General features: G+C 36.1%; 1 protein-coding gene across 2 annotated transcripts; it reads left to right on the top strand.

Annotated features, from left to right (window-relative positions):
• The first annotated feature begins 58,259 nt into the window (after positions 1 to 58,259).
• On the top strand, positions 58,260 to 182,855 carry LOC145668649 (uncharacterized). Of its 2 annotated transcripts, none has more exons than XM_081736705.1 (4): positions 58,260 to 58,619; positions 84,517 to 84,611; positions 152,009 to 152,127; positions 181,036 to 182,855. In XM_081736705.1, the coding sequence occupies exons 2-4, from the start codon at positions 84,553 to 84,555 to the stop codon at positions 181,611 to 181,613; spliced, it is 756 nt and encodes a 251-aa protein (XP_081592831.1). In that variant the 5' UTR covers positions 58,260 to 58,619; positions 84,517 to 84,552; the 3' UTR covers positions 181,614 to 182,855. The 2 variants fall into 2 exon arrangements, with proteins under 2 accessions (XP_081592831.1, XP_081592832.1); XM_081736706.1 differs by having other exon boundaries at positions 58,260 to 58,623.
• The last annotated feature ends 71,292 nt before the right edge of the window (positions 182,856 to 254,147 follow it).

The raw sequence follows: 254,147 nt of genomic DNA, 5'->3' as shown, positions 1-254,147 counted from the left end.
GGCGCTGTAACGCCTGTGTTGAAGTAGAGGAACGCCATGTCCTTCACCTATTGTAGGATAATTGGGAGATTTGTCTCGTTTACAGGTAATTGATGACGTTCTTGGCTGCATTCAATCCTGCTGTAAAATGTTGATTGAAGACATTATTCCCATTCTTGTGACTTTTGTTTTTAGGACACACCCTCTTTTGCATTATGGTTGTTTCACTCAGTTTTGTTTATTTGTTTTCAATGACAACAATACATGGAAGAAAGACTTTAATAGTGTGATCCTTTTACAATATTTTAGTATGTTTCATGACTATTACCTTTTATTAAAAGCGTCTGTTCAATGATAGGACAGCGTAATATCATGTATTTACTATTTGTACCAAATTATTCACATTTTCCTTTCATGTTTCCCACTCTTATTTAGTGCGCGTTATGCAACCACACATGGCACGTATAAAACTGTTCGCCATTTTGTGCTTGTGCGAGATATCGACTTAGTACAGACGCATTATTGCTAGCAGTTGGGACAGCTATTCATCCGTATCCTTTTCGACCCATCTTTCTTAACAGATTATCCGGGAATCCCTACGCTCCTTTGGGGAATCCCTTGTGCACGAATTGCACGATCTCGACCTAAGCATTTTTGAATACAGCAGCTTCGGTGTCTTTGACGTGACCATGCCGCATTAGCTCTATCATTCACCATAGTCGAGCTATAGAGCTTTGAATGTCATTTTCCCACGCTTTCGGCACCTTGTAACTCCGAAATTATGTACGTTGGACAAAAGTTTATTTGAACTTTTTTTCTTGTTTCCGTGTCAGGAATCATCCCTTACATTTTGTAACATAGTCACGCGGTCACCCTGTATATATATATATATATATATATATATATATATATATATATATATATATATATATATATATATATATATATATATATATATATATATATATATATATATCAAGATCTTGATCCGTAGCCAGAACACTAATAGAGTAAAAGGAGATTCTTTTGGGGGGAAGCTAACTTGAGTTCAGCTCACATTCTTGATTACTTCTTTGTAACATGTACTTATTTCAACAAATAATTAGAAGTTTCAAGGGTCTGAATTCTCTGTGGCAAACTCCAGATACAAACCAATAAGACTAAAGGCTCTCCAAGACATTCAACGTCCAAAAACAATGGGGAAATATTCGTGAAGAACGATTTCTACTTGGAAAATGCTCAAAATTTTAAACATTTTAATGATTCTAAAAAAAAGAAACTGAAGATGAGCATACGTGGAGGCCATCACACTAGATAAAACAGCACAAGAAGAAGCATAGCCACAACAAAGCATCGCTGGCAAAACAAATGATGTAGAACTTGCCTTGTTCCGTAGGCGTTTTCCAGTGTTTTATTTCTTTTTCCACGTTGTTATCGCTGTTATTTTCCGAATCTTCGACTGCCTTAGCAGTCTTAACTGAGTGATACAGTCATTTTTTTTTTAATACTTTAATGACGAAAACCCTGTCACTGTAAAACCACATGTTATTTTGGCATAAACCGAAATATCAACTGGTACGCTGGAACCGCGGTGGTTCAGTGGTAAAGTGTTCAGCTTTGGTAAAGAGTTATGCACTCAAAAACTAGAGTGTTTAACTCAGCACCTGCATCATCTGTCTCAGTATCTGAAACGAGTATTGTTGGACCTTAAACCTACTCTTCTAAACATTGCTCCTATTGCACAACCTAAACAAAAACAATTCTGAACTTGTATCAACTTTTGCAGAACCTGATTCTCCTATTTCTGAACTCGGACCATCTCATGCCGACCCTGGACCCTCAAATGCAAGATCATACATTGGTCTACTTCTCCTTAGGGTAATTAAGAAAGGAAAGAAAGAACGAAAGAAGTTACCTTCGTTGCTTATCACTAGAATTCCTGTAAAGAAAAGAAATTTTGGAAAAATGGAAAACCGAGGAAGAAGCCAAACAGAAGAAGAAAGAAGATAGGCCCACACAGAAAAAAAATGTCCTCAGAATAAAACAAAAAAGAAATGTGTTAAGAATTTCTTTTCTGTTGACTCATCTGACCGTTCAATATCAGTAAATCACATAGAGGAAGACGGCGAAGATGATGATGACGGCGGTGAGGGAAGAATTTTGTGTGCTGTGTAATGAACATGGTAAAAGTGGTACGTGGTACGCCTGCAATGTGTGGCAGAATTGGGCTCATGTTGCTTGTACTGGATTAGTCTACAATAGAAGTAAGAATCAAAGCATACATTTGTGACTTTTGTGCTGGAACCCATATTATGATTGGGTTCCTATTCTTATATGCATTTAATTATTTGTGTATCCTGCAAAATACTATGTTTGAAATAAAATAACCAGTTGGTTTATGTTCCTCCCTATGAATGAAAGTCATTTTACCCGCATGGGAGTGTAAAATGACGAAAGCGATATCAAGATCGATAAAAGTAAAATAGGGCTACCTATGATCGTAACTTTTGAATTTATCACCATCAAATGATTAGCAGGATGAAAGTACTTATTGTATTTTGATATTGTATATTTGTACGATATTGCATATTTATAACACTTCCATTTTTGTAATTTTAATTATTGTGGGCAAAAGGTGTTGCTTAAAAGTGCACAGACTGTGATGACGAAGAAGAGAAAGATATTAAAAAATATCTTGATAATGTATGATGTTTAACCGTTGTTATTAGTGATGAGTGCAAGAGTCTTGGTCTTGCAGTTTTCGCAAGAGTCTTGCATGCAAGACCAAGACCAAGACCAGGAATCCCGATGCAAGACCAAGACCAAGGGGTGCAAGACCAAGACCAAGACCAAGACCATACCTGCAAGACCAAGACTCTTGCGCAAGAGTCTTGCACAAGTACCGGCATTACTTGATTTTTTTTATATAATGTAAAAAAAAGAAGTTGATGGATTTCTTGGCTTCAGTAAAAATGCTGCTGAAATGAATGTATTCCAGTAGTTTATGCAATCCGTGTGAGTCGATCTGCCAATGTAGCTTATAGCAACAGTATGTCGTTTTCTGAATTGGTTGTTCACGTGTTCGGTTTTCAAGCCACACAGGTGTCATTTCGCACCATGTGAGCTTTTATGGTGGACAAACAACATGTGCGTGGGTTTTCTCGGTATTTTTTCGTGTCCTCCTACTTTCTTCATTCCACCTCTTCAGTCATTTCTCATCATTACCGTCTCCCTTAGCCTTGGTGCACAATCGTGGGACGTTAAACTAGATACTTCATTTCATTTCAAACCATATTAGTGGTGTTCTTCTTTCAAAACTAAAGAGAAATGTAGATCGAACATCAGTAATACCGTACACCATAGGTGTCGACTACATGGGTATGGCCTTGGCTCCGAGACTCAAGCATCCATTGAAAATTTTCAATGTGTACTCTAAAAACTAAAATCGAAATAACATTTTCATGACATTGACAAACACTTAGTGCATGTGATCGCAAGTTTGATTTCATGGGCGGATGCTTATACATTGAATAATTGTTTATTAACATTTAGTCACGTTAGGTATACGACACATCGAGGATTAAACAATATAACGTTATACAACAACAATAAATTTATATTATAAAATTGAAAATGACTATTTTTGGGACTCCTAATCTCTTGAACCAGCAGACCGATCTCGATCAAATTTCCAACATAGACGAGGTTTGGGCCTGGGAGTGTTTTCATCATTTCACTTTAATAGTAAAGCTCAGGGGAGGGGAGCGGGGAGTTATAAAATAATAAATAAAACTTTATAACTCTTTAACCAAACAACCAATCTCGATCAAATTTTTAACATAGATGAGGTTCTGACTTGGGTTCTTTTTAAAGGGGTGTTGGGGTGTTCTGACTTGGGGAATGATATTTGTCAGTTCACTTTGACGCAGCAATGTAGGGGAGCAAGAGGAGGGGAGATATACAAAAATCAATATAAATAAAAATAAAAGTGACTAAGTTTGTGACTCAATAACTCTTGAACCGATCTCAATCAAATTTTTAACATGTATGAGGTTTGGTCCTGGAAAGCCTTTTAGAGTTTGTTTCACTTTGATGGTAGAACTTAGGGGAGGAGGAAGGAGGGGTATATATATATAATAAAACTTAATAACTTTTGAAACACCCGACCGATCTTGATCAAATTTTCAACATAGATGAGGTTCTGACTTGGGATGGTTTTTTTTTGTTTTTTTTTTTTTTTTTTTTTTGTTATTTTTATCAAATCACTTTGACGGTAGGAGGTAGAGATGAAAAATGTACAAAAATAAATAAAATTTAATAACTCTTGAACCACCCGACCGAACTTGATCTCATTTTCAACATAGATGAGGATCGGACCTGAGGTGGTTTCTGTCATATCACTTTGACGGTGCAGTTTAGGGGAGGGGGAATGAAAGATATTTAAAAATGATTGAAAATGACTCATATTAGAATGGAGTCTATAATTTTTGTGGTCGCTGAGATAAACAGTGACACTTCCGATGCTATTTAAATCCAAGTTCAGCCCCGTAGCTTGGCGGAGGGGAAGAGAAGATATATATATATATATATATATATATATATATATATATATATATATATATATATATACACAAATGATCGAAAATGACAAATATTATTGTCGAATCCAAAATTTTCCAGTTCGTTAAGTTGATTACTGGCACTTCCGATACCGTTTACGACCAAATTCAGCCTCGTAACTTGGGGAGAGGGAGATACATAATAATGATAAAAAATGACCAAATATTAGTGTCGAATCCATAGTTTTCGGCGTCGCTAAAATCAACAGTGATAACTTCCGATCCCGTTTAAATGCAAATTCAGCACCGCAACTTGAGGGAGGGACAAGATATATATAAAATTATCAAAAATTACCATTATCAATGTCGAACTCATGGTTTTCGAGGTCATTGAGATGAATAATGACACTTCCGATGCCGTACCTCGCAACATGGGGGTGAAGGAGATATATAAGTTTATTGAAAATGACCGATGTTAGTACTGAATCCTTAGTTTTTGGGGTCTCTGAGACGAACAGCGACACTTTGATGCCGTTTAAATTCAAATTCAGCCCCGCAACTTGGGGAGGAGGAGGAGAGAGAAATATAAATAATCAAAAACGACCGATATCAGAGAGCGCTTTACTAATAGTAAAAAGTGACTAACGAAATATATTATTATTATTATTATTATTATTATTATTATTATTATTATTATTATTATTATTATTATTATTATTATTATTATTTAACCCAACGAAGTGGGTAATTGATGCTAGTAATCCATATTCACAAGTGAGACCAAATAACTTGCCGTTGTTTTGTATTTCCAATACAGGTCAAAAGTATTTATATAGATTGAATTTACACAAAAGACATAGACAGTTGAATCGTTTTCAGTTTTCACTCAAATTATTCTAAAATATTAAGAGTTTTGATTATCATAATTATTATTTTAATTTTTTCTCTCTTTTCTTTTTAGTCAATATTGCTAAATGTATCATGATCTTCATAATAGCTATTCTGCCAGTATTGGCAGGTTACTTGTTGCAACTGAGAAGCTTCGATGTTCGGTGGTCCTCAGCTAGTCTCTTCGTCTTGACGCAGCGATTTTCTGTTTTAATACCTTCTTCAACTAGTCTCCATCGCTCCCCCCCCCCTCTCTTTCCTTCCACACTACCTTCCAGCACGTCCCTCATAATACAGTTCCTCCTCAGCCAATATCCTAACCAGTTCCTCTTCCTTCTCTTAACAATATCTAAAATTCTTCTTTTTTCTCCTACTGCTAATTTTTTAACACCTTCTCATTCGTTTTCCGTTCAATACAGCTAATTCTCTGCTTTTTTCGCCATGCCCATGTATCGAAATCCTACAATTTTTTCATCACTTTTGCGTACTGTCAATGTTTCTGCCCCATAGAGTACATATTGGAATCAGTAAAAGAAAATCTCAATATTTAATTGGAAGTTTGATTAATACAAGGATTAGCTAATCGTGGTTGAAAAGAAAAATCTGACGCCTTTAGAGTATAAAAGTAATTTTGCAGTTCATGGTATTTCAATAATCTGTGCCGTCTTGATTTATCTTTCATGCGTCTCAGGGGTAGCCTCCCCAGTTTGGGAACCAGTGGAGTGTTGGATCTGTTTAAAATATAAACAGATTACGAAACGTTGTGATTTAGGCAGATCTTACAAGTAGTGAAGCGTGGGCACCCATTAAAAAAGGAAAGGTCATCACCTATGTTGTACACTATCATGATACTTACACAAAGTTAAAACTATATTACATTTAGAAACATGCATTGTATTTCCGTTACTATTGGCGCATTGTAGAGTTTATTATCCCTTATATCCATAGTAAAATTTACCTATGAAAAGCTTGAGAATTCCTAAATGCAAGACTTGCAAGACTCTTGTATGCAAGACCAAGACCAAGACCAAGACTGGGTGTGCAAGACCAAGACCAAGACCACCCCGGTCTTGGTCTTGGTCTTGCATTTGCTCATCACTAGTTGTTATTGTAATAACAGATTCGTCATTTTTCAGAGTTGCTAGGACAACCAGTAGTTATTGATCGATTGTGATACTAAGAGAAAATATAGATAATGAAAGCCGACGCTGTCTAAAATCACTGTGTATTATTTCAAAGTAGTATATGATTGATTATGTTATGTGATTTCATTGTACGTGATATCTTATAGGCATTGTTTTAGCGAACTGGGAAAATTAACGGTTATATTTAAAAGGTTATCGTTACAAAAGCAAACTCTAATAATGTTCCTAAAACATGAAATAAATTAACACAGGTATGGAAAAATATTATAGAATCTTACTATTGTCAAATTATCTTTTCTCCCATACTACCAACAAACACTTGAAAATGTCAGGGATGCTGAATGTGATTGCAAGGGAGAGACAGCTCAGCACAAATTGGCCACTCTCGAGCCACGGGTCTACAGTATATCTTACAGACATTCCACAATGTGATACATCTTGAACAACTAGTTCCAAGCTTTCTCTTTATTACTATGTTAGTGCTACACTTGCTTCTAGGCATTATTCTGGCCCACTTTAACCCTGATAGAGAAATACTGGATTCACAAGTGAACATTCCGTTTTGGTAAATTCAATTGCTGAAAATGATTGCTAACATTGGATTCAGCACCAAAAGAAACAGAGAGGAAGGGGGTGTTTACTGGCAGACCGTATACAGGGTGTGAGATAAGTGAGGACAAAGTACTAAGATAGTACGTAGAAAATGTCTAGAAATGCTATGTTAATTTTGAAACGAGTAGAGGGATTGAGATCAAATGTTGAATATGAGGACTGCATGTAGAGCTCCACTGAATAGGCGTAATGTGAATCATGGAGGACATCTGAAAAGCCGCCATGTTGGAATTAGCGCAAGAAGAATATACGGGAAATGGATCATGTGAATATGGCTCTTGACGCACACCGTCTATTGAAATCAATAGTGGCTAATACAGTTTAAGAGATCTGCAACAGGATGCGTTTCACGCTATGGCAATGTAGCAATACTGTTGTAAAGGTGATGTGAATAAAGAACCACCACAAACATGAATGAGGCCACTTTCCAGCCAACAAGCGTTCCGATCAACCCAATATTCGTTCATATGATGGTAAAAGTGCAAATATGACTAAGGACAACCTGAAAGTGTTAATGACTAACGTTTTCTGGCCTTCTATAGAGCAGATAAGACTGCTGCTCCTCACTGATTCATGGAGAACCAATAAAGATGAAGAGTCGATGCAGAAACCAGACAATGTTGAACTTACCCGACTCCTTATCCCTGATGGTTGCACGTCATTCATACAACCGTTGGATATGTTCTTCTTCTGTACATATACGAATTTCGTAAAATACATAACAGACACCGTTTTTCTGTCATCTGACTTCAAAATATGGCAACAGGACAACTTCACTAACTTGCAATCATTCATCCACTTCCAGTTTACAGCACCAAAGTTCCAAGCTATGATTAGATATGCTTTCTACAAAGCTGAATGTTTGCAAACAGCACCTGGCACATTCATGATACCTGTCGACTACTGCTTCAATTTCAATACCGGAGACACCTGTAACAAGCCCGATTGTCCATCTTTATCGTTTTTCAAATGTGCATACTGTTGTCTCCATTTTTGTATCAACTACATAATCATTCTTAAATTCCATAACAGTTGCAATTAAACAGAGGTTTCAAACTGTATTGGCTACTATTGATTTCAATAGACGGTGTGCGTCAAGAGCCATATTCACATGATCCCTTTCTCGTATATTCTTCTTGCGCTAATTCCAACATGGCGGCTTTTCAGATGTCCTCCATGATTCACATTACACTTATTCAGTGGAACTCTATATGCAGTCCTCATATCCAACATTTGACCTCAATCCCTCTACTCGTTTCAAAATTAACATGGCATTTCTAGACATTTTCTGTTTTATCTTAGCACTTTGCCATCACTTATCTCACACCCTGTATACGGTCTGCCAGTAAACACTTTCTTTTTCTCTGTTTCTTTTGCTTCTGAATCCAGTGCTAACAATCATTTTCAGCAATTGAATTCACCAAATTGGAATGTTTCCTTGTCAGTATTTCGAAAGTTTCCACACCCAAAGTATTATCCCTTCTTCCTTGGTCCTTTAGTGTAACCATCTACTTATTTGTAAACAAAAAACATTTCTACAAAAAGAAAGTACATGATAATAATAATTACAGTATAAAATTAATTAAATATGAAAATATTTTATAGATGCCTCAAGTATACTGCACATTTCACTTGTTACATCTAGTTAAATAAACATCGGAAACAAAACAAAATGACAAAATTAAAAACTACAGTAATCACAGGAAACGGAAAAAGGATTTTTTTATAATTTTTGGAGGATGAACAAGTGATTCTTGCAAAAATGACTTCACAGCTGGAAAATAAAATACTCTCCACCTCTAAAATGCAATACTGTATAAGTTGTTATCTGTAAAAAGGGTTGAGTATAATATCGTTTGAATGACTTCATAATTTTGTTATGTTTACAATAGGATCATCAATGGAAGATCTTCGTACTTCAGAAATTTCCTGTGCTCCTTAAGTTCCCGAAATTTGGCCTAGTGTCTCGGGAAGTTCAGATCGATAACATTTTAAGGACGGATATCTGACTTTCCTCCATAGTTTATGTATGTTGGAGATAATTGGACCAGATGTGTGAGCATTACGTGTATGAGCATGTCGTCATTGCTTCCGGTTAATCCCTCAAAGTCGTATTTCATTTCCTTCTCTTCTGGAGCTTTTGAAATATGCAGTATCACCAACGTAGGCAGGCAGTGGTGGGCTTTACATAGAGCGAACTGGTCAATCGATTAGAGCGCTGCACTTAGATCAGCATGTTTGATTTTCTAAAGCATTTATGGACAGCAGATTATGCTTCATCAATAAAATTCTGATGTTTACAAAATTCCAGAGTAGTCAAGCTGATTACCATATAGGGAATAAGGTACCAAAACTTGCACCATTTATAAAAATATTTTCATTATTCCCTCCATCTAAATGTTCAGTGTATAAGTCAGTTGCATTGCCCTTCAATCTATTTTGTAATATTTTTGTAGCGTTAGATGGATAGGATGGTAAGATTCAAATCGTATTTTCTTATCAGAATTGCGTAAGCAACATTTTTCTCCAATGGTATAGCTCCATGAAATTAAAACAATACGTTTATTTTTAATTTTTTTTCAATACTAGTTCGGATTCCTTAGCTGCAAAAGAGAAAGAAACAAAAATCTCGTTCGCAAGGACCAAGATTTGCTGGATGTTATTTTATCATAGGCTATTAAAATCAATTCAGTGATCTGTTTAAATGAGTTGCTAACGAACTTTGGAAGCAGTCCTCTCCGCTGGTATAGTGGATAGCGCGTGCGCCATGATACATATGGTCTCGGGTTCGATTTACGTTGTGATTATTAAAAGCTTAGCTCATTACAATGATTAGGATTCTGAGTTAAACTTTAGGTCCATGTCTCATATAGCTTCGGTGATAAAGAGGAACAAACTTCAACAAAGGAAGAAACTTTCGAAATATTTTACAATATTTTTTCCATAAAATAGTTCTGGTATTTTTCTAAATATTCCAATTGAAGTTATTAAATTTAAGCGCAACGAAAATAAACAATTTGAATTATATATATTTTTATTACCAGAATATATTTTAGTTTGAAAATTTTCGGATCGGCTATCAAATTTTATTTGTAATATTCATGAGTGTGTGTGTATTGAATACGTATGCCTCGTATATTGTATGTGAATATGTGTTGTTTGTGTGCTAATGAAAGGAAAAAATTATATTACTGCATATTCTGAGTTGGGAATTTAGTTATGAAGGCCAGTGCAAATTCAACCTTGGACATTTTATATGTTTAGGTACAACTTATGTCTAACCAGAAGTGTTAATTTTTGAAAACGTAACAACTAAATTTCGTGTAAATCAGGTAAGAAGAAATATAAATATTATCATACCTTTTTATGCTTCTACGTATGCAAAGATTTTTCATCAGTAATATTTCTGCCTGTAATCACTTCAGAGCAAATCAAAAAATATTTTGTAAAACTATGTGTAAGATGCATTTATACTTCATCCATTTATTTACATTGATGAACATTCAATTAGGTGTAATTTGAGAAACTTTTGCCAAATTTTCTGCCATCTAATGTTTAGCTTGTTAGACACTTTAAATTAATTTATACCAAAGACAATTGCTTCAGGGTTGCGTACCATCTTTTTATTTTTTTAAAAAAAACAACTCTTTAAATACCGAGGTTATATAAGACATAGTCCTACAGTGCTCTAAGGTGGAATGCGAACCACTCTAATTCGTTCAAAGTTCAAGGTTTTCCTACCCTTAATTTAACCCGGGACCATCTGGACCGAAGTCACACGCTAGCCACTTGATCAGAAGGGCAGGCATATAAAATTGCTGTTTGGTAACTTTGATTTATTTTTAAAAACTAGAACAATACCCGTTCTTCGTACGGGGATAATACGTTTCGTTTTGGACATCAAAGGCAATGGAGGCTGAGTTTGGATTTAAACACCATTTGAAGTGTTACTATTAGTCTCAGCTGCCCCGAAACCTACGTAATCGACATTAATATAGTTATTTTTGATCATTTTATATATATTCCCTTTGAACAAGTTGCGGGGCTTAATTTGGATTTAAACAGCATCGGAAGTGTCACTGTTCATCTCAGTGATCCCGAAAACTATGTATTCCACACTAATATCGGTCATTTTCGATCTTCTTTTAAATATCTCTCCTCTCCCGCTCCCCTAAGTTGCACTGTTAAAGTGAAATTATAAAAATCATCGCAGGCCCGAACTTCATCTATGTTGAAAATTTTATAGAGATCGTTTGGGTAGTTCAAGAGGTACGAACTAACAAACAATCATTTTACATATTAATTAATTTTAAATAAAATAACTGCTCTCGCTAAAAATTAGTTTTAAAAATCTCTGAAATTATTATAAAATGCAGGAAAAGAAGCTTTAAAGTTAACAAAAAAAAAAGATAAAATAAAGGAACCTATTCTGCAGTTTTCGCATTCATATGATCAACAGGATGTCAATAGAAAAACTATGTTGTGATAGTTATGTGAATCTGGCCTTGGGAACATCCCCCACATGACCTTTTCTTGTCTCATCACTGACAATCATTCTGCGTTTGTGATGTATGTGCATTCGTATACTATAAGTATGATTTATTTTGTTGTCATTTCTAGTTCGTGTATGTATTACAGTTGAAGCAAGTGTATACGCCGCTATAAAATTTCGTTTTAGTAACAACCCTGAAATACTGTATTTCATGAAGTATTGTACCAAATTTTAGAGTTTATTTTATTTTATGTTAATGGAATAACCTTGAGGTAAGAGTAATAACTTTTTTAAAAAAAATATTTTTCATTCTGCTCGATGAATGGCTATAATCTTAAATTTTTTACAGAGTATACGCTGTTGCACCGAGAAAAAAACTTGTATGTGGTGTACGTAAAATCGCATGTTACACTTGTAAATCCTGTAGTTTTTGGACTTAACGTACAGCAAACGTATAACTGAAAATGCATGTTTTATAATACTTTCTGTATACGTGTTTCATCTGTACGTACTTTTCGAAAGAAACAATATAGGAGGTCAGGATCTCACACACAAATGGACGTATATAACATATAGCTGACGAAGGTAACATACTTATACGTATGTAATATAAGGAAGACGGTTAGATATCAGACATCCTGCAATGGCATCATTTAACATCTAAGGGCAGTGCGTATCTAGCATACAGATAACGCATGCTTCGTACTGATTTCTGCAGTAAGCAAGAGAATTCCGTATATTTGTACAATATACCGTTGTCGGGAGAACGGATTTTTCTCAGTGTGATTTATGATTTGTATAAAAGACATATGATCCCTTACTGTTTCGCCTACTAGCCTCACAGCAATATTTATCAACATTTCAACGTTATCAAGATTGTAGGCGAAACAGGAATTCCTGTTTTGCCTATTCCTGTTTCACCTATTATTAAGACAAAGGGAATTTTTTTAGCTGGGGATTTCAGCTTTAAATGAATCCAGGATATTGATTTAATGCAAGTCATCAAAAGGAATTAAAAACGTATTGGCATGAAATATAAATAGTGTTCAGGATTAAAGGAAATGAAAAATAGAGAAGAACTATGTTATTTACAAATACAATTTTGTACAAATGTACATTTTTTTCTGTCGTACACTCATACCCACTTTTCTAAATGTATGCAGTAGGATATAGTATTCTGCACTTTTGGCCGCTCCCTATCTCCAGTAAAACATTAGACTTTCATTCTTCTGCTGTCCTTGCTTCAATAACTCCAACAATGTAAATATATTAGGGTGATCATGAGACTTTTTTTAATTCAGTTTTGAATATTATCCCTCAAAACTGTCAGTCGTTCTTGCCCATTTGTCACATTTGTTAATATACCGTATAATAAACTTAGAATACAATAAAAATTAATGGGTGAGTAGGGTGACTATGAAATTTTCTTCACTCTTCCACTTGGCTATTCCACGCTTCATTGGTGAAATCTGACAAACCAACTCCGTGCTTATTATACTACGAAAGTCAGTGGCTTGCACTACGATAGGTATAACCCCCTCCCCCCGAAATAAAAAAAATAAAATAAAATAGATGCCACTGTGTTTTACCTTACACCAAAGAAATGAATGTACCTGTAAATCTTTGGAAGTGGTTGAATTCGATCCTCGATTATCCTGTTTGTCATTTTATCCACTGAACGTCTCTCTTCAATTGACGTTCCTTGCGGCTCGTGCGAATGTATACCTGACGATTTTATGGGTTCATCTCCACAAAGAACTACAGTGGCTTTGCGTTGAGTTGAGTTGAGTTGATTTTGAGTTTAACGTCCCTTTCAGCAGCGAGGCCATATGAGACGTGGACCTACTGATTAACATGGAATCCAAACCACATGAGCTCCCGCCGGGAATCGAACCCGGGTCTCCCACGCCAAAGGCACGTATGCTAACCGCTTAGCCCTCACCATTACGCCTGTTAATCAGATATAAATAATCTTTATATTCAAACAGTTAACGTGCACGCTTAATGTTAACAAAGTTCGACATACCTATGAAGGTAAAGAAACTTGTTACAAAAATATTCTCACAAAACACTCAGAATACAATTGTATCTATAATTTTAAAAGATGTGCGGCACGAGCCTAAGAAATTTCTGAGCTTCCACATTTCTGAGCTTTTATGCGTACCTTGGTTACATATCTAAATTAACTCTGACCGGAAAAGGTTAAGAGAACTACCATATGTGGGAGAAAACGTGTTGAAATAATTTTTATTTGGTATACGCCACCTCTTAAATCACAACAGTATAGACTAATCATGTTGCATAATATTACCAGCACTACAAAATCACCGACTGATAAAGAGAACTATAAAACTGCTAACAAGATATACAGAAAAGAGATAAGCAGCAAAAATTACTACAAATGAAAACTTGATAAATAATTCAAAGAATAAATGTGCAGCGGCTTGGTCTACAATTAATAAGGAAACTGGAAAAAGCGTTGTTCGTGATTCCATACCAATATCCGTAAACGAGTTCAATGAGTATTTTGTGAATAGTGTAACAGAATTAAATGATGAATCAAAAGATGAAAACTGTTTCTCCGAAAATCAAGATTTTGACTTTAGAAGTTTATTAGCACAGCAAAATGTGCTTAACATTGAGTCAATATTTGCATGGACTGCAATTAATACCAGAACGGTTTTATCAATCGTTAGTAATCAGAAAACTTCAAACAGTGAGAATTTCTCTGGATTTTCTAACAATTGTTTTAAAAAGTATTTAACTGGGTGCTTTTTAGTGAGAATCTTCCCTGACTGCCTTAAATTGACAATCACTATAGCCATACATAAGAAACACAATAAAAGTAAACCTAATAACAATCGTCCTATATTCTTAGTGCCAATTATATCCAAAGTTTTTGAGCAATGTATTAAATATCAATTATTAAACTATCTAGAAACTAATTATTTGCTGAGCAAAACTATATATTTTCATTAAAATTCAACACGTGTTACAGTTTCGCCAACTAACTCTTTGGCTTCATCAGACACTATGTAATACAGGATAACTGTACAATTGCTTAAGTTAATTACTTGTTAGTTTAAACTAGTTAAGATCGTCATTTTGTGTAATTAGCAACAATAGAATGCATCTATATAGAAATTTTCAATTTTTTTTAACCATCTCACTTGGCATATTTCCTTCTAAAAAATTGCATGGGTATACCAAAGTTACAATATTTTCTTCGAACTACTCCAACATGGTATATGCCATCTCTACTTCTCCAAATGGATGCCTGCCTGAAAAGAGCATTAGAATCTATCGTAAATATATCTATGAATCAGATACAATGGACACAAGCTAGTCTTCCAATTCGTTTCGGAGGTTTGAATATCCGCAGAGTCTCCGACCTCAGCCTTCCAGCTTTTATTTCCTCGTGTTATGGAGTGAGACCACTCATCTCCAACATTCTTAACATTCCCATTGATGATGTGGTCATTCATCACTTGATAGAGGCAATTGACGTATGGAAGTTCTTATATGGAAATGATATACCATCCACATTGGAAGTACAGAAAAACTGGAACAAAATAATCTTAAAATCAATTATTGAACAAGAGCTATTCTTGGATAATGTATTTGATATAGCTCGCTTTAAGGCCTTACAAGAAAAAGAATCTGGAGCATGGTTGCAATCAATTCCATCGAGGAATATTGGAACTTTCATGGATAACAATTCTTTTCGTCTTTGTATTGCTCTACGCCTTGGCATGAACATGTGTAAAAAATTTACATGCATTTGTCGGGAGCAAGTCAATGAAAAGTGTTTGCATCCATTGAGCTGTCCCAAAAGCGCAGACAGAGTGTCCCGTCACGCTGAATTAAATGATATCCTAAAGCGTGCTTTGGCCAGAAGAGACGTGCCTTCAATTTTAGAACCATCAGGTTTATCAAGGGATGATGGGAAAAGACCAGATGGCATCACGTTAATCCCCTGGGAAAATGGGCAATGTCTAGTATGGGATTTCACTTGTGTTGATACTTTTGCAGCTTCTCATATCGTATCAACATCTAAGGAAGCTGGAAGTGCGGCATAAATAGCGTGCAGACGAAAACATTTAAAATATAAATGCTTAAAAGAAGACCATTTTTTCATTCCCTTTGCTGTTGAAACAATGGGTGTTTTCAGCAAAGAGCCAAAGAATCTAGTGAAACAAATAGGTTCACAGCTGGTTGTGAAAACAGGGGATCCGCGGAGCAAACATTTTTTAATACAGAGACTCAGTTTAGCAATTCAGCGGGGAAACGCAGGTTGCATTTTTAAATCATTCCCCTCTGCTCCTATTAGGTCTATGGAAGAAGTTTTTTATCTTAAATAGTTAATCCGTTCCACGCTAGCCACACCTACCATCAGGTACTGTTATATGAAGGTTCAATTATATCACATTGCACAGCACAGTGTTGCCTGGAATTTCGTATATTATATAATGCATTGATTCTTTGTACATCATTTTGTATATTTCGGTTAACTTTTTATCTATGACAGGTTGAGGATATTTCTTTTAATGTTTTGCATGTCTAATTTATTTTATGTTCTTTGGTTTGTCATTTAATTTACATTTTTATATTATGTATGTCCGTTTATAACTTTGCAACTTAATGCAACTTTGTGTACTGGAAATTGTAAGTGGACAGGTAGTCTGTTTCCTGATAATAAAAAAAAATAATGAAAAAAAAGAAATTTTCAAATAAATATAATTGAAAGGGATTTGCTGCTGCCAGTAGCCAATCAGAAGAAAGATATAAGGAAATGCAGATCAATCGTACCGGTAGCAGTGACTGTCCCAAGAGGCCTCAATTCACAGAAAGAAGACAGATCATCCCAAACATTTTAAATACAATCGAATTTCCACCACTTCCAGAATCCGGCCCTTGCAAGGACCACAACCCGAATCCTACCATCCAAGAAGAGGAAGAAGAAGAAGAAGAAGTAGCAGAAGCAAATCCACAACTGGCCCACTCATGTTTAGATATTCAAGACAGAATTAATGCAGCCATAGAACAAGCCACAAATTCCATCATGAAATGGGTAGCATCAATACTTGCAATAGTTACCGAACCACCGAAACAAAAAACACTCCATCAGGCCATCTCTCAAGCCACTCGTCAAATATTCCGTAAACAATTAAACATTCTTACAACCACACATGGAAACATCTACATCACACATAAAAATCTCCCATCAGTGGCCCAGAAAAACAACACAGTTAATTCCTCACACATTACATAACTCATCTCTCATACGCAACAACTTAACAAAAACACCCTCATAGAATTACATTAACACACACCCAATGTTTTTGAACTCAGTACCAAAAACTTCTTTCTTTGGCACTCTTCACGGATTACAACGGGAAGAAGATATCAAGATCAGAAGCACAAACCAAGGACATAAGAAGATTTTCCAACGGCCAAGTACAGGACCACGCACAGGCAGTGGCAGTGGCAGTGTCATGGCGTGTTGGTCTGAAGTACCGGGCCGAAGCCCTTGCCTTCCATCTGTGATAGTTGTGTGTGATTGGTGGTCCAGCGTTTCTGGTGTTGGAGTCTGCTACTGTCGCAGACTCTGGCTTGGGAAGATCTGGTCGACTACTGGGGTTGAGGCATCCTGTGGTGTCTTCTGGCTGGTGGCGGTGGTCTCGCTAGGTCGGTGACTGCAGGGTTTTCGTGTTGTCGTGTTCGGGCCCAGAAGGTCGCTGAAAGGCTGCGTCTTGTTTCGCTGAGGAGCGGTAGATTGAGGTCTTCGTGGATCTGGTCGACTCTTGTATCCATCGAGTGTCCTGTTATTGCCCTTGCTGCCCTATTCTGGACAACTTGCAGCGGTCTGAGGTGGCTTTGCGCTGCGTGTTCCCATGCTTGATGGGCGTAGAGCAGAAGTGGCCGAATGTATACTATGTACACATTCCTTCTCGCCTCGTGGGATAGTTGTCTGGTGAGGAAGATAGGCAGCAGGGCACGGAATCTCCGGTTCGCTCTGTCTGTGGTATCTGTCAGGTGCTGCCGGAAGGTGAGTTTTTGGTCCAAGAGTATACCCAGGTATCTGGCACTCTGCTGCAGTCGTAGCGGAGTCCCTTGATACGTAATGTTGTATTCCTTCGGGGCTCGTTTCCTGTTGAAGTCCACCAGGGCAGTTTTGTCCGTGTTGATCTTTATTTTCCAGTTCCGCGTCCATGTCTCAAGGAGGGCGATGTGTCTCCTAAGAGCCATTTCCGCGTACCTGTGGTTTCTGTTGCTGGCGAACAATGCAGTGTCGTCCGCGAACGTCGCTGTTATCGTTGCGGTTGTGGTGGGCAGGTCTGCTGTGTAGATGTTGTACAGCAAGGGTGAAATGCATGACCCTTGTGGTACTCCTGCTCGTATTGGCCTCGGATCTGTGTTTGCTCCGGAGTGAAAGACTCGGAAGCTCCTGTTGGAGAGGTAGCTCTTCACTATTCGGGTGAGGTATCTGGGGATGCCAGCTGAGGTCATCTTATGCAGAAGTCCATCATGCCACACTCGATCGAAGGCTTTTTCCACGTCTAAGAACAAGCCTAGTGTGTGACCGCCTTCGTTAAATTGTTGGGTGATTGTTTCTACTGTTCGTACCAGTTGCAGCGTAGTACTGTGTCCAGCTCGAAAGCCGAACTGGTGGTGAGGAATGATGTTCCGGTCCGCGACGCACTGAGTCAGTTTCTTCTGGAGGATGCGCTCTACAACCTTGCTGAGATGACTGAGCAAGCTTATGGGACGGTGGTTTCTGAGGTCCGTTCTTGTGCCTTTTGACTTGGGGATCATGATCAGGCGCGCTTCTTTCCAGCTGGTAGGATAGTGGCCAGTTTGTAGAATTGCGTTTGTGATGCGACACAGGAGTACCATGACTTTACGCGGAGCGTGTTTGATTGCCGCTGGTGGAATTCTATCAGGACCTGCTGCTCGCTGTGTGTTGAGCTTCCTGACAATCTTCTGGACTTCCCTGGGAGTCACTAGTTGGTCTGCTGGGCAGGGCTCTGGTTGCTCTAGGATCTGTATGCTTCGTGCCACTGTTTCTGTTGTGCGTCGGTCGGGTTGTATGTTATGCTCCTGGAAGACATTCTCCCAGTGTGCTGCAAATAGGTCTGCCTGTTCTTGAGGTGAGTACACCAGTCCTTGAGGTCCGCGTAGAGGCTGTGTCCGGGGTGGGCCTGAGGGTTTGCTCAATGAGCGAAGGAGTTTCCAAAACTCTGGTGATGGCGTCTCCATTCCACGGATCTTCTGGTCCCACTTTTCCATATTTCTTCTCTGGAGTCTCTTCTTGACTCTGGTTGTAAGGTCGTTCCAGAGAGCCTTGTATTGGAGGTTGCGAGTTGTTTGCCATCTTCTTCTGACCCAGCGTTTCATATGGATGAGGGCTGTGGTCCGCAAGTCACCAGGATCCGGCTGGGGTTGGGGTCTGTCGCTTGTGGTGGTAGCCAGTGTAAGGGCGGATTTCATCGCAGCGGTTAGGTCCTGGACTGCAGTGTCGATGTCCTCCGGAGTTTGTAGAGGATGTCTGGGGTCAACCATCTCTGCTAGCAGTCTGGTGTACTCCTGCCAGTTTATTTCCTTGATCGTTGGAATCCTGCGGGTTGAGACGTGATGCCTTGTCGCTAGTGTGAGTACCACCGGGATATGGTCCGATTGGAGATCATGAATCACATCCGGTCCCTCTGTGATAGCTGCGTTAGCAGTGAGCGTAATGTCGAGGACATCAGGGAGTCCCCCATTCCTTGGGAAGTGCGTTGGCTCCCTCGGTGCTGCCGGTAGGAGATCAATTTGCCTGAGGAGCTGGTGGAGGCGCCGGCCATTCTGATTGGAGACTCTCGAGTTCCAGGCCGGGTGTTTGCAGTTCAAGTCCCCTCCCAGGAATACTCGGTGGCCTAGTCTTCTTAACAGCTGCAGATCTTGAGCACTGATGAGCCTGTCTGGTGGCCTATATACTGATAGGAGATGTAAGGGACCATCAGGGGAATGGATAGTGATTCCTGAGGCCTCGATGGATTGCAGCGCAGGGAGTTGAAGTATGTCGTGTGGTATATGCTGCTTGATGATCACTGCTGTTCCTCCTTTGGCTCGACCTACTCGGTCGTTGCGGTACACCACATAGTTCCGGATCCGTAGTAGGTCGGGTGGTTTGAGAAATGTCTCCGAGAGCAGAGCCACATCAATGTTTTCCCTGGTGAGGAAGTCAGTGAACTCTGCTCGCTGTTTTTGTAGACCTTCTGCGTTGAAGCAGGTTATTCGGATGTCGCGGTTGAGTCTCATATTATTCGATGCCATCATCCAGGAGTGAAGCAGCGACTTGGAGTAGGGTGATCATCTTTGTGGTGGGATCGGTTGCTTGTGCTATCTGGCGAAGGCCGGTTTTCAGCCGGTCGAGGAAGCGATTGAGGTTGATCCCCGCTAGCAGGTCCTGGATTTCACGGAGTGTACTTATTAGTGACAGGGGACCATCTATCGCAGAACTTATACATCGGCTTCACTCCACTTCGGAATCACACACATAGAAGATCCAAGAACAGAAGCCTACGTGTTAAGACTTGTGGAGAGCAGTTGTGCGCTTATCATCGCTGCTACCAATTCATCACATACATTTATTAATAATTTCTCTGGATGAAATAGCAAAATGCTAATATATCCTTCCATCTTTATGAGATGGTAAAAAGATTATGTCTATGCTATGCTATGCTATGACAGTTCCTTCTTTGTACGTTTATAGATGCCTTATGCACGTTAGAGAAAATCACGATGGTATTGGTATTGGTTATCATTGTCATGTTCACTCATACAATGCAAGACGTAAAGATGATTTAAATACCCCACATGCTAGGCTAAATACAACCCAAGAAGATATAAATATACTGGCTTTAAACTGTATAATGTATTACCAATATACTGTATAATGGAAGGATGTGTAATGCCGATTTCGAAAACAAATCTGAAGTATTTCTTGTAAATAATGTTATTTATAGTATTAATGAATTCAAAGAAAAATGTAAATTATAACAAATGATCTGATTTTTGTATATTATTGACACTACTTGTATATTACAACATTTGTTGTTTAACGGTAATAAAAAAAATATTCTGTTCTATTCTATGGCACACACGAAGTTCAACACAAGACTAACACACACGTTATATTCCCAGTGGTTCCTTAAAAGTTTCGATTCAAAGGTAGACATATTCTGAGATTCTGATTTGTTCTCTTCCCAATGAAACGCCAATCAAAGTATTTGTTCTGACTAGTTAGTGTGATTTTAGGCAAAAGTGAAAGTACGCAACATCTGCTTTCCCCTTTCTTGTTCGTTAGTTGTTTAAATCACAACTATTAATGCATTTTCGTTAATATTAAATTATTTTACAAAATAATTAAATTCACCTTAAAAATAAAAATTCCCAAGCTTAAAAATATCACTTCATCTTAACAGTAGGCAAAACAGCAATAGGCAAAAACAGAAATTCCTGTTTCGCCTACAATCTTGATAACGTAGCATCTTGATACATATTTGCTGGGAGGCTAGTAGGCGGAACAGGAATAGGTGAAACAGGAAGACACCAAGACACATATGACAATAGAGGAGAGTATTTCTCAATCAACATACTATGTATTCAATATTTTAAATAAGGGGGGCACGGTGGCTCAGTGGTAGAGCGTTCACCTCTGGTGCTTGGGGTCCCGGGTTCGATCCCAGCCCCCGCCAAGTGAACTTTGTGGTGGACAAACACCGTGCTCGTGGGTTTTCTCGGGGTACTCCCGTTTCCTCCCACTTTCTTCATTCCACCATTTTCACTGATCTCTCATTATCACCGTCTCCTTTAGCCTAACCGGCATATCCGTGGGACGTAAAACTCAAAGATTTCATTTCATTTTTCAATATTTTAAATATTATATCATATTTATTCGTCTTCCCATGCTGAAAAATAATTAAATGGTTTTTGAACGCAGACTGTGCGAAAATATTTAACAAAACACTGTTTAGGACCAGATGTTTCTCTCATAATCTACAGGACAAATTTTACAGGCTCTTTCGATTAGAGTGACATCTCTTATAAGAAAAACACGGTTTTTCTTTTCTATAATTCTCGCACGCTTAACTATGATAGTAATTGCGATATCTGATAGGCCATGTTAGAATTACATGTGAATATTTGGTAATACAGTGTGCTTTGTTACATCGTAAATTTATATGTCTCGGGGAATAGTACGGTATTCATGAATCGCGAATCATATATTTTGAGCAAACATTTTAGCATCTAGATTTCCGACATTGAAGATTCCATAAGCGTTTGTTTTGTGTGTGTGTCATGCGAATTGAAAAGTTCCGCGAAGTCTCGAGTTCGAGTCTCTATGGTCCTGATTTCAGATGAAGGTGTGTATACCCTTAATACTCAAAAGGAACGATAAACTCCAAATCAATTAATTAATCAGTTATGTTAACCCTTTCAGCAGATATCCTCACAATTGTGAATGCTACTTTCAGTTGTAAAAAATGCTAATCAAAGGATTTTAGTACACAAATTAGGTACAAGCACATTTGTGTCTGAATAACAAGTTGTCAAGTATTGAATTGCCATCTGTTGAGTATATTGGAAATCACAACGTTTATAAGTAGTGTGTTCTGCACTCACAATTGTGAGAGTATCTGCTGAAAGGGTTAATTGGTATTATTCAAAATTCACAATCATATAAAAGTCACAATACTATATTAATAGCGAAATAAAAAGTATGTAAAATACGAGTGATTAAAGGTAGAATCATGATTGTTTCGTTAGCGTTTCTGAAAAATCCTACAGTATCTACAAACCTTAGTTAATGTGTTCAACTAGTAGTTTCGCGTCAACCCTTTGTGTAGGACATGGAGTAAACTGCCCTAAACATTAAAATGTGTAAGGTTGAGAGAAAGATTATGGTAATTTTAATAATTAAAGTTAGTTAATATGCAATAATTTAAATAAATTTTGAAATGTCGGTAAAGCATAAATAAATTATTATTTAATTAAAACAAAATGAAAACATTTAAATTTTGAAAGAAGGATACTCCGAATTTACGAGTGATAAATCTCATTATTCTAAACAAAATGAAGTGCTTTTCTCAGGGTCTTTCCTTGGTTTTAACTTCATTGAAGCAAATACCAATAACGTCACATATAACTATCATATACTGACAGACAGAAGCCATAATTCACTGATTATCTGCTCCTCTGGCAATGTTGTAAAGAAAAGAACATAGAACAAATAATCCAACACATACCTGTGATGTCTCCCAAGGTGTAGGTAGAAGAGAAATTCCATACGTTTTCAGATGACAAACCTTTAATAAAAAAAAAAAACATTCACAATCACCAATGAACACTGAATGAGTAGATAATACGTATCCGAGTAATATTGATTAGATTTTTGATAATTATCAGTTTGTGCACACGCGTTATTGTTCCTTCCAATTCGGCGCTGATCCCGTTCTTCCGTTTACGGGACTGTCTTGTTACTCCTTCACCGATGGTATCGCCTCTTCCGTTCCGGCAATACTTGCTGGAGCTCTTCTTATGTCCATGTGGATGATCCCAAAACACCTTAGTATGTCATCCCTACTATGTACAAGTCCTTCTCGTAGAAAATGACTAGGTGTACTTCGAGAAATTTGAATCGTGTCTCGATTTCACTGTATTTACAACTAACTGAACGATGTATAAGTATTTCAGTCGCACTGTCTGTAGATCATGTCTACCCACGATCTGATTAGATTTTAGCATAAAATTAACTTCATGCACACAAATCTAACACTGTTTATATACATCTAGATGACAGGACGCATTATTTACAACGGAAGTCTTTCACGTAGCACAGTTCTGAAAGCTTAGGTCAATATGATGGACCTTCATTAGCTTCAAGGAAGTATGTTGATATGTATAATTTGTATAAAACTATGTAGCCAGTTTCGACATTTTTCAACTATCAGTTGTAACAAATAAAAAAAAATAAAAAAAACACTCGAGTAACTATTACGAGTTCAAAACACAGTTCGAAACACACTTGAGTAACTATTACGAGTACAATTCAAAACAAGTTCATCTCCAAACCGGAGAATTACTTTTACTATATATTGTGATATGCTATCTACTCTCTTGTAAAGAGAGTCAACTTTCACGAACGGAACTTTAAACGAAATTTCATCCGCACGGTCAATGAACTAACCACCAACTAACTCTCTTCCGCCCTTTTTCGTATATATAAAAACTATCCATTTCTTTACTTCCCTGAGACTCGCTTCTAAACACACTTCTTTCTTATGAAGGGGATGGTGCGGAAGGGTGGAAACATCTTGGTGCCATCAAGTCTAGTGACTACACCTTGTCCTATTCTTTTGCAAATAAATAATTTACTTTTGATTAATGTTCTGTTTTAACATTGTAATCTAATATGGTAAACTTGTACCCTCAAATTGATGCCTATCATACTGAGTTTCCTTACTTTGATCTATGTTAAATTTTAATTTGAACATGCTAACTATTTACAGAGGTAACTTTTAGCAGACATGACTGTTTACAGGGCGCATAGTGGTCTGAGAGTCACTGACCTCTGGTGGCGGAACATCCAAACCACTCTCAAAACACTACTCAGCCTGTGTCCGTGTTAGCTGTGAAATTTTTACAAATAACAACACAAATAATTAGATTTAGAACTGATATCACTTAAAATACATCTTTCTTATTGATTTGAAGCATATATATGTGATTGTCATTGCATGTCATATCAATATTTATACACAAACACTCTTTTCCTGTTTTCTACTGCTTGAGAGGAATCACCTGGCTGCTGCTGTTACATACCATGTTCCCCCCTTCACAACATCACGTGAGGATACAAATAAAACCAAAATAAGCTTTGTATTTATGTTTTGTAAATAAACTGAGACACGGAAAAGCAAGGCTAAGGAATACTAGAATATTCTACTCATTCAAGAATGCATAATAACTTAAGAAGAAGATGACTGTTTTCTTTAGTTTATTTACAAGGGGTGAAGGTCGGTGGAGGGAATGTCCTTAGCTCCAGCATTTTGAAAATACAAGGAAGTTGAATGAAAAATTATAGGCTCGTTTTTACTTGAGATGTCTTAGACGCGCTCTCAGCAGATATCATAAAATCTGACCAGAAACTTCGTGGTTCACACCTATTGTTACTGATATTTTTGCACGGAGGTATGAAAAATTATATTGCTTTTACTACAAAGAAACTCTAGTCTGGTTGTCGTCAGTACAGAGTCAGATGACATCGTTGTCAACTTGAAAATTTATTCTTATTTTCATTTTCTTCGTTGTTTCTCAAGAAGAAATAAGAAAAAGCTTTCCTTTTCCACCAGATACCAATGTCTTTCGGGTGGCAAAACTGCTGCACAAACATCTGCGCTCACTCGACTTGAGTGTAGAAACTTTTTTTTTTTTTTTTTAACTGGATTCTGCTTCTTCTGTGCTGTAGATATTTCCTCTGTATTTCATTTTTCGATGCAAGAATATTATTGAATCCAAACAAACACAATATATTCACATACCTAATTACAATACTATATAATTTTGAACAGTCATCTCCTTATGTTAATAAAAAAATAGGATATAAATTGAAAAATAAAATGAAAAACTTAATGTACTACTAATCCCTTGATATGCAAAACAATTAATAAAATATACTAATTTAAATATAGATATGCAAATAACCTAGCTATGTGTGTCTTACACACCTTCCTGCTTATATAGTGGATACAGTACGCAACGTTGATATTTCAGATAAATCTTCTAGTGTTCGTACACCCAAACTGCTGGAGATAAAAGAATGAGAATAATTTTTTTAAAAAAGAAAAAAAAACAATATCAGAAGGCGCATCAAATGGAGCAATCTTCTTATCCTACACAGAAACAGGTATCACTATTTTTTTTAAATATTCAAACTATTTTTTAAAGAATAGTTGTATTTAGTATGTAATAAACAAATAAGTAGTTCACAGGATTCCAAAATAACATGATATGTAATCAAATGCAGTTGAGTTCGTTCCTCTAGTTGCTGCCTAACTTAGATTCTGGGGAAAATGTTATTCTGCAACACTGTAAGTTTTATGGATGGCAACATTGAAAAGTCTTCAAGTACATATTTTCTGTTGTAGAATAACATTATCTATGACTGTGATAAGTTGGATTTCATTATCTCCTTTGACTTATGAAAAACAAGCAAAGGAAATACGGTAAATTTTATATTATTTTTAGTATATCAGGCTCTTAACCACGTAAGTTCTCACTGAGAATCAAATCAACCTGGGTCTTCTGTGCCGAAAATGAATAGACTACCCCTAGCTACCAGGAATTTCTAGAACTTTTTTCTTATGTGTGGCGGACTATTTATCACGATCAGGGAGACGTTTTCTGATTTGGCATTGTTTTACAGTTAAATAGACATACGTAAACTTGGCCTCCCACTTGACGCACTAACGATAAAATTAGTGTCAATCGTTAGTGCTTCTCAGTGCACCAACCTCTAGCATGTGTGCTTTATTAGTGCAGGAGCTACAAGTAAAAAAAAAAAAGCCTTGGGAACAAAGTTTACGCTGCCCCCCACTTCAAGATGCCAATGGATGCTAACGAAATAACAAGTACCATTCGTTGGTGCATCGTTAGTGCTTCCTAATACACCAACCCCTAGCTTTAATGCTTCATTAATGTAGGTTCTAGAACAAAACAATGGTACACGCTTGTCCCCACTTCAAGCAATAACAAAAAATGCCATTCATTAGTGCATCACTAGTGCTTCTAGAAAATACTAGTAGTTTTGTTAGTGCTTAGCTATTAGTATAGATATAGTCAATTAGATGTCACGAAACTCCCATAAGAAACGTATGGGGAATTTATCATTGCGTCAAATTAGCTCCAAATTCAAAAGCATAAATGACCTCCTATTGTGCAATCGTTAGTGCATCTTTAGTGCTTCTTAGTGCACCAACCCCTAACCTTAGTGCTTCATTAGTGTAGGTGCTACAAGTAAAAAAAAACATTTGGGGGGCCAAACGCACACTGCACCCAACTTCAAGCACTAACGATAAAATTAGTGTCATTCGTTAGTGCATCGTTAGTGCTGCTAGAAAATACTAATAGTTTCGTTAGTGCTTCGCTATTCGTGTAGATGTAGCCAATTAGATGTCACGAAACTCCCTTAAGAAATGAATGGGGAATTTTTCATTGCGTTAAATTCCCGCCAAATTCAAAAGAACTAATGATCTCTTCTAGTACAATCGTTAGTGCATCAATAGTGCTTCTTAGTGCACCAACCCTAACCTTAGTGCTTCATTAGTATATGTACTACAAGTAAAAAACCTTTGGGAGTAGGGATGGGCACGAGTCGAGCTAAAACTCGACTCGACTCGAAACTCGCAGCGAATTTTGAGTCGAGTCAAAGGTAATATTCTCGAGTCGAGTTCCGAGGTGAGTCACTGTTTTAAGGTCGAGTTTCGAGTTTTATAAATGGCTCGCTCGTTTTAACTCGTTTTGAAATCACTGCCTGATTGGACTGGAAAGCGAAAGCTATGAGAAATGTAAGCAGTAATGTGGAATATTTTTAGTGTTGCTCACGAGATGGGACACTGCTCGCACCTCGTCTCGTCTCGATTAAAAAGATGCCAATGGATTTCTATAACAGGACAGCCTCAAATGTCGTGAGTATCAATATAAGTATATACTGTAGTTCTTACCACCAAGGCTGCGACCTGTACGGTCGAAGTTTTGAGACCAAGCAGAAACCCGGTTCAACTGAGCGAACAGCTCGAGCCACCTCGGTTGAGGTGAGGCACCGACTTGGTTCAGGTGAGCCATCGGCTCAAGCCGGCTTGATTGGGATTAGCCATCAACTAGGTTGTTGCGGCCCGAGCCGGCTCAGTTGGGTGAGCTGTTGGTTCACCGCAATAGTGAATGAGCTGTGCGCCGAACCGCTCTTGCCATTGACAGTCCTAAACCCGGGCCGAGCAGTTCTGAACATGTTTGGCCGGCGCCTTTTAACAATTTTTGGCTCGAACCGGATACTTGCTTCTCCTGAACTCAAACCCAGTACCTCGTGAACGACTCCTAGACTTCACGACTACCGAGGTCAGCAGTCAACTAGTTTTTAGTATTCTGATACAAACCGCTTAACTTTCATGTTTATTGGGGGCTTAACGTGAACTTGCCCCCACTTTAAGCACAACGAAAAGATTAGTGTCATTTGTTAGTGCATCGTTAGTGTTTCTAGAAAATACTAGTACTTTCGTTAGTGCTTCACTATTAGTGTAGATAATAGCCAATTACAGAAAGGTTTTTTTACTTGTAGTACCTATACTAATGAAGCACTAACGTTAGGAGTTGGTGTACTAAGAAGCATTAATAATGCACTAACGATTGCACCAGAAGATATAATTAGTGCTTTTGAAATTTGCGGGAATTAGACGCAAAGAACAAGTTCCCATGTATGTCTTATAGGAGTTTTGTGACATGTAATTGGCCATGACTACACTATAGTGAAGCACTAACGAAACTATTAGTATTTTCTAAAAGTACTAATGATGCACTAATGATGGCACTAATGTTTTCGTTAGTACCGGTACTTAAAGTGGAAACCAAGTTCACGGAAGGCCCAAACGATTTTTACTTGTAGTTCCTACACTAATTAAGTACTAAGGTTAGGATTGGTGCACTAAGAAGCACTAACGATTCACTTTCGATTCCACTAGAGGAGATCTTTAGTGTTTTTGAATTTGGCGGTGATTTTTCGTTATTATTTGAAGTGGGAGGCAGCGTGTATCATTGTTTTAGTTCTCGAGCCTACACTAATAAAGCACTAATGTTAGGGATTGGTGCACTAGGAAGCACTAACTATGCACTAACGAATGGCACGAGTTATTTCGTTAGTGCTTGAAGTCAGGACAGTGTGAACTTGGCCCTCCAAAGGTTTTTTAATTGTAACTCCTACACTAATGAAGCACTAACGTTAGAGATTGGGGAACTAAGAAGCGCTAATGATGCACTAACGATTGCACTAGAGGAGATCATTAGTGCTTTTGAATTTGGCGGAAATTAGACGTAAGGAATAAGTTCCCATGTATTTCTTACGGGAGTTTCGTGACATGTAATTGGCCATAACTACACTAATAATGAAGTACTAACGAAACTATTAGTATTTTCTAGAAGCACTAAGAATGCAATAACTAATGGCACTAATCTTTTCGTTAGTGCTTAGAGTGGGGGCAAACTTCAAGTTAAGCTCCTAAAGGTTTTTTACTTGTAGTACCTACATTAATGAAGCACTAAGGTTAGGGTTGGTGCACTAAGAAGACCTATTGATGCACTAACGATTGCACTAAAAGAAATCATTAGTGCTTTTGAATTTGGCGGTTTTTTAACGTAATGAAAAAATCCCCATTCATTTCTTATGGAAGTTTCGTGACATGTAATTAGCCATAACCACACTAATAGTAAAGCACTAACGAAACTATCAGTGTTTTCTAGAAGCAGTAACTAATGTCACTAATTTTATCGTTAGTGCTTGAAGTGGGGGGGCAGCGTGAACTTGCTCCCCAAAATAGTTTTACTTGTAGCACCTACACTATTGAAGCATTAAGGTTAGAGATTGGTGCACTAAGGAGCACTAACGATGCAGTAACAATTGCACTAGGAGAGGTCATTAGTGCTCTTGAATTTGGCGGGAATTTGACAGCAATGAAAAATTTCCCATGCATTTTTTTTGGGAGTTACGTGTCTTCTAATTGGCTATATCTACACTAATGGTAAAGCACTAACAAAACTATTAGTATTTTAGAAGCACTAACGATGCACTAACGAATGGCACAAATTTTATCGTTAGTGCTTGAAGTGGGGGGCCAGTGTCTACCATTGGTTTGGCTCGAGCCTTCACTAATGAAGCACTAACGTTAGGGGTTGATACACTAGGAAGCACTAACGATGCACTAACGATTGACACTAATTTTATAGAGGCCAAGTTCACAAACGTGTTAAATAGTGGTCACTCAATATAGAGAGCCACACACAAACTTTACTACGAATGTTATTTGTTTTCCAAGCAGAATGCTCCATTTAATAAGCCCATTCTTCGGCAGTAAGATTCCGAAAGGCACTGTTTTATTGTTTTTTCAATTTGTTATTCTCTTGATTTACACGCATAAATTTCCTACAATGACAATTTTACAATAACCATGAAGCAAACGCAGTGGCGGATCTAGAAATTAAAAACTGGTGGGCAACCAGGTCTCAGACTATGATAGGTATACCATGAGTTTACTATAAACTTTCAAAAATATATAAGTAATAGCTTATATTATTTTTGTCACTCAGAAAACTGGGGACCTAGGCCCCCGGCCCCGGGCTAGATCCGCCACTGAGCAAACGTTCAAAACTCATTTGTAAATTACTTCATGATCATTGCGAATTGTTCTTTGTGAATTAAAGCAATTTCTTTTTGTTTTTCTGTAAAATTGCTATAATAATTACTTCCCAAGCATGTTTCTGAATATTTTGACATCTGTTGACAATTTGTACAGAGTACGACTCACTCAGCAACTCAATGATCTCTATTTTTGAAAATTTTCAGGTAAATATTAATTAACAAAGGAAGAGAAATATTTCAGAAATGGCTCGCTGCGGTGGCTCAGTGGTAGAGAGTTCACCTCTGGTGCCTGAAGTTCTTGGTTTGATTCTAGATCGCGCCAAGTGAACTTTGTGATGAACAAACACCGAGGGATTCTCTCGGTGTTTTTTCTCGGGGTTCTTTCGTTTCCTCCCACTTCCTTCATTCCACCGTTTCATTCATTTCTCATCACCGTCTCCTTTAACCTAGCCGTCATAAAACGTGGAACGTAAAACTTAATGATGTCATTTCATTTACTCTTAAGAACAATATTTTTGTAGGAACTAAAGATGTAAGTGAAATACAGGGTGTTCGGAATAGAGCTGACGATTTTTAAGTGTGTAGTATTCAAGTGGTGAGAGATAAAGAAAGAAAATAACACACATTTTCAAGAAACACTCAAAAAAAAAAGGATTTTTCAGTAAATTTTAGTACTTGTACGACTAACGGTGATAGCGCTATTATCGCCGAAATGAAAAACGGCGTCCACACTTGAAAATATGCAATGCACGTGGTGGTTTGCAAGGACAAAAAGTGTTGTTCAAGTGCAACGAAACTTTCGCCATGTTTACCACTTCGATCCTACATCACGCAAGAGTATTTAGGCGTGGAAGGTACGTATATATTCTATCGACAGGATATGTAGCGATAGCTCACAGTAAAGTGGTAAATCTTGTATGTTACACGAACATATGGAGGCAATAAGAGTGTGCTTCACACGTAGCTCGAAGTCACTTCGCGCTGCAATCAGGCAGTTGGGAATTCCAAGATCAAGTGTGCACAATATGATACATAATAATAATTACATTTGCCCGCGCGCATGAGCTGCAAATGTTGCGAGAAATTAAACGTAGCAAGCCAAAAAGACTTGCATTTGCCAATGAAATTCTACATAAGATTGATAATGATCATAATTTTCTATCAAACATTTCCCCTCTTTTTTCATGGACCAAAGCATATCAGAAAATGTGTTCCTAGTTATGCTTCATTTTCTTTTTTAAATTTTCCAATTACATTATTTGCAACCTCTATTGATATTCCAGTTGGATACTTCATTGGAGCCTACGAGGGAGAGAGTACCTTCATACAGAATTTCCTTGACGTTACGAGTAGTTACGCCTTGGTGGTATAACGCACAAGGATTTTTTTTTTTTTCAAGAGGGCCATAAGACTGATATATACATGAATTCGCGAATATACACATTATGGCATACATAATACTTAATGTGAAACAATTATCATTGTCAGACATTAAATATTTTTATTAATTATAGTAAACACATTAAATACTGTAGTAAGTGAGTAAGGAAATCTAATTTGTTTTAGTATATATTTCGAAGAGCCGACCGTCTCTCTAACATCCAGGGGAAGCAATTGCACTCTGCTGCGGCCGCCCATGAATACAGTGTAATGTAGACACACACAGAGAAAAAAAAAACGCCGTAATCATTTCAATTCTATTTATCACCCTCGTAAAACATGGTATACACAATAGTGGTAGGTAGAGTTGCCATTTCTGAAAAAAAAAAAATCTGTAGTTTAAATTACCAAATTTCTATGTAAAATCATTTACCCTTCATTTAGTAAGTTGATATACATTTCGTTAGATTAAATTACAAAATTTGCTGTTTTTCTTACAAATTTACAGTAAATTTATAAGAAAAATATATTTTTATTGATAAAAATATAATTTTACATCATTTCATATTAGTAATTTTACTTCATAGGTGTAAATTGATTTACAGAGAGGCTTGGTAAACAGATTGCCAAAGTTTTTTTTTTTTTAATTTACCTATGATTTTTTTTTAAACTGTCTCTCACCTTGGCAGTAGTCTTTTTATTTTTTTACGATCTTAGGTACAAAATGACAAAATGTATTTTTTAAAAATCGTTCTTCAAAGCCACGTTATAGCAACATAACATTTTAAAGAGGGAGCACGAAAGATGATTTAAAATAGACAACAACAAGAAAGTAGGGTGTTTTTGACACTTACAAATCTACCTTAAAATAAACTAAACTGGCAACCTTGTAATAGACAGAGAGCCGAATGTTTTTTGAGAAATTCTACACAGCGAGTATTTAGCCCTTCATTTCGCGCTAGGATTCTTACATTTCTATAGGTTGATGTAAGCAATGTAGATCCAACACAGGGGTAATGATCAAGGTTCCGCTAGACGTTGGGCAATCTGTCTGCTTATATGGAAGCAGATACTACAAAAGGGTCTAGTTTCAACGTGAAAAAAAGAAAATAAAACGGAAGAGAAATTATAGGAAATTTTAAGTTTGAAAAGACCTAAACTCAATGCATATAAAATTCTAAAATTCTAAAAGGTTTTGCAACAAGATTCGCCACTGAAACATTCAGATTGTTTAATACATGTGAATTTTTACAGGTTTTCATTTTTTGCTAGTCTATGTTCATGCAAAACTGCACGCAATACTAAGCTACAAATAAAGATTTGTCCTGATATTCAAATGTGTCATATATGTATTTTTTATTCTAGTTTGCATTGTACATAAAAACAACAATTTTCTTAAAAGATATAAATTTCAAAAATATGGTGTTTCCTTCCAAATCTCATTTCAACTTTTCTGAAAACGCAGACCGAATACAGCATATCTGACCTCAGATTCGTAATTCAATTTCTACTTTTGTTCAGGAAAAAGGCAGAGAAAAAAATCGTAGAACATTGTGATTTTTCCTACTAAATCTAAAACATTTTCAGAACAATTATTGCTAACACTAGTAAACTTTCTAGAAAACATTTTTGTTCCACAATTAACGTAATCCTTCTATAAACAAATTCGTTGGAACATGTAGAGTGCGCCCATCAATTTTCACTTTTTATCATGTGCAAATAGGAAAAATAAGGCGGGATATATTGCAATCTCTACTCTAAACTTTAAATATTTTTAAAAAGTCCAAAATTTCTCAGGCAAAAAGACACGAAAAAACGCTTTTTTTTTTTAAAAAAAAGTGTGTTTTTTCCAAGCCTTGTACCTCTACTTGGAAACTATCTTTCTCCAAGTTATTTGGGTATATCTCACTTGTATGTACGCCCTTGGGCTCGTTCCATACATGACAAATTAATTAAGGGATTAATATTAAAAAATCTCAAAGCCATACTAATAAATATTATTTCCAGGGCCCCTAATAGTAGACTTTTTTTTGTACTGAAATGGGCCCATGACTCATTTTTGTTTTATTTACCTTTTGTGTGCTGTAAGAGATCTTGTTAAACGCTTGCAGGGACATGGGTTTAGAAGTAAATACAGAGAAAACTAAATACATGGAAGTGCGTCAGGACCGTGATACAGCAAATTATGGATGCATTAAAATATTAAATAATAATTTTGATAAAGTGGGTAGTTTCAAATATCTAATATCAATATTAACAGAGGAAAATCAAATTCACGAAGAAATTAAATGTCGACTAAAAGCAGGGAATACGTGTTACGGCCGAATATTCGTGAAAGCAGGGAACGAATATTCGGTTCAAAATCTCTTGTCGTCGCAAATTCTGTCGAGAAATCTGAAGCTTTAAAATATACAAAAACGATAATCATGCCTGTTGTTCTGTATGGTTGCGAAACATGGTCGCTTAGACTGAGGGAAGAACATAGACTGAAAGTATTTGAGAACAAGATCCTGAGAAGAATATTCGGATCCAAGAGGAACGGGAATGGGGAATGGCGGAAACTTCATAACGAGAAACTACATAATTTATACGGTTTACCCAACATTGATAGGGTCGTCAAGTCTAGGAGGCTTGGGTAGCGGGTCATGTAGCTAGAATGGAAGAAAGTAGAAACGCTTTCAAAGTCTTGACTGGAAGACCAACTGAAGACCTAGGTGCAGATGGGAGGACAATATTAACATGGATCTCGCAGAGGTTGGAATACAAAATAGAAACTGGATGCAGTTAGCTAAGGATAGAAGTCAGTGGAGAACTTTTGTGAACGCGGCATTGAACCTCCGGGTTCCATAGGCCATAGAGTTAGTTAGTTAGTTTGTTTGTGTGCTGTTTTGTTTATGTAATGTAGTGAACCTGTTTGATGTTTCATTTATAATTCACGTTCGTATCGTACATGGACTAAGAAAATTTTCTCTTAAAGTGAGCCCCTCCTCGAACGGCGGGGAGTTTCCCTGAGGGCAGTTGCCCCTTGCACCCCACAAGTTACGGCCCTGTCGGTGACCCGAGACACAATACCAAGAAGCAGTCGATATTATGTCAGCTCTACAGAACTACTGCAGAATGTTATAGTGTATTGATATCTACTACGTGTCCTCAATTTCCAGTGTGACATTATTCCTTAAATGGAGACCAGTGTTTCGAATATTTCAAATATAATTGCAGGTTTATTTGTCTTTTGTCTTTCCAGTCTGAACTATGTACACAGACTTAAAAAATAATAAGAAACACTTTTTGGGCTCAGCGGCATCTCTTACACTTTACGAGTTCTTTTTAAACAAAAAGCTTTAAAAGCTTGTTCGTTTAAACTTTGACATTCCTGATAGGAAAATTATATTGCTTTTATTTTCTATTAGTCTCATGCGCTTATACTTTTATAATGCTTATAGTTATTTTTCAGTGTAGTCCTTTGACCCACAAACACTCACACCATATTACACAACGAGATAGAAAATGATAAATTCTGTGAGGAGACAGAAAAAAATTAAGAGGAATCATGTTGGTTACAATTCGATGTTGCTAAATATGGACTGAGGCAGTCAAAATCCCCCTTAGAGATCCTTCGTGGCTAAGCGGTTAGCGTACGCGCCTTTGGCGTGGGAGACCCGGGTTCGATTCCCGGCGGGAGCTCATGTGGTTCGGATTCCACGTTAATCAGTAGGTCCACGTCTCATATAGCCTCGCTGCTGAACGGGACGTTAAAATCAAGTCAACTCAACTCAACCTTCCACCTTTCTAAGGCATGCATGCGAACGAAGTGTGTGTGGTGAGGTGAGCAATCTGTGATCCTAACGTTCTACACACCACGTACTTCAGTAACAATGCATCGTTGGACTTGTGAACAGTGTAGGTTCCATATTAAAGCATTTGGCGTAAATGGTGAAAGCTACGTATATGCATAACGTGTATTTCGCCGTCAGCAAGAGCGCCGATTTCTCTGTAACTTAGGGGTGGCCCATTCATAAAAAATACATATAACAAGAAAAATCCATATAAAATACATATTCATAAAAATACATGGAGCCCACATGAGCTTTGCAGGGCCCGGGCCCCCTCCTCCCCCTCCCCCCAGGATCTGCGCTCTTGGCCGTCAGTTTGGATGACGCCTTCTGTTCTAGAAAGGAAAGCCATTGCTGGTTGGGTTCACAACTTTAAAATAATAGATGACAGTGCAAGAAATGTTAGGCCATTGAGGACGTTGAGGCTGTAAGACTTGAGATGGCTAGAAGGCCTCAAAGGTCTGTTTGGCTAAAAAATGGACTACTTTGTAGCTAGAATCATATTCAAAAAGTGAACTGAAAAGTTAATTGCTTTTTGCCTTTTATATTAATTCCCATTTGTGCTCTAACACTCTGTTCCGATAAATGACGAAAACAAAAGTGGTAGTTTATAGCTCCGATTTTTGTCTTCCAATTGGCTGATGATACTGCATTTCTTGCCCTCTGTCGCACCATAGCACAAGTCTTACTCTTCACGAGGCAATTAATCGTTTCAGGCACCTGTGTCACACTTGGCAACTGACCATCAATGCCGCCAAGACACAAGCCATAGTTTTCATTCCACCACGAAAATGTACGAAGGTCCATCGGACCACCACCTCGCCTGGACACCACTTCTCAATTCAGTCAAGGTAAAAGCATATAACAGACTTAATCTTCTGAAACGTTTAACAGGTACCACATGGGGTCTCTCTTCGGATCTTGTTCTTAATACTTACAAAGTGTTTCTTAAGCCAGTACTGACATATGGTTTTCCCGCCTGGATCTCTGCACCAACCTCATATTACGAAAAACTTGCCATTCTCGAACGTCATGCATTTAGAATTGCCTTTCGCATCTCATTGTCTAGTCCTACACAAGACCTCTATTCTCGTATTTCTTTTCCTATTCTCAAGTATCACCCAGAAGCCTTACTCTGCAAGTTCATTACCGACTGCTTCACTCATCACCAGCCACTTCTCTTTGATACCATTCATTATCTTATACTCCATCCCTACCGAGCACGCTATACTTATACACCTCTACATCTACTCTTCACGCTATATTATTACACATTACCTCCTAATCATCCAGCTCGTGCGCTTATAGAGGACTTTTGCATTCATGCTCATCTACCTTATACATTTCCATCTTATATCGCACAGTGATTCCCTCTGTTACTAACAGGGCTTCCCCATGTCTCCATCAGCCTAGAGTCGGCCCTAGGCAGAAGTTAACTGCATTCGTTTACTTAAAATCTTCCTAGTGTTGTGACGTGTCTGCAACTCATCCCATCTATCATGCTCATAACATATTTTCCTTGCCGAATAAATAGAATCTTAACGCCTTTTATTTTCTCTTCACTTTGCTTCATTCACTGTTTTGTCCTTTCCATCACCACGCATCTTTTCAAATTTGTCCGTAAATATCTTCTTATACACTGCTTATATTATGCATTATAATCTTTGTACCGTACTATAATATTTGTATTGTATTTGTAATATGTCTATGTTCCCAAATTCCTTCCACTACCGATGTCATAATGATTATGATCGCAAAGATCATAATGTCCATGTTATTTTGATTTAATAAATAATTAAATGTATATAATGAAAACTATAACCCAGTACTCTAGCCTCCCTTAGACCATCCACAAATAATCCATGCAACCACTTTTTCCTATAACTTCCCATCCCTGAAAGAGGGCGTGCCCCTCTTAGAGGTAGCTAGCTTTCAAGCTAGCATTTAAAAAAGTTGTAGTTTGTTATTACAAAGTTTCAGACAGGGTGTTTAAATGCTCTATCCTATACATAGGGGAAAAGATGGGTAAGAACTTCTATTGAATAAACAATCAAATGATAGTGTCATGTGTACACCGTGTATAGGAACTTTAGTTTGTATGGCGTGACTCAAGTTTGCGATTAATACTGAAACGGGAAGTGAAAGCAGATTTCTATGTTAAAACCAGAAGTGGTTGATTTCCCCATTTCTAGTTTCAATAGGGATTAAGAGAGAAGATAGTATATCTTCTTAGATCTCTATATTGGTTCCAAAAAACTCTCCTCCCTATGTCTTATTGATTTTCCTCTATGAAGGTAAATATTGAAACCAGAAGTTGTAATGGATGTTTCTCACTTCCCGTTTTAGTGGTGAGTTAAGGATACAGATGAAATGTATTCTTGAGACACTTAATCGACTCAAAGAAACCGCTTGTAGCTATACATGACCGTATTTGCTTTATAGCAATCCGTATTAAAACCGGAAATGTTTGACCTCTAACACTTTCATTTTAAAGACCACCTCTATCAAAGAACATGACTACGCGCCTTTGTCGTGGAAGACCCAGGTTCAATTCCCAGTGGGAGCTTATGTGGTTCGCATTCTACGATAATCAGTAGGTAGATATATATTCATTTGTTTATATAATGAAATGTAATGCCATAGTTACAGTTTGAACAATAAACTTTGTTTTGTTACGGACTAAAAGATGAGAAATTTATATATAAACGAAAAAAATTAGTTATATTTAGTTCCAGAAATAGGGATGATGGCAGACAATGTGCTGATCACACACAAAACAACTGAAATCCATTTCCTTCACCATAGCTAATTATGGACTACAATTGAAGAGAATTCAATTTATTTTTGATCTGTAAACTTATTCATAGTTTTTATTAACAGTCAAATCAAGAACAGTTTTACGCTTGTAAAATTCATTGTTTCGCTTGATAATAAATAAATAAATAAATAAATACTTGCAGAATATCGAATCACATCTTAAACAGTAACCATATGTTTCTTTCTACTGGAGTCCAACCTGATCAATGAAAAAATAAAAATAAAAAAGTAGGGACACGACAATTCGAACACGGGTCGCGGGAATGGGACTTCTGCACGGATCCAATGAGCTACGGAATAAGATACACAAGACATCTACGCTATAAATATATGGCAATAACCGTTAGCTTCACGCTGTGAAAAAAACATTTTTTTTCCTTTTATTAAGTTTTACGATATTTCTATAGTATCTTGTGTGAACTACAAAGAGATAGATCATGCAGTTGTTGATTTGGTTAGGGATTGAGCTTTAAAAACTTTTAAAACATTTAAATAAATCGCGATGTGGTAGCAAGGAATGTCTACCAATTTCATTCTAATAGTAAGGGGCAGAAGATAGTATCCCGCGGAAAACATGCATTTTCTTATGTGACAGAGAATACATCTCTTGGTAGCACGGGCGTAGCAGGATTTGATTTCAGGGGGACGCTGGCTTAACGTTTATTTGGGGGTGTCCAGGGGTCCACCCCGGGAAAATGTTTGAATAAATCCGCAACCTTATATTAACAACTTTTTCAAATGTCGGGGGTTCTAGACCTCCTAGCTACGCCACTGCTTGGTAGCATCCATTGTTCCTGATCATAATCAGTCTGTTCACTTCCACCTTCAGCCATAATTTTATTCTTCCAAGCCAAAAAGAATGCATTCGTTCTACACATTTGGAGCTCTTAAAAGTGAAATTATGGTATAATTAAACGTGTGATTTTGCCATTTGAATGTAAATTTATGTCCCCTATTCCGCGAAACAAATCTTATGGGCACAATTTGTTAAGCCCCGCGTGTGCGCTTCCTCCTGTTCCAAATAGAAAATTTAGTTTAGGTATTTTCTGCAAAACTATTCGCGAGGTATAGAATTTCATACTCAGTACTTCTGTTTACTTGGTACGGGAATTCATAGAATTACTAGTAATTGTTTTGTGTAAATATAATTATGCAAAACAGTCATGAATAAATGTTTTGTGTTGCTAAAAATGTATGAAAATTGTTAGGAATTTTTTTTTTAGAGAGGTGGAAAATATTCTTCCCAGGCTGGGACAACAGTAATTAAGTTAGTGCCAGGGAAAGAAAAACTAGAGACGGGGAATTTTCCTAGCTTCCCCCCTACAAATAAATCATTGGTCGTAACGAACGCTTTGTGTCTGACGTATGACTGTCTACCGTTCTGTGTGGCTCCGTGGATGAGTGAGCAAAGGCGTGGTTTGGTAATCATGAGCTTTAGGGATCGAATCCGGTCGAGGGAAATTGAATTTTTTTTCGTTGTGTGTTCCCCATATCTTAAGATGTTTCTCTCCCTCCGTAATCATCTGATGCTCTCAACTGAGTTCTCCACTTGAATTCAACAATTGGTAGTAGGATGTTCTCAGGTTCGGGTGAGCTTTTACATGTCTACTTACAAAATCAAAATTTGCGACAAAATATGGATGCTATCTGATCATTTTGTCTCCAATTCTAAATTTGCACATGCGAGTGTATTTCTCCTTTATCATATTTGCATCTCCCGTTCTTTAATGACGTCAGCTATGACATAAGATGGCTTGGGAGTAAAACTTCAAATCATAAAAGCGCTATACCAATAGGCTCACTCTTGCTAAGCATTTGATTAAAAGTATATGTTTTCATACTGAAGGAGGGGAGCATTTGCTCTTCCTACCCCCCACCCTGAAGTGACAGAATATTTTTTCAAATTCTGCAAAGTCATTTCGGATCAAATGACTGGAAGAGAGTTTATTCCAACAGCAACAGGATTGGACTTTTATTTTTTGTTGCAATTTATCTTCACGAATAGGACATATATCAAGTAGTATGTTTAGCATAAGAATTACAAGTCTAAGATTCATCTCATTTTGAAGAAATGATGCTGTAGACGGTAGTGGGAATTTCACCCAAGTGTATGGGAATTTTCAGTGCCTGGCGATTATGCCACCCACTTACGTTTAAAGCTAATTTGGTTGCAATACTTCCCGCCAAATTCTTTGGACTCAACTGGGGAAGCAGTCTTGCCGTAAATCTCCATATAGCTGTACCATCCAGAAGTGTCCCTTACTGTACCATACGGGTGTTTTATGGTACTTTACGTTATAACTCTCCTATTTGAGCTTTTTCGTCTTTTTTTAAAAAAAAAGTCTAGAGGCGATGTAGAACACTTTACGTATGGTTTCACGCCTTCCTGCTTCGAGACATTGAAGGTGATAACCTCATAACTAAAAAATATTTTTTCATTTGTTAGGTCTATTTTCATTATTTTTTGGCGGGCTTACTTTTGCACCTAGAAGATTGAAATTTTGTGCAGACATTCAGTCCACCGAGTAGTATTTATCAATTTTTTTTTCAGATCTCTGCGTTAGCACAGGAGGGGTCCAAAGGGGAGAAAAGGGTTTTTAAAAAGGGATATATTGTTACCAAAAATCCCTTTTTCGCTACTTTTACGCCTCAGATACATGATAGAGGCATGTGAATGGTACCGTCTGAAAGGCAGTTCTATTCTGAAGAAAGTGGTGGACAAGCCATGATCCTAGGATAATTAGAGATGTCTCAGGAAGTGTTTACCCAAGATCCTTCTTTATACGGGAATTTGGGGTATTGTGGGTATATTTTTTTTTTGGGGGGGGCTTACTTTTGTACCTAGAATATTGAAATTTTGCACAAACATTCAGTCCACCGAGTAGGATTTAGCAATTTTTTTCAGATATCTGCGTTAAAACAGGGGGCTCCAGAGGGGAGAAAGTTTTAAAAAGAGATATTTGAACCAAAAATCCCTTTCTTCGCGATTTTCCCGCCTCAGATACACGATGGAGACATGTGAATGGCACCATTTGAAAGGCAGAAAGGCTGAAGAGAATGATGGACGAATCATGATTCTAGGATGAATATGGATGTCTCAGGAAACTTTTTCGGTATTATTTTATATTATTCATACACTCATTTTCTCCTCTTTCTTCCATTTCAATACTCAAGCAATACTCAAGCACAAACCACAGACTAGGCACGAACTATGTTCCTTAGCACTTGGACTTTTAGATCATGATTAAGTCTCTTCCAAACACCTTCCGCATTAGCATGCACTTTCCCAGCAGCAAGAACAACAAAAATACTTCATACAAAGATTTAGAATTATAGTACCTACCCCTGTGGATCCGCCAGTAGACTATATATATATATATATATATATATATATATATATATATATATCTGAATATTTTTCATAGGAATTCGAAAAATAAGAATTTATGATATATTCTACAGATTCTTTATTAACAAATACATCGTTCCGTACATATGTTAAATTTCCAATGGAGTCTTAGCAGAAATGATTATAATTTAGTAATTCATATATTTAATAGAGATTTTTGCAACAAAATGTGTAACTTACAAGCCCATATATATATATACATATATATATATATATATATATATATATATATATATATATATATATATATATATATATATATATATATATATATATATATATATATATATATATAGTCTACTGGCGGATCCACTGGGAGGTCGTTGGGGCAACTGCCCCCTCAAAGCCTACCTTTTTAAGGATCTATTGGAGTCGAATTTTTAGTACACATAATAAACATATTATCCATGCACGTTTTATAAATGCAAGTGTAACTAGCGGATCCAGAAGTTTCGTTTGGAAGGGACGAATCGCCACCTGGACGATTAATACAGGATTGAAATACCAAGTACATCAAATGGGAATAAAGGAGTGCAATAATTTACATGTACGATTCGTCTTCTTTAGCAGCAACATATAACTATCAGACTTAAGATTTAACTATCAGAAGTAACTAAAGATTTACTTTCAAAAACTTGACAAATGATTTTCGTGCCAAGTCCTACTATCAGACGTCTATATCGATGGTTGCAATGTCTTCTACTAGCTGAACTCGCATTTCTTCATCTACTGTTTATTTCGGGAGAGGGTGTAAAAATTACTTAAAGTGGTTCCAAATACAGAAGTTCATGGATTTTAAATCGGATGACCGTGACACCAAAGAGATTATTCAACTACGCCAATCCATCAATACGTTATATGTCCCTGTGGGTGAGTGGTTAATCCGCTTGTAGTCTCGAGTTCGATTTCTGGCGGATGTAGTTGTCCCGTGTATAAAACAAAAGGAGGTGACTGACAATGTGATTTGAGATACCAATATAAATAGTAGTGACGTCTCATATCTTCTCAGTGATAAGAAGTGGTGTTCACGCTAATCAATGTACGCATTCGTTTTGTGTGTTCAGCTTGTGCCACGTGAATCCGTGGGTGTCTCGTGAATTAATGGACTAGGCCAATATTTTCCAATTGGTGGCCTGTAGACCTGTAAGGGGCCTTGGAAAAAAATTAAAAGTACAGATCTGTACTTTGCCTTAAAATGAAAATTGGATTAGCAACTCTGAAGTAATTGAGAAAAACTGGACTAGGCGATGATGAAACATGTGAAATATTAAAAATATTGTTTGTTTCTGTCACTACATTCACAACTAAGCACTTGTTTTATACGTATCTATTACTAGTTTATCACCTCCCTGTATTGTGAAGATATGTGTATTTGAACACATAACGAAACATTTTATTTCGAACTATGGGACATTTTATTTTGAAACTCATTACAGTGAAAAGCATTATCGTTCATTTAATGTTGAATCACTTTTCGATTTTTTTTAAGTTCGTTTGCTTTTCCTACTAGGAAGTTTTCTTGCTGTCCGTCATTTCTTTCTTACACTTGTAATTTCTCAATCAATAAAAACAGCAGATTGTTTTCCTGTCAGCATTCCTATCATCGCCCCACCTTGGTTAATCTATGAGCACGCACTTTTTCATCAAGACAGAAGACATAGTGAACGACCGAGGATATCAACCCGGAAGGAACATCGAACAAAAACCTTTGGGACACTTTTGGAGGGGTAGTCCGGATGACAAGAGAGATGAGTCTACATGTAGGAGCACGAACCACGATTTCGTTTTTACAAGAAGTGTACCTTGCTCTAACTTAGAGAGGACTTCGCCTTAGTTAGCGTTGTAACTATCAGTTGCGATGGATAATCCGTTAAAGAGTAATTTCGACTTTGATTAGATTTACGGTATTCGCAACGTTGGTTTTCCTGCCCGGGTTTCGCTAACCCTTAACTCTCAACTACTTGAACGACCAGTCGACCAGATAGAAGGATGGGCGGATATGAAGCCACTGGAAGGATCATCAAGAAGAGAACACCAAGATTTACAAGTAAGTGCAAGTAAATTAACCAGTCCTAAAAGCTGCTCCCTTCATCACCCCTTTTCAAATACTTTGACATCACGATCTGTCTCTTTTGGCATATGTTTAATTTTATTTACATGCAACCCAGGTCAGATCCCGTACCTTACGTTCTGCCAAATTCAATGTATACAAAATCCTGGGAGCAACTTGTCAGTTCTGACATCCCCAATAACGCTATCAATAAGAGCATTATCTGAGCTCTCAGACTGACAAGGGATGGCTGCACAGTATTAGGCATTTACTGAAAGACTGAAAGACTATTTAATGAATTTTCTAATATATATATATATATATATATATATATATATATATATATATATATATATATAGATAGATAGATAGATAGATAGATAGATAGATAGATAGATAGATAGATAGATAGATAGATAGATACATAAAGGATTAGGAACTAACAAACAATGTTGCTACATATATTCTAATTTCAATGGCATGTTAACATGAGTAAATTTTAAACAAAAATTCGATAAGTAGGGACGTGAATTTTTCGTTTTAACGATAACATCGTAAACTTGAAACAGACAAATGAAAGTATATAGATATAACTAAATATATGATAGAAGGCCGTTTCTGGTTATTTGAAATCACTAAATAACGCAAATTTGGTACCTTTTCCAAAATAACACCGAAATGCACTTCATAAAGAGATAGATTCGCGAAATCGTCATGTTGGCCAGTAATACTAACAAAATAACGCAAGTTTCCCTTGCAACAAAATGTAATTCACGGAAGACCATAAGTTTAGTTATTTTTAGACCGGTTGGTTAGTGAAACTTAGCCCCTGAGGTAAATTCCACGCTTTGTTCGGTCCACTGTTCCCCGAGGATCAAATGAGCAGTGCTGGGTTCATAAACTAAATTTAGTTGCTAATCTGTAGGAAATAGATATGGACAAACTGAATGAAGTTGTTGTGAAAACGAGGTTTCCATTTTTTGAATGCACAGAAAATGAAGGATTTGTATTTTCAGTTCCTCCAGGAAAAACATCCGAATGAAGAAAAAGCTCCTTTGTTATTTTCTAGCGCCGTCCAGACAAGATGGAATTCGTGGTTTCGTGCTGTTTTTATTTAGAAATTTACATAGAATATACTGTGGAATTCTTACAAAGAGAGAGCATGAGATCTATTTCAAATGCTGGAATTGATTTTCTTTCCAATCTGAGCCCGGAAAATATGAGCGTAGTGAAAGCTTCAGCAATTTTTGTGCAGGATCATGCCTCGGATCTAGTTCAGACCATTGAATTTCTGCAAGGATCGACGTACGCCACTGCCCACCTTGTGGTCAGTAAGCTTGAAAACCTTAAATATGACTTCCGCTCCGTTAAAGATGAAATTTTCTCCGATTTACCGACTTCAGCATTGTTGAATTTGCCAAAATATGAGACAATCTTACAAGAATGTTCACGAGTGTGGGTCTGGTGTTATTGACGAAACTGGAAGATTTCATGGAAGTGACCCTTTTAAAGATGCGTCCCAGTTCCTACACCAAGTGTTCAACCCTCAGTGTACAGGGTGGTCCATAAGTCTTAGTACAGTGGATTATTTTGGAAACAAACATGATTAAAGCAAATCTGACTAGAGGAGGGCGGACTTGGGTAAAGGAGCTACCGATTGATGCATGCGTGGTGAATGGCAGCTATCTTGGATCCAGTTTTTTTTAAAAAATAAGAATGTAGGCATGTGACTCATCAATTAACACTGCTTTTTGCAGGGGAATGCAGTCACGCAAGCAGAAATGCGTTATCATGTCCCGTTCCAAAATTATGACGCCCCAAAGATGACGGTTTTCTGTTTCTTTGCAAGGAGAGCGACATGGCAGTAACGCTGCAAGAAAGACGTGACGCCCCAAATTTGACAGGTTTTCTTTTCGTTGCAGGTAGAGCGAGATGGCATTAACGAAGCAGGAAAGAATTGAGATCATTCTAATGTCTGGGGAAAGAAGAAGTCGTGTGATTGCCAAGGACTTCAACGCGCGCCACAACGAAAGACCTGCAATAAGCCACAACACCGTTAGCTACCTCATTAAGAAATTCAGTGTAACTGGTAATGTTGCCGACAGACCACGATCAGGTCCCCCACGAACCGCGACAGATGAGGAGACATCCACAATGGAAACATCCACAAGTCAGAAGCGCAGCACAAAACAACTATCAGCGACAACAGGCGTACCACGTGCTTCCCTGAAGAGAATTCTCCATACGAACAAGTGGCATCCCTTCAAGCTGGAGCTTGTCCACAACTTTTCAGAGGATGATCCAGACCAGCACATGCAATTCGCCAATTGGGTTTTGTCACAATATGACCGAGATCCGCATTTCCCAGCCAGCGTTCTCTTCACAGACGAGGCAAACTTTTATTTGGATAGGGAAGTGAATCGCCAAAACATGTGATATTGGTCAGATACAAATCCACATGCGATCAATCTCTGCAATAGGGTTACCCCTGCTCACATAACGGTGTGGTGTGGCATATGGAACAAGTCGATCAAAAGACCCTTATTCATTCCTGATACCCTAAATGGTGTACGATATCTGGACATGTTACAGGAGTTGATGTTTCCGTTGCTTTTCCAACCTGATGCCACCTTGCCGCGATATTTTCAACAAGATGGTGCCCCACCGCACTATGCGCTGCCTGTGCGGGAATGTTTGGATCTGCATTTTCCTGGAAGTTGGATCGGTCGCTGAGGCCCTGTGGAGTGGTCAGCCCGGTCGCCGGACCTCACTCCCGTGTTTTTTATGGGGACACTTAAAACACCTGGTGTATCAGTAGAAGATTCGGGATGTTGCACACGTACAGGGACGTATTCAGGAAATTTAAGGTGCCCAAATTTAAAACTATTCGTTTAATTTTAAAATTGTATTTTTTTTAAAAAAAATTAGCTTCCACATACCACTTTCTCTATGTTTACAATATACTTGCTTTTCAAAACCATTACAAAATAAAGCAAATAACCACTACTTGCTTGTATTAAATCGCGAAAAATAACACCGATTTTGACCAAGAAATAACACCGATTTCAGGGGTATATTAAAACGAAAACTTCACGTCTCTGTCGATAAGTCATTTCCACCTAATGACATTAGGTTGGAAAGATTGTTTTAGCTCGTAAGCTACATAAGAAGTGAAAATGAACAGACGTGGCGTAAATTCTGCCCCTAATTTCAGTGCAGCCGTAAGACCCGTTAAACTACTGACAGCAATCGGCTTTGTTTACATCACACTGAGTGGACGCCGTAGTTCAAAAAACCCCTCCGTTTTGGTTGTTCAGTCCTGCAGCTGAAATGAAGTTAAGAAAAATCGCGCTGCACAACTGCACTAAATCATCGGTGGTTGTTTTCAATATGCTAAATCAATTGAATATTTCTCAAAAGTTCGATCATCAATGCATTAAGTGATTGAATCAGATATCCTCTGTCGGCGATAGAGCTAGAAACGGCCGCCCGTGCACTTCAAAGACTACAGCAAATGTGAAAGCCGTGGAGGAGCTAATACGTCGAAATCATCTACACAAACAATCATGGCACGGGAGATGAAAGTGCCTGCAAGAACGACTCCACATCCTTTAAAAAAGAGAAAGTAAAACTTATAGCTTATAGAAGAACCACAGGCAAGAAGTTACACCAGCTTTGAGGAAGATACGAGCCACAAGCTCGAAGGCGATATTCCAGCGGCACGTGAACGAAGAACACAAGCGAATCATCTTCCCTGATGAAAAATGTTCGAGGTAGAAGAACATTTCTACAAGCAAAATTACAGGTTTTGCGCTCACAGCTCCCGGAAAATTGCTGAAAAAATTCCCAAGTAGCAAAGAGTTTAGTCACTGTTTCGTGGGGCGTTCGTACGACGGTGTCACCCTGCTACATTTTTGCGAACGGAGGGGGTAGAAACAACGCAGCAAACAACCAGAACGACATTTTGGAGAAGATAGTCAACAGTCTGAATGATATACTGTTTTCAAGATCACTGGGTATTCAAGCAAGGCTCGGCCCCGTCACACCAGACTCAGGGCTGGTTGGCAAATAGCTTTGCTGACTTAATCGCAGCAGATGATTGGCGCTCTGGAGCCCCAGACCTCAACCTGCTGGACTATCTCCTGTGGAACATCTTAGAGGAGAAGGCCTGCAGTAAAGCTCAATGCAATATCGAGTCGCTCAAGGCCGATTTTCTGAAAGCAGCAGTTTCCATTAACCAAGATGTGATTCGAGCTGCCTGAACGTTTGAAGAAATGTGAGAACGCTAAAGGGAAAGTGATGCAGCATTATGAGTAAGGTATACATATTTGTTTTCGTTTGGTACTGGAAAGCAAGTGGCAATAAAAGATTTTTTTTTACTTTAACATTGTGTTTCAATTTAATTTATTGGAACAAAGGATAGAACTTATGGTGAGGGAAAAATCTAACTTCAGTTCATTTTACATTCTTGGTGCTTATTCATCGAACATGTCTGTATATAAAAAAGAAGTCCTGAGTGACTGATTGATCAACACCCAGAACAAACGGCAAAAGCTAGAAACTTCAACTTTAAACAATATATAGGATTTGTGACGTAAGCCACCACACAAGAAGGAATTTTTGAAAATTCGACGTGAAAGGGGAGAGAAATGCAACTCTTACATTAAAATGTCCATACTTCGCAATCTATTAAGGTTAGAGACATAAAATTTAATATTTGGACTTCTCATGTGAAATAATTGAGAACATGTTTCAGTGTTTTTTGATATTGTGCATAGAATGGAAAGGGAACAAAAGCGGGAACACAAAAAAGTAGGAGTTGCAATTGTTATAATGATATGTTCATATCTTGAAATACCCTAAGATTAGAGACAATACATTTGGTATTTAGACCTCTCATTTAAAACAATTAAAGACGTGTTTCGGAGGCTTTTTTTATGTACCCAGGGTAGCTCAGTGGTAGAGGACTTACCTCAGGTGCGTGAGATCTTTGGTTCGATCCCAGCTTGCGCCAAATGGGACTTGTGTTGGACGAACACTGTGTGGTTTCTTTGAGGGTTTCCCGTTTCGTCTCACTTTCTTCATTTCATTTATTTTCATCTTCAGTGTCCTTTAGACTACACAGTATAAACTAGGGCGTAAAACTGACAAAAATTCGTTTATTCACCATTTTTTAAATATTTCGCTTAGGAGGGAAGAAAAAATGATGGAGTTGTTAATGTTATAATAAGATAGTCATGCTTCGAAATCTCTTAAGGTTAGAGCCATATTAGGGAGATGAAATTTGGTATTTAAATTCCTTATTCAAATGTACACGTCTTTGGCATGGGAAACCCGGGTTCGGTTCCCGGCGGGAGCTGATGTAGTTCGGATTGCACGTTAATCTGTAGGTCCACATCTCATATAGATTCGCTGCTGAAAGGGACGTTAAACTCAAAATCAACTCAACTCTTTATTTAATACAAGTAGACATGTGTTACAGCATTTCTGGAAACTCCGCTTTTAACAAGAGAACAGGGTAATTTCTATTTCATATCTCTAAATATATAAGAATGACTTTGAGGTTGACTGTCTCATCATCACGGGAGCGAGAGTGAGCTACTTGAGATGAATTTTTGAACGTAGTTGGTACTTGATCCGTCTGACATAGGTTTTTATCATTTCACTTAGATAGAAATATGTATTCTAAGTGGGGGGAAAGTTTTAAATTTTTTGGGCAAAGAACAACGTCATAGACGTGTTCTTCCCGTGCAAGAACGAGTATTTCAACTAGTATTTATCTACACAAGCAAATAACAGTTTTAAAGGAATTAACCACTCGCCTCCACTAGCTGCGAGCCTGCATGGAACTCAAACGAGATGCACTTTTAGATGCTATGAATCGAACCCAGTTGAACTCTCTTGTGGTCAGTGGCGTTCTCCGGGGCTAATATCCGTGTTCGATTTTCAATAGCGTCTCATGTGGTTCGGAGCTGTAGCAGAGGCGGACCTAGAAGATAAAAAACTGGGGGGCGAGCCAGACGCACACTGTGATAGGTATATCATGAGCTTACTATAAAGTTTCAAAAATATAGAAATAATAGTTTAAATTATTTTTGCCATACAAAAACTTCGGGGGGTTGGACCCCCCGGCCCCGGGCTAGATCTGCCACTGAGTTGTAGGTCCACACTCGTAGCCTTGGTACTGAAAGAGACGCAAAACATGAATTTAGTCTCATAATGACGTTTCATATTGTATTCCTTGGAGACTGATGTTTCATTCCAAATTACATGCATTGCCTTTTTTCTTATTACTTGACTCCGTCACGAAATATTGACATCGCCATTGTTATTTGAATGTTCTGAAATGTTCTGCACTCACTATCTATCTTTCGTTTCTTTCCCATTTCTATGAAAATCCACATAAAAGGAACGTAACTTCAAATCAAAATAATGCTAATTTATATCATCACAAGCTGGGGTTCTGAAAACATAGAATGTACTGTTCTTATCTACTCACAATTAAACACAAATTATTTTCACTAAGAAACTATAGTCAGAAGACAAGTTAGTCGCACAATATTTTGATTTTCAGATCCCATTTGTTGCTCCGAGCTCTAAATTTGGAACTGGCTAATTCTCAGTTATCTTCCATATTTACAAAACGCGTCCTTAGTGTGTATTATTCAAAAATACTCAAATCTTTCAGGCAAGGAATCACGCAGCAGACTTCCAGAACATGCTCTATTTCTGTTACTCGATACAAGATGGCGCTGTATAATTCGACTAACCAATCATAATTGATATTTTGCGTAATTACGCTGCTCTCAATAAGATGACGTTGGTGCTACAGTGTGTTGGTATTATGAGCTAACTAGGTCTTGACTCTTAGAACTTAGTGGAGAAGTCGGTAATTCCTTAGGCTAAAAGTTTCCAGTTCTCTGCCTGGAACAAGATTTTGGCTATACACCGCTGGACTTTCATCTTCTGTGTTTTAAATTCAATCTACTATGTTTAATGTTTATTTTGGTCCAAGAAATGAAGCTACATATTTAACTTATTTTGATAAAAGAAGCAAGAAAACGTACTTAAACTTCTGCATACTTTTTAAAAATCCATATGCAAATGATGCATTCCAAAGTCAGTTGGTGACTCTCAGTCGAGAAGGTGTAACAGCTTTTTCAGGCCAGTTATCAAGATTTTTCTGCGTTTGTCTAATTCACACCAGGCAAATGCCGGGATGACACCTAACATACAGACCTCGGCCTCTTCCTTCCTTCCCCTTTCCCTGGATAGTGTACTCGCCGAATGACGTCAACCTTCATACGTATATGTATAAATAAATACTCATATGTATAAATAAAATAAATCATAAAGTCAATTGGTTTCCATATAGCCCTATATATCAATGAACATTAGCATTTAAGGGTGTTCACTACAGCGAAATTAAACTACCACTAATTTTAGAGTTTTTCTGTAATATCTTCAAAACAAATAAAAATATTCGAAAAGCAGAAACGTAGTGAACCAGACAATAGGCTACGATTTTACATGCGATACCTTTACCACAATTTACCTATCTGGTTTTGTTATGCTGCCTTTTACAGAACCCACAAAAAATACTAAATTTATATACGGTTGCAAATCGAAAGTAGATAGATGAATTATAATAATGGTATCACATGTAAAATCGTATTGTCTAGTTCAACGGCGCCGACTTTCCAAACTTTATGTGGGTGCATATCAATGGCGGACTGTGTTAGCCTATATGTTTTCATGGAAGTCTCGATATTTGACTTATTTTTAGTTAAAATCTTTTATGAACACTGTCATAAAGGGCTGCTGTGATAAATTAAAATATACCGGTACTATAAGGATGAGTTGGGACTGCCCCAAGTCAGTCGGTAAAACGGTTGGCTTAAACGCAAGAGAAACAGGTTCAAATCCGGGCTGAAACTACAATCTTGTGGGTGCACCGCACCCACAAGATTATTTCTGTAGGTGCCAGAGCCCCAGAACACCCACGTAACTACTTATTACGTTCTTAAAACAGAACTTTCAATTGTAGCAAAACACATCTTCGAAAGAAGAATCTAGGAATGTTCAAATTGCATGTGGAAAGGAAGAATCTAGATTAATAATAATAAATCATGTTCTTTCTTTCTTTAAGTAAACGAAAGATTACCCGCCACATGATTTAGAATACTGATATCAGGTCACCTATGGGTTCCTATGTGCAGTGTACAATATGCAATGAGATTGAACCCGTTAACACATAGAAACACGAGCGTTAGCCACATAACTACGATGTGGGAAGCGCCCCATGATAAATCAACAGCCAAAAATGAAGTGACAAAATAAGAAGGGGGGAACAACAGGCTTTTTAAGATGATACTCTATTGATTTAATTTTAATTCCACGCAATTTATTTCGAGACTATCGAGATGAGACCGAGACAAGCATCCGTGATTAAGAACAAGCCTGAAACGGAGACGAGTATTTTCATCTCAAGACGAGACCAAGACTGAGACCGCTATTTGTCTAACGAGATTGTACACAGTTTCAAAAGATTTAAGTGCAATAATGAATGATATTTTGTGCTAGGAAGTCATATATACTTCATTCAGCCATGATTGTTTTTGTGCCTCTTATCAAGACCAGGTATTTTTTAAAGCGGAAAAGCCACACGACATTTTACTTGCGAGGGAAAGCTACAACATTCACCAACAAGAAATCTCCCCGATAGAGAGTAGCCATGGAGCCTACCTCCCTTAAAAGCAGAATTTGTGAAAACGCTGGAACATGTGCCTAATTATTTTTAATGAGTAATTGTACCGAGTTTTATCTCCCTAACTTCAGGGGCTCTTGAGAAACTCTATTTTTGCCCCAAATTTTCAACCCGCCTTAGATCATGCACTTTAAATATTCTAATTAGCCTGAGATGTCTTCCCCACAATTACCTAAAAAATATGCCAAGCTATACAAAGGGACTCCAAAAGTAAGATTTAGGGTGTAGGTTACGCCCATAAGAATAAATTTTGGGGGGCAATTTTTCACTGAAAGTGTTACTTTACAATGGAGAATGGGAAATTTTGAGGAAGAGGAAGTTACATTTAGGGAGACAGAATCAGTGGTCGAAGTGAGGCGATATGCGGTGGTACGCCATACCGCCTCTGGTTTTTCAGTGATCAAGACATACCGTAACTGGAAAGTAGATGCTAAATACCTTTAATAAATCCATTTTTATACACAGTAATTGACAAATTGCTTGGCACGTAGAAAGATTTTATTTCTTATGTCGAAATAATTTCTAAGTTAACAACACCGACATTGTTGTTATCTTTCACCTAACTTTTGTTTTTGAAAATGAGGTGTCTTCAAAGAAGTTCATCTAATTTATATGTATCTTGATGTGCCATATTGAATTGTTTCTTTCTTATGTATGTGCATGTCTTCTTGCCTTAATGCATATAAATGTGTTTTGAGCATGGGCGGATTTAGGGATTATCTGCTGTGTTGACATATCTTCCGGGGATTTGGAATACTCCTTAGTCGAGTGGGGAGGGGGGGTCCGAGAGTTTTCCCGCAGGAAATTGTTAATATAAAAACTCGGTTTTGGAGGATTTTTGTGTATAATTCTCTAAAATACAACATAAAAGGGATATTTTAAAATTTCTTTCAGGAAGTTGTTGGCAGGCTATCAAAGTCTCTCCATGTCCCTCCCCTCCCCGTAACTATAGAGAATCTCTCCAATGGTTTTCAGTCATTCTGTAAATAGAAATGCAATCTTTTTCGTGTTGCCACGTTTGGCCTAATCCTCGTTTCGCCTAACCAATTATCTGACACTTTTATGACAGATAAATGATAAGGTTTGTGTCCGCCATTTTAGGCGAAAAAAGGATCCTCGTTTGGCCTAATCCTCGTTACGCCTAAAATGGCGGACAATGAAAAAGTCGTGGAAATTCAACTAGAGGGATATTATATAAGAGAAAATTCCCTAGTATATAAAGAATTAAGAAATGCAAAATATATAGATTCATATTATATTAACTATTTTCGAGGAGTTAGGATTACCAAAACTCCTTTATGTATTTACTAGGACCATGGATATATACGAATATATATGAGTAGGAGAATAGCAAAACCCGTTAAATTCAAATTTTATAACTTGTGACAAATCGAGAACAACTGTTTAAACACGTCATAATTGTAAAATAACATTAGAAACTAGAGAACATTAAAAAAATTAAGAACAATGTGAGTGTTGGTCTGTCGAAAGCTGTATAATCACACTAGTCTGTGAATTACGTTATTGAAGGAAATAGTTTGGATTAAACAGGTTTTGCGTATGTAAATGGACATAACAGCTTTTGTATCTGGATGAGCGGCCATTTTTGTTGAGGCTCAAGATACAAAACCTATGAAAAAGAAAGGGAGTCAGAGTCAGAAATCAGTATTATGCCTACTAAAATATTGGGGGGTGGGGTGGAATTTATTATCAACTATACATTGCACAAGATTAGCACAAATGAATATGGATATATAAATGCTACATTAATTTTGTTCTAAATTGAAAACAATGGATCCAAATGTGCAAAAAATTGAATTATGTAACCTCCTCTCCATCATCATCTACTAAATGGAAATCCATATCGCCGTCGTCCTCTGGTGCATCACCATTTTCTCGATTTTCTATTCCTCAAAAACCTGTTTGTAAAACGTGAGCTTTGAGCTGCTTTCAATCGTCAAACCCTTCGTAACTACAAGCGGAGTTAATTATACCTATCTGTATACATTTCTAAACTGAATGGCTATATTTTGGAAGAGTTTGTAACCTTTTATGGACTGACATAGGATGAATATTAATTTGCCAATTATCTCAATATATGAATTTGAAATATAGCAAAACAAAATGTGCAAATGTTGAGTTTGAGCAAAACAGTGGCAGAAAGAGAATTAGAAATGGTAAATAAGTGGCAAAATTTTTTAACATGTTGTACCAGAAGCATGTTATAATTTTGAATGATAATTGACACGAGACATTTTAAGAATGAGGTTCTGCTGAAGCTGAAGAGACCGTTTAGAGAAGAACCTAATCCAACAATGTTCTGTTCAAAGTAAAGAGTTACCCTGAAATACAAAACAAACGACTTTTAACCATAGATAGTCCACTCACCTTGTCTTTCTGGCTACATTTCGTTTCCAGTTTTTCATGTGTCTTGTACGTTTTCGAGACAATTTTGGTGTTGTCTGATAACAAAATTATGATCATTGTTGCTTAGAGTATCGTTTTCTTTCGATTTTGCGTGCATTTGTCTAGTAATTATTAAAGAAAACCAAATAAGCACAAAAAAGTTTCACGAACAGTTAGGTTAAGACGTATAGTGTCTCCATTTTCAGTCCAGTGTGCTCGGTGGCTCAGTGGCAGAGCGTTCACCTCCGGTGCTTAGGGCCCCTGGTTCGATCCCAGCTTGCGCCATGTGGACTTTGTGGTGGACAAACACCATGACCGTGGGTTTTATTGGGGTTCTCCCGTTTCCTCCCACTTTCTTCATTTCATTCATTTCTCATCATCACCGTCTCCTTTAGCCTAACTGGCATAACTGTGGGACGTAAAACTAAAGATTTCATTTTCTTTTTTTCAATTTTCAGTCCAAAAGTAAAAAAAATAATGAAAGCACACACTTCAAATTTTGCCAAATAAAATTTCGAATGATTTACGAAGAGTTGCAATAAATATTCAGATTACTAAACTAATCCTATACACTACGAAACCACAAATTGTTTGAAATATGGAATTAACCGGGTTTGATTCTGCTTTTCTCATTAGGTTATTTGCAGGTTTGGGATTTAACAGTTTATGAAACTGAATATGGAAGAGTGATTTAACTGGTTTTGCATCTGTTGCCATGATGGATTTAACAAGTTTTGGTAATTGGCACACATTTCAATCTCAATTTTCAACTAGTTAAAATGGCTTTTTCTACTGAATACTATTTGGAAATAATAGCTTTCCAAGTAAGGTTTCCAGAGCAACCACTATCTCATTTTTTTAAAAAAAAAGTGAATTTAACGGGTTTTGTCATTGGCCTACTCATATATCGTATACATATCGACACGTTCTCTAACGATCCAAACGATTTATGGTATGGATTCCAAATCTTAAGAATAGATTTCATCTCAGCTTGAGTCTTCTATTAAAGTAAGAACTAGTACAACTTTCGGTTTCAATATTGATTCCTAAATATTAAAAATCGTAAGAGATAATGAGAAATCGTTTTTGATGAGAATTCAATTTCCGATAAACAGGTTGCATGTCTCACATTATCACTCTACTACTGCCGTAAGTTATAGATATATTTCCAGTTTCAATATTGAATCTGCATAATTTGGAAATCTACAGTAATTTAACAATGTAAAAAGAAACTCACATGTAAGAGAACAAGGTATAAAAATGTTTTCATAACTTTGCTTACTGCACCGAACACCAGTAAACCTTAGCCAAGACGGACACCCAACTGAATAAGGGGTTCAGCCGGATAGTTAGTAGACAACGTTCGCTTCATCTTATGGACTTCAGAAGCCGATAACCCACGAGGTTACTACTTGTCATTATATGTCACTACGGTTAATGTTTTACACTGGCAACAGAATGCCGTGACTGGACCATAAAAACGAGTAGCATGGTGCGATGCAGGGTTGGCAAAAACAGTTTAAAAAAAAATAAACCCGTTTTTTGTTTAAACCCGTTATTTTTTGAGTTTAAACCAGGTCTTTTTTTTTTTTTTTTTGTTTAAATGATTTGCTGTATGTATTTATATCACATATGGAGAGAAATAAGTTTGTTTCATCTTGGTGTTATTATACAACAACCGGGTTATGCTGGAAGCGGTCACATAAGCTTAAAGCGAAATCAAATCGCTTTTCGCCTTACATCCGAGAGAAATTGTCCTCCATTTGAACTCGAAACCGGGACTAATTGACAACAAATGCGATATGTCTGCCGACTCACTCACCCAGCAGGACAACCACCTTCGCTTCGTAACAGATCCCGGTTGGCCACCATCTGTTTGGAGTACCATTCAACTTCTTCCTGCTGAAACAACCACCGAGAAACCCGGATTTCAATCTCATTGTGCATCTCAGAGACTTATGCTATGGACATTCCCGGTAGTATGTGAAACGAGTGGAAATTCAACTCAAAAGTTGTAATTTCAAAAGTAATAATAAGAAATGAAATATATTTTTCTTCTTTCTTTGTCAGTAACGCATTAAGATGTTTGAATTGTGGAATTATCCAAAGAGCAATTTGTCAGCGGAGCGATTTGTCACAAATCACTCATTGCGATCACAATTGTCCATTGTTAAGTTATGAGCAAATTTAGGGATCTTTTGTCAGATCTAGCTCGAAATAGTTACAAATTTCATACGAATTTTAATTACAATAGAATCACAATCGGATCTCCTATAATGCATTAACAGTTTCAAAAAAGCATTGAAACTGGAATGAAATCGTCTGAAAGATCATCAAAACCTACAATAAAACAACTTTTACACATACATAAGAAGAAACACACAAACTATATTTCCTTTAACGTACCGATTAGCAGTACCATTTGACAATATCAGATATTTGGAAACAAACTGCAAACTAAAAGTTACTTTTGAACAGCACTCACCTTTAAACAAAATTAATAACAGGTGTAGCTTTTTGTGTTTCTCTCATCTCAAATATAGTCACTATACAACCTGTGGGGGCATTAATATTCTCAAAATGGAACGGAAAAGTAACTGTACAATTGTCGAAACATTTTTTCCGAAAGCAAATAGTCCTATTACAAATTAGTTATGGGAAAACTAATTGTATTGCTCAGCCCTTCACATAGTAGGGGATTTTTTTTTTCGAAAAATTTCCCTCCAGTTTTATCTCCAAGCTTTTTTAATAGTCCACCGTTTTAGGCAAAACGAGGATTAGGCCAAACGAGTATCCTTATTTCGCCTAAAATGGCGGACATAAAGCTTATCTTTTATCTGTCATAAAAGTGTCAGATAATTGGTTAGGCGAAACGAGGATTAGGCCAAACGATGCAAGATCAATCTTTTTAGGCAACATACCCTCACTGTATTTCAACATTTAAATAGCCTGTATGTCGAGTCAAAATCGTAATAAAACATACCGCCTCTGTTTTTTTTTTTTTTTTTTCTTTTACTTCGAACACTGGAAAGAATAGTACATGCGTGGCGAGAAAGGTAAATTTCGGAGGATAATCTTAAATTTGAAGGAATTACGTCCAAGTCCTTGCGGACATTGGCATTTCTAAAGCCAATGTTGTGGATTTGTATATGAGACAAAAGTATACAGTATGCAAAGATTTCGCTTTAGTTCATTAAGTAGTTCGTAAGGGATTTGTAGATCCTTCTGTGAAATTTCTATGCCACATTTTGCGCCTTGACTTTCCTTACCTAGCGGACACCCCTGAGTATTGTATCCAGTTAATCTTTAATCTCGCACTATTTCCTGTGAAATTGATGACGTAAGACAGTATGTGAGTGAAGATGGAGGGAAAACAAATATTATCATATTTATTTTCCTAAGTGACGGGCGAGAGGGGGGGGGGAAATAATCTATTCTCTCAGTTTCACACTCCCATACGTATGTAATATTAGTAAACCCTTATCCTCCCGACAAATGCAGAGCGAAGCACTCCGAGTAACAGATATCTGAGATCACGTGTGGTGTGGCAGTGTTTGTATGAAAATTGTGCAAGGCTACGTATCTGAACCGTCTGTCCAGAGCGGAATAAGAAGAGCGCAAGGACGATCGCATGTATTGCCTTTGCTTACGTTTATGCATATTCCGTCAACGTTGAAAGGCTTCCTTTGTGCGTAGGTGCAAAATTCTGTGGCTAGACGGGGAAATCCCGAATGATCTAAAATATTGTGCGTGTTTCCGTTTGATCTTGAGTGTGGAAAGGCTTATTCTATTTTTATAACGTGGATTGAAAGACTCATTTTTATCGCTGTTTGTGTAAGTATGTGTGTTTTTCCTCTTCATTTTTAAAGTAGACTCTATGTATTTTAAAAATAATGAATGTTTTATGCTCTCTTTGCTATGATGCGAACTGAGCGAAACAACTTGTTATTCGCCATTTTATTTTATTTATTTCCTTCTCGATATGAGAGGTCGCAGTGACTCAGTAGTAAAGCGATCACCTCTGGTGCCTGGAGTTCGTGGTTCGATCCCATCTCGCGCCAAGTGAGCTTTGTGGTGGATAAACATCGTGTGTGGGGGTTTCTCGGAGTTCTCCCGTCTCCTCCCACTTTCTTCATTCCGCCATTTTCTTCAGTTCTTATTATGACCGTCTCCTTTAGCCTAGCCGCCATATGCGAGGGCCGTAAAACTTAAAAGATTTCGTTTCATTTCTTCTCGAGATAAATACCGGTAAATGTCTACAAGTAGCCTAAGCAGCGCTGTAACAATTAAGAGTTCAAGCAGTGTAATGCAGCGGGGCTCTCGGATAAATGCATTCTCATGAAAACGATTAACGCAGATCACAGGGTACAATAGGTAGGCCTATAGTGCAGGGGCACATGTTGTAGTAATATCCAAGTCCGTGTAATTTTAAATGAAAGAAGTGTATGATTAATGAGAATGTATTGGCCATCAAGTATTTAATTATGTACTTCTGGGTATTTAACATAAATTTGTGTCAGATGGCTGTAATGACGACGTCGTAAATTCAAGATGGCCACCCTGAACAACACATCGTCAATTACTCGTATATATTTTTTTTCCAAAGCGATTTCTTTTTTAGAAAAAAATTCTTGTTCAGCATATAAAAGGGAACAAAATTAATCAACTAGCATTCTCTTTCAACCGGCTTATATATATATATATATATATATATATATATATATATATATATATATATATATATATATATATATATATATATATATTGGGTGTTCTAAAAATGGCGCCCACGGACCACAGGGAATTATTCAACAAGTCAAAATAAAGCAAAAATTATATACATTATCTGAACACCCGAATTGCACTATGTAGTAACGTCGCAGCTAAAGAACCATAGAGAAGATCTACCAATCCATAAAAAAAAGTTTCGTCGATTCTTTCCAGATGATAGTTAAAGTCGATAGACGCCGATACTAGCATCACTTATGAGTGTAGCAATGGAAGTAACTGATAGATTTGTAGGGCAATGCCAATGGTTCCATGTTAATCTGCGACGTTGCCACATAGCAATGGCGCCGACATTTCAAAATTTATGTGGGTGCACATCAATAGCGGGACGTGTTATATGTTTTCAGGGGAGTCTCGATATTTTTTGATTGATCTCCTTTCAGTTAAAATATTTTATGAACACTCTAAATAAGGGTTGTGCTCGAATCTAGTCACAATATACTTTCATTTTTTATTGTGGGAACTGCCTTTGACTAGGCCAGATAAGTAAGGAAGGGGGGAGTGTGTTGCTTGGTTGCCTTTGCACTAACACATTTGAAACAAATAGCCTAATTATATTTTAGAAATTAGAAATTTTAACCTCCATCTCAATGGTTTAATTGCTTATTATTTATTTGATAATGACAAGTGAGAAATATTTATTTTATTTTGTTTCTATCAAACTAAAAATCTGAGTGCGATGCATCCCCAAGATTACTTTGTGTGGGTGCTGGAGCCCCAGAGCACCCACGTAGTCGGCGCGTATGCCACATAGTGAAATTTTGATTCCTCATAGTGGCTGAAGGAGGCCTCGGAGGTTATTCCATCATAATAACATTTTCACTTTATTTTGAACTGTAGAATGGTGCTCTGTGGTTCGCGGGCGCATTTGTAGAACAGCCGGATAGGTATATAGGCCCTATATATATATATATATGGGTATATCCGATAAATATAGATGTATGTATGTACAGTATGTGGATGTGGATGTTCCAGCATAATTCTGGAGTAGTTTCAACCAAACTTGGTAAGCATACGATTTACAACCTGGAAAAGACTATGAGGGTAAGACCATCCCTAACACACCAGAGGCGGCGAGTGTGGAAGAGATGACATAACTATGAACTAAAATAACCAATGATATTATTGTCGATTCTATAGTTTTCTTGTTCGCTGAGGTGAATCGTGACACCCCCGAAATTGTTAAAGTCCAAAGTCATCCCCATCAGCACCCCTAGGAGGAAAAAGTTATATGTAAAATGGTTAAAAACAAATGATATTAGTGTTATTGAATCAATAGTTTTCGGCGTTGCTAAGTTATTTGGTGATAATTGCGATGCCGGACAGCGGTGGCTCAGTGGTAGAGCGTTCATCTCTGGTGCCTAGAGTCCTTGATTTGATCCCAGCTCGCGCCAAGTGAGCTTTGTGGTGAACAAACACCGTGTGCGTGGGTTTTCTAGGGTTGTCCCATTTCCTCCCACTTTCTTCAGTCCACCATTTCATTCATTTCTCATTATTACCGTCTCCTTTAGCCTAGCCGGCGTATGCGTGGGACGTAAAGCTTACAGATTTCAATTCCTTTGATAACCCGATGACGTTGAAGTCTAACTACTTTTTTTTACTTTAACATTTTTTTTTACTTTAAATCTTATACTTTTGAAATAACGACATATCCGTGTTTTTGTTTTTTTACCTATCCCACCATTTCAGATTCATACGAGTCTCCATAGACTTTGCAATGAACATTGTGTTAATATTTTGACCCACCACAATTTTGTACAGGCTTATCGTAGAGAGTTGAGACTTGATTTGTCTTCTTTCATTTAACACCAATACGATGTGCAAGTTGGCCCCCCTTTCCATTTAAAAATTTTGAGTTGGACTCCGTCTGGGACCCTGCGGGGAACCCTGGGACAATTTATTGTATTTTGATACGTTGTACTTTTGATATGATGAAAGACATGATTTTCTGTTCTCATATCTGTCTCACCGTTTCAGATTTTTCGGGGCTGCAACGGACTCTATGGACACGCTTAAAGAGTTTAATAAAAATGAGTAAAGTGCTACCCCCAAGCGGAATGCATGAGACCTCCCCAATTTTGGTAACTGATTTTGATCTTACCTTGACCCAAGCTTTCAGGAATTATATACATTACCCCCATTTTCTGGGTTCAGATTCAAGTACATCATGGATAAGTGCAGCCCACAATAGGGATTATATCCCCTACAGCACCCATAAGGGGTGCGGGAAGAGGGTAACGTAAAAATTGTTTTAATAAAATGATCGATATTAGTATCGAACCCATAGTTTTCCAGGTAGCTGAGATGAATAGTGACACTCTTATAGCAATTTAGATCCAAGTTCATACAAACAGAAAAGCATAAGGTTACGAGGGGCTACCTTTCACACTTGACGTTCGACTATAGTAGACCGCGGTTGGCATGTTTGCAATAGTAGTCTACTTAAAAATGGATTAGTTTCCATAAAATTAAAAAAAATATATATGTATATTTCTTTTCCTGTGTGCTAAATAGCTGTTACATAACTGGTCTTTTTAGTCATTAGTAGAAAAATAAATAATTAAATATCTGACGTTCATATTAGCTTTCGTCGTACGACGGTCCTTTAATAAAAGACATAATCAAGAAGAGAAGGACGTCAGTATCAGAAACACATTGTGTTATGTGTAGGTTCCCGTCAAATATAGTCTCGATGTTAAATGTGATGCTATGTTAAGTCAAGCAACCCATACGGCTAGTAAGTAAATATTTATACGTACAAAATTTCACTCAACAATACCAATTGGTGATAGTGGTCAGATTGATGGTACCATCTCCTTTTATTTTGTACTCAATAGTCTTTGCCTAATGGAACTGCACTGAAGCGAAAGTAAGTTGATGCCTCACAAGCTCGGTGTTCCGTGATTAATTATCATAAGCATAAAGTACGGAAACGGAGCGTAATAACGTTTTAAAAGGGACAAAAAGGTGATGACACTGAGAAAAGGTAGCCTACATAAAATGGAAAAAGGTTCAGCCAAATTACTGTGAAGACTCTTTAGCTTTGCAAGACAAGAAAATTTTGACATTTAAATAGGAATAATAATAGTGATAATAAGATGCAGCACCTAAAATCCCTAACTCTGGCAATTTTAATGCATATTTACATCCCAAGTCAGCAGATAGACTATATGTCCAATAAGGCTACAGTTTAAAGTGGGATTAGGAGCCGCGGTGGTTTAGTGGTAGAGCGTTCACCTCTGGTGCATGGGGTTCCTGATTCGATCAGCCAGCTCGCGCCAAGTGAACTTTGTGGTGGACAAACACCGTGTGCGTGAGTTTTCTCGGGGTTCTCCCACTTTCTTCATTCCACCATTTCATTTATTTCTCATCATCACCGTCTTCTGTAGCCTACCCGGCATAACAATGGGACGTAAAACTCAAAGATTTCATTTAATTTCATGTTTCTAAAGCAGGATCTGGAACACTGTGCCCTGAGAACCTCTCCTGGAATTCTTTGCACCAAAAGCACACCCTCGAGTCACTAGACTAGGTAGGAGGGATGACTAGGACTTCCAGACGTGCCGGTTTAGCCGACACATTCTTGGATTTACATCATCTATCCCCGTCCAAGAAAAAATGTTCAAAATTTCAAATGTCCCGGTTTTTCTCCAAAACGTATCATTCTTGCGATATTTTTTTCTAAATATCGCTTTTATTAGTCACTGTTGGTGAGTGTTGGCCTACTATTCAATTTGATTCACAGCCAAAACCAAGTGCATAACTACAACTATACCGTAGATGGGCACACTCGTGAGGTTGAGTGGTTTGAGGTGGCGTGAAGTTGAGGGATACTGAGGGACTGGTATGGTGAGAAAGTCATGAGGGTGATGGCGAGTAAGATTGAAGGCAAGTTTGTGATAAGAGGTTGAGTGAGGTTTGTAGAAAGTGCCTATCTATGAAGTGTCTATCTATGTACTGTAAACTTTCATACAATGTCTCGGCTTTTACTCTGAAATCTGGAATCCCTGGGAATGAGCCAAAAATAAGTCACATTCTCTTGAGTTCCTCTGTGATTATATGGTTAGCATATGCGCCTCAAGCACGAGAGACTCGGGTTCAATTCCTGGTGACAGGTCAAGTTTGCATTTGCCTTTATAACTCAATTTATAGTTATCTGTTACATACAGGAACGATAAGCAATGGTGTATATGTATACCAAATACTGACGCCTACACATAGGGTTGCCAGACGTCCCGATTTTCCGGAACAGTCCCGGTCTTCAATGAAAGAATTAACTGTCCCGAAAAAGGCTTTCGGGACGCCTGTTTATCCCGGTTTACGTTCTTGAGATTGCAAAAATTAATCTGAAAGAACTAGTACGTCTCACCTAAAAACGAAAGGGTTTCGGAAGGTTTGTGTAGCTAATTCATTGTACTGAACAAACATGGAGTGAAAATCACATAAATTCTTTCATCTTATAGGTTGTTTAGCTTTCAGAGGAAGAAAGAAAAAAAAAGGATATAAAAAGTATTCAAGAGGGGACGTATGTTATGGTAATAATTTCTAATTTCTTGTTTATCACTTTCGATGGAAAAGGTTTTTTTTTTTTTTTTTATGGCTTTCACTACTAGTTATTTTATACTTCAGTCAGCAGCGCAGAACTTCTTAATTCTTGAAATTTTAATCGACAATGGCGGATCTGTTCTCAGTCGCTGAATGTTAACCGCATTTAAACTGTCTATTTCGTTCTGTCTGCCGTCTTCTGACGAACAATTTTGCAATCAACGTCCAGTCCAGTGGGTGTGGAGTGAAGTCGAATTTTCAGTAATTTTCAGGTTAAAATTCCGTATCAACTTAGTCTAGCACAAGAAGTAGCAGTTAAACACATAAAGATATGTCTCTTGTTTAATATTGATACTGGATTTTTTTTCTGCCAAACTTTTGGAGAACCTGCGTAAGTCTTTAAAGAGATTTATTTTTTGTTTATCGTTCGTAATTTAGCTTAAATATATATATGCTAAATTTGTATTTCTTTTGATTTATAGTCTTTCTGACTCAGGTGATGACGCAACAAAGAAAAAAAGTTTTCTCTTCAATCCTAAATGGGAGAGTATGTCGTAATTTACGCAATATTTAGAACCTGTTAAACAGAACAAATTGGAGTTCGGAATCAGGAATACCAGCCAGCTCTTCTTATGTTACATTTTAACATTCTTTATACATCCCTTGTGGTGCTTCATTTGTGTTAAATGTGTGTAGAATGAACTGGAAAATTGTGATTAGTAACCCGGGAAAGGCAGATAATAAATTGATTCTGAGTAGGAACTTGACCCTACATATAGACTGAGATTAGTGTCCTGGTTTTTCATTTACTAAATCTGGCAACCCGACATATACATCAAGGGCATCATTTAGGTGGCCAGGAGGGGACAATCCCCCCCCCCAAGAGTTTGAGCAATATATATACTTTAATAGATTGTCTACTAATATACTAGTACAAAACGTGAAAGTCTTATATCGGTGGTGCTCTTGCCCCCCTCAAGCGAAGTCTGAATCGATGCCCCTGATATACATGTCAAGTTTTATCGCCAAAATAAGACGATACGAGTTTTTTCATGAGGTACAATATGAGACAGAAATCTTCCAATAGAAACAAATACACTTTCCGAGACGAGACATGATTTTCACGACACATTTTCGAAACAAGGCAGCATCAATTGTTTACTCATAAGCAACTTTAATCATTGTGAGGCTATCAGTTTTTAATCCAAGCTTCGTACATATTCAGCATATCTATCAGACGATGATATTTTTAATCCAGTATTTGTCATAGTTTTCTTCAAAGTCTATTTTCTTTATCTATCAGCTATAACTTTTGTGATTAATTTTCACATATTTTTCTCTACCTCTTAACTTTCTTCAGGAAATCTGTTTTAGATACGATACAATTATCAATCGATGGCCTGGCGTAGGTGCATAAAATGAAAGCTGTAACATGAGCTTGCCGTGTGGTACAGAAGTGTGGCTAAAGTCGTTTCTTTCGTGCACAAACTGACGTGAATATGTGCAAAGACGTGGCCACACCGCAGCTTTCTCACTTATTAACAAAGTTTAAGAGGACTCGGGAGCGCCGCTTTCAAAATCCTATAAACGCTGCTCCTTAGCATAGTAATCTGCACATATACGTTTGAAGTTATACAGACAGTGCTGCATTTCCCATTAGGCCAACTACGCCCGTGCCTAGTGCGCAAAATTTTTGAACGTCATAAAATTTAAAATTTAAATAATACTTTTTTTTTCGTGTGAAATAGTTATAAAATCAAGAGCAAATAGAGGATTTTTACATTTGATAGAAGCGCCGTGCACTTTGAATCTATGGAGTAATAAATACGAAACAAGAAACTTACATTTAGATTCACTTAGAAGCGCTCCGAATGTACGCAGTAACGATACATCCTTATCTTTCTCTGCCAGACTGGTCTTCTCGACGCTTCAATATACCGATATGGACTCGCCAAGTTAGGGATGAAAGGATGGTGAAACATGTAATTATTGGGGGCCACCGACAGCAAAAATGTCTAGGGGCGCCGAGCTCCTAAATGCGGCACTGTATACAGACATGTAAATTTTACAGTATTAACATTTATTATGTTATTTCTCCCATTGAACATTTAACTCCATTCTGCACATCTCATTTATGATTATTATTCAGATATAGATGCTCTCCCCACGGATCTAGTTGCGGGAGTCAATTATTATGTAAACCTAGTTAATGCTGTCCAAGAATCATATCACTTATTAACCTAAAACTGACATACCTTCCCATAATGCTCTTCATTATAACACAAGCAGGGTGATATTACATACTATAGTTAATGAGATATACCCTAAAATATCATTAACTCCGAAATTTTTAATTTCCGTTTTTGACTAAAATATTGTCCAAATATAAGACACACATATTAGTCCATAGGTCACATAGAATTGAACAAAATAAAATACTTGAGCATAAATTCTCATGTGTAGTTTTCGAGATAACGCGGAAAAACGAGCTTTTGTGGTTTTAAAAACTGTCCTTCATTGCCAATAAATAATCAATAGTTTCTTTTTTATTGTGTTGGAAGAAATTTATTTATACGAACAGGGCCGTGCCGTGAAAATCAGCGCCCAGGGCGAGAGTATACGACGGCGCCCCCCATACATATATTCCAAGCAATTTTTCCTATCTTTCTTCCTTTTTTCTCCCGAATTTTTGGCCCCCTTACTTCGGCGACCGGGGCCGTCACCCCGCTCGCTTCCCCCCGGCACGGCCCTGTATACGAGGATAGTCCAGAAAGTAAATAACGTTTTGGCATGGTTAAATAAAAACAAAAGATTTACAAAGCCACAGGACCTTACTCTACTTTTCTATGTAATTGGAATCGCCATAGTTGTCAAGACAATTGTTATAACGTGGGACCAGTTTTTCAATGCCGATGTTATACACATCTGCCGCCAAAGATTTGGCCCAGGCTGTCACTGCTTGCTTGAGTTCCTCATCGTTTGCGAACTGTTTTCCACCCCCAAAATTCCTTAAGTTTCGGGAATAAGTGAAAATCACTTGATATCAAATCAGTGTTGTAAGTAGGATGACCAAAAGATTTCCCAGTTTCGAGGTTGAAGTTCCTGCTGTGTTCGTGCTGATGTAGTATAACACTAGGCATTCTCATGGATCAACAACACTTTTGTGAACAGCATTCCACGTCTCTTGTTTTGAATTGCGCGTCGAAGTCGTTGGAGAGTTTAACAATAGGCTTCTAAGTTTATTGTTGCTGCACTTGGCATGAACTCGACGTGGATAACAATCTTTATTTGCCTATAAATTTCAATAGGCTTAACCTTTTGTGCGTTCAGAGAACGAGTGCCATTCCGTACTTCACATTTGGCGGGATTTTCGATTAGCGCCGCCATTTTAAATCGCTGCATAAACAAGTAGCGTGGCCGCACAGCATTGAGATTCAGCTCACATTGAGATTTTAAGATGAAGGAAGGAGCTAACTGCCGCGCACGCGGTCGTAGTGGTGATGGGTCGGCGCCGCGCGCGATGCGCAATCGTTCTTTACATTCTGAACGGTCCTCGTAGAATTTATGTGTAGCAAAATACATTGTTAAATAGTAAATTAAGTATATCTATTGTTCTTTTTCTTTTCCTAACGCTGTCACACACACACACACATGCTCTTTTTTGAACTTACTACTTGTAATGAAGAGAATACTGAAGAAAGTAGTTTTGCTTCAACAAGATAATGTCCTTTCTCACACGTCAGCTGTGGTCATTTCTAAAATGTGTGAATGCGGCTTCTAATTCATTTTCCACTCATCTTTTTAACCAAATCTGTCTCTGTTAGATTTTTTTATATGCACCCTGACGGTCAGCTCACACACACGCAGTGTCTGTCACCACAAAGCTCACTTGGCGCGAGCTGGGATCGAACCAAGAACCCCATGCACAGGAGATGAACGCTCTACCACTGAGCCACCGCGGCCCCAACAATAGGCTGTCTTGTCTCGTAAAATTTGCCGTGAAAATGATGTCTCGTGTCGAAAAGTGTATCTGTATCTATTGCTAGATCTATGTCTCGTTCCGTTTCGTGTTCAACATACTTATTTGGAGACAGGAGGAAATTTTCTATTATTCAGGGATAAGAAATTTGCAGGAGCGCTGGGCATAGCGTAGAGGTTCGACAGGTCTACGCCAAATATAAAACGTTTGCATCTTCTTACTCTTAAACTGCGTCATGGTGATAATATGTACTTTTCATCAAACTCTCGAATAACCCTTTTGACATTTTGTAGAAAATATTCTTTGTTTTAAGTGGATAAAAAGAAATTCCAGATTCATGTGAAAAATGCCCTCTCTTTTATTTATTGCTGACTCGCAGAAGAGACCAATAACGGTAATGGCACCAATTGTGTACTCAGGTGTTCGTATGAATATTTTTCTTTCCCACAAAAGATAAACTCCGTAAGAAAATTTTTGTTGCACAATATTGACACATCGAACGTTGCTAAGGGAAATAAAGCAAGTATTAATGGGTGTCTGTTGTAGTTTATCAAATCGATGGCAGACATATCTTATCTGCTTAACTTGACTATTGGATGATGACTTTTCTTTTACATCAAACTATTTTTAGAACATAATGGTCTCATTATATTAAGGGTGTAACATTAATGCATGTCCAAAAATGACGAGATGATTGTGGACATCCAAATAAGTAAAAATGTTCCTATAAACATGGGGCCGATGCCGCTTCGTTTTCGAGATATAGGGTGTTCAAATGACGAGTCCCTCTAATGGCTTACTATGGGAAAGTGAATGGAAATGTTCAATATGACAGGAATAATACAATCAAGTGGAATTATGCCTGTGCAAATACAAAATGAAATGAAATCTTTGAGTTTTACGTCCCACGGTTATGCCGGTTAGGCTAAAGGAGACGGTGATGATGAGTAATGAATGAAATGGTGGAATGAAGAAAGTGGGAGGAAACGGGAGAACCCCGAGGAAACCCACGCACACGGTGTTTGTCTGCCACAAAGTTCACTTGGCGGGGGTGGGATCGAACCCGGGACCCCAGGCACGAGAGGTTAACGCTCCACCACTGAGCCACCGCGGCCCCCCTGTGCAAATACATTTACGCTAACATGGGGAATGAAACTAATCAATATTTGAGGTGATTGTGTCGTCAGCGTTGCCAACTTGGTACAAAGTGTTACGTTTTCAAATAGTACTATGCGTCCACACGAAGTTTGCAACATTGTTACTTAATAACATTTCTTCGTGGCTTTTAACCTTGTGGCTTCATACGTAAGTTATTCTCATGTGTTTTCATTTGTAACGACACAATAACACTTTCATGCAAGAGTTCTGATCTGTGAACCGTTGTTTTCTATTGTGGGCTGTTAATTGACTTCACACTTGGATGGCTTGTCTTTCGAAAACGGAGCGGGATCTGACCCACATTTAGGAACGTTTTGATGTTGCAACCATATACTAACGTCTGGACATCTAGTGCTATTAGAAAACGTAACACTTTGTACCAGGTTGGCAACACTAACAACTCAATAACCTTAAATCTTGATCAGTTTCATTCTCTACGTTAGTGTAAATGTATTTGCGGTGGCATAATTCCACTTGATTGTATTATTCCTGCCATATTGAACAATTGTATTCACTTTTCCATAGTAAGCCATTGGAGGGACTCGATATTTGAACATCCTGTATCTCGAAAACGAAGCGGCATCGGACCCATGTTTATAGGAACATATTTACTTATTTGGATGTCCGCAATCACTTCGTTAGTTTTGGACATGCATTAACGTTACATCCTGCATACTGTAGCTACATGGTATGACCCCCTATAACAGTATAGAGAGATTCTATAAAAGAATTCTGGGAATTTGTGGGTGAACAAAACAACAGATTACTGCCTTGCATTGATGTAGTTTACGTAATCAGGAACATCTGTTCTTGTTTGAGATACTAATAGTTCCCTTCCCTGTCCGCTTTTTTCCTCAACCCCTTAATTATTACCTCCATAGCGATGAGTTGATCTTGCTAAGGATTATGGCTATCACATTTGTTGGGTTTTAGTATAGTAGATGGATAAGGGCGAAGACGGGATCTACTCTTGGGACGCTGAATCGGGCGGTGTATACGAGGGGGCATTACGAGACGGAGAATAAAGTTTTCTTGTCTCGTCTCGATTCTCAGAGTTTTTTCTCACCTTTATAAAAGGCCTATAATGTATAGAACATTGGCAGATCCACTGACGCAAAACTCGATTGAAGCAGATCCAACAAAGAATTCGTTCCATGAAAACCAATCAGTATGAGTATCAGTATGGGTAGCCAATCAAAGTTTGTGCCAGGCAAAATAATATGTTGCCTAGGTAATTGCTGCATGTGTGAAGTAACCACGCAGAATTGTTCGTGGTCATTACTTAAAGAGTAAGACATAAAAAAAAGCAAGGAAACCACTTTACGAGGCAGAGAAGGCCACAATTTGTATAAGGATCAGTTAAGACCTTCCACTCATTGTACAATTCCCGAAAAATTATGGTGGATGGTAGATACTGTTGGTAATATTACGAACAACAACAAAAATGCAGAAAAGCAAAATGTCAACACAACGGACGTTCTATTAGGTCGTTCTACATGAGAACGCCGATGTCTGGAACATTATGTTCCGGAGTAACTGCAAAATTATACCAGTCCAAGAGCGTTCCCAGAACGAACTTAAAAAGTATTAATTTTTATTAACTTCTACAGGCTTTATACTAATTGTTCTACGTATGTACTTTATTATTATACTACCTAAACAATTTTTGTAATGTATTTATCCATTATAATTTTCTTGAGTAATAAACTTTTTTCACATATGAGTACTGTTAAAACGTTCTACGACGTATGTTGTTTTACGAAACATATGCTCAATATGGTGGGCTCAAAATTGAAAACTTCCGCAAAATATCACTCTCTATGACTTACGGTTCCCGAGATATGGCTCCTTAAATCTCCCGAAATCCGAACGTTTTGGGCCAATATCTCGGGAACTGTAAGAGTGACGCAAAAAGTTCCCATCACTTTTTCAGATAGTTTTTGATGCTCTATCGAATGAAGGATTCAAAATTGAAAACCTAACAGTGTTCTTTTCACATATACAGTTAGTGATGGCAACTTGAAACGTTAAAAAATTCTATCTTGAGAGGCAGAAATTCCAATTTTGTTCTTGAATTTCCTACGGTATACTAATTACAAAATTATAAAATATAAAAATTGAAATTACTGTGTCTCGCACATTTTCGTCAATATATATATACGAGAATGTGAGTGGATTGTTCGTAAATTTCCGTTTTCTACGTTTATCAAATAGCTTATGCTACGTTAATCAGGTATTTTCCTTAATTGAACGGCACAGTTGAAAATGTTAGCCGAAAACAAATGGAGTGATGGACATACTTTAGTAGTTATTTTCATCAGGTCTGTACCATCATTATCTGCTGAACATAATTATACTAAAAAAAATGTTCATTCTCCGGTAATTTCAAGTGGAACAATTCGCAAGTTGGTTGTTCTTATAACTTCCTTCGTTGTTTTCTATTTCTTTTTTGTTAGAGCAGAATTTATGTTCCTTAAAGCTTTTTTTAAGAATGGCAAATTCTGGAATTTTAATTTCCGGAATCCGGAAATTTGGCCATCCGTAAACTCCATATACAGTAGGGGCTATATATAGCATTCTTTTTTGTTTCTTTAGTTTATCGGCGTGGAAGACATGTGTTCGATTCCCGGTGGGAGCTCATGTGGTTCGAATTCCACGTTAATCAGTAGGTCCACGTCTCATATAGCCAAGCTGCTGAACAGGACGTTAAACTCAAAATCAACTCAACTCTTTTATCAGTAGCCTCTATTATCAGATTGTCCTAAAATGTGTTGAGGCTTTGGAGCTAAAAATTAAAAATAGCCTACATTTTTTTTTTTTTTTTTTTTTTTTTTTTGTTATTCGAGAATAACATTATTAAACCACATATGCATCATTTTCCTCCATAATCCACCGTAATTTTTTGTTGTTTCTCGCCAAAAACTCTGACACGTGGTTTTCCATGCCTCCTTATAAACTAACCTAACACTATTCAGGAAGTTCTGCAGACCAAAACAAATGATAGTCGAACGTACTAAGTCACAGCTATACCGTGGTTGCATTAGAACCTTCCAGCCAAGTTCTCCCAATTTCTGATGGGTCGTTAAAGATGTATGCGGTCTGGTCTTGTTAGCGTAGTATACGACACACACTTTCTGTTGACCAGTTTCGACCGTTTCATTTGAATTGGTCGCACTAATTGTCGACAGTACAGGTCCCAGTCTGTCGTATTCCTCGACTACAACAGGTCGTTGTGCACGATTCTCTTCCAGTCTCATCAAACGCAATGCATAACCTCCCTGGTGTCTCGTGGGCTTTGTTGCAGAGTACAGCTTCACCTCGCTTCAAATACGAACTTTCTCTGCACAATATTATTGTAAGTTATCCATTTCCAAACGTGTGATCAAGAACTTCAGAAATAGCTCGGAGATGCAAAATGTAATCGAGTAAATGTTTTTGAGTCGTATCATACGGCAACCCAAACTTTGGGATTCTTTTTGCTGTCAGCTTTATCCAAATAGTTTAACACTGTTTGATTATCGATTTTTAGATCCTTGGTGATGTCATGACTGCCTATATGCCGTCTTGCTCGGCCTTTGCCAGATTACCATCCACTTTGCTGTGATTGGACACCCACTCCAAGGAGCATCTTAAACATCGAAATTTCCAGAACGAAAGCGACCGAACCATCATGTTACCGTTGCTTTTGATAACGTATCATATCCATGTACAGCACAAGTTTCTTCACCGTCTCATTTACCCCTTTATCGAAATAAAATTATAAAATGTAGCGCAAATTTTGCGGAACGTTCACTAATCTTTTCATCAAAATACTTTTCAGCTCATTGTAAGAATTCAAACACTTTTTGCATATCTATTGGCTTCAGTATCAACTGTCAAATGACATTAAACCTGACTCGCTGTGACTCATATACCCTTGAGATTTGGGACAGTATCCCCATTTCGTGTGCAAAAGTTTTAAAACCTTTTTAGACGACCTGATATAAATTCGCTACTTTGAAAACTTGAAATCCTTATAACATTGACATTATTAGAGCTATATGGTTAATGTACGCGTGAAACCCTGCTTCTCTTCCCTGTGGGAGCTCATGCAGCTTGGATCTCACGTTAACCTGTAGGTTCACGTCCCATATAGCCTGTCTACTGAAAGGGACGCGAAACCCCAATACGACCAGCCAATGATCATTCTGTCAGTATTTCAACTCTAAGAAGTGTGCATAAAAAAAGCTTTTGTACATTACACTACAATCACCCAACGTGACAAACTCACAACTATAAAAGTGAAAAGTGATTAGCGTGCAGAAGATAAATAGAATAGTGCAATTTTAATAAATTTCTTTCTGGCAGTGAAATCGTGCATAATGCATAAATTGAGAAAACGCGTTGTCGTAAAACGATGTGGAGTACTCTCTTGATGACACTACCTGCTGATATATTATAGGAAGGTGGTGAAAATATCTAAACCAGTGGCGTAACCAAGGGACTGAAAACACTCCCTTAGCTTAACATGATATTATACAGTTTGTGCTTAATTTGACAAATGTAAAGGAAGTTCACTTGTCAACTTTCGCCAGGAACTTTTCAATTCCAACCTGTCCCGGCGTTTTAAATATTTTACTAAGGGATAAAAATTAGAATTGTGTTTGGAGACAAGTAATCTAAGAGAAGTGAAATAGTTTATTCGAGTTATTACTGTACTCTTTTTTGTTGGGAGACGATGGGGCAAAATTTACTCTGAAATAATTAATGCTAGTTTGAATTCATCCCCTTATCATATCCTAAATATGTTAGGTACACGTATAAATTATTCAGTTCGTTATGAAGTTTTCACTGTTTCCCAGTCAAATTGCTTTTGGGCCCAAATATTCATCTCAGGGTTTTATCTTCAAATATTTTCAGTCTGCGTTCTTCCCTCACACTAAGCGATCATATTTTGCAACCACACAGCTCCACGAACATAGCTATCATGTTATATATTTTAAGCTTCAAATTCTTGGCCAGAAATTGGGAAAGACAAGGAGTGAATAATAACAAGAATTCCCTGCTTTCAGTCTACATTTAATTTCTTCGTAGATATGGTTTGGTCTGCTAACGTTGATTCTAGATATTTGAAAGTGTTCACTTTGTCGGAAGTATTGCTTGATATTTTAACATAATTTGCCCATAATTTGCACTAATAAGATCACAGCGCATTTCCATCTGTTTAGTTTTTTCAGAAGAGATAAAGTAGGATCTAAACTCTGCCGTGGCCTGACAGTCCCCCGACATGAATCGTATAGAAAATATGTAGCATCTCCTAGAACAAATATTGCACCAAGGAGTACACAGATTCGCAAAAAGTCGCGATTCCAGAGTTCTACAGGCTTATCCCCCACTGAAAAATCATCCCTGGCTTTGAAGCCTCCAGTAATTTTTCACTTTGAAGGAATTCGTTAAAAATTCCGATGTGAAACACAAATATTACCCCCCAAAAATGGAATTTGCTATCGCATAATCACATATTCAGTATCTCTTACATCCGGAGTTACTGAACTTACTCTAAATGCTTTACTATTCAGTATAAAGAATTCAAGCTATAAATGAAGTGGAAAAAATAGATGTTGCCAACACTGTTCATCCTGTTTCTTTAATTTGTATTTGGTCGGGTGGGTCTCAATTTATTCTGTAAAAATCATTTAATTGTATACCGATTAACATATACTTATTTACAGTGTGATTTGCAGCGGATACAGAAAAGTAAGTAATAGTGAAAACTAGATTCATTTCTTCTATATTAATAGTTATTAACTTCTAAAATAGGAAATTCTGAAATTGTAAAGTGCACTAAGAAAGTAGTTTATTCTGTTCCTTGAGGCAATGTGTGACGAATGTTATCACTTGTCAAAGGACGTCTTATCGATGACTTACTCGATGCCTCGTAGGATTACAGTTTTACGGACTATCCAAGTACCAGCACCAATATCAATAGTAATTCCTTCTGTGTACTGGTATGTCTTAATGAATACACATACAAACAAGTATGTATTCCTTTACGTATAGCAGATTGAACTCCACTTCTAGTAATAAGCCTATTTGGGTGGCGTGTAAGATATCACGAACGTGGTTGCATTAAAATGAAATAAATTTTCGGAGAATCATGTTAGAACAAACAGACGTACAAATGCATTAAATGTAGGTCGTGTTGAGTTGTAGAAGCTCGCTTTCTTCAATAGTAATAAACTGTTCTGTATCGAAATTAAGTTTTAATTAGTAAACGTAGTATTGAACATCTGCAGAAGTTCATTCTTCATACTAACCTACAATGGAGAAATACGTAGTATCGTGGCTTCTACATAGCTAAGATTACAATAAGAAAATATTAATTTGCTGACCTATGAGAATCTCCAGATCAGCTTGCTCTTGTTCATAGTGTTGTGTAAAGTCATTAAATATATAACTAATAATTATTATTTTCTAGATGTTGCTTGCGTACACCCATAGATTAACTTCTTTCAAGAAGTAAGCCTATATTTGTAACTTGCAAGACAAAGAATGTGAACCTAAAACTCTTTTAATGTTTACGCATTATGGTCCTATTGTGACATAGTGACATATCGCGCACTAATACTGCTATTGGTAAGATGGCAGTTAAGGTTCGTACGCATTGACCTTCCGTGCTTGATGGTAAGCTTCTTATGCCGTAATAAAATCAATTAGAATGTTCTAAAAATAGGTTATAGATACCCCCATGCCGTAAACGTCACCAACACCTAGTGGCCCACTTGCCGGCAAATGTCAATTGGCGATATAGCGACGCGTCGAAGGGTTGCTGCTAGTGCGCCACTGGCGGCAGGGTTTCGTTAAGTCGAAACATATATCTAGAGTCGAGATGTTGAAGTTACCACCGCGTAGCAGCGAGTACTTCAATTTAGTCTGCGCTCCTTCGATTCGTCGCGGAAAATCGCAAAGGGCTAACAAGAACTATCACCAGTCATGTGCATGCGGTAAGTATTTATATATTATTTTTTTCCCTGACGGATTGTTCCTAAAGTGAGCTCCGTGGTTCAAGAGTAACTCCTGTTTCTATATCATAAAGTGAAAAATCTTGAAATGAGTGCGTATAATTATATGAATTTAGATGGTAATTGTCGCCGATCATTAGAAAGTGAATATGGGAGAACTGTGAAATAAAGTAAATAGACGAGCGTCATTTTGTTATAAAATTACATGGCGAACGCATATTACCTGATCCCAAACGGTTATCGTCCATATCTCGTATATGCGGTTAAATGAACACTCTGTTTGGCGAAACTTGAACGATTTATCACTCTGCAAGCGAGGTTATCTTCATCGCCTCTGTGGCGAAGTCGGAAGAGCACATGCCTGGTAATCGTAAGGTTGGTGGTTCGCGCTCAACCCGAAGTGCTTTTCTTTACTGCTTTTTAGACTCACCTTAATGTAAACAAATCACGCATATAGCAAGTTAACAAATTTTGGAGGTTAAGTTTAGAGATGCCCCCCCCCCCTTGTTTTTTTAATTAAAAAATAGGGAAATTTACAGGAGAAATGTAAGAAATGATGATTTGGAATTCTTATGTGATGTTTAGGTGTGTAAGTTTGACAGTTGTGTTTAATACTACAAAGGATATGTAGAAGTGGGTACTATTTGCAAGATGCGGAAGGTTTCTTTGATTCAGCAGCATGTTAGTCCTATAAGATGGCGAATCGATGCGTTGAATGTGATATTTACACATTGAGTTTTATAGAATTATATAAGAATAATGAAAATAATCTATTTAATTTTTATGACAGCCACGTATTACTGAATTTAAGTGATATTTTAATTGAAGCTTCCATGAGAATCGGATCTAGTCTAACTAAAGTGTTACCGGGTAACCTAAGCTAACCTAACCAAACCTAATCTTAACTAACCTAACCTAACAATTTTTAATGTTTTAACTCCCTTTTTGTAAGTTTGAAACTGGAGGAGCAACTCTAAAATTAAACCTGTTTTGGGGGAGTAATTTTGTGGTTCATTGGCGTTTCGTTGTGTCTCTGCCGCTGGTGGTATAATTTTCAAAACGGAAGGGGGGGGGCACCGCGAATCGTCGCTGCGGGGTTGCCAATGTCTTGCGAAATGTCGCTAGTTGCCCATCGGTGGTCTACCAACGCTTACGGCATGGGGTAGGTCTTATCAGTGGCGGCGGCTCTTAAGGAATATCACGTTAAGTTAAACTGTATCGCAACAAGGTACGGAAAAAAATGAAATGAAATCTTTAAGTTTTACGTCCCTCGGTTATGTCGGTTAGGCTAAAGGAGACGGAGATGATGAGAGATGAGTGAAATGGTGGAATGAAGAAAGTGGAAGGAAACGGGAGAACCTCGAGAAAACCCACGAGCACGGTGTTTGTCCACCACAAAGTCTACACGGCGCGAGCTGGGCTCGAACCAGGGACCCCAAGCACCGAAAGCGAACGCTCTACCACTGAGCCACCGCGTCCCCCAATAAGGTACGGAAAGGAAACTTACCATATATTCTAATTCTTGTACAAAAAGTAGAGCATTTGATATGTTTTTTCTCTTTTTTTACCGATGTGACATTCATTAAGAGCCATCAGTGATCTTACATATGGTTGGCCAAAGTAACGAATATCGCCCGATCTGTAGGAGAAGAGTTTTATATTATATCATCTCTGCAGCTAAATCGTTCTTTAGGAACCTCTGCTTACGATGCACTTGGTTGATATTCCAGGAAATGACGTTACTTCACATGATCAGTTTTGTTTTGTCATCTTCCCAGTAATGACAACAAAAAATAAAGCATACGTGCTGCAATCATATGATGCTCAGTCTGACAAAGCATCATATCCTGAAGTGAATTTCCATCGCAGAATCGGTTTGGAAATGCTCTACAAACGTGAAGTTTGTCATAAATTAGTGAATGTTCGTGTGTGTGTGTCTTTTAAAACTAATACTATACTAATTTTGAAGAGTTGATACCAAGAAGTCCAAGTCCAAATTCTTAACTTTTTTACTGGTGTCTGTCTTCCATTATGTCAACGTACGATTTTGTATATAACTATTGTAGGTTTTCCAGCTACTATCTTTAGATATTCTGATGTTTTACTTAGAAACACTGTTTACATTTTATGTAGAATTTGTACTCCTCATTTAAGAACAAAAGCAAGGAAAAAAGGCAAACATACAGAACACATACCCAATATTTTTAATCCTCCATAAAGGAACAAAACAGGGATAACCTGTTTCGAAAAATCTGTTTTTCGATTTTCGGAAATTTCATTTTCAATTTTTCGGTTTCCGTATTTTCGAAAAAAATCGTTTTTTTTCGTTTCCGAAATTTTTTCGTTTCTCGAAAAATTTCTCGGTTTTAATTAACTGAAAAATTTTGGTTTCTCGAATTTTTGTTTTGTTTGTTTTTCGTTTTTCATTTTCCGAAAAGGTATTTTTTCGAAAAAATGTGACAATCTCTAGAACAAAATAGCCAACTGCCCTAATCTTAGTTTTCTTTTGAAATACGAAATGCAGACGTACCATCAATATACTTCAGAAATATCTTATAAAATGTCCGCTAAAACCTTTATTATAAAGCGAAAACATATCCGTCTGTAAGTAACGCTAATAATCAAACTTCAAAATATTGAAGAGTTATGGTTTGCATAAACATCTAGGCGAAAAATGTTTTGATATTTTTAATCTATATAACTTTATAGCCGCGTATTTTGAAGACAGGATGCAGGTTGATGTTATATACAGACATCAGTAAAGCTTTTGATCAGGTTAACCATGATACCTTTTTATGCAAATTGAAATGGAAACCAATTTCTATCCACCACTGTAGCATCGTCTTTCTCAGTAAACATAGTAAATAGAAAGCATATTCACAGTGACAAAGAAGAATAAATTCATCACCTGAATGCTCCATTTACTCGTGAAACATGATTTGCTTAAATTTCAAATTATATTTTTCAGCGTGTCTCATCTCTTCAGTAGCAAGATAAGGATTATCAAGTTCTATTATGACTTTCTTATGCGTATCATTGAGAATGCAGAAATAATTAATCTTCTTATCTCACTATATACGCTTCAGAAATCATAATTACTTCAATATTTTGCTTGGAAATTGTCAACCTTAATTACGGAGATGAGTGAATTTCTTAAATGTTTTGAGGGAGGGAGAATGTGAGAAATATATTTTTAAAAAAATTCCTGTTGTAAATGTTATATACAAATTCCTGTTTGCTTAAATTCCAAATTATATTTTTCAGCGTGTCTCATCTCTTCAGTAGCAAGATAAGGATTATCAAGTTATATTATGACTTTCTTATGAGTATCCTTGAGAATGCAGAAATAATTAATCTTCTTATCTCACTATATACGCTTCAGAAATCGTAATTACTTCAATATTTTGCTTGGAAATTGTCAACCTTAATTACGAAGATAGAGTGAATTTCTTAAAATGTTTTGAGAGAGGGAGAATGTGAGAAATATTTTTTTTAAAAAAAATACTATTGTAATTGTTATATACAATTTCAGTATTTCCAGATTCTAAGGAGTTTACCTTACCAAAAATTCCTTAATATACTTACGTTGTTTGACCATGTGTTCCTCCGGTAGACAAAATTTCAAGAATAACTTCATAAATCACCAACAATTTTGGCCACCAAGATGTAGAGGATCAAAATTTAGGAATAGGGTTGTAATCCACCACCTTCAACTAGTCTACAATATAACTCTGGCTTGAAGTCGCCAATTCTTGTACTGCGCTACTTTTGTTTGTTTGTTTGTTTAGTGTTAGCCACACTACTATGTGACAATTTAGTAAAAAAAAAAAATCTGGTCTCGCCGGCACGTATATAAACGTGGAAATTTTTGTTCAGAAGATCCAAATCCGGTAACGGGGCGACAATGGTAACTACAAAGATTCATCAATCACAATGCACAGGACAAAACAACTGTGACTCACTAAGGTTACGATTTAAAGACATTATCAGAAATGCCCATGTAACTCATTAAGTGTAACGTATAAAGGTTAATTTCTTAAATTGTAAGAAATAACTAACAAGACAGATTTTACTGTAGCCAATTTATGAAACTTGAGTATTCAAACCAGTGTACAAACACTACTTATCAGAATTAACAAAGACTCATATAATGTATGATTTATAGTGTTGGTAATTAAATTTGGCATAACCTATAATCAAAATTTATTCAAGTTGTCAATTTCTTGATATTAGTTGAGGGGTATATGTAATTCCGTGGGATTTTAAATGAAGCAATTATATGAGTGATGGCGATGGATAGGTAATAAGCTATAGAATTGTGTACTACCGGGTGTTTTGTCTCAAAGTGTGGCTGAGCCGATGTATGACGTCATACTTGTAAGATGGCCGCTAACGCCGATATCGATATCTTTTTAGCGTTATACAGGCTAAAGTATTCAACCGATTTTCATAGGAGGTGGCTCATTTTGTTTCTTATGGTTGCTGCATGTGTCCTTTGCATAGATATTTGCCAAATAAATAGCTTCAAAAATTAAGAAAACTATCAAAACTGGGGTAAAATTAAATCACTTTTTCGAACTTTAATGAGTATACCGACTAAACTAGAGAATGGGTTTTAATAAGTGTCTCATTTTTCTCCATGGCTATTATTTATTCATATTGCATAGATATTTGACAAATAGATAACTTTATTTATTTACAAATTTAATAAAAAGTCGGCAAAATTGATATAAAATTAAGTCTTTTTGAAAGATACGCAGTCAAATATTGACAATGAAAGTGCTGTGAGGTATAAAATGTTAACAAATCATTATGCCGATAAATACGTTAAATTAAACAAAAGTTCCCAATTATAGAGTAATTTATTTTCATGTTGTAGTGGACAACTTCCTTATTACCCTTAAAAAAAGATACGCGTCCTAATTAAACATAAATGAAAATTGCTAAAATGTTGATTGTAGAAGTAAAACAAATAGTAAAATACTTTAAACACACAAACCAACCCTTTCTACTATTACACAATTGTGTGGAAAGGAAACTAATTATAGAAATTCGACTTATGAGTCATCATCTGAGCCCGAGAGTTACATTTGATCATCATTTTCACTGTTGTCACAATGTTCTTCTTCTGTTCCTCATTTGCACAGTCCTGCGCATCTAAGTGATTGATCACGGTTTTGCAATTGACACAATTGACATCATATCGTCCTTTGACACAACCGCAACGTACCAAATTTAAAATAGTTCCTGGAGCGCATAGTACATGACTCATGATAGGAAAATACTCATTTCCCCTCTTTTCCTATCAAAACGTAGATGGTCAGGGAGATCCGGTTGTGGAAGATTAGCTAGCCCGTCTCCACTCCATCACTTGGAAGTAAGTTCTTAAGATGTGTTGATATAAAACTGGCTTTGTTGGCGGCAAACTTTGACTATTCAAATGTAAGGTTTTCTGGGGAGCCTGATCTATCAACTAGGGTTTGCTATTCATCACGAACTGAATTGTCAGTTCTACGGCAGATTCTGGAAGTGCCCCCTTTTTAATTCAATGAATAGCAGTGTTGCCGGGTGCATGTAAGTAAAGGTTTTATCACGATAATTTCAAAGTTTATTTTTCATTGTTTTCAGGAATCGGATAATGTAGACAGATCCTTAACACTCCTTTTGGTGCACTGAAACATCAGCACTGTTGCCAATTCAGAATGTTAATTTATGAAAACCACGTTTTCCCTAGTAACCCCATACAGAGGCCTCATCCGATTTGTTATCGGTGAAAATGAAAAATTCTTTTTTTCCATTCCATAGTTTCCAAGCCACTCCAAGTATACAAACTGAAAATTAACGACAGAATATCTATACGTATGAGTTATGAGTCATTTTACGTGTTTTGCAAAAAAAAAAAAAAAAAAAAAAAAAAAAAAAAAAAAAAAAGATTTACACCTTCGGTTACATCTGGCAACACTGTGTGGTTCCTAGTGTACTTCAATCGTTGCTTCCTAGTTTAAAAATATAAGCATGAACAAGGTTTCATTTTGGTATAACCATTATTTGTGTACCGCTTCCGGTTCAAATTTCTACTATCCCAAACTCCGGGTTGCATTGTATATTGGACACCCTGTATAAAAGGTTGATAACATGCAAATCAGGTTAAGTTTCCGCCAAATTGATGATTATGAAACACGAGAATTTTGATAAACCTAAGTCATTAAGTCATGAGATTATATATTTTATTTTACCTTGTAGCATAACGATGTAAGAAAATTGCCTAAGCTCCCAGAAGGGACTTTATAGCTAAACACTGTTATTGATCTTTTACCTTCCATTATGAAGTTTTATTTTCAATATTTAAGAGTATTTACTAAAATAACTGCTGATAATATTTGCTATTTACGACAATTGTGTTACCAGACTGCGATAAATCGTATTTCGTTCCTTTATCCCACGTTTAAACCAAAACTTGTGTCCAATTAATGATTTTGGAAGGAATTCTACTAAGAGGAAGGGCTGTGAAGAATATGGGATGACAATAAACGTTAGAAAGACAAAGGCCATAGTCATTGGGACGAGGGTTACGGTGTCAAATATAGAAGTAGGAGGGGGAGAAAATAGAACAGATGACTAATTTTTGATATCTGGGTAGTATTATTAATGTTGATATGAAATGTGAATATGAAGTAAAAGCAAGGATAAGGATGGCAAAAGAAGCCGGCTTCGATTCCTGGCCGGAGCTCATGTGGTTCGGTTTCCACATTAATCAGTAGGTCCCTTCTCATATAGCCTCGCTGCAGAGAGGGACGTTAAACTCCAAATCAACTCAACTCAACCCTGTTTTAAATATTACTATTTGCCACACAGATATAAAGATTTATTACATTCGGAGACCGCTGTTGGAGAGTAAACATCGTAAAATAGCTTCTACATATAATCAGTTTACAATTTTTACTTCTTAATATTTATTTATTTATTTATTTATTTATTTATTTATTTATTTATTTATTTATTTTTATCATTTCAAGTGGTAATGTCATATAAATTTTAAAATTCAAAATCAATGTTCACAATTTTCTTCATAGCAATTCGTACTTCTCTTTACCTCATTACTTCTCTTCCTTCGCTCGGGAGAGCTTAAGTGGCTCACAAGGAACCCCGTGAGTGCGAGGTCGCAAGTGCAATCTCTAGTAATTGTCATTTGAAAATATAGTGTGAACAATAATGACAGGAAAAATATTAGATACTAATGACTCACCATGTGCATCAGTAGGGCGACAGAAAATACGTGTTTGGGAGGTGCAGATATTAACCTTCTATGAGATGTATGTATTACACTTCACAAAATGGACATCGTCGACATTCACGAAATGTTTAAAACAAACCATGAACTTGCACCATGAATACCGAATGAAAAATGACGCGACACAGTGATCACAAATATTCGCTCCATCAAGACCAAAGGTGAACTCTTTGCGAGTTACAAACCGTTCAGAACGTTCAGCTAGGTATCCACTTTTAAAGAATGCATATATAATCATATTGGTATAATAGGAAGATGAGAACCGATGGAATCTGATGGCACTCGTTACACCAATATGATTGTATATGCAATTCTAAGAGTGAATACCTAGGTGAACGCTCTGAATGGTTTGTAACTCCCAAGGACCTTTGGTCTTGATGGTGTGAACGTTTGTGATCCCTGTGGCGCGTCATTTTTAATTCGGTGTTCATAGTGCAAGTTATTGGTTTGTTTTGAACGTTTCGTGAATGTAACGACTCCATTTTGTGAAGTATAATACATACATCCCATAGAAGGTTGATATCTGTACCTCCCGGACACGTATTTTCTGTCGTCCTCCTGATGCACATGGTGAGTCATTAGCAGCTAATATTTTTCCTATCATGATTGTTCACACTACACTTTCAAATAAGCTTTACTAGAGATTGCACTTGCGACCTCGCACTCAAGGTGCTCCTTGTCAGTGGTAGAGCGGTCACCTCTGGTACGTGGGATCACTGACTCGCCTCAAGTGAGCTTTTGGGTAAACAAACACTATATACTTGAGTTCTCCCGTTTAATCCTACTTTCTTCATTCCATCATTTTTCATTCTCATCATCATCATTTCTTTCAACCTACACAGCATAACTGTACCAATGAAACCAAGGGATTTTCTTGCTTCTTCCGCTTACACACACACATTTATTCGTAATCTCATAGTCAACATTGATAACGTTTCAGCTAATACTGGGTTTTCTGTTCGCCACCAGAAATTCTAACAAGTTTACTTCAGGAGGAGAAGCACAATGCCTACGGAAGACAGGACTCAGTACTCTGCCTTGGGGGACGGATATGAATCAGCATGGTAAGTAACAAACTACATCATTACAAAGTAAATTATGATTACTTTTTAGTGTAAGAAAAGTAATCAATTAATGAATATTATTCTCAAGTATGTTGTCACCTATCTCGAATTAGACGGGACATCTCGAATTTTAAGAAAATTGTTAGCGTCCCGAATTACGCCTTAGCGAGACGCTCTATATGGCGAGACGCAAAATTATCCAAAACACTTTCAAAACATGCGACAGAAATTTTTTTAGAGATATTTGTAAATTTCGTCCTACGATGCATACGTTATGACTATCGAGAAATCGATATGGTGCTATAATTAAAATTTTTCATATTAACAGCGTCTCGATATTAACGTTCCCATTTAAAACAGTGTTTCTTCTCGAATTGCGGACATTGAGAGTGCCAAAAAAAAAAAAAAAAAAAAAAAAAAGTAGAGTGAGGGGAGACAATGGCATCGTCGTTTTAGTGACAGCTAGTGATGTGAGGTAGAAAATTTTCCGTTCTAAAAAATATCAGTAATCAAGTAACAATTCCTCAGCAATCATAAAATTGGTTGAATTCATGTATAGATATGTTAAAAAGTGAAAGATCGTTTAAAGAATCTGAAAATGTTCAAGGCTCAGATAATTTTCAGTTCTATGTAGGAACAAATGAAACAATTTTTCATGAATCGAAATATTTTCTCTTATATGGAAAAATTGAAGAACTTTTTATGAGTCGGAAAATTTTCATTATTTTGAAACAAAAAGTAAAACAACTTTTTGTGAATCGGAAAGTTTTATTGCTCTGTAGAAACAAATAAAAGGAATTTTCATTGATCGGAAAATTTTCATAACGATGTAGAAACAAGTGGAAAAAACTTTTCATAATCCGGAGAATTTTGGATATTATGTATAGTGATGTTAGGTGGAAAATTTTCCACTATATTTAACTGCACATAGAGCTACAAAATTGAATTTATGTAGAGGAAAGTTAGACAGCAACAAATTATAATTTTCCAATTAGCTTTCGGGAACCGGAAAATTTTCTAATATTTCAAGTTGGGAAGTAAAATTTTACACAGTGTTTCTCGCTCTCTCTCTTCCTCTGCGAACTCCTTCGTTGCTAAGCGGTTATCATACGCGCCTTTGGCATGTAAGACCTGGCTTCGATTCCCAGCGGGAGCTCATGTGGTTCGGATTGCACGTTAATTAGTTGGTCCCGTCTTATATAATCTCGCTGCTGAAAGGTACGTTAAACTCAAAATCAACTCAATTCAACTCCTCTCTCTCTCTCCCTCCCTCTCTCTCTCTCTCTCTTTCTATCTCTCCCTCTCTCTCCCTCTCTCTCTCTCTCTGTGTGTGTATGCAAAGTGCAGAGAACTACATCGAGTTCATAGAGTACAAGTATCCCATTCTATTATTTAAACTTTCAATTTATTAAAAGTCATGAATATTTTCCGATTCATAAAACATACCCTACTTATTCCTAAATTGTTGTTTAGCCGTAAAATTTATTGGTAATAAATATTGTCTTAAAAAGTTTCAAGAAGTCAAAATCTAACGATTCTTCATTTCAAGAATGTTTCAAAAACTTCAACGCGTTCTTCCCTCAGAATCCACCTTTAACCTTACAATATTACATTTTGTCAGTTTAATACGCATAAGACGGTTTTCTCATAGCTTCACTATTTTTAAAGATTTACATACTGCAACATTTATAAATAAGTATTTGGTCTAGGAATTAATTCGTGCGGTTGGTACGCACACATTGAAGCTGTAGTACAAACACAAAATACATAAATACCTTAAGAAAAATATTGTCCATCGCTAGCCACCACTTTCGCCCATCTGTCAGGCAATGTACGGATTCCGTGGCGAAAGAAGTCCTCATCCTTGGAAGCGATCCAGTCAGAAACCCATGTTTCGATATCTTCTGAAGAAGTAAACCGCTGTCCAATCAAATCGTTGTTCATGCAATCGAACAAGTAGTAGTCCGAAGGAACAACGTCTGGTGAATACGGCGGGTGGGGTAAAACTTCCCATCCGACATTTTCTAAATAGGTTTTGACCGGTTTTGCGACATGTGGGCGAGCGTTATCATGTTGAACAATAAGTTTATCATGTCTGTTCTCCCATTCTGGTCGTGTTCTGGCCAGAGCTTGCTTCAAACGCATTAATTGTCGTCGATAACGTTCTCCATTCATAGTTTCACCCGGTTGCAGCAGCTCATAGTACACCACACCTTTCATATCCCACCATATGCACAGCATAACCTTTGCACAGTGAATATCTCGTTTTGGTTGTGATGGACCTGGTTCACCTGGTTTCACCCAGGCCTTTTTTCGTTTAGGGTTCTCGTAATGGATCCACTTCTCATCACCCGTAATAATTCGATGCAGAAACCCCTTTCTGCTCTGTCGTTGAAGCAGCAATTCGCAAATGGTTTTTCGTCTTTCAACGTCTCTGTCTTTCAATTCATGTGGAACCCAATGTGACATCTTTTGAATCATTCCCATGGCTTTCAAGCGTTTGGAGACTGTTGTTTGATCAACGCCTAATGCTGCTGCAAGTTGTTCCTGCGTTTGACACGAATCCTGCTCGAGCAATGCTGTCAATTCTTCGTCTTGAAATTTTTTTGGCTGTCCAGCTCGCTCTTGGTCTGCCAAGCCGAAATCACCACTTCTAAACCGTGCAAACCACTTCTGACACGTTCGCTCAGCTAGAGCATGGTCACCATACACTTCCACCAAAATACGATGACTTTCAGTCGCACTTTTCTGCATGTTAAAGTAATGCAGCAGGACACCCCGCAAAAACACTTTATCAGGCACAAATTGCGCCATGTTCACTTAACTACAAACTGGTGTTGTTGACGCTTTAATCCACTGCCCTATACTACGAACGATACGCGATGACAGGGGTTTGCAACACATGTGTGGATACACGGAACTGTGGGACGCTCCGTTCGTTGCGCCATCTCTTGTCCACCCGCATGAATGAATTCCTAGACCAAATAGATATAATATAAAGTGGTTACTGTAAATTTTTGACTATCCAAAATTTGAGTTTAAGTAACTCATGAAAGCAAATACTGACCATTTTCTGGAAATGAAAGCGAAATATAATTAATAGGGAAGCTGATTTGTGTAGTTGTTCTTCCAATAAAATTATATATATATATATATATATATATATATATATATATATATATATATATATATATATATATATATATATATATATATATATATACTTCTATCGAATCGTCATTATTTCTAATACATTTTTATACATAATAATGGTAGTTTTACGATACAAATATTTGCTCTAAAATGTTCATTATACAAAATTCCAATATTGAAATTATGATTTACGAGTAGGGATGGTATCGAGACGAGACGAGACGAGACTTTGTACAGTCTCGGTCTGGTCTCGGTTGATAAGTAGCGGTCTCGATCTCGTCTCGAGTCAAAAATCGTCGTCTCGTCTCGGTCAACAGATGCTTGTCTCGATCTCGGTCTCGGTCTCGAAGGCCAAGTCTCGGTCTCGTCTCGAAAGTCTCGAAATAAAGAGTATGAAATTGAAATTGTGAAAGTGTTATTATCGTACAGTCTGTCGTTTCCGGTTCTTACTTTTTGCCTTCATTCTTGACAGAAGTATGGTATGATGTATTTCTTCGTAGCTAATTTTCTAGCGCTAATGCTTTCTATGTGTGTGTTCCAGCTTCGGTCATCAGTGGGTATAACATATCTGAGATAAAGCAATAAATGTAACCCATATTTCACTTTCAGCAATAGACTTTGTCTTAAATAGCCTCAGTATTGCCTATACAATTAAACTCTATTAAATTAACTCCAGTACTATACAGTAGTTTATTTACTTCCTTTGAATCAGAATTGTTCAATACCTCCTAACGGATAACGCAACACATAGCAGCACGAATGTATTTAATCGTACCAAAATGGAATTTTTACAATTTCTGTTATTATCCAAAACACTCTGCTTTGATTGTCATTTTAAAAAACAGAATATAACGTTCATTATCTTTACAAATAAAGTAAATTATTACTACCATATATTTTGTTTCAAATTGATCAATTGTTTTATTACCGTTTCACATCTCAGTGTTTAATTGACACTTTAAAACAGGCACTTCCTTAACCTGGTGGGAGCTACGGCACTCATCTTTGCTATCTGTGGTCTCGGGTTCGATCATCAAACAAGTTAGATTCAAAGTCTTATGTTTCGTATAGTTCGCGTTTCACTTTAAGTACATTCTGTTTCTTATACAAGTTTATAAGTTAGTAATGTATTATATAAGCATATATCCAGTGCTGTCACATAGATTAAGCTTATTCCAGAGTTCTCAACGGTGTATGGGGCCGCGGTGACTCAGTGGTAGAGCGTTCACCTCCGGTGTTCGATCCCAATCCCCGCCAAGTGAACTTTGTGGTGGACAAACACCGTGTTCCTGGGTTTCCTCGGGGTTCTCCCGTTTCCTCCCAGATCTCCTCCGTGGCTAAGCGGTTAGCGTACGCGCCTTTGGCGTGGGAGACCCGGGTTCGATTCCCGGCGGGAGCTCATGTGGTTCGGATTCCACGTTAATCAGTAGGTCCACGTCTCATATAGCCTCGCTGCTGAAAGGGACGCTAAACTAAAATCAACTCAACTCAACCGTTTCCTCCCACTTTTTTCATTTCACCATTTCATTCATTACTCATCATCGTCTCCTTTAGCCTAACCGGCATAAGCGTAGGAGGTAAAACTAAAAGATTGCATTTCATGTTTCTCAGCGGTGCATGTGATCTTTATTCGAGAAAACTAATTATGCGTTCACTACGCTGAAATTTTATATTGCTTGAAAATTACTTGCGAAACATGGACATACATATTATGTAACTATATAGGTAATTCGAGCTATATGTATCTATTTTCCCTGTCCTGGCAAAACAAGTAATTCTTAACTTTCTAGTTTTCTTTTGTATTAATTTTCGTAGTTTTGCTGCAATATGAAGGATCAAATTTGTTTTTCGCTGTACGAATTTCGTTAAATTTTGGATCTGATTTTACCTTACCTTACCTGGTAAAAGTTTATATATATATATATATATATATATATATATATATATATATATATATATATATATATACACAGTAGCGTAGCCAGGATGTGTGTTTGGGGGGGGCCCAAGTGCTGTTATAGGCACATATAGAAAAATTACAAAGAAAAAAATATATAAACATAAAAATATATAAAAAATTACAAACATCAAAATACCAAAGTACATTGTCGGACCTCTTTGGGGGGGGGGCCGGCCCCTCCGGCCCCCCCCCCTTCCCTACGCCACTGTATATACATGAACTTTAGAGGTAGACTATGCTAAGCCATTTGTTGGTCGAAATTGAGTTAAGAATTCTTTTTTAATAGACTATGTTCTTTCTAGTGGTGTAACAATATAAGTCTAAAAGCATCCTATTACTTTGTAACTACTTAGTATAGTTTGAAAACAGTACTATAGGTCTTACTTAAGGAACTGGTTTTTCGCTTCTCTTGTAAAATTACGAAATTATGACTTGGCTTAGTTTACTTTTGAGGTCCAGATATAATAAAATCATAGCCATAATCATAATTATCTATTGTCAATCCACTGCTGGGTGAAGGTCTTTCGAAGTCTTCTCCACAACTATCTATCTTGAGCAATTCTTTTTCAGGTTACTCCCCAGTTGTTCTTGATTTCGTCAATCCTTCTTGTACAAGAACGTTTTCTAGGCTGTTTTTATCTCGTGGTATCCTGTATAGAATTGTTTTTGGTCATCGATCATAATTTCTTGCAATATGTCCAGCACACTTTCCAGCCCATGTTAAAAATTATTCAATTAGTACCAGTCATTAGTTGCCAAATAATTCATTTCTACTGTATATATTTGGCCTACAAATAGTTCAAATCCGCTACTTTTGGAGCACAGACACACTACTTTTTGATCTTCGAATCTCGCAACACTGACTCAATGATTTAAATCAACACAATTTGAGGGCCTCTATTTGGTCTAGCGGCTAGCACGCTTGACTTCGGTTCGCGTGGTCCCGAATTCGTTTTCCAGTGGGGTACAGTTGAACGATCGAAGTGGTTCGATTTCCATTATAATCATTAGCTCCAAGTCTCCTTTAGGCGCCCTAGTATAATCATGGGATGTTAAACTAAAACAAACCAAACTAAAAATCAACACAATATGTATTACTAACTGTATGTCATTGATTAATTGCATATAGCTATATGGTATGGATCGAGTTTGAGGTGGCCGGTGGTCAAACTAAAACAAGTGAAATGTAACTAAGGTGTATTTAGAACTTCTAATTAAGCATGGTTTTGTGTACATCCGGCCTAAGGCTTAGGGGAACAACTAGTGTTACTGAAAAGTTATCAGTTACATTTAATTTCAGTTACAATTTGCATTTACATGTATTGCCGTAACGAAAACTGACATGAACCGTATAAATACCCCAAAGACTATGAAAAAGGTATCTTTTCAAACCATTCTTGCACCATAAAGCAAATTAAGAGTTATTAAAATATTTTGCAGCTTACGTTGTTTGCACTTATTTAGAATAATATTTAGCAATTTATTTAAGTTGGCAACACTGCTTAAAATAATGCAACTGCAACTTGTTTTAATTAAAACAACCAAAAACTATTGTTGTGATGTTATAGAAGCAAACTAAAACAACAATCATTAGAAAAACTTAACACGCGTTATTTCAAGCAATAAAACAATCACTATCCATGTGTTTGGTATCTCTGAAACGGTTTGAAAAAACAATTCTTGTAAATGACATTATGATCACTTAAGTCTTTTGGAAGCATCTACATGATGAGACGTGATATGTCAGCACGTTTTCGAAGTAAAGTCTTTAGAAAAAGTTATATTTTTCATTTCCTGTGACTTTGTTCCTTCATTCATTCGAAATACATTATACCATGATCATAGTATTTGACGCTAAGATACAAATGATGCGCATTGCACCGTCTATGCTATTTGAGTTATTAGAGATCTCCAAAATGTTGATGTTAGTAATACTGTATTGTCCTTTGTTACACAGAATAATATATGTGGTATTGTGGTTTTATTTGATATCTAAATTAGAAATAAGTAATAAATTACATAGTGCAATTTGAGATAATATAACTTTATTTTGCGTTCGTAACACTGCTTCTTTATATATAGGCGCGCATCCAAGGGAAGGGCTATAGGGGCTATATCCCCCCTTAACGCTCAGGTATAGCTACACTGAATAAAATGAGCTTCAATCCTGCTTTACACTGGATAACGAGGCAAACGGTAAATGGGGTGGCCCATTTTAATCTTTCCACGGAAATATCTCGAAAACTGTTGAACATAAATAAACTGAACAAAAACTCAAATAGAAAATACTATGGGGCAAATCGAATGGCGATATCATGGTGTCCCCCAGGGCCGCTCTTCAAGGGCGCCCGGGGCCCAACTTTAAAATTTCAAATGGAAACATGAGGCGAGTGACATCTCGTTCGATAGATCTTTAAAAACTGAAAAGGAATGGGGCAAAAGATTTTTTTTATATCGGTCACCGTTTTCAAAATGGCAGCCAAGATATTTATGTTACCTGTATCAGTTAATTGTCCAGTAACACTAATATGAAAACGGTTGAACATAAATGAACTAAACAAAAGTTCAAATAGGAAAGCCATGGGGGCACATCGAATGGTGTTGTCGCGGTGTCCCCTAGGGCCGGCCATCATGGGGGCCCAGGAACCAACTTTAAAATTTTAAATGGAAACATGGGGCAAGTGATACCTCGTTCGATAGACCTTCGAACACTAAACAGAGTTGTGACAATGAACAGAACAAAAAGTGAAACAGGAAAATGACATAAAGCACGTCGGATGATGTCGTGGTGACCCCCAGGCCCACCTTTCATGCGGGCCCAACTTCAAAATTGTCAATAAAAAAAAAACATAGGTCAGGTGATATCTCGTTCGATAGATATTTGAAAACTAAAAAGTGTTGTGGTAAAAGATTTTTCATATCGGTTACCGTATTCAAAATGGGCGCCAAGACATGGTGCCTGTATTAGATAAAACGTCCAGTATTACTAAAATGAAAACGGTTGGAGATAAATGAATAGGAATAAATTTGTATAGGAAATCGCAGAAGGTATTTATCATTCCAACGGTGAAAAATATTATTAAAGTATAAGTGAGATAATGCTAAAGAGGAAATCTAATTCTTAGAAAATTATCTTTCCGATCTCCCTCGGTAAGTGGGTGAAACGGAAATGAATGGTAAAATCTCAAATGAGAACCCCACTTTTACTTGCAATAGGTATGGCTTATCTGAAACACTTGGTGTACAAGTGACTGGTACTGTAATGAAGTAAAGAACCAATATTGTGAAGACGACTTTTGAGCAAAACCAACATTTGTACACGTTGTTCGAAAATTGCATTATTCGACAAATTGGTTTCGCATTTCAGTTGATTCATTTTTGCACAAATCATTGCCTGCAATCAAAATGAAAAGTAATATTTAACAAGAGTTTTACCTACCTTTTTTCAAAGACACCTATCTGTTATAAAATCACTTTTCAGATAATTTTGTTGTGTAGATACAATTTGCAAAAACTAAGGTTCTCATGTGCAATTTCACCGTTTCTTCCCGTCCCGCTTCACCCACTTACGGAGGACGTTGGAACGATGATTTTCTAGGAACTAGATTTCCTCCTTTGCATTATGGCACTTTTACTCTAGGCATCTTCTCCTCTGTTGCAACATTTTCGAGTCCTGGAATGATAAATACTCTCTGTGATTTCCTATAGGAGTTTTATTCTGTTCATCCGTTATTATCTTCAACCGTTTTCATATTAGTGGTACTGGACGTTTTATCTGATACAGGCACCATACCTTGGCGGTCATTTTGAAAACGGTGACCCATATGAACAATCTTTAGCCAAAACGCTAGTTAGTGTATGAAAATCTATCGAACGAGGTATCACTTGACCCATATTTTCGTTTAAAATTTCTAAGTTGAGCCTGGGCCCCCATGAAAGCCAGCCCTGGGGGTTACCACGACAACATCATTCGATTTGCCCCGTAGATTTAATATTTGAATTTTTGTTTGGTTTAATTATGTTCAACCGTTTTCATATTAATGCTACTGGACGTTCGTCTGATGCAGGTAACATATCTTAGGGGCTATTTTGAATACGATGACCGATATGAAAAATCTTTTGCCACATCGCTTTTTAGTTTTTAAAGACCTATCGAACGAGATGTCACTCGACCCATGTTTCCATTTAAGATTTTAAAGTTGGGCCCCGGTGCCTGGGGGGCACCATGACATCACCATTCGATCTGCAACATGGTATTTCTTATTTTATTTTTTGTTCAGTTCATTTATGTTCAACCGTTTTTGAGATATTTCCGTGGAAAGATTAAAATGGGCCACCATGTACATATCTTATATCTATATCTCTCTCTCTCTCTCTCTCTCTATATATATATATATATATATATATATATATATATATATATATATATATATATATGTATGTAGATAGATAGATAGATAGATAGAGGGAGAGAGGGAGAGAGAGAGAAGATTATATACAACAGATACAACAGCAGTGGATTTTGATTCGGGAGAGGCTTGAGGAACAGGTAACAAACATTTGCGTTGTACGTGCAATGCGAAAAAATGAATACAAATTTATTTCGGGAGGGGCTTGAGCCCGATACCTACTCCCTAAATACGCCACTGTACAGGTACATCAGTCAACCGTTCCCATATTATCTGATACAGCAACGAAACAATTTTTGAGTAAAGGCAAAATAACTATCAATATTCGAGACGAGACCGAGACTGACCATGGTCTCGTCTCGATTTATAGAGGTTTGTCTCGGTCTCGGTCTCGGTATGTAAAAGTACGTCTCGGTCTCGTCTCGGTATATAAAAGTCCGTCTCGGTCTCGGTACCATCCCTATTTACGAGTGTTAAACACAATAAAATCATTTTATTCTTATTTTCTCTTGCAAAAATAGTTTTCATAAGGAAATTTATGTAGAGTTATTTCATTATATAGGCAAGCCTACATGTGAAGAAGTAGTGGAATTTTCTGTTTCTGAAATTGATAAATTCACGAAGGTTTCTTTTCAATTTCTTGTTACATTTTAAATATTGGAATGGGATATTTGTTCTCTACGAACTCGGTGTATGTTCCCTGCACTTTATATATATATACAAACACACACACATACACAAAGAGAGAGAGAGAGAAACACTATATATTTTTACTTTTGGCTTCAAAATGATGAAAATTTTCCGACTCATAAAAAGTTCTTCAATTTTCCCATACGAGACAGAAAATATTTCGATTCATGAAAAATTGTTTCATTTGTTCCTACATAGTACTGAAAATTGTCTGAGCCATGAAAATTTTCAGATTCTGTAAACGATCTTGCACATTTTAACATTTCTATACATGATTTCAATCAATTTTATGAATACTTACGAACTGTTACTTCATCACTGTTGTTAAGAACGGACTGTTGTTAAGAACGGAAAATTTTCCGAAAAAACATAAAAGAAAATTTTCCACTTCACATCACGGCTAAACAACGATGTAGGAATAATTGGAGTATGTTTTTATGAATCGGAAAACTTTCCGTTTCAAAATTTTCCGGAAAATTTTCACCACTCTACAGGATAGATAGTTTTTCGATTCATGAAAACTTGTTTCACTTGTTCCTTCATAGTACTGAAAATTGTCTGAGCCATGAAAATTTTCAGATTCTTTAAAGGATCTTTCACTTTCTAACAATTCTATACATGAATTCAATACAGTATTTATGAATACTGAGAAATTGTTATTTGATCACTGATATTTGTTAAGAACGAAAAATTTTCCGGAAAAATATAGAAGAAAATTTTCCACCTCACATCACGGCTAAACAACGATGTAGGAATAATTGGAGTATGTTTTTACGAATCGGAAAATTTTTCGGAAAATTTTCATCACTGATGACAGCACTTACTGTATGAATGCTTTCAGCTTCCATTACGTTTCAAAGCAGTCGGTCGCCATTACCTGATCAAAGACTTATGTCCGCCACGATACAATATTTACAACAAAGATTTATTAAAATAAAAGATGGATGAATGGTTTTCTCAATCGGGAAGTTCATAACTCTAATGTCTTCACATGTGTGGATTTCGGTTGTTTCCATATAATCACCTATGGCAGAGAGGAATTTCCAAATTGTGTATGTAGCCTATTGTAAGAGCACCGAAAGATAGAGAACACCTTGTCCTTGACCTCTCTAAGTAATATTTTATTGACCTTGAAATGCTGTTGTCAAATGTAGTTATCATTGCACCTCGACTTGATCCTTGTATTTTGTGAAATTCTGTTATTGTAGTTACTTGTTGAACTGACTCTACTGATACCGCTATTGTTTTAACACACTTATCATTATCTGGCACTTTAAACTGTAGCAGGTTATCTATATATTCAATTATTTTGATGTTGGCTCTTTTAGTTTTTGAATGTTGAGTTTAGTGACTTCTTTTCTGTTCTGATGACTGACAAAGCTTGCAAAGGAAATTTTGAGAGCAATACTATTTGGTTTAAAAATAAATTATGGTTGGTTGATTGAATTGGAAATGAAATGAAATGAAATTTTGAGTTTTACGTCCCACGATTATGCCGGAAAGGCTAAAGGAGACGGTGAAGATGAGAAATGAGTGAAATGGTGGAATGAAGAAAGTGGGAGGAAACGGGAGAACCCCGAGGAAACCCACGCGCATGGTTTGATTGAATTGGAATTTAGCGTTCCGTTCAGCACTGAGGCTATATGATATGTGGATCTGTGGTTTAAGAGCCTGACTTACTAAAAATAATATAAAAGTTATCATTTTTCTTTTGCTTGTTTGTCATAAGAGAAAGAAGATAATGAAATGCGACTTACCACAATCATAGATAATATTATTCTACAACAGAAAATATGAACCTGAAGAATTTTCAGTGTTGTCACCCATAGAAATTAAGTGTTGCCAGAATAACATTTCCCCAAATATCTAAATTAAGGCAGAAACTAGAGGAACGAACTCAACTACATTTGATTAGAGTTGTTTTGGCATCCTGTGAACTATTTTTTTAAAATAATACTTTTATTTAATTTTAATAACTGTATGCTAAAACTATTTTGTGTATTATAAACTAAATACAACTATTATTTAAAACATAGTCCACAGGATGCCAAAACAACATGATACGTAATCAAATGCAGTTGAGTTTGTTCCTCTAGTCGCTGCCTTTACTTAGATTTTGAGGGAAATCTTATTCTTGCAACATTGTAATTTCTATGGATGGCCGCACTGAAAATTCTTCAGGTTCATATTTTCTATCGTAGAATAACATTATCTATGATTGTGGTAAGTTGCATTTCATTATCTTCTTTCACTTATGAAAAACAAACAAAGAAAAATGGTAAATTTTGTATTTTTTTAAATAAGTCAGGCCTTTAATATTGTATCGGAATCGCAAGAACTTCCTCCGGGAATCGATTCCAGGTTTCCTGCCCCAAAGACGAGTGTTCTAAGCATATAGCCACCAGGGAGCCCCGATGATCAGACGAATGTGTAGAGAGACAAAATAAGAACAAAATAAGAAGACAGATCGGAGCAAATATGGCAAAAGTGACTGTAATGATATTACGTAAAATATCTGTATTATTCATGTTCACAAAATTAAAATTATTTTAAAATAAAATCTCCATAACTTGTGGTCGTTGATTTGATTATCTCCTGTTTCGCAGAATGTGTTTTCAGTGTGCATCGTTGCCAAGTTTGCCCATTCCTGTTCTGCAGAAATGTTCTAGCGGCTAAATGCCGACGAGTAATTCACCTCGATTACCTCCTGTTTCGCAGAATTAGATGAAGAGTTTTGGTAGTAGATACCTCAACATTAGAAGTGTTTGGCGAAAGGGAAAAAAAGCACCAATATAAATCTAAAAAGGAAGTACGGCTCGTAGTAGAGCCTTGTCGCGCAAATCTAGTCCCAGTACACTGCAATGAGAACAACACGCACTCACCTGCACCTTACTGTGTGAATGAACCTATAAACACTTCGAATGATTAAAGCAACTGAAGACGATGATTAAAGCAACTGACGAAGACAGAAGACGATGATTAAAGCAACTGATTGATGATGGAAGAATTGGTGGAATGAGAAAGTGGGAGGAAATGGAGTACTTGAGAAAGCCCACGGACATGATCGAACTTACTTGGCTGGGGAGCCAACCAGGGACCCCACGCGCCAGAAGTAAGTGCTTTACCACTGAGCTACAGTGCCTCGCTACTGAAAAGGACGCCAGACTCAAAACCAAATCAAAGCAGGCCCGTAGCCAGCCCAAAAATGTAGGGGGGCTCCTCGGTGGATGTTAGGGAGGGCGATCCAACCATATTATAGTTTATCACCATATTATAGGTCATTTGTAAGCCTACCGTGAAAATTTTAGGGGAGACAGTAAAAATTCATGCCAGAAGTGGCCCGGCCCCCGTGCCACCCGTGGATATGGACCTGAATCAAATCAAAATAATATGATAAAAACTGAATTCGAAGTAATTGTCAATAACTATATCAAAAAAATAATTTTAAACGGTTCAACTGTTTTCCCTTAGCGTGATTACAAGATTCTTATCATTTTTATATAATAGACGTATTGTGTCAATAACATAACATTGCGGTTTAAGAACTGTTTCAAGTACAGAAAACCTTAACAGGGGCATCGGTCCCACCCATCCCAACGTGTGTGCTTCCATAAAATTCAGCTATGTTGTAGGTACAACTCAGGAAATACGTTTTGAATTTTGTACATCAAATAGGTTTATATTATAAAAGTATCTTAAAATACCCTTAAGTAGACCTTCGTTAAAAATTTACCGTAATTATTACGAATTTATTTGAATTACATATTCTCATTTTAACATACCATTTCCCTTAAGAATTGTATAACATACATTTTTGTTTAAAACTAACAGTTGCATAATGTTGATGTACGAACAAACGCAGTGACTTATCTCTACTGCTGGTGCGCTCTGGTTTTCATTAATTTCTCAACTGAATATTCAATTGTCTATGTGCGATTGCAAGAGCGAATCCAGGGAACAGGAAAGAACCGGCTCTTTCGGGTTTTTACGTACTTGACCTACACCCCCATTCTGCAGATTCGATTTTAATTGATAGTTAAAAGTTTACGCTTTATATGTAAAATATCAATGTGAGGCCAACTGCCACATCACTAAACATTTACATTGTTGGTACTCTTTTTAATTTATTCATGCCAGAGGTGCAAATACACTAAGGCAACGCACATTTGCCGAACCAGCTAAACTACCATAGTGAGAACCAGCGAAACTACTCCTCCAAAACAGCAACTGACTGAATCAACCAAGATTGAAAAGCAAGAGGGCGGTTCGCGAGTGAGCGACATACAAGATTTACGTTCTCCAAACATTGTCACTCCTTAAGAATCGTCCCTTCCAGAGAACAGTGGTTCAAAAAGAGCCATGACTTCTGAAGAACCACGACTCCCAAAGAATAATGATTCCCGAAGAACCACGACTCTCGAAGAATCATGATTCCCGAAGAACAACGACTTCCAAAGAACAACGACTCTCGAAGAGTAACTACTCTCGAAGAATCGTTGCTCATTTCTAGTGAACAACGACTCACTCACTCATCCAAAAGAGTTAGTCAGAAGAGTCGGCTCACTCGCGAGTGATACATCACTAGTGTATACCGCAATAAATTTCCCACGCGTACCGATATGTCTCCATATTAACGGGAACATAATACAAATATATATTATAATCACTATATAACAGACAGCAAAACTGTTGTCCCGGACATAAATTTTCTTTATTGCAATTCCTTACAAATGAAGTGATTTATTTTAATCTACGGCGTGGATTACAGGATAATTACTTAAATTAAGATCCGAGCTACCACTCGGGTTTTATCCGAGGCTGAGTACCATAACCAAGATCGAATCTGGGCTCATGAGTATGGAATTATAGAGATTTTAATGTTGAGAATTTATTTTCTTTCTGCAGCAGGAAAGTTATATTCAAATCGGACCAACTTTAAGAGATCTGTGGCTGTTGATAAGAATATTTAGAGAAAGTGTTCCCAATATGTTTAGCTTGACATGTTCCTAATGTAAACAGTTCTAAGCCCATAACCCTCTTTTTGAAGAATCCTCGTATGTTCTTTTGGTACATAAATACTAGCTTTGATTTCAGATGGGAAGAGCCTTTAGCTTACACGAAAAGGTGAAAGTGTGTGGTTGTACGAGTTTTGTTGATCTAGAAAAGTCTTGACCAAGAGAACTGAGGAGCTCCTCCGTGGCTAAGCGGTTAGCGTACGCGCCTTTGGCGTGGGAGACCCGGGTTCGATTCCCGGTGGGAGCTCATGTGGTTCGGATTCCACGTTAATCAGTAGGTCCACGTCTCATATAGCCTCGCTGCTGAACGGGACGTTAAACTCAAAATCAACTCAACTCAACAAGAGAACTGAGAAATCTTGATGCGAAGAGTTCTAAAGAACGTTGGATTGGTATGAACGGACCAAAAACTCATCAGGAACTTGTTAAAGAGGCAAGAAGAGTTAAATTCAGGGCCATAAATTATGGAGGGGACAGGGGGCAACTGCCCCCCAGAGAAGCTCCCCACCGTTCGAGAGGGCCCACTTTAAGAAATTTTCTTACACCGTACACGATACGAACATGAAATTATAAATGAAGAATCAAACGAGTTCACTACATTACATCAACAAAGCAGCACACAAAAGGTAAATAAAACAAAAATGAGTTGTGGGCCCATTTCAGTAAAAAATGTTTATTAGGGGCTGTAGAAATAATATTTATTCGTATGGCTTTGAGATTTGTCAATATTGTCCCGTAATTAATTTTTCATGTATGGAACAGGTCCAGGGGCGTAACTAACAGCTCCGCAGACCTTACCGTGAGGGAGGGCCCACAGGCTCCGTGGGCCCATTAAGAGTAAGTAAAAGATGAAAGAGGTGTGAAATTAAAAAAATCTCTTCTATATAAAATACTAAATTTTGAAAAAGAAAAGTTTCCGACCGGGAACCGAACTCTAGGTCCTTAGAGATGAGAACCTGCCCAAACATAAACCAGACACAAAACACGCAGTTAATGAATTTAATTTATGTTGGCACACACACAGACACACATAGTAGTTTCTTTACTTTCATGTTACTTTTAAGTGGTTGAAACCTGAAACATTAACACATCACAAATAGTTAAAGAAATAATGGCTGCAGGGAGGCAAATTGGATCCCACCTCATTTCTGTATATTTTGTAAATTAGACCACGAGGAATACGAATCTGAAGGAATTTTGACATTTCAAATTTCAGGACTCGAGATATTCGAACATAAAGTGAACCATGGAAGTAAACCGGACCCCACCTGATTTATATATATTTTGTAAACTGGATCACGGGAAACACGAATCTGAAGGAGTTTTGACATTCCAACTTCCAGAACTCCAGATATTAAAACTTAAAATTCAATATAGACGCTATGTATCTACATAAAAAAAAAAAACACTATTCTCTATACGAAACATATTATGTCCTGTGAGATATATAAAGGTAACCAAGAAAGTTCTGTCGCTTTTTGTGGAGGTCTGTGTTCAATTGGCCCTCACACCGAAAGTTGAATGCGAATGATGATAAGGCGAAGGTCAGTTGTTGGTGTGGGTATATTCAACATTCTACCTGGTTGTGGCAGTTCAGTTACAACGTGAACTTGTGTAAGGACAGAGTGAATATGGAATCTCCACAGAGGGTCATAAGGGCGTGTATGCTGTACGAGTTCAAACTTGGGTCAAACGCCACTGCAGCAGGCCGGTAGATACCTCATGCCTTTCGTGAGAGTCTCGTAATTACGCAGACAGTGCAAGGGTGGTTTAGCAAGTTTAAGGACGGTGACGAAACACTCACGAAAGACGCACCACGTATCGGAAGACTAATACATGTGCAAAATGAAGATCTTCAGGCAGCAATTGAGGGAAACAGTGGCTATACATGTGAGAAACTAGGACTATAGTTTAATGTGAGTCTAGAAACCATTCGGCAGCACCTCCATCAACTTGGGAAGCACTACAAGTTGGGTCAATGGGTCCCACATGAATTGACTTCGGACCAGATGGCAACGCGAGCAGACACCAGTGTTTCTTTGTTTTCACGTCTGAGGAAGGAGCCATTTCTGGACAGGATGTTGACATGTAATGAGAATTGGGTCCTGTACGAAGCTCCACGACGTCGTCATCATTGGTTAAAATCCCATGAACCGGTTTCAAAACAGCTGAAACCAGTAATGCAGCAGAAAGTACTCCTGTGTATTTGGTGGACTGCTCGCGACATCGTGCATCGGGAGCTGCTACTGGCTGGTCAGAGCAGAACATCAATGCAACTACCTACTCTCAGCAGTTGAACTCTGTTCAAGAAAAACTTAAAACCCTGGAGCCAGCACTTCTCAATCGCTAAGAGGTTCTCTTGTTACGCGACAACGCTAAGCTCCACATAGCTAGAATGACCCGAGACAGCATCCTACGCCTTGCCTGGGAAACACTATTGCATCCGCCATACTCCCCGGACATTGCACCGTCCAATTATCACCTGTTCCATTCCTTGGACACTCAACTTAGAGGACTTCAGTTGAACTCCGTAGTAGAGGTGCAAAGCATCTAACTAAAGAATTTTACATTTCTCTTAAAGCAACTTTAGTAGGGGAAGTGCGCACAGTACCGGACACCTAAGGTTTTTTCGAATCCACGAGATAAGTAAGAGGTACATCATGAAAGTAATGCAATCATGTTAAAGTTGGACATGTATTATATGAGCTGACATAAAAGAAACTACAACAGTGGAGAGCATATATTTTTAAAATGAAAATGAAAATCAGGTTCAAATTCACACACACACAAAAACGTTACCCAGTACCGGACACAACATAAAATACATTTGTTTCCTTTTATGTCCAATGAATAGAATGATATACAGTATGAACGTAAAAAATGTCTGAAGACACATCTATAAATATTTAAGTAAATAAAACACATCTCGTGTTATCATTGCAGAAACAAAAATAATACAAGCAAAGAAATGTCAAGCCGATATCCCAGTACTGAACAAGGAGTGTCAAAATGTGAATGTTAGTCTTACCTCACCTGAACATAAACAAGCACTAAAAAAATTGCACCGATCACATATGTAATAGTCAAGATTCTCTTGACTTGTGCATGCAACATGAGCCCATTTGTGACACAAAATACACTGCACCCACTCTTCGTTGGCTTCACGCGAAGAACAAGCATTTCAAGATATTTCCGGAAACCTACAGCTGTCATCCATCCACTTTCTTCAGCAATGAAAACACTATTCGTTGGCGCATCTTTCTTCAGTTCCTCAGATATCCTTTTCCGCGGAAAGACAAACAACGGGGGCAGAAACTGATCACCAGTTGCATTAATCGTGAGTAGTACTGTGATGTTTCTGCCTCTTTCTCCTGAAGTAATTTTTCCGACCTGTTTCTTTCCTTTCTGCGACAAAACTTTAGTTGCATTATCGTGAACCACCGACACTCCAGTCTCACCACAGTTAAATATAATAGAAGGTTTAAAGTTGTCCTTTGCAAGTAACTCTTCATATTTGTCAAAAAAAATAAATCAACGTGCTTTTTACTAAACCCCACAGCTTTCTGCATGCTCGTCGACTGAGAAATACGCAACGATAGTTCAGGATGACGTTTCATGAAACTGTAGTAGAAGTTCTGTCCCGCACATTTTTTGTCTTTATTGAAGTTATGATTAATTTTGAGGTGCTATGCTAAATCGAAAACAAATTTCAAAAACTCCTTTTTGTTCATTGTCAGCAATTGGTTGTTCAAGTCTTTTAGATGATTAACAAGCTGCGAATCCATTTCTTCTGAAAAAGTTGTATCAAAACGGCCCATTTGAAGAGTCATTTCTATTGTGTTTCCAATTTTCAAGTCTTTCACTAGGTACCAAAAAGTTACGTGCTGCTACCCCCAGACTCATATGCCCTTCGATGACTGCTTGCGTTGCCTTCTTCATATCCTCTTCCACACACTTCCCCTGTTTCTTGTTTGCCATCTTACCTGGAAAAAACAAGAACGAGAAACGCTACTATTATAAAGTTTCCGTAAGGACAACATTGTGTCCTTGTCCGATACTGGGAACATACATACTGTCCGGTACTGGGAAATTAACATGTTAGCATATAATGTCGGATTACGTACTAACACTTTCCGTAATTCAATATTTGTTATCATACTTGGGTACATCATACAATAAGAGAAGTCATATATGTAACAAAATGTTCACGTACTTACCCGTACAGTCGACACAGTAGACAAAACTTAACACACAGCACCAACATATACAGCAATTCAGCTACACACGCCAATATTTCGCTCCACACTGGCGTGACACAAGTCACAACTTGCTCACCTACACCTTGGACTTACACAATGGTGATGATAACCAGCAAACGTATGTCATCTATCAGATACGGACTCTACTACTACTGTCCGGTACTGGGTAACGTCCGGTACTGTGCGCACTTCCCCTATATATATATATTTATATATAATGCAAACAGCTATAGTCTCAAGACCCTAACAACAATAATAAAAAAAACAATGGGTTGTTTTGCTCATAGCGTGTTAAGGAATTTTCTACCAGCAACAGGGTTGATTTTGTATGCCAATTCACATTAGAAATGAACCCTATGAAACTTCACTTATTTTTCTTTCGTAGCAAGGAGTCGTATTACACAGGGGTGCCCACAAAGGGGGGCTATGACGCAAACTGCGTCATTGAAATATTTGGGGGGATAAAAATCTATATAAATATGTTTGAGGGGGTGTAAAAATTAATCGAAAAGATTTTTTTTCATGGAAGAACACCTACGGATAGACAATTGATGGGGGTGCGTCATGGACATGAGGGGGACTGGGCACCACTGTATTACACAAGAAAGTCCTTTGATGAATGCTGTTATAATCAGTTGCCAAAAGGGTTTTTGAATGCTTTGCATGAACATTTTAAACGAAGAAAAATACAGGAAACAAAACATTTTTTATCGCAGTTTCTCAAACACAGCTAGCTGCACCATAAACGTAGCAGATACCTAAATTAAACAAATTATCTCCGAAAATAAAATTTTAAAAAATATTTAGCCTGTTCATTTACTATTCGTCCCCTTTACACTACAACACACATATGAAACAAAATACGCTTTAAATAGAAACAAATAGATCGTAAACCCCTTTTGAGAATAACAATCCTCACAAGAGCTTGAAGGTGCTTAGGGCATTGGTGCTACATAATACATGTGACACTCAATGACACTAAAATAAGCACCAAAAATTGTAGTGTTTTATAGGGACAACCAAAATATACTAAAATACGCTTAACGAACTAAAGAGAATTAAATATATAGGAGAGTTAATCATTCAATATCTTTATAAACTATCACTATAAGAATATAGTGTGTTAGACAGCCATGCAAATGGTGATGGAAACTGTAATGCCAAAATTGATGCTATAATAATAATAATAATAAAAATTGGCAGATAATTTGGCAAATTCAGAAGAAACGAGGATTTTATAAGACACACTACAAAAAAAAAAAAAAAATGTGGTATTCTTTAAAAAATGTAATATAAAGTTTAGAGGTTATAAAATTGTGTGTGCCTAGTTTTCCATAATCACACGTGGTGGGACAAGCGACAGGAGAAAACGAGATGGACATAAAGCCTTATAAAATTACATTTTTAAAATTTAGTTATGTGATGGAGCCCCCCTTTGGAGGGATAGCCTAGGGCAAATTTAAGACTCCACAATGTTTACTAAATTTACCGCCATTAGAAAGAAGAACTTCAAAAAAAGAAAAATCAAATTTCTTGTTTCAACGTTCAATTCACTGAAGAATACAGCAATAACAACATTACCTGTTCTGCTGCGTTGAACATCAGAATACATACAGTGTTCGTGTATTTCACTTTACTCACTGTACAACGAATCACTTCTTTCTGCCAGTAAAATCCAGTACAGAGGAAAAGGGGAACCACAACACACTGAAACCAATCACATGTCCAGGAGAATGGGATTCTAATTGAACAAAATTTTCTGATGCTTCCTATAAATCCAGAATCTTCTTCTGGCGAGGGTCAAACACATTTTCCAAAACAGTATTAATTATTTTCAAACTTAGCTTTCAACAATCATGATGGATTCCACGCAATATAGCTCGGTCGATCAAACAGTTCATGCTCGTCAGCTCGACATAGCGCTGAGCTAGCCGCGAAGAAACGATCCGAAAAATCAAATTTTGATTGTCTTACTAAATTAAAATAGACTTTACTAAACGTGGCGATTTACATGTTCACAATCCTAATCAAATTATCTTCTTTGAAGACATCTTCACCAAAATCGCAATTTTTGATTGCAATACGCTGAACATACACTGATAGTTCGAAGAACCTCGTACAATGAGCCTTTCTTACCAAGTGCGCCAAACAGCGGTCGTGAATTCTTGAACCCAGATTAGAGATGCAAAAAAAGCCGGCTTTTTTGAATCGATGTTTTTTTTACATAAAAAGCCGGCTTCTTTGGGGAAAAAACGAAAATTTTAGCTTTTTTCATTTTCATGGTTGTTCTATCTAAATAGCTTTCTTATAGTATATTCTATCGTTAGTTAAGAATTCCATGACCTAAATGTCATATTTCGCTCTGAAATTCACCATCAAGATGGATGGAGCACATGTTTTAATAATTAAAGCTAACATAAAGAATGTAGTACTTGAGGGCAATTTTAGAGGCTATTTAACTTTCATTTCAGTTTGTCATCCGTGTTTCATTTCTAAGAGCTTAGTACTCTAGCTTCTAGCGCAAAAGTTAAACTTATGTTTTTCTATATATCCGTCAAACCGTACTTCCACATTTCTGTTATACTGTAGCTGTGCAACGATTTAGCAATAATTTTCCGGATACAATCAGTGGCGGATTTAAAAAAGCACTTTGGGAGGGGTTTCTCTGATTGTTTCGTTTTCTAAAATGTCCTAATTTTATTTGGGAGGACCTTGAAGTTTATGAGTACAGGCAAAACTAATATTTCGTTACGTTTATATATTTAGCTATAATCTTCCGGATACAACCTCGAAGATCATTTTATTGCTACTGAGAATCAGTGGCGGATTTAGAAAATATTTTGGGAGGATTTTTCTTACTAATGTTTAGTTTTTCTAAACATTCGTAATTTTTATTTGACGGGAGCCTAAAGTTTATGAGTAAAGGCATAACTTATAGATATTTCGTTTGTTTTATACATTCCGTAATTTTGGGGAACAGACTTCAGTCCGAAAGACCACGCCCTAACCTTCGCAAAACCGTCACTGTGGTAATTAGTAATAATAATTTTAAAACAGTAAGAAAGGAAGTCGGCCAACTCACAGTACACGCACTATTTCTATTTCACAGATGGAATGAAGAAAAGCTTTGTCAGAGTGGTCGAATGCTGGGTTGAATCCTGGACTTCCCGATAGAACCGCAAAAGCTCCACTCAGTTGTGTTTGTTGTGCAGTTATACAGATGGTGATCAGAAAAATGGAAACACCTGTAGTTGGCAACACCTCAGATGTATGGGTTGGCAGTGGTGTCGTGGCGCCCGCAGCGCCGGACCGCTGGTGGTGGTGTGTTAGGTCGGTCTCCATACTATGTCAGGCGCAGTGGAACAGCAGTGTCCAGTGGCTGCAGAAGACGGAGGTAGTGTAAAATGGAAGACCTTTCAGATTTTCATAGAGGGCGAATTGTTGGTGCGCGGTTATATGGAGTGAATGTGACGGCAGTGGCTACTGTGTTAGGTGTGTCGCGTGGGACAGTGTCGAAGGTGATGACGGCCTACACAACACACGGGAAAACCACGTCGGGGAAGCGGAACAGTGGGCGGAAAAAAATCATGAGTGACAGGTCATGCCGGGTATTAAAGCGCATTGTCACGCAGAACCGTCGTGTCACTGCGGAGAAAGTGACGGAGGAACTCAATCAGCACCTCCCCACCCTTTTTCGACAATCATAGTCCGCCGCGAATCACATGACATGAACTTACGGGGTCGTGTTGCACTGGCCAAACCGCTCATCAGGGACCATAACGCTTTCGCACGCCGCAAATGGTGCCGCGACCATGCAACTTGGACCGTTGAGGACTGGAAACGTGTAATATGGTCGGATGAGTCATCCTTCACCTTATTCCCAACCACGGGCCGTGTTTATGTGTGGAGAACGCCCAAAGAAGCTTTGATCTGCAGTGTCTCCAACCAACTGTGAAACCATATCATGGTTTTCATTGGGTCCTGTGATCACACTTAGCGGACGAATCACTGCCAACGATTATGTCGCAATTTTAGGAGACCACTTGCATCCTATAGTCCGGATGTTGTTCCCGAACAATGACGCCATCTTCCAGGATGATAATGCACCCATTCACAAAGCTGGCGTTGTTGCAGCGTGGTTTGAGGAATATCGGGATGAAGTTCAACACCTCCCCTGGCCCGCCCCATCCCCAGATCTCAACATAATTGAACATCTGTGGTCCATCTTGGAAACACGACTCCGGCGACGATTTCCACCTCCATCCTCTCTCACAGAACTGGCCGATGCCCTGCACGAGGAATGGTGTAAAATTCCACTTGCTACCATTCACGACCTCTATGCCTCCATCCCACGTCGGATCAAGGCTGTTCTGAAGGCGAAAGGTGGCCCGACACCATATTAATCTGGTAAGTTGCAATTTCGTTCAGGTGTTTCCATTTTTCTGATCACCATCTCTATTTATCTTAACTTTTATACATTCCGTAGTCCTTTTTTTTTTTTTTTTTTTTTGCGGTGGTGGGGTGGGGAGAGTTCCGTAATGATATGAAGGGTGTGAGACAAGAACATGTTAACCAACAAATTTTCAATTGCTGAGTTATGCAGCACCAGATAAACAGCAACTCATACCGCTTCGTTTAATCCTTCATGTATAGTCTTATGTGAAAAATCAGCTTTCCAACTTTCAAAATGGATTGTGCAGCAGAAAATCTCTAATTTCTTAAAATAGTAAAATTGAGGGTTACCATGTTCTTGTCTCACACCCTTCATATGTTGAATCCCTCTTGCTAAAAATTCGGAAAACTTGAGGACTGACTAAACCGTGATGGTGGTTATATAAAACTGTAGAATTTCAAGAATATACAAAACCAAAAGCTCTAGATGTGCAGCCTTTAAGTGTATCATATAAATCTAAGTATTTCTCTTATGTTTTATTTTAATTTTAGTTTGTTCCAAAAAGAGGGTATGGAATATTTTGAAGTAAAAATACCGGTACTACATTGAATTTTGCTAGTTATTTGTGTATTTTTTTTAAAAGAAGTATTTACTTTTAGGGTTGGCTGGTTTGCACCAGCTGTTTTTTTTTTAATTTTTTTTTTAAAAAAATAATAAACAACTGGTTTAAACCCAAAAAGTAAAAAGAACGAAAAATGCGAATCGTGTGAATTTCATGGTGACGTTACACATCAAACCATCTGCATTAGTTTTATTTCCTTTTCACCTTTTAATCAAGGTGTCCCACGTTCAATTCTCGGTCAAACCACAGCCCTTCTTTCATGCTTAAACAAAGTAGCGGTTCGGATGTAATTTTAAGCGAAAGTTTTCTCCTTGATAGCCTTCGAAATTTTAAAAAGGCGCTTCTTCTTGATCTGAGGCCTGGACTAAGGTACCCGTGACCAAACTTTAATAACTCTCAGTCCACTCGTCTGATCCCCAGGCCGCACACAGACAGACAGACAAACACACAAACTCTTTATTTTATTTATATTATATTAGATTAGATATGCTGATGACATTAAAATTTTTAATGAAACTGGGCGGTGTTATGCAATAACCATTCAACCCACAACGAGTCAGTTTTGAGGAGATCACAGTTATAGGTTTCTCGACCCCATAAGATATTACCGTATGTGGGTTGACTTTTCTCTTCATAGATGGTAGACCCATCGCAAATGCGTTACCAGGATTTTTTAGTATGTTCCTTACATACTATTTCCGACTGGTTGTTGCATAACACAGCCCACATAACACTGTCCAAGATAAGTTATGTTGAAATAAAACGTTGATATATTGTATTATATTTATAATTAAATAGTCACAAAATAAATTCTTACCTTTGAAAATTGTCAAAACTCAACGTAGCTCATAACTTTTTCCAGCAAAACTGATTTTTTCTTATAAATATGTAATAGGTAACCAGGAAATTGATTTGAACTTCTATTAAAGATCTCAGAATAATATTAAATCACAAATTATTATTTCAAAAGCGTTTACAGGCAATCATATCTAAGGTCAGAAAACAAGTTTAGCACTGTTAAAATGGCTTTGCCGTAATTTTTGCTATATTAATACTTGCAAAATTAATCTGTACAATATGCATTTTCATTTGGAAACGATACGGCGATTTGGAACAATGAAGTCAAATACTTTGTAAATACTATTTGGTCTGTTCAGCATAACCTTCGTAGGCTGGTAACGATGAATGTTCAAACATTTAAAAGATATGAATTTGTCTGGTATATCCAAAGAATTGAATCTCTTGTCTTTAGCCGATAGGTGATGTATTTTTTATCGTAATTTTTGTTTTGATAATATTCTTAATGGAGGTTCCTTTACTGATAGTTTTGCTTCCATAAGAATTTCTTACTATAATATTAGAAGTTTTGTTCGTTTTGCTTCTATTGCAAAATCATCTTTTTATAAAACTATTGATACTTCAAATAAACATTATTCTTTTCTAGATAATTTTCAAACAAAATTTGTTAAATCTTGTTCAGAACTTATTCAGTTTTTCAAGGTACCCTTAGTGTTGTATATTTAATTTCGAGATGTGCTATTTGAGTTTTTTTTTTCTTTCTTTTGCATGGGTTGTCAGCTCTGGGTTTTAACTATCTCTTTCTTCCACTTTTTTCCTTTCGTCTTTTCTGTTTCTTCCAGGTATAAGATTTGGTATTTCTAGTTGTATGATCAGATACGACATGCTCTTCTTTTATCTTAGTTAATATTAGTTTTCTTTAATCATACTTATGATTTAGGGTTGCCAACTATGGAAAAAAGAAAAACCGGCGAAACCTCAATACACCTTAAGATATAGGTCTAAGTGTGTTCGGACCCCCTCTCCCTCATAGGAAGGAAAATACTATCGTGAACAAAAGTGCATTATCATCTTTATTCTGCATATCCTTAGTACATTCACTACTAGCCTTAATACATACATTGTGCTATAAATTAGGGATGGTCAAAATTTTCCGGAATCCACATTCCGGAAATTTCATATTACGGAATTGGCTATCCCTACTATAATTGAGAAACTGAAATCGACATTGATCATTTTGTTGTATTTGTCACCACCTCTTTAAAATTATCGAAAAAAAGAACAAATGAATCTTTACGTGACAATTTTTGATTTGGAAAATGAAATTTGTTCTTTAAACTTCTACTTCAACCACAGGAAATTGCTTTAAGATATAACAGCATAACTTGTTATACACAGGTCCTCAGTCATATTTTTATCAATGTTATATCACTAAATTCGCTCAAAAATAATTTATATTGTATTTATCTTTCCGTGTTTTATGGTGGCACACAATTATTGAAATAAAATACACTTCTATGATTGCACATACATACTTTATATGATGGTTCGTGAACTATTATATCGTTTATTCTTAAAACGTTGTTACGACAACTCATCAAATTAACATAATAGAATATTTTTTTTATTCTATTCTTTTTTCGTATCTTCTTCTAGCTAGTTAGTGCATATTTTAAAATTGCACATTGCCCAGAATTATAATAAAAGATATTTAGAATTACGCTGAAAACACAAAGATATCGTTACATATGTCGCCCGAAATATAGGACTTTCTTTTATTGAATTTACAAATAAAAGAAAAGGATCCTGGACCGTTAAGTAATACATGTATTAACCACTCGAATTTTCGAATGCACCTCGTATATATGAAAATTACAATTCATAGAAATATACATATATCATATTTTATTTTATAACAATATTATTATCATATTTATTTTAAATTTTATCGTTGACTTCATTTATTTATACATTTCAACGACGATAAGGCACATTCGAAATTTGATTTACAAGTTATTTAATTTTTTAAGTTCTTTTCGGGTCCATTAAATGCTTGTTACAAGTTAATAATTATTTACTTGGCCGTAATGAAGAAGGTTTAGATAAAGATGTATGTATGATATTCATATGGTTGTTCTTTGAACGTAAAATGATCGGATATAGGGTATATTCAACAAAATATAAATTAAAATGAAAATATTGACAATATTTAAAACGTAATACAATAATTAACTTCTTATCAAGATCACGAATGTACGAAATGTTCCATTCGTTGATTCATTGTATTATCTTTATAGAATTCAAATAAGGTATGAATAACAAAATCATAATAATATTTTAAAGCGAAATAAAGCAGAAATCAATTGAATACGGTTTTCTCGGACCTTGTAAATTTAGCTTAAGTTACACGACCAACAAATTCATTCAAGTTGCATTGAAAGTCACAAATCGGAATACAGTCTTGCGCGTTATTTATTTCTACAGTTCTTTGTTTCTTATTTTGAGAATTTGTGCCATCTATGGAATTTCTACGAAATCCACTTCAAGGAAAATTAGATCTAATGCTTACATGCTTCTTAGGTGTACGTAATCGTACTACACTAGGATTAGGTTCAGTTACGCGATTACTATTACTATTACTACTTAAGGTTAGGTTCGGTTTTCTTACCGGCAAAATTAGGTTCAGTTCTCATTCGTTTTACTGGTGGCGAGATGTCGTGTCTGTGCCTATTCTTTTCACAATATTCACGGTAATCTGTCCTACCACGGTTTCTGTTTCTTCTGTAATTAGGTTCTGTTACATTACCGGTACAGTGAATTTAACATCATCTTGTACATTGGGATCACACTTTAATCTCACATGAATGTATCGAATTTGGTTTCGATTAAGGTTAGTTTGGTTTAGGTTAGTATTGTATTGCACCATTGATGAATTTTCAAAATTTTGCAATGTCATATCTAGTTAATTGAAGTCAACGTACTGCATCGCACTCGGCAAAAGCACCATCGGACTGTTCACTACTATCATTTTGGTCTTCTTATTGAATGAACATTTCAACAGCTCCAAATCACTCGACCAATCACTACAAGCATTGGCGGGAATACACATTCTCTTTCTGAATTTCATGATTACTGGAATCCATTTTCTTACTGCTACAAGAACCAATGTCTGGTACGTATCATTAAACGGTTCTATTATCATTACTTCATCTTCAGGATTAATAACATGTTGTGAATACAAACAACCAATAGCATTTACTAGACGAAGAGGACCATAACTTTTCGCACATTGATGCACACCAAAATCTTCATTACACGCAGCATCAATAAGACAATCAAAAACGTTCGAATGAAGAGTAAAGACAGGATAATCTAATCCAACCAATACCGCAGTATGTTTTTGAGAAAACTCAGTAAATTTCATCAATGCAAACTCAGGATCTGCATTTTCTGTTGTTTCTGTGAAAGGTTCAGGTTCATTTGAAGCATCCATGTTAACCTGTGATGGCATATCTTCAGTGAAACTACGGAATATTTCACCAATATCTTTTTCAGTTGTGCAAACTGTTGATTCATTTGCTCCGTTTGTTGATCCATTTTATTGTCAAGTTGGTTTATTTGTTCACCAAGACGTCTAATAAGGTCAGCTAGGTCATCCCTATTACCACTTGCTTCAGATATATTTCCACCTAGGAAGACCCATTTTGATATTTCTAAAAATTTTTGTGCCACTCCTTAACAATGTATACTTCGTATTGATATTTCTTTTATCAAAACTAGGTAACCTTAAAGTCAATCTGTACACTTAAATTTTATTGCGTAGGAGATTGTCTACTGAACTTCGACGAATCCCCTAAAAGGTCCTGGGCGGCAACCATCACATTTATATAGCAGCATAACTTGTTATATACAGGTCCTCAGTCATATTTTATCTATATTATATCACTAAATTCACTCAAAAATAATTTATATTGTGTTTATCTTTCCGTACTTTATGGTAGCACACAATTATTGAAATAAAATACACTTCTATGATTGCTCATACATACTTTATATGGTGGTTCGTGAACTATTATATCGTTTATTTATAAAACGTTGATATGAAAATTCATCAAATTAACATAATCAAATCAATTTTTTTATTCTATTCTTTTTTTCGTATCTTCTTCTAGCTAGTTAGTGCATATTTTAAAATTACACATTGCCCAGAAGTATAATAAAAGATATTTAGAATTACGCTGAAAATACAAAGATGTTACAAAGAAGTCCTTTTTTACTCTCAATAAATGTGTAAAATTCCTTACAAGTAAATTTCATATTTTCCGTAATACAGTCCCTGTCATCTCTTTAAAATTATGTAAACAGATGAACAAAATATATTAATCGTTGATAGGTGGTGAAAGTTGACAGTTTTGGATTTACAGAATGGAAGTTACTTTTTAAGTCTACACTTCAAACTAGATACAAGTTTGAAAAAACCGGTCATAAATGGGCTGGTATGAACTTTGCACCGGTCACCGGCTTTAATCAAAATAATAGCAATATTTCCGGCCAGGCCGGTGAAAAACCGGCCAGTTGGTAACCCTATTATGAACTAGTGTTCTTGTAATTCCACTCTTTTATTTATGATATATTTTATCACTGTATAAAATAATTTAAGTTTATTGTGTGTTCAAATTTTATGATTTCGAGTGCATGTGAAGTCTAACATTATGTATTGCGTATATAATTTAAATATTACCAGATATATATTTTGTCTCATTATTTGCATAAGTTTGATCGCATTTATGGTAGAGCTACTACTTAGGCGCACCTGTAGGTGTAAACGCTGTTAGCTGCCTAATAAATAAATAAATAAATAAATAAATAATAATAATAATAATAATAATAATAATAATAATAATTATTATTATTATTATTATTATTATTATTATTATTATTATTATTATTATTATTATTATTATTATTATTATTATTGAATATCTTGGGTCCCTCAGTTCGGGAACCACTCATATAGGGAGGAATTGACCCATACCAAGAAAGTTTTTAATCGCATATGAAGTGGTGATTCCTCAGAAGTATCTGAGGCAGTGTTGCGAGACCGATTAGATGGAAAAGCAGAAGACTCGAAGCTAAAAAACAGGAGAAAGTAGACACATAAAGGGGCGTCATTTGAGTGCAAATCCAGGGAGAGCAAAAAATGCCATTATTAAGGGGAGTGTGGTCAAAACAAGCAGTTCAGAATTCATTATTACTTTCATTTCAAAATGAAACAATGCATACAAAACAAATTTGAATTTTAAATTTCATGTTTTCCAATGATTAGGTAATCTTTTGGAGGTAGAAAGACACTATGGCCCCTTTATATCAATAATAATTGATACACATGTGTGTGAAGTAAGATGTAGTGAAAGAGCAAAGTGGAGTGCGAAAATGTCGGTTATCATGCACCTAGCGATAGTATATCTATATGGTACAATCACACGTGATCATGACGTAAGATGATTTTTCGCTAACGATCGTGGAGAGGTGATCTAAGCTACTCTTCCAACCCAAGTCCCATTCTAAACAACGTGTACTCGTAAATTTTACAGTAAGTCATAAAGATCACTAACCATCATGCATACAGAAGATGACGTACAGTTGTATCCTTGTATTCATATTATATACAACAAAGCTCTATAACTATATGCTCTACAGATCTTTGTGTATGCGTATAGAGAAATTTCATCTTTTTATGAAACGAAAAAATGAAAATGCAATATTAATAATAATATATTTCTCTAACTTCTTGAAATAAGGAAAAAGCAGGAAATTGTTAACTTTTCGTTTTCGTTCGCAGTAGATCAGTAGAACGTGAAAAAAGCAGATCTCCTGCAAAATCAGTAGCTCTGGCACACTGATCTGAGGAAATAAAAAGTCTTCAAGGAAAACCTATTTGAAACTTCCTTTTTCTCTTTTTAATAGAAGCCGATAAATTTGAAGTCGTTAAAGCTTCTAGGGTGCTACATAGTTTCTAATTTTCAACTTCTGCATAACACCTTCTAGTTTATCGTGTGGTTTTAACGTAAGTTGTTACACATTATGTTTTTTTTTTTCAGTTATGATAATCTCATGTTATCATTGAACAAAGCAACTTTTCCAGACAAAGCATAATGTTATCTTTGAGTCTACGAGATAACTTTATCTCTTTTCTAAAGATAATATATCATTCAAGGCTGCTGGTGCAGACATATTGAATTATGAGTGCCATTTCAAAACCTTTTTTGAAATAATAATTACTCACAGTATGTGTAGTAATTACATCTACCGTACTATGACAATACAAAGTATTGGTCTACAGCACTAAACCTTTTTGCTCCTATTCTTCCCAGGCCCGTATTTAGGTAAGTGCTATTCTGTGCTTGAGCACAGGGCGGCAGAATTTTGGAGCGGTAAAATTTTGGATTTTTAAAAAATATTCACAATAAAGTAATATTTAAAACTAGCAACCCGCGTAGTCCCGTGCAAGCGCGAGAAAATATGCTAATTCGCTCTAATTACAGTAGTTACTAATTAGCTAGCTTATCTAATTATTTTTAAAAATTCATAATCTCCCACCCCGCACAACATGGTGAGGATGAATTTGAACATCATGAAAACTGATACTGTTAAACTCAGTGTTAAACTGAATTCAAACTTTTGTACAAGGGGGGCAATAAAAATTTAACCCTTTGCTGCCCAAGGAATGCATTTATAAAGCGATAGAAAAACCTTTATGTTATGAAATATTTGTTTATTATGTTACTAAAAGAAAGAATATTACAATAAAATTTTGTAGCAATAATTATAATGCTGCCAAATGTCGTGGTCTCACTCTGAAACCACGACCAATAACTGCAATTACATTTTTAATATAGCTAGTAAAGTAAACATATTGCTAAATATTTGATTATACTAATAGAAATGCAATAATATCACAATAATGTATATTTGGAGCAACATTAACAGGGTTGCCAAATGTAGTTCATCTTGCAATCATCAGGCCATATCTAGCCTTGTACTTTCTTATGGTGATAGTGATAAAAGCAATTCTTATGGTGGTTTTTGTTATACAGAGTCCAATATTGCAGGTATTGGATGATTGCGTTCGATGAGGCTCCTGGGCAGTGCTACAGAATGCACATCTGCGAAATGTTCCTCTTACTGGCGTATGTGAAGCTTTTGTAAATTCGTTTCAAGTGGAACATATATTGCTTATGTTTACTGAGACATTGCTTTCACTCCCCATTCCGAGAGTTTGGTGATTTTGGTGTTTCAAACATCCCAAAATACAGCAAGTCGGAACTTCTCCAAGGAAAATGGCTTCCCACACTGTTCTTTATGAATCAGAAATACATAACAACAGTGGCATCAAGGAAGTGCCACAAAATTTTCCCTCTCTCCACGCCCTACCCTCCGTCAGAAGTGACATCAAATTTCCTCACACTATATACAATTTCCGTTACTGGGAAATATTAATTTCCATAAGAAATACAAATAAATATTCCAAGGAAATGTATGAATTCGGTAAAACCTAGGGAAAACAATGTGTACTGTAACATGTGATTGTTGCCCGGTGGTTTCAATCTGAAACCACATACATTTTCAACATAATGCAACATGTTTAGGATTTATAATTCGGTAGAAACACTTACAGTATCAATAATATAGAATAAAATACTCATATATATTACCTTTCCTCCTGAAAACTTTATCTCGAAAGGAGTAAAACAGTTCAATTTCTCCGATTACGCAATAAAGTTGCAAGAAACAATAAACTCTGAACGTCAGTTGGCGATACAGTTTCAGCGCCAACGAAAATCCTGGAAGTAATTTAAATTCCTGTCCCTAGATGGCTCGCAATGTTCATACTAAAAGGTGGTTTCAGTCTAAAACAAGTGGGCTGCATGGAGAAAAAACTTAAGAGGGAGAAGGAGTGAGCCACAGCGGCCGGAATATTGGTGTTCAATTTAACATGGGATCTCAATCATTTTTTAGGGAAATCATGGTTTCATTTCGTTGTTTCGCAAAAATGTCTCAATAGCTCACTCAATATGATGCATCTCATTTTAAAGGTGCAATTTGAACTCTGTGCGTGATATTTTCTTCTTATAAATACAGATAATTATAATCCAAATTCCCATAAGAAAATGATCAAAATTAGGGGGAAAAGTCTTCTGTTTTTTTTTACAGTAAGGAAAAGAGCTAAAAACTTCGGACTTTTTTGAGAATGGAGTACTACGTTTGTATTTGTGCGCTACTGTACTATTTTTTCGCTGTTTCCAAATACATCCATTACACAATCGATGAGAAATTATATCCTTCACCATTGAATCTACAGAAATCAGAAATCAGATTTTTTCGTGTTCACGTACTTGGCCGTCTAACTGCTAGATGGCACTATAGTCATTCCTCATCCCACTTTCCTTCTCAGCGGGAGCCAGTCCTTTTGAAAACTTACTTTGAACTTCTTAACAGAGGCGGAAGGAAGGAAACCATTGTGAAGAACGGGAACTTCAAACACGAGGAATGGCAAAATTTATGACCTCTTTAGTTGATGTTTCTGTTTCAGCAGTACAGTGTATTTCTAGATGGTTTCTATGAGAAGTAATTTAGGAAGTCAACTTTTCGACAAGGATTTGTGAAGGAGAAGCCGAACCAGTCTTCGTTTATGTATTCCAAGAAAGAAATGAAAACTTCCTGCAGGACTGAGAATATACATGCAAGAGAAAAGATAAGATACATTATTATAATCTTTAGGGTAGATTAATCCCCGAAATATTCCTTGTTTACCTGTCAAAAAAAATCAAGAATAATAGAGCTCTTTCATCAGCTTCCATCGTACAATAAGAGACACACACATATTATATACATCAAGGCCGGCCTTAGGTGGTGCGGGGCCCGATTGGGAACATTTTGTGCGGCACCGGGTTTATAACTAATTTGCACCAAGGTATGTAGAGCCTATATATATATATATATATATATATATAGATAGATAGATAGATAGATAGATATAGGGTCTAACTCAAATGTCAATACAGACAGTGAATGAATTTTTAAAATACATGTTTCACCCTTGTGCTTCGCAATTTTTAAAGAAGGTTCTGTATCAGTATTTCATAGTTTTCATCTCTTACAAGTGAACTTATCGATGTCGAAATTGTTTCTTGACCAACTTGGCAGAGAAATGTAGAATATCAAGAAACGAGCGTAAGTAAAATTTAAAGTGCTTCTGTCCATAAAGATGGCCGCAATGGCGAAAAACCTGACTGACCAGAACAAGCCATAACAATGCGTTTTAAATTTGAAATTTTCGTTTTATTTGTAAAACGGGAAAACGGATGAAAACCAAAACCACATTAACCGACACCGGGGGAAGTAGACATCTATTTGAGGGTATGCTTATCATGGCTGCTATCTTGTATCTCACTTAACTTCTATTTTCTTTTTAATAGGAAGGCGGTCACATGTAATATATCAAATTGGGGTAGACTTTTACGAGAAATACAGTGGTGCAGTCTATGTTTCCATAAGTTTATATTTGTAAGACATACTGAAATTCACATTGATATAAATTAGTTGGTTCAAAGATTCCTGTATCTTTTTGAAAACAATTGAAGTCAGGGAAACCTAATGTACGCTAGTGTGAACATCGTAGGTAGCTACTTATGAAAGGTATAATCAGCTTGAAATCGTCATCGACTGTAGACAAAATGAAATGGTGATGAAAGGATTACAAACTTCAAGGAACTGATTGCAGATGAATGACATATTTTCCATTGGATTCTTCTAGTTAGAACACAAACCTTCATAAGCAGTCACCTATTCAGTATGTACTAGTATACATTCGTTTTTCCTGACTTCATTTTTCAAAAGAAAAAATTCCACGGGATTTTTCGCAGGAGAGGGCAAAGTTTGTCTTATGGTTTTGAATTTTTAATATAAATATAATAAGAGAAAGGATATGCAAAGAGCTCGCACTGAGGCTGATTTATTTGATACCATCTCGGTAGTATCACATGACGTAATCAGTAAAAACGCCAGGAACTTTTGCTCAGTGGGGTGTTCAAAATAAAAAGGGTGTGCACCCAGAATAATGATATACATTTTTACACCAACTCAAAGAAAACAATATTTTTATGCCCAGGGATGCGTGTAAGGAAATTTAGTGGAGTGTTAAGGTGTGTAAGATACTCCCTAGACATAAGATCTATTTTTACAACAGAAGTTATAAACATAAAAATACTAAAGAAACTACTGCAGCATTAAATTCAGAAAATATTTGCTTATGCCCGGAAACTTAATATAAACTATTCATTTACTTGTTAGGTAGATGCAATACCTTCCCTTGTGGAATCCATGGATATACCTGTATTGTAATATGCTGTTGTGTGTACTTGATAACCGAGAGTAGCAGAACAGATTCACTTGACTGGGGGGCTTGCGAACATAATGGCATGTATTAGCAAAATTTAGTCATAGGGACCACAACACACTTGTTTGCTTTGAGCCTAATATACTGTTAAAACGGTACTGGAGAGTAGATTAGACTGGACAGTAGAGTAGACGACTCAAGCGCGGGGCCCGATTGGGAGCAATCGGTCTAAGGCCGGCCTTGATATATATATATATATATATATATATATATATATATATATATATATATATACACTGGCGGATCCAGGATATGATCAAGGGAGGAGCTAAACCATAGTTTGCCTCTTTATCCAGAGTAAAAAGAATTGAAGCGCATTTTATCCAGTGTATACCTGAGCGTCAAAGGGGGGGGGGGCTATAGCCTCTATAGCCACTCTTGGATCCGCACCTGTATATGTATACTATTTACAGTGCTGGATTTACGTATAAGATAAACAAGCTAAGCTTAGGGCCCCGCTCTCTTGGGGGCTCCAAAATCTAAAAAAAAAACTGGATATACATTTCTACAATATAAGAAAATTTTAAAAAATTAAATTTAATTTAAATATACGTAGCAACAGTGCTTCCTACTGTGTAGCCTATATTCATGGGGCTCCTTGTAATTAATGGGGCTCCTTCTGCTACTCTGCTTCCTAAATTATCTCTAGTTTCTTTATTTCCGTATGTAGGGTGTCTATGTTCATCTGGACACATAAAGGGCCCCATTACCTTAAACAGCTTGGGGCCCCACTAAACCTAAATCCGACTCTGACTATCTATTTATGCATGTTTTCTCTCTCTCTTTTCGAAGCAGTGTTTCTTTGATATTGCTTCCAATTCTGGCAGGCTTTACCACAGAGAAGATAACACTGTTATTTTCTCTGTGGTTTTACCAAGAGGGAAGAGTCCTTACTCATTCCAGGCATTCAAACTAGGGACTGGACTACTTGCTTCCAACATTCCGTCCCCCATGTATCCCGGTCTGAATCAATTGTCTAAAGCCCACAAAATACCCAAATTCAAATATAGATGCTGCTCATCAGTGTCGACACCTAAATATTTCTCAATCAACGGTAGGGGTGTTTGGTACCCTCAATCTGTCTCCCTCTTATTAGCGGAGAAACACTCTATATTCGGTAGTAATTCTTTAAAAAAAAAAAAAAAAAAAAAAAAAACTCTTTAATGTATGTAGTAACGCATAGGAAACTAAATTTGAATATACCCTAGTAGTATAGAAACGCATCATACGGTACCTTACCAAAATAAATACCCTATGCCAAGGATAGAAACATTAACAATAATAAAAAAGATAATAATAAACATTTTAAAGAAATTCTTTCATTAATCAAGCCGCACTTAAAAGTAAAAAACGATTTTGTTAATGCATGACAAAAAAAATGAGATGCACTCTAACATATAGGCTTAAAGTTACTTTATAAATTCTTAAAATGACACCCTCTATTCTTTTTATTTAGTCTTGCATAAACAAAATTATTTTTAACTTTTTAGTGCGACTTGATTAACAATAGAATGTCTTTAAAAGGTGTTTTATCAATTTTTATTCGTTGGACACATTTTCCAAATCCTAAACAGATATGCAACCAGGGAAACCAGGGCTGGTTAAAGACTATTATTTATTTTAGAATAAAGAAGTTGAAAATAAAAACATATTAAAATTTGCTTTTAAAATAAATAGGTATATTGCAAAGTATGAAAGTAACAATGGAATGTTGTATTGTCACCGGACTTACGTCGCTCTGCAACAGTTCTTAGTTCTATGACGTTAGGAAATAAGTTCAATTTATATGAACACCTATTCAATGTTTGAAACAAACACCTGTTACGTCATTGTACACTCATGTCCAAAATGATTGTCGCATATCTATAACTGTCTTCTTGTAAGAGTATAATGTAATAATGATTTTGCTGGGTACTTTTAATACTGATACTGTGTGTACAATTGGGAAATGTATATGTGGTAAATTTCATAGAAAAATATTTATAAATACGAAAATTAGAATGAGTAAAACAAAATGTTGCTAAATGGACACGAAAGTTTTATTTTCGTTTTATTGTTCTTATTTACGGCTCGTTTGACATGAAATTTTCCACATACATATCTTTGCCGATTGTACACATACTAACATTATAAGAAATATCGGATGAATTCGTTATCAAATTATATTCCTACAACAATATATGTATAGATATGCGACAATAATTTTGGACATGAGTGTACCTTCCTGAAGAAGGTGACTCATCTTTTAATTATATTGTTAATGAAGTGGTCTATTTCCCCAAATAAAAAACAACATCAAGCGGGACATATGCTCCCTCCTGTCCTTCTAAGCCGGTCCCCAAGGCTGAATGTAACATTGCGGCCCTTTCCTGTTGTGATAGGAAAAACTCAGGATTGTCGGCCACTGGTATCGAATGTGAAGGTGAGAGGGTAAATCCGGTGGTCATATTTTGAAAATAATAATAATAATAATAATAATAATAATAATAATAATAATAATAATAATAATAATAATAATAATAATAATAATAATAATAATAATAATAAGGAAATGGATTCCACTAAAAAAGAGTCACATTGTCAATACATTTCAGATCTTTGCCTGGGTTTTCTGGCTTTCAATTCCAAGTTTTTTTAAACCACGAAGGCTCTAAATAAATTAGAATATCGACTCTCCCGTGTTTTTTTCTTTTTTTTAATATTGGCATGGTTCTTCATTTTATATCAGACTCATCCCGCACTATTCTGTTATTTACCATAGGTAGAATCCTTTGAGGAAGAGACAGGCGACAAGTGTTTTAGTTCTCTATTGTATGTTTGTGATCGTTGTAGATATTTGAGTGGCTCTCTAGACACGGGGCTGAGGGCTGATATCATGTTGGTCCCTCTTTATTTTTTCTTCAGTTCTGTTTCTCTTTTAGCCAAAACAAGGAATTTCACTCTTCTGTCTCATTTGCAGCCGTAACCACCTCCTCCTGCGCTGTCCAACTTTGACCACATGCAGGGGAAAAGAAGGAAAAGGAGGGGTGCCATTTGCTTTGACGGCATTTCAGCAACAACCCCATCTGTTGCCAAAATAAGGAAACACTTTGTATTGCGAGGAGAAACTGAGAAAGGCTGATATCTTCGATTTGTCAAGGTCACTTGAGTCCCTCTGACTCTTAAAGATGTTGTTTCATACTTAAACCACTGGGTCAGAAAGGGTTAAGGTGGACTCTTTTTACTTATATCGTAAGCTTGGAACAGCCGAAGCAAATAAACCTATAAGCTAGAATGTAGGGGGTATATACCTACTTTTGGGCAGCCCTATATTTGTGGTGATTTGGGAAACGATTTGTATCAGTATGAAACGATGGTCTGATTTTGGAGCACGACGTACTGCCCAAATTTATCAAGATCATGAGCGCAAAGATGTAGCCCTTCTCAGATTACTGAGTTTAAAGAAATAAAGGTCGGGGCTATAAATGTATCATGTAAAAAAAAGTCGTAACTGCTCTATTTTAAACTATGTGTGTATGTCTTGTCTTGTCTAAGTGTTGTAGTAGACGAGAGGTTTTAGCCCGCTTACTTAATGCAATAAGTAGAGCTACTAAGCCATCAGATCAGAGATAGGGTGGCTAGTTTCTTCATCTTACTTAAGACATAAGAAACACTTAAAACTAAGGAAGTGGCGTGAACTAATAGATTGAGATTTAGGATTGGCGATACTACTATCCTGTACAAAAATTAGAATCATGACTTCATTACACACAGGCCCGTAGACCCTTGGACCGCCTCCAGTCTTTCATGAAACTATCAGTTGATGGATTAGACCAGTGGTTCTCAACGTGAGCGTTCTCATTTCCAAAGGGGCGATTGGAAGGCGATAGACTAGTGCGATGTTAGGAATATGAAACTTGATATATGATCTTCTTATTCAAACCAAATGGGTGTATGCCACAGCATTTTCGGAAATTCCGCTACAGTGTTTCCCGAAAATTTGCTTTCAGCAAAAGAAGAGAGGTAATACCTATCCTCACTTAATAAAAATTACTTCAAAGTTGTCAATCTCATCATTGGGGGAAAATAGGGGATGGACCTTTTGAAATGAATTTTTGAACACAACAATTGTGCTGACATGGGTTTTTATAATTTCACTTTGATTGAAATGAAAAAAAAAAAAGTTTTAAATTTTTCGCAAAGAAAAATGTCATAAACGTATATTGCGAAGAAGGAAAGCAAATACAGAAATATGAGGTCGAGCAAAAGAAGTGTGTGAGTGTCTTCTGGCGGTCCTCATCTAGCCGAAGACTAGTTAGTTATAAAGTAAATATAAGCTAATATCGAAATACGGTACTCAGCGTTCGATTTATTTGTTTACGGGTCTTTTTCCAGCACAGAGGCTACATGACACTAGACATGGAATTTAAGGTGAAACGCAAACCACTCTCATTCATTTTTTTCTCATGCACTTGGAATTGAACCCGGAAGCACGAGCACGAAAGGTACACACGCTAGCCACTAGACCACTAAGGAGTAATTAATGTTCAAATTACTGGGGAAATGAAAAGGCATCCCCCTTCGTAAAGAAACAAAAGTATCGCTGGGAGAAGGGGCGTTTACAGCAAAATATGATTCTTGTGATAATTTTCTTCTTAAGCACAAATCTATAAGTCTCCTAATTCGCTTATTGACGTATTAAAAGTAAAAGTAATCCAACAAGAACTTACAACGTTATTAGTAAACACTGAAATGTAGACAAAACCGTTTCTGATGTTCTTGGGATAATGTGTGCAATAGTTACCTACGGACTCTAGTTCACGTTCTAAATTTGTTGTAACTGCTGAATCGGTTGAAGGTATCAACTAGAGATTCGTTTTCAAATTCCAGAAAGTATTTTCTGTGGTATATCTGTTATGAAGAGATTACTAAAACGTAGGTCGTAAATACCTAGGTAATAATAATAATAATAATAATAATAATAATAATAATAATAATAATAATAATAATAAATGGCCGTATCTGAGAGTGTTTATAGAAGGGAGGGTTCTGTCCCGTAATATATATACAGGGTGTTAATGAACTCCACCGACAAACTGTAAGAGGTCATTCCTCACATCAAAATAAGATAAAAAGTTCATATGGACCTATGGCGAAAAGTACTAGTTTCAGAGCTAGGGATGTTCAAAATCACGAAAAAACTAAATTTCAATAGGTCCTATTTCGAATTCCAGAAACTGTGGATGGTGGTTCTTATCAGCGTAAAGGGAACCACGCATACTCAATCCAAATGTGCGTATTTCATCAATTGTCAATAGGTGTAGAGGGTAGATATTTCCTACAGGGTCTAATTCTCAGATATACTCTCAATATAGTTTTCAGTTATACCCTGATTTCATGGAGGGTCCAAAGTAGGCAGAAGGTAAGCCTTGACAAGAATGGACATCCAATGCTTCGGAGGGAAGTCAGAAGTGTTAGGAACCGGCAGCTCCGTGATTTTTTGTGCTCGGAATAATGTGTGATGCGATGTATTTCGCGACGGTATATTTCACGGTTTCTTCATTTATAAGTGTGAAAGAAAACATCACAGCATGATTTTTCCGGAGCACGAGAAACCATGCTGTTGACGATCCTTAACACTTCCGACATCGCGCCAAAGGATTCTGTGTTCATTGCAATCAAGGCTTATAGTTTGCTTGCTTTGGACCAATCATAAAGTCAGAACATATCTCAAAATTCGGTTGATGGCATGTCTGGGAATATCACCCTGTATGGAATACTCTGTACACCCACTGAAAATTAATGAAATATGCATTTTTGGATTGCGTATGCCTGATTTCCTCTACGTTGATAAGGAGCACCATACACAGTTTCTGGAATTCGAAATAGGGCCTGTTGAAATCTGTCTTTCTCGCGATATCAGGCTTTTTGGACAGGCCTAGCTCTGAAACTATGCACTTTTCGCCATAGGTCCATATGACCCTGTATATATATATTGCTGGAACAAAAAAGTTTGTCCGCTATTAAGAGGTGTTCATTAACGATGGCTTTACTGCATTGTCATAAATTAAATAAATAAAGTGTAGGTGTGGTTGTTTAAGTAATATGAATAGTTTAAATAATTAGGGAATTCTGGAATATTAACACCTGACGAACTGAACCTACATACAATTCTATTAGGTTTTCTAGAAATGCGACGCAAACTTGTAATTTAAAATTTAAAAAAATATTATTTGAATATTTTGATAATTGGTGGTATTCTTTTTACTGGTAGTAATTAAAAAGAGAAAAAGGAACTGGATGGGTTAAAAGACCTCATCCCGGAGAAAATAAAAAAAATACTGCTTATTTTACAGAAATTATGTGATATCTTCAAGTAGATGAAAGATAATCGAAATGTGGAACAAGAGCGCCGTAGACAATATCATTTTGCGTGAGGTATCGTTATCACAAGTCAGCTAATGGCTTCCCGTTTCCAGCCGTTTAGAAACGCGAAAATAAATACCAATTTTCAAAATGGCTCGAAATCGAAAGCAGATAAGCGAATCGTGATAACGGTATCTCATTTAAAATGATATTGTCTAGGGCGCTCTTGCTCCACATTTCGATTATCTTTTATATATTTGCAGATATCACATAATTACTGTACAATTAGCGGTATGCCTATTTTAATTTCTCCCGAATGAGACCTCTTAAAAAAGAAATTGTATTGTAACTGACATGATGGGATTGTGGAAGGAAAAATAGGGAGGGTTAGACATGACTGAATTCGATGGAGATATTCATATGTACAAACTGTTGCATCTAGACGAAGAGATTATCTCAGATAGAGAGTGCAAAGAGGATTGTCAATTTTTGGACAAACTTCCTGCTAATAGCAACATATCCTTATGATCGTCCCCACGAAACAGTAACCAAGAGCAATTGATTATCCTTCACGTCACCGTAGTTATTGAATGCGACCAATCTTACAACCAAAGTGTTAAACTACTCTCTTCCAAACGCCAAACATGTGATAATTGTTCTTCGTACTGATAGATGGCAGAGTGAAACAAAATACTCACGGTGAAGGCAAAGTTGAGTAACTTGTTTCCCAAGAGATGGTGCTCAATTATTTTTTAATACTAACTTGACAATGGCTTAACTGAAGAATATACAGTACGTAACACTGTTTCCGCAGAGTTTTTAAAGAGAAAGAGATAATTTTAAATTACTAAGCTCCTTGTTTTATATTTGAAATTTCCTTCAAATCGTCTATAAATCTTAAAATATTTACAATAAGTTACTTACTATCTTATCAATTTATAACCAATTGTGAAACACTAACTTGGAAAAGCTAGCGTTCTTTAAAATTTGAAAATTGAAAGTTAACTAAGTTTCTTGAAGCTGTAGAGATATTCCTTTCTTTAACTTGCATAAAAACTTAAAACCTTGCAAACTGGCTGAACTTTAAATTCCCAATGTGCGTCTCGCAACCAGTCAACAACTGGTCAACAACATCGTTTGCAAGAGGACTTTATTATCAGTTAAACAAGCACGTAAATAGTCCCATTTCAAGCACTGAATGAAGAAACGTGACAAAATAAAGCCACTAAATAATATTGTTTATCTCCTGAATAGAAGATTCAATTGAACTGAGAATTAGACATGATATTCTAGGTATATCAATCAGTACATTCTTTAAAGATTTGTTTTTCGATTTCTTGGTACAGAAACTGAATTTTAAGTAAATTTACTTTGACGCAAAAATCTTAGCTTGAAAAGGGTCTTTAACAGTTTTCATTGAAAAGAAAAATCCCAAGAGCCCATTTTTAAGTTAATAGCAAAGCAAATTAAAAGTGACTAGGTGTAAGTATAGCTGTATGGATTAAGTGCTTTCATTTAACATGCGGAGTCAAATCATGTGGGACCCATCGACCTGACTTGTAGTGCTTTACAAGTAGATGGAGGTGCTGTCGCATGGTTTCTCCACTCATGGTAGTCCCAGTTCCTCACATGTCTAGCCACTGTTCACTTCAATTGCTGCCTGAAGATCTTCATTTTGTACATGTGTTGGTCTTCCGGCACGTCTTCGAGTGTTTCGTTACCGTCCTTAAACTTGTTAAACCACCGCTGCGTTGTCCGTGTAGTCACGACATCCTCACCAAAGGCCTGGCATATCTTCCGTCCCGCTGCAGCGGAGTTTGACCCTAGTTTGAATTCGTACAGCATACACGCCATTATGACTCTCTGTGGAGGTCCCATGTTCACTCTGTCTTTACGCAAGTTCACGGTGTAACTGAACTGCCACAACCAGGTAGTAAGTTTGATATACCCACACCAAGAACTTATCTTCGCCTTATCTCCATTCGCATTCAACTTACGGTGTGAGGGTCAATTGAAAGACCACAAAAGCGACAGAACTCTCTTGGTTACCTTATTGTAATTTCGTAGTTATTTCTTTTAGTCATTGTAGTAATTTCTTCGATGTAAGTTTCTGTCACTTATTTATGTATAAGTATGAAACATTGTCAGATCTTCTATGTAGGAGGGTATTTCCTTCCTGATAAAGTTAGGCGTAATGGGAATTAGGCCAAATGGCAATTGACACCCAATATATATATATATATATATATATATATATATATATATATATATATATATATATATATATATATATATATATATATATATATAGGGTGTTTCAAAACAACACCGACAACGTTTGGGAGGTGATTCCTGACACCAAGATAAGACAAAAAGTATAAACCAACTTGGATGCACAAATGCTTCCTTTCGCAGTTAGAGGTTGCCGAAAACATGAAAAAAGGAACTCTAAAGATCCATAGCTCCAAAACTATGTGACCTACTGAGGAACTAATATGTGCACTATCCAAAACTATATGTTTCAGAATCCTGAAGTATTCACGCAACAATTTTTATAGAGAGATTTTGGCTAAGGGCATATAATTTGAAGTACTCACCAACTACCTCTGTAAAAATTGTTGCGGAGGTTCGGCAGGATTTTGAAACATGGATATTTGAATAGGGCACATACTAGTTCCTAAATGAAGTCTTAACTCGACTATAGTGGGTATCATAGTTTAGGAGCTATGGACCTTTAGTTCATTTTTTCATGTTTTCGGCACCCCGTAACTCCGAAAGGAAGCATTTGTGCACCTAGGTTGGTCTATACTTTTTGTCTTATCTTCGTGTCAGGAATCACCTCCAAAACGTTATCGGTGTTGTTTTAAAACACTCTGTATATATCTGGACTATGAAACAAATATGGAAAAAGGAGGGCAATAAAGATATCTATTTAAAAAAAATAGATTTTAATTAAACGATATTTTAAAATAGCAAGATTCCAACTAAGCAGAGTTGGCGTGAGTCAATGAAAACTTGACCCACCACCCACGGTGACCCACAACCCACTGACCCACCACCCACGGTGACCCACTCTGACCCACCACCCATCATGACCCACTCTGACCCACCATGACCCACCACCCACCGTGACCCACTATGACCCACCATCCACCGGGACCCACTCTGACTCACCATGACCCACCACCCACCATGAACCACTCTCATCTACTGTGACCTATTCTGACTCACCAAAATCCATCGTCATCAACTCTGAACACGATCCACGGCCTCTTCTGTAGTGACTAAAGAGTTTACACTTGTAATAAAACAAGACTGTGAAATTGTCACTAATCGGAGTTTGAATTTCTAGTCAATCACTCAAGTACCACTCTGTTACAATAACGGTGGATCTGACCTTTACAATATCAAATGGTAAACTGTTTGTCAGTGAGGAAATTGAAACAGTTCGAGGTGGGGGGAAATTAGTGTGTGCCTAAAATATACTTGTACTAAGAGAGTATTCTTGCAAGTGTTAATTTCTGAACGCATTCCAAACGAAACTTCTATTCGCAGGAAAATACCCCTGTACAATATGGAAAAGGTTATGGTTTCTCAGTTCACAGTATTTTCTCACAAAAAACTTGAAAAATCAGTTTTTCATAGTTTATAAAGGTGCTCGGGTACCTTATGTGAGAGCATCTCCATAAAGTATGCTCATAATTGTAATTTGTGTAATCACTAAAACACCACGTTAAATTTAAATTACAAATATGCATAATTGCAATTATTATGAATATTTATTCAAAGTAGTTTACCTAAAGCATAGAAGAAACTTACTAAAAAATAGGTACAAAGTTGAATAACACAAATAAGCCATTACTAATACAAGTATACATCCACCTTAAAACAAACCTGAAATCAGGTTTATTTCCTGTTGATAACTTTTTCGTGGTAAATCATCCGCAGCGGAATGATGTCCATCCTTCAGCCAAGAAATAACTAGCTTGTGTACTTTGAGCTTGTCTAGCTGTGGACCATTAACATTGATCAATAACAAGTTAGACAATGTTTGAGCACTTAGTCTATTTCTATCAGTCATCTGTATGTTCATAGGGTATAAGGGGAAATCCCCGTTCGCACTCTGTCGTGGAAATCGATAATACTTCTACCCGATTTGTGCAACTCCTCATCGACAATCTGCTTGTTAGACTTAAGTCTGATAACGATTTTTCTTAGTCAGTTTTGAAATACTCAGCAAGTAGTACGTATAATCTCTCTATCACCATACAACATATTTTCCATATCGACCATGTCAGTTGGCAATGTCGACTCATGGAGAACAGAAACTTCATCTACCACGCCTTCGATATGGAGTCTTGTGAATAAATTATCAATTAAAGCCTAATAAACTGATGATTTCTTATTTGTTTATAAATTTAATTTTTACACATGAAGGTTTGATACTATTACCAAGTTTCCTACCCCGTCTAGAAAGGGAAAGGGAACGAGGTTCCTGGAAAGTGTTCAGAGGTGAATGGGAATTTCCCTCCTTCTTCCGTTTCAATTACCACACTGCTGTTTGCCATGTGCCAAATTACGATGAATTTAAATTAAATTATCATAGTATAATTATTTCCTTGTTGAATTATCAATACTTTTCAGTGGAAAAAAGGATGAAATTTGAAAGTTCCAAATCAAGGTAAGTAGACCAACGTAAAGGAAAAAAATTGTAAAAGTTTCCATATAATTATGCGTACAATCCAAACTTAAAATTTCCGTGTAATTAAGCTTACAGTACAAATTTTATGTCTATTTTTCTCACAACTTTATGGGTTGATTGCCCTGTGCTGTGAGCCCTCCATATAATAAACATAAGCTTCAGCAATTATTATAGCAGAAAGCAATGGATATATGAAGCCAAGCACTGTATTTTTTGTTTCTGATTTTTTTCTTAAATAACATCGATCGTTTTCGATCATTTTTACAAACCAACTCACTACCAATTTTCCATATATAGAAAGTGCACCCCCATAAAGGAGAATTTTAAAAATGCTAGGATACATTCTGTTTATTTTCAATAAAGAGTTAATACACTGAATTTCAGCTCCGTAAGTTTAACGGCGTGCGAGATACATTTTTTTCTCGCAAAAACTCGGATCCTCACTACCTCCTTAGGATATTATGCATTATAATGAAAGCAATATAACATCCCAGTTTGGATTAAGGCCTAACTATATACCAAAGGTAATTTCATTTGACTTTGAAATTTGATCGTGATGATCAGGCACACATAGTTACATTCAATTTTTTATATAATAATTTATATATTACAGTGATTCAAAAATGTATTTTTTTCCAGTAGTTAACTCCTCTAAAAACTCACAGATCTCGAAAGCCAAGTAGTAGTTTAAGTGCTATCGCTATTATTACAATTAAAAATACCAATATCCAAAAGTCCTGAAGTTCTTTTTTCACTTCGTTAGATATACTCACCTCAGGTAAGTAGACAGAAACAAGTGGAAAAGGAAGGGAAATGGTCTTGAAAGTAAAACGAAGACAAATTTACCAGTCTTCAGAAGATACTGTCTACAATGCAGTGAGCAGAGAGGGTCGGTAGATCATACTGAGTCGGTGGGAAGCAGTGGGTCATGGTGGGTGGTGGGTCGCGGTGGGTGGTGGGTCACAGTAGGTCATGGTGGGTCGCGGTGGGTGGTGGGTCACAGTGGGTCACATGCTGTTGACCCACGACCCACTGACCCAGTCAGAAAACTTGACCCACTGACCCACTCCATCTCTGCAACTAAGGCAACTAAAACGTTAATTTACCAACTAGACAACCTTCCAAAAGGCTAGATTTAGTTGGAAAAGAACTAAATTGGCAACGCTGATTTGAATCTGGTTTAATTTTGTGCGTACTATCATGTGATATGTTCTGTGTGCCTTGTATTCAACCTGTATATTTGATGTTGAATAATCTCTTTGGCAGGGATACCAGTAGTTAGGGGTGGTTACTTCTGGCGCATTTCCCCCTCCTAATATTTTTGATCAGCGCAGAAGGAACCAACTAATTATTCAAAGTTACACGGCGCAAAGTATTTCCATAACTACAATGCTAAAGTGAGATTGAATATGCTTTTATGACATTTAAAATCATAAAAACTTATATCTAAAAACTTACAATCTAAAATCTTACATCTAAAACTACATCTCTTCTAACTTATAATGTCCCCATGGTAGGGTATTGATCCCATCCTTTAAAACACATCTCTTATCATCTACACAACTTAAAGCTAACTTGTTCACTTCTATACTGTACAAATCGTGCTTATAACTTCTAATCAAATTCATCTTCTTATAATATTGTCTTTGGCTAATCAAACAGTCCTTATATTCGTTAAAGGTAAGTTCTTTATACACGACACTCTTCTTAACACCTTTAGCTTTCTTACAACACTTTTCTTTATCGAACTTACCTTTAAAGTCTTTATCTGTTAAATCTATTTGAGGTGCTTTTATACTGTACATCTTACTTCTTAAACCCACAAACTCTTCTATGATTGTGCCTTTAATTTCATCCTTCATCTTACCAAGTATTTTCTTATTGATTTGTGGTATCTTATATTTGTTATCTTTAGGGTAATCACTCGTGTCGAAGTAATCAATATAATTTTTCATGTCCTCGTACACATCTTCTGTTTGGATATGGTATATATAACTATCGGTATCTGTATAACATACTTCTATTTTGTCTTAATATTTTGGTTTCATCACATTATAATGGAAATCGTACATTAAATATTTTGACAAATCTAGAATTGACATACCAACATAAATCGGTTTGTTAAATTGCACTTTAACCTTGTTCATGTGAATTGCTACTAAATTTTCCGTAAAAACTGTAGTACTCTTATAATTTGGTTTTGCGTCAAGCTTCTCGTATTTTTTCTCATCACTTACAAGTTTAATATTAACTCTCTTTCTAATATTCTCCATAGTCTTCCCAAATACTGAATTATTCATAAGCTTATAAAAGTCTTTCAAAATCATTTGTTGCTTTTGTTCTCATCTGTGTGTTTAAATCAATATATTTCTTTAACCAATCTGATTGTTCGAACTCTATTACTCGATGTATCTTGTTAAGTTTTAATCCAAGTGAAAGACATTGTTTTAGGTTTCGATAATGAATTACATATTTTTCTTTGTCATATAGGGTTGTTAATAGCTTTGATTGTTTTGAACCAGGCGGACATATGTTTTGAGGAGCTAATGGATAGTCTTTGTGATAGTCATGTAATTCTTTAGGATATTCAAGATCAACTTCTAATATGTAACCAGTATCAGAATCATCAGATATATTTGTGAAATCTATTTCTTCAATCTCATCTTCACTTAACCATCTAAATCCTTTATACGGTAGATATTGACTCATTGCCCACCCATACAAGTTACTGGCATCTAAATACATTAAGAATCTTCTTTGTTCTTATCATAATCTTCCATATACTTATTGTTTGCTTTTACGTATCTTTTTGAGCATTGACTAATTCCACCTCTTATACCTTTCTCTACCATTAATACCATATCATAATCCCACAACAATTCTAATTTTATATTCGTCATCTTTAACATTGCATCCCAAGCTAAACCTGGTGCTGTCATATACCAAGCTCGATCAAGATCATAAGCTTTAAGACATGTTTCTCTAAAGTTCTCAAACACATCTGCTAACAATAATACATCTGTTTTCAAATATAAATCATGGTATTGTCCGAGATTCTTAATGCCGAATGTTTCCCATACTTTCTTCGCATGTTCATAATCTTCATCACTTATATGTGTGTTCATAAGCTTGTTGAAGAATGCTTCCTTTAGCGGTAATTTTCTTTCTCTAAACCTATCCCAATTGTTAATATAATCATATGGGTAAACACCTTTTCTTATTACAAGTCGAAACTGTTCTTGATTAGGATAAGTGTTGGGTATGTATCATTTGTTCGCGTTTCAAGTTCGATGACAATTTGTCTAAACTAGAAGCCATAAATCTAAATGAATCTACAAGTTTCAATTTAATAGTTCCAACCTTTTTACTGAATGATATGTATCTTTCCTCGTTATTGGGTATTAGATCTATTTCTTCTTTATTACATCCAAGCTCTTTTATAAACAAGTGTGAGTCATATCCTGTCAAGTTATGTATGATCACTGGTACAAACTTTGGTACTTTGACTTTTAAATTGCAGTTATTACATAGAGGTGCTACAAATTTTCCTGTTATATGATCGTGGTGCTTAACTTTATGATTTTCTTTAGTATACTCCTGCTTACAGTAATAACAACATTTAGATTCATTGAACTCTTTTCTCTGACATTTTGTTAATGGTAATTCGTTATTTTGTTTGTATATGTTCGATATGTGTTTAGCTTCTTTTGTTAACAGTCTTATAAATTTCTTAGCAGCGTTCTTACCTCTATACAAAACAGGATTAGTTTTACTTCCATCGCTCTTTACTACATAATAACAAAATCCAGATGGTTTATGATGTTGATATTTTTTCGTATATGGCTCGTCATCCGGATAACATTCTTTACAACCCATAACCTTATGTAACAAACATTCAAAATCAGCATAAATCACAAATGGCATTTTCATTATGTATTGGTAGTTTTTAAATTCAACACATTTACCTTCTTCAGGCATTATTATTTTTACTGGCTCATTTAACGAGCAATTTTGCTCATGTTTATTTAAAGCGTTTTGAGAGTAAAAGTATAACAAACATGTCACATAAATATTTTCGAGCTCTCTTTTTTGTTATTTGAGCACTAACTAATCTACTTAGGTCTTTAATCCAACAATAGTGTGTTTTAACTTGATCTTCATTTTGTTCTTTTATATATAATAAATTGACATGATTTTCTTGCTTGTTTTGTGTGTGATGTAGTATATAGATTGAATAGTCTTTATCATATGCATAAACATTTATAGAAATATTAAGTAATTTTTCAGCTCTTGGAATATCGCATAGTTTTACAGGAAAATGAATATTTTTTAATTTTTCTTCTAAGTATTTGACAGCTTGCTTGTACTTGGAAGGTCGTTGTGGATCTTTATTAACTGGGTATACTGCAGAACAAATTGAATATAAGAAACATTTTTCATCTTCATTTTTTACATTAATTACTGCCTTTTTGTTTTGAATTTGTTTAGGTAATTCTATGTATGTTGATCCTCTATATGGTGTATATTTGACGATTGCTAGTTGTAAAAAGTTAATGTTTATAAGAGCCCAGCCAGAACCTCCAGCTTGGAACTCATCCATTCTTGTTCTTAATCTCTGTTTCATCTTAGTTATTTCTTCTTTTAAATTACTTGATTGATATATTTCTTGGTTTTCAGTGTTAAAATAGAAGTTTTGGGTTTCTTCACCTTTCTTATATGTACAACTTATATAAAGATTAGCTTTCAATGAACTATGTTTACTTAAGCTAATTTGTAATCTGTTTAATATGGCTTTAGATGTTGCGGTAATATATTGTTCAAGTGGATCTTGTGGTTTGTAATCTGTTGTAAATCTCCATGTTTCTAATCTTGATTTTAATGCAATGTTCTGACGTTTTACATTGATTGGTACTGATTCAACTTTGATTCTTGGTTCTTCAAATACTTCTTGTTTGAATGGGAATATATTTCTAATCTGTCTTCTGCTTTGTTCATCGTCATATTGTCTAAGAAGGTCTATCAGTTCTGCTTTTCTTAATCGGGAATATCTTCTGATTCCCCTCTCCTTACACTGTCGCCTTAACTCTATTACGATATATCTACTATAATTACTCATCATTTATTCTATAGAAAATCTTACTATAACTCAATTTTTATCTTCGCCGGGTTATTTCTATTCATTTTCGTGCTATTTTTACCTCTATATGTCCTAATTCAAGGATCTAAGGTCCACCAGCACTGGACCCCTTTCAAACATACACTTAACATTGTACACTCCTGCCATTGTCTACATATTACGCGTTGTATTAGAACAGGACTTTCATGGGAATAACCCATCAAAGTTGCATATACACATATTAAAATTAAATCATTTTTGTAAACTTACTCATCATCATCATCATAATCATCACTACCATATTTATATTCATCATCACTACTCAAATCAGATGTTTTTTGCTGTGTTATTAATAATTCTTTTTCCTTTAACAGTATTTGCTTCTCTAGTAGTGCTGCTAAAAGTTTAAGATCTTCATGAATTAGTTTAAGTTCATCATGTAATAAATCAAATTCTTTCTCCATATTTATTATATACAAAACCAACAAAAATGAAATAAATTTTAAAATCTAAGAATAAAAACAAACATGACTAGTGCTAAGGAAATATTATCTTACAAGCCCATATTTGATTGTGTATGTAAACATTTAGATATTGGTGGTTATAATGATGAAGACAAAATAAATTTTAGCGTGTCCATAGGTATGTTAGATCATTTGTTCAAGAAAGCCACTAAAGAAAAGAACTCATTTCTTATACAAAACATTCTATATGCAAACGATATGGACTTATCCGATGAGATATTAGATTCGTTGACTAATGAGCAATGGTTATCTATAGGTTATGATGATTATGAGCAGGAATATAACTATGATCACATTACAGAAGACTTCATACGTAAATATCAGGAGAAAGTTAATTTGGGTGAAATATGTTTATGGAAAAAGTTATCAGAAGAGTTTATATGAGAATTAGCTGATAAAGTTGATTGGGAAATTATTTCAGGAAGCCAAGACTTATCAGAAGACTTTATAAGAGAATTTGCAGATAGAGTTGATTGGGGAGAAGTATCGTATAAAAACCTATCTGAAGAATTTATTAGTGAGTTTATAGATAAAGTTGATTTTGATGCTGTATCTTATAGAAACAAACTCTCTGAAGCCTTTATACGAGAACATGCAGATAAAGTTTCTTGGGCGTGCTTATCTGGAAATCAACAATTATCAGAAAACCTTATAAGAGATTACGCTGACAAAGTAGATTGGGAAATGATTTCAATGTCTCAAAATTTAACAGAAGGATTTATTGAGGAGTTTAAAGACAGAGTTCATTGGCATAACATTTCAATATATCAGCACCTCTCTGTAGGGTTTATATATTTATTTAGACATTACGTAGATTGGAGAGTTATAATAAGAAAATATCATAATAATCCTGATTTAGGTGATATATTGAATTTAGCATTCGATGTTACAACAGATGGTTGGTTTGATGTTTAACTAATTAACTTTTATGACTATTATATTTAAAAGTTGTAACATTTACAAATATCTAAACACACAACTTATTAATTGTCTCTTATACTTAAAAACAAATCAATAACAAACTCATCATCTTCTTCTCCATCCACATTCTTTAGGTCTACATGACAACCATGCGAAATTATACAATCATATTTTTCTTTTACTTTATTTAGAAAGTTGATTGAGTTTGGGTCTTTGGTTTTAGATAATACAGTCATATGGGGGTATTTTTCTTGAAGGCATTGTAATCTTGTCTTTATACTACACTCTTGAATTCTCCCAACCCAAAACCTGTAACTCTCATAGCTCTTTACTTGTTCTCTTTTGTCTGTTTCATACTTTTCTAATATCTTTTGTAGTTGAATAGGAGAGAGATTCTTTTTAATAATAACTAGTTTGTGTACTTTCCCTGGATTTTCTGTATGTTCAGCTGCGATTGATTTAAGGTGTTGATTTTCAGTTTCTAATTTCTCATTGTATATACGTAACTGATTCATTTGTTGTTCTGTCTCTTGCACTCTTGCTTCTAGTTGCTCCTGTTCATCCTTGTATTGTTTAAAGTCTTTTGTGTAATAGTCGATAATGATTTGATTGCATTTAAGGTAAAACTCAGGAGATAACCATCGAGATATATCCAAAATCAACTCTTTACATACATATGTTCCTCTTATTTCGTTCCATGTTTCACCTTTGCCTCCTGTTATTGTTTTGATAATTTCACCCCCTATAATTATAGGAGATGAAATATACTCTATTAGTTCTTTTGATTCTTTATTTTTCAGCCAATTATCAAATCTTTTCCCACCATCTTGACACAGTTTAGTAGCATTGAAGTAACCAGTCTTCTTATTTATAATCAGTCTAAAGTCACCAAACAAACCATACCAGTAATCATCTTTAATGTATTCATAGCAAATATCATTTAAACTAAGAGAATTATCCATAGTACTCATATTTATTATATAGAAAATGTTGATTTTTAACTTCATACGTCGCTTCTTTGAAGTGGTCTATATCTAGACCGCTTATCTTTTCATTGTAAAATTTTACTAATTCTTTAGAGTTCTTAGTTTGATACCAATGTTTATAGTCTTTACCTCCTGTTACTTTTTTAATAATTTCATCGGCTCGTATTCGAGCGCTGGAAATGTATGCTATTAGTTCTTTCATTTTGAATTCTCAATCTCTCCATTGTTTGTTCTATCTCTTGTACCTTTGTTTCGAGTCGTTCTTTATCATCCTTATATCGTTTAAAGTCTTTAGAGAAATAGTCTTCAATAATATCGTAACACTTATCATAGAAGTCCTGTGAAATCCAAAAAGCAATAGCAAGAAATATTTTCCTGTAGACATATGTTCCAGATATAACTGAAGCTGCTTCTTTGTCTCCTGTTATTAGATATGTAGAGCAACAGAGCAAAAGTGCTCCATTGCTTTTTTCCGTTTTGCTATTAATTTTTAATTATAGTATTGTATTAGTTTTTTTGATTCTTTATTTCTCAACCAATCTTTAAACGGCTTACTACCATCTTGACACAGTTTAGTAGCATTGAAGTATCCTGAGCTCTTATCTATAATCAGTTTAAAATCACCAAAAATACCATACCAATAATGTTTCGTCTTTAATAGTTCTAGTTCGTAAGAATTCAAGAATCTGGGGGCCACCAGCACTGGCCCTCTTTCAAACATACACCCTCATACAATTTTCATTAACGAGCCTGGTCTCTACTCATTCTTAACAAGCTCCAAAAAGCCTAAAGCAGAACCAACCTTTTATGGCTATTATTCCATAAAAGACAACATTTATATTTACACTACAACATTACTCTTATCTATCCAACTATTATGTGAATCATCAAATCCTAACCATTTAACGTATACTTTGTCACCTTTCTTTCTCAACACCTTTTCCACCAAGTATTCATCTTTGTGTTTCGTCTTTAATAGTTCTGGTTCGTAAAATCTACCTTGTACATCCTCTTCTTCTAAATCTTTAATTCTATATGTAGGTGGATTAGATGGAATAACTTCGCTAATAACAAATACTTCTGTTGACCAATTAGGTGTATATCCTTTCTCAAATAACCCCTTCGATTTACTTATACGAACATGATCGCCTAATTTGTATTTGGGCTTAACACGCTTATATTCTTTTTGATACACTTTCTCCAATATTATTCGCTCATTCTTCTTATTAACTTCTATAGGCTTTAAACCGATTCTTCTATGAATTTGATGATTATACTCTTTAACTAGTGTTGGTAATGTATCTCTCCACTTGTAATTCCCCTGTGTTGTGAACCTTTTCCACATGTTTTGTTTCAGTGTTCTATTCAATCTTTCAACAACAGAAGCTTTCTTACCACTATAGGTTGAGTAATGATTAATCTGATTTTCCTCCATTAACTTCTTAAACTCTTTATTGTAAAACTCTTTACCTTGATCAGTTCGTAAGTTACTAGGTTTTCTCGTTCTTAATATGGATTCGAATGCTTCTGTAACATTTTTACCACTCTTATCTTTAACAGGAACAGCAAACGCATATTTCGAGAACACATCTATAATCGTTAGCGGATAATTGTAGCCTTTGTTTAATTTGCAAACACCTTTTAATACTCCACTATCCATTTCTACAAGATCAGCTTGCCAAAGATCATCGATACCTTTTATAACTACACTTAATCTGTCAAAGTTTTTTCTAGATGGTTTGTGAATTTCTTCTATAATGTCTTCTCTAACACCTTTACCTTCTTCTAGTCAATCAGGCTTTTTAACGAATTGAGTTTTAGTAACACCACATACAGAACAAATATCTTTCTTTAGATATCTTCCATTCTTTGTTTGTTCAATTCTAATAGTATCTTTCTTCGTATCTGTCGATTTCTTACACTTAACACAATACATCCTGTTTATTATTTATTGTATAGAAAATCAATGAAAAAAACTACCAGGTTCGTTAATGAAAACAGTTTGAGGATGAACCGTAAGGTGAGCGTTTTGCTCACCTTTAAAATCTCTATATGCCCGTTGATATTTTGTTCTTACATGATTTCTGATTGCTAGAAAAATTTTTCAGAAGTTAGGGGCATTGAATCAATACCCCGGCAGCAGCTAAAGGCTGGTTTCCCAAGACCGTCTTCTGTCAATCGATATAGGTCGAGAGAAAGTCCAAGACTTCAACGTGTATATTTTTGGTAGCACCGATCGGAGCTCCCTATCTGTTAAGTATTTTCTCGCATCTAAAGGTACAAATCCATCAGACCTCTTAATACTTTTAACATTACCAAAAATATCCATATTTATTATATAGCAAACGTCTTAAGAAAGTTCTCTTTCTATGTAGATTACAACAAACAATAATTGTCCTTCTTCCATAGCTAAATTTTTATTTGGCTTAATCGTTATTATATCATTCTTCTTAAAACCAAAAGGTATATTTTCAACCAAAGTATCACCTAAATATATGTCTAAAAAGTATTTATCCAAACTTAATTCCATGTGCATTATTTTCCCATTATAAAGAAATGTGTAACCATTAGAAAGATTGAATATTTTAAAGATTGGCTCCTTAACATTCTTAGTTCTCAATCGACATAAAAAGGGTATAGTTTCTTTCTGCATAATCAATTTAGTAGTATCCGTCCTAAGCTTTTGAAAATCTTCTTTCTTGACGTATGTGTCTTGTAACGTTTCTAATGCATCTTCAAATCGTTTTCTATCGTTCTCTAATTGAGCTTCTATTGACCTAAGTTGACTTACGCTAACAACATCATTTAAATTCTCCAACAATTTTAATTTTTCTTTACTAATACCAACACCTTTTCTATCTTTAACATTACTAAATATATCCATACTCATTTATTATACAGAAAATGTCCAAGACCAAGAGCTTCTAACTGTGATCGATGATAGCGGAGCAATATGGTTCAAAGGTAAGGACGTTGCTAAAATTTTAGAGTATGAAAAGACAGCCGATGCCATTCAAAACAACGTCAAAGAAAAATATCAGAAACAATTCAAGAATCTAAGGTCCACCAGCACTGGACCTTTATCAGTTGGCCACCCTCAAACTGTTTTCATTAACGAACCCGGTCTCTACTCATTCTTACTAAGATCAAAAAGACTCGTTGATGAAAACTGTTTGAAGATGAACGTTCTGTAAGGGGAGATAAAACTCCCCCTTGTTTATTATACAGAAAATGTCCATCCTAATTCTTCAAAACATTTCTTTAACATCTCTATTTGTTTAGATGAGTGTTTAAAATCGATATCAACATGAATATCATGCTTTTTCAACAGATAGTACAATACACATTTTAAGTTAATAAACAATACTCTTTCCGGATACAGTTCTTTAAAGGTCTCGTATAAGTTTTCGAAGTCTTTTATAAGTGTTTCTTCCATATGTCGTAAGTTTAATGGTTTTTGATTGGTAAGGTGATAGTGTATTAAATAGACATCATCATAATATTTTGTGTATTTGTTTTTCTTTAGTACTTCTAGAACATCTTTTGTTGATATTAAATGTTTAGATATATCTCTAAATTCATCATTTAACACCTTGAACATATCTTCAGGAATAATTCTATCCTGTAAAGCTTGCAAACGAGATAACTGTAACTTAAATCTTTTTGTAGTATCATACCATGGTTTTCTTGCACAACCAGCTTTCATCTCTTCATTAGTACTGTAAAACCAACCACTCTCTACAGAACAATCATCACAAATGTACCTACTCATACCTTTTGTTAATGACTTACTACCACAATTACTGCATGTTAATGGTCTAGAGCTATAATTTGACAACAACTCCTTTAAGGTAATTATTGGGCGTAACTGTTCCAACTCTTCCTCTGTGTACAAAAATTTAGGTATTAGCATTTTCCATAAATCAATAACATTATATACGTTGTTTTTATCTTTTAAGTCTATCTCACTAACATACTCAAAATACTGATAAAAATTATAGCTATCTAGTGCATCTAATTCATCCTGATGTTTCTCAAAATAAGCTAAAAATCTATTGTGTATAGCTTCCATTGTTTATCTTAACACAAAACTTTTATGGAAACAAACCATAAAAGCACTTAAACTTAATCATTTTTAATCATATACAAAACGTCACTAAAAGAATACCCTTGCTTTAGAAGATTTAAAATCTTAACACAAAGATGACCACATATAACTGAATTAAAGTCTTGTATTCGTTCGTCATTGTAAATTAAGTTTTTGATATCAAGATATTGTACTAGTTGTTTAGGAGGAACACCACCATAAGAATCCAACACGTACTTTATGTTGTTATCTTTCCAATAGCATATCCAATGAGTACCAATGTTTTCTGATTTATCGAGGTTAACTACACCACACTCATTTACATAGGGTTTTTGTGGAAGTTCGTCACTCATAAATACACCTCTAAATCGTTTTATCTTTAATTCTTTAGCCAACCTCTCTATATCGAAGTTGGTCAACGGTTTTAGTTTTTTGACTTCTTTAGTTTACCTGCCCCCTGCTTTTCTTCCATAGCCATATTGTGCCTTTTTGTTCTTCAAGTTCTTGTTTATTCTTCTTAGCATCAAGTAAGTTTTAGTAATCGCTGCTGCACCACCTGCTAATGAGCCAACTGCTCCTAAAGCTGCTAAAATGGCTGGAATTTTAAAGATAAAGCCGCCCATATGCTCTTTCTTAATCTTTTTTCATTTGTGCAGTAGTTAATGTTAAATTCATTCCTTTACCTTCTTTAATTTTCTTAGATTTATCACTAAGTTGTTTCTTTGCTAATACATGATCGATATTTAAATCCTTTAGTTCGTTATAAGGAACACTAAACATACAACCTTTAATAGAACACATCTTCCTATTTATTTAAGAGAAAATCTTGGTTTGTAAAAGTACAGTTGTTGTTGCTCCACCAAAATCAATTAAGGAATCATTCTCGTCTGTTATCCTTATCTCAAAATTGTCAATCTTGTCTTTGGATATAGGGAAAAATAATGGATAAGTAGGCTCATAAATGATACTATGTTTAAACACAGCATCTGTTTTGAATGACGCTATAATCCCTGTTTCTCTATGTGTGTATTTTGTATCTTTAACAAACATACCATCCGCCATATTACAGTGAACATTTATGGTATCGAACGGATGAGACTTTGGTGGCTTATCTCCTACATGTTCTGAACCTTTAGCTAACTTCTTCTGACTAAAACCTAATACAGTATTAATGGTATCTAAGGTTATATCACAAACCCTACTAAATATTTTAACTCTATTGTTCTTTCTGTCTTCAGTAAATTTAATATCTTTAAAAGGATCGGTGGAGTATGGAAGATTTGATTGAATATATTCTTCTAATTCTTTTAAATTATATTGACCTGGTTAAACTATGAGTTGCTCTGAAAGTACATTATCACTGCTACAAAATGTTAGTTTATTATTTCTTTCTGTAAGGTTTGGAGTTAGATATGTACTGTAAAACCCAACTAGTCCTATACTTAAATACTTGCTACTGTTGTCTAATTCGTAATGGAGTTTCTTCTTTAAAACAGAAGTATCACTCGTTAACTTAAATACCTTAGCCATTTATTATATAATAAATGAATGAGTTTGATTTACCTAGAGATATTCCAAGAGAGAAAGTAATCAAGTTAATAGAAGATGTCATTCAAAAGTTAGAATACAGTTTAAAAAAGAAAAAGAGAAAACTACGAATTGTTAAATATGCATACTATACTTTGATCACGTTATCAGTTATACTTTCTGCAACAACTGGGTTTATTAATATTTTTATACCTGTAACAATTTACTCAATATTAACAACGTCTCTTGCAACTGGAAGTGCTATAATAACAGGTTTGTCATCTAAGTTAAACATAAGCAAAAGAAAAGACGAATATAAAACCATTGTCACTTGTATTAACTCATTTAAAGAACAGTTAGAGATGATAATAACATTAAATGGTGAAATGGATAACGAATATATAAAAGATACGTTGCTTAAGATCAGAGAACAACTTAAAGATATAAGATCATAGGTGAGCGTTTTGCTCACCTTCAGATTTTCTCTATAATAAATGAGTAAGAAAACTATTAATTGGGATGTAAAAGAGATGATAAAAGAGACAACAGCTAAGAAAAGAAATAGAGAGCTTATACCTGATGATATTCGATGCCTTATCGTGGGTTCATCTGTGTGTGGTAAAACGTTTCTGCTATTTAATTTTTTATTACAGCCAGGTTGGTTAAACAATAATTACTTCTATATATATATATATTCTAAGAGCATGAATCAACCAAAGTATGAGCAGTTAAAAGACCGATTTGAAAAGGCAGAACTAAAGTTCAATAAGCATATAGCAACGTTCTTAAGCGGTAATGATTCTATTGTACCTATTGATGAATGTGAAAAATACTCTGTAGTATTTGACGATTACATTTTAGAGAATCAAGATGCTGTTAGAAATTACTTTACAAAAGGTAGACATAGACATTTAGACTGTTTCTATCTTGCGCAAACATATTCAAAAGTACCTAAACAGCTTATAAGAGATAACGCCAACTTCTTATGCATATTCGGACAAGATGACACTAATCTTAAACATGCGTATAATGAGTTTGTTGGAGGAGATATGTCTTATGATAAATTTAAAGAGTTATGCTCAAAATGTTGGCAAGAAGATTATGGTTTTATAGTAATTGATATGACAAGGAAGGTAAACAATGGTAAGTATAGGAACAAGATAAAACACTTTATAAACGTTTGACTTTTTCACGTTTATTGACGTTTTTCACGTTTATTGACGTTTGTTCGTTTTCTATATAATAAATGGATGAGAAAGATATTAATAAGAATAACAAGTTAAAGTTCTTGATAAAGGGCTTCAAATCTTGGAAGAAAGAAAGAGCAGGTATATATGATAAATTTAAGGCACAAGAACAACCTGTAATTGATGCTATTCAAAACTTGGGAAGTGAGATCAAAGATGTAGCGGAACAAAATAAAAATCTAATAACTGAGCTTATTCCAGTTGTACATAAGTCGGCTTTAATAGATCCTAGTCTACTAGAAACACCTAAAAAGATAACTTATGATAGTTCTCCAAGTAGTAGTGATACGCCTATAACGGGAGAAATAAAACAAATGAGAAAACAAATTAGAGACAAAGTGGAAGGAGTAGAACCTTTAACAACAGCACAATCATTTGGTAAGATTGCAACGAAATATTATAGTAAAAGAAATGATAGTGTTTGGAATAAGAACTGTAGAAGAAGATGGGAAAATAATAAATAAGGTAGGAAATTCTGAAGTTAAAGTGAATGGTGATGATTTGATAATTAATGGTAAAACTTATAAAGGAACAGAAGGTCTATGGGAATTGTTAACGATGAATACTAATAAAACCATTGAAGATTATGATGATGACGATTTTGAGCAGTACACGGAAATAATAATAGAATCAGATGCTGCCTTCCAAAAATATGATCGAGATAAAAAAAGTAGCATCTAGTAGAGGTTCTAAGTACATTAATATTATCAAGCCTATTTGGGATAATTATATTAAACCATCTTTACCTCCAACTCCTAAAAAGAACACGACACCTAAAAGGACTGAAGGAATTAAACAATATACAGAGATACCTAAAGAATATATATGGATGGATGATGGGAGAAAGTTAATTGATCGGTTAATAGTTATAGATGGTGAAGAAAAATCTGGAAATGATAACTTTTATAATGAGAAAGTAGGTATAGTGAGTATGATTAATAATAAGCTTTCACAATTTCTTCTTAATGATCCGAAAGGTATGGGTTATTTGATTAAGATCATAAATACATTACCACCACGATTCTGGAATGATGAGAAGTTTGGGAAAGGATTAGTAAATGATTTGATTAATAAACTTCCAGTTGAATTACATATTCCAGGTTTTAGATTTTGCGGGCCTGGGACTAAGCTTCAAGAAAGGTTAGAAAGAGGTGATGAAGGTATTAACCCATTAGATGAGGCTTGTACTACAGAGACAATAAAGATACAGAGTCAAGACATATTGCAGATAAGGAACTAGAAACTAAACCTTGGAAAAGGGCATTTAGTAGTGATGCGTCAATTGGTGAACGATTAGCTGCTTTTGGGGTTGGTACTGCTATGAATGCTAAGGTTAAGTTAGGATGGGGATTATAAGTTTTCTAATTGTTATTATGCATGATCTTTTATGGGTATATCCCATAAAAGCGTTGTTTCAAGATTTTCTTTATAATAAATGGATAGTGTTGAGAGTTGCGAGTTACAGAGCTTTAAGGCTAACACAAGAACATTTAATTATTTGAATGAAGCTAACAAAGATATTGAGTTCGATTTCGATGTGGGGGATGGGTTCGTACATCCACACAAAGCAGATTGTCATATGACTTTTGAAGTTGTTGGTGCATCAGTTGGAGGAACATTTGGCGCAAATGATACTATAAAACTTGTAGATAACTTCTTACCCTTTTTCTTTTCTCAAATTGAGGTTAGAAAGCACGGAGTTGTTATAGATAAGATTGAACTACCGGGAATAACATCTACAGCTATTGGAACATTAAAGATTTCCAAACCAGAAGTTGAATATTTAAAACAAGCAGGATTTGAAACAGATGATAAACTTGGTCTAAGAAAGGACTTTAGTGTTTTGTACCCATTAAGATTAATTTCAGGCTTTTTAAGTGATTATAAAGAAGTTATGTGGAAAGGTGAATTGAGAATAACATTTACAAAAGCTAACAACAATAACGACGTCTTGTACAAATGGGCTGGATCAGGGGCAGCTCCTGATGATGGAAAAATAACAATAAAAAGTATGGAGATAAGAATGCCTATTGTTGAATATGAATCTAATTATGAAAACAAGTTAAAATTGAATATTCTTAAAGAGCCTAAAATCGTGTTTTCATTCCATACTTATCAATGTGTTCAGAAGACTGTTGTAGGTTGTTTCGTGGAGTTGGATGTTACTACTCAATTTAATTCTAGACAATTTGATATGCCTGATTTCGTAGTTGTAATGTTCCAAACTGATAGAAGTGGCAAACAAACAGCAGATGCAAGTAAGTTTGATCATTGTAAGGTAAAGAATATCTATCTTAAGAATGGGAGGAATGAGGTATTTCCAAAAGAATCAAGAAACTTAGATATTGCTAACAGAGATTATTTTAAGATGTACGAAGATTATACTGCATTTAAGAGAATAACATGTGGCAATACTGAAATGTACTATGGCCCTAAAGAGTTTATAGATAACAGACCAATGTATGTGATTAATTGTAGTAAGAGGAAGAATGTATCGGTAAATGAGAGAACAAACATAAAGATTGTGGTAGACTTTGCAGAAGCTGTGGCTGCTAATACTATATGTTATGCGATTTTAATTGGACGAAAGAACTTTACATATGATCCTAAGAATGAGAAAGTAGTAGAAGAGTTTTAGATAGTTAAATGTATGTTTGTATTGTTTTATGGAAGTTTTCCATAAAAATTAACAAAAATGAATTAAAATATTTTGGTGAAGATAAAAATTGAAGATTGATTCTCTATATAATAAATACGATGGCGAGTCATATTGAACTTTTAAACAAGCTTGGAAGTCTTGAGCAAAAACAGGTTATTGGATTAAGAGAATCAGAATTAAATGTAGAATATAAGATTGTGAAAATGGAAAAGATTAAAACTAAGTTTGGAAAGAGCATTTTAGTTGAGTGTGAGGAATTTAAGGTCTTTCTTCCACCTAGATGTACAAAACATAACAGATAAAATGATTGATGAGATCGTTAAAGATGGAATAAAAATCAAATACACTGGTTTAAAAGATAACTATCCAACTGTTGAGTTCTGCATGTAAATTTCAAATGCGGATCGGTCTTGTGAATCCAAAAAATAACAAAAATGAACAAAAATATGTCGTCAGAAGTAAAAAATGGAGCGATTAGAATGGATCCCCAAACGAAGTTTATACTTACTAATAATTTCAATGTAATTGTGAAAAATGTACAAACCGAAGTTCAAGTAGTTTTTGATATTAATGGCTGTTATTCAGCTTGAATTATGATCAGTGGACAGAGTTTAAGAAGTCATTGTTTCCTATAGAGAACGAAGTTAGCAGAAGATTCCATTATCAGTATCCGAACTTGTAATTTTAAGTATGTTTTAAATGTATAAGTGTTTTATAGTATCAGACTATAAAAACTAAGACCTTTGGATATACGGAACATAATGTCATTTGAATTTTAAAGATATATGTATAAATAAGAGATTTATTTGAGTTTTTTGTAATTATATCCTTAGAGTTATGCACCCTGCAAGACATTCAATAGATAGTAAATTTATTTCTCTATTGAATGTCGTTTGAATTTTGAAAATCGGTTAATATTTGACGAAGTTATAACTAATTCGAAATTTCGGGAATTTTTTACGGGTTTATTTTTGAGTTTTCGGGAAAATGTTATTCTTTAAAAAAGTCTTAGAATTTTGTGGTAATTATGCTAGTATTTTTATTTTTCAAAAGTAACAATAATTAGTGAAATTATTAAAAATCGGAATCGTATCCTTAAAGGTAGGCAACCAGTTATACATGAAAATAGTACTTTTAAGTCTCTATCGATTGTCGTTTGAATTTTCAAAATATGTCTATAAATAAGAATGGTATAAGCATTTTTCATTTTTGCCCCTGAAATTTCAGAAGTTATGCAACCCGCAACAATTGCCCCTGAAATTATACAACCCGCAATACATATATGGGCTATCCAAAAATGCAATCAGATTCCCAAAATATTCAATAGGAACCAAGATATAGATAATCTTATTGTTATATATTTTGAATTTACCGCTTCTATACTCATGCTCTCTCTAAAGGATTGTATGATGTATTCTCCCCGAAGAAGACTACGTCACGGATTCAATGACGTCATGTATGATGTATTCTCTCCGAAGGAGACTACGTCATTGATATACAGCGCTCTCTGTCCACTGCTAGCTAGAAGCTGTGCTCAAGGAAGAGAGTTGCTAAGTGCATATATGTATGTTGACATGAGGAGAAGGAAAGAGAATCGGATTAGACAGTCCTGTGCTGGTACTGGAATCATTCAAAATGAATCAGTGACAGATCATCTGTTCCGGAGTTGTATGTATTCCTTCTCATTGAGTTTTTAAAGCTAATTATTAACGGATTTTCATGATTCAAGTGTCAAATGAAAGCTTAGAAGCTGGAGATTAAGATGCAGTAAATATATTTTGTGTACGATTCCATTGTAATATTTTAGATGTAAGTTTTTATGATTTTAAATGTCATAAAAGCCTATGCGATCTCATAAAAACAAATACGGTCCTGGAAAACGGCACCAACGTTAATGGGATCAATACCCTACCATGGGGTCATTATAAGTTAGAAGAGTTGTAGTTTTAGATGTAAGATTTTAGATTGTAAGTTTTTAGATATAAGTTTTTATGATTTTAAATGTCATAAAAGCATATTCAATCTCACTTTAGCATTGTAGTTATGGAAATACTTTGCGCCGTGTAACTTTGAATAATTAGTTGGTTCCTTCTGCGCTGAACAAAAATATTAGGAGGGGGAAATGCGCCAGAAGTAACCACCCCTAACTACTGATACCATCTAATATTTTTTTATAGTCCAATGTATGCTCACCTTAAATTTACGAAAGAAGGAGCGTATATGGAGCTGCATATACGCTATAAAAAAACAGTCGAGCGTATATGCACCAAAAATTCTAGCATTACATTACTCCTTTTTTAGAGCACAGTGGCTAATATGCAATGTGGTCCAGCCATTGAATACTGGATCCAAAATACAGCTACAGCCTATTTGTTTCTATTTTTAACTGCCTTATCGCTTTATAGTGGAAACTACTAGGGATGGCCAGAACCGGTTCCTTGTGGAACCGGTTTTCGGGTCTGAACGGATCCAATTCTAGAAGATCCGGTTCCGGAACCGGTTTTTCGGATCCAGGTCTGGAACCGGTTCCCAAGATCAGGTTCTGGAACCGGGTTTCCGGATCCAGGACCAGAACCGGTTCTGAAAACCGGATCTCCGAGAACCGGTTCCTCGGGGTTCCAGTTCCGCCGGAACCGGAACTTTGTGGCCATCCCTAGTGGAAACAGATTAACTTATCGACCCACATAATTGCATAAAAACACCAGCATATTTGAATCATGACTCGTTGGCGTTAAAGTCTGACGTGAAAATCATATACGTTCTTGGAATCGAGACTTTATTATCAAAAACGAGGACATTGGACATTTTATGACGATCAATTTGGTATGCTTTTAATATGTATTTTAAACATATGAGAAGAGGTATCTAAAAATAACTAGAATACAGCATGCCAGCGTTTTGTTGTTAACAGAATGCGCCACTAGACGTTGTTAGCTCGCGGTTTCCCGTGCTAGTCTGTTTGATAGAGGCAGTCTGTGTGCTGTGCTTCATTTTGGTGGTGCCTTTGGGTTTTTACGCGTAGCGGCAGCTGAGTCCGTTGTATTTTAGCAAAACTTTTAAGAATGTTAAAGATGATACTTTGGGTAAATCAAGATTACGAGTGGTTTTTCCGATCTAAAAGAAACGACTTTTCTACTGAAGGCCTGCCAGGACCTGACCTTCTTCCGACGAGCAGAAATAAGGAGGAGAGAGTTCGATAGGCTATTAAGACATTCGTCGAAAGAACATTATGAATTCAAATTTTTCAACAATAAAAATTTGTTGTAAAATACCATTCGGCTAATTTTATCGGAAGATTTATGAATTTGACAAAGAGTCACCGGCAGGTATGCTACAGCAGATTCATAACTACAAAACGCGCGCATTCAGTGTTGCAATTTCAGTTGTTCTTGGGTACGTCTTCTACAATGTTCTTTACAATATTTTATTAAACGACTTTTAGGTCATTAATATTATGTATTTTTTAAATATATATGTACAACTAAATTTGTTTAGTTTCGATTAATTATATTTATTATTTTACAGTTTGGATAAGCTGTGGTTTAATCGATCACCTTTAGAAAAGAAGCTAATCGTCATTCTGTTTCTGGCGACCACGTTGTGCTTTGGCCTTACCATAGGAGTCATTAAACTAGACAAAGATTGTAAGTATTACTGAACATCTGGTTAGAATATTAAATCTATTACACTTGGGAGTACTCTAATTCTTTCCTTTTGCTTCTCCAGAGGTGTATATGCTTCTAGACGTATGCATTGAGGATTTCACATGAACAAACACGAAAACCTCTCACCAGGCCCGTAGCCAGCCCAAAAATGTAGGGGGGCCGGTTGAAGTTAAGGGGGCCCGATCCAACCATATTATAGTTCATTACCATATTATAGTTCATTTGCAAGCCTACCGCGAAAATTTTAGGGGCCAACAAAAATTTAGGGGGGGAAGGGCTCCCCCTGGACACGAGCCTGCCTCTCACCAAAAGCAGATTTTTTGCCCTACAACAAAATACTTTGGTTTGTGTAATATTTACCTGTACCTTGGGCAGAAAGTACTCATACATATGCACTGTGCTTAGTAGAATGTTCATTTCATATTAACAAAAGAAGAATGTTTTTAATATATGTAAGTGATTATTATGGGATAGTTTATGATATGGACAGGTTTTATGATTACCTAGTCAGTGAGTTTGTGTACTTAACAGTTTTAAGAAAAGGATATTATAAGTTATATCAAATAATAAACCAGTTTAACATTGTTTATAGACGTTGTCAGTTGTATTCAAAAGGTGAGATTAATGATATTTAAGTATCGCAACTAATATTTTTATGTCAAAGAATTATTACCACTTCGGATTTTCATCCCAGCAAACGAACCAGGTTTACGACTATCTTTTGATAAGTCGTTATAAAAATTTGGTTTACCTCACCCGGGACTTTGTAAATTCAATTCCCGAAGAAGAAGAGTAAGGCTGAATTTACTTTCATATTACAGTTAATGAATACGAACTTAACAATATTGCGAAGTGGTAAAGTAATCATGAGAAAAATGGACAACGAAACAAGGCAGCAGGAATCAAATACTAGTGACAGCGGTGAGACTAGTGTAACACCAGGATTGGCATCGGAAGATATCTTGTTAGCTTTACAGCGACAAATAATGCAGATGTCTACCGAGATAAAGCAGACCATAGAACAGAAGTTCAACGAAGCTAACAAACAAAATGAAGAATTAAAGCAGACCATGGAACAGAAATTCAATGAATCTAACAAGACCATGGAACATAAGATAGAACTGAAATTTGACGAAGCTAACAAGCAATATGAAGAATTAAGTAGACGGATAGAACAAAAATCCGACGAAACGAAACAGACAATTATACAGGTGGTTAACGACATTTCCTCACAGTTCGAGGAAAAGTTAAAAAGGATATCCGATTATTGTCAAGAAAAGCACAATCAACAAAACCAAGAAATTAGTGCTGTAAAAAAAGATTTAGAAGTAATTGAATCATCCATTAAACAGCAAAAGATTCAGGTCAGCAACAACTCTAATAACGGAGTATGTTTAGTACAAGGGGTCCAGAAGCACGTAAAAAACACAAAATTTACAGGAGAAATGAGTGATGCAAGTACTTAGACGTAACAGAACGTAACCAAATCTTAGCTAACCTAACATAAACTAACGTAAGCTAACCTGAACTAACCTAAACTAACGTAATATTAGTAGAAATAAGCGAAATTCTATCATTTTTTGGAAAATTATGCGGGACTCCTACACTAATATAACATAAACTAAACTAACCTAACGTAACCTAAACTAGCCTAACCTAACTTAAACTAACCAACTCTATCCTAAACTAACCGAATGTGAGCAGAAATTACCAAAATAGTAACATTTTTTAGAGAAAAAAACTGGACCCCTTCTGCTAAACATAGGCCCTAATAACATACGTGTAAATACACAGTTGTTAGCCACTATTCAGGAAGAGATTAGAACGTTACAGGCTAAAGACAACATTTTCCGTAATAACTTGGGTAGTGATCGTTTTGAGCTGCCCCACTCACCAGAGATGATCTCGCCTTCGCCCGGATCTGATGAGGATATTATACTAGAAGAAAGTTGTCCAAAGAGCACTGATGAGCGAAACATAGATGGTGTCATGACACAGCACGTCACGGATAGGAACAATCATTCAACAAGAACAAGGAATGAGAAAAAGAAGGTAAAATTAAGTGTTAAAATGAGTGAAATTAGAGCTATGAGCAAATTCAGTGGTAAGTGTAATGAGAATGCTACTTCTTTCTTAGAGAAATTCCAAGACGAATGTAATATAATGTCTATCGATCGATCACAATATATGAAATTAATACCCCATGTATTACTCCCACCTTGTTCCTTATGGTTTAAAGCAATACGTGATCACATTAATACCTATGAGGAATTCAAAGCGGCATTGATCGCAAATTATGAAAATGACTTTTTGCTGGCAAATAGAGATGCCACCCTTAGAAATCAACACTTCAATCCTCGATTGCACAAATCTCTTGTAGAGTTTGTTGTAAATGTCTACAACGACTTAAAGGTCGTTAATCCTTTGCAATCGGAATCGAGAATAATAGCATCGATTCGAAATTTACTTCCATTTAAACTGCAACAGATCTTATTTTCCACACAGTGTATGAGTTTCAGCCATTTATTGATGCTTGTCCAATGTTACGAAACTCAATACCATGCCATGAACCCACAATCAGGAATGGGTAAAAATAAGAATAATTCAGATCATTTGGTGCCTGTTCGGAATTTAAATATTCGGAGTGTGAATAATACCGGACCTAACCTAAGCCGAGTATACTCTAGCAATCAAAATGCGCACAATAGGCAAGGTTATGAAGAGAATCCGCCTAACCTAATTAATAGTAGCCATTCGTATGTTAGACCATATAGTCAAAATAGATTTAAAAATCGACGTAATGTATGGCGAAATTCCAGAAATGCAGCGAACTACGTGGATAGACGTAATTGGAGATCAAGAGATGGGACTTCATACCAAAGTCAGAATCACGATGAAAGACATATACAACACAATGTAGAACCTAATCATGATAGCGCAGTACAGTGTACTTTATTAGAACCGTATGCAAGTTCGAATGTAACCTGATTACCGTTACTGAAATTAGGTTAAATTCATGTTAGTTGTAGATTCTTGTAAATTTTCATTTTAAGTTTATGTGTTAATATCAATAATGAAAACGATTCTTAAAATTACTTGAAATGCTTAAATAGAGTTTTAGGTAGACTGGAAAATTAATTTTCAAATGATTTTTTTTTCTTTCTTGTTAATATGAGGAATTATAATTCGATTTATAATTAATTAAAAGCAAAGATTAATTATATTAGATTGATTTGTGTTGAAAACTTAATTATCAAAGATTATGTTAAAAAGAAGCTCTATTCTATAAAATCAATTATACAACGACTACCTTGAAAGAAATTCTTCTTTATTATAACATCTTAGTGCTACTATGTATACCTTTAAATGCAACATCCGACTTATTTGTTATTTAATGCGCCCGTAAGGATTAATATTATTTGTAACCCACGTTTGTCCTTTACATTTTTTTCGAAATCGCACCCGTCGACGATTAATTAAATAAGCGACGATATTTTAATAAGGAAATATATTAATAATATAGTGGATAATAATAAAATAAATATAATTAATGTAATTAAAGATAAATATTGATAAAATGAAAGAATTGTTATGAATGTATTTATATATATATGTATATGTGAAATATAATGAATAGATATACAAGGTGCGATCAAAATATGATGGACTTATCTAATATAAGAACATTAATGTAAACGGACCAGAGGTTCTTGAAGATAAAAGCCAAGCCTACTCATGACTTTTATGTTCAGTCCCTTTGTCGAGCGACATTTTTATACAACAAAATACTTTGGTTTGTGTAATATTTACCTGTACCTTGGGCAGAAAGTACTCATACATATGCACTGTGCTTAGTAGAATGTTCATTTCATATTAACAAAAGAAGAATGTTTTTAATATATGTAAGTGATTATTATGGGATAGTTTATGATATGGACAGGTTTTATGATTACCTAGTCAGTGAGTTTGTGTACTTAACAGTTTTAAGAAAAGGATATTATAAGTTATATCAAATAATAAACCAGTTTAACATTGTTTATAGACGTTGTCAGTTGTATTCAAAAGGTGAGATTAATGATATTTAAGTATCGCAACTAATATTTTTATGTCAAAGAATTATTACCACTTCGGATTTTCATCCCAGCAAACGAACCAGGTTTACGACTATCTTTTGATAAGTCGTTATAGCCCTTTCTGGTAGTTTCTTTTATTGCGAATCTATTTTCCTCTTTTTAACTCTTGTGGTGTTTGAACTATTCACTTAGGTTAATAGCATTTGTTTGCCTATATGATGGGAGTTCATTATTATTATTTGTGCTGTTTACTAACATACAAAGTGTCTCAAAATTCCCCTAACATAGGGTAACTCTGTTATTATCAGAGTTACAACAAAATGTAAGAGGCGAAACCGTCTCCAAATATGATGTTTTCAATCTAAAGTGAAGGATTAAAAAAAATCGGACAATCCGTTTGGATTGTACACTGTTTATGCGCCCAATGTTAAATGAAAATGCAACGTTGCCGTTTACTAGGAAGTGGATAAATTTTGTAAGAATATGGTGAATCGAATCATGTTTGAAATGGAGGCTGGCCATCTTCACGTTAGCGTAAAAGACAATAACTTCATTCACTTAAATGGTAAGTAAATGGTAAATTGTGGGTAATTTGGATAAATGACGGTAAATTGGATAAATGACGCTAATTGATGGTTGGCCAGCCTACGCTTGAAACTACGTTGGGCCAACGCACTTTCCTGCATTGTAATTATCAATTCTCAACCATCGACCATTAGCCTACGTAGGGTCTACCAAGTATGCTGCTAGGGTAAAGCTTTCATCACGTTCCCAACAATGCCAACCACAAGACTACATAGGGTATAAAGTTCGCTGCTGGGGATATAGCTTTTAACCCACCAACGTCCACCATTAGCCTACCAAGTGTGTTTTTGGAGTGTATGGGTTTTATCGCGTTCCCAACAATGTTAACCATTAATCTACGTCGTGCCTACCAATTGTGCTGCTGGATATGGCTTTTTATCATGTTCCTAGCAAAGCCAACCATTAGGTTACGTTAAGTCCACCAAGTGTAATGCTGCGATGTGATTTCTATCACGTTCCCAAGTCGACCATTAGCCTACGTTGGGCGTACCAAGTGCACTGGTTTAGCTTTAATCTCGTTCCCAACAATGTCAACCACAAACTTACGTTGGACCTATTAAGTTCGCTGCTGGAGGTTGGTTTTCATCACATTCCCAGCAATGTCAACCATTAACTTATCAAATGTGTTTTTGGAGTATTGGTTTTATCACGTTCCCAACAATGTTGACCATTAAGCTATGTCAGGCCTACCAAGTGTGTTGGTAGATATGGCTTTTTATCACGTTCCCAACAATCCCCACCGTTAGCTTACATTAAGTCCACCAAGTGTCCTGCTGGGGTATGGCTTTCATCGTGTTCCTCAATATACACTTAAAAGGCCTAGTACAAGAAGGGCGTATCACACATTTACACCCTTTAAAAATAAAGCAGTGGAAGTTCTCTGAAGATTACAAAAGTCTGAGAAGCACTTCTTACGCTGTCGCTACTTCAGGTATAAGAATGCAACATTAAAATCACTTCACGCACAGATCGATTCCTTCCACCTCATTCGAGCCAGTCTGAACAGATTTACCAACTGAAAAAAGCGGATCTCATCGAATAACCGGGACACCTCCGGAAATTCCTCAAATGCCAGTTAAACTAGTAACTTTGTTCAGTGTACACTTTTCTCTTTGTAATAACCACATCAACTTGGTCAGCCAGGCATTTCAACCGCAGTTAAGAAGTTTGATTGGAGGGGGGGGGGGAGGAATTAAAATGAGTGGGCATTTCAATATTAAGAGAATGTTGGATTTCAAATCATCAAACGTGGATGAATCCTTTGAAGAGGAGGAAGCAGAGATCATTCATCTAGATCTGATGTGTGCCCTGAAACTAAAATCAAATTTCACGAGTAAAAATAGTTAAGATTTTCGGTCAAAGAGGAGACATTTTAAAATCAGAACACTACTCATATTGGCATTTAGATGTCCGTTTTATACTTATTTCAGTATAAGCAAATTTCATTATGTAAGAAATTACTTTCAGAGACCTCCAAATTTTTTTATACTATAGAGCGTCTCACTCTTAGATTGCAGTACAGAGTAAATGGAGCGCGCTGTTGCCACATTTCTTCCGCGGTATGTTTTCTTCTAAAGAAAGAACAAAAAAGACAGAATGACAGAAATGAAATGAAATGAAATCTTTGAGTTTTACGTCCCACGGTTATGCCGGTTAGGCTAAAGGAGACGGTGATGAAGAGTAATGAATGAAATGGTGGAATGAAGAAAGTGGGAGGAAACAGGAGAACCCCGAGAAAACCCACGCACACGGTGTTTGTCCACCACAAAGAAAGAGTGACTGAGTCTCTAAATGAAGCCTTTCTTAAATTTAGATATTTTCATCGCTTTTGCCATTCTATTCGCGCAAATTCATTTGGAACGGCGAATTGGAGGGTACGAAACAACAGTCTAATAATTGTGTATTAAAGATTTCCTTTTATGATGGTTTATAAATCGTTGCAATAAAATTTTGATGGAAACGATACGAAATCGAGAGAACATATGAAACGAATAGAGAACATATTATTGAAATAAATGGCTGGCTAAACAGTTCCACACAGAAACTTTCTGTATCGGTTGTGCCGTAAACTAAGGAATAGCAATGGATAAGATATCGCTACTGAAGTTGGATAAGAATGAAAATTGGGGTAGGGCGATAGTGATACGTGATGAGAAAATATGACGTACGAGAACACTCATTCGTCTATATACGCAAAATATCCGCAAATCCAATTACATTTGTCAAACAAAAGTTACATCGTAAATGTATTGTGAAGGCGGCTGCTCCCCACTTCTGATGGTTTAGATCCGATTTTCCCCACGGAACAACAGTATGATATTTTAACAAATGCCAGGAGGTCTAAATGGAACATCGCACTATAGTAGAAATTATAAATACATTTGTGAATATTAACGAAAGATTTTGTAAATTTAAAATAAAAGAATTTAAAAAAAAACGCATACTAAATGGCTTTTAATCACTTTCGCTGCTTCCACTTAAAGGTGAAATCCCTTGAGTGTATTCAGTCTATAGCTGAAAACCCGAAGAGCATGGAAATATAAACGTGAAATAAAAGCAAGGATGGGAATAGTGAAAGAAGCCTTTACGAGGAAGGGAAGTCTGTTTTGTGGAGCCTTGAATAAATAGTTGAGAAAAAGACTCATAAAATGTTTCGTGTAAAGCATTGTACTGTAAGGGTCAGAAATATGGTCATTGCGCAAAAAATGGTTAAAAACGTCTGGAAGCTTCCAAAATGTGGGTGTGGAGAAATTATCAAACCCTCCGAAAATACATTTTGTTTCTTTCATGCTTCCTAAAGAAACATGGGGGAGAGAACAAAGAGCCTTTTCGTTCTGCTTTCTGAGCTCATGAAGTTATTTGTTATGACAGCTTTCTCCATCTTCATCTGCGTATTCAAAGTAAATAAGAGAAGTGGAATTACAAAAGAAACCAACTTTTATTGTCAAAATTTACAACATTCGAAACAACACTACCGAAACAACCACGTGCGAACTGTAAATGAATCAATTGCAAAAGCTAATAACTTTTTATCACCAGGAGTGAGTAGTTTTATTATTAACAGATATTTATTTGTCTGCTTTCTCCTCTTCCATAGATATTGATCTTGAGAAGAAACATTTGGTTTTCTTTGAGTACCAACTGCATTTTTGTGATTTATGTTATTGCTAACTGAATTACTATCCTGATTCAAGTGTTCACTGTAATTACTATTCACCAGCGATTGAAATTTGTCTTTCTTGGAAGAGAGAAAATACCAACTTTACGCGTCCTATGTCTGAATGTTAGTCTTATATATATAACCCAGTTATGCCTGAAAAAATTTCTACTATTAATTGTTGTAATATTTTTTATTTTAGCTCATATTACTGCCTTATGTCGAAAAAAGGCAAAAAGGATGATCCCCCACTTCCAGTTTCACCGGAAGGGGGTGTCCTTTAAAAAGGACAATAGGCACATGCACGTATAAAAATCATATATTTTTGAAAACTAAACTTTTGTCAACTATTTGGAATGTTATCTACAAAAAAAGGAAGAATGCAAGTAAAGTAACGAAGAATCCAGCTATATTTGCAGTTGCTATTCGTATATTTATTCATTACATATCTTTCTTTTACATACTCTAGAAAAAAATTACATATTATTCTTCAAAATACACACTTTAGTGGTATCAAAATGCGCATTTTTCAGTCGTATCCTTTTCCTTGCACTTCTGTTTTCATTTCGGCGTGTGGTACGCATCAAAACATTTACCAACGTGTAAGGTTACATCACACTTTACACACTTTTTTGACATTTTGTTGTGGCACATGTGGCACCTTGTCTGCTTTCCCTGAGATACCAGCTTATGATCCAATCGATCAAATCGCATGTCTTTCCATTGTTTTTCCATGGCGCAAGAGTTTCCATTTCCCTCTGGATTTGTTGGATTCCAAAAGTGCCAGTGCAATTCTTTTCCGAAATGTCAGTTGATCAAGTTTCCTCCCCGTCGTCTGTGTAACTGCCATGAGTTTTGTGTTGCAGCGTCAAGTAGGAAAATAACCAATGGGAAGTACCATTTTTTCCCTCGAATTGTAGTGCGATACAAACTGATATTTGATCGGAGCAATCAACGTACCCCATTCCTGTTTTGTACACAAATACGTTATGAGGCTGTTGAATTGTAACATTTGCCTTCTCCCTTTGAGGAAATCTGGAAGCAGTATTCATGGGAGTTGCTGGTATGGCATTTAAAGCCACAGCTACAATGTTGTTGTCATAGATAAATTTGCGCATGATGTGAGGAATATGTTCAGTAACATTTTGGACCTTGTACACAATAAAATACAATTTGATTATTCAACATCTAAATTTAAATTTCTTAGCGAAAGTTAGGTTAATCTGCGATAAAATAATGCTGATAAAGAGTTAATTATGTTGTGAGGAGTACAATTGAAAATTGAATAATATTTGCCCTTGTACTTCAAAATATTATCCTAACTGCTGAAGAGAACACTAATCCACTTATTTTAATAAAAATGTTTCATATTGCACATTATGCAGTTAAATGTTATGTAAATATAGTAGCAGCAGTGAAAATTGTATAAAAACACACGAAGCATAATACATTTGATTTTCGTAATTTTTTTGACTTATGTTCCTACTGTCCTTTTTAAAGGACACTGAGAATTGAAATCGAATTACAAGAACGTTAAAAGGAAAATTAAATAAATATCATTACGGACACTATACCTCATCTTTATTCAAGCAGTGCAAACCCTCAACAATGAAATAAAGTCAATAGTATTTACAATATCTTTCCTTTCAGAACGACATCTGTCCTTCCCTGCCATTCTTTTAACCACATGTGAGAATACGCGACCACCACGACACATATAACAAAAGAAAGCGAGAGCGCACAAGTGATTTCTTGAACATTCTCGTAAACATATAAGCCAGTAGAAAGCACATTGGATTGATAGAGCGTAGACGAGGGCGCCTTGAAATCAGTATTACACAGTGTCCTTTTAAAAGGACGGTAGGCATATCTGGGATAAGGCGCGGATCCAAGGGGAGGGATTTAGCGATTTCAGGATTTAGACTTCTGGGCTTTCGGCATCTAAGATCATTTAGCCCGTCACGTTTTGAGGGATGACGTCCCTCGGCAAGCACACTATCCGGGGAAAGGGAAGGAAGAAAGGATTGAGGAAGGAAGGAAGCAGCCTGGGACCTATAAGTTACGTACTACCCCGGCATTTGCCTGGTGTGAATGAGGAAAACCCAGGAAAACCTCATTCAGGGTGGCTGGCCTGAAAAAGCGTTTTACACTTTTCGACCAAGTGCCCCCACCGGGAATCAAACCCGGGACCGCACGCACCGAAGGCGAGAACGTTAGCGACTACGCTACGCGGGGCCACCCAAGGGGAGCGCTATAGCCCCCTTGACTATCAGGAATACACTGGATAAAACAGTCTTCAATCCTACTTTCTTTACACTGGATAAAACGGAAAACTATGATTTAGCCTCGCCCTTGATCATATCCTGATTTCGCGGCTGTATATTATCTCTCTCTCTCTCTCTCTCTCTCTCTATATATATATATATATATATATATATATATATATATATATATATATATATATATATATATATATATATATATTATTACACTAGCAGCGTTCACCCCGCTTCGCTGCGGTCACCCCGGAACGCAATAAACTTTGTTACTTAGATAATTTTTACTTTTTCGCTTTCAAGTGATATGATAAAAACCATAGAAGATTGCAGTAAATCTTAACATTATATCGCCTGTCATTTATGTTAACCCGCCCCGCTTCGCTGCGGTCATCCCGGTGCTGGCATATTGTAAAAGTGTCTGTAAAAATAAGCAAATCAATTAAAAAATTTTAAACAGAAGATTCAAGCTATTTTCCGCTGTATATCGCCTGTCATTTATGTTAACCCGCCGAGTGACACGGTCATGCGGGTTGCATATAAATACGTTTATTTTTACCTATGATGAACTAATAACAAAGGATTTGTACGTTATGGACACTTGAATGGTCAATTATCTCAAGACACTGGTAATTAAAAATTAAAGTGATATGATAAAAACCATCTAGGGTCCAAATCCTAATAACCCCCCAAAAATGAAAGAAATTGGTTCAGCCGTATTAGCGTGATGAGCGGACAAAGGATTTTGTACGTTCTCTTTTATATATATAGATGTATATATATATGGGGGGTACCTCAAGGAAAACGAGCCAAATAAGTAAGTGGAACGTAAGATTGAATGGAGTTGACGTAATGTTTCTCGTACCGTAGGTGTGCTCCAGGATTTTGCGATCATGCTTCCGTTAAGCAGTGGATTCGTGCTCGCATAGCATCAACAGTGAATACTCATCGGTATAGCATAACACTACATCAGTAACTTTAAAACAAGCATTATAAGGAAAATAGCATCTGCAAGATTTGTCACTACCTTTCTTCTGGGAGATGCGCGCGCTTTTAAAAGTTGACTCTTAACACTAAAAGTCATAAAACCTAAATAAATAAAGAAAGATATCAACCTGCGAATTCTTTTAAAAATAACTTCAATCCTTTCCCAATATTCTTCTCGCTTTGCACCCTCATCCAAGCTGAATAATAATAATAATAATAATAATAATAATAATAATAATAATAATAATAATAATAATAATAATAATAATAATAATAAAAGTTTCTTACTCACTACCCAGCATTTTAGATATTGCATTGCAATAGTATAGGTACTTTCTCTTAAATTTTATTTTTTTTTTATTTTAAAATTCAAAAAGTTTTTTTTAATGCAAACTTTCCCAACATTGGCACCAAATATAGTGTTAATAGCTGTATAAATTTCAACGTTGTATCTCTTACAGTTCCGAACTTATGACGTGATATATTTAACGCGACGTTAGAATTTGCCATTAGCAAGATTTCACTATTTCAGTTTATTTCAATAGTTGAAAATTCTTCTTGCTATGAGAAAAACAGATTATTTGAAAGATAATACAATGTTCAACAATAATCTATCCATATCTAGCAAAAAGAACTATTTTTAAAATTGAGGTTAAGTTTGGCAACAACGGGCATAAGGAAAAGCATTGCCATTTACTCCTGTACTGCAATCTGTACTCCTGTACTAGGTCTTCCTTAATAGTCGTTTTCCGATTGGATTTCCCAGTTAAAAGTTTGAAAGCGTTCCTATTTTCTCTCATTCTGGCTACATGATCTGCCCACCTGAGCCTACTAAATTTGATGATCCTAACAATGTTTAGTAAATGGTATGAATTATGTAGTTCCTCGTTATGAAGTTGCTGCCATTCCCCATTTTCATTCCTAATAGATCAGAATATTCGTCTCAGGATCTTGTTTTCAAATACTTTCAGTCTACGTTCTTCCCTCAGAGTAAACGACCATGTTTCGCAACCATACAGCTCAACAGGCATAATTATCGTTTTATATTTTTTAAGTTTCAAAGTCCTCGACATAATTCGCGACAACAAAAGATTTTGAACTGAATAATAAGATGAGTTCCGTGCTTTTAGTTAACATTTAATTTTAATTTCTTCGTAAATATGGTTTTGGTCTGTTAATATTGAGCCTAGATATTTGAAAACATTTACTTGTCGAAAGTATTATTATATTTTTTAACGCATCCATAATTTGCAGTATTACGATCTCGACAAACTTCCATGTATTTAGTTTTCTCTGCATTTACTTCTAAACCCACGTCCCTGCAAGCGTTTAATAGGACCTCTGCATTTCTTTATATTGTTCTCCTATCATTCTCTATTATATTTACATCACTAACATGCCATACAGTATCATTCAGCTCTACGCCCTGTTTCCTGTCTTTGATTTTCCTTATACCGTACTGCTGGTCAAAGTTGAATAATAATAGCGACAACGCATCTTCTTGTTTCAGGCTATTCTCGACGTGAAAGCTCGTGGACAAAGATGTCCCTATTCGAACTTCACTTTGGGATTTATATAGGCATGTCTTAATTAATCTAACTAGCTTTTTGGTATTCCATATTATGTAAGAATGTTGTACAATGTTTCCCTACAAACCGAGTCGTAGGCCGTTTTAAAATCAATCAAAATTGATGTACCAAATTTCACAAAATTAAATCCCCACGTTAAGCGGGTTTGCATATCCAGGCTCCTAACTATGAAAACATTTACGCTCACTCCAACCTCAATCATTTCACAAATTCAACCTGTTTTACGTATGTTATTAGGACATAATATCGATTGTGATTTATTCTAAAAACACTTTTATACATTGCAAGAGCTGTAACGTCCAAATATTTACTGAGAACTCATAGTCGTATCTGAATAAACAAAAGCGAGTATGGAACAGTAAACTGCTTTCACAAAAGGCAAAAGAAGATGTGCAAAAGCATACAAAACGGTCGAGTGGTTTGGGTCGATACACTATCAATCACATGTTTGTGTGTTCAAACCCGGTAGCAAGAACCGTAGGCTAAAATTATTTCTTTGAGTAACTCATTGAAAACTTCTTTTGTTTCAAATTCGATTAGAACGGAACATTATATGAATTCCGAATCTTAAATCCATAGCTAAAAAAATGAAGTATACTCACTACTCCATTATCCTCTGATTTGTAACGAAAAACTATTTATAAACAGTGGTGACTTCAGAAAATTATCCTCGGGGGAATTTCAATATGCGGGTGGAGGGTAAACATTGGTAATCCACATTGAGCACGATCGAATATATGGTCCTGAAGGCGGACATTTCTTAGCTCGAGAGGGGTCTCAAATTCTCCCTCAGATCACGTCCTAAAAGCACCATTGCTTAAAAGCTTTTCGTAACAAATATAATATTACACTTGTTTCTCGTTCTACATTTAGAATTGGTAAAATCATAACTTATCATAACTTATTGGTAAAATCATAAATCTAAAATCATACCTCTATAGTTGGTATTATAGAGGATTATAATAAAAGCATAAAAATTACAATACCAATCATGTATAAATTATCCTGCAAGTTACCAATTTTGGGTCAGATTAAAACTCAAATATTTGTTTTCGGATTGCACTTAGAAGTAAGTCCTCTCTATATAATCCTGATTGGAAAGCCATGTATAACTCTAATTAATTAATCAATATTTATACAAATATTTTTTATTTTACTATTTTTACTATTCAATATTTTATACACTTCATTTCCAAAATCAAAATCTCGTAAATATATATTGTACGAGTGCAGATTTGCAAATAAATGATTATTTATTATATATATTGGTATCTAATCGAAATTCTATTTAATCGAATCCGACAAGAACACAGAAACATCGAGAACGGGTGAAAAAAAGAGAGAGAAAGGTGCTGTACCCGGCGGGAACTCGAACTTAGTTCGAATGGTGCTTTATAAGCCTATTGCCTAAAATTTAAACATAATTTACTTTGATATAATATATCTATTAATTTGTTTCATGAACACGTTTTCGTTACTTTGATGAATGATGTACATATGTTGTTGATATAGATTCTATTACACGTTCTTTCGTAAATATTATAGAAAATATCACGGTTATATATGATCTTTTATGGAAATTGACTGGCGCATGCGCAGCACACAGACAGTTCAATTGGAAGGCGAGGAAGGAAACGCTAACACACTGTAGAATGTTTCCCTCGCAAGCAGTAGTTCCCAACGGAGGGACGGCGGGACGCACTTTCTCCTCCTGGGGTGGCGTGAAGGGTTTACGAAGTCCCTTCGTTGTGTTATATTTCTTGAATGATTATGCACAATATCCAGTCACATCTTCTACACATTTGGAAGTGATAAATCGTAGTATAAATAAACCGTCCTCCACACACAGTGATTGTTGCTTTTCCAAGATTATAAACTGAAACACTTTTTATTTCAATAGAATATAAAAGTTTCAATGGGAGGGGTTACAACCCCCTCAACCCCCCTGGGTCTTTTATATTTCACCGCCTATACTGTAACTTTCAAGTTAGAATCGGAAAATGGAGACATGTGACCTACTAAATATATTTTTAGTTCATTATACATTTTCATAAATAAAATATCCACAATTACAATGACAGTAAATGCTAAGTAATTATTGTAAATCTTTGTACTTTCATTTTCCCTCTTTCGTCTCAACTGAGCTTGAAAAATGTAAAAATGGGAGGTTAAGAATTTCAAATATTACGTATATTTTAGCGTATTACGAAATTATATTTAATAGAATCCGGCAGGATTACAAACAGAAACGTCAAGAAGAGGTAAAACCAAATTGTACTGTGGTGGGATTCGGACTACTCTTGAATGGCGCCTCAGAATCTCTAGCCGAATGCCTTAGTCCACTTAAAAAAAAAAAAAAAAAAAAAACTTCCTGACTATTTTAACCACTTCTCAGGACTACTAGACACGACAGTTACACGAACGCAAAAAACATCGAGGACAGTTAAAATTCCACCCTTGCTCTTCAGAGGGACTCGAACCCCCAATGGGCTTCACCTCACGATCATCAGCCTAACGCCTCAGACCGCTCGGCTACACCCACCGGCTGTCCAGTCGGCTAATGTGACAAGTTGAAAATGTAGTAAGCGTGTTTCATGTTCAATCTTTTGTTACAGTATGAAATTTATTTTGTATTCTCTGAAGTTTAAGCCTATTTTGGCCTGATGTAATAGTCTGTTGAAATTGTTTTATGTTTACGGTATTCTTTACTTTGACGAATGTATGTTGTTAATATAGGTTCTATTACGTATTCGTTCATAAATATTACAACAATTGTCAGGATTATTTATGATCTTTCATGAAAATTGACTGGTGCATGCGCAGTGGAAACAGAAAAATGCACTTTACCGACATTAGTCATACAAGCCAGAACGCAAACTTCTAACAGGTTCTGAAAATGCCTCGCTCTAAAGGTTGTGGAGAACTGTCTGTTGCTTTGAGAGAAGAAATCATAGGCCGAGCAAAAATAGGACAAACTGTGCCTCAGATTGCTAGAGATCTGGGATGTGACAACAAAACGGTCAAGAAATGGGTTCAGCGACATGAAGAAGGTGGTGAATGGTTCAGGTCTCGGTCAAGAAGTGGAAGGACAAAAGTGACAACTGCAGCTCAAGATTAAGCTTTAGTTACAGAAGTAATCAACAGACCTCTACTCCACACGTCAATCCTCTTGGACAAAGCCAGAGAATATAATTGTTCTCACGAAACAATAATAAGAAGATTATTGGGGGCTGGTCTACACTCCTGACTAAAACTCACAAGGCCAGACGAATTGAATGGGCACAGGATAACATAACCCAACCTCAATCAGATTGGGACCTAGTCATCTGGACCGACGAGAAGGTTTTCAAGTCTAACCAACAACGCAGAGTTATATTGTATAGACCGCGCGGAACCAGGTATGCTGAACAAAATATTATCAGAACTTCTTGTTCAGGACGAATATCAGCACACTTTTGGGGATACATGACGGCTACTGGTCCTGGAGATTTGGTTGCGGTGCCTGAGAGAATGAACAGATGTGTTTACATTAATATCCTCGAAAATACGTTGTTACCGTCCTTAGAAAGAAACTTCCCCGAACAGGAAGAATATATATTTATGCATGACAACAGTGCTGTTCACACTTCCCGGCAAACACGAGAGTGGCTAAGTGAACATCCAGAGTTAATTTGTATTGAGTGGCCCCCTCTATCCCCAGATTTGAACCCAATTGAACACCTGTAGGCCTACATGGGGCAAGAATGGGAAGAGAGACGTGAAGACAGAGACCAAACGTTTCTTCAAAATCATGTTATGGAACTGTGGTAACATTTTCGTGACACACCGTCGTATTGCTTGAGACTTGTATCTAGTATCCCCACCAGACTTCAAGAAGTTATTGACTCTGGAGGTGATTACACGAAGTACTAGTGTGTTATTTTTTGTGTAAACATTTATTTAAGTTTCATTTATTTATTATATTTTTCCAAGAGCAATACGTTCGTTCTTCATTCTTTTTCTTTGTTTGTTTACTTACTAGTTCGTTAAAACGTTAAGGAAGAGTAGTATATCTTCAAAAAGTATTTGTGAATTTACTGTGAACGTTTCTAAGAATACATTTACTTTTTTTTCTTACTCTATATCATGCCCAATATTACTTTCATTTCAGTTAATTAATAACTTTATTTCACATCTCGGATAAAAGTATTATTGTCTTTTTAACGATGTTTTTTTTTTTTTTTTTTTTTTTGATTGCGTAATTTCTAGTTTCATTGAATTATCTCAATTCGAATGAATAAATCACATTTTGTTTATTGTCCCTTCCTTAGCTAGGTTCGAATTCGAGAACAATGTGGTGTAATTTACGTTCTTTATTCTTCATATTGTACAGTAATGACAATATTAATTATTTTTCATGAGTCCAGTTGATCAGTGAGAACTTGGACAAACATTAACCTGGCGATTCTTTACTCAATGACAAGCGTAAAATACATTTTAGCTGTTCTTAATATTTCAAAGCGATGAAACATTCTAACAGTGTGTCAAGAGCAATACACGCCTTCCAATTGAACTGTCTGTGTGCTGCGCATGCGCCAGTCAATTTCCATAAAAGATCATATATAACCGTGATACTTTCTATAATATTTACGAAAGAACGTGTAATAGAATCTATATCAACAACATACATCATTCATCAAAGTAACGAAAACGTGTTCATGAAATAAATTAAAGATATATTGCATCAAAGTAAATTATGTTTAAATTTTAGGCAATAGAAAATGTTATTCTGTAATAAGAACTACTACTCGAAGCCTTTGCTACAATCACTAGTTGTTACTATACCCGAATGGTCTAAGGCGTTCGGCTTATAAAGCACCATTCGAACTAAGTTCGAGTCCCCGCCGGATACAGCACTTTTATCTCTTTTTTTACCCGTTCTCGATGTTTCTGTGTTCTTGTCGGATTCGATTAAATAGAATTTCGAATAGAGACCAATATATATGATAAATAATCACTATTTGCAAATCTGCACTCGTACAATATATATTTACGAGATTTTGATTTTGGAAATGAAGTGTATATAATATTGAATAGTAAAAATAGTAAAATAAAAAATATTTGTATAAATATTGATTAATTAATTAGAGTTATACATGGCTTTCCAATCAGGATTATATAGAGAGGACTTACTTCTAAGTGCAATCCGAAAACAAATATTTGAGTTTTAATCTGACCCAAAGTTGGTAACTTGCAGGATAATTTATATATGATTGGTATTGTAATTTTTATGCTTTTATTATAATCCTCTATAAGTTATGATTTTACCAATTTTAAATGTAGAACAAGAAACAAGTGTAATATTATATTTGTTACGAAAAGCTTTTAAGCAATAATGCTTCCAGGACGAGAGAATTTGAGACCCCTCTCGAGCTAAGAAATGTCCGCTTTCAGGACCATATATTCGATCGTGCTCAATGTGGATTACCAATGTTTACCCTCCACCCGCATATTGAAATTCCCCCGAGGATAATTTTCTGAAGTCACCACTGTTTATAAATAGTTTTTCGTTACAAATCAGAAGATAATGGAGTAGTGAGTATACTTCATTTTTTTAGCTATGGATTTAAGATTCGGAATTCATATAATGTTCCGTTCTAATCGAATTTGAAACAAAAGAAGTTTTCAATGAGTTACTCAAAGAAATATTTTTAGCCTACGGATGAAGATAGGAAGACACTTAAGAAAAGAAACAACTTGCTACCGGGTTTGAACACACAAACATGTGATTGATAGTGTATCGACCCAAACCACTCGACCGTTTTGTATGCTTTTGCACATTTTCTTTTGCCTTTTGTGAAAGCAGTTTACTGTTCCATACTCGCTTTTGTTTATTCAGATACGACTATGAGTTCTCAGTAAATATTTGGACGTTACAGCTTTTGCAATGTATAAAAGTGTTTTTAGAATAAATCACAATCGATATTATGTCCTAATAACATACGCAAAACAGGTTGAATTTGTGAAATGATTGAGGTTGGAGTGAGCGTAAATGTTTTCATAGTTAGGAGCCTGGATATGCAAACCCGCTTAACGTGGGGATTTAATTTTGTGAAATTTGGGACCAAGGTATTGTATTCCCATTTCCTTCCGAGTATTTTTCAACTGGTAAATTCCTTTTCAATAGTTGATCGATTCCGCCTAAATCTGCATTGATAATCTCCTATAATTTAATCTGTGTATGGGATCAATCTTGTTTATAGGACGTTGACAGAAGAGAGATGCCTCGATACTTTTCACAATCAGTTTTCTCGCCTTTCTTATGAATTGGAACAATGATGGATTCTTTCTACTCTTGCGGCAATCCCTCCTTTTTCCAGATAAGAAGAATAAGTTTGTGTATCTTGTTTAGGCATGGGCGCGAGACCAAACGAGACGAGAACTGAAACAAGTCTCGTCTCGTCTCGCAAAATCAAAAGCTGTTCTCGTCTCGCCTCTCGTCTCGTCTCGCAGACCTAAGTTCTCGTCTCGCGTCTCGCAAAATTTTGGAAGTCTCGTCTCGCGGTCTCGCGCGAGACTTCTCGCGTTGGTCTCGCGGTCTCGCAAATCAATACTGGAGTAATTTAGTCTTCATTCGACCCTTTTAAAATAATGTATACTCAAAGTTTACATAGTTTTGTTTTATAGTTGCATTGTTATACAATGCTTATCCATTCATTCCGATTCACAATGCATGATTTTACACCCCACATTCTCGGTATTAAAAAATGCCAGTTTTCTGTAGTCTCTGTCTATGTAAAATATGAATGAAATCGGCATGTTACATTTGAGTAATCTTACTTGCAAGATAAAACTTTCAAATAACTTGGTAAGAACGGTAACTCAAATAGCCGTGTTTATAGTAAACATGCAGCGTTAGTAATATATATTTCACAACTTAAATGCACTTTCATCTAAACATTTTCTTAACAATTGAGAGTTAAGAGATTAATCTTTAATAACTACAAGAAAGACTACAATGAGCTTAAATAAAAATTTATTCAGATCATGTGTGTTTTTTAGACAAATACCCTTCCATCACAAAAACAGAATTTCATTAGCACCACTTATACTCAATACAAACAGTCTTTCGCAAACTGAGGAATGGAATGAAATTGACGGAACGAACCAAGCTCATCTGAAATAATATTTCAAACTGTTTGCAATCTGAAACTCTAGTTTTTTCCACAAAATCAAAACAAAACCATAAAAAAAGTAGTGGAGTACCGACAGCATTTTTCTCGCCAGTGAGATGCCAGCTTTAAGTTCTTAGGGGGGCAGATACATTTTCAGGGGGGCGGCTATTTGCCATGCCAAATATGACATATTTATTACGTTTGAGTTATTTTACATTACATTGTGTAATTTCGTTGCTGTTTTTATATTAGACCGATATGATTATAACTTAAACTTATTGCAGGTAAAGTTTGTAACTAACAAATAAGTAACGTCTGCATATGAAATATTTTTCAATGAAACTTTTGAAATCCAAACATAAATTGAATTACTTTCGCGTATGCTAAGAGTAACACATTCGTCCAGTACTATATACTACGCATCTCTCTCTCTCTCTCTCTCTCTCTCTATATATATATATATATATATATATATATATATAGGGAGAGAGAGAGAGAATTTACGAGGAGTTGCTGAAAATATCCTAGTCCAATCCAGAAGGAGTGTAGGTACTAGGTAGAAAAATGAAACCGCAGTTTAGAAAAACATATCTCTGTATGTACAAATACAAATTTGCATATTAATAATGAAATTCCTATTGTTTCTCAGGCTTCTGAAGTGATTATGTGTGCCCAAACAGATAATTTCACGAACATTCAGATCCTAACTGTTATACCATTTTTATTCCACCAAGGAAAGTCACCGAAGTAAATTAATTAGGAAATCAGTACCACCAAGGGTCTCTCCTCCGTTATATACAGTGGTGAAGAAGTAAGTGGCTTAGTATGAACGTGGTGATTTCTCAACAAATTATGTTTTACATCCAGGATGATTAAAAGCAATGACTCTTTCCGAAATCATGGATGCAATATGTGACATTGTTCTTGAAAATTGCAGTATTTCAGTCAGTGGTGGATATAGCCCGGGGCCGGAGGGCCTAGGCCACCCCAATTTTTGAGTGACAAAAATAATTTAAGCTATTGTTTATATAGTTTTTAAAGTGTATAGTAAACTCACGATATACATATTATAGTCTGAGGTCTGGCTGCACCCCGCTTTCTCAGTTTTTACCTTCTCAGCAAAACTTGTGTCAGAGATTCTGGGCATTTCTTTGGAACTCGTCGGTAGCATAATTCAGAATGGCTTGGGTATGCTCAAGTTCTCGACATAATGGGTTCCCAAAATATCTGTCAGGAGAATAAAAGAGTGACGGCATTAAGAGAAATCTTCTTTCAATTTGACCGGAATGCTGATCAATTTCGCTCACGAATAGTAACCATAGATGAAATATGGTTGTACCACTATGATCCTGAATCGAAACAACAGTCAATGGAGTAGTAGCGCACATTTCTCCAACGCTCCAAGAAGTTCAAGACACAGAAGTAGGTTGAGAAACTGTTTGCAACATTCTTCTGGGATAAGTATGAAGTCGTACTCATAGACTACCTCCGCAACGGTCAAATAATTAATCCAGAATCTCTACATTACTTACAAAAAACTGAAAGAAAAATTCAAATTTCAACGCACTGGAAAATGAAAAGAAAGGAATTCTGTTTTTTTTTTTTTTTTTTTTTTCTTCAGGAGAATACATCTGTCCATCAAGCCCCTGCGAACACAACTGACATTGCATAATCTAGGATTTCAATGTCTAGATCATCATTATTATTCCGCAGATTTAGCTCCGTCTAACTATTACGTATACTTATTTCCCAAACTTAAATAACACTTGAAAGAACGCAATTTTAGATCTGATAGGGATAGTGCTACGAACAGTGGTGCGAGGAAATCTTCAAATTTTTTAACTTTTCTGCAAAAACTAGAGCAGTGTACAAGGTAGTATATTGACTTTCGGGGAATAGTAGAAGAAGTAAAACTTTACCATTCCACGTGCACTCCTTCTGGGTTGGGCTACGAATTTTTCAGCAGCTCCTACTCAATATGGTAGACGTCACGTCAGTACTTTGAAACAAAATAAGTAAGGGAGCACTAGTATATACCAATTACTAACTAAAGATCAGCACCCTGACAATACGTTTTATTTGGAATCAATTTAATTCCATAAATTTATTATTATCATTTGCAGGAAGGGAAAACACAACTCATTTTATTCCCTTCAAAAAATTAAGCCCTGGTAGTTGCAAACTAAGCTGTTATAAGCACATCCTTTGAATATTGAAAGCTGTGAATAATGTTTCAGAAAAAATAAGTATAGAACCTTTAAATAAAACAAAATATGAAACTGAAAACTTCAAACCTGGATAAATACAAATAAGTTACGTAACTGGTTTTACCTTTCTTTTGTTTCCAATCGAAGTTGATCCAATGAGAAGAAAACAAGTCGACCAAATCTACTATTGCTCGCTAGGCACAATAATTAAAAATCATAAGAAGCCTAACTAAAATTTACCTCAAAAGGCGCTAAATTAGAAAACAGAAATACTCAGCCGCTCAAAGAAGAAAGCTTGAGGACTTATCTACCACATAGTAAATGCATGGAAAGTACAGTAGACTACAATTTGACAATGAGATTGGTTATGATACTGATATAAAATACTACATGTAGAATAATGTTTAAAGATTGTAGGAATCTTGGGGGGGGGGCAGTCTAGGTAGCAGTCAGGGGGGCAGAAGTAGCTACTAGGGGGTGCTCGCCCCTTGCCCCCCCTCTGGCGTCGTCACTGTTTCTCCCCCTCCTTTTCTGACGAATAAAAGCTAAGCAGATATCAGTTCTGGTTTTGGTGAGAGGATCCGTCTTGCAGCCATAAATCCATTTATCCTAAATTTATGTTTACGGAAAGAAACAACTGCTTTATTTTGACTAAAAAATTTTCCTTCTTAGACAAGCCAATAGGCCCTTTTTCTGCCTTCATAAAACAAGTTACCGTAAGAAAACAATTTGGTGGGCAGGGGGAACAATATATATAATGCATTGAAAATAGGAAGAAGAAAGTCAGAGTGTCAGAGACAGACAGAAACAGAGAGAGAGAGAGAGAGAGAAGATATGGTATCCTCTGACCGAAGCCTCGAATTTCTGCACTGAAGGAAAAATCAAAGCGAGCCGTATATTTTTGTATTAGGATATTTTTACCGAGGGTGCAATAACAGAAGACCGGAAACCGCAGCCGCGAATATGCAATGTTACCTAAGTTCATTGTTTCGACAAAATTTTCCGAAAAGACAGCTTCCAAATATGTCCTCAATAAAGAAATAAAAAAAATGCATTGTACTGGTGTTTGCTATCCTGCTTTTATGATTTGTCAAGATGTTGTCTCATCATCAGAAGGAGGGTGGATACACAAGACAAAACGTGTTTTTTTCTCCAATTTGCCTCCCCCCCCTCAAGAACTTTATGACCAAAGATCTTGGCTCACGACTCCAAAGAGAAAATAAAGAAAACAGTGTAGATAATGGAAGAATCTATTTTATTACATTTTGGGAAAGTAATGACAAAGAAAAACTAACACAATCTTTATTTCTTGAATCTTTTGTCATGAGGAAATCTCCTAAAATAACTAGATTTTGACTAACCTTGTTAACTTAAACCTATCATGAAATCAGTAATTGTGACAACCTGACCAAACCATTTCAAGAAACAAGAACAGCTAACTAAGCAACTATCAGTGTTGCCGAAAAGTCACAACACTTACTCCGTTAACTAGATACTTTGAAACTACCAAAATAACAGTAAAACATAAAAAAAAAATCAATACAAATTTCATAATACAAAGGAAAATTGTATTTTTTTTATTTCCACTAGTCGACATAATTTATAGTAAATGTTCAAATAAATGCTAGCCCAAAAGTTTAGAAATAAACTATTAGTTACTGACTTGCCTTCGTCTGCGATTGTCTCTACGATTTCAGGTGATGATGTGTGGAAGGGATGTTTCGATGAGAACCATGCACTTCTAAGGTATCAATTTTGTAGAATATTAACATCTTTAGGGAGTTCATAATTATGACAGCATTGTTCCTTACTGCAAAGTACAGCACGAACGCACAATATTGATTTACCTTTTCTGGACCCATTCTGTTCGAGGGTTGGGGACGAGCAAGTTCAAAAAAATTTTCTTTAAATTTGGCTTCACTCGAAATAAAAATATTTTATATCCACTCGAGAACTCGGCTCAAAAAATCTCCAATTCGACTCGATATTTGCTCAAGTTTCGAGTAGTGTCGGGTCCAAACAAGTTTAATTCTATAGTATTAGTAGTTTTTATATTAACTAGTGATGCTCACGAGATGCGACAAGAGGAAAAATTAGTCTATCTTGAGACGTCGTTAATGTATTATCTCGAAACAAATGTGAACTGTTTCTTGAATATCACCAGTCCTGGTCACGAGGCGAGACAGATTTGATTTTGTCTCGCCCAGTCTCTATCTCTCGCTTCAAAAACAAGATTAAACAAAACAAAATACGGAAATTTGGCTGTTTGTTTAGGCTATTAGTAAACATTTTCACTTTCGGTATGACCAGGCCTGAATTCAATTCATTTTTGGTCTTTATTTAGCGTGGTAATGGTACAGGAGGAGTTATATAAAGAATAAATACGCGAAATCAGTGGACAATTTACTGAAGATATTTTCATCGAAACAATTGTTGTTGTTCTCCTTCTTTTGCGAAAGCTTCATCCTCAACCATATAATTGTCTACACGTTCAGCCGAATCTTTATCGAATTCATCGTTTGAACCGTCTGAATTCTTGTCAGCTTGTCAGAATTTTTCTCGAAACTGTTTTCGTATTGAAAACATGGATGATAAGTTCCGAAGGCTTTTGGCAACAACAGATCCTTTCATTTCTTCTTTGGGCAAATCATTTCATAAGAAAATGAAGAATTTGTCATCTGAAGCTGTAAACCTTTTAATTATTTCCAACACGGAAGCTGACAAAAATTTAGACGACTCAAACGAAGGTGATGAAGGGAATAACTTCCATGGAGATTCGGCTGAACATGTAGACAATACCTATAGAGTTATTCCATGTGGAAACGACAAATTATTCCAAAATCTTCGCGCGGTCGCATTCGAGATTTGAGTGTTTGTCTGAACACTTATCAATATGTGATAGGAAGGAAAATGGAATGGTTTGTAATGCATGCCATTCATGTTGAAGATACGACCATAGTTGAATCTTAAGTTACAGGGTGTCCGAGAAGTCCTTCCCTGATTACAGAAATTGATAACTCAGGCTAGAAATAAGATAGAAATATGAAACTGGTGTTGAATTGTTTACAAACTATAAAAGTTTTTGTCTGGGTTAGGTTTGTTCTGTTTTACCAAGTCTCAATTTTGTTTGTTTTAGGTTTGTAGTACGTAAGTAAGAAGCCCAAGAAGCCATGCCAACCAACCAGGAGAAGGCACAGTGTGTTCTGTGGTACCATGAGACACAATCACCAACCACGGTGCAGAGACAGTTCCAGACAACATTTGGGAGGACTCCACCTGATGTCAAGCGCATTAAAGCCTGGTATGAGAAGTTCAAAAACACAGGGTCGGTTGCTGACCTTCCGAGGTCTGGTCGACCAAGAACCTCAGCAGACACGGTGGAGGCTGTGCGGCAGTCTTTTCTGAGAAGTCCTAAGAAATCGGTGCGCAGGGCCTCACGTGAATTACAGATGCCAAAAAGCTCTATCCATGACATTTTACACAAACGTCATGGTACCAAGACGGTGCACCACCTCATTGGGGTTTGGACGTCCGTGCCTATCTCGATAGGACATTTCCTGGGCGATGGATTGGTCGTGATGGACCAACAGCTTGGCCTCCACGCTCTCCTGACATAACCCCATTAGACTTCTTTTTATGGGGTTATGTCAAGGATGAGGTCTACCGAACACGTGTACCAGATCTTGAAACCCTGCAGCAACGAATAACCACAGTCGTTGCATCGATCCCTCCAGTGATGTTGGCTAATGTGTGGATGGAAATTGAATATCGCCTAGATGTGCTACGTGCTACCAAGGGTGCTCATGTGGAAGTGTACTGATATGACCAAAACTTTTATAGTTTGTAAACAATTCAACACCAGTTTCATATTTCTATCTTATTTCTTGCCTGAGTTATCAATTTCTGTAATCAGGGAAGGACTTCTCGGACACCCTGTATGTTCATTTTCTTGGAGCTCTATCGAAAATGAAATAAATAAATAAATAAATAAATTCAAAATTGCACTATAGGCATGTGGACAGTCCTTTTTTTTTTTTTTACCACGTAGTAGTGACGACGCAAATACACATTTTGTGTTACAAAATATTTGGATCTTTTTAGTCCAAGTCGATGAACTAAACCAAAATTATATTTTCGGAAGAAATATTGAAAAATTTGTTGTGTCAAAGGGAACGCAATTTTGAGAGAATAATAAGTACTTTCTACAGAAAAAAATCATCTTTTGTGTTTCTAATTCCTATTAGTGCTAGTGGTATATAGTGCATAGAGAACGGATGCTGAGCTATGCCCCCTCTAACTTCTTATCGGAAATGACTAAAACACTCAAATTTGTGTTTCTGAGCCTCACTAAAGTATCTGTTTTCATGTTGTCACTTTATATTGTTGTTGTTGCTCCAAAATTCAAAAAAAAAGAAGAAGAAGAAAGAAAGAAAGAAAGAAAGAAAGAAAAGAAAGCAATACATATGAATCTGTAAAACAGATGTGACCATTACAGCCTTTTGAAGCTCCAACGCTACATCAAGATTGTTGTGTTGTCTGCATTCCAGGGTCTGAAACCGCTACAAACAAAATCAAATTTTGCAAACAATTACAAACAATCGTGAACTGACTCTACTAAAAGGAGTGAAAACAGAAAAGCACGACTCTCGTTTGTGGTTGCATTCCTTTCTACACCCGGACTTTGTTTACAAGAATGTTTTTGTGGAATTTTACAGCTGCTAAGAAACGTGAAGCCACGTAAACACATGCCGGGACAGAAGTAAGTTGAAATACAAATTGAAATTTTCACCACTTGTGGAGGAAGCATATTTCTTGCTGGAATCAAAATATTGTTAGTATTCCACTGTGCGTTTTTGTTCCACACGGTTTAGAACTTTATATATATATTTCTGGTTTATTATCATTCACATAACCGACCGTCTTGCTCGATTTTTCGCTTTCAGGTGGAATGACTCAATATGGTTGAGGACTAAGCTTTCGATAAATAAGGGGGAGAAAAACAATTGTTTATCTGAAAAATTAAAATGACTTCATTAAGTTATATTTTAATTAATAAATGACTGGTAGATTGAATCTGTCCTAGCTACTGAAGTAGACAAAGTATCTTTCCCTCTCGAATCTCAAACTTTTTCAGACGCAGTCCGCTATATGGATCCGCAATTTCGAATTTTTAAATTTTAATGTCAAATTAGTAAGTTTGTAATCAATAAAGTCAAATGCATCAATGTACCAAGTCCAGTTCGCCAATTTTACTTTTTCCAAATTTGGTCCTCCATTTTTTTTTAACTTGATGTCAAATTGATAATTAACAAGATCAAAAGCCTCATTATAGCACTTTTTGTTCATTTTTACTGATTTTGAATTATGACCACGTTTCAAGCATTTGATCCATAGTTTATCGATCTCTGTGCGTCGCCCTTTTGGGCCGTCGCTCTCCTTGCTGTCGCTTTCTTTGTGCGTCGCCTTTTGACCCGTCGATCTCTTGGCTAACGCTCTCCTGGTCGTCTTCTTTTGCAATCACTCTCTTTGCTGGGGCACTACTGTCGGTACACCCATGTTTATTACAAAACTCGATCCTGACATTATTAACTCTCTTCTTTTCAATATATATGATGGTACTTGCAAAAGAATACCATATCAATATCACAAATGTAAACTATGCGAGACCGCGAGAAGTCTCGCGAGACTTGCTGAAGTCTCGTCTCGCGTTCTCGTCTCGCAAAATATTATAAGTCTCGTCTCGCGTTCTCGTCTCGTTTGCGAGACGAGACGAGACGAGACTTCTCGCGTTCTCGCGTCTCGCGCCCATGCCTAATCTTGTTCCACAAATTTTCCCCTTCAGCTAAAATTAACGCAGCCGGAATTTCGTCTACACCCGGAGATTTGTGTTTAATTTTTTTTATAGCGATTGGTACGTCTGTTCAGTAAGGCTCTGGAATATACGTCTCTGCTGTGTGCATTTCCTTTCCCCAAGAGCATTAGTTTCGGCTGTGTGTTAAACAAATCATCAAAGAAATGTTTCCATCTGTTCAAGATACTATCTATAGTAGCGAGAATTATCTCGTCGCGTTTCTGCCCATGGAATAAGAATATATTTTATCACATATTCAAAAATCTTGTATATTATTATTGGAGTGTGTTGGTTTGGTACATTTCTTTCTGAGATTGAAGGCAAGGTATATCTTCCTCTTATGGTTCTGTTGAAGGTTAATGGTCCTTCGTGATCTGGTTATTATTATTATCATTATTAATCGCTATTTTAATATCAATTATTAATTAACCTATGTTAAGGATTGAGAACCAGAATGAAATTTGCCTATTCACATGCAACATGTTATTCTTACCACTTACCTTAAAAATTCAAGAGTATTTTCTGTGCGTGTACTAAGATATGAAAATTTCGAACGCAATGTCACCACTATATAGAGGCGATTTTTAGCTTTCCATCCTTTATTTTCACAAAAGTAAGATCTCTGTTATTGTGGACTTCAATTCTTTGTGTGTAGATCAGTCTTACCGAATAGACTGTGTATGAACTCTGTAAGAGTAATACATTTCTTCAAACTTAGTAGTAATTATTCATAATATGAAGTGAATATAGATAGCTTGATTGATTGATTGATGAACGGCTCGGGTGAACACAATGGTAACCACTTCTTCCGGTGAAACTGAGATATTAGGTGAAATGCGTTACAATCGAACCACAGAACAATATGCTGGTAGTTTAATGTACCTGCAAATTGTTTGATGTTTCACCACTAGCTACATACTCCTATGTTCCCTCGAGCCGGTTCTCTTTCTCATATAAATATATGTATGTATGTATATATTAATACTTTCCATTTTCTTATTTTTGTAGATGAAGCAGTTAAAAGTGAACTGGATAAACTCTCCACAACTACAACATCTGAGGCTCCGACAACAACACCTACTACAACCATTCCTCCAACAACAACGCCTGTTCCTACTACAATACCACCTCCCACTACAACACCACCTCCAACAACTCCTCCCACTACAACACCACCTCCAACGACAACCCCTCCCACTACCACACCACCTCCAACGACAACCCCTCCCACTACAACACCACCTCCAACGACAACCCCTCCCACTACAACCCCACCTCCTACAACAACCCCTCCCACTACAACACCTACTTCAAGTACTAAGACACCTCCAACAACATCTACTGCTACTAGTTCTACTACAAGTCAAATCACAACATCTGCTGCTAATTCAACAACACCTACTACCAATACTACAACAACTACAACTCTTCGTCCAACAACAACTTCAGCTACAACACCTCAACCAGAAACACCTACAACAAAAGCCTCGGGAGGTTCTACACATGTTATTGGGTGGCCCTTGGTAGCTTTGACCTCTCTAGCAACTTGGATGCGACAAAACTCTGTGCTATATACAGTCTTCTAGTAATTCATTTGTGGACCTATCAATGTACTAAATCACTTTTGTTCAAAGCTTCGTCATTATTACGTGTTTGTCAAAGTTTTTGACATTGACATTTTGAAAACAAGTGGTAAAATCGAAACTTTTGAGTTGAAACATGGAACAATCATATTCATTTTTACAAAAGTAACATCTAAACTTACTGTGAAGTAGTATTGCCTACGAGGCAACAGTTCAAGCTGTCTCAAAAATGATGTATTGTGCGGGAAAGTATATGTACTTGTATTGGAAAAATCCTGCCTCATCTCACCTATCTCGTTATAAAAATTCTGACTCCGCTTGTATTCGTGGGCAACCCTAGAAACCTTAAATAATTACCGTTCATAATTTCATTATATAGATGAACTGATCCAAAACAAGAGTGTTGATGAAATTTTCAATGAAATTTTCAGGGTAAAATTAAGGGGTAACGCGGGAGTACGTCGTTACCCCACTTCCAGAAAATATCTATGGCGTCCCCTCACTTTCTAATAAAATTACAATGGGCAAAGATAGGCACGGAAACGGCCTGATGTCTTTCGTTCCTCTTTTCATATCCAATTTTACCCCTGATTACATCCAAAAGTAGATCATTGCGGAAAGAACTAAGCTCTGCTAGTAATGAACATACTACTTCGTGTACTTTGTTATGGTATTGTCTTAAGTGGCATTATGCAGTTGGTATACAGTATTATACTTATGTACTGTATGTTTCGTTATATGTATGTTGTTCCCTTTTTATGTAATGATAATGTCTTGTTTTTTTTTTTTTTTTTTTTTTTTTTTTTAAATATTTGGATGACGCTGTCTCAAGGTTGATTATATATTTACATTTTAAACGGTGAAATGAAATGAAATAAAAGTATACTTTGCTATTAAATATTGACCGTCTTGAAAGACATTGTAAGTTGTTTCTTGACGTATGTGATAATTGTAAGTATTACGCGATTAAAAAAAAAAAAAAAGCTAGAATAACGTAAGGAGCAACTTTATAAAATTATGTGTTAGTTGTTTGTTAGAAGTTAGTTTGATACATATGAAAATGCAACATTGCTTACCCTAGAAGTTCAGATTCAACAGTAGACCCAATAACGGCAGAAGGTATAGTAGCTAACTGATAAGTTGAACCTATGTTTAGTCGCTTTGCCGGGCATTACCCAACCAACTCGATTGTCAATTTAATCCCTACGAAAGCAAAAACAAAAAAAAAAAAAAAAAAAAAAAGAACTATTGTATAAATGATGGCAAATTGCTGGTTGGCCAAGGTAGGTTTCAACTTTTTTTTTTTTTTCACAATCACAAATTAGCGATTATGCCGACCATAAGCCTCCGTAGATCTAAGAAGTGTGCTGCTGGTGTAGGTATAATATTGAAAATCGTACATGCACGCTACGTCTCTTCAGAGCCTTCTTTCATTTTTCTCTGGTTGAACTAAAACTACATATTCCTTATATATATATATATATATATATATACCCTAAACCATAATTTCATTCTCTTCGAAACCAAAGCACTTTTTTCTTCCTCTTTGATTAAGTTTTGCTGCTAGATTATGCGTGCTTCTTCGAAGTCATTATTTACTTCTAATTTGCTGATGTAAAGTAAAGTACATCAGTTCACAGTCAAACAAATTATACCATTGTTGTTGAGCGGGAAATTTTCCAACGGCTTAATTATACCATTGTTGTTGAGCGGGAAATTTTCCAACGGCTTAGTTGTCATGAATTTATTGGAGGCTTCAAGTGATTAGCTAATTAATAAGTGACGTTTCGCTGTAGTTTTCTTGCGTTCTTACTATTTTGTAACATTCCAATTCAATATTAACATGGCAGTTGCGTGTACATCATGGTTCAAGTTAAACTACATGAATTTTTAGGTAAGATGAAGTAGAAAATAAATGAAACTCGAATGTTCGATTATTATTATTATTATTCTAAACATAATGGTACATGTAGTGCATTTCTTTTGTAATCTTATTATGGAAGAAATAACCGTTTTGACGTGAAAAATAGGAAAATCACAGAACATTCATACACTGGAAAAGGTTTCAGTAAACTACAACAAACTATTGTTGTTGCATTACAGCGATGCAGCACAACAATTAATATACTAGCTTCTTTTTGTTACATATTGCTGTAATTCTACAAGACAGCTGGTGTAAGATATGACTGGAAAATTATAGTGGTTTCGTAAATAACATGAAAAAAAATGGAGAGAGGAACAGCCATGACTTCTCACATTAAACCATGATTGGTATTTCTAATATAAGTATATACCAATATGGGGTGCATAAATGCATATTTCCGAGCTATTGTCCGCTGAAAATAAATTCGGAGAGCGGTGACAAGATTAGAACCACAGCGTAGAAGACTCATTAGATTTTCTAGAAATGAAAAGTGACAGATCGGGAACTGAGATTTGACATAATTCCGTATCCACTGTCACATTAATGGAATCTAGACACTACGGGGCATATTTAGAGATAATTTTACTTGTGATTAGCATCAAACTAAGTATTCGAGTAAAACGTGATTATAATTTCCGTATTGAGCAATATTTCGATAGTGTTACCGAAAAAGAACTAACAACTTTTTAGTAGGGTTGTCCAAACACATTAGGAGAAAAGGTTCAACAGTATTCATAACAGTTGTTCATAATATATTTGGACATCCCTTAGAAGAGCCGCAGCTAACGTTTTTCGACCTAACACGTACGTAATACAGTCAACGTGCTTCTACATACGGAAGTTAGAATCATGCTTTAGTCAAACCCTTGGTACGGCGTTAGTCACACTTAAAATCATCTCTGAAAATAACTGCAATGTTCTTTTATCAGACTTTCAACCAACATTTCGTTCTTCAGTTATGACCGACTTTTGGCGGGCTATAACACCAAAATGACGCACTTGTGCACTGATGTTGGGTTATATATACACACATATATTGTTTTCATCTGAGAACTCATTTTCCAAAGTTTTTTTTGGTGCTGTATCCGAACACTGATTTTCTGGGATATTCATTATTGGTGTGTGACCAAATAACGTGTTTCCAAATTGACGATCAATGTATGCTACATACAGCTTAGAAATAATTAGTACTTATTTTGTTACAACAACAATAAATGTATGCAATATATTTTCTAATAACTGAGCAGAATATAATTACAATAGAGTCTTAAATCAGAAGTTGTTAAAGATCATATTTTAACTGTGATCATGTAATAAAATGCAAAATATATATATTATGACGCGAAATTGTCTTTTCTTTTGTTAATACATCATTAGATATTCATTAAAACAAAATCATGAGTTTTGTTTAATTCAATTTTAAAAAGCTTCCTTATTGTTTAGTGGATTAATCAGGTGAGTATATGATATGATCATTAATTTAATTTACATTTTCTGTAGTTTTTTTAAATACAGGATCCGGCAGAAAACATGTGGTTTTTCAAATTTAAATTCTGACGAAACTGATTATATCACATATTTTATTTTCGATTGAACTGTAACTCATATGTTTGCTTAGAATATTTAGGTATAAAACATACCGCTTGTACTTTTTGAAAATTACATTTTTCAAAAGATTTTCCTGGAAAGAATATTCCAAATGCATTGCAACGAAAACTGCGAATCACACTACTCACTTGTTGCACCACGAGGTTCGATATATAAAAATGACCTTGAAGTCGTCTGTCTCATCATCACGGGAAAACGGGTGAAGCGTATCAAATGAATTCTTGATCATAGTTTACACTTGGCTCTAGCCGAGTTTATACACCTGATCTTTTAAATATATGTCTATTCTTTCCGTAAGAAGAACGGACATTTCAGCTAGTATTATCACTACAAACAATGATTTTTATCTCAAAGCAATCGAGAACTAACGACACACACACGATTCATGCGTTTTCTGAATCTAAAATTTAGATTAGACATAAGTGTAAAGTTCACCATTCATCCACTTCTATAAAGCGTTTTCGAAACAAGCTATTTTTGCATTTAAAAGACAATAATTAACAATTTATTTGTGTCTTGCATTCAACTTTAAGTTTCGCGAATAGAGTGACATACCCACCTGTATTTACCTTCCAATTACTTCTTGGTAATTCATGAAAAGTATATTTTTGATACAAATGATTCAAAAGTCATCACCTTCTCAAGAAAAGTGACACAAGACAAAAAACCTTAAGGTCCAAGTTCGTATCCCTCGCCAGAAAAATGACATGACTTGTAACTTGTTTTAAAGTTAGGTCTATTTTATAATCACAATATTTTTCTTCTTTTATGTGTAAGTCTTGTAAGTATAGCTTTAAAATTATCCCAAAATCAAAGTGTATTAGAACAAAAATGACAAATTTTGTGTTATGTCACTTTTCTCACAAGGGATACGAACTTGGACCTTAAGGTTTTTTGACTTTGTCACTTTTCCCGAGAAGGTGCGAAACATGACAGCTATTTAATTGTGTATTTACATCCATTTTAGATTTCAAAGGAAGAGTAGAGTAAATTGGTCACCCACATCTGTTTTTTTATTTTTTTTATTTTTATCGAAACTTCTTTTTTGCAAAACAATAAAAAGAAAAAGAAAAGACTATTTATGTGTGTTTTATATCCAATTATGAAAAAAGGAAGCAATGTGAAGTTGAATCCCAAACTCTATATTCAAAATATTTCTTTGTTTTTAAAAGCAAACTTTGTTTTCATCAAAACAAGCGAAAAAAAAAACAACGTTCGTGTTTCGAATCGAAATTTCAAAGTGGAGGCTCTGATATAAATGTGATCACCCATTATTATTAACATAATTTCTGTACCATTTCTGAAACAGTATATTTTCTTCAGAGCAATCGATAACAATCGAAATGCAAACGATTAGCTTGAGTCTCGAATCGAAATTTCAAAACGGAGAGACCAGCGTGAAGTTAGTTCCATCTAAACATTATTTTCGAAATACCTCTTTCAAAGCAACAATAAAAATCCGTTTTCAAAACACGGAATTTTTATTTTCTAAACAATTAATGACAACCGAAAAATAAACGGTTCATTTCAGTTTTGAAACGAAAGTTGAAAGCGTGACCCAATATGAAATTGTCCTTCTCCAAATGTTTTTAAAACATCTTTAAAGTTTTTCGAAACAAACAATATGTTCTTGAACACAATCGATAACAAACGATTCGTTTCGGTTTTGAATCGAAATTTGAAACTGGGACCAAGTATGAATTTGTCCTTCCTCCACTTTGTTTTCTAAATATCTTTTCATGTTTTATGAGACGCTATTTTTTCAAATGAATTATTCGTTTTGGTTTAAAGTCGAATTTTGAAAATGAGGACCAGTGCTAAACTTTTCTAAATATCTCTTAGGTATCTTCAAAACAAGGATTTTTCATCAAAATAATCAACAGCAAACGATTCGTTTCGGTTTTCAAGAGAAATTTGAGAGTTGGATCCAGTGTGAAGTTGGTCCCAAATTTTGTTTTCTAAAGTATCTTTTCAGGTACAGTATTTTGGACCATGATTGTTTATGTTCTTCTCGCAACCCTGCAATCTGGTAACGTTGGACCTGTGTTAACTGCAACACCAGACTCTTATTGTTGAAATAACGCGGTAAAGTGGCTTGAGTAAAGTTAAAATCGAGAGACAAATTTGAAGTTGATGGAAAAGTGTGTGATGTGCAGAAACGCTGTTATAAAATTTCCTGTTATAAACTGTTATAATTTCACTGTAAAAAGTACAAAATGTTTTACTAAGTAGGATAGGATACAGGCCCGTAGGCAGCCCAAAAATTTAGTGGGGACCCAGTAGAAGTTAGTGAAGGCACGAGCCAACAATATTATAGGTCATCAAATAGTAACATCAGCAATATCTGCTCTTGAATGTTTAAGTATTTTGCTTCTTCATAATTCTATTATTCCCCTCTACACACATATATATTAAGTTAACACTCTGTAATCTACATGAAAAAAAACGTAAATTTTATTAAATAGATATTACTAACTTCACGAATTAGAATTAAAATATATATGTTTTAATAGTCCCACATGTAATACTGCTATCTGTAAAAGCCAGATCGCTACAATAATAAAATGTCTTACCAACGAGGGATAGATACTTTGTGTCCACAACATAAAAAGATATCAATTTACGATAAATCAGAACATTCAAACTGAATATATGATTAGTATATGTTTCAGGAAAGCATAGGGCAATAACTAAAAAGTTCTGAAAATTAATCATATTACTAGTGAATATAATGCTAGAAGTATATATATATATATATATATATATATATATATATATATATATATATATATATATATATATATATATATATATATATATATATATATATATATCGTGCACTATGAAATACCACTGTATATGTTCAAAACTTGTACCAGCTACTTAAACATTACCAACTTATTCGAAATTTATCGAAAACAAACGTTTAGAAAGACAATTAAGGTCCCGTTGCTATATTTAATGACATAATTAAAAGAAAATGCTTCCATTAGTTTCCTTTGGTTCATTTCTTTTTACAAAGGTCAACATTTTCTTCAAGTGCATGGTTGCTACTACTGTATACTGAATAGAGGGTCAGAAATCTGCAATCAATCCCACTTAGAGAAATCGGAATTTATTGTCACTGCGTATGCAAATGAAAATAGAAAGAACATATCTACTTTGTTAGTAACTTTATTTGTTTGTAAAACCCCAAGGATAAATAAGATAAGAGTACAGGCTGCATTTTTAGAACACTAACACTTAAACTCATTTTACTAAATCCAGCACAACACATTCTTAGCGGTTTTATTGTACAAGAGTCAATATTTTCTTTAAAAACGCAACCACCAGTAATATATATTGAATGGGGGTCAGAGATATGCAATCATGATCCCTCTAAACGGAGCGGTAAAGTTAATGGAAAATATCTATGAATATTAAGATCAAGAACGAGATGATCTACTGTGAAATAAGGAAATTAAACTTTGCTTAGGCTCTTGTTTAGAGTTAACTTGCTAAGTTGCCCGTCCGCTTTTATCAGAATTTTGAAAATTTATCTATTATGCTGCCAATATGTCTTGAGCCGTGGCAAAAATGCGAACTAAAGCTCACACCCTCGACACACCCACGCGTTGAGCCAATAAGGGTTGAGCTGTTGCTGAGCGAGAGAACCTTGCAGTCGTCTACGCTATTGTCAGATTTAAGAACAAGAAACTCTCGTATAGAATTCGCACGTTCTGTACTGACCGCAAGATTCGCGTTCCTAAGTGCGGCAACATTGCTCTACGGATGACGAAAGAGAGTGGAATTCCTTCAGCCGATAGCAGCGCTTGGAAAGGAAGACTAAGTATCAAGACAATGTGGCATCTCTATAGAAGAAATGGATAATTTGACTGCTTGTGTGCTTGATAACATGTAAGTAAAGCGTAATTTATGTGTAATATCTTTTGGTAAGTGGTTGTAAAGACGGAACTAATTTGTAAGTAGAGGGAACTACTTATCTCTAGGTTACAGCACGGTTGGATTGTGGATAATTTTCGAGTAAACATGACTGCAAGTGTACAAGGTCTTTGCGCTGGGTGTGAATTGACAGTAGTAACATTTGTAAAGCATGATGTTGATAATGAGGTTAATCTTTTGAATACGTGTAAAATTCATGGGTTAATGAATGAAAGAACAAAGACCACCAACAATCGTTCACGATTTTCTGCTTGAGATAGGAGAGCTCTACAAACCTAAGTACTAAGGTAAATGGGAAGTAGACATAATCTAACCTAAGTAACCTATAGTGCGCCATCCCACCTTACTTTGGCTTCTCGATTCGCTCGTTCCTCCCTCTCAACTCCGTACTTCCCATTAACTTCCCACAACCGTGCTCCGCGCGGCCCGCCAGTCTCACCTGTAGGTTAATAATGGATTTCCATATGTGATTGCGGTCCCTTCCCCCATACTCCCGCCCTCGAGGTAACGTTATGATTTGGTTTGCAGTAAGCGCTTCAGACTTCGTCTCCTACTTGCCAGATTGCTATTACAACTGTGGCGTGAAGTACTGTCAACATATTCCTTCTTTTCGGAAAGCTTGCTTCAATGTGTATTGTGTCATTTCATATCGAGATTCGAGAAGAATGATAAACTTCTTCCCAAACTCCTTTAACTGATAACTCCTTTAAAATATGTTTAGAAGTATTAGCAAATAATTAAAAATGGAAAAATTCTTGGAATAATCTCTTATATATTGCATTTTATTCTTAGTGCTACGCATAGAATTGAGATTTTTTTTGCAAGCCTTTCGTGAAAATTTTAGGGGGCCAATAAAAATTTAGGGGGCGGCCCTCCCTTACCCGCCGTGGATACGGGCCTGATAGGATACTCAAGGACCAGGCAGCCTAAGCAAGGATTCCACAGAGATTCTACGCAAATTAAGTGGGATGGATTTAGGATTTTTAATGCTTCACGCAAACAGAAAGAGGTTAAAAAGCCACAAAGCTCCACGCAAGCTATAGCAGATTTCAGATGAGAAACGACATGGCCTTGAGTTGGCTTCACACGGCGTCCAATTGGCATTGAGCGGTGTTGACAGTTCGCGACAAGCAGTTTTGCACGCTGTCTTCTCGCGCTACTGCGAATCTTGACAATATCACAAGCGCTACTTAGAAATATTGCATTAGCACATTAACTGCTCACTTTACCAAGTAGAGAAAAGAATTACGAACAAATACGTGAAAACTACATCTTTCTATGTCAACTGGTTGTCATGATAGACGCTTTGAAAGGTTTCCATATAAAACAATTAGTAAAACGAGCGTTGAGTCCCGCGTCTAATTTCCAGTGGATTTTGTTTCGATTTGCGAATAGAACTCACAACTTTTATTACAGGGTAATCAGGGGTGTAGCCAGCAGGTTGTTCTAGAAGAACATTACTTTCAGGGGGAGGCAAGCTTTTCACATATTAAAAGCAGAACAAATTACCTTTTTCACAACATGAAAGCATTTTAACTCACCATACATACATACATACTATGTGCATATTATATTTTCACAATGCTTCCTTATCAAAAGACGGATCGTGACAGTACTGAAGTTAAAAACCGGAGTGTAAAATATGAATCAATAAGCTATTCATAAGAAAATAAATGCTGTTTATAGCAGTCTGTTTATCTGACTGTGTTTATGTAGGTTAAAATACTTAAGGGAAAAAATTCGAAAAAATATTAACTCCGATATTATTATGCAATAATATAGTAGTGAGTTCACAGTGCACCCAGTTAGGGAAATGAGAATATAAAGCATATGATTAATTTTAGTTGTTTCAATTAGGTATAGAAACCGTATTGATGATTATTGATTTTTTTTAAAAAAAAAAAATTCCTATTTTATTATAAAGTCCTTCATTTCCATTAAGTGTTAAATAAGTTTATTAAACATACACCCTCCATTTCAAAAGAAACCGAACTTTTGAAAACAAATAGTACCACTAGTGCCATCTGTTGTAATATTTTACCGGTAGATGGCGTAGTCCCTCATTGACAACTGGTATAAATGTCATGACATTTGGATGCACGGCAACAAAGTTATTGCGTTTCAACTGTCAGTGTGTTGTGTACATCGGTCGGAAAATGAGTTTCAAACAACGAGCTGCAATTGAGTTTTGTGTTAAACTGGGTAAAACTTTTAGTGAAACGCACCAAATGCTACAAACTGCATATGGTGATGAGTGTCTATCCCGTACGCAAGTTTACGAGTGGTTCAGGCGATTCAAATCGGGTAGAGAGACACTGGATGATGACGAAAGATCAGGCCGTCCCAGAACCGGATTATCGGAAGAAAACATCGAAAAAGTGCGTGAATTCATCAAACATAACAAAAAATCGTCGGTGAAAGTTATTGAAATGGAATTAGGCATTCCTCAAACAACCGCATACCGCATTTTGACCGAAGTTTTGGGCCTTAAGAAGGTTAATTCGCGGTTTGTACCACACAAACTCACCGAGGACCAAAAAGTTGATCGAATTGCGCATTGCAAAGACATCGTTGAAAGTGCTCGGTAGGATGGAAACTTCTTGAAATCGACTGTAACTGGTGACGAGACGTGGTGTTTTGAATATGAGCCCGAAACAAAGCGGCAAAGTGCTGAATGGAGAGCGCCGGATGAAGGAACACCCCAAAAAAGTTGCTTGGCGAAGTCAAAAGTTAAGGTGATGCTGATTTGTTTTTACGATTCAAAAGGAATTATCCACAAAGAATTTGTTCAGCCCGGCCAGACAGTCACTGGAGAGTTTTACTTAGGCGTCATGAAGCGTTTGCTGGCAAGAATTCGTCGTATTCGGCCCGAATATCGCGAAATCGGCAGTTGGACTCTTTTGGACGATAATGCACCATCACATCGTTCGCGACTTGTAACTGAATGTTTGGTCAAAAATCACATTATTCGGTTGCATCATCCGCCCTATTCACCAGATCTCGCCCCGTGCGATTTCTATCTGTTCCCGAAACTGCATTTGGCGATGAAAGGAAAGTGGCACGCATCGATTGATGCCATTGAGAAGGCGACGACCGCCGTCCTAAAGACCATTCCAATAAAGGACATGGAGAAGTCGTTTGACAACTTGTTGGAGCGTGCAAATATGTGTATCGATGCAGAAGGGGAATACATTGATTAATAAAAATGATTTGTTCCAAAATGTACATTGCTTTTTTGTTTTTTTAAAACGTTCGGTTTCTTTTGGAATGGAGGGTGTATACCAGACGAACCTCATTTTGGAGCTGGAAATAGTTCAGAAAGACAGACCCCTCTTTTCCCCCGTGGCTACATACCTTTGCAATCTTTGCAATCATCGTAAGAATAAAGCATGGGAAGTTTGCAATTTTGTTTTGAAATTTACTTCAAGATAGACCCTTTCTTATTCGACAGAAGAAACGCAGTATGTTTTCTGTTTGTTTTTTTTTTTTCTTTCACGTTCCACTGCCTTATTGTGTGCGACTTTTAACACCCTCTTTTCTCCTCTATAAGGGAATCAAAAGCATCAGACGTCTGAATGGTGTCATAAATTATCGTAACCCAAAACAAACTCGAGCATATCGAGTTGCTTAGGAATCAGATGGATTACTTTCGTGGCATCTACAAGAAGGCCAACGTGCTACTTGTTATGAAAACGGAGAAGGAAACAAAAGGGCTAGTTGTGTAGAATTCATCAGTGTCTCGTTGCTTTCTTTCGTGGTAGTTCGTTTATTCTCCAAAATTATAGTTGACAATGTCTTTAAGCAAACCGAGTACAGCAGAAGTTTTATTTCCTGTCTTTTTTTTTCTTTTTCTTTCAAGTGCTACGAAGTCAAGCTCGAAGAATTATTTTTTGTGTTTACAGTTTTTGGAACCCATAAAAATAAATTTATAAGAGTCAGATTCAGACAAAGACGAAATATTAATTGACATAGATGATAGTGAAAGTAGTGTTGAAACAAGTGTTTAGCATTTTCACTGGAAAAGTTAACATGTAAGTAATTTAGTTGCTATATATACTTGTAGGATGCACAGTCAAAATTCTTGAGTTTGCTGGAATAGTACATTTACATTGTGAATAATGGTGCCAATGTATGTGTCATAATCTCAACTGGAGGAAGAGCGAGAAGGGAAAGGGGAGTCCGAAATCCGGCAACACCGCGCGGAATATCGTGCTCCATTGGCCACTGCCCGTGATGCTTTACATCTGAAACACACAGTAGGTGGCTGCGGTAAGGAATTTCACAATACTTCAGGCAAGCAAAGTGGGGTGGATTTAGGAGACCTTAAAGCTCCAAGCAAGCCAGAAGGCTTGGTTTAAATACCTTTAAAGCTCTAGGCAAGCTGAGAGAGTAGAGTTTGACCAGCCAAAGACAGATATTAAATGTGGATGTCTCCTTGGTTTTATAGCTGTTTCAGTGTAGGGGTGGCGCTGGTGTTTCTGTCGTCTGTCACTATAGTAATTGGTAGTAAGACGCACGTGATGTTTATAAACACAAAGCACGTGTTAATTGCTTGTAAACAGGGCCATGTCTAGGATATTACAATATTTAAGGCAAGAGTCTAGTGAGAGCAATGTAGTGCTAGTAATATACTACGCATACTGAAGAAAGATAAGTTACGTATGTACATTCCAAGGCTGGTGCAGCAGCTAAGAGACGACGACCCAAATCGCAAGATACAATTTTGTGAATGGCTTCAGGAAATGTTTACGTCAACAGGGTTTTATGAGTAGCATTGTTTGGTCAGATGAATCACAATTCAAACTTGATAGAACTGTCAATAGGTATAATTGTGTGTACGGGGCTGAAGATAATTTCCACGTTAGTGTTGAAGAGGTTGCAAATTTACCTGGTGAAAATGTATGGTGTAGTTTATCTCCTAGGGAACTCATTAGGTTTTTCCGTTCTGACAATACTTTGACTGAAGAAAAGTACCTAACAACTCTTGCTGATTCCACTTTCCCTGCGATTCGTGTAATGTACGGTAATAACAGGATTTATTGCCAATAAGATAGTACCCCACCCCCGTATCATAGAGATGCCGAGCATACTTGGATAAAAATGTACCATGCCAGTGGATGGGACGCATGAGTCCAATCGAGTTTTCTACACCATCTCCAAGTTTTTATGCTACTCGATTTTTCTTATGGGGCACAGTAAAAGATGAGATGTATCGTCGTAAACAACGTAACCTGAACACACTTTGGAATGAGATTCAAACGGGGTGACCTGAAATCACATTGGACACTTTAGTGCGAACTACGGAAGCAGTAGTGACTCATCCTCAGAAATGTATCAATGCTGAAGGCTACCATTTTGAACATTCAGTTTAATCAGAACGTACATTTACTTTTCATATTGAACTTAAGCCTTACTTTTCCCGAAATTTAATCTTGTAGGTTAGAAAATACATTTTTTATAATGTAACCGATACATAGCTTCAATCTGTTCAATTTGTATGTCACTAGAGACGTGCGTACCGCACATCTATCGAAATACTTGAAACAATAACACAGCAGTGTTAATAACTTTTAAATCTCGGTTCAGGGTCGTCCCTGGGTGAATCTGGTTGGGTTGTATAGAATTGTCATAAACGGAAAAAGTTAAGTCCTTCAGGCAAAGTAACAAGTTTAGTACATCTAATTCAGTTTTGGCATTACACTGATATTATAACGATCGTTTTGTAAGACAGTTTTGACTGCATACTGAGATTAATTCCTCTAAGTGCACTCATAATGGGATATGAAAAAGTACAAGTTGGCGCAAGTAAAATTTAATTTATTTACAGTGGATATAACATTGTTACAGATTTCTTTGGCTTGACCATTTACTTTCGCCCAGACCCCGAAATTCGACGTGATGCCCTGTCTGGGTAATCTGTGAACCAGATATTGTGTTGAACAAATCAAGTAGAGACAATGCTAGATCATAGAAAATATCCAACTGAACCGACCGGCGGAATTGACCATGTTTCTTTTAACGTACCACAATCCCAGTAAATTCGTTAAATGTTATATCAACACTAATATGAGTGCAGATTTATTGTACGGATCCACAGATTTGTAAAATTTACAGAATAAATGTGTAATAATATTTTAATAGATTAGCGGGTGAATAATCTAAATAAGTTATGATCTTTCCTGTGAGATGCGTACCTACGTAAAGATACATTAATGAAAGTCGAATCTCTTCACCTATAAAGTAACTATAGAGGAGTCAGCTAAAGAAGGTCTCTGGCAACTCGTAGCGGTGTTGCCACTACTCACATGTCAAAATATTTTTGGTGTATAATGACATTTTTTTAATGGTGTAAATTATAGTGACCGTGGTTGGTAACACTCGCACCAAAGTAAGAGCTGTATTTTCCTTCCGCACGTGGAAAAAACTTCAGAAACCTCTCATGATGGCTCCTCTGTAATAACCACGGTATACAAAGTAAAGTGAAGTATCTGAAGTCAATGTGCTAACTCATGACGTGCAACTATAATTGTGAAACTTACGTTTGTACTATGTTATGTTGCTTTGGAACATAAATATGCAAGCAATAAAAACAATTTGGGATATTATCTATAACGTCTTTAGTAACGTAGAAATACATAATTCAACACGTAAGTAATTCTATGCCATATACAGTGTTATGCGCTATCCTCGCTTATGTGTATGCCCACCTTTCTGACGCACTTGCTCCGTACGGACACACCCTCTCACTACCGCTGGGGTTCCCGCTGCACTCCTGCCCTGATTCGGTTAGATAGCATTCGTGCATTTTAGTAGTCACCTAGCACAAGCTGGTTAGTGTCTTTTTGCATAATAGTTCTTATCGCGTACGATGGCTTAGGCCACCCTAAAACAAATCTATACAGGGAAATGCAAGTGCACAACACAAAAATGATAGTTTAAGATACAAAAAGTTGATTTACTGAAAAAGGAGTATATATGCAATGAATGTATGTATGGTTCCGTACAATAAATCTGTACTCTAATATGAACTATTGTTGTAATTATTTCACATTACTTTTTCCAATTCGAGAAAATATTCAGGTTCTGTTATCATTGGAATACATATTCCGCCTAGCTCACACTACATTTACACTATAATATGTTGTTGTAATTCATTAGACTACAAATTAAAGAAAAGCTTATGAACTCGTTATGTATGATAAAATATTTATTTATTTTAAATGTACATAAGAAAATTAAAAACAAAATAACTATATCAACTATACTAAATGTAACCATCAAAAATCATATATTTTCAAATATACCGTATATGCGTTGTCTTGTTGCAATTAAACTGTATCATAAAAACAATATGTAAAACATTATAATTAATTATACACACTATAAAACAAACCTGATTACAATATAAGAAATGGCTTGTGTATAGCTCGCTGCCAACAGTTCTTTGTCACCGTGTGACTGCTAAATATTTCTAAAACACTCACTAGTACTACCTATTTTCTTTCTATAGTCGTTGCCCTAAGAAAATGTTAACTTTTATATAATTTGTATTTCGGACTTCCATTCCAATTATCACCAGTCGAGCAGGTCCGGATATCATACGTGGAAGCAGATTCACAGCATTTAACAAACATATCAATAGTCATATAGATTCCAAATCTCAGTTCCAAAAATTAATGTTTATTTCAAATACCAGGATACAAGAGCTATATTACAGCTGTCTGCTTTCAAACGATCCGGATTATATGATACATCAGTTATCTTAGCACCATTTTTACTTCCTACAGCAAGTACCTTGATTATTTCATTTACTATCAAGAATTCGACGTATATACTTCAATTATTTATAATATTTAACTCATTCATTACTTTAAGACAGCGACGCATTGGTACATGACTGCGGAGCTTTGTATAACAATGGCTAAGAATACGTGTTTAAAAACATCCATCTCGTAGTTTGTACATAAGCTGTAATATTAGGTTTCTAGATTCTGGAAACTTCATATTATTTAATAAAATAGTTATTGCATACAAAATCTAAATTAATAATTTAACATTGGGAATCATCTGGGATCCGGAAGTAGGCGGGACTAGGCTCTTAGCAATTCATATTATAACACATCATATTATAACACATATTACTTTTACATATCTCGGTATCCCCCTCCCGCTGACTTCCGTCCCACATCCAATTGTAGCTGAATTTGCAAGTCATCGCTAATGGAAGTGTCACCATTGATCCCAGCAACCTCGAAAGCTATCGAATTGACACTAATATCGGTCATTTTGGATTACTTTTACATGTCTTGGCATCCCCCCCCCACTCTGACTCCCGGCCCACATCCAATTGTAGCTGAGTTTGCACGTCATCACTAATGGAAGTGTCACTATTGATCTCAGCGACTGCGAAAACTATTGATTTGACTCTAATACCGGTCATTTTGGATTACTTTTAAATGTCTTGGTATCCCCCTCCCGCTGGCTTCCGGCCCACATCCAATTGTAGCTGAATTTGCAAGTCATCGCTAATGGAAGTGTAACCATCGATCTTAGCGACCGCGAAAACTATGGATTTGACACTAATATCGGTCATTTTGGATTACTTTTACTTTTCTCGGCATCAGCCCCCCCCCCGGTGCCCCCCGGCCCGAATAGGGTGAATTTGGAAGTTAATGCGATCAGAGTTTCACCATTGATTTCAGTGACTGCGAAAATTATGAATTCGACAGTAATATCGGCCATTTTCTACCACTTTTACATGTCCCTGTAAACGTCCCCCTGAGACCCCTGGTTCGAATTTTAAAAAAAAAATTGTCTTGGCCTGGGACCTGGACCATGGTACCCGTGACCAAAATTTGGTAGCTCTCAGCCTAGACTCCAGGCCTGTCCCGTAAACGCCCCCCTGAGACCCCCTGGTTCAAAATTTGAAAAATACGCTACGTCTTGATCTGGGGCCTGGGCCAAGGTACCCCTGACCAAAATTTGGTAGCTCTCGGGCCACTCGTCTGGTCCCCAGGCCGCACATAGACGACAAACACACAAACTCTATTTTATTTATATTAGATTAGATAGATTCTTGCAAATTATGTCAGATTTTCATATTATCTTTCCGAACTAATTTTAAAGACCCGCTCCTACTTATCTTTATATATATACAGTATATCTGTATTTATATCTATCTATATCTATATAGGTATATAACAAAGACAGGAATTACCCCCTAAATAACACTCCTGGAGGACCCCATTGTCAAAAAATTTGCTTTGTTAACAGCCTGAGGAAACACTTGTAGAAACTTCAGTTTTCGTGACGGACGATTACAGAGACCTGGTGAACCCAAAAAAAAAAAAACTCCTTTAGCGATTGAATTTAAAAAATAGTTATTCTCAGGTTAGTATTCATTGAGAATATTTTTATAAAACTTAAATTTGATGGGTAAATCAGTAGATTTTGAACACATCCACATCGTATCCACTGAGTTGCGAAATTGTGTACCTCCAGACATGGGCGGCCGAAGAAAATTTTGTAGCGGGGCATCTTCAATGTTTGCTATATTAGTCTGGCATTTAATGTGCTTGGTTTGCTATATTACGTATACATTTTCGTGAGCCAGGGAGGTTCATTCTTATCAAACACGGAGATTATGAAGGAGCAGATCTACTGTACAAAATATAATAAAACATATCTTTCGGATTTCTATCATTCCGCAGTCCAACCCCGAGATGGAAACAAAAGAGCTAGGCTTTTTGTTTTTAAACAAGATAACGTGTCAAGTGACGGCTTTACATTGTGAAGATTATGTTAGCGAAAATTAAACGAATATAATTATACAACTTAATACACATATTACTAAATGTTGAGCTCCCCGTTGCTATGTGGTTAGCGTATGCGCCTTTCTCGAACAAGGTTTGATTTGTGGTAGGAGCTCATGTGTTTCAAATCCGACAAGCGACGCTAAACTATAATCTAATTTAATATGACTAAATATTAAAAAATAATGACTTACCAAGATGACGACAATTTGGCAGTCATCAAATCCATTTTATACTTTCACTTAATCCAGTGGATATTAATATAACAATTACAAGGCACACGCACCATATAAATACTCAGAAACATGCACATACACATGTACACATACACAAATATGAACACTTCAAATCTATTTACACGTGGTGGACTGCGCTGCATCAAGCACTGTTACCTTCGTCATCATCTTCTCATGTATCTGCATTATTTGACTCATCCACAGATTTGTTATTTGTACGCATCATTCATTTTAGCATTTTCAGGAGGGTTCAGGGTTCTTTCTTCATTTAAAAAGTCGGTTTTCTGTATTGGAAAGACAATCAGGGGAGGAAGGGGGAATTTATATTTTATGAATGGATAACATTTTAAGAAATATATATTTCTACAAACCATGCCGCTTCCGACGCAGCACTGAAACATTTCTTTTAGCAGTGTATTACTAGTCGTCCCCTGACGATCACACCCCCTCCCCTCTCAAGTTGTAAAGTGACAAGGGGCAGAAACATCCCAGATAACCTCACACTCATTGTTCAGTTGACAATAATAAAACTATGGGTAAGTAAACATCTTGTGCAGAGCCACGTTTTGCTTATTTTTGAACATTTCTGTGAATTCAACAACACAACAGCGGAAATACTAACTGGTTTTATTCCTCCAACCATTGCTTCAACTACGGTCAGTGAACCGTCTAAATTTTCTTTCTTTTTCTGTTCTCCAGAGGGGAGAATGAAATAATACTAGATTTTGCCAAGATGCTAAAGTCAAGATGCTAGATGCTAAATGGGAGTGAATTATTTTAGATCTAGCACCAAGATGCTAGATATGCTTCACTGGCGGGCTTCGATATCTACAGAAGTTTCTGCCAAAGCATACAAAGAAACTATAGCACAATATTTTCGATAACATCTGTGTGGTCCTTCGGTAGGCTACGCATCCGGTAAGAAGCTCAATCCTAATTGTAAAATTGGTAGGAGGAAAGGGTTCGTGGCCAAAACAAAAGACTCGTAGCCGGCTTGTATTGATAATTGAATTCAAATTTCCAAGTATCCATTTACTGAATGCCCATATCGTGTATGCATGCATTTGTATGCATTATTTAATAAGTAAATAAATTACACACACAATTAATTATGTCAGTGATATACGGTGTTTATTGGTTAAGAAAACTCTCCAAACAATGAAGATTAATCTTAGACTGGAGAAATGGTTATCCTTCGTTTTCATTATCATTTGGCCATGAAACAAACGCCTTACAGATATACAACCCCTATATACAACTATGTGATGTTGGAATATATAACGCGTAGGGTATGATACTTTACTTTTTCAAAAATTTCAGTACTTCTAGTGTACCCCTAAAAATGTAATAAAGAACTTATGGCCATGTTTTTTTTTAATATTCAATTAACTTTGGACAATTTACACAAAATTTGGAATCGACAAATGAAAACGGCACGTTTCTAGCACTTGTGGGTTCGAGATCTCATTGCTGAAAGGATTGGAGACAAACATGTAAATTTTTCTGTGAGAAGAAACATATACGCGTAAATCTAGTATTTTAATATATAGATAATAATTGGAATAGTTTTATTTTCGAGTGCTATTTTTTAATATTCGCAATATTGAAATTTTTGAACTTACATTTTTCACGTGTTTGAAAAAAAGATATATCATTACTAGTAAAATTAACCTAATACAAACATTTAAATTTTTTCAATTTTTCCGGAAAGAAATCGAAGAAAACGGTTTTTTAAAAGTAGGTTCCACATTTCTGGGAATTTTACAACACTAGTTCAGACACACTTGTACTTTGCCCAGCATTAAACTCTGATCTTAGTTCCAACGCAGTTCGCTGCATGTCCTGTTTTACCAGTCTGCCCAGCCTACGACGTCCGACATCTGTAATGAGGTGGGGGGCCCAACCCCTCGACATTTGGACGTCTTTTCCCCTTGGTTTCACCACTTGTTGAAGACAATCACCACAGCACTCCTCGAACACCTGACAAGTCCTGCAGTTTCCGAAATTCTCGTGCCGAGTGTTTCTGAGTGAGTACTTTCTTCAAAATAATATTAAAAATTATAGAAAAATTTTCGAGACATTCGAGTCGAGTCGAGATTTTTACCAACTGTCTCGACTCGAAAATTCGAGTCGAGAAATACGTTTCTCTCGACTCGTCTCGAATTTTAGAAAGTGTGTCTCGACTCGAATTCGAGTCGAGTCGAGTCTACATTCGAGACATGTCTCGACTCGTGCGCATCCCTAATTGTTCACAACGTTTTGCTACTTCAAATTTTTTTACTACTTCAAAGTGAATATTTTACGCAAAACCCCAGAATGGACAAAATTGTTGTCGTTAAGAGACCTGTGGCAGATCTTGAAACAAGATACGAAGAGCGACAGCCAAGTGATATATTTGAAACTTGGATTTTCCTCGTGCTATCTCCTGATTTGGATATACAGGTTGTTTCAAAACAACATCGACAACGTTTGGGAGGTTCGTGATTCCTCACCCCGAAATAAGATTAAACGCAACTTGGGTGTAGAAATCCCTCCTTTTGGCGCTATGACCAATCGAAAAATTGTCGGAAAGATACAAAAATAGCCGTAAGGCGAAAAAAAATGTCGGATCCAAGTCCCTGTGGGAAATCCCTTGAATACCATTGCAAATCGTTGAAATATACATTTTTGAATGGCATACGGTGACCTCCTTTAAGCTGATATAGACTGTCGCTCCACGTTTCTCATCTTCGAACTAACGCAAATTCAAATTTTCTTTTGCATGCTTTTGGGCGCTTATAGCTCTGAAACTATGCACGTCTTCCCGAAAGTTCATGTGAACTTTAAATATATATATATATATTGATGTGAAGATTCACTTTTTATAATTTGTTGGTATACTTCATTAATACCTTGTATACTATCAATGATGAAGCTTAAAATATATAAAACGATAATCATATATGTTGTTCTGTATGGTTGCGAAACATGGTCGCTTACTCTGAGGGAGGAACATAGACTGAAAGTATTTGAGAACAAGATCCTGAGACGAATATTCGGACCCAAGAGGAACGGGAATGGGGAGTGGCGGAAACTTCATAACGAGGAACTATATAATTTATACGATTTACCCAATATTGTTAGGGTCATCAAGTCTAGGAGGCTTAGATGGGCAGGTCACGTAGCTAGAATGGAAGAAAGTAGAAACGCTTTTCAAAGCCTTGACTGGAAGATCAATCGGAAAACGACCGTTAGGAAGACCTAGGCGCAGATGGGAGGACGATATCAAGATGGATCTAGCAGAGATAGGAATACAAAGAAGAAACTGGATCCAATTGGCTAAGGATAGAAGTCAGTGGAGAGCTTTTGTGAACGTGGGATTGAACCTCCGGGTTCTATAGGCCATAGAGTTAGTTAGTTAGTTTATACTATCAATGATCATGCAATTTTCCAACTTTCTGTATGCTTTCTCTCCCTTCCACATTTTGAATTTATCCATAGGATGAGCATATTGATCACCCACGTTCTAAATTCCATGTCCTTCTTCAGTGTCCTTTTACCTTTATTGATTAATAGGGCTCCCTCGTTAATAAATAGCGCCCTTGCACTTCGTGTGACAGAAGCAAATTCGATTTCCGGTGGAAGTATATGTAAACCTAAAGTTAAGCTATTGTTCCAGGTCACATATAATCTTAGCGCTGAAGAGAAATGTAAACTTGAATCAATTCTTGATTGATTAATTTCTATTTTAAGTATGTAAGTAGCTACAAGTAATAAAATCTAGATGCAAGGTGTGGCTCTATTTGGGAATAAAATCCTGTATCAAGTACGTAAGAGAAAAGAGCAATGATTTTTAGTCAAACAATAGACTTTGTTCAGGAACGGAGTAACATAGAAAAATTAAATAATAATTTCAAGAGTAGTAACTTCCCATACAACATGCATAAAGATTATTATCGATGAGAAATTTAAGTAAAATTTAAAATTTTCGTGTCACATCTGTATCTTTTCCTTAGTAAATATACAGTTTCTGTCATAAATTATATCTGAGACATGTAAATACAAGGTCACACATAAGTAATCTTTGCGCATATATTTAAAAAAAAAAAACATATACAATTTATATAAATACACAGTATATGAGCAATGATTTTAATTAGGGAAAGTTGGACCCGTTTTCTCACGCAAGACAATGCTTCACAATTCTTTCTTTCTTTCCATTATGTCACCGAGTCACATAATATTTTTCTTAAGAGGATATATAAGGAAGGTATCACCGAATTCCAGGCTTCTAAAGAAGAAGATGATGAAAAACAATATAGTTGATATATCAACAAAGACAATTTACAAGGTGTCTTCATACTTCTTGTCAAACATTTCTTGTACTTCTCTTTTATAAAATGTTTTTTTGTTGTTACACAATATGATTCTCTTGTAGTTTTTGCGAGCAAACATCAGTTCGTGTGACTGGCAGTGAGAACGAACCTGCTGCTCTTACTGTTGAATGCTAAGCCACGAAATTTACTTTGGTGTACTTTTTTTCATTTTATGACGAAAAGATTACATAAATATAACAAAACATCAAGTCACGAAGAGTATTTTTGCTAGTTGGTAGTAGCACACAAGTATACCATTTATAATGTAAAAACATATTCGTCTGTGAGTAACTTTAATAAACATAAGAAGGTTGCATAAGTATTTAGGATAAAATATTTTTATATTCTTAATCCTTATAATCAATGCTATACCCCTCACTCTGACAGTCACGCTTATTTCTAATAGAGTATAGACAGGCTCATAGTTGTCTCTAGCTGCACTGCCTCCTTTCTGACGTCATGAGATCGCTAACGTCCAGCCAAAAAATTTACAGGCGAGTCGAAGGCTTTTAGGATAAACAACTACTATAGCTCAAATAATAGCACTCTGCTTTAGCAGAATTATTGATTGTAGTTGGGGCTGAATGGACTCAATATTGAATTAAACAGACACAGTGAAACTTTCACCTCCAAAACAGGGGCAGATATTTTGGCCCCGGAAAAATTATATGCATTATTATGAGACAGAACCCTCTCTGATACTGGTGTAGACAATCTTCTTTTATCAGAGAAGAAGAAACTGTATATTCTCTCTTATACATACCTCGAACGTTGAAGTAATGTCATCATAATGGACAGGAATTAGCATCAGTTCATATTATTTAACACAGATAACACTTTCTGCAATTTAGAAAAAAAAAAAGAACTCTACAATACAGTATAGTAAGCAGATAATACCTTCCGCATACAAATGTATTAGTCATAAGTCGATGACCTAGTGAACCAGCACACAGAAAACTTGTGACCTGAACTTGAAAATTTTCATTCCTTTGCTCATAATTAATTGCATCCTACTAGAAATCCTAGAAAACTTTCAATGAGCTAGCTATATTTACTTTTAGTTCAGTCAGTATGCAAATTAAGGATGACAGTACTTGAGAAGAAAATGATTACCCATGGTGCACATTTTGCAGTATACGCACATATAAACGGATTCTTCAGTGATGTAGCGCTTACTTCTGATGTGGGGGTCCCTGGTTCAATTCTTGACCAAGTAAATTTTTTAATATACAACTCTATCTGCAGTTTTCTCGGTGTACTCCCGTTTCCTCCCACAATCTCATTCCATCAATTCTTTCATCATCGTTTACTTGCCTTAATCATCCGTCTCCCTTAGGCTAAAGGGCATAATTGTGGGGCATTAAACTAAAAGATTTCATTTTACAACTAATTTATTTGCTGTATACTGTATACATTTACCTGTAGAGCAGAGTAAGTTTAATGTGTGCAACATCTCTGCAACGGACGCCTCTTATTTACCTAAAAATATTCATGTAGCATCTGTTTCCGTTATTCAGAGTTATCTGTTTCCGTTTCACTGTAGTGGAAAGCCCAAGGCCATCAGTAAAAGTTTATGATTCAAAAATATATTATGTATGTGAAATTTATTGGATGAGACGCATCATGTTTTCGACCATGTAGTCCACATTGTGCGGACTGTCTACGTCTCATGAAGCTAAAGATTGATTTTGAATTAGACTGTTTTCGGAAACGCTTACCATCAAATTTCAAGAGGACTTACCAGACTTAAGTTCACAGACTGTGGGTGTAAATATTTAATTAACCATTTTGGCGGACATATGATGTGATGAAAAAGGGCCTGTTGGATTTTTTAGTTCACGTCTTACGATTATGTTTCGAACTTAAGGGAGACGGAAATGATAATAGCGGTGCAATGAAGAAAGTGGGAGAATCCCAAGAAAACCCATGCGCATTCTGTTTATTCACCACAAAACTCCTTTGGCGGGAGCTGGAATCGAACCAGGAATCCCAAGCTCCAGAGAAGGGTCTCCTGGAAGTTATTTTCATAATGGTCTGCAAATACAATTCTACTGATTCGGGGTCAACATGAACAACATACGTATATCGTCCTTCGTAATATCGGTGCTGCTTTCAAATTTAGAACCTGTCAATTTCTTAATTTATAAATATTTTTTACAAATTTATTGTAAGAAATATGTGTATGTAAAGCAATTCCAATCTTCATTAAGGTTACCATTATGGGATTACTTTTTGTCAGAGGAGAAAACTATAGTTAAATTGAGCCAAGATTGCAGATACCTGGAATCCATCCCTTTACGTCCCGATTAAGCGGAAGTAATAATAACGCAAAAGACTCAGCTGTGTTACGTTTCTAGACGAAGATCTTGCATCGTTTGGCCTAATCCTCGTTTCGCCTAACCAATTACCTGACACTTTTATGACAGATAAAAGATAAGCTTTATGTCCGCCATTTTAGGCGAAATAAGGATACTCGTTTGGCCTAATCCTCGTTTTGCCTAAAATGGTAGACTATAAAAAAATCGTGGAGATAAAACTGGAGGGAAATTTTTCAAAAAAAAATTCCCTACTATATGAAGACCTGAGAAATACAAATTAGTTTTCCCATAACTAATTTGTAATAGGACTATTTGCTTTCGGAAAAATGTTTCGACAATTATACAGTTACTTTTCCGTTCCATTTTGAGAATTTTAATGCACCCACAGGGTGTATAGTGACTATATTTGAGATGAGAGAAACACAAAAAGTTACACCTGTTATTAATTTTGTTTAAAGGTGAGTGATGTTCAAAAGTAACTTTTAGTTTGCAGTTTGTTTCCAAATATCTGATATTGTCAAGTGGTACTGATAATCGGTACGTTAAAGGAAATATAGTTTGTGTGTTTCTTTTTAGGTAGGTGCAAAAGTTATTTTATTGTAGATTTTGCTGATCTTTCAGACGATTTCATTCCAGTTTCAACGCTTTTTTGAAACTGTTAATGCATTATAAGAGATCCGATTGTGATTCTACTGTAATTACAATTAGTGTGAAATTTGTAACTATTTCGAGCTAGATCTGACAAAACATCCGTAAATTTGCACATAACTTTACAATGGACAATTGTGATCGCAATGAGTGATTTGTGACAAATTGCTCTTTGGATAATTCCACAATTCAAACATATCAATGTGTTACTGACAAAGAAAGAAGAAAAATATATTTCATTTCTTATTATTACTTTTGAAATTACAACTTTTGAGTTGAATTTCCACTCGTTTCACATACTACCGGGAATGTCCATAGCATAAGTCTCTGAGATGCACAATGAGATTGAAATCCGGGCTTCTCAGTGGTTGTTTCAGCAGGAAGAAGTTGAATGTTCTTCCAAACAGATGGTGTCCAACCGGGGTCTGTTACGAGGGTGGTTGTCCTGCTGGTACACTCCATTTCCACTCGTATGACAGAAATAAAGATATAGTTGACTCTGGTGATCTTCGTACTTCGATACAATACGGGTGAATAGTAGATACCAAAGGTCCAAAACATTGCTTACAGAAAAACACTATACATCAACATGGTCTCCGTTATCTTGTACAATTCCAACCTGACATTGAGCTGGCACCAAATTATAGATCACTTTCGGCGTGATGAGATTGAAATCGAGACTCATCGCACCAGGGTTTGCTGGTTTAAACCAACTGTTAAAAAAAAAAAAAAAAGAAAAGAAAAAAGTTCGTAAAACTGTAATTGTTCGTAAAATCCTGATGAACCACATTTATGGGTTATCACGTTTTACTCCCGTATATTATTCGTATTATATTCAGACCTAAATTTCCCATTCATTACTCAAAAAGATTATACTACAAAAGCAACTTTTGTATTTTTTAAATAAGTTTATGACTGCTTCTTTTGTGATTTTTTAATAGTTTGTTATTATTGTTATGTAATTGCAATCAATGAAAAATTCTAAATATTGTTTCGTTTTAATAATGTTTACTATTGATAAAATACATCGAAATGCTGTAGTTTTTTTAGGGAGAGGAGGGTTCATACAAATCCCACGAGAGGCATTTATTGAAATCAGAAGTAGGCTATCTTTGGTATTTATGTATAAATGTCAGAGCCAAAGTGGACTCAAATAATTCGTATCTTTATTCACTTTTCTTACAGATATGCAAATTAAGTCTATTTCTTCTTCTCGTTGAAGTGAAAATGAAATCTTTAAGTTTTACGCCACACGGTTATGCCGGTTAGGCTAAAGGAGACGGTGATGATGAGAGATGAGTGAAAATGGTGGAATGAAGAAATGGGAGGAAACGGGAGAACCCGAGAAAACCCACGAGCACGGTGTTTGTTCACCACAAAGTCCACACGGCGCGAGCTGGGATCGAACCATGGACCCCAAGCACCGGAGGTGAACGCTCTACCACTGACCCACCGCGCCCCCTCTTCTTCTAGTTGTATTTCTCTATCTTGGACTAATAAAAGTCGTAATGAACTAACTTGGACTAAATTAGTTCTGTACTCTGCAGCATTTTGAAATTGTCCATATGTAATTCTGTATAATGGTTTCACTTGTGCAACTGGCTATCTTTTTGTCCTCCTGAAATGACTCTTGACAGTTACATTAACAAGTACCTAAAGATCAACACAACATATTTTTACCAGAAGTCCTTCATGAGTGAGTCGACAGACATATCGCATTTGTGGTCAAGTAGTCCCGGTTTCGAGTTCAAATGGAGGACAATTTCTCTCGGATGTAAGCCGAGAAGCGGTTTGATTCCGCTTTAAGCTTATGTGACCTCTGCCAGCATAACCCGGTTGTTGCATAATAACACAAAGATGAAACAAACTTATTTCTCTCCATATGTGATATAAATACATACAGCAAATTATTTAAACAAAAAACCTGGTTTATACTCAAAAAATACCGGGTTTAAACAAAAAAAAACGGGTTTATTGTTTTTTTTAAAAAAAAAAACATGTTTTTTGCCAACCCTGCATCGCACCGTGCTACTCGTTTTTATGGTCCAGTCACGGCATTCTGTTACCAGTGTAAAACATTAACCGCAGTGACATATAATGACAAGTAGTAACCTCGTGGATTATCGACTTCTGAAGTCCATACGATGAAGCGAACGTTGTCTACTAACTACCCGGCTGAACCCCTTATTCAGTTGGGTGTCCGTCTTGGCTAAGGTTTACTGGTGTTCAGTGCAGTAAGCAAAGTTATGAAAACATTTAAATCTTGTTTTCTTACATGTGAGTTTCTTTTTACATTGTTAAATTACTGTAGATTTCCAAATTATGCAGATTCAATATTGAAACCGAAAATATATCTATAACTTACAGCAGGAATAGAGTGATAATGTGAGACATGCAACCTGTTTATCGGAAGCTGAATTCTCATCAAAAACGATTTCTCATTATCTCTTACGATTTTTAATATTTAGGAATCAATATTGAAACCGAAAGTTGTACTAGTTCTTACTTTAACAGAAGACTCAAGCTGAGATGAAATCTATTCTTAAGATTTGGAATCCATACCATAAATCGTTTGGATCGTTAGAGAACGTGTCGATATATATACGATATATGAGTAGGCCAATGGCAAAACCCGTTAAATTCACTTTTTTAAAAAAAATGAGATGATGGTTGCTCTGGAAACCTTAGTTGGAAAGCTATTATTTCCAAATAGTATTCAGTAGAAAAAGCCATTTTAACTAGTTGAAAATTGAGATTGAAATATGTGCCAATTACCAAAACTTGTTAAATCCATCATGGCTACAGATGCAAAATCAGTTAAATCCCTCTTCCATATTCAATGTAATAAAGAAAGTGGGAGGAAATGGGAGAATCCCTAGAAAACCCACGAGCACGGTGTTTGTCTACCGCAAAGTCCACATGGCGCGAGCTGGGATCGAACCAGGGACCACAAGCACCGGAGGTGAACGCTCTACTACTGAGCCACCGCGCACCCTGGACTGAAAATGGAGACACTAACTGTTCGTGAAACTTTTCTGTGCTTATTTGCTTTTCTTTAATAATTACTAGACAAATGCACGCAAAATCGAAAGAAAACGATACTCTAAGCAGCGATGATCATAATTTTGTTATCAGACAACACCAAAATTGTCTAGAAAATGTAGAAGACACATGAAAAACTGAAAACGAAATGTAGCCAAAAAGACATGGTGAGTGGACTATCTATTGTTAAAAGTCGCTTGTTTTGTATTTCAGGGTAACTCTTTACTTTGAACTGAACATTGTTGGATTAGGTTCTCCCCTAAACGGTCTCTTCAGCTTCAGCAGAAGCTCTTTCTTAAAATGTCTTGTGTCAATTATCATTCTAAATTATAACATGCTTCTGCTACAACATTAAAAAAAAAATGCCACTTATTTACCATTTCTGATTCTCTTTCAGCCACTGTTTTGCTTAAACTCAACATTTGCACATTTTATTTTGCTATATTTCAAATTCATATATTGCGATGATTGGCAAATTAATATTCACCCTATGTTAGTCCATAAAAGGTTACAAACTCCTCCAAAATGTCATTCAGTTTAGAAATGTATACGGATAGGTATAATTAACTCCTCTTGTAGTTACGAAGGGTTTGACGATTGAAAGCAGCTCAAAGCTCACGTTTTACAAAGAGGTTTTTGAAGAATAGAAAACCGAGAAAATGGTGATGCACCAGAGGACAACGACGATATGGATTTCCATTTAGTAGATGATGATGGAGAGGAGGTTACATAATTCAATTTTTTGCACATTTGGATCCATTGTTTTCAATTTAGAACAAAATTAATGTAGCATTTATGTATCCATATTCATTTGTGCCAATCTTGTGCAATGTATAGTTGATAATACATTCTCCCCTCCAAAAAAAAAAAAAAATTAGTAGGCATAATACTGATTTCTGACTCTGTGACTCCCTTTCTTTTTGATAGGTTTTGTATCTTGAGCCTCAACAAAAATGGCCGCTCGTTCAGATGCAAAAGCTGTTGTTTCCATTTGCATACGCAAAACCTGTTAAATCCAAACTATTTTCTTCAATAACGCAATTTACAGACTAGTGTGATTACACAGCTTTCGACAGACCAACACTCACATTATTCTTAATTTTTTTAATGTTCTCTAGTTTCTAATGTTATTTTACAATTATGACGTGTTTAAACAGTTTTTCTCGATTTGGCACAAATTTTAAAATGTGAATTTAACGGGTTTTGCTATTCGCCTACTCATATATATTCGTATATATCCATGGTTCTAGTAAATACATAAAGGAGTTTTGGTAGTCCTAACTCCTCGAAAATAGTTAATATAATATTAATCAATATATTTTGCATTTCTTAATTTCTTTATATACTAGGGAATTTTCTCTTATATAATTTCCCTCTAGTTGAATTTTCACGATTTTTTCTTATTGTCCGCCATTTTAGGCGTAACGAGGATTAGGCCAAACGAGGATCCTTTTTCGCCTAAAATGGTGGACACAAATCTTATCATTTATCTGTCATAAAAGTGTCAGATAATTGGTTAGGCGAAACGAGGATTAGGCCAAACGTGGCGACACGCTAGACGAATGTACCATTGAAAAAAAAATCAACTGAAAGTAATACATTTGAACAGAATAAGGATAGTGTGCACGAAAGTTGTGGCAAAACGTCTTTTCCTATAGAATAATACATTAAAATAAACACTACAATAATGATTTTAAAACAGTGAAAAATATTGAAAAAATAATTCATTTAAAATTGCAACTGCTTCGAACAAAGTTGAAAACTACGCTATGCCGCTCTTGATAACAGATCTGATCAGGTAATTTAATTTAAAATTTGTATAGGGAGCCGTAATAATCGACGGTGCATGGATCCTGGGCCAAGACATCTCCGATCACTTTGTTTGAAGCTCATATTACTGAATATTTAAATTACAGTAAATTGATTTGGTGTATACTACATGCATATGCAGGGTGTTAATGAACTATACCGACAAAGTGTAAGAAGTTATTCCTCACATCAAAATAAGAGAAAAGTTCATAGGGACCTATGGCGAAAAATGCATAGTTTCAGAGCTAGGGCTGTCCAAAATCGAGAAAAAGCTAAATTTTAATAGGCCCTATTTCGAATTCCAGAAACTGTGGATGGTTCTTATCAGCGTAAAGGAAGCCACGTATAAACAGTTCAAAAGTGCATTTTTTATCAATTGTCAATAGGTGTAGACGGTATTCCCTACAGGATATAATTCTCAGATATGTTTTCAATCGAGTTTTGATTTCAAGAAGGGTCCAAAGTAGACAGGATATAAACCTTGACAACAATGGACATCCAATACTTCGGAGGAAATGGACAAGTGTTAGAATCCGGAAGCTTCATGTTTCTTTGTGTCACGGGCGGAACCAGGGGAACGATCGGGGCGATCGCCCCCCTAGAAGAGGAACCTTTCTTATTTTATATATAAATAAACCCACCCATAAAAAGTTTGGAGCTCTTAAAACTAGTTCTAAGTAGCAGTATTACTACCGACCGCCCCCCCCCCCAGAAGTCCATCCTGGATCCGCCCCTGTTTTCTGTTCGGAATAACGTGTGATGATATGAGTTTCGTCACGGTATATTTCACGTTTTCTTCGCTTATAAGCGTGAAAGAAAACATCGCAGCATGCGTTTTTCCGAGTACGAGAGACCGTGCTGCTGACGATCCTTAACACTTCCGACATCGCACCGAAGGATTCCGTGTTCACTACTATCAAAGCTTATCGTTTGCTTACTTTGGACCAATCATAAAGTCAGAGCATATCTCAAATTTCGGTTGATGGCATGTCTGGGAATTTTACCCTGCAGAGAATAATCTGCACACCCAATGAACATTAATGAAATATGCATTGGATTGCGTATGCGTGACTTCCTTTAAACTGATAAGGACTACCATCCACAGTCTTTCGAATTCGAAATAGGGCCTCTTAAAATTTGAATTTTTCGCAATTTTGGACAGCCCTAGCTCTGAAACTATGCACTTTTCGCCATAGGTCCATATGAACTTTTTTTTCTTATTTTGATGTGAGGAATCATCTCTTAAAGTTTGTCAGTATAGTTCATTAACACCCTGTATATTACATAATTCCAGACTTGTTTTGTAAATTAGTAGGAGACTTGGTTTGACCTCTGTCCCTAATTTAAAATGCAAATAATATTCAAAAGTAAAAAATTATGTAAATATTTAAACAATTCAAACAGCTCTTATTCTACAATACAGAATATACTGCAGACAGTCAGCTGAAGGCCGTCCCTTGGATGCAGAATAGTAAGAGTCACTGAAACTACGGCGAAACCGGTAATCAATATATCATTGTATAATTAATTCAAAATTTGTTCGTTGAGATCAAAAAATCGAACAAATACTTATATCATAGTGTCTAATGAAGCCAAAAAGTTAGTTGGCGAAACTGGCACAAGTATTTTGCTTTTTTTTTTTTTAAAAAAAAAAATATGTTGTTTTGCTCAACAAATAATAAGTTTGTATTTATTTACATACAAAGCGAAGCTTCTACTTATAAAAAATATTGCAAAAAACGAGAAATTTGGTTTGTTTTTCTTTAATGTGCTACTCGTACATGACCTCCAAATGGGGAGGGCTAGCCACCGCTGCAGCACGGGGAGTATAGCCACAGAGAACCAACCACAAAACCATATATATATAGTAATGCTTACGGATAGAGTCAATGATGGACCGAGATTTATCCCTTCACCAATTTTATTATAAAATTAATTCTTTTGTGTCTACAAAAGTTCTATAACAAAGTTTCTCTATAATAATGCAGGTTATAATGTTTTGTACGGCTAACTCCTTAGCTTCATAGCAGCCTGCAGGGTCTCAAGGATTCGGTCCTAGGAAACCTCAGCTCATAGCAGCCTTTGCGAGGTATGGTGCTTTTTAAGCTGATCCCCTTAGCTTCATAGCAGCCTCCAGGGGCTAGTTGTGGTTAGGATAACCTCTTAGCTTCATAGCAGCCTCCAGGGGCTAGTTGTGGTTAGGATAACCCCTTAGCTTCATAGCAGCCTCCAGGGGCTAGTTGTGGTTAGGATAACTCCTTAGCTTGATAGCAGCCTCCAGGGGCTAGTTGTGGTTAGGATAACTCCTTAGCTTGATAGCAGCCTCCAGGGTTTAGGATAGGTTGCGATCAGTTGGTCGACTGATGCCATGTCCCTCCGTGGTTGCGCTTTTATTTTTCCTCTTCGGGTCATTTCGTGAGGTCCGTCTCCTTTCGGCTTCCTCCGGTGTCTTCCGTGTTGACTTCTCGTCTGCTTCATTGTTTGTAATCGATAACACGTGTTGCATTATCATGTGCTTCTGTTATAATGTGGGGATCCTTACCATATATACAGGATGGACGACTTATCTGGAATATCCGTGATAACGAAGAAACCAGAAGAGGGAGAAAAGAGAAACTTTGCACGAAGCAACTATAAGGAGAGGAACATCGTTTTACGTATTAAACACCACTACCACCAAGTAAACAGTGTTGCCATCCCAGTATAAAGTTATATTTTTTCAAATGGCACTGCCTCAGATTATTACATATTTCAAATCAACATGTTAAACAAAAACTTAAATACCACATTTGTTATTCAGTGTTGCAAACTAAGGATGTTATACAAACATCCAAAGTTTGGATGCCTGTATCACTCATACAGCACAACGGAGATGGACAAGACAATGCACATCGGAAGTACCTTAGCGTTGAAACCTATGGTCATGATATGACTTATTTTGAATGAATAACAACCAAGTTACAAGGGCTTGAAAATTTGAATTTTTTTGAAAGGCTTTATTTCGAAAACATGCTTAGATAAATATCATATCTAATTACTTGTGTGCTTTGCAATTGCCAAACAAATCATTTTGCCGTTTACAGCACTTTGATATCTTAAACCGCTCCGGAGATATGATAAACATTTATAAAGTTCACAACACTGCTGAAAATGGCGTATTTCTGCACAATTTTAAACTGATTGTTATTCTCCTTCTCTTTTATAGCATTGCAGGAATAACCTTTAGTAGGTGTAAGTACAACAAGTCCTCGCAATTGCATGATTTAAGTAGCGTTGCAAACTTCTGCAATGTTTATCATATCTCTGGAACGGTTTGAGATATCGAAGTGCTGTAAACGGCAAAATAATTTATACATCCATTGCAAACCACACAATTAACTAGATATTATATTTATCTAAGTGTTTTTTCGAAACAAAGCCTTTCGAAAAAATTCAAATTTTCAAATCCTTGTAACTTCGTTGCTATTCATTCAAAATAAGTCATACCATGACCATAGGTTCCAACGCTAAGGTACTTACGATGTGCATTTTCTTGTCTATCTCCGTTATGCTGTATGTATGATACAGGCATCCAAACTTTGTATGTTTGTGATATTATAACATCCTTAGTTTGCAACACTGATAATAAATGTGGTATTTTAAGTTTTCGTTTAACATATTGATTTGAAATGTGCAATAGTCTCATGTACTGCTATTTGAAAATATAGCAGAGCGGCAGTGGAGAAGTTATTGGAAAACGAACGAAAAAAACAAGCAAGACATCAAGTAATGAAGTTATGTTCCTTTGTTCTGCGGTTACATTTTTAGATGCTTTCTCATCTTTCAATATATATATATATATATATATATATATATATATATATATATATATATATATATATATATATATATATATATAGGGTGGCCTAAAAGTAGGTATATACCCCTACCTTGATCAAGTATAACATTCTAATTTATGGATTTATTTGCTTCGACTATTCCGGGCTTAAGTTATAAGTAAAAATACGTCAAGAACAAGTAATAAAGCAACTCGGTCTAAATGTCTGATAACAATAAGAAATGATATAAAATACAGCACGGGACCGTTTACCTACTTAAGGAACTAATATGTGCTCTATCCAAAAATACATGCTTCAGAATTTTGTAGTACTTCCGCAACAATTTTTATAGAGATAGTTAGTGAGTACTTCAGATTATATGCTCGTAACCAAACTACCTCTACAAAAATTGTTGCGTGGGTACCTTAGGATTGTGAAACATGTATTTTTGGATAGAGCACATATTATTTCCTAAGTAAAGTCTTGATTCGACTACGGTAGGTCCCATAGTTTTGGAGCTTAGGACCTTTAAAGTTCATTTTTTCACGTTTTCGGAAGCCTATAACTCCAAAGGAAAGCATTTGTGCACCCAGGTTGGTCTATAATTTTTCGTCTTATCTTGATGTCAGGAATCACCTCCGAAACGTTGTTGGTGTTGTTTTGAAACACGTTATATATATACGAATACGAGTATTCAATTCAAGGAAGCCCGTTGTTACCCCATGAAATTTGCTTGGGCCTGTCTCTTTAGATGTCTGTCTGTCAAACCTTAATGAGGTTCTTAAAAATTAAACAGAAATTTGTGCCACTGCTGACAAAAGGATCAAGCTGTTACATTTTCAAAAGAACTCGCTGATTTGGGGGCCGTAAATATCCTCCTACCCAGGAGCTCTAGGAATACAGCACTGGTTTATCCTTAATCTCAGAGGAGTTGAAATAAGCTGAGTTTCGAGGGAAAACAAACATTTACAAGTATATTCAAGACGTTAAAGAAAATAGCCGTTATATATTTACATTTAAGGCATTATCAACATATTTGACTCGTGTGGAAATTCCTATTATCGCAATGGTTAGTTTCAGCTCGTGCAGTGACGTTTTCTATTGAGTAATATAGATTGAATTAAGTAACTATCTTGTAATCATCATTAGACAGAGGTCTCCTCAAGATAGTCCGCCAAACATAACCCTAACTAAATTCTAAGGACGTAGGGAGGTCAATGGAAGAACATTTGCTCTAGAAGGCGAGAGATACAGATCATATCATCTAAGCTTAGTGCTGGACCAAAACCCTTGATTGATAAACTTAATGCGGACGTCAATATTGGTCTAATTACCTTCATCACGAGACAGGGAACAAACAATTTGCATACTTTCTCAGGATAGTTTACTTTCATAAAAGTCATCAAATAAATGGTTATCAATCATCCCACTTACGTTTACATGTCTTTAACCCCTTCACATATGACTTTTTTTCGGAATTTTTTTACAATGCTGTAAACATCGATGCCTCTTCTGGCGCTTACTTAAACTAACAGATGTCACAAAGCACAGGAAACCTCTAAGCTTCTGCCTTCTATTGACAGCAAGCGAAAACAGCCGCTCTTAAATCGGAACGCGTGACACGCGTCAAAATACGGAAGTGAAAAGTGAAAAGCAACGCGTCCAGCGCGTCAAAATATGGCAAGGGGTTAAAACTGTTTCAAGATTGAAAGGATAATCTTACAATTTTCTTAATTTTCAATATTACTTACGAATACTTTCTGGTATATATGAGGTACTGCTTATTGTTGAGCAACTCGTCTCCATTTCCCCACAACATCAAGAGTTCTAACTGATTTCAATTCATATTTCTTAAGAAATGTGTAATGTCTCTGTAACACAATTACACTAGATAATAGAATATTTTATATTTAAAAAAAAAGATAAGAAGAAGAAGGCCGCAGAAGCACAATTAAATTTAGAAAAATCTTTGTCTGTCGAAACTAGTTGATTTTGTACTAATACAGTGTTGTCTCTTGGTTCCAACTTTAAATACAATTATGGTAAATCGATTAACATTACAGCTTTCTTAACTATGGAGAGATTCAAAAATCGCACTCAGCGCGGGAGATTCGGGTTCGGTTCCCGGCGGGAGCTCATGTGGATCGGATCTTACATTAAGCTGTAGATCCACGTCTTGTATAGCCTCGCTGCTGAAAGAATCGCTAAACTCAAATCAAACAAAAATCACACTCAACAGACCTTTACCCCAATCATTGGGAACAAGTCCTAGTGAGGTCGGCGATCGTGAGTTCCATTGAAGTTGATAAGCGAAAATCCATTGAGGTCTATGAGCTAAAGTTCCGTTTAGGTCGGTGACCACGAATAAAATTGAATTAGGGGGTGCCGGGTTATTGAAGTTTAGTGAACGTAAATTCCATTGAAATTGATGTCTATTGGGATTAGTGAGTACGAGTTCAACTGAAGTCGATGAACGCAAATTCCATTGAGGTTGGGGAGTTCCCAGTTTCATTGAAGTCAGCGAGCGCGGTCCCTGTCGGGATCAGTGAGCCAAGATAGAGTGAAGTGCTCTCAAAACGAACATCTCTGGTTACACGTATCACTTGATCCCACTTTACATTAAGAATGTACTCAACGTAAACTTCGTTACCACAAGTAAATCTACCAAATATAAATAAATAAAATGCAACTATGTTTGTATGTAGTTTAGATGTCCTCACAGGAAACATGCTTTTGTATAAAATGCCGATGTCTACTATCCAGTGCTTCCTTTAAAATCATAATAAAAAAAAAAGACCTTTATTTTCAAAGGAAACAATGGAAGTGTATTGTCAAACGTCATAAAGAAGCGTGACTGTTTGTATTCAACGAAACCAGATTCGTCAACGTAACTATCTATTCATCTTTCATTTTATTGTTTCCAGAGGAAAGTAAACTTTGGAATTAACTAAATATGTGTTGTCGGTGCACTTCCAGAATACCTGATAAGTTCCTTGACTCATGTTAAAATCGCTATAATTATTCGGCTGTTGCGTCAACACAAAACAGGAGACATTGTCCAGTCCTCTTGTGTCTATCGTTGTCTTGTTTTTATTCAGCTTCGGTTGGAGAATCCAATGCCGTCAATCGCTTTGTTTGTTCTTCTTTGGTCTCTGTGCAGCAAGATATAGAAGAGAACGTGTCTTGGAAGGTAATGGGTTTGCTTTTTTTGTCGTTGTTGTTTTTAAATTTCTTCTTCGGACGGGTTTGAGAACTGGAGTTAATCCAGCTGGCACAGATCAACATAGAACGAAGACATCAGGATACTTAGAATGATAGAGATTTGACCTTCACATTTCAATAAGAGCTGTAAGGGTAGAAAGAGCACGATCCAAAGAATGAGTTGTTTGCCCAGTTGAATAAATGATTTCGGAAGTGTTTTGGGTAAATTTTGTTACGGCAGGAACTTCATGTATAGACTTAGAACCGCAGCTTTGTATGAAAAATGCGCAGCATCACCTCTAAATATGTGGTGTATTTTGTAAAGGAGTACCAGTAAGTATTTTTTGTTCTGTCATTAACTCAAAAGGTTTTTCTGTTTCTCGCACATCAATTTTCACAACATTCCTATATGGCACTGTAGTTCCAACTGGACTTTGGCTTTCCTCAGAAAATTTCGTTCAGATTCGGCCAATAGTTACCGGAAAATGAAGTACCTTATACAAGGCGAGCCTTGCCGAGTCAAACCTGTCTCTGGTCACCAATTATAGCAATCTTTATTCCTTAGCCGATGAGCTATTTGGCCACAAAATTTAGTTTAGATCCGGCCAGTACTTACCAAGAAATTAAGTACCGAATACAGATACATACATATACATGCAGTGGAACTATAACAGGGATACAAATAAGCAACAAAATTTTACTCGCCCAAGAAGAAAGCTACTAGCCCATATCCCACAATATAAATAATTTACTTAAGTTCGGTATGATATTAAATACTCGCCCGCACCAACGAACCACTTACCCCGGCCGAGTGGGCGATTGGTTATTTGCATCCCTGAACTATAAGCTTCCGCATGCTTACACCAGGAGCTAAGAACAAAGTAGATGTTTTATATTTATATATTTGTTTCCTCTATTTTAATTAGTTTGTTACTATTCTTCTTCCCCAACGTATCATCATCTGTAATGCGTCACTATATTGCCCTTCCACCTAGTTCTTAGTTTTCTAACTAATTTTGTGTTATACAATCTTCCACTCATTTTCCTCTTAGGGATTCTTTCTTTGGTATTCTTCCCATCTTAATCTTTGAATTTTAAGGTTCTTTATTATATTGATCCCTTTGTATGCTTCGTTTTAACTCGTGATTCCATTTAACCCTCTAACTTTCTTCTTCTTCCTTAGGAACACTAATTCTTCTTTAAATTCTTTCAAATTAAATTATTTTTCTTTCAAATTGAAGTACTCTATTCTCTATTTTAGTTATTTATTTATTTATTTTACAATTCCAGATACAGCTCAGAGGCCATTTTATATTGGATATCTAACAATAACAACAATGGAAAGCATTTGGGAAGGTATCGGCCAGGGCCTGTTTTAGTAGGTTAATCCCGGCATTTGTCTGGTGTGACTGAGGGAAACTCTGGAAAACCCCAGTCAGGATGGTCGGCAGCGGTAATCGAACCCACGACCTTCCGAATGAGAAGCCAACGCTCTAGTACTTGAGCCACCTCGCTCGGTGATTCCAGCGTCCATACCTCGCATCTAAAAAGTACTACTGGTTTGATCACCGTATATAGGGTGTTTCAAAACAACACCAACAACAACGTTTGGGACGCGACTCCGGACTCAAAAATAAGACAAAAAGCATAAACCAACCTGGGTGCACAAATGCTTTCTTTCAATGCTATGACTAGCCGAAAAATTGTCGGAAAAATACAAAAATAGCCATAACTCGATAACAAAATGTCGGATCGAAGTCATGTAAAAGAAAAAGTCCTTTATTTTTAGTCCCAGATTCCGTTAATGCATAATTCGATGTGGTTTACGGGCGACCTCCAAAGAAACTGAAAAATTCCTGTGGTATTTTATCAAACGTTGGCTGAGGTAAATCAACTACAATTAAACACAGTATTTCAATGAATAAAGAATTAGCACCTCGTCCAAGTTAGAAGAACATCGTTAGAATTTAAAAAAAAAAAAGAGAGAGAGAGATACAGATATTTGATTGATCTATTTTGTCTCAATACAGAATTGGCTATCGGAGGAAGAACTGAAATGATATGAAGTTCATAACGTTTACCTTTTGAACCGTATCAGCTAACGAAGACAGAGAGATCACTCATGACAAAATTCTAAATCAATCATTCCGTAAGTAAATTCTTTGGTTTAAATCGAAAAACATTGAAAAATCGTAAATGAAACATGAAACTACTTGAGATAAAAATAGTCATCGCGGTGTTGCTCACAAGAAAGCGTAAAAATAAGACTTCCTGTGTTGCATGGGATGAAAAGGGAGCGTGTCACGGAAATTGAAGTCCACCTATTATTTGTGAGTAGTACTAAAATCTCGATATTCACAAATGTTGAAACTAAAAATCAAGGATCTTATAAAATAGAGGATCTGCCCTTACAACAAAATCTTGAAGCCATACGTCACAGTTTCGCCACCCCTACTCTGCCCACTCCGACCAATAAGATCGCAATGTTTTGAGCCAACAATTATTGGCGGAAACGAAATTAGCCAATCAGACGATGGCAGAAACGAGAGTAGCCAATCAGACGTGCCGATGCTCATCCTTGCAAAAATTAGGAAACGTAGAATAAATATTAATGGTGATGAACGATTGCTATGCGTCCTGTTTAAGGTAAAAGTTTAAGAAGAGATACGATTAGACAGAGCAACTACTGCTGACATTTTCCTCTTCACTGTTCGATTTATTTTTAGAAGTGTCATTAAGTATAAACATGGCTCGTATTTAATTTTTATTACACCGCCATGTGCAGTTTAGCTATTAGTTTGGGCATTACTTAGATTTTTTCTCTAACATCATATTAAATTAACGCCAGTGTTAAGTCATGATGTAGCCTCTCATCTTCTACTCGGTTTATCGGTCTCAATGTCTCCATTCACAAATTCGGCTGCTAATTGAAAATTACAATATAGAAGTTTCAAGTAAACACTGGGCAAATAAGTGAATATTACGATACAGATGAATTCAGTTTCGGCACAGTTTCTAAGTTTTTGCATGTTGGCATGCCAAGTTTAGTAATTTAGTTTAAATTTCTTTAGATGATAATGCATATCTATATATGTGTGTGAGTGGGTGGTGCATTGGTGTGGTTGGTGCTTATAGGGAATTTCTTGTGTTTTATTAGTAATTTTATGTGTTCTCATGTTCATCAATGTATTTCACTGTCACATACATCGCCATAATGCTTGTTTAATTTGTATGTATGTGTGGCCTGATATACTGTATGCTCCCTTCAGGAACTAGCGCTCAATGTCACATGTTGATTGATTCTACGATAATGTTCGACCATTAAAAGTGATCTTAATTCGAAACCAGTGTTATTATTATCATTTAATGCGTTCTCGACTAATTCAGACTACAATGTTGACATACAGTAAAATCTATATTTATGCACTTCGGTGCTACAATGAGTAATAATTTCGTATAAATGGATTGAAGTCTCCATGGGATGTGGAAATGCTGTCCCTGACAAGAACCTGGAAGCATATCCTAAAATTTATTCCAATATTTTCGGCCTATAATAATTCAAATAAAAATTCCGTTGCGGTATGTTTTCTTTATAATTGATCATATTGAGTTGTTGAGTGGTTCAGTATTGTTACAGAACTCGTTAGTTATTCTCGTTCAGTCTCCCTCCAGTCTTATGAACTACTACGCTTCTACATTTGTGACAGATATGCATGTATTACTCACACGTTGAGAGTCAGCATAACGGAAAGCTGACACAATGTTCGGCTTTCATGCGAGCTTCTCAGCCATGAGTATGGTTCGGCTATACATCTGCTCATCCTAAATTCTGAATTATTCTCAGTGTAAAACCATTTTCAGTAATAAATATTTATTCTGATATTGTGATAAACACGTTTCAGGCACACTTTGGAAAAGAGTAGTGCTCCAGGGCAGAATGTAATTTCATATCAGTGATCTACTATTCAACCCTCGTCGTTAACACCATGTAGACAACAGCAACAACTGTTAAACCTCGCATGACAACAATCAATATTAATAATAATGTAATTGTAAAATACTAATCCAAGGTCATGATTCTTTCCAAGCAAAGGAATCTGTGGAAGCGGCGTAAGCATGCGAGAGCTTATAGTTTCACTCCATATGAATAATATGTGTGTGTGTGTGTCATACTTTATTTTTTGGTAGGGGCCGCCGCGGTGGCTCAGTGGTAGGGCCGTTCACCTCTGGTGCTAGGGGTCCCGGGTTCGATCCCAGCCCCCGCCAAGTGAACTTCGTAGTGGACAAACACCGTGTGCGTGGGTTTTCTCGGGGTTCTCCCGTTTCCTCCCACTTCATTCCACCATTTCATTCATTTCTCATAATCACCGTCTCCTTTAGCCTAACCGGCATAACCGTGGGACGTAAAACTCAAAGATTTCATTTCATTTTTTTATTTTTCGGTAACTATTTACTGGATTTAAACAAAATTTGGTGGGCAAGAAAGAAATAAAGATCGCTATATTTGGCTCAGCCAGGGAAAAGTTCGGCTCGCCCTGTTAATGTTACTTTATCTCTCGGTAAGTACTGGCCGGAGCCGAACGAAATTTTCTGGACAAGTAAATCATCGTCTAATTAATAAAGATTGTAATATTTGGTGGGATTGATGGGCCAGATACATGCTCGTATTAGTAACAGAGTTTTTACAGACTGGGAGCTTCTCAGTTCAGTTCATCGACTGTGTTTCACTTACTAAATGCTTTCTACTCACAGCCGTAGATGCTAAATTTTGACACAAGTTATGCTACAGGGAAAGAGCCGAAAAATAGTAAGAATACAATATGTAATTGCTTTGATGAATTCTTATGAAGAGTTAAATACAGAGCTTCTGGCGACTAAATTTCTTTTAACATAACTGTGCAATATTTGGTGTGTATGTGATAAATTATGAAAAAAAAATAACGTCTTAACATCTGGATAAGATATGGAACATATTGGAGAAACCACTTTCAATTCACTTCACTAAGGGAGGGGGAATTGAGCCAGGTGAGCCTCTCCTGGCTACGACACTGGTAAGTCGATAGTTTCGTTTAAGAAAGAGAGTTGTTTTCAACTAAACAATCCGACAATAATGTGTACTATTCGTCCTACTCGTTGTGAATTTACTTACGTTGTTACTGTTTCGCTTGACTAGTAACAATCATTACATTAGGCAAAAGAAGTGCAACCAAACTTCTGAACTGAAGCGATCGAAGTCTGTCTTTTAAATTGTTCTTTAAGAGATTCTGTGATGCATAACATCTTTGCTTGACTAGTGCTGAGTAACAACTTTCTTTCTGATCGTCAGGTTGTCTTCTGCTTCTCTGTAGATCAGAACTGGACGGTTGAAGTCTGAAACGTAGCTGAAGCTTCAACATCTACATTTCTCTTATTTCGTTGGACTAGACACTTTATAATAGTCAGATATTATAGAAAAATATTATTATGATCGTGTTATTCACCAATTATTCATAGATTTTAAAATGTGGTTGATGAATTCTTGGAATTTCCAAAGGGAAACAGAGATGCTTCATGTCTTATAAATTACTTTTACTTAAAAATACGCAATTGCGAAAATTAAATATAGTAGTAGAGGACTGGCACTAAATAGTCCTCCAAATTCACAGCCTGCAAAGATAGAATACAGCAGATGAGACTCTTAAAAAGAAGTCAAAGAAGATTCTTATGGACTAAAAGAAAATGTTGGAATAAATTTTCAGCGATATTATAAGTATTTAAACGGAAAAAAATATGTCCAGTCTTAAGATATACACCAAACGATAGATCATATTAACTCGAATAAAATTACATGCGTGAGTATCAAACCTCATGCTCAGTTTTCGAGAAAAATTATGTTTTTTTTTTTTAACCTAAAAATTGATGCTTTATAAGAACAGTGTCGCTTATTGAAGTGAAATGATCCTGAAAACATATTTTAATTAAGCTCTTTATTATGATACTAGCAAGACGACAGTACATTATATGGTTCATGAGATATAACATAAAATAATCATTAACTCAAATTTTAATTTCTGTGACACAAAAGCATTGTCCAAATGTAAGACATATATCAGAGTATACATCATATCACCTTGAACAAAATGACGTGCTCGAGGTCAAATTACCATACGCAATTTTCGAGAAAATCGAAAAACGAATTTTTGTGCCGTTAAAAAGTGTTTCATTCAATGCCAATAATAGATTACAGTTTTTATTTTGCTAAAAGATTTTATTTTTAGTGTGGGAGCTTATAGTTTATCTTCATGTATGTGTGTATATGTGAAACTTTATTTTTCGAGAACTACTCTCCGGATATGAACCGAATTTAGTGGCCAAGTAGTCCATAGTCTAACAAATAAAGATCGATACATATGCTATGTGATGGCCGAGTTCTGGCAGGCACAGGCTCGACTCGGGTCGGCACTTTATATTTCGGTAACCATTCGTCGGATTTGACTGAAATTTTGGTGGGCAAGTAGTCCCTTGTGTAAGGAATAAAACTAGCTATATTTGGTGGCCGAGCATAGCCAGGGATAGGCTCGGCTTGGCAAAAGACAGTTGTGTTCTACAGCTTTGCACGCCGGGGGTTTTACATTGGCTTGATTTTTTTATGTACTGACTATGAAGCATAATACACTATTAACTAGTAAACTTATCTATTGATATTAATCTTTTCCTAATAGTAAAGCACATACTACTCGTTTAAACACATACAACTTGTAATAATATGGAACATAAACTGAAATATCTACATGGAATTTAAACTGTCGGGGCCGGTGGCAGGAGGCGATCAGAACTTTTGCGGCCACTGGTGAGGGAGTCCCACCACAGGTCACGAACATAAAAAGAGATTATTAGCGACAATATCTCTACCAAAGGTAGCCGAAATCCAACTAACAGAATAATTAATAAAGGACCACGAAAGGTCTCAACAATATCACTGACTTAGAGAGTTGCCTGACATTAAAAATGTAATGGAGCTGAGCAGTCTATGGGGCTCGGCAATTTATTAGTACGGTAAGGAGGAGGTCCGTCCTGTTCAAACAATGTCCGACTAACAAGGCTGTCGGCAAGGTGATTTGATAGGGAGAGAGAGAACAGGATGAGTGCCTATGTATGACAATAATTAATTCCAAAGTTCAAGCACGAGTTTACGAGATTATAAAGGAGCCTTGATCCGTGAATGTCCCGCAGGTAATTGCCAGCACTTTAGGGCAATGGCGGCTCCAAGGGGGTCACTAGTTAACGTGAAGCCCACACAACAACGAGATTAATTAGCACACCAAAATATTAGACAACTAGGACTCGTGCAAAGAAATAAATATTTGTAGCGGGACGACAACTTAATAATTAGGCACGTATTATACAACCATGGATTTAAAAATAAAGCTAATGCAATGGAGACAGGATTATTAACACACTTAATGGACCTCAAATACATAAAACTTCACAAGACAAGGTCAGGCTTGGCTATACTTAAATAATTCAGCCTAATAACAATTTAATCGATAAAACAATAAAATGGAAGAGATAGTTATCGCTAACAACCTTAGTTGTAGAATCACTTTACACAAACACTGAAATCGGATATTGGGTGCAAAGAAGTAGACGTGATTCTGAGTCGATGCGAGGAATCAAGATGCACAATTAAAATCACTAAAACAATTTAAATCACTCACCTCGCAATAGAACACCTACTGAGATGAAAGAGTTCCAAGTGGCCTCTGGAGATATCGTCGAGTCCTGTATAAGTCCAGTTGAGCTTAGCGTGGTAACAAGATGTTCACTGCGACCAAGAATTCCCAGAAGATGTCTGTATAGGTTCGAGCGGTAAAACCAACAAGATGCTTCCACTTCCTACGGAGAGTGAAGTTCTTTCTCCAATCGGAATTCTCACGGCGAATGCAGGAATAGTACTGGAGTCGCAGAACACACACAGAAGGGTAATGGTTCACTCAACTTCCCAATCCAAGGAAGATAAAGAGTTCGGTCCTCAACAGGCGAGACTGGTGTAGTGGTTCACGTAGGAACCAGAGAACGAAAGAGATGTGATAATAATGACTTCGACGAACGGCTTCTTCGGAGGTACTTTCTGAGAGAATATGAGTAGGTGAGGTCGTACTTTGAAAACTTTAGATAGGCGTTTTAAATGACTGGAACGCCGAGTTAGAAGTAGTATGAGTTTTATTGTAAGTTGCTGTTGTACAGCGCAGAAGAGTTGATAAGCAATAAGTTGTTATACATCAGAGGTAATTTTAGATGACGCACAAGTCTAGTGGCGTATGCGTGAAACTTGAGAGGGGTCAGAATATGACCAATGATAAAAGAGAAACAAGGGCAGTTCAATGAAGAGGTTGAGTTACGACTGCCTGCATGTAGTAGTAGTAAACTTACTAGAGACAACGTTCAGCACAGTAACAAAGTTCTTGCTGTATTGCACACACGAAATGAAAACAGAGATGGTCCTTGGTAGGAGAACGGAGATGACGGAGTTCTCCACTAACACAGTGTAATAACACACTCGGAGAATGCACTAAGTTCTTCTCTCTATGACTCTAACAAAGTCAGAGAAGAAACGCAAGTCCGGCGGGCGAAGGACAGAAGCCTGAGCCCGAAGAGTGGGCCGGAGCCCCCGGCGACGAGCACGAAGCTCGTGCCTCGTAGACACACAATGATTTCCCCCCTGAGAACAGCTTGTACAGCTATTTTGTATTCAGGGAGTTTATTCACACGTTACGTACGTGGGGGTATAGTAGGGTGGTATCTTCCCAAAAGGGCGGATACTCGTGTGCAATGAAATTAGTCTTTACGTTTAGATTGGGTACTGATAATCTAAACGACTATTTAGGGTGTTAACTAGAATAGTCACGCATGCGCGTTATTACAAACAGTATAAGGCTTTAGCGTCATCTAGTACATAATATCCAAATTAAAAGTCAAAGGTTAATTTGATATTACAAGAAAATCAAGCTTTATCCAGATTTTACAGGTTTCTTAATCGTTTCACAATGATACCAAAAATACAAGTGTTCCCAAGACACTTATTTTATACGGTGTCAAAATAGACATATTTAGTATTTTCGAAGTGTCAACTTCGGCGCCAAAATGTTAATTATACGTCTACCATGTTTTTGAGAACATCTGGGCTTAAACAGAGGACAATGAGAGTATTCAGAAAATAACATCAGACTCTCAGATAAGACACAAGGGTTAGATATTCCCTTGCACGTGCAGCGAATCGAAGGTTATAGGTTACCAATTCAGATCTGTTTCTCAAGATGCAAAGAGGGGAGAAAAAGATATGAGTTTCCTCTTACGAGAAAACAGCTAACTTTAAGTATTCGTCTGGCTTAGTTATTCCACAGAAAGAACAAAATATAAAGAGAGAAATTTAACATTGACTAATACCTGCAATAATTACATGGCAATAAAGCAAGTAAAAGGTTTTTAAATAGTAATTATGAATTTAATAACAGTAAGAAAAGCAAAAAATTAGGTCGGCCCGAAGGCGCCTCAGGTCGGCCGCTACAGTCCTCCCGCGTAAAATAAAAAAAAATAGACGAGGGAACTGAGGAATATTTTTTTTTGACTACTTGGGCTTAAATTTTTTTTTTTTTAAAAAAATTAAGTGGCAATATTGTTTTTAAACTTTAGAGTTGGCAACACTTTTTAATCTTTAGGATTGGCAACACTGCTTAATACTGATACATAGATATATTCAATTAAAATTTCTTAGTCCTAGTTGGCAACACTTACTAATTCTTTAAGTAAAGTTCATAAAGGTAAAACTTTTTTTTTTTTTTTTGCTTATACCAGCGAATATTATTTTATACACAATTATAGCTAAATAATCGAAGTACTTAAATCCATAAAGTAAAAACCCATTGAAATAATTATATAGTATTAGGTAACACCATAATTAAATAATGACACAAAAGTAGTTATATCAGTAGTACAGAAGTACTCGTTAAAATCCCAAAATTGCTTAAGTATATATATATATATTTTTTTTTTTTTTTGTATATAAGAAGATATACGATTATCTAAAGGTCTAATACCTAGGTCATACCCAAACAATTAAAAAGTTAAAGAAATGTTTATATATATACACCTATAACTAGAATTAAATATGAGAACCCAAAATCATTATTAAACTACGTTATTAAACAAAGTTATCATTAGACTACCAATTATTTAGATATAAAATCTCGATTGTGAGTGACTCACAAATTTAAGAAATTACTACATGGCTCTACCAATGGTTATATACGTATAATACAGAGTTCCTAGTTGGTACGATTTGTTCCTACATATTTACAAAACTAAGCTTTGTCTATAAAAATATACAAAGACTAACAAGGCCAATACAACCTGATTTCGTATAAATACACTATACCTATTAAAACACTATAGCGAGGGATAACACAAATGACTTCAATTATGTACAGTACACATTTAAAATATTTTTTTTTTACTCAGTTTTTATGGTTATTATTACTATAATACGAGTTCCTATATATACAAAGGATATACCTATATGTAAAGGAGATGGATGACCCATACTAAAATAATATAGTTAGGTATTAAACCCAAGTAACATGCAATTACGCTTTACAAATCAATTATAACTACAAAGGAAGTATATATAGATAATAAATATTTACACGCATTTTTTTTTTTACTAATTTGCAATCATTAACGATAGTTGTATTCTTGACCTCTCTAGACATTCAAGGAACTGCACATTTCCTAAACGAAATTTCCACTAGGTATATATATAGAATTACTAAATTTAACAAAAGATTTGAATGACTTCTATATTATTAAAAGTACAAGAATCAACTACTTAAAATTTCTAGGGATTATACACACTACATAGAATCGCAAGACTACCGTATACAGAGTATAACTACATTAGTTAATGAAGTATTTAATTCATGATTTTTTTTATTATTATTATTATTATTATTATTATTATTACTATATGTAAATTTTTCTTTTTCTCTACATTTTGTTTTTGGATACATTAATTAAAAATTTACACTTTATCACTTACTCCAAAATTGTCAAAACAAACCATTAATTATACGATAAGAAAGGGAGCCAGTTTGTTTTTATGCTCTTCTAGTCTTTACCAAAATTGGGTTACTGGGACTCCCTGAGGTCGAAGGTTATCCACTACCGGAGGGTAGTTGGGAATTGACACTCAGATGTTTTCTCTTTTTTTTTTTTTTTTTACTACACTCCACGCTGAGGTCAGGGTGGTGTGAAGAAAAAGAAATTATACTACAGCCCTGTCTGGTAAGGGTCTGGTTTTTCTTTTAAACAGAGAACGGCCAAAAGAAGAATTTCTATGTTTCCTACAAGCTTTCTAATGAAATGAAGGCTGATTTCTTTTAGCACGAAAGGGATAACTAGAACATATATATATATATTTTAAACGCTTTATAACATTCATCCTTTTAAACAATTTGAATTCAGTACGGAACAGCGTATGAATGTTTCGAAATGAACCCCTTTTTAAATAGCATTTATATGGAACACGGCTCAATACAGGGTGTTCATAAACTAAATGGCAAGTTTATAGTTACGTCTAAAATACCTGAATTACAATATGACGCAAACGACCAATATACAAGATCAATTATGGTCTAAACTTTCAACTTTTACATTTAACAATATGCCAATTAACGCGTGGTTCAATATTATTGTTTAGTGACTATTGTCACGCAGTTGAACAGACGCTTAACAAAATCAATCAAATAAATCATCTCAATTTATAGAATGAACTGCTACAAATAATTAATCAACGCAGTTGAACAGACGCTTAATAAACTTAATCAAATAAATCGTCTTAATTTATAAAAGGAACTGCTACAAATAATTAATCGATAAGAGAGGTAGAGTTACAATATAAAATTTCAAATCAACATATATTTAATTGTACTATTCGCACAGAGGTACTTCACTTTTACGTCATTTTATTAACAAAGGAACCAATTATAACTGAAGTACTGACGTTTAGAAATTAACAATGAATTTAAATATAACTTCAGGCAATTATCTTGTTGCCTTACTATGATAACAACTACCTTTTACAGTAAAATATTGATATCATTCAATTGGTAGGTCTTAATTTCAACCTGGATATTCACCAAAATTCATATTAATTATCACATATAGTAGATATCAAAATACAATTATCATATGCATTATAACGCATAATATATCAAATGCCATTATCATATTTATTATAATGTATATTCACGTTAGAATATTATTAGAATTACAGCTTAAAATATCTATTCCTAGTAAATACAATAATCAATATATCCAAATGATAAAAATAGAATGTGCCACAACCTTATAGAAATACAATCGAACGGGAATAGACTATAATTACTCAAATACATTTAAGAACAATTAATACAATTCAACGAGAATTCCTTACAGGAGACATGATGTCGACTCTTAGATACAAATTAAGTTGGCACTCGGACGGCAGGAGGCAAGAGAGGTATAATAAAGATTACTTTTAGCCTATCTTCTAATATTAACTCATATGACCCTGGGACTTACATTTACTTCACATTTATTCATAATTTTAACTTTGAGGAATTTAACCGCGTATTTACATTTTAGAGACCTTTTGGGATATCTATACGCACAAAAGAACGATTTATCATTTCAACTAGGAGACAAGAAAGAGTTTATATGCAATTACAAAATGATCAATAATGCACTTATTTACTAAACAGGGCGGCTGTATTTGACATTTAGGCCCGATAAGAATTTTATTCTAGAAAATAACTCGATTCCTGGACTTGCAGAAGCATTTCTTTTACTCATGATATTATAACATCACTAATTTACGCGGAAGCTAGAAAACATAACAATACTTGATACATTGGACAAGTGAATTTAATTATCTCTTCGGACAACCTTAGATTTTCTTAAGGACTCGTGCTTGGACTCATTAGGGAGCAAGAGTGCTCAAAAGGATTAGGTCTACACAAACGCACCTTTGATTAGATTAGGCACTCGCGAGCAAGAACATTTATGACCATTTAAATACAACATTAGCTTCCATACATATCATTACCATCTCGAAAAGCACATAATTAAAACTTTAACACCATAGGGTGTCTTTCGAACGAAACACTGGGCTTCCTTCCGAAAGAACCAAACATTCTCTGGTCGTTCGTTAGTAAACAGAACGATAATAAACAGCTGCGGGACCTAGGGGGTCCATAGTGACCTGGGATGTAATAGGAGGGTCCCGTACCTTTAAGGGGGTAAGCCTTCTCAAAGATCCAGCTTAACATCCTTACAATTACGCGGACGCATCATTATACAATAAGGTCGATATAACAGAGGATCAACATTAGAGATTGCGCGATTCTCAGCTAATACAAGCGATAGAAACAAGCGGCAATTCTCTGAAGCGACCAATTTACGCTTTGGAGCTGATAATTGTAGTTAATTATCACGTTTGATGGAATTGGTACAATAAGATCGATTCAACGGAGTATAAACATCAGAGATTGCACTATTCTCAGCTAATACAAGCGATAGAAACAGGTGACAATTCTCTGAACGACCAATGTACGCTTTGGGGCTGATAATTATAGTTAATTATCACGTTTGATGGAATTGGTACAATAAGATCGATTCAACGGAGTATAAACATCAGAGATTGCACTATTCTCAGCTAATACAAGCGATAGAAACAGGTGACAATTCTCTGAACGACCAATGTACGCTTTGGGGCTGATAATTATAGTTAATTATCACGTTTGATGGAATTGGTACTCTTTTTAGGAAAGGGAATTGACACATCCTAACCTAATCTATACTCCATGAATTATTACTGGAACAAGGGAGAGGTATGATCACTGTCTCAATATTTTCCGACAGGGTGTCTCCCAACGACACGTTCCAAAATTAGATAGCTCGCTAAAATTTACAAAATAATTACACAACTCGAGGCATTAGCGCTCGGCAAGGAATAGCAAAATTAATAACAATACTACAGAGCACGGTTTTACGTCCTGAACAAATGAAATTATTAACACAATGACTACGGTCGAATTTATCGTGACCGGAAAGTGATAAATTTATAGATAATTCAACTTCTAACATAATGAATAAGAAAAGATTCATTGATTAATAATGTCTACTAATAAATTATTTAAACGTCTCCTTAATTAATAACAATAGTTAAGCACAAACGGAATTATTAGGATTAATCTTTCTACTACATTAAGTTCACATATTTCTTCCTTAATAAAACAGCCTTACACTGGCAATTTAAAATTTACAAGAGCTTTATTCAAATTACAAAACTTTGATGCCAGGGACTTCAAAAGCAATAACGCATATCCTAATACTTTACGCTCTTATCATTTAATCAAAATACAAGGGATCTCGCGGTTTTTGAATACAGGGTACTATACTTCAGGGGTGTCCCACATTAGTGTTGTCTTTATTCAAACACGACTTAAAATAATAAAATAACGAGTTAGGATTAATATTACAACAACTTATTAAGAATGGTCTCTACTTAAAACAAATTACTAACTGAATTTATTGCCCTTTTAAACTTTCAATCTTGGTATACTTAATCCTCTCATAATTAACAAAAAGCGCGTCCATTCATAAACAATAAAATTAAATTGGCCTCCAAGAGAATTTAAAATAATTTGAAAACTTCAAAATCACAATAATGAATCTCATTATGAACTTTTACTGAAAAACGAAACATATTAAGGCTTTAGTTCGTATAGTTCGTGTAAGGAATCTCTTTAGCACCTAACATAATATTTAATTTACCACTAACGCTGAGAAGCCAGTCGGGGAAAGATCAAGAATTTACCCACAATCAAAGAACTAACAACGCGTGAGTATAAGGACTCACAGAATGAAAATTTCAAAATAAATTTCAAAATTTCAATGATGTTTGTTTTGACTGACTTGTACATTAATTACACAAGCAGAATTTGAATACTTGGAGTTCCTACACCAGCCTTACGACTGATGATTCTTGAAATGAACCTCGCGAAAATCCATTGCAAGAATCGAACTCAGAATACGTTGAGAAGCTTTGAATACAGAACGGAATAGCTTTCATCTCGATAGGTGGAGAAGGAAGTATCCGTCCCGCATTTGGCGCCATAAACCTTCTCAAGGTATTGTGTTGATATTTCTCCCTACAGTTTTTTCTTTTGAATCTAAGGCAGTACACAACCGAGGAGTGCTAACCAACACATTTCCTTTTTCTCGCTTTTTCTTTTCACAAAATATATAGATATATATATATTTTTTTTTTGTTTTGCCCAGCTGGGGAAACTAACAGAGAACAGATGTTTTCTCTCTGTGTTGAAAAAAAGGAACGAACTATTCTTTTGATATATGGACTGTTTCTTTTTCCTTCCCTCATTGACTTCTCTAGAACAAGCAAAATGATAGCTAAACTTTCAGGGTAGAAGGGGGCATTTGCCCAACGCAACACATCAACACAAAATGTTTACATTTAGATTTAAATTTCGAGCAACTTAATAGGAAACCTGTCATTTCAATTAACACAATTTAAACATTAAATTATACGTTACTCATCTAGAATATAGATGTGACCCTAAGCAAACAATATAACACAATGAAAGTAATAATATAAATAACTCCTGCTTTGTCATTTACAAAAGCAACATAGGATTCTATAATCAATATCAATTAACACATTATTAGATGACGAGCTACTGATCGAATCCCACTGTTGAACACCAAATTTATGTCGGGGCCGGTGGCAGGAGGCGATCAGAACTTTTGCGGCCACTGGTGAGGGAGTCCCACCACAGGTCACGAACATAAAAAGAGATTATTAGCGACAATATCTCTACCAAAGGTAGCCGAAATCCAACTAACAGAATAATTAATAAAGGACCACGAAAGGTCTCAACAATATCACTGACTTAGAGAGTTGCCTGACATTAAAAATGTAATGGAGCTGAGCAGTCTATGGGGCTCGGCAATTTATTAGTACGGTAAGGAGGGGGTCCGTCCTGTTCAAACAATGTCCGACTAACAAGGCTGTCGGCAAGGTGATTTGATAGGGAGAGAGAGAACAGGATGAGTGCCTATGTATGACAATAATTAATTCCAAAGTTCAAGCACGAGTTTACGAGATTATAAAGGAGCCTTGATCCGTGAATGTCCCGCAGGTAATTGCCAGCACTTTAGGGCAATGGCGGCTCCAAGGGGGTCACTAGTTAACGTGAAGCCCACACAACAACGAGATTAATTAGCACACCAAAATATTAGACAACTAGGACTCGTGCAAAGAAATAAATATTTGTAGCGGGACGACAACTTAATAATTAGGCACGTATTATACAACCATGGATTTAAAAATAAAGCTAATGCAATGGAGACAGGATTATTAACACACTTAATGGACCTCAAATACATAAAACTTCACAAGACAAGGTCAGGCTTGGCTATACTTAAATAATTCAGCCTAATAACAATTTAATCGATAAAACAATAAAATGGAAGAGATAGTTATCGCTAACAACCTTAGTTGTAGAATCACTTTACACAAACACTGAAATCGGATATTGGGTGCAAAGAAGTAGACGTGATTCTGAGTCGATGCGAGGAATCAAGATGCACAATTAAAATCACTAAAACAATTTAAATCACTCACCTCGCAATAGAACACCTACTGAGATGAAAGAGTTCCAAGTGGCCTCTGGAGATATCGTCGAGTCCTGTATAAGTCCAGTTGAGCTTAGCGTGGTAACAAGATGTTCACTGCGACCAAGAATTCCCAGAAGATGTCTGTATAGGTTCGAGCGGTAAAACCAACAAGATGCTTCCACTTCCTACGGAGAGTGAAGTTCTTTCTCCAATCGGAATTCTCACGGCGAATGCAGGAATAGTACTGGAGTCGCAGAACACACACAGAAGGGTAATGGTTCACTCAACTTCCCAATCCAAGGAAGATAAAGAGTTCGGTCCTCAACAGGCGAGACTGGTGTAGTGGTTCACGTAGGAACCAGAGAACGAAAGAGATGTGATAATAATGACTTCGACGAACGGCTTCTTCGGAGGTACTTTCTGAGAGAATATGAGTAGGTGAGGTCGTACTTTGAAAACTTTAGATAGGCGTTTTAAATGACTGGAACGCCGAGTTAGAAGTAGTATGAGTTTTATTGTAAGTTGCTGTTGTACAGCGCAGAAGAGTTGATAAGCAATAAGTTGTTATACATCAGAGGTAATTTTAGATGACGCACAAGTCTAGTGGCGTATGCGTGAAACTTGAGAGGGGTCAGAATATGACCAATGATAAAAGAGAAACAAGGGCAGTTCAATGAAGAGGTTGAGTTACGACTGCCTGCATGTAGTAGTAGTAAACTTACTAGAGACAACGTTCAGCACAGTAACAAAGTTCTTGCTGTATTGCACACACGAAATGAAAACAGAGATGGTCCTTGGTAGGAGAACGGAGATGACGGAGTTCTCCACTAACACAGTGTAATAACACACTCGGAGAATGCACTAAGTTCTTCTCTCTATGACTCTAACAAAGTCAGAGAAGAAACGCAAGTCCGGCGGGCGAAGGACAGAAGCCTGAGCCCGAAGAGTGGGCCGGAGCCCCCGGCGACGAGCACGAAGCTCGTGCCTCGTAGACACACAATGATTTCCCCCCTGAGAACAGCTTGTACAGCTATTTTGTATTCAGGGAGTTTATTCACACGTTACGTACGTGGGGGTATAGTAGGGTGGTATCTTCCCAAAAGGGCGGATACTCGTGTGCAATGAAATTAGTCTTTACGTTTAGATTGGGTACTGATAATCTAAACGACTATTTAGGGTGTTAACTAGAATAGTCACGCATGCGCGTTATTACAAACAGTATAAGGCTTTAGCGTCATCTAGTACATAATATCCAAATTAAAAGTCAAAGGTTAATTTGATATTACAAGAAAATCAAGCTTTATCCAGATTTTACAGGTTTCTTAATCGTTTCACAATGATACCAAAAATACAAGTGTTCCCAAGACACTTATTTTATACGGTGTCAAAATAGACATATTTAGTATTTTCGAAGTGTCAACTTCGGCGCCAAAATGTTAATTATACGTCTACCATGTTTTTGAGAACATCTGGGCTTAAACAGAGGACAATGAGAGTATTCAGAAAATAACATCAGACTCTCAGATAAGACACAAGGGTTAGATATTCCCTTGCACGTGCAGCGAATCGAAGGTTATAGGTTACCAATTCAGATCTGTTTCTCAAGATGCAAAGAGGGGAGAAAAAGATATGAGTTTCCTCTTACGAGAAAACAGCTAACTTTAAGTATTCGTCTGGCTTAGTTATTCCACAGAAAGAACAAAATATAAAGAGAGAAATTTAACATTGACTAATACCTGCAATAATTACATGGCAATAAAGCAAGTAAAAGGTTTTTAAATAGTAATTATGAATTTAATAACAGTAAGAAAAGCAAAAAATTAGGTCGGCCCGAAGGCGCCTCAGGTCGGCCGCTACAAAACAAATAAAAACAAAGTTCACCAGAAAATGCAGAAAAGTAGATTAATTGTGGAAAATAGTGTGTACTATGATAAACGACTACGTGCAAAATATGTATCGCGATTGCTGCAGTCTAAGAATTAAAACTAAGATTGTTTATATATATATATATATATATATATATATATATATATATATATATATATATATATATATATATATATATATATATATATATATATATATATATATATATATATATATATATATATATTTCTACCTATGCAGCGTTTACTTGTGGCTAAATGGTTGGCGTTCGCACCTTCGACGGAAAAGATTTCGGTTTCGTTCCCAGTGAGTTGCTCGTCTTTTGTATAGCCTTGGTGGATGCAAAAGTTGGCCACTGAATGTCAGAATCTGAGTGCACTGTTAAACTTACAAACGAAGAAATGGGGAAGCTTACATATCGTGGATGTCTCAATACTCGATTAAAACTTCAATTATTCTATCAATACATTCAGCGAATAGTCCTTGAGTGAGCATTAATTGATATGTCTGAATATTAATTTCGTTATAGGTTGTCCATCATTGGCTCATTTTGCAGCTGCTTTGTCAACTGGAACACAGATATTATACATTTATTGTAAAACAAACCAAAAGTTCAGTCTAGGCGAGACGTTCGACCTTTCTCTTGAACTGTACACCGAGGACTACTTTAGGCAGTTCGTATATTCACAGTGACTTAGATCTTTCACATCATTCACCGATTACTTCATATTCTCTTATATTGATCAAGTGGCGTACACAAGGAGAATTTTCGGGGTTTAACTCCCCCTTAAGTAAGAAATTATGTGAATAGTCTATCACATCTACAATATTAATGTACAGTGCAAGTTATATACAAAAAATCACGCTTCTCCTGAAGGGATATGAGATTACGTTCTTCAACTCCCTCTTGAAGAAATTCTGCATATGCCACTGCATTCATATTTGAATTAACGTAAATCATTTGTGTCTAAGGCAGGTTCTAGCCTACTTAATCTAATGTAGTTAGGTGTAGTTACTAATCTAGTCCTGTGATTCAAAACGGGAATAGAAAACAGGTAATTACAGACGAAGCGGTAAACTTTGTACGTAGACCTCGAAACAAATGCAAAAGCGTACTTAGTCATTGCGATGATCGCCAGAACACTAAATTCTTATGAGAAAACTAAAAATAAAACAATCTTTCCAAGATTGTTATAAAATTTATGCATAATTCTTGCAATTAAAAAACAATTTTACTGCAGGACATTATTCTTAAATAGATCTTCCATTTGGGCTCAAGTTCATGTTACGATGTAATTTCATCTGTACATGCTACGAATCGCTGAGACCAACAATTAAATATAATGACTTCCGGCTTCCAGCTGATGAAGAACAAAAGATTTTTCCTTAAAATGCAAAAGGATAACCAATTCATTTGGTAAGTTCGTGACATTGGATACGATCTCGTAGGAAGAAAAAAAATGTGAAACCGATATCTATCTGGGGCAAGATTGCATATACAGACATTTAAATTCTCTTTTTCCTAAAATGTTATTTTCGAGACCTAAATTTGGACACGACTGAATGCCAAGATTCTTTTAGATAAATGTAATTACAGGATTTCATTCTTTCTATGTTTGTTTTCATACTTGTATCCACTATAGTTATCCCTTGTCTTGCAATTATCTTTCTATTTGCATGCAAGTGAAATTTTATCAATTTCTCCGTGATCTTCTTCTTTATCATCATCTTCCTTTGTTCTTCTTTTTCTTCTCTAGCTCTTCTTCAAATCATCTGTGATGTGTACTAAAAACACAAATGTAAGATTTTAATAAGAAAATTACACTTTGATAGGTAGTAAAGAGGATCATGCGATTCCATTCCTATTAGGTATTATGGGCAACTTATATTTATTTCCTGTTGTGCAGGTTGCATAGAAGCCATGAAATGTTACAGATTTTTACCCGGAATATGGATAGCCACCATTATCCGTGAAGATGTTAACGAATTAATTCTATTAACAAAATCAACCGAGTTAATTATTCTAGCTGCCTATTGCAAAAAGATACAATTCCAAAATTCGATATCGTTTAAGAGTTACCGTGTTGACTAACGGACGGGCCAACGGACTAACAGACTAGAATTAGAATCGCGCAGTAGGACTAGTGACTAGTCCCATTGCGTGATACTAATAATTTACAAGAACTAGGCAAATGAAATGGTAACTGCTGTTGTTTTGTAACACACACATTGGGTATCATTTAGAAAAATCAAGCACACTAACATAATATGTCAAAGGTGACCGATAGGAATTAATTTGGGCGTATCGTGTGTTCAACATCACGCGGCCATAAATAAATAATTGCACTAGATTGCGGACTAGTTGTGTCGTCAGCTGCCTTGTGAATTCTTTGAAGGCGCCAACGCAACTAGAAATTCCTTATGGCAACAAACAATTTGTTTGCTAGGTTTCTACCTACAGTTTACAACTATAGAAGGCACGTTATTGGTCGACGTTTGCTGAAGGATCGTTGCCATGTACGGAAAAGATTGTACGTCATGGAAGCATATCCACAAAAGTATGTTCGTTTCTAGGTAGTCTGCTGGGAAGCGTCGAAAAATTTTCCTTATACTAAGTCTTCCTTCCTTTTTTTTTTTTCATTCATTAGAATACGGGACACCTTTGAACTCTCCCACTCCAGACTCGTATTTATATATTCTGCGCCCCTGTGCTCTAAATAATTTGCCGCCTTCCCGCAAACGACCAATACTAAAATTGAATTCACAGTTTTTGGGGTCACTGAGATAAATAGTGACACTGGTAATACTCTACTCCCCAGGGAGGGAGCGAGATTTTATAAGTAATCGAAAACAATAGATATTAATGTTGAATTCATAGTTTTCGAGGTCGCTGAGTTTAACGGTATCAGTTTTCATGATATTCAAGTTTATCCTCACCTCTTGGGATGGGGGTGGGAGAGGATGATTTTTAAAAAATAATCAGATAAGCTAGCTAATTAGTAATTACTGTAATTAGAGCGAATTAAACATATGAACATATTTTCTAGCGCTTGCGCTGGACTCTGCGGGTTGCTAGTTTTAAATATTACTTTATTGTGAATCTTAAAAGAAAATCCAAAGTTTTGCTGCCCCCTAAATTCTGCCGCCCTGTGGTCAAGCACAGAATAGCACTTACCTAAACACGGGCCTGTCCCACTCCCTTAACTTTCCAACACAATCCAGTGAACAGTAGCTCTGGTTATGAACAACAGTATAATAGGAGAAAGTTCTTTAAGCTGCAGCTACTTCTCTCTTCGTTCCTTGCAATTAATTGTACGGAGTGAAGATATTTACAATGCAACTAGAAAAGAATCACCTTAAAATCTCAAGATGATTTCTTATAAAAATGCTTTACGGGAAAACAATATGCAAATAAACTCGTTTTATTTAAATCAGTGACACGATCTACATTCAATAATCTTCGCAGGTTTAGCAATATTTATTTACGACTGCCAAAATTATGTTTATCAGTTTAGTCTGATGAAAACTTAACTAATTTTTCTCCTTGCTTCGTATGTAATTGTCAGGGCCGCATTTACATATTTCTAAACCCTAGACCAAATCACGGTTCTGTGCCCCCATACTCTCGAAAAATATTATTTATAATACTTGTTAACTTATCTAATGTCTTGCTTCAGAAAAAAAAGTCACTCATCTTTCCAGTGCTTGTAGATGTAGAAGCACTCGAAGCCATCTTATCTTTGCTTTTTATGTGTGTGTGTGTTGAAGAGTGTTCGAATTTCCACCAGCTACAATGGAAAATTAGCATTGCAAATTTTGCAGTTAACTTCACAGTTGCTTTCAGAAAAGGGCATTTCTCCTTCAAATTGCAAGAAAACACGCACTTCAGTTTAGACATTCTTCTTGATATAAGACTGGAACACTTCACTTGAAATGTATTATCAACAACAGCTCAACACGTGTACTTTATCTAAGATTGCAGATTCCCTTGACTGCTAATGGGAAACTGAACTCAACACTGCGAGTCTATTGGCTTGCTCGCTATCAAATTGGAGAGGATGGTGTGAGAACTTGTTCGAAGTTGTTATATGCTACAGCTTATTGTTCATTCACTAATTACAGGATTCCCAGCCAATGACAGATTTTTATTTTTATTTTCTATTTTTCGAATAAGCTGATACTGATAGCAGAAACGGGACGGGATTAAAATACGGGACATTTACCTGTCCCGACTAAATTTACGGGGACGTGGAACACTCGAACCCAAAATCGGGACTGTTCCTTTTTTTTACGGGACGTATGGTAGCCTTATCTTATAGCTAACGCTGTCTCCCTGTGATTGAGTTTGTCCCATCCCGTCCCGTCAAGAAACATTACAAACTTGAATTTTGAGCATCGGACACCAAATTGCAAATTTGTATTGTAAATTGATGCTTCTTGCAGGCAGTGGCTGATGTAGAAGTTAAAAACTGAGGGACCACCCAGAACCCAGACATGATAGGTATATGATAAATTTACTATAAACTTTCAAAAATATATAAATAATAGCTAAAATTATTTTTGTCACTCACAAATCTGGGGGCCCAGGCCCCCGGCCCCGGGCTAGATCCGCCACTGCTTGCAGGCGCAGTCTATTTTTTTTCTAATAGAGCATTCTTTAACACTACCAGTTGCAACAGTAATATCATTGTTATTGTTGATTTATATTATCTCCTAATCGTGAAGATTGACACAAAAAGGACACAAAAGCTAAGGGTTGCTAGATGACTATATTTTAACAATTAAATCCATATTTACAAACGGAATACATACAGATTACGACAAACACGCTATAGGGTTACTGCGGTATCGGCTGTTGGCCATTAACACCACAGTTAACTTTGTTCAGTTCATAACGAGCAATCGAGGTAATAATTTGTGTGCTTAAAAGCTGCCAAATGCTTTTACAAATTAATATGACGTGCAGTTAGTGTGTGTTTGAATGTGTGGCCAAGGTTGAATCTAAGAATATCACTTGGATCATCCGTAAGGAGGTAGGGCAATCCCGACAAATACCCTTGAGAGGGAGGCATGATTTAAAAAAAATCTTATTTTCATAGATTAAATTTTTCATAACTTTTCTAGAGATTAAATTAAACAAAGTTTGATTTAAAAATGGATTTAACAATCTTTTAAAGAACCTTTCCTAGTAAGAATAAAACTTAATCCGTTGATAATACAATAATTCAGCGAGTTTTGTATTATTACTTGGCTATTTATATTAATGATGGGCGATCCCTTCGCAACAGTTCTGAAAGAAGATGGAGTATGGACGAATTTTGGCATTGAAGGTATAGCAGAAAAACTACCAAAAGTAATGAAAGCATTATTATTATTATTATTATTATTATTATTATTATTATTATTATTATTATTATTATTATTATTATTATTATTATTATTAATGTATTTCTTTAGGCAGGTCCTGGAACAAATGAGTTTTTTGTTTGTTTGTTTGTTTGTTTGTACCTGGAAATGTTTCTCAATCTTCAGCTTCCTCTTTTAACTCCCAATATTCTCTTCTATTTTTCAAATCATAGATCAATTGTGTCCTTCTTCTTTCTATTCCTCGCCTTCCTTCCATCTTTTTTCTGTGGCAATATGAAGAAGATAATTTCTTCCCAAGATGTGTTCAATCCAATTGTCCTTCCTACGAAGGATCCTGGCTAAAAGTGTCCTTTTCTGTCCTATCCATTTTAAAACATTTTCGTTTGTTACTCTCGCTGTCCATTTTATCTTCTCCATTTTCCTCCAACACCACAAGTCGAAGCTGCCTAAATATTTCTTATCAAACTTCTGTAATGTCCAAGTCTTTGAACCATATAGTCCAATACTCATTTGACAATGGTGATTCTTGACCTGATCTCTTTGGTGCAATTAAGCGTCGTCTGTCGCCAAAACACTTCCCAGACACTTGAAATAATTGGCTTCTTCAAGTTCTCTTTGGAATACTCTGACCCGTAAGGGCGCGTACCCAAGGGATATTCTCATTATTTTCGATCTTGGTTTCCATTCCATATAGTTCCCCAGTGTCAAGTATTTTGTCAATCATCTCCTGTAGCCTTTCTTCGGTTCTAGCTATAACAACCATATCATCATTCTTTCATTAAACATTCATTGTAAATGTTAAATAATTGGGGCGACATACTTAATTCGCGTGTCTGACTTCTCTTCCAAACTCAACGTTAATGCTGGGGGCCGCGGTGGCTCAGTGGTAGAGCATTCACCTCTGGTGCTTGGAGTACCGGGTTTGGTCCCAGCCCCCGCCAAGTGAACTTTGTGGTGGACAAACATTGTGTGCGTGGGTTTTTCGGGGTTCTCCCGTTTTCTCCCACTTTCTTCATTTCACCATTTCATTCATCACTCATCATCACCGTCTCCTTTAGCCTAATCGTGGGACGTAAAAGTCAAAGATTTCATTTCATTTTTCATTTTCAACGTTATTGCTTTTTCCTTCACTCAAGCGCAACTTTACTCATTGTCCTATGTACAGATTGCAAATACACAAAGCCAATGCAGTTTGTCTTATGATTCAAATCATCTGGCAACCCTTACCTTATGAGTCGATTTTGTGCCAATCTTCTCGATTACGAGAAAAATACCGTGGCAAATAACACGAAAATCGAGTTATGGCAAAAGACACCATATCGATCTATTGTTAAATCAAAGTCTTATAGTTATCATTATTTGTAAATTTAACATTTCAGAGACTCTGGTCAATATATTCAATTAGCTGAAACATCTTTTTTTTTTTTTTTTTTTTTTTTTTTGCATGGAGAAAATAAGTTTATGGAAAATATTTGAACCCCTTTCCCTTTAGGATACGCATTTCAATGACAGTGTAATGGCAAAAGTCTGTTATGTCAGCCCCTGCCAACTGCTTCTCACTCAAATGCCAAAAATAGTCAGAGTAATAGCAACAGGTCTTTGGGGAGTCTCAGGTTGATAATCATCCCATGTATTAATTTACTTGGTTCAGTAGTTCTTACGTGATGTGCTAACACACAAACTCCCATTTGCTTTTATACACGGTACCGTATGCAAATATTCAAATAAATAAAGGTGGTATTGAAGCACGGTGGCTCAATGCTGGAGCGTTCAGTTGCTGCGGATAGTCCCTCATTCGATCAAAGTCCGTGTGAGTTAGTGATGGACAACAACTTGTCCGTGGATTTTCTCGAGGGTTCTTCCGTTTCCTCACACACTGTCATCCCAATAATTCTTCCATAACCATTAGCTTTCGTTAATCGCCTGTCTTCCCTTAGCGTACAGAGCATACAAACGTGAGACATTATAGTAGTTATGTCATTTTTAAAGTAGGCATGTACGCTACGATACACAACTTTTATCATATTGTTCGTAGATCAAATTTTACTTATCAAGAGTGGCTTAGACCGATTTCAATTAAATTTAACATGGAGGTAATTGATAATCTCTATGTGCAACTATTCAAACTTGGTATTTGGTAAAGATCAATCAAGGTCAAAAACAGAAGTCAATAAATGTCTCAAAAGAAATGAGACCCTTCTGCCATCCTAGAATTAATAAGTGAATTTCTTTCAGTATGAAACTATTGTAGGATGAACTTCTAAAGTATGCAGCTATTCAATATTGAAAACGGAAGAGCTAATTATTTCGGTCTCAATCGACGAATAAATGAAAAGGTGTAACCTGTTTTTTCTACGCCGAGAGTATATCGTTTCTGCCATATTGTTTTATTAATTTATCATACTGTTTCCAATCAAAGGGGGTCGAATATTGATATCTGAAGTGGTTAAATCTGTCTTTCTAGAATTAATAGGAGGATAAGTGGAGTTTCTTTTGACGCTGAATTCATATCAAGAAATAGCGTTGCCCACAACACTAGAAGTATATTTTTTAAATTTGGGAGGAGACGAGAAATCTTACGAGACTTGGAGTAACACTAGTTCACCCAAGTCTTAGCTCTTAAACACTGTTGCAACACAAGAAAGCTACATTGAATTTTTATCCAAAGTTTTTAATGTAGGGACAAACCAACTTCTAGTGCAAAATATGCAATTTTTTGACAGCTATTCAGTGCATCACGAAAATTTTATATTTTCAGTTGCATTTCTTCACAGAGTTTATTGCTATGTCCTCGTAAATACCGAACTGTCATTATTTGCATCTAAAGTGAGTTAGTTTAATTCAGCTTTATTTTAAAACTGGCTTCAGTTCGTCGCTTGCAAATTCTACTATTGCTATGCGTATTTTAACTATGCATCCTATTAGCTTGGATATACTTAATGCAGTGTTTTAGCAGTACAGTCCCGTCACATTTGTATTTTCTTTTACCCTCTCTCAACATTTTCTGGAAGAACGTATGATCTAATGTATAACCACGGCACGAATATGAATATCCAGGGGTAAAAATTGATCTAAAAAGGTAGTGGGACGCATGACGTCACTACGTCCTCCGTGCCAATTTTTGCCCATTGTAATTTTTTTTGGGAAGTGAGGGGACGCCATAGATATTTTTTGGAAGTTGGGTAACGGCGTCCCCGGCGTTCCCCCTCACTTTTTTCCCCTAGATATATTATGATTTTCGAAATACTATTCAGGAACCACGAAAATATGAAAACTCCAACCATCACTCGTTTCTTATACTATCACGAAAACACTACTTGGAAACCAAGAAATTTCCTATTTAAGAAGTGGTACCACGTAAGTACACAGTAAATTCTTACTAATAAGGTTAGCCTTGCTTTTGTGTCATGTATTTTGAATCCAAAAACAACAGCTTGCGGCCATGACTTAGTTGGAAAATTCGTGGTACTACACCTCTTATTACATTGCAGATAGTGATTAATAGTTATCTATTGCGAAATCTACTACCTCCGCGAAAGCACAAAAAAAAAAAAGGATAAGTTCTTTTTTTCTTGAGAAATTAACAAAACAACAAAACAGGAAACAGGTAGCCCATCAACAATAGAAGAGATTATGGATGTGTATGTTGTGTATAGCATACAGCTTCAGAAGAGATGTTAACTACTTGTCGAGTCTTTGGTGTGTATATATAATTACACTCCACAATAGTACTTCGCAGGAGGAAAACACAAGTTGTTCTTCTACCGCCTTTTCACAGTCTGCACTGCGTGTGAACTGGCCCGTATTTCACGCCACAACACACTTGCTAACATTCTCCCCGTTACCTCGATTTGCGCTGATTCTTCATCGTGTTTTTAATAGGTAGTTTCAATGTTTCCATCTTGCAGAGTTGAAAAAGTGAGGAAAGAGTAAAACAGGTATTTCTATCGCCTGAGGTTCTTTTCTTCCCCCTCTCTGCTACATTACGCTCGTGTTCCGAATTTCGTCGTGTTGTTCAGCTGGTGGTATTTTCTACTTTTATAGCCACGCAACTTAACAAGAAATATCTTAACCACAAGTTCTTTTAACTTGAACAGGTGTTTCGAAATTCTTTATTTGCTACATTATAATGTATTGGTAATTACTATAATTTAACATTAAGTAATAAATAAGTCATGAATTACTTTTTTGTTTTTAAAAAGAAAGTTCCAAGAAAATAACAAGATATTTCCTAAACGATAAAATTAGTTCTTGATAGTGTCTTTTAAAAAATGTTTTATTTCCTTTCCTTTCCAAAAATGTGCTGGAATAACCAAAATGACTAAATCTTTGCTGGTACGTACAACTCTTTGAAAGCCTGACAAATGGTTTCCTCTTAGCTGAATTACGTATGATCAATATATTCGATTCCAATGAGTCACTGATTAGTTGTTTTCTCTTTAAATAAGTAATTTCCTAAATTATACGAGGAATTACATTAATCTATCTATTTTACTGAATTTTAAAATTTGTAAAAATTATCTCTTTACTGCATTTTGTCCCATATATGGTATATACTGTCGGCTATTTCTGAAGTCTGTATCAGTATTTAATACCTATCGGTATTAATTTGTTAGCCCATAATTGATATTGGTAATTATTATGATTTTAGTTTAACGTCCTGCGTTATGCACCGAGGTTAAGGGGGTTAATGATGAGATGGATAATACAGATAGAAGGCGAAAGTGAGAGGAAACGGAAGAACCCCGAGAAAACTCACACTGTGTTTGTTTATCAGAAAGACCACTTCACGGGGATCGAACCACGGACCCTACGCGTCAAAGATGAGCGCTCAACCACTGAGCTACTGGAATAATGAGTATTATTTCGTTTTCTTTACAATAAACTGGAGTTTTAATTATGTGATTTTACTAATTTTTTTTTATTTCAATATGAAATATTTTTGAAAATGAATTTACATTATATATAAATTTAATGTTACTTCAATTAAAATTTCATTGTTAGATAATAAAATTATACAGAACAAAATGTAATGTTCACGAATTAAGGGATAATTATGTATTTTTGTAGATCTACTAGTCTGCGCTCTCTATATAGCGGAGCATTCACATATGAGCATGAATTTACTCGTCTTTTCTCACAACATATGTACATATGTACATATTCCTTTACAGACACAAGTGAAAGACATCTTGATTAACCCTTTGGGGATCCTATGGTACAATTTGTACCATATGCACTTTTCATTGTACATTGCGTTATTTCTCTTCTATTTGAGCTTTTCCGTCCGGGTTTTTTTTTTGTTTGTTTGTTTTCCAAGTCCAGAGGCCTTGCAGAAGACATTACGTATGGTTTCAGACCGTCCTGCGTCCAGACATAGGAGGTGATGACGTCATAAGTCAAAAATTTATTTTCTCATTTTCTAAGCCTATGTTCAATATTTTTTGGCGGGCTTATTTTTCTACGTAGAAGATTGAAATTTTGCACAAACATTCAGTCCACCGAGTAGTATTTACCAGATTTTTTGTTCCGATGTCAGTGCTAAAACAGGGGGAGAACCAGAGGAGAAAATGGGTAAAAAAAGGGATTTTTTACCCCCAAAATCCCGTTTCTCGTCATTTTCCCGCCTCACATACATGATAGGACCACGTGAGTCATACCGTCTGAAAGGCCGTTCCATTCTGAAGAGAATGACGGTCAAAGTATTATTCTAGGGTAATTAGGGACGTCTCAGGGATTTTTTGAAAAATATACTTCTATATAGGGAAATATGGGGCATTGTCGGTATATATTTTTTTTGGCGGGCTTATTTTTGAACGTAGAAGATTGAAATTTTGCACAAACATTCAGTCCACCGAGTACTATTTACCAGATTTTTTGTTCCGATGTCAGTGCTAAAACAGGGGGGAACCAGAGAGGCAAAGGGGTAAAAATAGGGATTTTTTACCCCAAAAATCCCGTATTTCGTCATTTTCCCGCCAAAAAACATGATAGGACCACGTGAGTCATACCGTCTGAAAGGCCGTTCCATTCTGAAGAGAACGACGGTCGAATTATTATTCTAGGGTAATTAGGGCCGTCTCAGTGAATTTTTATCCAAATATACTTCTGTATAGGGTAAAAGTGGGGCATGAGAGGGAAATTTTTTCTGGAGGGCCTATTTTTTCACGTAGAAGATTGAAATTTCGCACAAACATTCACTCCACCGAGTAGTATTTACCAGAAGTTTTTTCCGATTTCTGCGTAAAAACAGGGGGGGTCCAGAGGGGCAAAAGTTGAAAAAAGGGAAATTTTGCCCCCAAAAATCCCGTTTTTCCTCATTTTCCCGCCTTAGATACATGATGGAGACATATGAATGATACCGCCTGAAAGACAGTTCTATTCTGAAGAGAATGATTGGCGGATTATAGTCCTAGGGTAATTAGGGATGCCTCAGGATTTTTTTCCCTGAGATCATAGTGTTTCATGGTACTTTGGGGCACTGTGGGAATTTTTGATAAAAATTCTCCCGCCCTTACTATTCAAGATAGAAACTTGAAATTTGGCACACACATTTAGTATACCAAGTACTATTTATCAGATTTTTTTAGGTGGCTACGATCACACAGGGGGGTCCAGGGGGGGCCAAAGTTCGAGAAAAAAATTTGTCCCTCCGAAATTTTCACTTTGACATTTTTTCCCGCTTCTGGTATATGGTATGAGCACGCAAGTGGTACCATTTGAAAGCCAGCTCTATTCTGAAGAGAATGAGGTATGAACCATGATCCTAGAATAAATAGTGACGATACAGTAGCTGCTTGACTGAAAGTCTAAAAAATAGCCCAAAAAGCCAGGATCCGGAAAGGGTTAAAAAAGAAATCGGCAAGGGATACCACAAAGAGGAGATTTTTCCAATTGTTTTTTCAATATCTCGCACCGTTTGCAAGATTTGAGCCTACTTCCGATTGGAATTTCTAATTTATGTATGATCAGTGTTCCCTTTCTTCTTGTATGGTGTGTAATAAGCAAATACATTACACACACAATTAATTACAATGTCAGTGATATATGGTGTTCATTGGGCAAAACACTCCCCTCGAGAAATGGCTATCCTTCGTTTTTCATTGTCATTTGGCTATGAAAAATGCCTGAGAAATATACAACCCCTCTATACACAAGTAGGGTGTTGGAGTGCATAACTAGTAGGATATGGTGCTTTACTTTTTTAAAATTTCATAACTTCCAGTATAAACTTAGAAAATGTAATAAAAGAAGTAATAGCCATGCATTTTAAAGATTCAATTAGACCTGGACAATCAACACAAAATTTGGAATCGATCAGCGAAAATGACACATTTCTAGCGCTTGTGGTTTTCAAGATCTCGTTGTGGAAAGTAGAGCCAAACAGATATATATATATATATATATATATATATATATATATATATATATATATATATATATATATATATATATATGGAGATAAACACATAATATACCAAGCTTATATATAGATGTAGATAAATTGGAAGAAATCAGTACAGAACCAAACCATTAAAATTCCTGCTGATTTCAAAGAAAAAAAATTTTTCGGGATAGACCAACGGAATTAAAAAAAAAAAAAAAAGAAAGAGATATAGATTAGTACAGGTATTCTACACAGTCAATCCAGAAGTGTTCTTTCATGACAGGCACAAAATCAGTTTGCCGTGTACTTTGAATCAGTTTGTGTAGTGTCGAATTTGAAAAACAAAAGTAATATGAAGAAAGAGAAAGAAAATATGTGACAACGGATTACAGTTGGCCATTTTACACTTGATGCTCAAAGTTTGTACAGTTCTTCTTTTTCAGTTCTTTTAACTTCCGAACTACGCTATACATAAGTGTCGGAAGTCTAGTAAGGAAATAAATTTATAATTATGCCTTGTTCCGTCCATGTCCGTCTGATGTCACGTGTGAATCGTCGTGGCAAATTCATACCATCTAGATAGTAGAATGATCTCAACTTCACAATGAGAAAATCGTCAGACGAATATCAGTGTAAGACACGTAAATAACAACGCTACAACCGCCGATCCGCGGTTCTTTGAGGTATTAATGTAAAGAGTGTCGAATCACAACACAAGCAATGTTCGTAGTTTGAGGGAAATTACCCTAATCTAGGGAAATTTCGTACGTAAATTTAGCGAAAAGGAAGAACGGATTTTTTTTTTTTGATAAAACGTGAAAACGCAGGGAAATTCTCGTGCAGACTAGTTGACCAAAATAAACGTTTAAACTTTTCTTTGTTCTTCATAAACGAACCAACACAATAGCTATAATGTGTGTGTCTGTTCAAAGGAGCATAATTTGTAACCATTTTTGGCTGCGTGTATTTGTGTGTATTTTATTTTTATTTTTTGTAAAAAGAAAGTGAAACGAAAAGTAAAAGAAATAGAAGCTAAAAACAAATGAACGAAACAAATGTGGTTGGCACAGGGATGTTATAAAATAGAGGATCTGCCCATATTTATCTTCATCCTATTAAATCGATGAAGCCAAAAAACAACCGAGCATCGGCACGTCGGATCGGCTACTCTCGTATCTTTCGTCGTCTGATTGGCTACTTTCGTTTCCGCCAATAATTGTTGGCTCAAAACATTGCGATCTTATTGGGCGGAGGGTGCAGAATAGGGGTGGCGAAACTGTGACGTATGGCTTCAAGATTTTGTTGTAAGGGAAGATCCTCTATTTTATAAGATCCTTGGGTTACCACTTCCTTTAATATAGTTAATTTAACCCTATCACATAACTTCTGTCATACGAATTAGACATTCAATAAAGTAGGGAAAATTTTGTGTCAGTCGAGGGATTTCTTTTAAGGAACCCTACGAGAACCGAACACAAAATGAGTTACTTTAACCGTGAATAGAATACCATCTCACAAAACACGAGTACTTACAAATACATTTCATATCATAAATGAAAGATTTTTCAAAGTAACTATTAAGGAATCTCTTGTATATGTGTTAAACATTGAACTTTCGAGATAAATGACTTTAACGTTGATTAAAAGCTGATAATTATATTTTAAACAGGTAAATATTAATACATTATTATATTCATTAAAATACAACAATAATGTACTATTATTTCTTTATGGGTTGTCTTCTATATTGAGCTGAGACTGCGCTCGCGATGGATTATCCCAATTTTAGGACTTCAGGTAAGTAAATCGAATCAGGTAAGTATCCCGTTTAATTGAATCTCAGCTAAATTAACAAGAGTCGCAGTACAGACTAGTGAAGTAATAGATGTGGTAGTAACAACTTAATTAGTATTCCTATAATAAATAGTAATCAAGAATTTTTGTGCAGAGTTAGAAGCAGTAGTAGTACAATGTTCCCAATAGCAATAGTAGGGGTGAAGAACTTCGTTTGTAAAAAAACATTTCTGGTAGTAGTTTTTGGAATATGTTTGTATATGGATTATCTAGTATCAATTCTTTGAAAGTTTTTCTAGTATCGTTTTGTAAATTTAAGTACGAAATTTATATAATGGGCATTTTCCTGATTTTATCTAAAATTTATAAGAATCTTCCGTGTCCCTAGATGTCCACGAGGAATCTGATATAACAACATTCAAACCATATTTATTATTGGAATGGCTTATGGATCTTTAAACGTTAATAAATGCTCATCATTATGTTCGTACAATAGCTTTATCAATTTATAGTTTTTATATTATGAATCAGGTAACACCAAAACAATGTTTGAGATCTAAGGCTTGGGTGAACTAGTTTAGTCCTCGAGATTCAAGAAATTTCTCGTGTTATCTCGATTCTTGTCCCCAAAACCAGATGAGATTTGTTAATAGTCAACACACTCAACTTCAAATACGAGAGAATAATTTTCTCGTCTTGTGACTAGCACTACTTTCAATACACGGGAGAAGTGAAAAATACGTAGTACTGTTAACGCATATTGAGCATAATCAAAGATATGGCTACATGAGGAATTTTGTATCTCCAAAGAGCGAATTTCTATCCGCCCCTTCCCCCTGAAACCATAAGTGATTACAAATGACACTAGAGCTACATGAAACTAACATCAATTACCTGCTTCGCTGGGTTAAATTAAGAAAAAAATATTAATATGTTTCGTTAGTCAGTCACTTTTTACTATTACTTAAGTGCTCTTTGACATCGGTCATTTTCAATGATTTTTATATATCCACCTCCCCCACCCTATGTGGCGGGGCACGACATCGGAAGGGTCACTGTTCATCTCAGCGACCCCGAAAACTATGAATATCAATTGGTCATTTCGATCATTTTTATATATCTCCCCTTCCCCTCCCCAAGTTGCTTGGCTGAATTTGTAATTAACGGCATCAGAAGTGTCACTGTCCATCTCAGAGACCTGGAAATTTATAGATTCGGCACTAATATCAGTCATTTTCTATCGTTTTTGTATATCTCTCCCTCCCCTTCTCCCAAGCTGCAGGACTGAATTTGGATTTAAACAACATCAGAAGTGTCACTGTTCATCTCAGCGACCTCTAAAACTATAGATTCGATTCTAATATCGGTCATTTTCGATCATTTTTAAATGTCTCTCTCCCTCCTTAAAAGTGATACGACAAAAACCATCTCAGGTTTGAATTTCATCTATCTTGAAAATTTTATCGAGATCGGTCTGATGGTTCAAAAGTTAAGTTTTATTTATTTTTATATATAAATTTCTCTCTCTCCTGCCCTTCCCCTAGGTTCTACCGTCAAAGTGAAAATAATAATTTTTTAAAAAAAATCCAGTTCCGAACCTCATCTATATTTAAAATTTGATCAGATCGGTCGGGTGGTTCAAGAGTTATTAAGTTTTATTTATTTTTATATATATCTCCGCTCCCCTCCAACATTTCTAAGTTCTACCGTCAAAGTGATATGATAAAAACCACCTGAACCTAAGCCAGTCTAAAAACCACCTGAACCAGTCTGAACCTAATCTATGTTGAACATTTGATAAAATCGGCCGGGTGGTTTAAGCGTGATGAACCTAAGCCAGTCACTTTTATTTTTATTTCTTAAATATATTATGTTCCCTTCCTCCTCTCCCAGGTTGCACCGTAAAAGTGAAAATTAAAAAAAAAAACTCCCAGGGCCGAACCTCATGAATGTTGAAAATTTGATTGAGATCGGTTGGGTGGTTCAGGGGATTAAGAGCCACAAACACAGTCACTTTCAGTTTTATAATATAGATTAGCAAATTGTTTAATATGGAAGAAAAAAAAACATACGTAGACAAGGAACAGAGTGTTATTTTGTTTCTCTAAAATTTTGACGAGAAAACCATGTGGGTTTTTGTGTATATTTTAGCTTTGATACCTGGTTTAAGTTAATAGTTACATAATTGTTTTTTTTTTCCTTTCCAGATAGTGTTAACTTAGCAAACAAAGAAAAATAATGTTAGAAAAAGTGAGACTAGGTTACCTAGTAATTAATACAATGTTCCTGTATCTACTTACCGCAAGTAAAGCAATAATTGCAAAGGTTTTGTCCCATATCATATAAAGGTGATACCAAACTGGAATTTCCCCCCAGAAAGTAAAGTCACAATGAATCATTAAAATTCCGTGTACGAGTTCCGTTTAGGTGACGAACAAATATATAGTATCCTTTGTTTTTGCTGCACACACACATATTTATATACGTCACGTGTGAAGTTTCTGTTAACCTAGAGACTTAGTTCACATAGCAAATATTTTCACAATGGCACAAAGTTATCTTTCTTTTTTTTTTAAGAAAGAAGGAAAGCTTATGCAGAAGCATTGTGGATCAATATAGGTAGCAGTGTGTATCCATATGGCCCAATAAAATTAATCTTTAACTTCGAAGCAAAAT

The sequence above is a fragment of the Thermobia domestica genome, chromosome 13 (assembly GCF_964235325.1).
Source record: "Thermobia domestica chromosome 13, izTheDome1.hap1.1, whole genome shotgun sequence".
NCBI lineage: Eukaryota > Metazoa > Arthropoda > Insecta > Zygentoma > Lepismatidae > Thermobia > Thermobia domestica.
The sequence above is the reverse complement of the archived record's forward strand: the minus strand, read 5'-3'. Positions and strand labels throughout refer to the sequence as shown.

What these genes read in the sequence shown, in the direction of transcription:
- LOC145668649 (XM_081736705.1), top strand. Translation starts at nt 84,553, where the DNA reads ATGCCTACGGAAGACAGGACTCAGTACTCTGCCTTGGGGGACGGATAT. An exon ending in GACGGATATGAATCAGCATG is followed by an intron (nt 84,612 to 152,008) that starts GTAAGTAACAAA and finishes ATTATTTTACAG; the next exon opens with TTTGGATAAGCTGTGGTTTA. An exon ending in CATTAAACTAGACAAAGATT is followed by an intron (nt 152,128 to 181,035) that starts GTAAGTATTACT and finishes TTATTTTTGTAG; the next exon opens with ATGAAGCAGTTAAAAGTGAA.